This window comes from Heterodontus francisci, chromosome 12, assembly GCF_036365525.1.
Source record: "Heterodontus francisci isolate sHetFra1 chromosome 12, sHetFra1.hap1, whole genome shotgun sequence".
In the NCBI taxonomy this organism is placed as follows: domain Eukaryota; kingdom Metazoa; phylum Chordata; class Chondrichthyes; order Heterodontiformes; family Heterodontidae; genus Heterodontus; species Heterodontus francisci.
Genome location: NC_090382.1, coordinates 28,134,828 through 28,423,185, shown reverse-complemented (window position 1 = coordinate 28,423,185; position 288,358 = coordinate 28,134,828). Strand labels below are relative to the sequence as shown.

The window sequence follows — 288,358 nt, the reverse complement described above, 5'->3', positions numbered from 1 at the left end:
CCGGGGGAAATGTGCAAAAGGCCAGAATCATAAAAATGGAGCATTCTCAAAGGGTTGTAGGGCTGGAGCAGGTTGCAGAGATATAGAGAGGCGAGGATACAAAGGGATTTAAACTTGAGGACGAGAATTTTAAATTGGAGAACTGGGAGCCAATCTAGATCAGCAAAGGCCAGTGGTGAGCTGGATTCTGTGCAGGACAGAATATGAACAGCAGTGTGTTGGATGAGCTAAAGTTGCTGGAAGGTGGAGCTTGGCAGACCAGCAAGTGTATGGAGTTTGTGGCAGGGCCTGAAGACGATGGCTTTAGTCAACCCAGTATATAATAGGAGGAAATTGTAGCTCATCCAAGATTGAATGACAGGCAAGCAATCTGACCACATAGAGACAATGGGGGAGTAAAGGGAGAAGGTGGAAGAACAGAATAAGTCCATTGGAGAGCACCAGGAGCAGAATGCATGGAAGTGTAGGTGTTGCCATAGGTTTCCGTGTGGGATCTCTAAAAGTACAGCTAAACTAAAACTTAATTTAAAACTTGCTTCAGTGTGTCTCGTCTGCTGTTTTCAGCAGGTTTGGCCTGGCAGGATAGAAAACCTTGCTCTACCTCCTTCAGGCCCTCGAGTAAAATCTTAGTCAGGCCCTGGTGATATCATGGTGACACAACCTGTATATCTCAAGAGAACCCTGCTGGTTTGGGCCAGTTGTGTTAGAAATTTGCAATATAAAATCACAATAAATCAGATAGGGGTGAGAAACGGGCATTTTAATTGGTCCCTTCCTACCTGGTTTCAACACACAGAGGGGGTAAAATCAAGGCCAATCTAACTGTTTGCTCCTGTCAGCAACAAGCAAAATGAACAGACTCGTGTTTTATTTAAAATAAAAATGCCAAAAGATATTAATCATAGTTAAGTGTCAGCTTGGCTCAGTGACAGCATTAAGAGATAAAAAGTTCTAGGTTCAAGCTATTGACGAGCACATATCTAGGCTGCCACTTCAGTGCATCGCTGAGGAAGTGCTGTGTTGTCAGAACTACTGTCCTTCAAATGAGAGGTTGAACTGAGATGCTAACCACATTCAGGTGGATGTTGAAGATTCCATGACCGTATTTGAAGTGTAGGGAGTGCTCCAGGTGTTGACCAACATTTACATCTCAAAGCAAAAATCAGACTAATTAGCCTGGGAATCTCTCCTCAGCAATATACCTCCCACAAAAGAACATACAGAGACTAGTTCACAAGTTAGCAATACAGAAGACTATGTGAGACAATATAAAGTCTAAAGTATATAAAAGTTTATTAAGGAACTGAACATGCAATTCACAGTTGGTGAGGCAGTCAATCGCAACGTTAATAGCTGTCGGAAAAGATAGAAAATACAATCTTATTTCTAGTAGAGAATCTAATTATTGTCACAGTAAAATATTTAAGTAGGATATCCATCAATTATTAAAGTAACATTTACCCTAAATCCTCAAATAGAAGACTACAGAGTTAGCGAGAAATCTCTGTCCTAGTTAAGGTCAGAATTATCATCACCTCACTCCAATAGTCATACTTTTACTGTGAGAGATCCTGGAACAAGCCCAATGAATCTAAAAATTCCAATGCGTGCTTGCAATATTTATTTTGTTTTTCACATAGCTTAACTAATTTCTTTTGGATAGGGGTGTTACCTCAATTGTAAGTAAGTTCGACCCCTTTATTTCCCAAATAAGGCTATATAACTGTTAATTTCTAGGTAAAGTCTGCGCTTCTTTGATTTCTAAGAAAGCCAGGCTAGTAGCCAGCTGCGAGCCTTGTGATGATCAATTTTCATTCGTCATCTAACTGTATTTCATGTTTATACTCCAGTTTTTGGGTTTGCTTAGCTTTGTCAAAATTCAGTTGTCTGTGGTTTAGGGCTATCAGCATAAAACCATCCTTTCAAGTATTACACTGTGGTAGCTGTTATGGCAATTTGCACAACTATGTTACCATTGTTTTACCCAGTGGTGAGGAGCGAATCCCTCTTATCGGAAGTTGCCTTTACGGTTCTAAGATGAGGCAAGCTTTTTTCACTCAGAGGCTCATGTCCATTTAGTATTAAAGAGATGAACTTTTTAACCTTTTAGGAAGATGAAACCTTTAAAAAAACTTTTTAGCCCCTCATTCATAGGAAAATAACTGTTTTAACCTTATAACCCCTCATTATGGTTGGACTCCTTCACAACTCCACTGCGGAGCTGAGCTGGTGCATATAAGTGAAAGGGAGGAATCATGATGATTCAGAGGTCAGGCCGGGGGGAAGGTCAGGCATAGTGGGATCAATATTTTTGTGGGACTCAAAAATAAACTACGAACCTTCTTCTTGGAGCAGCCCCTTTAAGGAACGTTGGTAAGACGACTCAACGGCAAGTATCAATATTTCAAGCTTGCATTGGATCCTATTGACATCATGGGACTCCGATTTGCAAGGGTCAATGAGGCTCAGGTTTGTGTCCAATGAGCGCTTTTCAAGGCCCCAACCCAAATGGCAGTGATCTGGATGTTGACGGAAATGGACAGTAAGTACTGCACTGCCATTTTAATTCAGCTACCACCGCGTTCCGGGTGGTTGTGAAACGTGCCACATAAATGCAAGCTCATTCTTTCCTTCCTTTAAGAAAGGGTAGGGCCTAATGAGCATAGTTTTAATGTCCTGCTCTTTGTGTTGGTGTAAAAGTAAAATAATTTTTTGTCATGCTGCACTGAAACTAATGAATTCAGAATGCTCTATACATAATATTTCAAAAGCTGAGCTGTCCCTTGGGTCCAGTACTAATAATTCAAGCATGAAGCTGCTGTCATAGTTTTTAGGGCTGAAATAGCAAAGTCCATAATCTTGTGTCGTATTGTACTGTTGTCGGATTAGGATAGTCATACGCTACAGGAAAAGCATTGGCTTCTTGCTGACAACGGGATTCCTGAAATTACACACACTACCTCTTCATTGCAAAATGCTTAAGAGAATCTGCCTGGGCACAGGACACAATATGTAAGACAGGAGTAAATCAGTCATTCTTGTCGTGCATAGTTAGCACTGTGCTTTGCATATGCCAAGGCCTGAGGGAAACATGCACAGGAGCATCTACAATCACCTTCTCACAACTCTTATGAATCATCAGTTCCCCAGCATAGTGTGAACATCTGTATCTACAAGCTTAAATGCTGTTTGGATGTAATCACCCAGGAATAGGAGATCCTCCTTCACATATGAATGAGAGAGGATAAAACACTGCACCAAGAGCAGCAGAGTGCTAACATCCAGTTAATATTCCAAATTAGGATGATCCTGGTGTCTCCACCCCAAACTATTGTTCTCAGATATTTCCTTTCAATACAGCTACCAGTAATCACAACCGCTAAGACTGAGGTTCTCTGTCATGCCAGAAGAAGTACCCGGGTTTATTGCTCTTCCAGCCATTCTAAGTAACATTCATTGGTTCCGAACAAGCACAGACAAGCTTGGAAAATAAAATGCCGAGCTCATACCCTTATTCAGAACTGAAAAATAAAGTACGGTAAGGTATTCTGGAGTTTTAGCTTTGTGGAAATAAGCTGTACATATTCTGTTGGATCTATTTGGGTGTCAAGGTTACTCCAAAGTGACCGGCCTGGTAATGGGAGTTTGGAACCAAGCCACTCCTCCATGGCAGATTTAACAATCTGACACCTGAACCTAGCAGGTATGCTTTCCTCCAGTGTGCTGTTGATGGTTGATGAGATGGGTGATGGTTGACCAGCTAATTGATGCTTGATCAGCTAGCTAGCCTCAATAATGGAAGCAACTAGGGGACGAGACATACCACCTCGTGCTCAAACTCTTCCCACAGACTTCAGATAACTCTGCCGGCCACTGACATAATTGATAAGTTGGACATAACTGGACGAGCAGCCGAGGTTACCAGAAATCTCTGTCGGTAAGTTACACATTTTGAAATGGTTAAACTACAGCAGTTCTCTTCGTACACACTGTCAAGTCTGTGAGCCTTGGCTCTGCCACCATTGGCCTATGCTCTTTAGATTTCGACAGAGTACTTTATGGCCCTACAGATGGACAGTGTGCACTCAGTATCAAGCAGACAGCAATTTTGCAAGTGTAGATTTTTTCAGCAGCTTGGTTCAGAGACTTTTAGCATGGTGATAGATTTATTTTCATGAAGCATCTGTCTTTTTTACAATTGTCTCCAGCTGATGTACCATTTGTTATGATATATAAGGAGTGTTTTGTTCTAATTCATCGAGATTGGCTGATTGCTGTGATTAGTCAATGGCTCCATTATCATTGTATCGTATTACTACCAGGATGGCAGAAGGCAAGCAAGAAAGACCTTGGAATTCGTTTCTCTGCTCCACATGTTTCCAGTAAGCGAATCATAATCAGATCTTTATCTTTCAGGAAACCATGATGTAAAAACGGTTTGGGTAGAGATAAGAAATGATAAAGGCAAGACATCACTTGTGAGAGTGGTGTACAGGCCCCCTAACAGTAACCACACAGTAGGATGGAGTATAAAGTAAGAAATAATGGGAGCTTGCCAGAAAGTTGCAGCGATACTCACGGGGGAATTTTAATCTGCATATAGACTGGAAAAATCAGATTGGCAAAGATAGCCTAGACGAGGAGTTCATAAAATGTTTTCGGGATAGTTTCTTAGAACAGTGCATTCTGGAGTAGGCTATACTAGACCTGGTATTTTGCAATGAGATAGGATTAATTAATGACCTCATAGTCAATGTGCCCCTAGGCAGCATCGATCATAATATGTTTGAATTTTACATTCAGTTTGAGGGAGAAAAGAGTGCGTCTAAGACTAAGGAGCTGGAAGAGAAGGCCCCCCAGCTCTGAAACACTGGAAACAGTGAATGGCCCAGTGCACCCCAACCCCAAAACGCCGAACGCAGTGAGACGACCAGTGCACCCCAGCCTGGAAACAGGGAATAGTGAAGCAGCCAGCGCACCCCAGCTCCGGGAAGCTATGAGAAGCAATGTCCTCAAAGAGGAACAAAGGGGAAAGACACCACCAGCAGTGGACAGATCAAACCTTGCTGACTGCAAGACCCCCCGATGTCACCCCAGCAGAACAAATCCCCTGGGAGTGACCAGGACAGTTTTCTGAGCCTAACAACTGTACAGCAGTTTGCGAACACTATGGAATGCAGGAAAATGCCCAAGGACTGGGACTAGTAATGACACCTGGTGTGGTAAGCAACTTAAAATTTTAATGGGTACCATTAACATGCATAATGTTAAGTCTATTACATGATGTTCAAGCCTCTAAATAAAGGGGGGGAAACGTACCCAACGTCACCTTCATCCTGATTGCCACCTTTGTCAGTGGCTACATCAAGCTGTGCGTAGATCCTCGACATGCAAATATCAAGTGTTACTACATGCTGAGGTTCTATCTGTCCCTGGTGTTGTGAAGGATGGGTCTGACTACATTACTGAAGATTGCTCCATTCAGTTGGACTGTGCCACACCACCTATCCTTCGTGGAAACGTTTGTGCAGAAAAACACCTTTGACCACAAGTCCATCAGGCAGTGGTCTGCATGGAATGTTCTCAAGGCCCTGCAGGAGAAGGAGATGGTGGATCCTGTTGGATGGTTCCCCGAGCAGACTGTACAAAGTCATTTGGCAGAATGTCTGATCGCCAGAACTTTCAAACAAGCACCAAAACATAGTTTGGCTGATGGTGGGAAGGGCCCTCCCCCTCAGAACCTTCCTGCATGCCCAGAGTCTCACCATCTCCACATGCTGCCCTCAAGGTAGCTGTGGTGAGGGAGGGATGGTCATCCACCTCCTTTTGGAATGTGCCTTTGCAAAGCAGGTGTGGAAAGAGATGCAGAGGTTTATGTCGAGGTTCATCCCGAGCAGCTCGGTAACACAGGACTCTGTGCTCTACCGTCTGTCCCCAGGGACACACACCAAGATAAACATCAACGGCTGCTGGATGATCATCAACTCAGTGAAAGACAAACTTTGGACAGCCCAAAACTAGCTGGTCTTCCAGCGCAAAGAGTTGTCCATGAGCGAGCATTGCAGACTGGCACACTCCAAGGTCCAGGACTACGTACTGAGGGATGCACTAAAGGTTGGGGCAGCCACTGCAAAGGCTCAATGAACAAAGAACAAAGAAAATTACAGCACAGGAACAGGCCCTTCGGCCCTCCAAGCCTGCGCCGATCCAGATCCTCTATCTAAACATGTCGCCTATTTTCTAAGGGTCTGTATCTCTTTGCTTCCTGCCCATTCATGTATCTGTCTAGATACATCTTAAAAGACGCTATCGTGCCCGCGTCTACCACCTCCGCTGGCAATGCGTTCCAGGCACCCACCACCCTCTGCGTAGAGAACTTTCCACGCATATCCCCCCTAAACTTTTCCCCTCTCACTTTGAACTCGTGACCCCTAGTAATTGAATCCCCCACTCTGGGAAAAAGCTTCTTGCTATCCACCCTGTCTATACCTCTCATGATTTTGTACACCTCAATCAGGTCCCCCCTCAACCTCCGTCTTTCTAATGAAAATAATCCTAATCTACTCAACCTCTCTTCATAGCTATCACCCTCCATACCAGGCAACATCCTGGTGAACCTCCTCTGAACCCTCTCCAAAGCATCTACATCCTTTTGGTAATGTGGCGACCAGAACTGCACGCAGTATTCCAAATGTGGCCGAACCAAAGTCTTATACGACTGTAACATGACCTACCAACTCTTAATACTCAATACCCCGTCCGATGAAGGAAAGCATGCCGTATGCCTTCTTGACCACTCTATTGACCTGCGTTGCCACCTTCAGGGAACAATGGACCTGAACACCCAAATCTCTCTGGACATCAATTTTCCCCAGGACTTTTCCATTTATTGTATAGTTCACTCTTGAATTGGATCTTCCAAAATGCATCACCTCGCATTTGCCCGGATTGAACTCCATCTGCTATTTCTCTGCCCAACTCTCCAATCTATCTATATTCTGCTGTATTCTCTGACAGTCCCCTTCACTATCTGCTACTCCACCAATCTTAGTGTCGTCTGCAAACTTGCTAATCAGACCACCTATACTTTCCTCCAAATCATTTATGTATATCACAAACAACAGTGGTCCCAGCACGGATCCCTGTGGAACACCACTGGTCACACGTCTCCATTTTGAGAAACTCCCTTTCACTGCTACTCTCTGTCTCCTGTTGCCCAGCCAGTTCTTTATCCATCTAGCTAGTACACCCTGGACCCCATGCGACTTCACTTTCTCCATCAACCTACCATGGGGAACCTTATCAAACGCCTTACTGAAGTCCATGTATATGACATCTACAGCCCTTCCCTCATCAATCAACTTTGTCACTTCCTCAAAGAATTCTATTAAGTTGGTAAGACATGACCTTCCCTGCACAAAACCATGTTGCCTATCACTGATAAGCCCATTTTCTTCCAAATGGGAATAGATCCTATCCCTCAGTATCTTCTCCAGCAGCTTCCCTACCACTGACGTCAGGCTCACCGGTCTATAATTACCTGGATTATCCCTGCTACCCTTCTTAAACAAGGGGACAACATTAGCAATTCTCCAGTCCTCCGGGATCTCACCCGTGTTTAAGGATGCTGCAAAGATATCTGTTAAGGCCCCAGCTATTTCCTCTCTCGCTTCCCTCAGTAACCTGGGATAGATCCCATCCAGACCTGTGGACTTGTCCACCTTAATGCCTTTTAGAATACCCAACACTTCCTCCCTCCTTATGCCAACTTGACCTAGAGTAATCAAACATCTGTCTCGAACCTCAACATCCGTCATGTCCCTCTCCTCGGTGAATACCGATGCAAAGTACTGGTTTAGAATCTCACCCATTTTCTCTGACTCCACGCATAATTTTCCTCCTTAGTCCTTGAGTGGGCCAATCCTTTCTCTAGTTACCCTCTTGCTCCTTATATATGAATAAAAGGCTTTGGGATTTTCCTTAACCCTGTTTGCTAAAGATATTTCATGACCCCTTTTAGCCCTCTTAATTCCTCGTTTCAGATTGGTCCTCCATTCCCGATATTCTTTCAAAGCTTCGTCTTTCATCAGCCGCCTAGACCTTATGTATGCTTCCTTTTTCCTCTTAGCTAGTTTCACAATTTCACCTGTCATCCATGGTTCCCTAATCTTGCCATTTCTATCCCTCATTTTCACAGGAACATGTCTCTCCTGCACGTTAATCAACCTCTCTTTAAAAGCCTCCCAGATATCAAATGTGGATTTATCTTCAAACAGCTGCTCCCAATCTACATTCCCCAGCTCCTGCCGAATTTTGGTATAGTTGGCCTTCCCCCAATTTAGCACTCTTCCTTTAGGACCACTCTCGTCTTTGTCCATGAGTATTCTAAAACTTACGGAATTGTGATCACTATTCCCAAAGTAGTCCCCTACTGAAACTTCAACCACCTGGCCGGGCTCATTCCCCAACACCAGGTCCAGTATGGCCCCTTCCCGAGTTGGACTATTTACATACTGCTCCAGAAAACCCTCCTGGTTGCTCTTTACAAATTCTGCTCCATCTAGACCTCTACCACTAAGTGAATCCCAGTCAATGTTGGGAAAATTAAAATCTCCTATCACCACCACCCTGTTCCTCCTACATCTTTCCATAATCTGTTTACATATTTGTACCTCTATCTCACGCTCGCTGTTGGGAGGCCTGTAGTACAGCCCCAACATTGTTACCGCACCCTTCCTATTTCTGAGTTCTGCCCATATTGCCTCACTGCTCGAGTCCTCCATAGTGCCCTCCTTCAGCACAGCTGTGATATCCTCTTTGACCAGTAATGCAACTCCTCCACCCCTTTTACCTCCCTCTCTATCCCGCCTGAAGCATCGATATCCTGGGATATTTAGTTGCCAATCATGCCCTACCCTCAACCAAGTCTCAGTAATCGCAATAACATCATACTCCCAGGTACTAATCCAAGCCCTAAGTTCATCTGCCTTACCTACTACACTTCTTGCATTAAAACAAATGCACCTCAGACCACCAGTCCCTTTGCGTTCATCATCTGCTCCCTGCCTACTCTTCCCCTTAGTCACGCTGACTTCATTATCTAGTTCCTTACAGGCTTTAGTTACTACCTCCTTACTGTCCACCGACCTCCTCATTTGGTTCCCATCCCCCTGCCACATTAGTTTAAACCCTCCCCAACAGCGTTAGCAAAAGCACCCCCAAGGACATTGGTTCCAGTCCGGCCCAGGTGTAGACCGTCCAATTTGTAATAGTCCCGCCTCCCCCACAACCGGTCCCAATGTCCCAAAAATCTGAACCCCTCCCTCCTGCACCATCTCTCAAGCCACGCATTCATCCTGACTATTCTTTCATTTCTCCTCTGACTAGCACGTGGCACTGGTAGCAATCCTGAGATTACTACCTCTGAGGTCCTACTTTTTAACTTGGCTCCTAACTCCCTAAATTCTGCTTGTAGGACCTCATCCCGTTTTTTACCTATATCATTGGTGCCTATGTGCACAACGACAACTGGCTGTTCACCCTCCCCCTTCAGAATGTTCTGCAGCCGATCTGAGACATCCCTGACCCGTGCACCTGGGAGGCAACATACCATTCGGGAGTCTCGTTTTCGACCACAGAACCGCCTATCTACTCCCCTTACAATCGAATCCCCTATGACTTTAGCCCTTCCACTCGTTTTCCCGCCCTTCTGAACAGCAGAGCCAGGCACGGTGCCATGAACCTGGCTACTGCTGACTTCCCCTGGTGAGCCATCTCCCTCAACAGTATCCAAAACGGTATACCTGTTTTGGAGGGAGATGACCGCAGGGGACACCTGCGCTGCCTTCCTGCTCTTTCTCTGCCTTTTGGTCACCCATTTCCTTTCTCTCTCAGCAATCCTAATCTGTGGTGTGTCCAATTCGCTAAACGTGCTATCCACTACCTCCTCAGCATCGCGGATGCTCCAAAGTGAGTCCATCCGCAGCTCCAGAGCCGTCATGCGGTCTAACAAGAGCTGCAGCTGGACACACTTCCAGCACGTGAAGGAGTCAGGGACATCAGCCGTGTCCCTGAGCTCCCACATTGAGCAAGAGGAGCATAACATGGGTCTGAGATCTCCTGCCATTTTTAATCTTAAGCTTAACTTAGTCTTAACTTAGATAAATGAAAAAGGAATGAAAGGTTTTTACCAATCACACGAAAAAAAAAAGAAATAGAAAAAGCCTTACCTTATCTGCACACCACCGAGTCCTTTTTTTTGGTTAGAGGAGGAGGGCGGGTGGGAGACACTACAGGTGTAGTGTCTCAGGTTCAGCCGCTGCCCAAATATATAGGACTTACTTACCCAGCTGCCACCTCGCTCTCCCTGTCGCCGCTGCAAAAAGATGGGGAAAGGCCACTGTGTAAGATCCTCCTGCCATCATATAATGAGGAACTGGAACCTATGTAAAGCCCCTCAGGCTGTATGCACCAGAGAATGTTTGGGCATATAATGAAAATGTACATTGTATATAAAACGGAATGGCATGAGTTGTGAGACACCCCATGTTCTGTATCAAAAGTATCTGATCTCTATTGCACTTTCTGAAATGTCCAATTTGAACTGTTTTGTAATGTATTTTTTTTACAAATTTTATGAATAAAGTATATTTTTGGAAATAAAATACAGTAACAGAGAGATTTAATGGGGGCAAGTACAGAAATTTCTATAAACCAGTAGACAGGTACAAAAAATAATTAAAAAGGCTAATGAAATATTGACCTGTATCTCAAGAGAACTGGAATAAAAAGGGGAGGAAGTTATGTTACAGGTGTACAGAGCTCTGCTTAGACTCCAAATGAAGTACTGCATTTAGTTCTTGGCACTGCACCTCAGGATGATACATTGGCCTTGGAGGGATGCAGCGCATATTCACCAGAATGATGCCAGGGCTGAAAGGATTAAACTATGAGGACAGGTTGCACAGACCTGGCGTGTATTGCCTTCAGTATCAAAGATTATGAGGTAATCTAATTGAAGGATTTAAGATATTTAAAGGATTTGTTAGGGTAGATAGAGAGAAACTATTTCCTCTGATGGGAGGAAGAGGGATAAATGGTTAGAACTAGGCCATTCAGGAATGATATCAGAAAGCACTTCTTCACACAATGTACAGTGGAAATCTGGAATTCCGTCCCTCAAAAAGCAGTTGAGGCTGAGGGCTGAATTTAGTGAGCCCGCCATGGGATCCAGCAGCAGAGCTGGAAATGGGCACTGTTCCCGCTCATGACGTGGGCAGCCACACCACCGCGATCATGTGCCAGGCAGCCATTTTGCATAATGAGGCGCAGGACCTGTCCAATCGCAAGGCGGGGGTGATGGGGTTGCGAGAAGCCGAATATGGCATCAGACGACTCCAGAGCAGGTGGTGGAGACATATTTAAAGCCCTGCCATCCCTGCTTGCATTGCTTCTTTGCACTTATTTGCTGCTAGCTTGTCAAAAGTGAGACCGGTTTTGCCATGACTCTGGACCACCCCCACACCCCCGAAGTGGACCCTGCAGGATGGTGGAGGCAAGACACAGGGTGGCCCCACAGTTTAACAACGCCTCCCTCGAGATTGTCATCCAGACTGCAAGGGAAAGGCGGGAGGTCCTCTTCCCCAGTGACAGCAAGAAGAGGTCCTCCTGCCTGACCAAGTAAGCCTGGATGGAGATTGCTGAGGAGGTCAGCAGCCATGGGGTCACCCCCCTGAAACTGGGGGTACAGTGCCGCAAAAGGGTCAATAGCCTCCCTTGTTCTGCCGAGGTGACTGCTCCACATCTCTCTTCTTTTTAGTGATTGCAAGTGGCTTCGCAGGAGGAAGTGGGACATGGCGAGGGAGGCACTAGAACACCAATAGCTGAGGGGGTTAGGCATCACCTCATCCTGACAGATGCATGGCTGCATCTCGACCACAGGCCACCTTTCACAGTTCATCCCCATTAACTCCCCTTACAGCAGATAGTAGCATGAGCTATATGTGAAAGCCCAGTAGGGGATGAGATGAAAAGCTAACACTAGCAGAACTCTCATGTTGATCTCTGCGAAGTATGACTATCTCCCTCACTTGCAGGACAGGAGGGCCTATAACAGGAAGGAGACATCATGGACTGGTGGAGGCATCCCAGACATCAGGCCTCTTTCCACAGCAGAGGACGAAGCACTAGAATTGGCAGGGGTCCAGGGCGGCCACTCTATATCAGATGGAGAGGCTCGAGTCTCCATGCAAGAAAGTGTGGTTTGGCTTCCATCAATACACTCCCTCAGACCCTCATCACACATATTTGGCATGATGAGATCTTCACAGCCTAACCCACATATTTGTGTTCTCTCATGCAGGTTGGTGACTGCAGGAGAATCAGCTAGAAGGGGAAGAGCTGTCAACCTCTGAGGAGGAGCACTCAGAGGATGCATCGTACCATGACTCTCCTATATCTTCCACCAGCGCAGATACTTTCACCTTGGTGGGTACCCATTCAGCTGTAGAATCAGGGTCACATGCTGGTGAGAGCATCACATACACGCCCAAGTAGCTCGCTGAGGCTGAGATAGCCAAGGCCTCTGATAGTCAAAGGACTGCGGGTGGCCAGGCCCATGCTGAGTCCCAGGCAGATGTTGGCAGCACAGGACATACTGGAGTTGCAAAGAGAGGTAAAGCAACAGTTGGCGGAGATGCCAGATGCCATGTACTGCCATGAGCTGAAAGTGGAGGAGTCCATCCATGCCATGAGTGCTTCCATGTCTCAGACATGTGAACGCATAGCTTCCTCCATTGAGAGGTTGGCGACCTTCATGGAGAGCCAGATCCCACAAATGTGTGCAAACCTACACACCATCACCTTGGCCATGAGCTCAGCACAGCATGGTGGCTGGAAGCGGGTAAGTATGAGATTGTCCCTTGCCTCCTTGGCCCGTCGCTCAATCTGCCTGGCCTCCAGTGCAAAGGCTTCAACATCCAGTGCTGTTTGATCACCTCCCTCCTGTGCGTCCTCCCTGTTGGTGAAGGATTGTCATTCAGTCATGTCATTGTCATGCAAGGCCTCCCCATTCTGCAGCGCTAGATTGTGCAGAACACAGCAGATGACCATGATACGGAAAACCCTAGCTGGGGCACACTGCAGGGTTCCACCAGATTGATCAAGGCAGTGGAATCTCATCAGCAGCAGCCCAATGGCCTGCTCGATGGGCACTCTGGTGGAGCTGTGGCAAGTGTTGTACCTCTCTTCTGCTGCATTGCAAGGGTTCCTCACAGGTGTGAGTAGCCATGTCTTCAAATGGGTAGCCCTTGTCCCCAAGAATCGATCCCTTAAGTGAGCAAGGGGCCTGAAAAGCTGTGGCACCTGAAATGTCAAAATATGTAGGCATCGTGGCTGCTTCCCAGGAGTGGGCACACGCCTACGGGAAACGCTTTCAGTGGTCGCAGTCCTGTTGAACGTTGATTGAATAGAAGCCCTTCCTGTTGATGAAGGTGGCTGATTTGTCCGTGGGAGTTTTGATAGCCACATGCATGAAATGTATCATGTCTTGCACCTGGGAAAATCCAGTGGAGGTCCCGAATCCGATGGCCCTCTCTGCCTGACTGTCAGTAGAGTACATAGTCTCTGGCCCTCTTGAACAGGACATTGGTCACCTCCTTGATAGAGTGGTGGGCTGCTGCTTGGGAGACCCCACACATGTCCCCAGTGGATCCTTGGAATGATCCAGACGCGTAAAGGTTCAGTGTCACTGTGATCTTCAGGGCCACTGGCATGGGGTGACCTCCGAATCCCATAGGTCACACCGCGTCCTGCAGCCTGGCGTATAAGTCAGTGACAGCCTCCCCACAGAGGCATAGTCTTCACTGATAATGTCGGTCAGATATTTGGAGGTATCTGACTCGAAGCTAGTGCACTCTCTGGCATGGCTGCTGTTATTCTCATTGCGGAGCTTCATGGGCAGGTGCAGCTGCATTTTGGCCTTTGCTCTATCGGAGACGCTGCATCACACAATGGGGTTCCAAAAAGGCAAGGGGTGGAATTGTATGGGCTCTGAAAGAGCGGATTTAGTGGCGTGCGGGGTGATATAATTAAGCAGGAGGTGTTTTCTCAGATTCTCGACAGCAGGATATTTTACTGGCATTAAGTCGCCGGTAGGTTTGCAGAGTTCCGAGACTCCCCCAGTGTGTTGGCAGATTGTAGCTTTACATTCAGTTAAATTATCATATGCATAGTTACAATTTCGTCCTACTTGTCAGATTAAGTGAACAGCGAGCAATATTCCTGTGCCACCTGGTTCACAATTGTTTCACCATGGCATGCAGCTGTTGGATTTGTGCAGTCGAGTCTCAGATCTGTGCTTTTCTCCTTTTAACTCATCCACTAAACTAACGCCAGCATCGGAATGGATGTTTGCCTCCCGGCTTGGCACCAGCAAGGGTGAATCACCTCAGGAGATGGTGGTGACCCATGGGCGAGGGCAGCGTGGAGGAGCAGGGAAGGGTAATCGGGAATGGAAAGGTGGAGCGATTGGGTACATGGAGGAGCAGGGGACAGTGGTTGGGGAGGTAGGGTGGGGCTGATCAGGTGCATGGAGGACCAAGACAGGGTATTCAGAGAGGGAAGGGTGGGGCGATCGTGTGCATCAAAGACCAGGGGAGGGTGGAGTGGAGCGTAGAGGGTGTTGAATTGTTGCTGCTGATGGCGAAGATGCATGTTGTCAGCTGTGGGGGAGGTGGGTGGATTAGAGCAGTACATAACAGTTGCCCACAGAAATTCCCCTTTGCACAAGGTCTTATTCATCTCTGCAATCTTAACGAAGCATTGCTGCACTTTCATGTGATTGACATTTGAAATCATCTATGGGCTACGATGAATGCGACTGCACATCACTGTAAGCAGCGTTAAGTTATGACTGTAGAAACCAAAAGTAAGGCAAGACAATATTAGAAAAAGTTAATAATCGTCAATTGGAAAACAGCCATCACTGAAGAGTGAAGGCTCAAATTCCAATGAGAAATGGGCACTTCCTGAGACACTTTGCAAATATCATTGCATTCCTGCCATAGGCCTCCAAAAGACATCTTTGTATTCATCTGTAACCAAGCAAAACATTATCAAGAGTGGATTCAATTTTGCATGAAATAAAAATATATTAATAAATTCCTTCTATTTTCACAATATATACATCACCCATGCCATCTTTGTGCTCAAAACTGTTTCAGTGTTGTTTTTCTACCACTATGTCAAAGTGTTACCCGGACAATAGCAGTTGAGATGGAGGCAGTCTGCTCAGTGCACTGCACCACTGCTGTGGATGACTGTGGCGGGCGTCCTCTGAACGAATGGGGCCTTGATGGCTCCATGCTACTGAGGGTCTCCAGCACTGGTGCTTGAGTATCCCCTGTGTGCTCGCCTGCTGGAGGTAAGGGGGTCAATGTCGGGGGGGAGGATGAGACACTGCTTACCCTGGAAGTGTCCTGAGAGGAAGCCCCTGGGACAGCTGACACGGTCTCCTCCTCCATCTGGGCGCACAATGGCACCTGCCTGTCTCCCTGAGGGGAAGGAGCACCTGGATTGAGGTCCAGGTTCCTCGACTCCCTCCCGCATGGAGGGAACGGCAACAGCGATGGAGTGCAGATCAGAGTGCATATGGCTCGAGTGCTCAACTGGACTTGCTGCAGAGCTGCCAGACTCTGTACTGAGGAAGCCATACACTCAGATGCCTGGGACATAGCAGACATCATGGCTTGCATAGCATATGCAAAGCCACACATGACCTCAGGTTTCTCCGACATATTTTCCACATGGCTTTGCTGCACATCCAGCAGAGTTCTCGGAGCAACAAACAAAGGATCATCATGAACGTGGGGCTGATAGTCAGGGGACCCGGCTGACACATGCCCCCTCAGCTGCTGGGACGTGTCTGCATCGTGACCATTAGCTTGTGACCCAGCTTCTAATCTGAAATCCTCCGCAGACCTTGTGGATATATCTGCACTGGCGGAGGTGGCAGACGAGGCAGGTGACGGATACTCTCTAGGCATTGGCTCCATCTTCCACTCCGGAGGAGGATTCTTGAGCCATGCGGTGTTCTGTGACTTGAGTGTGGGCACCTGCAGTGGAGGCACAAACAAAGGCTCTTTAAAAATGTGCTCCACTGGAGTTCACACAATTTCCTTCAGTTTCCACATATGGCTGCGGAGTGGTGATGACACTTCATCCTTACACCTTGTGGCTCCTGCCTCGCGATCCCCGACGCCTCCTCCTCAGCTGTGGTCAGCAGCTTTATGTCAGAGACCCCTCCTCCCATCCTGGCACGCTCATGCTGCTTGTGGCTTTGTTTATCGTGCAGCAGACAGTGCAGATTGAATGACATGGAAAATGATGCATCACAACCATTGCATACATGCATCAACATCACTCATTCTGCAGTGACTTTCGCACGAGACATCCGATCACATAAACAATGCCAATCTTCATATTGGCGCAAAATCATTTAGTGAATAACACCAAGGCTGCTCATGCATTCCACTGCATTCCTTGTGTACCCTCTGCCTTAAAGACAGGCAGCAAGGATGGAAAACAATGGAGCTGCTTCATCAAGACCACTTACCCTCAAGGATCTGAACAAGTTATTGATGCGCTTGTGGCACTACACTCATGTCCTATGAGAGATCCCATGGTCTGCTACCTCCATCCCGGCTTCCTTGGTGAAGCGGGAGTGTCTTCGCACTCCATCTGCAGAGAAGAGGACCTCCCACCTTTCCCTGACGGCCTGGAGGAGAACCTGCAGCGAGGCATCACTGAACTGTAGGGTGGGACGCTGCCTGCTGGCTGCCATTTGATTCACTTTGGCTGCAGGTAAAATAAATGATGTGAAGTTGATGGTGACTTTCACAAAATAAGGGAAGCAAAAACATTTCGATTTAAGTAAAAGCTTCAATTTAATTTAGTCAGAAGATATTTACATGAAAGGAATGCTGCTGCTGCTCCTTGAGGCTACAAGCACAGAATGTTTTATATCTGTATTGATCATGGTGCTTGGGGCAATGACAGTGGGTTCCACCAATGAAAGGCTGCCCCAGCTGCATGATCCCATGTGTCCCCTGCGCCCATCACCTCATGGCTCATTTACATACAAAATCGCGAGGGAAACGGGAATTGCAAGGGAGTGGAAGTTACGACAACTTCTGGTCCCACTGCCGGGAATGGCACAGCACTCAGAAAATTCCACCCAGATTGTATGAGACCCATGCCAGGTGACCAGTGGGTCTAGGGAGCACTGTTGATGCAGAGATAACACTGCCTTGGCAGCTGAGCTTTTGCTCCTTCTCCAGGCAGAATCCCTGATGGCCCTCAGTTGCCTTGCTGATAGCTGACCCTCTCATCCAGCAGTATGGGCAACCAAACATCTCACCCAACAGTTTGGTCACCCGATACAGCCACCCAAACCCAAGCCTCCCCCCACCTTGCAGAGCACCTAAGACCTGACCCCCATTGCAGAGCACCTGAGACCCCAACCGCCTTGCAGAGCGCACAGCACTGCAAGCTGACAATGGCCTCCGCACACCCCTCTTCCGCTATACAGTGCTGGACTTGTCTGCTTACCCATCGCAGCATAGATGACCCATGTTGAATCATATACAAATATGTTAAAAGTAAGTGCTCTGCAATTAAAAATACATTCCCATCACGTTGGGGTGGCAATTCCCTCTTGGTGCTTTCCTGCCACTGACTAAATCTGGAACGATGTCACAACACCAGAATTATGACATGATTCTTTGTCCTCCCATACCACCATTCCCACTCCAAATAGCTGCACTAAATTCAGCTCTGGGGGCCAATTGGAAATTTCACACCTGAGGTTGTTAAGTCTTTGGTCATCAAGGGTATTTAGGGCCAAGGAGCCAAGTGGATAAATGGAAATAAGATACAGATTAGACATAATCTAATTGAATGGCAAAGCAGGATCGAGGGGATGAATGGCCTACTCATAGAGTCATAGTCATTTATGGCACAGAAGGAGACCATTCAGCCCATTCGAGTCCATGTCACCTCGCCACGGAGCTATCCAGTCAATCTCACTCCCCCACTCGATCCCCGTAGTCCTGCAAATCTATTTCCTTCAAGTGGCCATCTGATTTCCTTTTGAAGTTATTGATTGTGTTACGGTCAAGTGAGGAGGGGGTCAAAGGGCTTCCCTTCTTTTCCCTCTTCTTGTTGGACCACAACTGGTTTAATTCTTTCTTAAAGTGATGTACTGGCCAATATAGTAGGTGTTAGATTACTTATTTGCTATGATCAGAACAAGAAACAACCGAACAGGTTTTCTTGAGTTAACAAAGAAAGAGGATAACTTTATTGTACCTAAACCAAACAAATAAAATAATAAACAATGCACCAACTTTCACTCTCACATTCATACATGAAAGGTTTACATGCACACAGATAGGTTACAGAGTGGGGAAAGGTAGATTGGTTGAGTTAGAGGTCATAAAAAAGGTATACAGGCTGTGCAGTGTGATGATTCGTCTGGCTTCTAGCTGAATTCAGTGGTCCTGAGGCTTTTAGTTTGAAAAGGTAGATGACTGGTTTGGTGAGTCTCTTGAAGATAGTGATGCGGATGATTTCCTCCAACAGGGTTTCTGATTGTAACTGGAGTATGCAAGGGTGATCAGTCAACAGGCAAGATTTAAAAGCTTTCAAGCTGGAATGGAGAGAGAGAGAGAGGGACCCCCACTTAGGGTCTGCTCATGTCAGAGTCCAGTTGCTTCTCCTCTGCTGCAGAGAAAGCACCAGCTTAAAACCACAGATGGGGAGGGGATTGTCACATGACTGTCAATCAAACATAGCAGTTAGCAGAAATAAAAACAAGAAATGCTGGAACCACTCAGCAGGTCTGGCAGCATCTGTGGAAAGAGAAGCAGAGTTAACGTTTCGGGTCAGTGACCCTTCATCGGTTCCGATGCTACATTGAAGCATGATTGTCAGTGCTGGTCCCCTGCATAAACCACCTGCAAAGTGCAAAAGAGTCTCCTCTGTGGACTTTTCTTCCCAGAGGGAAAACTACTTAACAGCGGCAGAACTAAGCAAAAAATACCCTCCGCCTTGAGATGGAGAAAGCAAATTCTTTTTTTTGCTCATTTATATCTGTTTGCCAAATTGTTAATTTATGCACACACTAAATATTTCATGGTGGTCTTGTGATGTACTAAATCCTTCCACTGTCCAGTTGATGATTATTTTGATTCCTTGCTGGATAGTTTAGTAGTTGGCAGAGAATGAAAGAGCCTGCACAGAAGAACAAATACAATCTTCAGATAGCAGAGTCAAATGGAAGCTAAATGAAAAATAGTCAATTACAAGCTCAAGCATTTTGAGGCAAGCTTAAAACAATCTGGAAGAGGTGAGAATCTTTAAAGCAAAATAAACAGAACAGCGAAGGATAAAAATGTTATTTTGTAGTAAAAGTAATAAATTGAAATCAAGATAGCAAGGAAAACAGAGTGGAATAAATTGTTGGAGGTTAGAAAACTAGGAAAATGTGAAAGGAAATGCAATATTCAAGATGGGCAGAAAAATGATAAATGGAGACAATGGGATGAATTAAATTCATTTACAGAGATTAACAAATTCAATAATGATTACAATTAACAATTTTATTGAGGGGTTCAAGTGGATTCAAAAAGAATACCAATTTCATTCTTGTGTTTCCCAACTGATGGGGAATGTGTGATATGACTAATGATGCTCCCTAGACAGTTACTCCCAGTGCAATCCATGATCAAATTACCGAGATAATCTCACTGATCACATTTCATGGAAATATTTCAAAGTGTGTCAACTACAACAAATTACTTTGGAAGTGCTGCAACTGCAATTGCAGTCATTTTGCACGCAGGAGGATCCCATGAATAGCATTGTGATGAGTGAACATGTTCATGGTAGTGAAGACAGTGGGAGAGTTCCCTGCTCTTCTTCAAAACAAGACAAACTGCTTTTTGTTGCTTTGGCGGCAGCAGCAGAATCCACTAACCAAGCGCCATGACAACGATACAGAAAATGGGAAAAATTCAACTGCGGTTAATGCATTTTTTTATCACGGCAAATAAACTGCTATCTATTGGTTTGTTTCCTACAGTGATGACAAGGGGCCAGGTGTTTCTGTATGATGATCTGTTCTATTGATCCTATGACTGACCTGAGGCTCCCCAAATCTTAAGGATTTAAGAATTCCTGTAATTTCTGTTTGCAAATTGAATTTGAAACATTCTACAGGAAGAATTTAGTGGCCAAAGAATTGGAACAGGCTTCTTTGGAGAGGTTGCCAGATTCTTTTGCCATTGAGGCACAATTGTAATCTCATTTCAATCTATCTTATACAGCCAGGGTATTGGAAAAACAGAAGCTGCAGGAATTGTGGTCCCTAAACATCCACAAAGACTCAATTTATTTCTAAGCCATGGAGCCAATCAGCAGTAACATATTTCATTGGAAGCATAGGGATTGTGGTTTGGACAGGTCTTGACGTTGCCTTGCATCAAAGTTCAGATCAGCAGCATTAAATAAAAAAGCAATAACACTTGTCAAACAATGTGGAGGAAAATCATTTCAACTGGAATTTACATACAAACAATAATCCATCAGTAGAGTCTTCCCCAGATAGCTAGCTTCATTTGGAACTGGTAGGTTGAGAACAAGGTTCATAGAGTCTATTGTCAATACAAATTACAGTTGAAATTTAAAGATGTTTTTAGTGCGATCGTTTCTTCAAGTGCAAACAGAAATTGCTGAAAATGCTCAGCAGGTCAGGCAGGAGAATGATCAGAGTAACTGCCTCAATATTACTGGGAGGGCGGGGAGGGTGTGGGGGTAACAGGTAACAGGTGAGGAAGCTGCATAAATAGGGCCGTGGAGGCAGTCAGTTGGGGGACAAGGCTCAAGACAGCAAGCGGGTGGAGGCGAAACATTAAAACCTTGGGACAGCCGTTGGGAGAAGGGGAGTGTTAAAAGGCTCAATGCCATGATTGGTAGGGCCAGGGAGCCAGAAAGAGCATTAAATGCTCAGGTCAGGTCAAATGGGCATATGGAATTCAACCCGGAGAAGTGTGAGGTGATGCATTTGGGGAGGTCAAACAAGGCAAAGGAATAGACGATTAATGGGAAAATTCTGAGAGGTGTAGAGGAAGTGAGGGACCTTGGAATAAATATCCACAGATCCCTGAAGGTAGCAGGACAAGTCGATAAGGTGGTTAAGAAGGCATGCAGAATCCTTTCCTTTATTAGCCGAGGTATAGAATATAGGATCAGGGAGGTTTTGCTGGAATTGTATAACTCATTGGTTAGGCCACAACTTGAGTACTTTGTGCAGTTCTGGTCACCTTATTACAGAAAGGATGTAATTGCACTAGAGAGGATACAAAGGAGATTTACGAGGATGTTGCCAGGACTGGAAAAATGCAGCTATGAAGAAAGATTGGATAGGCTAGGGTTGTTCTCGTTGGAACAGAGAAGGCTGAGGGGAGGTCTGATTGAAATGTACAAAATTTTGAGGGGCCTGGATAGAGTGGATGGGAAGGACCTATTTACCTTAGCAGAGTGGTCAGTGACTAGGGGGCATGGATTTAAATAATTGGTAGAAAGGTTACAGGGGAGATGAAGAAAAGGTTTTTCACCCAGAGGGTGGTGGGGGTCTGGAACTCACTGCCTGAAAGGGTAATTGAGGTAAAAACCTTCAACTCATTCAAAAGAAGTCTGGATATGCACCTCAAGTGTAATCTGCAGGGCTATGGCCCAAATGCTGGAAAGTGGGATTGGAATGGGTGGAACATTTTTTGGCTGGCACAGACATGATGGGCCTCTTTCTGTGCCGTAACCTTTCTATGATTCTATGACAGTGATCAGGAGGGAGGAGAGTTAAAGGCTCATGGTTGCAATCGGCAGAGTCAGGGGTCATTAAAGGCCCAGAGCTGCGGTCGATACAGACGCGTTAAAGGATTGGGGCCATGATCAAGAGGGGGAACCATTAAAGGCTCAGAACTGCAATCAACAGGGGGAGCATTAAGGGGTTGGGGCTGTGATCGGGAGGGAGCAGACTAAGGGGCGCGATTGGGAGGGGGGAGCATTTAAAACTCAAAACGATGATCGGCAGTGCCAGGAGAGTGGCACAGTGGCACAGTGGTTAGCACCGCAGCCTCACAGCTCCAGCGACCCGGGTTCAATTCTGGGTACTGCCTGTGTGGAGTTTGCAAGTTCTCCCTGTGTCTGCATGGGTTTTCTCCGGGTGCTCCGGATTCCTCCCACAGCCAAAAGACTTGCAGGGTAGTAGGTAAATTGGCCATTATAAATTGCCCCTAATATGGGTAGGTGGTAGGGAAATATAACGACAGGTGGGGATGTGGTAGGAATAAGGGATTAGTGTAGGATTAGTATAAATGGGTGGTTGATGGTCGGCACAGACTCGGTGGGCCGAAGGGCCTGTTTCAGTGCTGTATCTCTAAACTAAACTAAACTAAAGTGTTAAAGGCTCAGGGCTATGATTGAGAAGAGGGAACATTAAAGGCTCGCAGCTACGATCAGGAGGGGGAAGTGTTAAAGGTTAAAGGTGTGAATGACAGGGGTAGCATTAAAGGGTTGCAATCAGGAGGAAGGGTGCTAAAGGCTCAGGGCCACAATTGGGAAGGGGGAGCGTTAAAGGCTGAGGGACTACAATTGAGATGGGGGATGTTAAAGACTTGGGGCCACAATCTAAGGGGGGGGAGCATTTAAGAGATCAAGGCCGCCAATGGTGCTGGAGAGGTCGAACGCTTCCTTGTGAAGCCTGAGTGAAGCACTCCAGTGCCTACTGGCCCACAAGGAGCTTTAAACCAGGCAAAGTTATAAAACTAACTGGGTCTCTTCTGGCCAGTCTGCTCCTTCCACCACATTTCTGCTGCCAGATAGCAGACAACGCGAGACTCCTCCTGAAATAGGGTTAAGATTAAGTCGCAGTAGTGTAATCAGACCACGGATTTTGTATGTTAAATAGGTCGCTGCTTGCTTTTAGAAGGAATCTTATTCAGAGTTGAATCACCATCATCTTATGGCAACTGGGAATGTGATCATGTTGCTTGATTCTGACATTTTAACACCCTTCCCTTGCACAATACTCTTCCGACTGCCCAACAATGATGGGGGTGGGGCGGGGAATAAAACCAAGTTCAACGTTTCAGGTCAGATTTCCAGCATCCACCTTTGTTTCTTCAAGTTCTTAGTCAGTTCGAGTCAGCTAACTTTGGAATGCTTCTGGCTTCCTAACCAGAATTTTGCATTGTTCCCTGATTATGCATTGCCTCAACCAGCTGATTTCTGTTTCCCTTCAAGAGTTGTTGTTCCTGTGAGGGTGGTTCTCACAGTTCAATTGCAATCAGATTATTGTTTGCTTGCTCTGTCCTTCCCTTCACTCTTTCATTGCTAGCCAGTGAGCTCCAGTAAAAGTATGGCCACTTTTTTTCACGTTAACTTGCATTAATGTGAAGGTTGCACGTTATGAAGAACCGCTACACGTTTTTGTAGTGTACAACATATGGAACCTTTTAAAAGGTGGGGCGTTATGCTTCTCTAACACACAATCCTATTAGCAGTAAAAACAGGCTGTAGCAAACAATAGACACAGCTGTTAAGTATTTCCTTTTTGAAACATACTAGCTACAGAGCTGCAGTCACTTCATTCAGGAGGAAGCAGAGTACACTTTTCATAAACAAGCCTGTGGTTAGAAACTCCTCATAAACTGCATCAAATATGTGGTTCAACAGTCATGGGATTAGTAACCATGTATATAATTGTTGATGTGAAAATGGAATGCAGTAATTTATAGATGATTTCTGAAGCCTTTACTTGACGTTTAAGTGTCCATTCAGTGTTTGCTTGGGTAATTAGTTAAAAGCAACTGTGTAAGAACTCAATTCTGGAACAATTTTGGCTTACAGTATTTCACATTAAGTGTACATGGTGAAAGTAGAAGGGTCAGCCTTTGGGGTCATTTTCACTGCTACAGGCACCTTTACTGATTAATAGGGTCTGCTATACCTCTGTTATGAGCAGTAAAAGGAGTGGTAATGCAATACGTAACCACAGGAGAGGCAATAAGTATTGTTGTAATAGCAACAGTACTCTGAAGATAGGCAATAGGGGCATTAATCACTGAAAAGGCAAGAAGTCTTGTGGCATTTACTATGTTTAACAAAAAGCATGAAGAAAAGAACAGGAAACAGTCATTCTACCAGTTCAGTCCAACTCCTTCCACATCCTGATTGTTACAATCATCATTTTGTTAATAATTTCAATACTTAACCAATTTTCTTATTCTCAATAATCAACAGAGTGCATAGGAACATGAGTAGACCATTCAGTCCCTTGACCCTAGTCTGCCGTTCAATTAGATCTTGACTGATCTGTATTTTAACTCCAGCAGTCTTGGCTCCATAATCCCTCTTTACCCTTGGCTAACAAAAATCTATCCATCTCAGAGTTAAATTATTAACTGAGCTAGCATCGACTGATTTTGGTGGGAGAGTTCCATACTACTACCATTCTTCGTGTGAAGAAGTGTTTCCTAACTTCTCTTCCAAATGGCCTGATTCTGATTTTAAGGCTATGCCCCCTTAGCCTAGACTGCCTCATCAGCAGAAAACATTTCTCTGTATCTACCCTATCTATTCCTTTTGTATTAACTGGCTTTGCCGTGATTCTGTTGTGAATGTGCTATTCTTCATGGTTGGGGGTGGGTGAGGAGGGGGAGGGGGGAATGGAGGTCTTTTGTCTGGTACAAGGCTTGCTAATTTTATGCAGTTTCCTACTAGTCATGTAACTGTAGTAAAGATAGGCTGTTGATATCTGCCTTAGATGTGTCGCACAGCATTTGAGAAACCAAACCCATGTCCTGTCTTGTTTTTGCCCCAAGTTCAACTCTCCAAGTTTATCCTTAAAATTTAAAGCCCAAAGGCCTCGAAGTGACTTTGCCGCTCTTCCCTGAGTTCTCTCCAATACATCATGCTCCTGTTGAAGTAAGTGTGCAAAATTACACAACTGAATACTTCCAATGAATGGTGAATAATCACACTATTCTCTTTGCAGTCTTGATAAATAACAAAGGGTAATGTCCACTCAGCAAGGGGAAACACTTGTTGATCTATTCCTTCACCCAATCCCACAATTTATTGGATATTTCAAATTAAGACCCATTCAGTTCAAGATACAGTCCCCACCGCTTACAGTGAGCTAAAGCATATAGGCCACTTTATATTTGCGCTGGGCAATTTATATGAATCTATGTTTGTGAGGAAACTAGGGAGTATTATTAAATGCATACTATCATCAATAGATTAACTCTCGACATAGAATGATTTAAATTGGAAAGTATTGAAAGTGAACACGGTTTTCGGATACACCTCAGCATGTGAAAACTTCAATCACCATTTGTCACTCACTTAGTTCACAATTTCTTCACACTTCCACTTCGCTTAACATGTATTTCAGAAACATTTCATACAATGAATGAGTCACATTCATATGTAGTTGAATATGATTGCCATTTTGTGTACAGGAACACCCCACAAATCAGATAAATGTCCAGCTAATTTGATCTTGGTCATGCTGCTTGAAGGAATAATGCCGGCCAGGAGACTGGTAGAACTCCCTGCTCCTTTTAGTTTAATGTTTCATTGGGAGGATCTCTGACAATGTAGTGCTCCTTTGTTACTGCAATCAGCAAAGATTATGTACTTAGATTATGTGATGGCATTAGAATCCATACCATTCTGATCATGCTACTATGCATATTCTATAGGACTCTAAATAGTGAGAGACAGATATAGGAGCAAATCTTCAGGAAAATCACAGAGATGTGTAAGAACTATAGAGTGATGATACTGAGGGACTTTAATTACCCAAATATCAATTGGGATAATGTTAGAGTGAAGGTTAAGGAGGGGGAGGAATTTGTGAAATGGGTTCAGGAGAACTTCATTGTTCAGTATGTTCTCAGCCCAACTAAAAAGATCTGGTGGATCTGGTGCTGGGAAATGAGGTGGGCCAAGTGGACCAAGTATCTGTCGGGGAGCAATTGGGTCTGAGTGATCATCGCATCATAAGGTTTAGCCTAGTAATGCAGGAAAGCAAGGAACAAAATAAGGTAACATAATTAGAAGAGGGCTAATTTCAATGTGATGAGAGAGGGTCTAGCCAGGGTAAAATGGAACCAAAGACTGACAGGAAAAGCTGTATCAGAACAATGGGTTATCTTTAAGGAAGAGATGCTCCAGGTACAGGCTACGAACATTCCAACAATGGTGAAAGGTAGCGGAACCAAAAACAGGGCTCCTTGGATGACAAGGGAGATACAGATTATGATGAAGCTAAAAAAAATGTATGTCAGGTGAATTCTTCAAGTGAGAACCAGGCATATACAATAAGTTGAGAGGGAAAGTGAAGAGGAAAATGAGACTGCGAAAGAGAGAATATGAGAATAGAATAGCAGTCAACATAAAAGGGAACACAAAAATCTTCTACCAGCATATAAATAGCAAGAGGGTAGTAAGTGGTGGAGTGGTGCCTATTAAGGACAAAGAGGGTAGGTAATATATGCTTAGAGGCACAGGGCAAGGCTAATATACTTAATGAGTACTTTGTATCAGTGTTCACTAAGGAAGTGGAACCTGACAAAATATCAGTAGAAGCGGGGGAGGGTAGAGGCAATAGACAGGATAAAATTGAGAGGGGGAAGGTACTAAAAAGGCTGGCTATGCTTAGGGTAGATAAGTCACCTGGTCCGGATGTCTTGCATTGCATGTTGCTAAACAAAGTGAGGGTGGTACTAGCGGAAGGGCTTGCCAGAATCTTCCAATCATCCCTGGATATGGAGGAGGTTCCAGAGTATTGGAGAGTGGCAAATGTGACACCCTGATTCATGAAGTGTAAGGACAGTCTTCACGACTACAGGCCAGTTAGTTAACATGAATGGTGGGCAAGTTTTTAGAAATAATAATCAGGGAAAAAAAATCAACAGGTACTTGGAGAGGTTCGAGTTAATTAAGGAGAACCAGCATGGATTTGTAAAACGGAGATCATGCTTGATTAACCTAATTGAATTTTTTGATGAAGTAACAGAGAAGGTTGATAAAGGAAATGCAGTGGATGGTGTCTATATAGATTCTAATAACGTGTCTGAGATAGTACCACATAAAAGGCTGGTTAAGAAAATTGAAGCTCATGGAATATCCAGTTGGATAAAAAGATTGGCTTTAGGACAGAAAATAGCGAGTCATAGCAAATGATTGTTTTTAAGACTGGAGGATGGTAGACAGTGACGTTCCCCAAGGGTCAGTGCTGGGACCACTGCTTTTTTTGCTATATATAAATGACTTAGATCTTGGAATACAGAGTAGAATTTCAAAATTTGCTGATGACACCAAACTTGGCTGTGTGGCAAACAGTGAGGATGATATGAACCTTCTGCAACAGGACAAAGATAGGTTAGCAGAATAGGTAGAGAGATGGCAGGTGGAATTTAATACAGATAAGTGTAAGGTGATGCATTTTGGCAGAAGGAATAGGGAGAGGCAATTTATACCTAATGGCACAGTTCTAAAGAGCGTGCAGGAACAGAGGGACCTGGGGGTGCATGTGCATCGATCTTTGAAGGTGGCAGGACATATTGAGAGAGTGGTTAGTAAAGCATATGGGATCTTTGTCTTCATAAATACAGGCATTGAGTACAAAATCAAGGAAGTTATGCTGAACCTTTATAAAGCTCTGGTTAGGCCCGAACTGGAGTATTGCATCCTGTTCTGGTTACCATACCTTCAGAAAGATGTGAAGGTTCTTAAGAGGGTGCAGAGAAGATTTACCAGAATGTTTCCAGGGATGAGGGATTTTAGGTACAAGGTTAGGTTGGAAAAGCTGGGGTTATTCTCCGTAGAGATTAAGGGGAGATTTAATAGAAGTGTACAAGATTATGACAGGCTTAGATAAGTTAGAAAAGGAAAAACTGTTCCCATTATCAAATGGTACAAGGACGAGGATTGAAGGTTTTGGGAAAGAGATGCAAGAGAAATATGAGGAAGAAATCTTTTACGCAGCAGGTGGTAATGACCTGGAACTCACTGCCCACAAGGGTGGAGAAAGCAAAGACAATCAATGATTTCAAAACGAAATCAGATGGCCACTTAAAGGAAATAGACTTACAGGGCTACGGGGATTGAGCCAGGGAGTTTGGAATTGACTGGATTGCTCCATGAAGAATGGCATGGATTCGATGGGCTGAATGTGCCATAAATGATTCTATCGCTCTATGACTCAACAATGAGAGTGATATCAACTAAGCTAAGCTGCTACTGAGTCTATACATGTTTCTTATTTAATATGAATTACCGTACATTTATTCACACTAAAAAAATTTGTTATTTCTTAGTCTATCTACTTAATAGTTCCAAATCCTTTTCAAGGCTATCAATCTGCCTTATCCTTTGCAACTTAGCTTCATAATGTCACCCAACATGCCAACCGCCATATAATTTCTGAGTGTTGTAAATGGGTAGGAACTTGACTCCTTTCTTTCCTTTCTTCCACCTCCTTCTCAGATGCAGCCTTTTCTATTTATCGTCAGCTCACCTACTGTATGAAAATTCACAATATTACTTGAATTCTTTCTTGCTGGTCTGATGTCCAAATGTCCTGTTTCTATCTGTCTGTGCTTTTTCATTTTGGACACAGTTAAATTACATCCCCAGCATTGTGATACATTCAGCACAAACTGGGATACAAATTGGTCCAAAAATGGAACAATTGTGAGCCGCAATATTCTACAAACCAAGGACAATTTAAAATCATCTAATCCAAATTGCTGATGAGTGTCCTACTGCCTGTTCAAGGACCCTTAACAGAGATTGGGCTGCCCAGAGTCTTCCTGGGCCCACTCCACATCCAGATGTGGCTGTGGTTACGTTCGTCCCCTGCCCCCCACACTTAACTGAGGGCTGCTGCTGGTATAGGGCAAGTTACCCAAAATTGCATGCTTCCATCAAGCGAGCTACCTGTGGAGGCGAGATAGGCATTGGCAGTCTGCCCTGATGAGGCCTGAGGACTAATTTCTGACCATCATCAGGCCTTCATCTTTAGGCCGGGTTTGTTCTCTTTGCCCACTTGGTATTTTAAAGCTGGGCTAAAGGGATTTTTAGTCCAATGAGTCTCCCATGAACAATTTGACAATTTGGCTTGTGTCATTCAGGGAACCAATCCTGACAAATTAACCACTTTCTCGGCATTGCCAGTACATTGTTCAACAATGATCTTCAGGAAACTATGGTGCCTTTAAATTTTTGGAATTAATCCGACGGTAAGGAAGGAGCACATTTTATGCTGCTTTGTTTCTAGTACTCGCAATTCAATGCACATTTCTTCCTGCTTCATCCAAATCAGGCAGCTACTTTTATATTGGACAATTAACCAGCTGCTCAATACATGCTCATAATTATGTATAGATTATTTTTTAACATTGACATGACAAATTGCATGAATGAACGAGCAGATTGCTTTATCAGTAATTGGATTCCATACAGATAAAGTATTCTGTGGTCAGAATAATTATGATGCCAGTCTGCTGCCAAAAATCTCACTTATTGCATTTTAGCAACAATTGTAGTTCATATGTAAACAGATTGAACCATCTTCCCAGGTCACTTCTAGATAGGCACAGGAATGCTAAAAAAAAACAGAAAATGCAGAAAATACTCGGCAGGTTTGGTAGCATCTACGGAGAGAGAAAGAGTTAATGTTTCAGGTCGATGAGCATTCATCACAACTCTGATGTAAGATCATCAACCTGAAACATTAAATTTGTTTCTCTCTCCACAGATGCTGCCAGACCTACTGAGTATTTTGAGCATTTTCGATTTTTATTTCAGGTTTCGAGCCTCCACAGTGCTTTGCTTTTGTATTCCAGGAAAGCTGAATATCTTTCGCCTCCTCCTTTACCTTTTCCAAGGTAGTCAAGGCACCAACTCAACCTTCTCAATAGGTGCATCACCAAATATTTGTAGGGCTGTAAAGGCCCTCCAAACACACTGCAAATGGTTCTAACTTTTAAATTAAGATCAGCAACCCTGCAGCTCAAATACTTAGTACTAGATTCAACTAGAGGGGGTTGGTTAGCTCAGTTGGCTAGATAGCTAGCGTGTGATGCCAAAAGATGCTAACAGCGCTGGTTCAATCCTTGTACCGGTTGTGGTAATTCATGGAGGCCTGCCCCCTCACCATGTCCCACAGTTGAGGAGTGGTGACCCTCAAGCTATACATCACCAAATTCAACAAGGACCAGGAAAATATTTATAGGGCGTGCCAGTTGATAATTGTCATTCTAGCCATAGTCCCAAAGGACCATAGGCATCTCTCCCATTTGAGTACAGGACACTCATCAAACACCAATGTGTTTTGTTGAATGTCTCTCTGTCTCTCTCGCTCTCCATTCCAGCTTGAAAACTTTCAAATCCTGCTTGTTGATTGACCACCTTTGCAGTCTCTGGCTACAATCAGAAACCCTGTTGGAGGAAATCATTCGCATGGCTATCTCCAAGAGACTCACCGAACCAGTCATCGACCTCTTCAAACTAAAAGCCTCAGGACCACTGAATTCAGCTAGAAACCAGCTGAATCACCAAACTGCACAGACTGTATACCTTTTCTATGACCTCTAACTCAACCAATCTACCTTTCCCCACTCTATAACCTATTTGTGTGTGCATAAACCTCTAGTGTGTGTGAGAGAGTGAAAGTTGACGTGTTGTTTATTATTTTATTAGTTCGGTTTAGGTATAATAAAGTTATCCCCTTTCTTTGTTAACGCAAGAAAACCTGTCTGGTTGGTTCTTTTTCTGATCATAGCAAACACATACTGAATTGGCCAGTACATCCACTTTGAAAAAGAATTAAACCTGTTGTGGTCTAGCAAGGAGAGGGAAAAGAGGGAAGCCCTTCGACCCCTCCTCACATGACCATAGCGCTATGCTTCCTGCAAATATATGGCTAGGAATGGTGACAGGAGCCTCCCTAATAACTCTTCCTTTTCCTCCTCCCTGTATCCACAACCTACACTTCACAGACCTCCAGAAAAGGCTGACAAAGGTTCAGGAACATCTCATGGTTACACTAATGCTCAGACTGGAGGAATGCCTGAATCTCCCTGGAGATTGCTTGAGCTTGTCAACCCCCCTCATTCTGATGAGTACTCATCTCCAGCATACTTAGAGCCTAGCATGAAAGTCAATGAGCAGTCTAGGCCAACTTCTTATACAAAGGACTGACTATGAGCTTCTAGCAGTTAACCAAAAAAACTACATCTCTTCCAACATGAGCAGCATGGCAAGCTCAAATTCAAACATTATTTTCATGACGTAATATTCCATGCACTCCAATATGAATGAATTCCTGCAACCAAATCCATGTTCCCTCATAGATTTCATGAAACATTTCCACGCTGTCCACCATGATTGACTCCATGACAAAAGATTATTTCATTCATTCATACAGAACCAGACAGCTGACATTATTTTGATTGGCATTGTACCAATTATGCTAGAAGAGCTTTTAACCATAGCTAGACTATAATATGCAGGCTATGCCGAATAAAGTTAGTCTGTATTTTGCCAAATATGAGGAAATTCATATCTGCAACTAATGAAAAAAGTGTGTCCATGGCAGGATAACTACCTTCTGGGAAAATGGAAAAGAAAACAAGAGCAGGTCAGAGGCTCGGAATCCTGCAGCAAGTAACTCACCTCCTGACTCCCCAAATCCTGTCCACCCTCCACAAGACACAAGTCAGGAGTGTGATGGAATACTCTCCACTTGCCTGGATGAGTGCAGCTCCAACACTCAAGAAGCTCGACACCATCCAGGACAAAGCAGCCCGCTTGATTGGCACCCCATCCACAAATATTCACTCCCTCCACCACTGACGTACACCACTGCACTGCAGCAACGCACCAAGGTTCCTTAGACAGCACCTTCCAAACCTGCGACCTCTACCAACTGGAAGGACAAGGGCAGCAAATGCACAGGAACACCAACGCAAGTTCCCCTCCAAATCACACACTATCCTGACTTGGAACTATATCGCTGTTCCTTCACTGTCGCTGGGTCAAAATCCTGGAACTCCCTTCCTAACAGCACTGTGGGTGTACCTACCACAAATGGACTGCAGTGGTTTAAGAGGGTGCTCACCATCACCTTCTGAAGTGAAATTCGGGATGGACAATAAATGCTGGTCTAGCCAGCAATGCTCACATCCCATGAATGAATTTTTAAAAAGTACTAATGAAGTTGATTGAAGATATCTAATCAAGGTGCCATTAACAAGGCTAGTTTAAATACTAAATACAGCCTTGATGATATTTCCTGAAAATCAAAAAGGATTATTCCAATCTTTCCTATCGCCAGTTCATCCACAATTGAATATGCTGTAGAAGTCTGGGTCACAAAGGACTTTTTCCAATAGCGTTAGCGCCAATACACACCAGTCTAAACAAACAGTAAGATAATGGCAATGGGTAGGCTTCTCAAAAGTAGAACTTACTTAAAATTAAATTATCTTAGTATTAATTGTATGATTATATTAAATACGATATAGTTTATCCTAAAATTCCTGCTTGTGTAACATGGTCTGTGTAGCTAGGATTTGCCACCTGTTTGTTCAACCAGAGTGGAATCAGATAAGATTCAAGGCATTTCAAGGGTGTTCGGCCAGTAACTGTTATTACTGTGCTTTGGGGTTTGTCTCAGACATGAGCTTGGGACTCTCAGCATTTGAAATTTACAACAGTAATTTTGTGAGCTGTGTGCCGAGCTATCTCTTTCGTTCTGCAAGAGCTACAAATGTTTTACCTAATAATGAGTTGATTAGTGTTATCATCAGGCTAAAGTAGGCACTGAAGTAGACAGACCTTCTAATTGGGTTATCAATCAGATTTAAATGCAATGATTACATTCTCTACAGTAACATATAATCCAATACAAATGCATTTTTAAAGACGTAAGGTCACTCTGGTAGAGGGTTTACCAACCACATCCAGTGCTGCAGGTGCTTTAATTTGTCTTTATCTGGTCTTGATATTAATTTAAGGATGTATTCAGCAATCCTAGATTCCAACATGGAGCCGAATTCAAGGCAGCATTGGTTGAATATTCAGTCCTCAGCTCGACCTGTAACGTCTGCCGTCTGGGAGTGTAACTCCCTGCTGGGATCATGATATTATTGAATTTACCCTTTGATTTCAAAGTACTCTTCTTGATGAGCTGTTTTTCAAGCGTACATAAAAGGGATAATTGTCTTTTCTAAATGAAAAAGCTCACACGAGTAGTATCCCTGAATCATTGAGTCATATACAAACAATGCAACGGTATTTTTCTAGTGCAAGCCTTGTTGTCACAATGCAAGCCATCATATTACATGTGAATAAGTATAGTTGGAATGTTACATCAGTAGCCTGAAAAAGCTGATGATGCTTTTTTGCTTTTTTAGGGACCACAATAAGATCGTAAATAAACTTCACTATTTTACATGCATTAATTACTTGAATGCTGTGCACCAGTCTTTCATCATCATATCAGATTATTGAGTGTAATCCTCAACATTGCAACATATAGGCCGGAATTTTACATTGTGGCAGCCCACCAGCCAAAAACTCAGGGCACGCCCACCTCTGCCAGGAAGCCACGCCATGATTTTACGTGACCCAGGCCTTTAATTGGCCTTGGGCAGGACATTCTGGTCGCCACATTACCAAAAGGATGTGATTAATAAAAGCAAAATACTGCGAATGCTGGAAATCTGAAACAAAAACAAGAAATGCTGGAATTACTCAGCAGGTCTGGCAGCATCTGTGGAAAGAGAACCAAAAGGATGTGGATGTTTTGGAGAGGGTGCAGAGGAGGTTCACCAGGATGTTGCCTGGTATGGAGGGCGCTAGCTATGAAGAGAGGTTGAGTAGATTAGGATTATTTTCATTAGAAGGACGGAGGTTGAGGGGGGACCTGATTGAGGTGTACAAAATCATGAGAGGTATAGACAGGTTGGATAGCAAGAAGCTTTTTCCCAGAGTGGGGGATTCAATTACTAGGGGACACGAGTTCAAAGTGAAAGGGGAAAAGTTTAGGGGGGATATGCGTGGAAAGTTCTTTACGCAGAGGGTGGTGGGTGCCTGGAACGCGTTGCCAGCGGAGGTGGTAGACGCTGGCACGATAGCGTCTTTTAAGATGTATCTCGACAGATACATGAATGGGCAGGAAGTAAAGAGATACAGACCCTTAGAAAATAGGCGACAGGTTTAGATAGAGGATCTGGATCGGCGTAGGCTTGGAGGGCCGAAGGGCCTGTTCCTGTGCTGTAATTTTCTTTTATCCTCCCCTCTGAGGCAGGAGGTCCTGCCTGCAAGAGCTGCTAATCAGCGGGCCGGAAGCTCTTCAGTCCTAGCAGCACCACCGGGAGCAGTAGCCACTGTTGGGAGTGCACCCAGTGAGAGGCTCAGCAATGGAAGAAACGCTGGAATTGAGGTAAGTGTGTGAGGCCTCACCAGGGACAATCGACTGGGCCCTAGTGAGATTGGGGAAGGTGGAGGGTGTTGGTCAAGGAGTGGGGAATGGTCCTCCAGTGGGAACGGTTTGTGCAGTGGGGGGCGCCCTCCATGAGGCACAGGGTGCCCAATCAGGAGGGCACACCAGCCTGCAAGAAGGCTGCCAGGTTTTACTGAGCGGCCTTTCTGAGGTGCTGAGCCATTCGTCCACCTCTGGTAATATGCCAATGGCAGCGGGAGGAGGCCCTTAAGTGGCAATTAATTGTAAAATCAGTTCTGACGAAAGGTCACAGACCTGAAACATTAACTCTGTTTCTCTCTCCACAGATGCTGCCTGACCAGACACTTTCCAGCACTTTATTTCAGTTTTTATTTCAGATTTTCAGCATCCGCAATATTTTGCTTTTATTTTATTGATAGATTTTTGTTAGGCAAAGGTAATAAGGATCCACAGATCTAAGATAGGTAGATGGATTTAAGATGCAGATCAGCCACTATCTAATGGATTGGTTGAACAGACTCGAGGGGCTGAATTGCCTGCTCCTGTTCCTATGTCATCACAGAAAGTAAAGTAAAGGAACTTGTATAGAACCTTATGTAAAGCGAACCCGGAAGCCACAGATATCAGATGCAAGTAAATAAACTCCTGTTCCTGTATCAATCTCTCAGATATTCCGTTATAAGACTAATCAGCATCAAAATATTACGTGGTAAACTGAAGAAGAAATGGAAAAATCACCCTTACCGGAGAACTTCAAGAAAGTAGATAGACAGAACCAAGCAAAGGCATAGCCCAAATGGGAGCAAAGATTTACTAGGTACCATACTGCATCAGGTCTCACGCAGAAGCCAGACAAGGAGCAGGTCAGTATGTTATTATATGCCATGGGGGAGTGTGCGGACAACATCCTCATAACACAGGGCATGGATGAAGAAAAAGCTGCATACGAGGAGGTTATTAAGGCTCTGGAGTATTAGTTTAACGTAAGAAAAAGTGTGATCATGGAGTGCGTCAAGTTCAATAAACGGTCTTAGCAGAGAGGAGAAAGTATTGATTCTTTTATCAACGACTTATATAAACTCGCTGAAGATTGTGAATATGGTAGTTTGTGCGTAGAGTTAATTAGGGATATGATCACAGTTGGAGTGGCAGACGACACTCTCTCAGATCGCCTGCAGGCGAGAGATGCTCTTATAATAATCAAGGGCAGTTCAGCTAAGCAGGCAAGCAGAGGTTAGAAAATGTAACCATGTAGTCATTCAGGGGTACAGAGAGAGTCCAATCTCAAAAGTACCCAACTCCATTGAATACTTAAAGAAAGCGAAGGCGAATAATGGCGGTGAAAAACAGGAAAGGCGGGAAGAACATCTACAGGCAGCAGTGCCTCGCTGCAGTAGGTGTGACCGAGTGAGGCACTGGCAGTAAAATTGCCCAGCCAGAGAAGCAAATGTTTAGTATGTAAAAATAGTGGGCACTTCCAATTGGCATGCTGTAGTAAGAAACCAGAGCTGCAAAATATAAAAAGCAAACCCAGAGAAAATAAGAAAATTAATGAAGTACAGCATGTATAATTTGTTAAATTACCATTTCTAGGAGAAATCCATGGAGCAAGTGAAGATTGCTGGATGGCAGAGATTCTGATAGGAGGCTGTCAGACAAGATTCAAACTGGACACTGCAGCAGCAGTTTCAGTACTGGCAGACATGGAACCGTGGCTGAAGAAAGTAAGCATCAGACCTACAGGTAAAAAAAAGTACGGACCTGAAGGCATTGAGCTGAAAGTAATAGGAGAGCTGAAAATGATTCTGAATTTCTGGGGAAAAGAAATTCCTGAGATATTATATATTATTAAGAATCAGAATTCCTCACTATTAAGCTGAAAAGCTTGCATAGACTTACAGTTAAAATGCAAATTTGAAGAGCTGAAAGGCATGGAGGAACAGCCAAGGAATTTTAGGACTGAATTCCCTAAATTATTCAAAGGATTGTGAAAAATAAAAACTGCCTACCACATCACATTATGAAAAGATGCAGAACCGTGGTGCGTATATACACCAAGAAAGGTTCCACAACCACTCTTAGAGTAAGTTAAGAAAGAAATAGAGCTAATGACCAAACAGGGAGTCATCCATTATTAAGCCTACTGGATGGTGCTCAGGTATGGTTCCTGTGAAGAAACCAAATGGGTCCATTCAAATTTGCGTAGACCTTACACAATTAAACAAGGCTGTAGAGTGGGAAATACATCCAATGGATCAGTGGATAAGAGTCTGGCAAAGCTAGGGAAAAGCATGATTTTCACTAAATTCGATGCCAACAGTGAATTTTGGCAAGTACCTTTGGAAGAAGAATCTAAGCTATTGACGACTTTTATAACACCATTTGGAAGATTCTGTTTTAACAGATTACCTTTTGTAATTAAGTCAGCACTGGAAAATTTCCAAAGAACTATGTCCCGAATCCTGGAGGGATTAGAAGGGATCATTTGTCATATGGATGACATTTGATCCTCGGTGCAAGTCAGCAGGAACATGATGAGAGAGTGCGAACAGTGTTGCAGAGACTGCAGGAAGCTGGTCTAATGCTGAATGAGAAGTGTGTCTTTTCACAACAAACGGTGTAATTTCTAGGTCATATTATTGATGGATCAGGCATCTGAGCAGACCCTCAAGAGACAAAAGTCATAAAAGACTTTCCTGAGCCTAAAAACATCACAGAATTACAAAGGTTTGTGGGCATGGTCAATCAGCTGGGAAAAGTTTTGTCGAATCTTGCTATGATAAACGAACCACTGGGACAGTTACTAAAGAATGACAAGGCCAAGGTCCAACAAGAAGCATTTGAAAAAAATCAAGCAAAAACTTCTTTCTTCAGAAGTACTGGCACATTATGACTCAAAATTATCAACCATTAGAGCAGCGGACGGATCAGCAACAGGGCTAGCTGCAGTCTGGTTTTGGGTACAAAGCGGTGAAAGTCACAGGCCTGTGTATTTTGCCCTGTAGTACTGAAGAATGGAGGAGATCCCGGGACAAGTGAGTGAGGTAAGAGTCGCCAAGGCCTGCCTGACTGGCCCCGGCGATGGGGTGGGGTGGGGCGTGGTTAGTGAGGGTGAGTGGGGTCTTCCTGGAGGGGTGACTATCACCGCTGGGGACCCTCAGGGCCCTGAATTACCCCTAAAGAAGGGCCCTGACCCCGCTAGGAAGTTGCCACATCTCATCTGCCGCATCTCCATGCTGCTGCTGTTCCACTCCGTCCTCCACGAACTTGGAGTAGAGGCAGGAAGAGGCCCTTAACTGAACATTATTGGTATCTTTTCCATCATGTTTGTGCTGAATTCTCCTGCAAGCACATAAATGTACATAGTTAGTTGCCCATCAAAGACATGTACAACGCCTATGCTGGTCGTAGCCTGACTGTCCATCATGGCTCTACAGGGATTGCCTCCTGCATATGGCCACTCAGTACTGGTAGTTCAGGAGTCATCTCTGACTGACAATACTGCTGCCTGACCATTGCCAGTGACTGGATGGGCATGTCCTTTCCACCAATTTCGCATTCATCCATAGTCACATGCAAGGCATTGTATTGCTGCATTCACCTTGCCGGAATGCATGAGGCCATTGACCCTCTTACAGCACTGTGGCAATGTGCGAGGTACGACCCCATGGCTGCTGACCTCCCCTATGATCTCCATCCAGGTTTGCTTTGTCTGCTGGACCAGTATCCTCCTCCTGTCCTTGGGTAACGGGACCTCTCTCCTTGCCCGAGCAGCCTGGAGGATTGCCTGCAGGGAGGCAGCAGTAAACTATGCATTCACCCTGGATTGTCCTTGTGACACCCAATATGTGTCTTGGTTTTCAGGGCTCACTCTCTGCTCTCTCTGGGGCAACTGCCATCCAACTTACTGCTGGCTTTCCTTTAAATATAGCATCAGCGCTGCTTGCAGCGTGACTTCACGCCACTCACACCGCCTTAATGGACAGCTCCGCTGCCTGCCAGCTGTTAATTGGCCAGCTATGATGGAATGTGAAACTTTAGTCTGCCCAGCCGCCCACGCTGGCAATTGCTTTTTTTTTATTCATTCATGGGATGTGGGCATCGCTGGCTATGCCAGCATTTATTGCCCATCCCTAATTGCCCTTGAGAAGTTGGTGGTGAGCAACCTTTTTGAACCGCTGCAGTCCATGTGCAGTAGGAATGGAATTCCAGGATTTTGACCCAGCGTCAGTGAAGGAACAGCGATATAGTTCCACGTTAGGATCGTGTGTGACTTGAAGGGGAACTTGCAGGCGGTGGTGTTCCCATGCATCTGCTACCCTTGTCCTTCTAGTTGGTAGAGGTCACGGGTTTGGAAGGTGCTGTCTAAGGAGCCTTGGTGCATTGCTGCAGTGCATCTTATAGATGGCACACACTGCTGCCACTGTGCATCAGTGGTGGAGGGAGTGAATGTTTGTAGATGGGGTGCCAATCAAGCGGGCGGCTATGTCCTGCATGGTGTCGAACTTCTTGAGTGTTGTTGGAGCTGCACCCATCCAGGCAAGTGGAGAGTATTCCATCACACTCCTGACTTATGCCTTGTAGATGGTGGATAGGCTTTGGGGAGTCAGGAGGTGAGTTACTCACCACAGAAGTCCTAGCCTCTGATCTGCTCATGTAGCCACGGTATTTATATGGCTACTCCCTTTCAGTTTCTGTCAATGCTAACTCCTAGGATGCTGATACTGAGGGATTCAGTGATGGTAATGCCATTGAATGTCAAGGGGAGATGGTTAGATTCTCTCTTGTTGGAGATGGTAATTGCCTGGCACTTGTGTGGCGCGAATGTTACTTGCCACTTATCACCCAAGCCTGGATATTGTCCAGGTCTTACTGCATTTCTACACGGACTGCTTCAGTATCTGAGGAGTTGCGAATGGTGCTGAACATTGTGCAATCATCAGTGAACATCCCCACTTCTGACCTTACGATTGAAGGAAGGTCATTGATGAAACAGCTGAAGATGTTTGGGCCTAGGACACTACCCTGAGGAACTCCTGCAGTGATGTCCTGGAACTGAGATGATTGACCTCCAACAACTACAACCATCTTCCTTTGCGCTAGGTATGACTTCAACCAGCGGAGTGTTTTCCCCCGGATTCACATTGACTCCAGTTTACTAGGGCTCCTTGATGCCATACTCGGTCAAATGCTGCCTTGATGTCAAGGGCAGTCACTCTCACCTCACCTCTTGAGTTCAGCTCTTTTGTCCTTGTTTGAACCAAGGCTGTAATGAAGTCAGGAGCTGAGTGGCCATGATGGAACCCAAACTGAGCATCAGTGAGCAAGTTATTGCTAAGCTTGATAGCACTGTCGACGACACCTTCCATCACTTTACTGATGATCAAGAGTAGATTGATGGGGCAGTATTGGCTGTAAAGCCTGGCTACCCGACTAGACCCGACTACATATTGGATTCAGGTCTGGTTGGGTCATAATTCCGAATCCAGCATTTGGGCTTGGGTCGGGTGGGCTGGACACTGCTTCCAGGAAGTCACAGGATCATGCTTACCAATGATTTCCCACAACTCTAGCTGCAGGAATAGTCTGCTGCTGGAACGGATGAAGGAGATTCATGTCGGGTCAAGTCGGATGCGAAAAAATATTGAAGGGCTCGGGCTCGGGTCCGGGTCGGGTTCGGGTTGGCTGTGGTCGGGTCAGGCCCGGGTCGAGTTTTAATTTTATACCCGAGCCAGGTTTTAATTGGCCAAAATGTGAAAACAAGAAATGCTGGAACCACTCAGCAGATCTGGCAGCATCTGTGGAAAGAGAAGCAGAGTTAACGTTTCGGGTCACTGACCATTCTTCGGAACTGAAGTTCATAAGAAGGGTCACTGACCCGAAACGTTAACTCTGCTTCTCTTTCCACAAATGCTGCCAGACCTGCTGAGTGGTTCCAGCATTTCCTGTTTTTATATCAGATTTCCAGCATCCGCAGTATTTTGCTTTTATTTTAGTGTTTAATTGGCCAAGTTGGATTTGTGCTACTTTTTGTGTACAGGACATACCTGGGCACTTTTCCACATTGCCGAGTAGATGCCAGTGTTGTAGCTATACTGGAACAACTTGGCTAGGGGCGTGGCAAGTTCTGGAGCACAGGTCTTCAGTACCATTGCCGGAATGTTGTCAGGGCTTATAGTCTTTGCAGTATCCAGTGCCTTCAGTCGTTTCTTGATATCACGCAGAATGAATCGAATTGGCTGAAGACTGGCATCTGTGATGCTGGGGACTTCTGGAGGAGGCCGAGATGGATCATCCACTCGGCACTTCTGGCTGAAGATTGTTGCAAATGCTTCAGCCTTATATTTTGCACTGATGTGCTTGGATCGCGCATTATTGAGCCAGGGCAATTAGAGATGGGCAATAAATGCTGGCCTTGCCAGCAACACTCACATCCCAAGAACAAATTTTTAAAGACTCACAAAATACTTGTCATAATTTGACACTGATTGTCACTAAGTTGTCTGTCATTCAATGTGAGACTTAGGTGTACGACTAGTTCAGTTGCAGTTTCTCTTTCTTACTCATCACTGGGAACACTATGGAAAAAGAAATTTAAAAATACATGCATTTCTGTAAAACCTTATTATATTCTCAGGACATTCCAAACCAATGAATTACCTTCGAAACACTGTCATTGTTGTTATGTGGGGAAACATGACAACTAATTGTGTATAGCATGGTCTGGCGAGCAGTAAAACAATGAGTGACCAGTTAACTTGGTTTTTGTAGTGTTGGTTGAGGGAGGGTTATTTGACCAGACACTAGCAAAATGGTTCTTTGAATAGTACCATGGGCTCTTCTATACTACCTGAGCAAGCTTCAAGACCTCATCAAACAACACCTCTGGCCATGCAGCACAGTTTTTCTATTGCACTGAAGTGTCAGACTACATTATATGTTTGTATCTGTAGTAGGACTTAAAACACAACCTTGTGATTCACTGGTAAGAGTGCCACCAACTGAGCCAAGCTCACAGTTAAGAGTTTTACTCAATTGATTTGAACATAGGTCATAAATGACTTGGAAGCTCATACTGAAACATGCAAGAATTTTTCACTTTCCCCAACACTGACCCAATCTCCCCACAACCCTACACTTTGATGAACTTGCCTGCCTCCTCAGGAAAAACAAATAACACTTTTCAGTTGGCACTCAGATCATGGAGCTTGTTAAACCTGTGAAGTAGAATGGTTATCAGTCATGAGAATGGGTGCAAACAGGTTCACTCTGAGAAGATGACTATATGGAAGGTACATTTCCTCAGTGCACTAGATGTAATGAAATTTTAAACTCGTTGTCTATAGATTGTTTTATGATCCTGCTCTACTTCAGAATTATATCAATGGTTTGGTTGAGTGGGCGGAAAAGTGGCAAATTAATTCAATCCGGAGAAGTGTGAGGTAATGCATTTGGGGAAGGCAAACATAGCAAGGGGATACACAATAAATGCTGGGATCCCCCATCATTGAAGATGGGGGTATTTGTGAAGCCAGCTCCTCCAGTTAGTTGGTCAATTTTCTGCCACCATTCACGACTGGATGTGTCAGGATTGCAGAACATAGATCTGATCCTTTGGTTGTGGGATCGCTAAGCTCTGTCTATTGCATGCTGCTTACTTTGTTTGGCATGCAGGTAGTCCTGGGTTGTAGCTTTACCAGGCTGACACTTCATTTTGAGGTATGCCTGGTGCTGCTCCTGGCGTGCCCTCCTGCACTCCTCATTGAACCAGGGTTGATCGCCCTGCTTGATGGTAATGGTAGTGTTACAACCAGATGAGAAAGGTGTCTCGGGATCCCTCTCAGCCTTCACCTGGTCTTACCATAACAGGGTTTAATTTTAAACACACCATGTTTTTACATGGCCCTTGGTTAATCCTTGTTCACCACTTTCCAATTATAAGGCAAAGAAACCAGCACAAACAGGCTTTCTTAGGTTGAAAGAAGAAAAGTTAAAATTTATTAAACTTGACCTTACACTCTAACTTGGTTGACACCTGCGGATACAAAACGCGCCCATGCTAGCATGTATACACGATACACACATGCAAATAGAGACAGAAAAGAGCAGAAGAAAAATAAAGTGGAAACGTTTGAGGCAATATCTGAAGAGTTTTTGTTACGCTTCTTCGAGTTCACTGTAGAGTTCTTGATTGTCGGTCGATCTTGCTTTTCGTTGGGGCCCAGTATTCTTCTTAACCCTTGTTCAGTTTAGTTTAGTTTAGTTTAGTTTCGTTTAGAGATACCGCACTGAAACAGGCCCTTCAGCCCACCGAGTCTGTGCCGACCATCAACCACCCGTTTATACTAATCCTACACTAATCCCATATTCCTACCACATCCCAACCTGTCCCTATATTTCCCTACCACCTACCTATACTAGGGGCAATTTATAATGGCCAATTTACCTACCAACCTGCAAGTCTTTTGGCTTGTGGGAGGAAACCGGAGTACCCGGAGGAAACCCACGCAGACACAGGGAGAACTTGCAAACTCCACACAGGCAGTACCCAGAATTGAACCCGGGTCGCTGGAGCTGTGAGGCTGCGGTGCTAACCACTGCGCCACTGTGCCGCCCTAAGGCGCCCTAAGGTTCCACTTAAGGAAACCTTTCTCTCATGGGGTTCATATGTCTTCAGTGGATTCAGAGGTTTGTGAGAAAGAGATGGGAGCAGACAGGAGAGATCTTTTCAGTTCAGGAGAAAACAGACTTTTCTCAGTTCAAACTGTTCATACAATTCAAAAAACCCCAGGTTGCCAAGCAGGTTAGTCATGTGACTAATTGGTCTGACCACTTCTTAGATTGTATCACCTTAGCAGTCTCCGGAATGCTCCTCTTACAAACAATACCTGGTGATCAAGGTCCATTGTGGGTTGAATGGTCCTTTGTCCTTTCAATCACCATCTGTTTAGATGCAAATGTCTTTTCCTGCCATGCCTGATCTGTTTAACAAGTCCTTTCTTCACTCCAGTAACAGTTTAAAATCAATGTTCATGACAAAATTAATGTGCCTTATTCTTGGCAGGTGGGGGTCTAGCCTGACAGTAGAGTGGGGGATATGCTGGGCCATGAGGTTACAGATTGTGGTCGAATACACAAGTCTGCTGCTGATGATGCCGGGTGGTCCATTTGGTTTCATTCCTTATTGACTTTGTAGCAGTTTGATACAACTGAGTGGCTTGCTAGGCCATTTCAGAGGGTATTAAGAGTCAACCACATTGCTGTAGGTCTGGAGTCACATGTAGGTCAGACCAGGTAAGGACAGCAGATTTCCTTCCCTAAAGGACATTAGTGAACTAGATGGGTTTTTATGACAATCGACAATGGTTTCATGGCCATCATTAGACTAGCTTTTAATTCCAGATTTATTAATTGAATTCAAATTCCACCTTCTGGTGCGGTGGGGTCTCTGGGTTACTAGTGACAGTAGCACAATGCCACTGCCTCCCCTGTACCTGGACCTCAGGCATTCCAGAAAATTCCAGTCAATGTCTTGCACAGTGAATCTTAATAATGTTGTGTGACAGTTTAGATTAGATTAGAGATACAGCACTGAAACAGGCCCTTCGACCCACCGAGTCTGTGCCGAACATCAACCACCCATTTATACTAATCCTACACTAATCCCATATTCCTACCAAACATCCCCACCTGTCCCTATATTTCCCTACCACCTACCTATACTAGTGACAATTTATAATGGCCAATTTACCTATCAACCTGCAAGTCTTTTGGCTTGTGGGAGGAAACCGGAGCACCCGGAGAAAACCCACGCAGACACAGGGAGAACTTGCAAACTCCACACAGGCAGTACCCGGAATCGAACCCAGGTCCCTGGAGCTGTGAGGCTGCGGTGCTAACCACTGCGCCACTGATCATCATTGGTATTAATACCCACGCATTTCACGCCTTGTGCAGTTCACCTGTAGTGGATGTTTACAAGGCATGAAATGCGTGGGAATTATATAATCCCACCGATTTCAGGTCCTTGGTTTTACAGAAGTTTGGAGTCACATGATAAATTACAAGGAAGAAAACCATTTGGCTGATCTTAGCTTATCTTTCCAAAAAGAAGCTGCTATCCCCCATTGTCACATCCAATTGCTACTTAAATAATGTTAGGATTTTACCTCCACTGCTGTACCTGGAATTGACTTCCATGTTTTGATCGTACTTTGTGCTGCATTTGCCTATAATTGTTTTAAATGTGTGTCACCTTGCTCAATCCTGTTAACTCAGTTTGTAGTAATTTTCCATATCTTTTGCATATGTTTGCTACCTTATGAAATTTTATGATGTCACCTCTGAGTCGCCTCCTTTCAAGATTGAAAAGTCCAAGTTTCCCCAGTCCTGCTTAATTATTCAGTCTTCTGATGCTAGAGCACTGCCTCCAGCACCTGAAATGTTTCCCTTGTGTCCTAATGACTAGAAATGGATTCAGTATTCAGGTGCGGTCTGACTAGAGTGCAAAAGAGTTTTAACATGAATGACTTCCTCTAGCCTAAACTTTATTTTAGCTATATATTTCAGCATTCTAGCATTCGATTGGTTTTGTGTTGGTTGAATGTTTGAGTCAACAAAGATTCCTAGGTGAATTTCAGTTCACCTTTAATTATTTAAACATCATAAATAGAGTATTTATGTCACTTTTTTATATGCAAAGAATATTTATACATATTAAATTTAATCTTCCCACATACATGGTTTTCCCAACACATTTTGTATTTCCTGAGCTGTCTCCTCAGAGTCAAGTGTAAATTTGATTCATACACCTTGAGTTTCTGAATCTAATTGGTAACGTGTATTAGAAACAAGGGTCCCAGAATGGATTCCAGAGGAATCCTACGCAATATTCCCCCCACCCCTCTTGATATAATTCCTCTAACAAATACCGTTCAGCCAATTTATTTTCCATTACCAAGTTTTATCCTGATTCTCTGTTAAGTTTATCTGGGGAATTTTTTTCAAGTGCTCGTTCAAAGTTTAAGTGTACCATGTCTCATGGTTTTCCACAGTCCATTTGAAAGGTCACCTCCTCTAAAAGATCAAGGTCATTGGTCAGGCTTGATCTGCTTTTTCTGGACTCATTGGATTCAGTGTATTTTTGGTTCAATATGGCACCCCCATTGTAGGATTTCAGCATATAATCTCGCTGACACTTTGGCTCTGGAGGAGTCATCCCGACAATCTCCCCTCCGCTTCAAATACAATGTAACAGGTATAGTGCTTGTGCTGTTGTATGATTTAGATAGCAGCAGTGGTGAGTTTCCGCAGGGTTCTTCTGCTTATCCACCGTAAATTTGATGAAGGAGTTGTGGAAATCTCGGAAGGTCAGTGTGAAGATTGTTTGCACTGTTTTTCCAGGGTTTTCAGTGTTTCTTCTGCTGAAGTTACAGTGGATATTGGGAGAACTTCCACAGAGATTCATCCCGGTGAGTCTAACCTTGTGCACGGTTAAGATCTGTTTTGAACTAGAGCCTAGAACAGGTATGGTCTTGACCCCAGAACAGCTATGGTGGCTGTCAGGTACACCTGTGTATCCAGACTGCAATTGGAAGTTGTCGGAGAGACAGGTGAGCAGCCAGGTTATTGCAAGTAAAAGATCTACACGCATGTCTGCATTGAATTTACTGTGATGCCCAGGCAAATCAAAGACAACATCTGTCGTTTAAGCCCCGGCTGGGGTTTGCTGGAAGAAAGCCATATCACTGGCCCCTCACAGGAACTGGACTGAAACTTAGCACTGGCATGAGAGACAAAAAATTTCCATTAATTAGTGATGGAATAGCATGTACCCTCGCAAGGTCTGTTGTTTAGTGCAATCTTTGTGTGAGAATTGTGTTATTCAGCCATTATTACTAATAATATTGCTCTAAATGTCAGTCTTCGCTCAGTGGTAGCACCTCTGAGTCAGAAGGTGTAGATTCAAGTCTGATTCCAGAGACTTAAGCATAGAATCTGGCCTAACATTCTAGTGCAGTACTGAGGGAATGCTGCAGTAATGGGTGTTCAGTGCCTTCCACTGGTCAACAGACCACAAATTCAAATCTAACTGCCAGTGTCTCAAGTCAATTGATTATATAAAGTCATTATTAAAATAGCAGTTAAGTTTTAATAGCTACGGTTCTGAATCTGGTCCATATTCTCAAAATCAATTTCTATGGGACAAGGAGAAAGATAGTGTTGGTTTAATTTTGATTAGTTTTTAGTAGGATTTTAATACAACAGCAAAAATAGCACAGACGTTGGGGTAGAATCGGCTTTCGCTCACCCTCGCACCCCATGTGTCCGTTAGGGGCTTGGGGTGAGCTATTTTCTTCAACAGCTGAAAGAATTAAAACAGGTAATAGCAACAAACAGCAAGGGGCTTGTTACATGTATTAAGCAACCTTAAATGTTATTGACTTGGGATGAAATATTTCCCAATTTCTGTAGCCTGTTGATTGAATCTTATCTTGTGGCCTATCTAGTCTGGCCTATGCGTGATTCCAGACCTACAGCAATGTGGTTGACTCTTAACTGTCCTCTGAAATGGCTAGTTGTCACCACTACCTTTTTATGGGCAAGTAGGGATGGGCCTAAATGTTCACCTTGCCAGAGACATCCACATCCCGTCAATGAATAAGTGAAAAACCTGGGGGACCACTTACCTGCTCACAAAGAGATGGGCTGCATTAACTCACATTGAGTTTAACAGCATAAAGAAATTCTACACCTATCTGCTCATTAGACTGGTTTGCTCAACTGTAATTTTGCTGCACAACGGTACATTAACATCATTATTTAATGAATGCAATCTGATGTTCATCTTCATTACCATAGATGGGATTAAGCTTGGGGAAATGTTTTACTGGTCACATCATCCTGATGTAGAGTTTCTATTCAATGGTTTTAAAGAAAAAGTCATGATGCAAGCTTGTAATTTCTTTTTAAATTAGTTCCACATTTATCAAGATTCAACTTTGTAAATGCTGATGAGTGACTCATAGTAACTCCCACCGACTCATATGAACATATTGGCACAGCAGAGCTCCTGCTGGATAGTCAGTTATAAAGATCAGATTGAATACCAACACGTGAAATTCAACCACTTTATTTGATTAATAAAGTGGTGGCTGGAAAATTGGCTCCAGTTGATCATACTTGGAGTACTGTGTACAGTTTTAGTCTCCTTACCTCAGGAAATATATATTTGCCTTAGAGGGAGGTGTGACAAAGTTTTACTAGATTGATTCCTGAGATTAGAGGAGATTGAGTAGAATGGGCCTATATTCTTTGGGAGAGGTGATCTCATTGAAATGTATAAAATTCTTCGATTGCTTGACAGGGTGGATGCTGAGAAGCTGTTTTCCCTGGCTGGAGAGTCTAGCGTCTAGAGTCTCAGGGTAAGGGGTTGACCATTTAGGACAGAGATGAGGAGATGTTTCTTCACTCAGAGAGTTGCGAATTTTTGGAATTCGCTACCCAGATTGTGGATGCTCAGTTGTTCAATCTATTCAAGACTGAGGTCAATAGGTTGTTGGACACTAAGGGAATCGAAGGATACAGGGATAGGGCAGGAAAGAGGATTTGAGGATTTGATCAACCATCATCTTATTTGAATGGATGAGCAGGCTCAAGGGGTTGCTTGGTCTATTCCTGCTCCTATTTCTTATGTTCTTCACTCAAAGGTGCCGTCTTTCAGATGAGAAGTTACACAGAGGCTGCACACTAAAGAAGATGTTAAAGATCCCCTGGCAATACTTTGAAGAAGAGCAGGCGTTTTCTTCCTGGTGTCCTGGTCAATGTTTATCCCTCAGCCAACCTCATTAAAATAGATTGGTCATTGTTTCTTTGTTTTTGTGGGACCTTACTCTGTTTATATTGATTGCCACATTACTTTCATTACAACAGAGTCTACACTTCAAAAAGCACTTCATTGGTTGTAAAGTACTTTAGGACGTCCTGAGGTCATGAAAGATGCATTATTAATGCAAATTACTTCTTTGCTAAATAAGTCCAGTATTTTAACATAGTGCCTGTAATGAACTCATGGTTGTTAATTTTATATTTCTGTCTTCCAGAAGGAGGGTAGTGAGAATACAGTGTGCACTGGCAAACTAAGAGCTAAGCTAAAGAATGCAAGATTTCTGCAAGAGTCAGAAATCTGACAGGCTGCAGCTTCTGGATTGTGGGACCCAAGATCTACTTGAGAAAAATAGAGTGAAGAGTTGAAGGGGAGGCTGGCTCATTAAAATGGTGAGGTATTGATTAACATGGTCTTTTTCACGTTGATGGAGGGAAAATTCTTTCAGTTCATCTAAGCAAAGGAGTTGTATTTAGGGGCCTAGGTGGCTACCTATGACAGATACTGTGCAATGGCATGTTTGAATATTCTGCCTGTGGTGCAGTCTGTCCTCACTGCCTGAGCCTTCATCCTTCACCATCAAATCTTAGTAAGAGGAAAGCACTAAATCTGATCTCCATTACTTTGAAGTCAATTAAAACAGATCAACTTTAAAAGTCTTGGCCTCCAGGCCAGAATGCCTTGAATTTTACTGGGTGTGCTCTGCACAAAGCTGCTACACATTTAAAAATTCCATGCTGACCAATTTGTTCTTCATTGGCATTGCTTTAAAAGCCTGGCACATTCAATGTGAGAATGCCAGTAGATATCAGGCTCATAATTTCTCATGATACAATATTCTGTGAAGATCTGACTATTCATGTAGCACCTCAAATCCTGCTTTCCCACTTCACGCCATCAAACCCTTTTCCATTGGTTGGAATTTTTACCTTCTATTGTTCTGAACCATCTTCCTTTTTTGCTCAAAGTGGGTAAAGCAAATTGGGCCCAGCTAGGGTTGAGTGACTTTGAGGGGGCAATTTTAACTTAACCCGCCCATTGGAAAACTAATGGGATTGGGTGTATCACTGGTTTTACTTTTCGCCTGATTTTACTCTGGTTTAAAGATCCATCTGATCCTGTGGATTTCCCGAAGGACGGGTTAGGTTAAAATTATCCCATGTCTGTCTTTAGACCATGCCTCAGTGCCAGTGAACATCTGCTGTGCTCGGTCCATATGCTATTGTGATATCACTTCCACCTTCCATTACAGGTGTCGATGGTGCTAGCATGTGAGCTCTACTGTCTCATTCTGTATTTAGTAATGCATTACATTTAAAAAAAAATTTAAAAAGCTATTTCTGAAGCTATCCTTCCATATACGTTGCTTTGTGTTGTCATGGGAGGGGATTGAGAATACTGCATAAAACCATTTGAAAGATAAGCAGAAAAATAGTTAGGATTGATTGGTTTCAATTTTTTGTTTGAAAATTACATTATAAATGTCAGAGGGATATGTATTGATAGACATCACAACTCATGCATCCTACATGCACCCTTATCAAACACAGTTCATTCTATTTCTGCCTTTCTGCAATGGATGAGATTTATGATTAAGGATTAAGAAAAGCTAAATAATGATGTATTTTGCTATCCTTTTTTTTCACAAAGTCACTGTCTTACCCAGTATGGTAAGGTATCCGCTTTTGTCCAGTGCTATTCAATATTTAACAAATGTGGTTTTGATTGAAGGACTCATTGCATCATGGTCGATTAAGCAAATGGAGCTAAGGTGCATTAACGATGTTTGAATGAAGTTGTACACTGCAATGGTCTAGTCATTGTTGAAAATTCATCTGGCAGGCTCGGCCAAATGCCTACTTCCAGATTAATAAATGCTATGCTGAGTACATCACATGAATTAAGCATCACTTTGCTCTGCAAGGTATGACTTAAATATTCATGTAATTATCAAATTCTGTTACAGCAGTACAAGTACTCTTTGATTTTATAGTGCTGTACATTCAACAGAGAAGCATGCAGATGTAAAATCTAAAGGCTACCAAGAATGACGTCCCTCGCCATTTATATGAACCATTCAGTACTTAACAACAAACAGAGCTACCGATTCAATTGTTGATGCAAGATTAGCCAGGTACTGCAATCTAATCGTTACCTCAGTTCACGTTTCATGTGATCAAAAACTATACATTTTTAACAATTAAGGGTGAGGGGGCAGGAAATTGCATCTTTTGTAACCATGGTTAGACTGCACTGAAACCTGTCACACTGCTTTTTTTCTGCTGTCACTATTACTTATAGCAGTACTTTTAAATCTAAAAGTTGCCACTGGCAAAGTAAATGGCCAGAAATAAATCTCTGCATTAAATCAAAAGTGAGCAGGCCCACCAGCAGCCCGAAGAATTGGCCAGAAAGATTGCAAATATTCTTGCTGCAGTCTGTTCATGAATGGACAATGGCACAAAACAGTAATTAAGAATGCATACTCCCTCAATAGTATGACTGTGATTTTAACGACTGGGAGTAATCTGGAAATTGTTAAGTGGATGCCCATGTTGCTTGACTTTTGCTTCCAACTATGCAGGAATGTGATATTACTGGACTAATATTCTGAAAGTCGTAGACTAATAATCCAAAGAATGGAAGTTCAAATCCCACCATAGCCGTTTGAAAATGTCAATTCAGCTTTAATAATGAAGCTGAAAAGATAAAAGCTGGTATCTAAAAAAATAACCATAAATCTGTCGGATTGTTGTAAAAACCTGACTGGCTCACTAGTATCCTTGAGGGAAGGAAATCAGGCCGTCCTTCCATCTGGACTATATGTGATTCCAGTCCCACACCGACATAATTAATCCTTAACTGCCCTTTGAATTGGCCCAGCAAACTATTCAGTTGTATCAATGGTTCATCAAGAGAACAATCACCATCTTTTCAGGGCAGCAAGGGATGGGCAGTAAATACTGGCCTTGCCAGTGATGCCCACTTCATGAGAATGAATTAAAAAATGATAACTAGACAATACTCTGGGCATGGGGGTTGGAGTGGGGATCTCCTCTGAAGAACAAATAGACATTTTTTTTCAAAGCCTAAGCCATCAGTTTATTAATCATTTCTACAATTCAAGTAAATAAAGTATTTAAACAATCTCTCGATTACCTATTGAATAATGTTCCCCTTGCCACCTACCTTTTGGAGAACCTTCTTGGACTGTCTTCTTTGAGGTTGCAAGTCTGGGTACATTGGCATTTCGAAGACAATGATGTAATGTATAATTTCTAATGCAATTATTTTATGGACATAGACATTGACATCATTGCCAGGAACTAGCTAGGCCAGATGCCCGCCCTTGAGATATGGATATCTCTGAACAGTTCTGTTAATTATTTTTCTCGCTCAATGCCAAAGAAATTAACTCTGTCTCAGCCACAGCTATCTTAAGCCGATTTTAAATTCAAATTATTCTGCTAACCTCAAGTCAGATCAAAAATTACATACTGCAGAAAATGTCCTGTTTCAGGCAAGACAGATCTCTGCTTTTGCCTTGATGGCATCACTACTTTGCTGTTGGTGTAGAAATTTAAATCTAATGTTAAAACTCTTTAATAAATGGGTTATTGCCTCTGCCAGAATGATGGATGGAGAAATTTCATGGAAGTTTTTAACTGTTTGTCCACTAATATTTCAAGCAATAATTCCTTGGCTTATAACTCTGTTTAACCTTTAACTGCACAAAATGCTGTGTCACAATATGAACAAAAAGATAAACAAATGTCAGCTAACGCCTGCAAGCTAAAGGCTAATTCTATGACTGTACAAAACAAGTTGGGGCGCCTTGCTTTCTGGCTAGGCATTGCCCGTGATTTCCCTCCTATTTGATTGGATGGATGGAAAATTGTAGGCAGCATACCCACAATTTCCCAGCGTGTGAGGCTGGTGGGTGAGGCTCCCACTGGTAGTGCACATTTGTCGTATTAACGTATTATACCAGATAGGACTGCAATTCTTCACTTTTAGAAGAGGAGTAAGGTTGCTAAAAGCTGGCCAGCTGTAAATCTTACTTGAGGTAAAGGTAGGTGGGCTCTAGTTAAGTGAAGATATTTCAGCACTGGTAGTGTGATATCTGAGCTATTCTGTTCTATAACCTCATAGAGGAGGCTGTGATTTTAATTCTGCCTGTCTGTAGAAAACTGGGTGGGTGGGCATTTAAAATACTCTAAGTTACTGATCCGCCCAGAAACTCGGGAGCTAATCGATTCCAATTTGCATCTGCACCTCTGAGCAGGTGGCAAAGGACGCCCACCCACAGCTGGCCGTGTCCTGTGGGCCCCACAAGCAAAGTTTAGGCTATCTCTGCTGTGGTCTCCTCATCACTACCAATCGTGGAACCTCCTGGTACAGCCCAACAGCCAGTTCCAATACTGCTTGCTGTCGGTGGTTGACATCCTGGCCACATGATTTGCTGCTGCTTCCCACCGATTTCCCACTCAATAAGATTGGACAATCCACATTCTGCCGAGTGTGGTATTAACTCATCAGTTTATGTGATATGACGTTCTAACTCTGTAGTGCACTTCTGTTGGGAATTTAGACTAGAATTTGGGTTTACGAGCAGCAGGATCATTCTGGTTTGTCAGAGTTTGTGTGCATGACAGGACATGCGTTCAATATGTTAGGGTAGAAATTAATTTAAGGTGGTGGCACAAAATGGGAAGTATCAGATCATTTGCTCATTATACACAGCACCTGACTGCAATAGAACTGAATATCAAGCTCTGCATATAATGGGTGACTAATCCAATACCACCCGTTTTGCGACATCACCTGAGACAAATTTCTACCTTGTTTTCTCTTGACGTCACTCACTCTGAAATGCATGTTCACCCACAAAAGAGAGCGCATTGTGACGTACATCAGAACAACAAACGTCTCAGAAGTCTAAACAGGTTTTTAATCACAGATTACTACTGCGATTGTCAGCATAAATCAATTCTATGTATTATCAGAGCACCTAAAGACAAACTGATATCACATTGTAATCCGCAGTAACTGGACCCTTAATGTACTGCAATGGAGAATTTAGGATTCAATCAAGGTAACTGTAAATTGCTTGTGAATCTTGGCATAAATTTGTCCGATCATTTAACTGAGTGTTACAATTAAGTTGTGGCAAAAGCAGTTATTCTGAGTGCAATGATGTGAGTTTTCATGGTTCCATGAAATTTGCCAGATTTTAGTGTTGTCTGACAAACTCATTGCATGACTTAAACACAACAGTTGTTCACATTGACTTATTGGGCAGAATTTTCGATTCCTGTCAGAGGGAGGACTGGAAGTGGGAATGCCTGAAAATTAGCATCAGAGAGCAGCCTGCCAGGCTGCCCTCCTCTGGGCCATTTTTGTTCCAGAAGGAGTGGGGTGGTGGGGGATGGGTGTGTGTTGGGGTGTTGGGTGAGGGGGGAGTGCTGTGATGACTACTACCTGCCTGCAAATGGCAGGTGGCCTATTAGGCCATTTACATGACCTATTGAGGCCACTGAACAGAAACCAGGCTCCCCACCGCACCCCCCCGCACTGAGGCCGAAACATAGCCAGACGGCAGCCCAGGGAGACAGCGCTCCATTCTACGAGGTACAGCCCTTCCTGCATCTGCCATGGCCGTTAGGCCACAGCTGTGGTTGCTGGTCATCCAGCTGCGGCCTTTTTAAATTGAATTTTTTTTACCTTCTGTTCCGAGGCAGGCTCCATTGTGAGGAGCCCTCTCTGTTGCGTTCATCAGAAGTTCCCACCTCGGATGGTGGGACTGTCAATGTGTCAATGCTGGAGGGCCTCCCATTGCCCTGCAGCCTCAGGAGCCAGCCCATCATTCTTAATTAGATGACAAGTGTGCTCCTTGGCCATTGATTGTCCATCCTACAAAAATTGCACTGGGCACTTGACGCTGATGCAATTCAGAGTCGCGGAAAATCATCCAACGTCAGGGTCCTTGACCCCTAACCAAAAATACAGCCCACCATAATCAACATAAGCTTTCAACTCATCCTGATCTACTGAGAGTAGTAGAGTCAGCTATCAGATGTTTTCATTTTACCACAAAGTTGTAGGTATTTTAAATTTGCATTACTGTACACTGTAGCCTAGAATGTAAAGATTGTATCTGGAAGTGCAGCTTTTATTTTAAAATTGAGCCTATTTGTTCACGTATAAGATTGTATTCACTGTTAATATTATATCATTCAGATCTACGTCAGAAGAATACAGATTCCTAGCAGAAAAAAGCGCGGTTTCGTTTTGCTTGTATACACAATAGTATTTTGATTGCATTCAAGAATGTGCACTTGTAATCTTGCAGTCTGCATCATATGATATACAGAGCTGAAAACATTGATCATTTTATAATTAGAGGTGGGGAATGGGTTGCTCAGTGAGTTAGCGTACTTTCACCAGTGTGATCCAGGTATGAATTGAATCTACATTTTTGGGAGGCAAGTTTCTCTCTGGTGATGGTAAACATCTTCAGTGAAAAGAGTTTGTCTGGTATATTTCCAGTTGAATTATTTTTTATTATTCGTTCTTGGGTTGTGAGTGTTGCTGGCACAGCCAGCATTTATTGCCCATCCCTAATTGCCAGTGGCTCAACGGCAATTAGGGATGGGCAATAAATGTTGACCTTGCCAGCAACACTCACATCCCAAGAACAATTTTTTTTAAACTCACAAAATGCTTGTCATAATTTGACACTGATTGCCCCTACGTTGTCTGTCAGTCACTGTGAAACCTGGATGTAAGACCAGTTCAGTTGGGATTGCTCTTTCTTACTCATCACTGGGAACACTATGTAAAAAGCAATTTAAAAATACTTGCATTTCTATAAAACCTTATTATATTCTCAGGACATTCCAAACCAATGAATTACCTTCGAAACACTGTCATTGTTGTTATGTGGGGAAACATGACAACCAATTGTACATAGCATGGTCTGACGAGCAGCAAAACAATGAGTGACCAGTTAACCTGGTTTTTGTAGTGTTGGTTGACCGAGGGTTGTTGGCCAAGACACTAGCAAAATGGTTCTTTCAATAGTACCATGGGCTCCTTTACGCCACCTTAGCAAGCTTCAAGATTTCATCAAACAACATGTCTGGCAATGCAACACTGCTTTTCTATTGCACTGAAGTGTCAGCCTACATTATATGTTTGTATCTGTAGTAGGACTTAAAACACAACCTTGTGATTCATTGGTAAGAGTGCCACCAACTGAGCCAAGCTCACAGTTAAGAGTTTTACTCAATTGATTTGAACATAGGTCATAAATGACTTGGAAGCTCATACTGAAACATGCAAGAATTTTTCACTTTCCCCAACACTGACCCAATCTCCCCACAACCCTACACTTTGATGAACTTGCCTGCCTCCTCAGAGAAAACAAATAACACTTTCCAGTTGGCACTCAGACCATGGATCTTGTTATACCTGTGAAGTAGAATGGCTACCAGCTGCAGAATCAGTCATGAGAATGGGTGCAAACAGGTTTACTCTGAGAAGATGACTATATGGAAGAACCATTTCCTCAGTGCACTGGGAGTAATGACATTTTAAATGCGTTCTCTATAAATTGATTTATTATCTTTCTCTACTTCAGAATGATATCAATGGTTTGATTGAGTGGGCGGAAAAGTGGCAAATGAATTCAATCTGGAGAAGTGTGAGGTTATGTATTTGGGGAGGGCAAACAATGCAAGGGAACACACAATAAACGGGGGAATATTGAGAGGGGTAGAAGAAGTGAGAGAGCTTGGAGTACATGTTCACAGGTCCCTGAAGGTGGCAGGACAGGTAGATAGAGTGGGGAAGAAGGCATATGGAATGCTCTCCTATATTGGCCGAGGTATAGAATACAAAAGCAGGGATGTAATGCTGGAACTGTATAAAACGCTGGTTAGGCCACAGCTGGAGTATTGCATTCAGTTCTGGTCACCACATTACAGGAAGGAAATAATTGCTCTGGACAGAGTACAGAGGAGATTTGCAAGAATATTGCCAGGGCTTGAAAGTTGTGGCTATGAAGAAAGATTGTATAGGCTGGGTTGTTTTCCTTAGAACAGAAGAGGCTGAGGGGTGACTTAATTGAGGTGTACAAAGTTATGGGGGGCCTAGATAGAGTAGACAGGAAGGATCAGTTTCCCCTAGCAGAGAGGACAATTACCAGGGGGCACAGATTTAAGGTGATTGGTAGAAGGATTAGAGGGGACATGAGGAAAATCTTTTTCACCCAGAGTGGGGTGGGTGTCTGGAATTCACTGCCCTGATCGGTGGTGGAAGCAAAAACCCTCAACTCATTTAAAAGGGACCTGGACCTGCACCTGAAGTGGTGAACCTTGGAAGGCTACGGACCAGGTGCTGGAAGGTGGGATTAGATTGGGCGGCTAGTATTTTTTCAGCAGGTGCAGACACGATGGGCTGAATGGTCTCTCTCCGTGCCGTAAGTTTTCAATGGTCCTATGGTACTTAGAGCATGATAAAACATTCCCACATGGTCATCAGAATACATGGCCATATGTGCAGTACTCCCCTAAATAAGCTTAGGGTAAAAAATATTGACATAGCTGATAGATGTAGACTAGACAGCAGATTTATAAGAAACTGAGCAATAAGTGATGGGTAAATAAGGAAGATTACCTAAAAGCTATTATACATACATCAGTAAGTGATCTGCAATTGGAGTAAGAGCCTTTGAGCAAACATACAAGAAGGTTTAACAGCTTGTAGGCAGCCCAATGAAAAGAAAGAAAGTACTTGCATTTATATAACACTTTCATGACCGCAAGACATCCTAAAGCACTTTTCAGCCAATGAAGTATTTTTGGCATAGGGTTACTGTTGGAATGTAAGAAATGTGGCAGGCAATTTGCATACAGCAAGATTCCATCAACAGCAGTGAAAAAATAACCAGATAATCTGTTTCAGGTATTGGTTGAAAGATAAATATTGGCCACAGCACCAGGAATAAATCCCCTGCTCTTCTTGAAATAGTGCCATGGAATAATTAAGGTCTCTGAGAGGGTTGTTGGGTCTTAGTTTAATGCCTCATCCAAAAGACAGCAGCTCAGACAGTGTAGCACTTCCTCAGTACTGTACTGAGAGTCAAACTATGTGCTCAAGTGTCCGGAAATGGGACTTGCACCCACAAACTCTGACCTCAACAGGTGAGAGTGCTACCATTCGACCGAGGCTGACAACAATGCAATGTAATAAATTAAGTAAGAAAGTGAAAATAGTGTCAAGAAAACCCAATATGCCAAATGAGAAATATTAATTTCACCGGTTGGAAACATACTTTAGACTTTTAACAGAGAAAATCTTGCAGTTAACTTTTTTAAAAAATTAACAGCCAAATAGCCACCGCAATTTGTATCTGAAACACCTTTTCATGTTCAAAAGATTCACCCGGAGCCAGAGGTTTGAACAGCATGGACCCAGGACAATGGCTTGCTCTAAGTGATTGAATTACATAAAATGGCTTCATTAGCACGACAGTCAAGGCAGTCCTAACACATTGACTTGGAAAGAGCAAACCCCTTCCCAGTGTAAATTGGCATCCTGGGGCCTGTAAAGCCAATTCCTAACCTTGAATTTCATTAGAAGATTCCAGAAAGCCTGAAGCAGCAATGTGACCATCTGTCCATCTCAGGGGAAGCTGGTTTTGTTTCCTTTGGATAAAGAGGGAAGCAGTAACTTGGTATGTGCAACAACAGAAGGCTGTGTGCTTCCCTCCCTCTCTCCAGAAAACATCAAGTTGGAAACCATCTGTGACTGTGGACCCTCCAAGCCTACAGACTCCTACAGCCAGTGACTAGGGGAAGAGAGCCAACTACAATTCTGCCTCCAAGAAAACCCTGAGCAAAGTGCACGTTGACCAGACAAGGACTTCAAGAATGCAGTTTCAGCCAGAAGACTACCGAATCATCCACTCCACAGACTGTGTTTTTAAGTTCCATTTATTCTGGACTCTAATCCAACCACCAAATCAATTTTTCCCTCTGTAATCTATTTGTATGTGTGTGATTCTCATCTGAATGTTTAGCATTTTTTTTTATTATTTTTAAATCAGGGTTAGATTGTTAAGTATAGGAAACTTACCTCTCTCTTGTTTAAACTCAAGAAAATCTGTCCAATTGGTTCTTTCACGATCACAGTAAAAGTAAAAGGTAAAACACTCATGGAAGTGGTAAGCGCAACCACAGTTTTAAAAGGAATAAACGCTGTTGCGATCAAATAAGAGGAAGGGCAAGAGAGGTGACTGTGATTCCCCCACCCGCCCCCTGCCTCACTTGGCCGTAACAATAGTTACAAGTAAAGAGATTTAAAAAATGAAAGTGCTGCTCCAGTATTCCAAATTAGATTTAGCTATAGTTATCTACTTGAAGTATATGTGATCTTCAGAATTTTGATATTATATCTTGGAATTGCAACATGGCTTTTAGTTAACAGACTTGCAGAGCTATCTTTGCTTATCAGATCATGATGATGGTTCTGGTGGTCTCTGGTCAATCGTTCATCTTGCTGCTGTTGCTGCATGCTCTTCCAATGCATTTTCTATGTACTTTCAATGAGCTGCATTATTGTCTTTCACCTCAGTATTCCTGTAGAGAGCTGTGAGAGGGATATCAATTTGGACAGATAACGGTCATCAATAAATAGCTTATTTAAGCTGACTGAAATATTTGGCTTCAATGTGTGGCCACTAAGTTCTCTCCTCCATCATTAATTATGCAATAAAATGATACTCTGTATAGAAGGCTGTGGTAAAAGGTGTGCTAATACACTTTGGAAGCATAGAGCCTTGCCAGAGAATATTTCTCCTGAGAATGGCATGATAGAATTATCTCAGTCCATTCTATTCACTGAAAGCGTAGATCAGAGAGCTTTGAAACTTGTGCCCAAAGAATGGTGAACCATACAGAGAATAATGGCACCTGTGAGACAGTTGCAAGATTGTAATCTAACCACAGATAAAATGAGGTCTGAAAGATTTGATTAGAACCTTCCTCCTTGATATGTTTTTTTATCATATATATTTTAAATTGTTAGCAGCATTGGGGATTAATTTAACATTGTTAAAAAGCAGTGAACTGCACAGATGATGTTTGTGGAAAGTTCTATATGCATTCTCCTTTTGAGAAAGGGTCATTAATTGGATATTTACCCCCAAAAAATCATCATACTCCATATGTCCAACAGTTTATTTTTTTTACCTTCAAATATTGATTGCAGAAACAATGAACACCATTGAAATTAGTATTTTGAAGACACAACTCTGCAACCTTAATTCTCTCTCAATGTCCTACTGATCCATCAGGATCAATAGGGAAATAAGGAGAAATCTTTCTACCCAGAGAGTGGTTAGCATGGGAAACTCACTACCACAGAAAGTGATTGAAGCAACTAGCTTAGATGCATTCATAAAAAAACTAAACAAATACATGAGAGAAAAAGGAATAGAAAGATATGCTGAAAGGCTGAAATGAGGTAGGTAGAATAAGATGAGACTTCTGTGGAGTATAAACACTAGCACAGACTAGTTTGGCTGAATGGCTCATTTTTATGTAGTGTAATCCTAGCTAGGCCTCACTGATTTCTTGGGCCCTGCCAAATGTCTTCAAGGTTCTCATCCTCCTTACCTCTCTCCATTATCTTGTTCCACATTATCTGAAAAATCTTTTCCAGCTCTATTTCTCAGGTCCCTCTGCTCCAGGATTATTGCTTACATTTCACCTTTTCAATTTTACAGGGTCAATTGTGATTTACATGGCCTGATATTAACGGGGCCCCCTATGCCATCAAATGGAAATGGTAGCCTTATCACATCATTAACACTGCCAAAGAAGCCGACAACATTTAGAAAGAGGCCTACAACTGAGCAGCTGAATTACCTGCCTGAATTAGCAGTGGGCCTCTTCATCAAATCAGTGCCCTAATGACGTGGTCAAAGACTCTGCCCATGTGGATTGGTGTTCTGATCAGGAAGCAGCCTCAAAAATGTTTTACTAATTTCTTTCCCTGGCTGTACGGGAATACCTCAACCATTGCCAGCCCAGCTTCAGTCTACCTCAGTACCATGTCCTGCTCCCCACCCCTCTAAGCATCCATCCACAGGCCTCTGTCAGCATCCTTGCCTGCCACTGTTCCTGAGGCTGAAGAGTGGAGAGTTGCTTTTGGGCACCTGTAAATGTACTTATCTGGTCAGAGCAATGCAGTTTGAAATAGGGAAAGAGCATTGCAGAACTGGAGATCACAAATACTACCTATCCTTGTTTCAATTGAAGTAGCCACAATAAACACCATAGTGGGTGACAGCATCAGGGAAGAGGTAGGGAAGAGTGAAGCCAAAGGCCTTCCACCAACCTGAAGCTGGTACTCACTATGTTCTTCTTATTGTCTTGTCCCCTACTCAGTCACTGACACTCAACCATGCACTGAACCACGAAAACACCAACTATAGTATGTTGCAATGCAAGCAGTACTGAAAGGGGCTTCTTGCAACCAGCATTTTAATATCATTTCCTCTTCTATTTATGTAGACCTGCAAGAAAAAATTGAAGCCCACAGATATTATCCCAGTCAATCAGGTACACTGGGTTCTCTCATACTCTTTGCCAAGCACCAGCACAGATGCACACTCTGGAAAATGTAGTTAATGAGCCTTGAGAGTAAGCAGTGGGTGAATCACAGGACAGTAGGAGCAAAGCATGTTGGCAGATGAACAGCTACTCATAAAAGCATTGCTGTTCAAGCAGTGTATAGGGATTCTGACCTCACAGAGCCAGCACATAAAAGGAGATTGCTGTCTGACCCGGATTGTTCAAGAGTCATTTCAGAAGTTCAAAACACTTTGAAAGGAGCCTCACAAGGACTATGGAGAATTTACTGTGCAGTTATGGTTATCTGCAGTGTGCTACAACTCCAGATCCATCTGCAGAACGGCCCTCAGTGTCAAAGGCCCTAAACACAAAATAAGTTCTTATGTTTATTGTGCATGTTGCTTCAACAGCATTGGGACCACACTTACCAACTGTCATGTCCAACTTGGCATGCTGGGTGACCAGATTGTAGAACTATAAGGCAAGGCTTTACTGAGCAACCTAAGAATTTTCGTCCCATGCAGATCAGTGGATGATCTGAGAGAATTCTCAGCAGCATTGATCTGCTTGGAATAGGCACAAGTGATACTAGTAGAGAAACTTCGAACAGTGAAGGTTAAGGGCAGATTTAATGAAAGTATTAAAAGTTATGAAGGGTTTTCATAGAGCAAATAGGAAGAAACTGCTTTCCTTGACAGGTGTCAATAACCAGAGGACGCAGGTTTAAGGTAATTTGCAAAGGACTAAAGAAGAGATGAATAGAATATTTTTTACACAGCAAGTTATGATGTTCTGGAATGGACTGCCTAGAGGTGCAGTGGAAACATATTCAGGAGAAACTTTCAAAAAGGAATTGGATAAATAATTGAAAAGGAAAAGTTTGCAAGGATGTGAGGAAAGGGCAGGGGAGTGGGACAAATTGGATGGCTCTTTCAAAGAGCTGGCACTGGCCTCCTTCAATTCTGTCTGAATGTGTGATTACTCTTTCAGGGTGATACCACACCTGGGCGTCTATTATTCCTGTGCAAGTGACAGAAGATGAGCCAGAAAACAGGTAACACTGATCATCAGTGGGTGAATTAATTGTAGGGCCATATTTCTTAATCCTTTACATGGGTTCATTATTTTTTGATAATATCCGTTACAACTGAATGAATTAGTGGTTTGAAAGCCAGATCCTGTTTTGTTTTTAAACTAAGGTTTAGGACACATCAGGTAATTTCCAAAACATAAATTGAACCTGGAACAAATGGGTAGGAGTATTGCGACACAAACTCAGTTGGAGCTCTTTGTAGGATATTGATTTTGGGTTATAAAGGGTGAAATTAGGCTTTAGAGTGTGACTATAAATAAAGTCATCAGATCCAGCCTTTCATTCAAAGAAAGACTTGTATTTATATATCTTTTCATGACCTCAGGACGTCCCAACGTGCTGTTTAGCCAATTAAGTACTCTTCAAGTGTAGCCACCGTTGTCATGCAGGATATTAAAACAGGAATATTAACTTGCCCTGCTCCTGTTGGAATTTGTGTTATAATCAGTAAAGGAGTTCAACCTCTCCGTAAAATTACTTCCCAATAAGAGTGAGTGACTTTGTCGAACACCAAAAAATTAATGGCCACGGCGCTTAGTCCGTCTTTTGTCTAATTCAAGGTAAATTAACAAGGGAAAAGGTCAGGACTGAAGGAGCGAGCTGGGAAGCATGTGGATTTGGCAGCAGCCATTGAATTGAGTGGGTTATGGTTGCGGCGACTGGTGCTTTGCTAGCGGTCATTAAATGGTTAATTGGTTTCGGCTGCGATCGGGTGGCGTGCTTGGTGTGTCAGATCGATCGATGAGGGTGCTGAAAGGACAGTTCCCTTTGGGAGCGCTGCATCTTCTGCACGAAAAAGGGAGGATGCAAATATACCGAGGAAATGGCAAGGTTGCGCATTTGCAATGCAATTTGCGTCTCTCCCTGATGCCCGGTGAATAACGATGTCCTCATGAGAAATAAATGGGCGCGGATGCATTGGGGGAGAGGCGGTGGGCCCATTGCACTGACAAAAGTAAGGTTGCTGTTAAAAGGAAACAAATCCATTGATGCAGGCTTGGAATGGGTCTCAAAGAAAACAACCTTCATATTTTGGGGGGGGGGGGGGGGGATGAAAACAATTGCCACAATGGGGAGTTCGCTTTTATTGTTTAAAAGAAAAGTTTTGAAAAAATAGATACTTATATTTAAATATGGGAATAAACCTCACTATTAGCGATCTCCTTAGAGTCATCTTTGAAAAGAGCACGCCATTCTTTACTACTATATGGAACCTGTGGTCACTTATTAACTGAACCCAACCTATTGATATGGATCACATCCTGGGACATACCCGGTAACGTAGATGGCAAACAACGTCTGATTGGAAGTTAATGTGTGTCTTTTCGAATTGACAGGAAATCTTCTGACATTTCTCACCAGCGAGGTACTTGCTTAAAGATCTCGATTTAAAAAGGACTTGCTGCTCTCCCGGCTGATCGACCCTGGGGGTGAATATCCTGCAAAGTATCTTAAATTAAATAGATTCGTGTCTGACAAAATGGCACGAATGAGGTTACAATATAAAGGGTGGGGCGGGGGAGGTGGGGGGCGATGCTTAAAACAGCACCGAAAACAAACGGCTTTTGTCTGGATAAAATATGCTTCACATTGCAGCAGGACTTGTCCCGCAATCTTCCCCGCCCAATGGCCAAAATCGCCGTGCAGATATCACACTTGCCATTTCATTCCTTATACAAACTTCTCCCAACTTTAATCTTTGTTTTTTTTTTAATTGTATGACATATGCATTAGACTCCTGCAGCACAGAAGGAGGCCGTTCGGCCCATCGTGCTTGCGTCGGCTCTTTAACTGAGCTATCCAATTTGTCATAATTCCCCCAGCTCTATCCTCACCGCTCTGCAGAAGCACAGGTCTTGGTCAGATGTACGTTATGTTTCCCATGGTGATTCCTGTGTGATCTTACCAGTCTGGATTAGTGAACTTCAGACTCCCCTATCCCGGTAAACGGAGATTCCAGCTGGCAGAGGTGAGCGGTACAAAAGAAAGGGGAGGGGGGAACCTGCTGTGTCCTATCTGAGTCAGCAGCAACAACCCGCAGTTATTTCAAAAGAACATTGGATTGTAAAGCCTGGTCCTTGTGTGACAGGATGAAAACTCAATTTGTTTCCCCCGCTTGCCCTCTAAAGAAGGACTGTGCTAGTGTGTAAATCTTGTCATTGAATACCGTAAACGGGTATTTTTGTTTTAAAAACGCAATCATCTCTCCACAGTGCGGCAAGTAGCCTGTTCTGGACTGGCCGTTCACTCAGTGATCTGGACGCTTTTCCTCCAAATGTCACATTAGCCCTTGGCCTCTCGGTGGTGACTGTCCGCAGCCAATCTGATGGGATAGCGCCTGGAATTGCTCATATGCGGACGGTCTCCTGCAAAAAAAGCCCAGGCAAACGGGGGGTAACTGTACTTTAAAATCCATTCAGTGTGCGGTGCTCACGCGTTATCACTTCCGTGTCAAGGGATTTCAGGAGCAGTCTGCCACTAGCGGCTCACTACCATCAGCTTCTGACTTGCCAATATCTCTATCTGCTTCTCCTCCCTGCACCCAGCCAGCTCACCTTGCTTCTATCACCCAGACAGATCAATGGCCGAAGGCAGGAGGACCTGGGACAAGGAAGATGACCTGCCAGTCTATCTGGCCAGGCCGGGCACCGCCGCTCAGGTCCCCCGGCAGAAGTACGGGGGCATGTTCTGCTCGGTGGAGGGAGCGTACGAAAGCAAGACCCTGGATTTCGATGCTCTGAGCGTTGGCCGCAGGAGTTCCCGGAGCTCGAGGAGCGCTGGAAAGCCCGATTCGTCCCGGGACACCGAGGCTTCCAGCGACACGGCCAGTGTGGCGAGCGAGAGCTCGGAGACGGCGGAGAAAGCCGACAACCCCGGGGTGCAGATCACCACTGCTAGCGGCAAGGAGAGGCTCCAGAACCGGGATGACCTGCAGGTAATCGCCCCCTTTCTGCTTTGACCAGCTACATCTCATAGAGTTCAATATAACTGGGGGAGGGGGGGGGGGGGTGAATACTTGTTAAACTTTCCGTGAAAAACATTACATTTAATCTTTTTAAGTTAAGTAAAAATGCTGATAATTACAACTGTACCAAAGTATTATTGACATCTTCCTGCTTTTGGTGAAGTTCAAAGATTCGACCTTAAGGATCGATAATAGCGAGTTGAAGTGTTTCAGTCAGGTAGCATTTCATTCAGTCTAGCCCAGTGTGTGAGCGGTGCCTCTGGTAACCGGATCAGGGAGGTGTATCGCTATCCAATGGTAAGGACCGGGAGATAAAGCGAGTCATCTGAGGGCACCAAACTTCTGCGACTGGACGCGATAGCATTAAAGGCAAGATCAGTGTGTGGGACAGGCAGCTTTAGAGACATGTCCTGTGAGAAAGATGGACTAAACGAAAGGGATACAATCAGAAATTAACAATCCCCTTCGGGGGGGGGGGGGGGAAATGAATGAATACTTTGGAGCTGCACTGGTTAGTTCTGTGTTGGTTCATGCTGCATTGGTTCATGTTGTATTCTGCAGTCTGGAGAACTGTCTGGAAATTCCGTTTAAAAATAAACAGAAAATGCTGTCTTTGATTGCTGCAGTTGCAGAGATTCACCCTCCCCCCCCCCCAACCCACACAAAGAAACGTTACTTGTCACACGTTAGTGTTGCGAAGCTGAGCAGAGGGCTGTGATGCAGAGGTTGTTTGACGCACTGGCACAGTCACAGACAGCTCTGTCACCCTTGCTGTTTGCTTTGGGCTCACAGGTGAGAGAGACGGTGGGGAATAGGGAAAGGAAGTAGAGCCACGGTGTGGTGCAGACTAGAATTGCACTGCGGTAGTGGAATGCGGTCCACATCGAGTAACCTCTTGGAAGCGGGGCTGCCGCACTCTGCCATTCACTGTGTGACTTGCAGACCCCTCTAGGTCCATGCATCAGGATTAAGCAAGAATTTGTATTGCATTTGGCCATGCACGATGTCTTTCTTAGTTATCTATTTCATGCCGGAATTTGCTAGGCGCATAAACTATCTATATTTTTCACATTCACAAGCGATTTTCTCGACTGATTAAATTTACCCTGGTGAATTATTTAAATTACTTCCAGATTCTAACATGACCATTAGAAACATTCTGGAAATGAATATCGTGCTCAGTTCTGCAAAGAACTGTTCTGGTAACTGTTGCTCTGAATGTATTAGGAGGAGGAAGGGGAAGAATTGCACTTTTTTTATCAACAGGTCCCTGTTTTAGATAGTGCCGCCTGTCCAATATATTGGTAACTCATTAGGCCGGCAGCTTGTCACTTGCAGTACTGCAGGATAAAACTAGTCAAATGGCTGATTCAGAATCTTTCATGGGATAAGGCCGCATTGTCCCGGATTGGACACCTCAATGGCTTTTTTTGTTTGTTTAAAAAACCGGTTTTGACGTTGCTTCTGTGTTTTATGTGATGAAAGGTTGCAACAGCAAAAGCTTTTATTTACATAGTGGCCTCATAGTAAGTGCCCCAGTGTGCTTTAGGAAGGTGAAAATGGATGCTAAATAACAGTAGAAGAGTTAGGGAAGGCAGCTCCAGGCATGGCAAGAGAGCTCGGTTTGGAGGAGGCTTTTGAAGATCAGCCATGAAGATTAGCCTAATTGAATGGCGGAGCAGACTTGACTGGCTGAATGGGCTGCTCCTGTTCCTAATATTCCAATTTTCCTAAGATGCAGAGGTATATCAGGGCAGAGGTGTTCAAGGGAAGGGTTCCAGAGTAGAGTTAACCAAAGGCACTATCATAGGGCAGAGAAGGATGCAAAGGAGATCAGCATCTGTACAGAGAAGTAGATGATGTGCATTGGCACATGAAACTGGAGGAGGTTGTAGTGTTGGGGGAAGGTCATTTTGAGATTGTAAATGAGGAAATTTGAATTCAGTGCATGGGAGGATAGGAAGGCCTTAGAGGCTGGTGAGGACAGGCATAATTGAATGGCAGAACAGGCTTGACCCTCAGGTGCAAAGGACATCAGCTGCTGAAGAGAAGAGTTGCAGGGAACTTATTGCAGGAGTTGCAGTTTGTGCAGGTTGAAATGCAGGAAGCCAGTGGGGAAAGCATCGTAAAACAGAGCTGGGAGGTAACAAAGGCATGGATGAGACTCCATAGTGAGGTGATATAAGGGTGGAAACAGGAGCTCTTGGTGATGAATAGGATAAAGAGTTTGAAGTTAAGCTCAAGGTTCAACAGAACACTTATGGCTGTACACCATCAGATTCGACTTCATCGAGCACCTGGGGAGGGGATTGGCATTGGGGGAGCAGGGTGGGTGCAGACTTTTTGGCAGCAACTGAACAGAATGGTTTGTTCTTAGTGATATTAGCTTAGGCTAAGTTTGGCTCATTCAGGGCTTGATGTCAGGCAAGTAATCAGACTCAGTGGTATTTGCAGAGTCAAGGATGGTGGTGCAGAGGTAGAGCCGGGAGTCAGTGTACAAGTAGAAGTTGATCCAATGCCTGCAGACATGTCACAATGAACAGCATTTAGAAAAGGTAAGGAAGGAACTGTGAGATATTTACACCATGTGGGATGGGAGGAGAAGGCATTGCAATAACTATTTTGCTAAAATGGGAAAGTGTAGAATCAAATGATGGTGGTGTATGGAATGGACTCATGAGAAAGAAAGAAGGAACTGTATTTCTGTAGCACCTTTCACACCCTCAGGATGTCACAAAGCGCTTTACAGCTAATGAAGTACTTTTGAAGAGTAGTCACCCTTGTTATGTATGAAACAAGGTAGCCGATTAACACACAAGATCCCACAAACAGTAAGATGATAATGATCAGATAATCCGTTTTTAGTGATGACACTGGATACAACTCCTCTGTCCTTCTTTGAAATACTCCCATGGGAATATTTGCATCTATTAAAGACAGTGGATGGGACCTTGGCTTAACATCTCATCTGAAAGATGGCACCTTCAACAGTGCAGCACTCCTTCAGTACCATCCTGGAGCGTTGGCCTGGATTTTTGTGCATATGTCTCTTATGTGGGACTTGAACTCATAACCTTCTAACTCAGGTGAGAGTGCTGACAACTGAGCCACAGTTGGCAACATGGATGAAATGGCCTCCTACATAAAAAGGCACTGAGAAGTTGAGGAGGAGTAATAATTAAGTATGCTATTGGTGAATTTGACCAAAATAAGTTTGATACTATGAGCAGGGAAGCCACCAGATTGGAGAGAGTCAAACATAGATTGGGAAAGATGAGGGTAGAACCAGGCAACAATGTCATGGTTGAGGACTTTAGAAAGGAAAGGGAGGTTAGAGATGAAGCAGTAGGTGGAGAAGACAGAATGATTGAGGATGAACTTTTTGAGGAGTGGTGTAACATTGTTGAAGGGAGGAGGAATACCTGTTGAGGAAAGGGATCCATTGGTAATGTTTGGGGACATTGGGCCAAGGAAAGTTAGTCGTGGAGCCAAGAGCTCAATCAGAACGGGGTCCAAGGTGCAGGATGTAAATTTCATGGAGGAGATGAGCCTGCCTGCTGAGGACGCACGATAGGCTTGAGGTGGAGGGAGGGGCAGACTGAGGTAGCTGAGAAGACAGCATCAGTTGTTGAGATAATGATGCTGGAGGTAAGGATGGAGGCATTGGAGGAAAGGGTTGGAAGAGGCTGTTCAACATTGGGAAGAGTTTGCAATGTCTTTACCCTAAGTTGAATCATGCAGGACAAGGATGCATTGCTGGATCTAGCTGGAGCACCTGAAGAAATACCCGTGGAGAGGGAGACGCAGTCCAGCCAGATCTATTAATGGATGAGAATACCATTTTTAACTAGGCATCCTTAAATCGATGATTCTCAGATTCCACCCCCAATGTATCGCCCTCAGAACATGCCTTTGTGAAATACGCTTCCCTCAACAATTTCTCTAATTCACTTTCAAATTTCTAATTTACTGTTCACTACATATATATTTGTTACAACTCTTCTACTGTTGATTTGCTAAACTAACACCCTCACTTCAGCTTTGACACCATTCATTCCTATCAATTCATTCTGTCTCCACCTTCTGTCAATCATTCTGGTACAGTCCCTGCTTTATGCCTTAAGTCCAAGAAAGTTCAAGCACTTTTGTCCGAAATGGATGAAACAAAGTTGCCTCGAACTGAACATCAAGAAGATGCAGTATGCAACATAACATTCACTGCCTTGATCTTTACCCCATCTCCCTCCCTAGTCATTAGTTCAGGTTGAACTGCACTGTGCAAAATATGTTTTTACTCAGTGCTGAGCTTCAAACCCCTCATCCTGTCTACGATCATCCAAATGTCTTATTTTCACTTCTGCAACATTGTATACCTCTGCCCCTATTTCACACCACCACTGAAACCCTTATCCATGCTTTTGTTACCTCTAGACTTGATTTTTCCAATGTCTTCCCTGCTGGCCTTCCATTTTCCACCTTTCAACTTATCCAAAATTCAGTTGTCTATATCCTGTCCCACACTTGCTCATCATCCTTGTCCTCACTAACCTGCAGTGGATCCTGCCCTGCGCACATGAAATTTAAAAAAACAGTAAACAATATCCTCATCTTGAAATCTTCCAATGCCTTCCCCTTTCCTGGTTTTAAAACCACCTCCCATATTATGCTTTGTTCTGCAACTTCTGGTACTCTAACATTTGCCTTTTGTCCATCCTGCCCATCCAATGCCCAACATTGATTCGGTATCTTCACCCACCTGGGCAGTCCTAAACCTTTCTACCTCTTCAATACTTTCCATCTTCAAAAGCATTCTCAAAACCTTTTCAACCAAGTTTTTAATCATATTTTCCAATTTTTCCAATATGACTTGGTGTCTATTCCTTTACCTGGAAGTACTTTGGGACATATTCTACATTAAAGGTTTTGTATCAATAAAAGTTGTTGCTGGTACTGCAGAGGAGAGCATTTCACAAAGAAACAGCAGGAATGGAAGTCCATGAGGGACTTAATATACAAAGAAGCAAAAGTGTTGGACCGTAGCATGGTGCTAAGTGTATAAACAATCGTACACTTTTTTTCTTAAGTAAGCGCAAAGCTTCATTCACAGAGGACACAATGCAATGTTTGTTTGATGAAACCAAGGAGAAACGTCCCTATCAACACTTTGGATTTGTTCGACCATGGAGTTTATAAAAAGAACATGGCTTCTCCTGTTAAAAAAAAATTCCAGTTTTGTTTAAATTAATTACATTTTCTAATGGAGTAAAAAGATTATAGGTTTTATTCCACTCTGTCACCTCCTGCATTTTTTATTATTTTACTGCAACCACCTGTTGTACCAGCTTCTACCATAAAAGAAGGCTCACCTAGCTGCTACATGATGAATTGTATTCCGACATTGTAATGTACTGCCATCTATTCAGTGTCCTCGAGGTGCAAACATGGAAAGTTTCAGTGGGAGGGGGGCAATGCTCCAAATGCACCAGGTACTTATTTGATTTCAAATCAAGTCAAGGGAGTTAGGGGAGAGGAGCAACCGACCAATAAAACTGATTGGCATTCATTTCCATGGTGATTGATCATTTGCTTTAATTTTGGCAGATGATCTGTAGAAACCCCAGAGAAACGACACAAGTAACCTTTATGTTATTACACCATGGCTTATGAAGATTTTCCACTGATGTTAGGGTGGGCCATTGGGAGACCTTGGGCAGGATTTTAAGGTGCACCTAAGGTCGGGATCCATGGCAGGGAGGGGCTTGAAGATGGCCAATGATGAGGCCTGCCACACATCCTGACGCCAGCAGGGCCTAGCTCGATATTACCTGCGGCGGCGAGGCCTCGTGGTGCCCCTCCCCCCCAGCCCCACCACCGCTCAGTGACGGGACCTTAATTTCAGCATTTAAATAAATTAAAATAGGTGAATTAATTAATCCCACATTGCCTCCTGATGTCCCGCTGTGATTTTCGGCCTAGCGGCCGGCTCTCCTGAGCCTTCAGATCCCCATCTGGGGAAACAAGGCACAACAACTGTGGGGAGGGGCGAGGTAAGTTTGTCACTGCGGGTGGTGAGGGGATAGGGTCAAATTAGTGTCATGGGTGTAGGGGATGTTGGGAAGGGTTGTAGTTGAAAGTTTGTGCAGTTTTCCGGGTTGGGGAAAGATAAAGGTAAGTGCTTTGGGGGGGATAGGGAAAATAATTAATTTAATTGTTATTGGGGGGATGGGAGAGGGGCAAAAGAGATGTATTTATTTATTTTAATTCCATTTCCTTTTAAATATTTAAAATTTCACAGTAGGGCTGCTAGCCCTTTATAAATGGCGTCAGCGCCTGCACACAGGCAGCTGACGCCATTGCCAGGGGCGGACAGCCCACCTCTCCATGTGATTGGGGGGGGGGTGGTGGTGGTGTGGGGCAGTCTGCTCCGGCTATTTAAATGAGCCACCATGCTTGGAATTGCGGCAGCTCTTTGGCGTGTGGCCCACACAGGCGGGTCACCATTTTTTTCACGGGCTTATAAAATTCAGCCTCTTGTGTGGAAATCCTACCCTAACTACTCACAGTCAAAAGTTGATGCTGCTGTGTAAATCAAGCAGCTGGTATTGGAAAATGAGAGGGAGTTCTGTTCTGCTGCAGCTCCAGCCACATTGTGTGCAGGTCCATTTGCTGGTGGGTAAGACCAGCAATGGTGGAAGCACCCATCTCCAATAGTCCCATTTAAAATTCACTTCCAGGTTTTCCAGTGGTTGGGTGAGTATACTGACGATAAATGAAAGGGCGTTTTGAAGAAAAGTTATATAGCAACTATCATGTTCTCAGGGTCTCCCAAAACTTCACAACCAACAAACTACTTTATAACTGTCATCACTGTTGCAACTGCAGCAGCAGATCTACATGAAGCAAGGTCCCATCAGTGGCAGTGCGATGGATGACTAGTTACACTATTTTGAGGGTGTTGGTTGAGAGAGGAATGTTGGTCAGGACACCAGGAAGAACCCACCAGCTCTCCTTTGGAAAAATGTCATTGAATCTTTTACATCTGCTTGAACAATACAGATGTGTTTATTGGTTTAGTAATTCATTTGAAAGGCGGCATCTCTGACAAAGTTGGATTCCCTCAGTACTGCACTAAGGTGTCAGCCTAGGTTATGTGCTGGGGCTGGAACCCACAACTTTCTGACTGAAAGGTGAAAATGGTACCAAGTGAGTCAAGTGAATGTAAGTCTATTCGACAGATTTCTGAACCATTTTTCTTCATTCTTGTTTTGTGTGTTTCCCTCTGCTGGCACTATGGTTCTCATGAGCCTTTGGACCAGTTGTTCTAAATAACTTAACTTTTGGCCTCGGCCCCAGCCTCAGCCCCATTATTACTGGCTATAATGGGAATCCTTTTATCTTACATATTTGGAAGAAGAGAGGACTCATGGAAGGATGCCAGGCAGATCAGACTGCACGAATGTTGCTCTGTGCTCAACAGCCAGTACCCAACTACTTGCGTCTGCAGAGAGTTAACAGACCTCACTTTGGCAGATGATGTGTACAAGTGGAAGCACCCGTTCCTGAAGGAAGTGAGCTCAGACCCATTGGCACCACTAAACTGTGTGAGTACCTGACTAACTCTCCTAACGGATATGTCCTCAGATGTACCCCAATCACAGCGGGATTAAATCAGCAGGTTGTCCCGACTGTTCACCATAACTTCGACAGAAGACTCAAGAAAACCCCTCGGAGAAGCAGTAGAAACAAAGTTGCAATGGACAATCAGGAGAACCCCTGTGGATATTGAACCCCGATACAGTGAATTAAACAAGGAATGCCGGGGGATCAAAAGAGAGAATGTGGTCGAAATTCTTCATTGCGTAAAGGCTAAATGGGTAGTATCATATTGACTGCCAATTATATTCCCTGCCTGGTACTGAATTCCATCGAATGCAATGGAACTCAAAACTGAGTGGTGCGTGTAACGGGTGACCGATGCAATACTGCCAGTTTTACGTTACTGCCCAGGAGGAATTTGTACCCCCCTGAGCCCAACTGGCCACACCGGCCAAGCTGTCAACCATTTCTACAGGCCCTGGTACAACTGCCTGACAATGTCCATGGAGAGCTGCCCTCCTCGGGCTCCAGTTCATTAGAGGGGAAGATCCTGTCTGCTGCAAGAAGACCAGCAGCTAACAAAGAGCATAGGGACAGTAATGGCGAGCTGCAACCTGAAATTTAGTTCTGTTCTTTTTAGCATTCTGCAATGGTGAGCTATATGGATGACATCATACAGTTGCAAAGCCACCACCCTTCTCAAACCAGCTCATCCAGCAAGTTTGGCAAAGATTATTAATGGGTGCAGATATCTTTTTGAGGCTCTCTAAAGTCTTTAATTTTATTTGTCACTCTATTGTGACACTCCCTTTAATTGCTGCCATCCCTTTCAGTGTTACTTCCCATATGTTGTTTACTCCCATCATTGGTGTGGTCTCTATGCTTGTCTGAATCTGCAGCTGAAACTGCTGGTGAGCTCACCTCTGTAAATTGGGTGCAAATAGCACACTTCCATTCGAGTCTGCGTAAAGCCTGCCACTAGCCATTCTATAACTAACAGAAAATCAAGGCTACTGTCTCATCTACCTGATGGTTATAATGAATATTGTAAAGAAAGAACTTGCATTTTTATAATGCCTTTCACGTATTTTTATATTTGTTCCCGCAAGTGGGCATCGCTGGCAAGGTTGGCATTTATTTCCCATTCCTAGTTGCCCTGAGAAGGTGGTGGTAAGCCTTCTGTTTGAACCACTGCAGTATTGTGTAGTGAAGGTGTTCCTACCGTGCAGTTAGGTAGAGAGTTACATGATTTTGATCCACTGGCAAAGAAACAGTGGTATGTGTCCAAGTTGGGCTGTCTCAAATCACTTCACAGCCTGTTCAGTAATTTTGAAGTGAGGTAATGTAGGCAAATGCGGTTGCTAATTTAACACAAGGTAGCACAAACAGTAATGCGATGAGTGAGTGGAAAATATGTTTCTTTGTAATGTTGGTTGAGAGATTAATGTTGACCAAGAAGAACTCTTTTGCTCTGAGTTGAATTGGGCAATGAGATATTTTAAGTCTACTTAAGATTGTAGACAGAGACTGGGATTAATGTCTCTTCCAAAAGGTGGCACTTCTTGTTAATTTATATTAATTGAGTTTACTTGCATGTAGCTGGTAGGCATTAACTGGGGATTCACTTGTGCCCTATAAATAGACAGAGACTGAAACTGTGGTTGTTGGACTAGGATGTGCATGCTTTTAATATGTAACTCTATAAATAAATGCTTATAAAATTGTGTAAAGATTAGCTCCGGTTCTATCCTTCATCAACTGGCTTTCTGGAATGTAACATGGAGTCTGAACCCATATGGCCAGTGAAAGAATGAAGTGGATATGTGGATATGTGTTACATCCCTAACAAAGAGGAAACAAGGTATGGTCTTGGCATTGTCACTTCCTACAATAAATAAAATCAAAAGTAAAGTCATTTGTGAGATGGATGCCCATCAGTAGAATAGTGATGAAAGTATGGACCTTCTATTAGAATTCTTGGATGAAATCTGCAAGACTGATGACTTGTTAAATGCCCATGAGGTATTGCCAGTGTCACAAAAGCGTGCTATGTTGAATGATGATTTTTTAACTACCGGCTGGAAACCTGAATTAAATTTAAAAGAAAAATAAACTGATAAATGATGACTCCACTAGCAGCTAAGATGGTCACCCCAATGTACATCACTATACTCCACAATCTAATGCATCAGGGTGGAGACGAGTTGCCTGCCCAATCCCAGCAAGCACAGTCACCTGGGGAATCTGAGTGAACTACCTATCCTGCTTCCATTAGCAGGATGTTAAGGCTGTCACTTGGGATTAGATTGGTGGAGATGAACCACTCAAACCTAATCAATTAAACAATTGGACACTGGTTAAGAGAAAGGAATTCCTAGACATGGGCTGATTAAGTTGCAAAAGGGAATACACACAAGTAACCATCATGTTGAATCACTGGATGATGGTCATGTGACAGGCCCACCATCTGTGTGCTTAAGCTGGTGTTTCCTCTGCAGCAACCAGACAAGCAGCTCGACACTGACAAGAGAAGACCCAAGTGGGGTCCCTCCTCTCTCTCTCTCTCCAGTCCACTTTGATGACTTCGAACCCTGCCTGCTGGCTGTAACCATCCAGGCCTATTATGCTACAGACAGAGACCCCATGAAGGAAATTATCTACAATGCTCTTTCCAGGAGAACCATGGAATGAACTATCCACATCTGCAAACTGGAAGCCTCAGGACCACAGAAACAGAAGTCTTCATGATCATGAAGTTTTGGTGGCTGTCAATAAACTTGAGGATAAACTAATAAGAGAGGCAAAACAAAAGGAATTAAATAGTTGGAGAGAGTTGGAGTTTATTCTGAGGTACCAAATAAAGCGCAACCAGCTTTGTCACAGGGATGGATTTGTACTGAAAAATTGGCGTCATAAGTCTAAAGTGACACTAGTTGCTAGGAGGTTTGAAGAGCTACTGGGTGATGCAATGTTAGACTGGGCTCTCCACAGCTGAAAATGTAATCATGAATACCTTTTTAACCCTTTTGTCCACACATTCATTGGAGTTTAGATCAATCGATATAAAAGCCACATTGCTGCAGGGCGATACGTTTCAGAGAAAAGTGTTTCTGAAACCGTCCAAAGAGGCAGTAGATGCAAAAGGAAAACTATGGAAACTAAATGAATGCCTGAATGATGCCTCCAGGATATTGTATTTTTCAATGAACTCTGTATTGCTGAAAATAGTTGTGTTGACCTAAAAGCAGATATCGCAATCCTTTATTGGAATCATAAAGGGAAACTTCCAGGCAGCTTCCGGATGCATGTTGATAATTTCCTATGGGGTGGTACTGTGGAATTTGAGAAATGTGTTATTTATTGCTTAGAGCAGAATTTAAAATTGAAAGTTAAGCTTGTGGGGCTTTTAATTGGTTTAGATATTAAGAAGAGTAGGTCTGGAATAACTTTCAATCAACAATTCTATTTAGAGAGTGTTACTCCCATCCTGGTTAATCGTACTGGGTCCTCACAGAAAGATAATGTTACATCTAAAGAAGAGAGAAAGCAATTGTGAAACTTGATTGATTAGTTGAACTGGTTGGGTACTCTAATTAGACCAATTAGATGCTAATTTTGTTGTGTTGGAGTTAAATACTATGATGAAACACCTTAAAGTGGAGAATGTTTTAAGGTCAAATAAAACATTTAAAAAATTAAATGTGGAGAAATGCATGTTTAAGGTCCATCCTTAGGGCCCCAAAAAACATGAAACTGGTAATTTTTAGCTATGCTTCACATGCTAATCTTACTGATGGGCATTCTGGTGCAGCCAGTTTCATAATACTTCTGATGGATGAAAATGGCTTGGGAAGCTAAGACAAGAAGGGTTGTTAAAAGTGCTTTGGCTGCTGAAACACTGACTCTTGTAGAGGCAAATGATATGAAATTCTATTTGCCAAAACCTTTAAGTGAGATTCTGTACACTGAGTGTACTGAAGATGGTATACCAATTGAATGTTGTGTAGATAATAATTCATTGTGGGATAATATACGCTTTACGAAAAGTGTGAGAAAAGCTTACAGATTGACATTACTGGCTTGAATCAAATGCTGGTGAAAAAGTAAATCTCTAAAATTAAATGGATGGATTCAAGGCATCAACGGTCTGTTTGTTTTACAAAAATAAATGCATGCCGAAGAAATTGTTAGGCTTCCTAAGGAGGGGTGTCTCACAATGTAATACTTTGTACAGAATATGAAGGTTTTTAATTTAATTTGTATTGACATTTTGGCTGTACATATAGGGCTGAATTTTAAATGGCTACAGGCACGGGACCAGAGGTGAACAAGCCCATAATTTCCCAACACTGACCATCATGCAGGTTTCCCAGTGTGTTCCTGCCTCTGGGCCATTTCTAAATATGCCAGTTCGGGGTGGGGGCGTGGCTAGTGGATAGCCAAATATGATGCTTATTGGGCTTATTAAGGCCACTGTGGAGTCGCCATCTGGAATTTTCCAGTCAGAGGTCAGTCTGCTCCATTGAGGCTAAGACATAGCCAATGAATGGAGGCAGCCTCTCAGTGGCAGACCGAGGGCTAGTGCTCCATCTATCATTTTTCACCCCACCCCGCACCGTGACCACGAGTGCAAAATGGCCACAGCTGCAACTACAGGCCACCCTGTGGAAGGCTTCCCCTCCATGCTGACCTCCTGCAGCAGTGTCTTCTTTTTATTTTTAAGTTTTTAAAAAGTCTTCAGAGGGCGAATCTCTCTTAACTACATCAGCAGCACCCACCTCTGACAGTGAGGCTGCTGATCCGTCACTGCTAGAGGGCCTCCTATGGTGACCATGCACCCCAGCCACTAATTGGCCTGCCCATCAAATGCACCCAACATCGGGGTCCAGACCTGAGAACAAAACTTCAGAGCATTAACTCTAATTTTTATTTAAAAAGAGAAAAGGGATTCTGGTAACTGTATATTAATTGTGTTTATTTGTATGCAGGCGGTAGGCATTAACTGGGGATTCACTTGTATCCCTACAAATAGACACAGACTGAAACTGTAGTTGTTGGGTTAGGAGGTGTATGCTCGTAATGTGTAACTCTGTAAATAAATGCTTATAAAAGTGTGTAAAGATTGGCTCCAGTTCTATTCTTCACTGACTGGCTTTTTGGAATATAATATCTGTGACAGTGCAGCACTTCCTTAGTACTGCACTGAAGTATGTATGGAAAACATTTATAAAATATTGATTCTCTGCCAAGGATCAAGATGAACAGAAAGTCAGCTGAGTTTGTTCTGCCATGTTACTATAAATATAAAAAAATAGAGCTGCTGTTGAGTAGAATGCCATCCCATTTCAGGAAACCAGTGTCACCAGCAATGAATCTGTGTGCTGTAGCTGGACAGATACGGTGTAAAGTTCTCTTAACCGTGTCCCATCAATATCCCTCAACTCCAACCTGTGGATAGCACCCATTATTCACCCATCCCAGTGACAGTTTTCAGTTTCCTACCATCCTTGTTATTTTTAAGAGTTTGACCTTGAGATGTGGGTGACGCTGACATGGATGGTATTTATTGCCTATCCTTAGTTGCCCTGAGCGGTTTGATACAACTGAGTGGTTTGCTCGGGCAGCTAGTTTCAAGCATATTGGGGTGGGACTGGAGTCACATATAGGCTGGACCAGGTAAGGTTAACAGGTTTTCTTCCGGAAAGAACATCTTTGAACCAGTTGACATTTTACGACATCCAACAGCTTCATGGTCTTTCATTGATATCAACTTTTTAAAACTGAATTCAACTTTTCACACTGCCAAGGTGGGATTTGAGCTCTAACTGAATTACTAGCCCAGGCCTTTTGGCTTACTATTCCAATAGCATAGTCACTACATTACCGACCCACAGCCAACTGGGGCAAATTTAGGAGAGACTTATGTTGTGGGCCACGATGGATTTCACGTCAGACACTTAAATCCAGCAAGGGGAAGGAACCTTTCTCCAAATTGTCTGGGCTCAATTTGAATGCAGGTACGAAATGGCGGTATACTTGTGTTTAACCCAATACAGATATAGAATGTTTTCCCACAAGAAATGCAGGTATTTTATCGAAGGTTGTTCTCGTACCTATCAGTTTAAATCTCAATCATTGTGCAAAATAATTCTAAGCAGAAAATTGAGGTCTCAAAACACCTATTATGCCAGGATTCTTTTTTTCTCATTCTTGGGTATTTATTGCTCATCCCCAGTGACCATTGAGAAGCTAGTGGTGAATCACCTTCTTGAAGTGCTGTAGTCTGTATGGTGAAAGTGTTCCCACAGTCCTGTTCGGGAGGTAGTTCCAGGATTCTGACCCAGCAACAATGGAGGAAGAATGATATATGCTCAAGCCAGGATGCTGTGTGACGTGGAAGGAAATTTCCAGGTGATTGTGGTCCCATGCGCCTGCTGCCCTTATCCTTCTGGATGGTAGCGCTCGCAGGTTTTGTAGACCTCCATCGCCATTGACCCTGTTACAGTCCGTGTAGTAAGGAGGTGGTTTTGAGACAAGGGTTGGTGGCTGAGGCTTGCTGACTTTCCCCTTCTATGAAGGTCTTGAGGTCACTTCCTGTGCCAGGGATTCTTTAAAAAGTTGCAAAAAAATGGTGTTGTTGCTTCTCATACTCGGAGGTCTGAGCACTGATTGAGCTCCACTACAGTAGATCCTGACTGAAGACCAAAGCATGGGAACTCCTGATTTAGGGAATCCCTGCCAACAGGCCTGTACCCCCTTACAACAAAGGCATTTCAATGGATGAGTGGAGGTCCGGGTCCCACAAGGCCATAAAGGAAACATTTGATTAAGACATGGTGTATTGAGCATGCTGCCATTTTGGCAGAGTTGTGTGAATCTTCCATAGGAATTAGATGTATTCTTCAAGGTTTCATCGCATGACCCTTAACTACCCCACCTCACATTCCAGCCATTGGTCCATCCTCCAGGTGCACTGCCTTCCTACGTCAATTGGAAAGCAAGCAAACTCTTTGTTAACCAATTAGATTTATCTTGTCCATCAGTAAAACACATTATATTAAATTCCCCTTTGATTTTTCTCCTGTGTTGCTTGCAGCAGTGTCCTAAATAAGAATGTACCAACATAAAAAATAGGAGCGGGAGTTGACTATATGGCCCCTTGAGCCTGCTCCACTATTCAATACAATCATGGCTGTTCTTCTGCCTCAACCCCACTTTCCAGCCCGCTCCCCATATCCCTTGATTCTCTGAAAGACCAAAAATCTATCTCAGCCTTAAATATATTCAACGATGGAGCATCCACAACCCTCTGGGGTAGATAATTCCAAGGAATCAGAACCCTCTGAGTGAAGATGTTTCTCCTCATCTCAGTCCTAAATGATCAACCCCTTATCCTGAGACAGTGCCCCTGTGTTCTAGGTTTTCCAGTCAGGAGGAACAACCTCTCAGTGCCTACCCTGTCAAACTCCTCAGAGTCTTGTATGTTTCAATGAGATCAACTGTCATTCTTCTAAACTCCAGAGAGTATAGGCCACATTTACTCAGCCTCTCATCATAGGACAACCCTTTCATCCCAGGAACTAATCTAGTGAAACTTCGCGGTACCATTTCCAATGAAAGTATTATCCTTCCTTAATTATGGAGACCAAGACTGCACACAGTACTTCAGGTATGGTCTCACCAAAGCCCTGAAGATTAATCTTCAATTCCTGGAGTCTCTAGAACATCATGGAGGGTTGTCAACCCTGTAAAAGGAGTCTACTAGAATATTAGTGTACAATATTTTGATCTAAGTTTGGAAAACGGTGTTGTTCCTGGCAATACGTTTTGGAGGAAATGTCTGATTCACAGTTTTCAAATATACACAGACTAGGGTTGGTTCATTTTGTATTTTGGTGATAGTTTTTTTTTTGTTGAATTGCCTTATCAAATCATAGGAAGTCTCTGCTCCACTCATTTCCTGGTATATAAAAACGGGAGAACTCTCCAGAAGGGGCCATTGGTTATTGGCAGTTGGATGTGGAGCTTTCTCCAGGAAAAAAGAATTCTCTCAAATTTGGCAATTAGTTTGAGAGATTAAGGACAAAGTAATTCATGATACTTCCTATCTTGTGTAGATCTTAAGTCCAGTGTAAGAGATTAGATAAGTGATTAGAGTAATGATCTGTTTATTGTTTTATATATCAAGGAGTTTAGATGCTAGTTGTACAGTAAGCTTAACACTATTATATTGATGTTAGATTATTAATTTGTTCATTGTTTATTTAATCAATTTACATCATTTTAATACTTTAAGCAAGGCCTTTAATAAGGCTCTATTTGCTCTCGAAAACTGAATTGAAACCTTGTGGCCTAAAATCGTCCAGTACCTTTATAATTATTAGCAAACCAAATTTGCTGTTGATCCCCAGCTGTATTACCAAACTCTTTCCCAGTGATCTAGGCAAAGACTCATAGGCTTTGGGAATTGGGATGCTCCCTTGAGAGTGATCTAAAACATGAGGGCCAAAACAATCGAAGGGCAAAAAAGATTTGGAGAGACCCAAAAACCTCAAACAAGCCATTTGTCCCATCAAATCTGTACCAGTTTTTCTGCATGTGGGCCACCTTCTGCTGGCTCCTTGCATCGTTCAATCTTTGAACCATAGAATGAGAGAGCACAGAAGGACAGTATTCCATTGTCTTGCTTAGTAAGCCATTCTTCACTGGTGAGTTCCAACAGTCAAAGTAGACAAGTTATTCATCCAGTGATGGCATCACAGCCAAGCTGATCCTTTCCTCATCCAACATACTCACAGGCAATATTGAATAGGGTAGGGGTGGTAGGGTCCGGGAGCATGACATATAAATCAGAATTGGGAATGCTGGGTGATTCTTTTTGGATTTCACTCCTTTCCCAGCTTAGTTGTAGCTACCCTGGTTAATACCGGCTCACTGACCTGGAGCCTTGGATCTTCTGGGTTTCTATGGTAAAACACAAGGCCAGGCAGTGAATTTTTCCATCAAATCACTCAGGAAGGTAATCTCGTTAATGTCTAAAGACTTTCCTGCTCTTCTTACATGTTGAAGCCCGAGTGAAGTGGGTGCCTGCCATTATCGCTTTCCCTGACCACTAAATTTGTTCAAGGTTAGTGGTGGGGGCACTGGGATGACACATCCTGGCACTTACTCTGTGATGGGATTATGGGATTGGGGTAATATATAGCATGGGTTGAGGTTTGGTTACCTGATAGAAAACTGAGAGTACAAATAAAACAGGGTCACTTTGGGGATACAGGGGCCGGAATTTTATGCTGGGCAGACAGGAGCCGGATTCCGATGTAAATGTCGACGCCGAACCCGCTTCCGCCCAGCCTGGGGAACCGTCCCGTATTTTATGGATCCCCAGGCTTTAATTGGCCCGAGGCGGGACTTACACCCACTTGAGGGAGGAGGTCCCGCCTCAGTGAGCTGCCGGCCAATGAGCGGGCTGGCAGCTCTTAGTCTCAGCAGCGCCACTGGGAGCGGTGACCACTGCTGGGACTGCAGCCCAGCCGACCGAGGAGGATACCAAGGAGCCAGGACTGAAGGTAAGTTTGGGTTGCCTCACCAGGGGAATCGGTCGTGCCCTGGTGAGGTTAGGGTGGTCGTTTGGGGGGAGGGGGGCCTGTGCCCAATTTCAGGCCCCCCCCCCCGGGGTGCGGAATGGCCGGCAGCTATAGCTGGGTGGCCTTTCACGTCCCCAGCACACCCGCTTGCCATGGGTAAAATTCCCGTGGAGGCGGGCGAGGGCCCTTAAGTGGCCGTTAAGTGGCCACTTAAGGGTCTTGATTGGCCTCGGGCGGCAGGCCGCTTCTCACCCTCCGCCCCCCGCCAGACCTCCGTAAACTTGGTCGGACGTGGAATTGGGGTGGTTAGGCCTCCCGGAGCCTGCCGCTTAATTTTATGCCACCCCCACGCCACCATCCAACCCGCTGGGGTGGCGTAAAATTCCGGCCAGGGTGTAGCTAGTGTAATGCCACAAGGATCAGTGTTTGGGGCTCAGCTATTTACAATGTTTATCAATAAATTAGACGAGGGGACCGAGAGTAATATGTCCAAGTTTACTGGTGATACAATTGGTATGCAGGGCCCACCTGCCAAGAATGAGGCACATTAATTTCGCCACATGGCCATTAAATTTCAAATTGTTGCTGGGAAGAAGAGAAGGCCTGTGACAAGAGGTTGCCAAGCCTCTGGCTGGAAAGACATTTTTGCATATTAACACACAGTGTTTGTAGTCAAAAGACCATTCCCTGACACACACAGTACACAGAGCCAAGACATGGTCAGACCAGTTAGTCACATGACTAACTAGCTGTTGCAGAGTTTGAACTGAGAGTTTTAAATTGGAGAGACAGTGTTTGAGCTGGCAGAAAGATTTTTGCTCCTGGACTGAGAAGGACTCTCCTGGCTGGCTCACCGCAGCCTCTCCTGTCTGTCTGTCTGCTCCCATCTCTTTCTCATGGAACTCCAAAACCCACTGATGACATATGAACCCCAAGAGAGAAAAGTCTCCTAGATTGAACAAGCTTTAAGAAGAATACTGGGCCCCAACGAAAAGCAAGACCTACCTACAATCAAGGACTCTACAGTGATCTCGAAGCACAGTAACAAAAAAACCCACTTCAGAGATTGCCTCAAACTTTTCCACTTTATTTTTCTTCTGCTCTTTTCTGTCCCTATTTGCATGTGTGTATCGCATGTGCATGCTATCGTGGGTGTGTCATGTATCCGTAGGCATGAACTGAATTAGAGTTTAATAAAATTTCACTTTTCTTCTTTCAGCCTAAGAAAGCCTGTTTGTGCTGGTTTCTTTGCCTTATAATTGGAAAGCGGTGAACATGGATTCACCAAGGGGGTGCTAAAAACACAGTGTGTTTAAAATTAAACCGTGTTACAGTAAGGCCAGGTGATGGCTGAAAGGGAACCCTAGACCTTTTTCTCACCTGGTCATAACACAATGCTAAGTGGGAAAGTAAGCTATAAGGAGGATGCAAAGAGTTATAGGCCAATTAATTGATTGGGCACAAAGGTATCAGATGGAGTATAATGTGAGGAAGTGTGAAATTATCCACCTTGGTAGGAAGAGTGGAAATGCAGAATATTTTTAAAAGACTAGTAAATGTTGGTATGCAGAGGGATTTGGTTGTCTTTGTACACGAATCACATAAAGTTAATTTGCAGATACAGCAAGCAATTAGCAATGCAAATGGTATGTTAGCCTTTATTGCAAGGGGATTGGAGTATCAGAGTAGGGAAGTCTTGCTGCAATTATATAGAGTTTTGGTGAGACTACACCCTGGAGAACTGTGTACAATTTTGGTCTACTTGACTAAGGAAATATATACTTGCCTTAGAGGTAACAAAGTTTCACTAGATTTATTCCTGGGATGAGAGGTCTGTCCGATTAGGAGAAATTGAATAGAATGGGCCTATATTCTCTGGAATTTAAAAGAATGAGAGGTGATCTCATTAAAACGCATGAAGTTCTGACAGGTCTTGTTAGAGTAGATGCTAGGAGGCTGGTTCCTTTGACTGTAGAATCTAGAACGAGGGATCATAGTTTCGGGATATAGTATCAACCATTTCGGACTGAGAAAAGAAGCTTGTGAATCTTTGGAATTCTCTACCCCAAACAACTGTGAGTACATTAAAGACTGAGATTGATAGATTGTTGGACACTAAAGAAATCAAGGGATATGGGGGTCAACAGGAAAGAAAGTCGCTATAGAAGATCAGCCATAATCTTAGCTTGAGGGTCTGTATGGCCTACTCCTGCTCCTATTTCTTATGTTCTTATACTGCTCTGATGGGCCCTCTTATGGATATTTGTGGTGGCTATATTTAACTGAACAGAATCTGAGACCTTTTGAAAAAGCACTACTCAGCGAGAAAGATTCATCCATGGCTTACTAAGGAGGTTGTTCCAGACAGGTGGTAAGGAGTGTGGCCGGTTCCCACATTTCACTTCCCAACTGACTGCAATTGTGTTTTATTTAAAATGATGATTTAGCCCGAGTGTTTTCCTTGCCAAATAACCAGACAGTGACAGGTTTTCTTGTAGGTTTAAAACAGAAGATTAACTATTTATTGAACAATATTCATTCTGCGAAATGCTCGCAACACCATGCACTCACTCTCACATGCACTCTCTAGAGAACATGGATAGAAGGTAAAGGTTAAGAGTTCAAGGTGTGTTAGGTGTTCATGGTTTACGATAAAGTAGGACAGTTTCAATAGGACAGATGCATGTCTGTGTTGTTTATAGTCTTGACTTGCTAAGCTGTTGTAGATTTCTGGTGGTTAAGATTTCAGATTGGAGGTGGTGGTTACTTTCAGTTCCCTGCTGCATCAAGATGAAGTGTAGATTCGTAGCAGGGCTTCTTCTTGTTTTGGCTGTGTTTTTCCATAGCCTTGGCTGCATTCCTCCTGTGAGGTTGTTGTGATATCTCCCTCTGTCCAGAGGGTTGCCTTTTAAGGTACAAATCCAAGAAATTAGAGTCTTTGTTAGTTGATACATGGCCCTTGTATGGTCTTGAATTTCGTTCAGGCCTTATTCGTCTTAAACCTTGTTCATGTAGGAGACTGTTCTCTCTTTTAGTTTACGTGTCTTCACAAGATTCAATTCCATGGGAAAGAGATGGAGGCAGGCAGACAGGAGAGGCTGTAATTCTTGCTTCAGTTCCAGCAGAGATCTTTCCTCCATGATCACACGGCTTTGTCTCAGTTCGAATTGGAAGGTCAAATCTCAACAGCCAGCTAGTCATGTGACTAAAACTGGTCTGACCACTTCTTCTGTGTATTGGGGAAGCAACGACTGGGTCTCTTTTGTTCCAACACTGCTAGTTCTATGCAAATGTCTTTCCAGTCATGGTCTTGCAATTTGAAGTTTTAATGTTCATGTGGCGAAATCATGTGTGCCTCAGTCTTGGCAGGTGGGGGATTTGCCTAACATCTCCACACCCAGGAGAATGAAATGTGATTTGAAGAAAAACAGCGCATTTCGTTACAAAGTTTGAGAGAAATATAAGACACAAAAAGAAAAAACATGCATTTCTCTCATTCATTTCCATTCGTTCATCAATCTTAAAGCTTATTAAAATGATCTGTTCTGGGTGCCAGGGCTGCTTGATGAAGACTTTTGACTTTAAGGGATGGGTGGTTCCCTTTTCCTCTGACTGTGGGGAGGAGTCTTTTTTACTCTCCCTTTGTTCTCTGGGACACTCCTACCTGCAGGTTTTTGTGCAGCCCTAACTCCATTCTCCTGTGACAATTCGACTAGGTGAGGCATCACCCTCACGGTTTCTCTGCCCCCTAGAGGTCTCTCTTTGACTCTGCAGGATCCTGTAAATGCTGTTAGCAACTCTGGTGGGATGCTTCTAGCGTCTGCATTCACATAGGAGGATGTAGGGACTAACATTTCACATTTTTCTGGGTTGGTTGACCAGACCGTAGGGGTTTACATCCGGGATTCTTCCCAGACTTCCTTTAACCTGCCCTCTTGGTCACTATTTCCCCTTCTCTTTCTAATCTTTTGCCAGCCGTGTGCCTGCCTGTCCCCTTTTGTTCTCGGCGGGGGTCCCTTACAGTTCACCAGCCCTCTGCTGGAGTGTCCTCCTAATACCGGTACAGGACTTAGGGGTGCAGGTTTCATTGTAGGTGGGGGGTTTTCTTCTACCTAGCACATGTGGGAACTCCTGCAGTACTCCACCACATCCTTGTGGAGTTTTGGCCAGTCAAACTGCTGTCTTATGCGGGCTTTGGTCTTTTGTATACCGGCATGTACAGCTACTGTAGTCTCGTGGGACCTTCTTAATATTTCTCTCCGGTACCTCTGCGGCACCACTAACTGGTGAACTACTGTCCACTCCTTGCTCTCAGGTCTGTAAGGAGAACTCCACTTCCTCATAAGTACCTCATTCTTTAAAAAGTAGCAGTCAGGGACTCCCTCTGCTTCACTTTCAGACTGGGCAGCCTGTGCTAACTCTTGCAATACTGTGTCGGCTGCTGAGCCTCAGCAAGGGAAAATGCATTTAATTCATTCCCCGGGTCTCCCAACTTTCCAAAGAAAGTCTTGGACAGGCAGACCTCATGGTCATTTGCCTGCAGTGCCAATGCAGTGGCCTCTGGGGGAGCTGGTTCAATCATGGCCTGATCCATTGCACATTCAGGGAAACTTCAGGAGACAGTCTCCTGCCACTGCCCTGGTTCTCTGACCTCCTGCGGTCTTTCTTTCACTACTGGGGGGGGGGGCTACCACCTTCACCGCTGCCAGATCATTATCTAGCAGCAGGTTAACCCTGTCCACAGGCAAACTAGGGACAATCCCTACAGTCACTAGTCACGAAATTAGGTCGCACTCCAAGTGCACCCAGTTTACAGGTACAGGCATACACTGCCCTCCAATACCATTCACCATCATTCTGGTGTTCACTCTTGCTCTCTTACTCTCTGGGAGAAAGGTCAGGCCTTTTCCCAGTAAAAGGGATCTAATCGCCCCTGTGTCCCTGAGAATCACTATGGGGGCTTGTTTGCCTCACTCGAGGGATATGGGGTTACTTTCTCTTCAAATACAAAACCCTGATAACCTTCAAGAATCCTATTAACTTTTTCTGCACTGGCCGTAGTAAGCTTTTTGGGTTGCACTCACTGCAGTTAAAGTCATAGCTTGTTCGACGTTATCCATCAGGGTCCCATCTGCACTGAGTGGGTGTGCCCTGATTAACCCTATCGGTTTCCCCTTTAGTTTCCAGCAGTTAGCTTTTAAATGCCCAGCTTTATTATAATGGAAGAACACAGGTCTCCACGTCTGAATCTTGCTCACAGCACCTTCCCTTTTGGCTGGAGGAGGGCCTCCTGTGTCTCCTGCTTTCCTTTCTCTTCCAGGACTGCCTGGGCTTCTTTCATTTTCCCATCCTTTGTCCTTTTCGGATTTGTGGGGGTGATCAGGAAAGGTTCTCCCCTGGGAAACCGACATAAATTAAAGCCAATTCATCAGCCAGAATTGCCGCTTGCCGGGCTCCCTGAACCCGCTGCTCCTCTACGTGGCTTTTTATTGAGAATGGGAGAGAGCTTTTAAATTCCTCTAACAGGATTACTTCTCTGAGAGTCTCATTGCTGAGCTGTATTTTAAAGCCCTCAGCCACTGGTCAAAAGCCAGCTACTTACTTCTTTCAAACTCCAGATGTTTGATTGGCTTGCTTTTTGAGGGTTCTAAACTTTTGGTGGTAGGCTTCTGGTACTAATTCATATGCCCTGAGGATAGCGATTTTGGTCAGTTCATAATTTAATGAACTCTCATCTGGCAACAAGGAATAAACCTCATGGGCTTTTCCAGTTAGTTTGCTCTGCAGTAAAAGAGACCAGGTCTCAGCTGGCCATTTTAGCTGCCTTGCCAGTTTCTCGAAGGACATGAACAACGCCTCTACATCTTCCTCATTAAATTTTGGAATTAGATGGGTGAGTTTTAGCAATCTTGTACTCAGTCCTGAGTTGTGCTCCTCCATATTGGCTATGCTTTCACTAGGGTTACTTTGTTGCCCTCTAGTTAACTCAAGCTGCTTCAACTCTCGTTCTTCGCATTCCTTGCAGAATATTCTTTTTCTCTCTCTCTCCTCTCGTTCCTTCGCCTGTCTTTCTCTCTCTCTCTCTCCTGCCTTTTATTTTCTTCACATTCCTTTTGGAAGGCCATCTCTTTCTCTTGCCATTCCTTCTGGAAGACTCTTTCTTTCTCCCTCTCCTGCCTCTCTCTTCTCTTTCTTCTAATTCAAGTTTCATTTGCTCCAATTGTATATTTGCTAACAATACCCTGTTGGATTCTGTTTCTAAGCCTGTTTCTACTTCTTCAGATTCAAGGGAAAAATGGTTGGCTACTAGTCCTAGGAGTTCAGACTTCCTAGCCTTGCCACGCACAGTGATCCCACACTGCTCAGCCATTTTTCTCAACTCCTACATAGACAGCGCGTTTAACTTTTGCATAGTTACTTCACCCTGGCTTGGAGATCTACTCGCTTCAGTTGCAGACATGTTAGTATTCAATCACACACAATCACAAGAAAACCTGTTTTGATTTGCTCTTTTTGATTGGGAACAATTTGGCTTCCCACTTCCAATTTCAGTCGTTCGTCGGTGGGTAACAATCCGAAAGCGAGCACCCAATTTCTGTTATCACCAGGTGAGGAATGTATCTAAAGATCTGTTACTATCTTCACCTGGTCTTATTGTAACAGGGTTTAATTTTAAACACACTGTGTTTTGAGCTCCCCTTTTTGTGAATCCTTGTTCACATTTTTCCAATTATAAGACAAAGAAACCAATTCACGCAGACTTTCTCAGGTTTAAAGACGTAAGATGAAATTTTAGTAAAACTTAAATTCTAATACGGTTCACGCCTACGAATATACAACACGCCCACACTCGCATGCACACACAATATCACATGCAGATAGGGACGGGAAAGAGAAGAGGAAATATAGTAGAGTGATTTGAGGCAATATATCTTGTTACGGTGCTTTGAGCTCACTGTAGCCCTTTTGTGAGTAGTCTTGCTTTTTGTTGGGGCTAAGTAGTCTTCTTAAAACCTTATTCATGTAGGAAACCTTTCTCTGTTTGAGTTTCACGTGATTTCACAAGATTCAGTTCTGTGGGAAGCAGGCAGACAGGAGAGGCTGTAATTCTTGCTTCAGTTTCAGCAGAGATCTTTACTTCATGAGCACACGGCTTTGTCTCAGTTCAAATCCTTTATTGGAAGTTCAAATCTCAAAAGCCAGCTAGGCACGTGACTAAAACTGGTCTGACCATTTCTTCTGTGTATTGGGGAAGCAACGACTGAGTCCCTTTTGTTCCAACGCTGCTAGCTCTATGCAATTTGCAGTCAGGATCTTGCAACTTTAAGTTTTAATGTTCATGTGGCAAAATCATGTGTGCCTCAGTCTTGGCAGGTGGGGGGTTTGCCTGACAAAAGGAGAGAGAGAGAAAACAGGGAACCACAGGCCAGTTAGCCTGACTTCAGTCATCGGGGAAATGCTGGAATCTATTATTAAGGAAATATTAACAATGCACTTAGAAAAGCATAATATAAAAGGCAAATCCTGTTTGACAAAATTATTAGAGTTTTTTGAGGATATAACTAGTAGGGTAGATAAAGGGGAAGCAGTAGGTGTAGTATACTTGGATTTCCAAATGGCATTCAATAAGGTGTCATACAAAAGATTAATATACAAGATAAGGGCTCATGGAGTTGGGGGTGATATATTGGCATGGATAGAGGATTGGTTAATGGATTACTGGAGTGCCGCAAGGATCAGTGCTGGGGCCTCAGCTATTTACAATCTATAATAATGACTTAGATGAAGAGACAGAGAGTAATGATTCTAAGTTTGCTGATGATACAAAGCTAGATGGGAATGCAAGCTGTGAGGAGGACACAAAGAGTCTGCAGAGATATAAATAGGTTAAATGAGTGGCAACAAGGTGACAGATGGAGTATAATGTTGGGATGTGTGAGGTTATTCACTTTGGTCATAAGAGTAGAAAAGCAGAATACTTTTTAAAAGGCATGAAATTTGTAAATGCTGATGTTCAGAGAAACATGGGTGTACTCGTACAAGCAGCACAAAAAGTTAGCATGCAGGTTGAGCAAGCAAGTAGGAAAGCATATGGCATGTTCGCCTTTATTGCAAGGGGATTGGAGTACAAGAATAAAGACGTCTTGCTACAATTGTGCGGGTCTTTGGTAAGATTACACCTGGAAAACCGGGCTGAATTTTATGGTGCCGGCAGGCCTCCTGGTGCTGGGGTGAAAAGGCAGGGGAAACTCCACTGTGGCCAGTTGGAGCCTCTCCAGCATGATTGTACGGCACCCAGGCAATTAACAGCCTGGCGCTGGGAACCTGGCCCTTTAAAGACGGGTACCCTGCCTCCAAGAGCTACTGGCCAATCACAGGGCTGGCAGCTCAGTAGTGGTGGCCATTGCCGGTACTGCAGAGGCCTTGGATCCAGGCCCAGCGCTGGAAACCCAGATGTCAGATAAGTGAGGCGGGGTTGCCAGGGCCAGTCCAACAGTCATCAGCGAGGGTGGGTGTTTAGTGCAGGGGGAGGGGGATCCGGGGAAGTGGTTTGATTGCTGGGTCCCCATGGGGCACAGATTGCTCACAGAGGAGATCCCCCCCAAAGCCAGCAGGGAGGTCGCCTCGTTTTACTGGGCGACCTCCCCGCGTGGAGGAGGTCCCCCCCCTCCTCAACCGCTGGCTAGATACCGGTGGTGCAGATAGAAGCCCTTAAGTGGCTGTTAGTAGGCCTCCTAAGGGCCTCAAGGAATCTCTGGGTGGGAAGGCCATCTTCGGTCTATCTCGTCCCTGGCAAAATTGCTGAGTGACAAGAAGGTGACGGGCCCTCTGTCCTGTGCCTCCCATCACAATTTCATGGGGCCCCCCCACTCCCCGCCTCCAAGCCCATCTCAGGGAGATCCATAAAATTCAGCCCACTGTATGCAATTTGGTCTCCATATTTAAGGAAGCATATACTTGCATCGGTGGCAGTAGAGCGAAGGTTCACTGATTGGTCCATGGGATGAGAGGGTTGACCTGTGATGAAAGGCTGAGTAAACTGGGTCTGTATGCTCTGGAGTTTAGAAGAATGAGAGGTGCCCTCATTGAAACATTCAAGATTATGAAAGGGTTTGACAGGGTAGATACTGAGAGGCTGTTTTCCCCTGCTGGGGAATCTAGAACAATGAGACACAGTTTCAGGATAAGGGGCTGATCATTTAGGACTGAGATGAGGAGAAATCACTTCACTCAAAGGGTTGTGAATCTTTGGAATTCTCTACCACAGAGGGCTGTGGATGTGCCCTCATTATATATTTAAGGCTAAGATGGACAGATTTTTGGTCTCTCAGGCAATCACGGGATATGAGCTGCGGCTGGGAAAGTAGAGTTGAAGCCCAAGGTCAGCCATGATCATACTGAATGGCAGAGCAGGATCGACGGGCTGTATGCTATACTCCTGTTCCTATTTCTTATGTTCTTCTTTACTACACCAGTCCAAGTTCTTCTTAGTCTGCTGCTTGACATCATGTTTGAAATTAACGTCCCTTTCTACAGTCCTATTTTCCCTTCTTGAAGCAAGCCACACCAATCACTCCCTCCAACTTTGCACATTTTGGATTTTCCTCACCTAATTCTGGGTCTGCATACTAAATGTATGGCATGATTAGTCAATAATTCCATTATTGTGACAGCCAGGATGGTAGAATGTGAACTAGCTGGACATTGGACTAGAAATTCCTATTTTCCTAACACAATCATGAGGGAAGGCGACGTAGATAAAGAGCTGGTTGGCCAATTGTAAACCAAAAGAAAGTAGAGGCTGCAGTGGTTAAATGCTACTTTCACTTAATTGCCATAATGTCAAATCCTGCCAGCATGTTGATGTCGATGAGTCAGGACAAAGCTTCCATTAAAAAAAGAGTTGGCAGACCTTCCCAATGCAGGCCGTACTTTGTCGCTGTGTCAGGTTTAATTGCTGGGGCTACTCTGCTAATTGGCAGACCAGTCTACAGTAAAGCTACTTATTATGGGAAATTTCAGCGTGTTGATATCCCGCACAAACCTCAGAATGAACTATTAAAAGCAAAGCAGTACATTCCTTACTGAAAACTGTGGTTAGAAAAATCAGACAGTGAAAAAAATCTGGACAATTACAAGTTTGAATATTTTTAACTTTAAAGGGGGCACTACCTTCAAGGAAAAGTATTTGGCAAACATTTCACCCTTGTTTGTAAACATACAATATGACATAAATCATGCACATTACTTTTTTGGCAGATATCTCATGAAAACCATGCCTCATCTCTTTTAAGGCCCAGTATCTTACAGTTCCTTAAAGGTGTCTAACTTATTGCCTCTCCCCACTCTTCCGTGGAGATTGCTGTGATTGATGTCTGATTTGTGTACTCGCAACACTGACATTTATTTTATTCGTTCAGGGAATGTGGGCGTCGCTGGCTAGGCCAGCATTTATTGCCCATCCCTAATTGCACTTGAGAAGGTGGTGGTGCGCTGCCTTCTTGAACCACTGAAGTCCATGTGGGGTAGATACACCCACAGTGCTGAGAGGAAGGGAGTTCCAGGATTTTGACCAAGCGACAGTGAAGGAACAGCGATATAGTTCCAAGTCAGGATGGTGTGTGACTTGGAGGGGAACTTACAGGTGGTGGTGTTCCCATGCATCTGCTGCCCTTGTCCTTCTAGTTAGTAGAGGTTGTAGGTTTGGAAGGTGCTGTTGAAGGAGGTTTGGTGAGTTGCTGCAGTGAATCGTGCAGAGTGTAGTCAGTGGGAGAAGGCGGGGTGCAGAGCAGAGTTAACAGCTGAATATATAGATTGTGCTTGTAACATTGATCTTTCCGATGAGAAATTCAGTATCAAGTAGATGAGACAACATTAGGGTAAATATGGGTATGAGTTAAATTAGGTCTGTTAGTTCAGCAGCCACGAATGCTTACTGCCAACGCAGGAGGTTGGAATTTCTGACAGTCAATGCAGGGTCATTAACAGAAATGAAGATGACCCTCATCCTGGACGCGGCAATGGCCAAGAAGCTTGAAATTTAGGGTATTAGGTACATGGCAGCCAGCCAGTCCTCAGGCTAGAAGGGAAACCTTGGAGGATACTGTACACAATCGCTGTTACTATCACGAGAGACAGAGCTGGCAGAAGGTCGGAAAATGTTTTAATGATATGAAGCAGACTGCCAAAAAGTAGGATGTGTTCAGTCACCAGGCATGAAGTGCCAATGCTGGAGAACCATAGCTACGCAAGAATCAATGCCAGCCATAAAAAGTGTCTCAGCTGATTAGTCTGAAAAGTGTGGATCAGCTCACAGCTGCAGATATTGGGGTCAGCAGCTCTGACTCTGGTAAGCATCTTCTCTGTAAATGTATCTTCTTGTAATATATTACACAATTTGAGCCTTTGAATCTGCAAACAGAAAAAGGGCAATGGTACCTTTCTTAACAGAACATATTCTATTACCTCATACCTGGCAATACCTGGTTATTACCTTCCCACAGTGGATGGCATAAAGCCATGGTGATGCAATGGTAAGATAGGTGTTTCTTTCTTCACAGAACAGAGATGCTGCATAACAGGAGCAATCACCTGGCAGGCAGGACAAAGCACTTCAGTTCTTAGAAGGCAATAACGACAAGGCCAGAACAAGATTCTAGCCCTGCACACCAACAGAGCAGCGGGTGGGTACAGGCATTAGGCAATAACAAAAGCAGGATATCATGCAGCGCTGTGAGTGATATCATGCATCAGAGACCGAAGACTGACTACACTATAGTCCACCATGCTGGATATGTCATCCAATATGGTGGCTGTAATACAGGTCCAGTGATTAGTGTTATGACCGAGGTGGGAGTAATGCACTGTCAATTCAGTCCCATTACTCCAGAGGTCATAGCATATTATTAAAGTTTTCCCACCTACCGGAATTAGTCAAATTAAACACTTTATTAACCCCCCAAGAATAAACAGACCAAACCAGGTATCTTTAAACAATAACAAATTATCTATTTATTAATTAACTAAATCATTAACACTATTGAGATAAACATATGTCTAAAAGACTTTATAACTTCTTATTTCTCTTAACCCTAATGCACACACAGATACATTCAAAAACCAATGGTTAACCAGTTTAAAAAATGATGTTTCTTAGGAATAAATAAGTAGCTGGGTTATAAGTCTTTGTGGGTTACATTCCCAGTTGGTGAGGTGTCCCAGAGTAGAATAATCAGATGCCACTCAAAGTCTCCAGGAAAATTCGATGAACAGTCTTTAAGGGATAGGCTTTCAAAGCACTTCAGTTACAGCAGGCATCACACGGTTCTTTCAACAAGGAGTATAGCAACAAGTCTCTTTGGATTTTGAAACTGGTAGTCTTTGAGTGGAAACTTTACTGAGAGTTTCAGCAAACATAAACAGACAAAAGAGAGTCACTCCTGAAGCAGAAACTTCTTAGAGTTTGGAAGTTAAAAAAGGAATTTGCTACCACCAACAATACAAATGTTCTTTTCTGGGGTTTTTCTCTCCTTAGGCAATACAGAGCCTGAAGATAAATGTAGATTTTTCTGCTAAGAGAGAGGGATCCTTCCTTCAGTGTAGAGCATGCTTCGCTGATCTCTAGTTCAAACCAGTTATAGCCAGTCATTTTACACACTCAAAAGTTATGATACAACATGTGACCTTCTCTCTCTCCTGCTGTTGCCTAGGAAACAGATTTAGCTGTTGGCACACTCTGCCCCTTAGGTTTTAAAGGCGCACTGTTTTTAAACAGAGTCTTAAAGACACATTGTTTTGAAACAGAAGAGAAAAAAAAAACAGTCCATGCCACTAGAGATTTAAATATTTCGGTGCATCAGGGAGAAGTGCTCTATCAGGCACAGAGTCAACTCTCCAGTTGACTTTGTGGCCAATGCTGGCACAAAAATACCCTTTCTAAATTCATTCTTAGGCCATGGGCATTGTTGGCAAGGCTGGCATTATTACCCATCACACATTGCTCTGGGGTTTGATACAATTGAGTGACTTGCTGGGTTATGCCAGAAGGCAGGTAAGAATCAACCATATTGGTATGGAACTTGAGGCATATATCGAACATACCGGGTAAGGGTGGTCTGTTTTCCTTCCCTAAAGGACATTAATGAATAAAGGTGGGTCTTTACAACCATCTGACAGCTTCTTGGTCGCTTTCACTGATTCCAGATTATCATTTCTAGATTTCTTTTCAACTGAACTCAAATTTTATAATGCCATGGTGGGATTTGAACTCATTTTATCTGGATTGTCAGTCCAGAAACCACTACCAAATTGTACAGCAATCAATCATCAGGTGTATTTTGGTGGGAATTATAAGAAGTTCAGCACCAGGATATTTTGCAGAGGTAATGGATACTCATCAGGTCCATCTTGAATACTTGCGGTCAAGTTTGTGCACAGCTGAGGCAGGTATTACTAGCTTCCTGTACTACTGGTGGGGAGTGTTTCTTATTGCTTGCATGTATCAGGAATTCACAGGCGCACAACTCGTGATTTACCATCCATTCATTTTAATGAGTGAGCAGTGTTGATTCCCTGATATGTGCTGGCAGCTGAGCTTCCCACACTTTCAGAAAATAAACTTTCATAAATTTACTGAGATTTTCTGCATAGTCAGTAACTTGGCATTAAAATTATTATTGTCAGAAAAATCCACTGTTTCTACCCTCACCCTCCTCACCCCCAATATCACTATCAACCTCTTCAGGTGCAAATGTGGTTTTAGCTGGTAAATATTAATAACTGTTGTTTAGAATGATGGTTGTGATTTGGATCCAGCTGTACAATGGCTAACAGAGGTGGATGGGACAAGGGTTAACACCAGATCATACAGCAATCTTACGACTATCAAATGTGCAGTGGGGCCCTCTGTTGAACTGACTTCCCATTGGGCTAGAGTACTACCACTGACATATGGTCTTAAGGGGGCTGACATTGTTGTGCATCACTGTGTTTGACAGGAAATCAATTAGACTGAGATCTACTGGTGTTACTGTGGCACCTGGGTGTAGTAGAGCTCTGTGATGTTGTGCAGTGGTAACTTGTAACTGTGCCAAGTACAGTGGCCCATTTTGTATCATACATCAGATGACACTGTTTTCAAATGGTTAATTCATTTTGAAGAAAGCAATATTGCCTGGGCAAAGAGATGAAAAGCATTTGGCCTTTTTATATGTTAGCTTGGCTCAATGGTCGAATTCTTGCTTCTGAGTCAATGGGTTATTGGGTTCAAGACCCATATCAAAACTTGAGCCCATAATTTAGTCACATGCTTTAGTGCAGTACTGAGGGAGTGCTGGGCTGTTGGGAAGACAGTTCTTCAGATGAGAAACTACATCAGCTGCCTGTTTAAGTGAATATAAAAGATCTTGTGACACTTATTCAAGGAAGAACAAGGAGCCCTCTCAGTTTCCTGGTCAACATTCATCCTTCAATCAACACCACAAAAACAGATCATTCATCTCATTGCTGTTTCCAGAACCTTGCTGTATGCTAATTGGCGACCACATTTGTCTACGTAACAGAATTTTAGTGAGTGAATGTCCATTACCTCTGCAAAACATTCTGGTGCTGGACTTTCTCCAATTCCCACAAAAATAAAATGGTAATCTCTTGGCTGTGAGGCAATTTGAGAAATTCAAACCTAGCAATCTCTGTGGCGCAGACTTCCCCTTTCCTGACGGCAGTTTAAGTCTGACACCAAGTCAAGGGATCGACAAGCGTGCAGCAGCAGTGATGTCAGCAAGCAGGGTAAGCAGCCAATTACATTGAGGTGTTCTCACAATCAGCAAACCAGTGTTATGGTCGAGTGAGGAAGGGGCGAAGGACTTCTCTCTCCTTGTTTGACTACACAGTTTTAATTCTTTCTTAAAGTCGATGTACTGACCAATTCAGTAGATGTTTGATTATTTACTTGCTATGATCATAACCAGAACCAATCAGACAGGTTTTCTTGATTTTAACAAAGTAAAAGGTTAACTTTATTGTACTTAAATCAAACTAATTAAAATAATAAACTATGTGCCAACTTTCAGTCACACAGACACATAAATAGGTTACAGAATGAGGAAGGGTAAATTAGTTTAGTTAGAGTCCATAGCAAAAAAAGGTGTACCATCTGTGGAGTTTCATGATTTGGCTGGCTTCTAGTTGAATTCAGTAGTTCTGAGACTTTTAGTTTGAAGAGGCAGATGATGGATTCGGTGGGTCTCTTGGAGACAGCGATGCAGATGATTTCCTCCAACGGGGTGGCTGATTGTAACCGGAGTATGCAAAGGTGGTCAGCCAACAGGCAGGGTTTCTAGCTTGCAAGCTGGAATGGAGAGAGAGGGAGCTCCCACTTGGGTCTTCACATGTCAGAGTCCAGATGCTTCTCCTTGCTGCTGCAGAGAAACACAAGCTTAAAACCACAGATGGGGAGCGGCATGTCACATGACAGTCACTCAGTGATTCACGCCTAATAGTTAGCAGTGTTTCTTCTTGCTAAATGAAAAAGAACAAGCAGTTCTCTTAAACTTCCTGGTTCTTGGTTCTTACTGGGATGAGCAGACATTTCGTCTCCTTTCTCACAAGCCTTGCAATGTAGGATACAGTGTTGCAAATTAGGTGATCATCTTAAACCACTAGCAAAGTCATCTTTTATCTATTCTTTTTTAAATTTCTTTAAAAAAATATATAAATTCAGATCTCCAGTCAAAGAAAATTATCATTCAACAACGCAAGTTGGCATGACACCAGGAAGTTAAAAACACTTTATTCTTAACTTTTAATTCCAATTTTCAGATAGCAAGATAAATGATTATGATTGGATTTGGATAGAAGCTAAAATTCAATATAAACCAACTTTGAAAAAATTAAAACTGTGTAGAGCTTTTTATCATAATGCAGAACTTTTAGATTCCACTAATATGAAGTTAGATTTTCAGAGCCAGTCACGGTATTTAGCAGTAATTATGAAGTTAGTATGCTGTTAAATTCTCAGTTACACCTCATCAATCAGGTGTGACTTTTTCAATGGTTTTTACAATGAGACCAACAGCATAAAAATAGAAGTTTCATTAATTCACTGATTGATTACAGATTGCACTCCAAAATTGCTGTCAGTTTCAGTGGAGCAATGACAGTGAACACTCACATTTTTGTCGTAATTTTCACCACTAAATCCGGGTCATTATAAAAAGCACATCTTTGGGCCAGATTTTGTGTTCATCCCCACGGTGGGTTCCGTGCGGGGTGGGGGGGTGGTGCGGAGAATTGGGGCAGAATCGCTTGCCACAGAACCTGATGCCAGGAATCCCAGTTCCAATTCTGCCAGGGGTGGGATAGGCCGACTTACCCAGAGGCCAAATAAGGGCCTCATACCACCACCGCTGGGATCATACCTCCTTAAACTTTGACCCCAAACCGGAGGATCGCTCCGGGATTCCCCCCAACTTTCCGGCCTGGCGTTAGGAGCCCCTCCTCCTGCACAAATTCCAGCCCTTTGATTCTGTCTTGAGTATAGTTCTATGAGTGCTAGCCCACTGGATTTTCAAAATGTAGGTAAGGCCCAAACATTATTGAATGTAGTAACAGCAGAGCGCTGAAATGATCCATACCACAGAGTGGGCTAATGTGGGTTCAAGCCACCATTTTTTTCTGCTCACAGTGGGTTTCCAGTTTGTGCCATCCCATAAGGATTAGCTGCTGAGCTGACACATGCTACATTCTCACAGGAATGGGAGGGACAAACCACTTTGGGTGGATTTCAAGTGCTTCCTACTGATCAGTTCATCAATTACTGGAGCAGAGGCTGGTTGCATGCTGGTTTGAAAGTGCGAAAAATTGAGGGGTGGGAGATGAGTGGCAAGAAATTGCTGTATTTGTGCACTAAAAACCAATTAAACTTACTGCGGAAAGTTATCGCTACTATTTAATGGCATAAAGACCTTCTTAATGGGGTAATTTAAGATTCCAATGGCCTTGCATTTTGAAACCAGTTTGCAAATAAATGGTAATGGCTCAGCACATGCCACATAAAGCACACAATCAGGATGCCAGTTAAACTGATTTATTTAACTAATTAATCTATTTTATTAAGTTAATTTGTTGTGGCTTCTGGCTGGGAGTAGATGCGACATTAATTTCAGCTTGTCAGAATCTAGAGTTATCCTCACCCCTCAAAGTGTGTTGTTACAGTAATCTGTAAGTAACCAACGATCACTATGATAATTCTGAATTTATAAAAATTAAATCGAACCCTGGGCATGAGGTTGTCTTATTCCTATGTTTATGTGGTATGTCCTATAGCAAAAAAACTTAGAATTACACATTTTCCTCCTTGTAATTCGGTGATAAGCAATGTTCAAATAATCAAAATCAGCTGCCACTTCAGAGATTTGCTAACCATTCAATGCCTTCAGTTAATCATAGAACAATAGAATGGTTACAGCACTGAAGGAGGCCATTCGGTTTGACGTGTCTGTGCCGTCTCTCTGTAAGAGCAACTCACCTAGTCCCACTCCTTCGCCCATTCTCCATAGTCCTGCAAATTTATTCTCTTCAGATAATTATCCAATTCTTTTTTGAAGGCCTCAGTTGAATCTGCCTCCACCGCCTGATCAGGCAATGCATTCCAGATCCTAACCACTCGATGCGTAAACATGTTTCTCCTCATGTCACTGTTGCTTCTTTTGGCAATCCCTATAAATCGATGTTCTGGATCCTTCCACCTATGGGAACAATTTCTCCCCATCTACTCTTTCCAGACCCCTCACGATTTTGAACCCCTCTCTCAGATCTCCTCTTAATCTTCTCTTCTCCAAGGAGAACAGCCCCAGCTTCTCCAACCTATCCACGTAACTGAAGTTCCTCGTCCCTGGGACTATTCTCCTGAATCTTTTCTTTACCCTCTCTAATGCCTTAACATCCATCCTAAAGTGTGCTGCCCAGAACTGGATACAACACTCCAATTGAGGCCGAACCAATGTTTTATACAGGTTTACCATAACTCGTTTGTTCTTGTAGTCTATTCCCCTATTTGTAAAGCCCAGGATCCCATATGCCTTATCAGCCTGCCCTTCAACGATTTGTGCACATATACCCCCAGGTCCATCTACTCCTGCACCCCCTTTAGAACTGTACCCTTTAATTTATGTTGCCTCTCCTCGTTCTTCCTACCAAAATGAATTAATTCACACTTTTCTGCACTAAATTTCATCTGCCACTTGTCTGCCCATTCCACCAGTCTGTATCCTCTTGAAGTTTATCACTCTCCTCCTCACACTTCACAATACTACCAAGTTTTGTGTCATCTGCAGATTTTGAAATTGTGCCCTATACAACCAAGTAGAGGTCATTAATATATATCAGGAAAAGCAGGATCCTGACCCCTGGGGAACCCCACTATATACCTCCCTCCAGTCTTAGATTAGATTAGATTAGAGATACAGCACTGAAACAGGCCCTTCGGCCCACCGGGTCTGTGCCGAACATCAACCACCCATTTTATACTAATCCTACACTAATCCCATATTCCCAAACATCCCCACTTGTCCCTATATTTCCCTACCACCTACCTATACTAGTGACAATTTATAATGGCCAATTTACCTATCAACCTGCAAGTCCAGTCTGGAAAATAACCGTTCGCAACTACTCTCTGTTTCCTGTCACTCAGCCAATTTTGTATCCATGCTGCTACTTCCTTTTAATTGAATGGTTAAGGAGATCGACAGTTATTCTCATTGTTTATCAAGGTCCCATTGCCCTTCCACTATGTTATCAATTTGCACTTCCAGCAATTTGTGGTGCAAAATTAATTGGAACTGGAGGGTGCAGGGAAATAATCTAATTCACGGCACTCACTGCGAGATTCCTGGCTCCAGCAAATTCTGGCCCAAACTGATTGCCAGGTTGCATTTCCTTCATGTCACTGTTGACCTGTTGCTTTCCACCAGAGAGTTTCCCCACTGCTCAGAAAGTAGAAATGTATAGAATGGAAAAATTGCCAAACCAGCTAATCCCAAATCCTAGGATTCTTGGCCTCAGAGATAACAGATGAGAGTAGTGGGATGGTGGGTGTTTGATGCCTAGTCTGTTTTCCCGTTGTTTAAAAAAAACTATATACATTCTGGGTAAATATTGCAGTGATGAAATGATCCTGCAAAAACATTTGCAGTGTTTTGAAAAATCCCATGGAAACCATAATGAGTGACACTCTAAACATGTGATGAGTTTTATTAATGCTGAAATAAGCAGATTTTGTTGAGGAGAATGATGATTGAATGTACTGGTAACATAATTTACTGCAAAAATAACAGTAGGATGATTTTGGACAGCTCGGTTGATGTTCTAAGAAGAAAGCTTTGTGTCTTGCTGGACTTTTCAATCCATTCCAATTAATGTAATGGGAATCTCATTGAACAAAAGAACAATGTGTAGCTTTGAGAGAGCCAAATATATCAGGCAGAAGTTCTCATTGCTGATGGAACTAAGACAAAAAATTTGCCACACGGGGCCAAGAAAAAGCTGCATTATTTCCAAATGCATGGCGTTCATGAGCCCAGTTGAACCATCCCGGACATAATCCATCAGAGATATTGGACCCAATTTCAAAATGCTCCTTTGATTGCATGGGTCACAGGAGCAGACGTGCAGGTTAGCCTGCCTGATCCTCTATGTGTAGTGTTTCATGGTGATGAAAATTGCCAGTTTTTTTGGGGACTGCAAACCTATTAAATCAGTCATGAGTGGACTTAGCAGCATTTTAATTGCAACAGCTGTTATACTGGGGTGGGGGGGTGGGGGGTGGTGGGGGCGGGTGTCAGTTAGCTCAGTTGGCTAGAAGGCTAGCATGTGATGCAGAAAGATGCTAACAGCGAGGGTTCAATCCCCTACCAGCTGTGGTAGTTCACGGAGGCCTGCCTCCTCACCTTGCCCCACACTTGAGGAGTGATGACTCTCAAGCTATACATCACCATCTGTCTCTTTCTAATCGGGAGGGATGCCTATGGTCCTTTGGGACAATAGCTAGAGCTGTTATATATGTGAAAGAGGCCCATCAGAAGGAGGTCATTTGGCCCATTGTTTCTTTGCTAGAGGAATTCATAAGTTATCTCATTCTCCCAACCTCTGCCATAGCCCTGCATCTTCCTCTATTTCAAATATTTATCCAGGGCACGGAGGTACAGAACCTCCAACAGGAGTTAATTTGAAACATTTTAACTTAATCTTTCTCCAGCAATAATAGCTGCACACTCTTCTGCTTTCCTTGGTGTTGATATCATTGACTTATGTTGTGGTGAACTGTTTTTAATGAATCAGTGTAAAGCAGCCTACTTTTAGCTTCTATCTTTTGAAGGAGTGCTTTGGCCAGTGATGCTATTCATGTCACTGACTGCCATTCAGCTATTGAGAAATTTTAGTTGGAGTCCATCCCCTATTAGAATTAGAGAATTAGAATTAGAACATTACAGCGCAGTACAGGCCCTTCGGCCCTCGATGTTGCGCCGACCTGTGAAACCATCTGACCTACACTATTCCATTTTCATCCATATGTCTATCCAATGACCACTTAAATGCCCTTAAAGTTGGCGAGTCTACTACTGTTGCAGGCAGGGCGTTCCACGCCCCTACTACTCTCTGAGTAAAGAAACTACCTCTGACATCTGTCCTATATCTATCACACCTCAACTTAAAGCTATGTCCCCTCGTGTTTGCCATCACCATCCGAGGAAAAAGACTCTCACTATACACCCTATCTAACCCTCTGATTATCTTATATGTCTCTATTAAGTCACCTCTCCTCCTCCTTCTCTCCAACGAAAACAACCTCAAGGGCGGCACAGTGGCGCAGTGGTTAGCACCGCAGCCTCACAGCTCCAGGGACCTGGGTTCGATTCCGGGTACTGCCTGTGTGGAGTTTGCAAGTTCTCCCTGTGTCTGCGTGGGTTTTCTCCGGGTGCTCCGGTTTCCTCCCACAAGCCAAAAGACTTGCAGGTTAATAGGTAAATTGGCCATTATAAATTGTCGCTAGTATAGGTAGGTGGTAGGGAAATATAGGGATAGGTGGGGATGTTTGTTGGGAATATGGGATTAGTGTAGGATTAGTATAAAAAATGGGTGGTTGATGTTCGGCACGGACTCGGTGGGCCGAAGGGCCTGTTTCAGTGCTGTATCTCTAATCTAATCTAATCCCTCAGCCTTTCCTCGTAAGACCTTCCCTCCATACCAGGCAACATCCTAGTAAATCTCCTCTGCACTCTTTCCATAGTTTCCACATCCTTCCTATAATGCGGTGACCAGAACTGCACGCAATACTCCAGGTGTGGTCTCACCAGAGTTTTGTACAGCTGCAGCATGACATCGTGGCTCCGAAACTCGATCCCCCTACTAATAAAAGCTAACATACCATATGCCTTCTCAACAGCCCTATTAACCTGGGTAGCAACCTTCAGGGATTTATGTACCTGGACACCAAAATCTCTCTGTTCATCTACACTACCAAGAATCTTCCCATTAGCCCAGTACTCTGCATTCCTGTTACTCCTTCCAAAGTGAATCACCTCGCACTTTTCCGCATTAAACTCCATTTGCCATCTCTCAGCCCAGCTCTGCAGCCTATCTATGTCCCTCTGTACCCTACAACATCCTTCGGCACTATCCACAACTCCACCGACCTTAGTGTCATCCGCAAATTTACTAACCTACCCTTCTACACCCTCTTCCAGGTCATTTATAAAAATGACAAACAGCAGTGGCCCCAAAACAGATCCTTGCGGTACACTACTAGTAACTAAACTCCAGGATGAACATTTGCCATCAACCACCACCCTCTGTCTTCTTTCAGCTAGCCAATTTCTGATCCAAAGCTCTAAATCACCTTCAACCCCATACTTCCGTATTTTCTGCAATAGCCTACCATGGGGAACCTTATCAAACGCCTTACTGAAATCCATATACACCACATCCACTGCTTTACCCTCATCCACCTGTTTGGTCACCTTCTCGAAAAACTCAATAAGGTTTGTGAGGCACGACCTACCCATCACAAAACCGTGCTGACTATCGCTAATGAACTTATTCTTTTCAAGATGATTATACATCCTGTCTCTTATAACCTTTTCCAACATTTTACCCACAACCGAAGTAAGGCTCACAGGTCTATAATTACCAGGGCTGTCTCTACTCCCCTTTTTGAACAAGGGGACAACATTTGCTATCCTCCAGTCTTCCGGCACTATTCCTGTCGACAATGACGACATAAAGATCAAGGACAAAGGCTCTGCAATCTCCTCCCTAGCTTCCCAGAGAATCCTAGGATAAATCCCATCTGGCCCAGGGGACTTATCTATTTTCACACTTTCCAAAATTGATAACACCTCCTCCTTGTGAACCTCAATCCCATCTAGCCTAGTAGCCTGAATCTCAGTATTCTCCTCAACAACATTTTCTTTCTCTACTGTAAATACTGACGCAAAATATTCATTGAACACTTCCCCTATCTCCACTGATTCCACACACAACTTCCCACTACTATCCTTGATTGGCCCTAATCTAACTCTAGTCATTCTTTTATTCCTGTTATAACTATAGAAAGCCTTAGAGTTTTCCCTGATCCTATCTGCCAATGACTTGTCGTGTCCTCTCCTTGCTCTTCTTAGCTCTCCCTTTAGATCCTTCCTGGCTAGCTTGTAACTCTCAAGCGCCCTAACTGAGCCTTCACGTCTCATCCTAACATAAGCCTTCTTCTTCCTCTTGACAAGCGCTTCAACTTCTTTAGTAAACCACGGCTCCCTCGCTCGACAACTTCCTCCCTGCCTCACAGGTACATACTTATCAAGGACACGCAGTAGCTGCTCTTTGAATAAGCTCCACATTTCGATTGTTCCCATCCCCTGCAGTTTCCTTCCCCATCCTACGCATCCTAAATCTTGCCTAATCGCATCATAATTTCCTTTCCCCCAGCTATAATTCTTGCCCTGCGGAATATACCTGTCCCTGCCCATCGCTAAGGTAAACCTAACCGAATTGTGATCACTATCACCAAAGTGCTCACCGACATCTAAATCTAACACCTGGCCGGGTTCATTACCCAGTACCAAATCCAATGTGGCATCGCCCCTGGTTGGCCTGTCTACATACTGTGTCAGAAAACCCTCCTGCACACACTGGACAATAACTGTCCCATCTAAAGTACTCGAACTATAGTATTTCCAGTCGATATTTGGAAAGTTAAAGTCCCCCAAAACAACTACCCTGTTACTCTCACTCCTGTCGAGAATCATCTTCGCTATCCTTTCCTCTACATCTCTGGAACTATTTGGAGGTCTATAAAAGACTCCCAACAGGGTGACCTCACCTCTACTGTTTCTAACCTTGGCCCATACTACCTCAGTAGACGAGTCCTCAAATGTCCTTTCTGTCGCTGTAATACTCTCCTTGATTAACAATGCCACACCCCCCCCTCTTTTACCATCTTCTCTGTTCTTACTGAAACATCTAAATCCCGGAACCTGCAACATCCATTCCTGCCCCTGCTCTACCCATGTCTCCGAAATGGCCACTACATCGAGATCCCAGGTACCAACCCATGCTGCAAGCTAGATAACAATGTGGGAAATCATTTTTTTATTCATTCGTGGGATGTGGGCATCACTGGCTAGGCCAGCATTTATTGCCCTTGAGAAGGTGGTGGTGAGCTGCCTTTTTGAACCGCGCAGTCCTTGGGGTGTAGGTACACCCACAGTGCCGTTAGGAAGGGAGTTCCAGCATTTTGACCCAGCAACAGTGAATAACAGCATTATAGTTCCAAGTCAGGATGGTGTGTGGCTCGGAGGGGAACTTCCAGGTGGTGGTGTTCCCATGCATCTAATGCCCTTGTCCTTCTAGGTGGTAGAGGTCATGGGTTTGGAAGGTGCTGTCAAAGAAGCCTTGGTGAGTTGCTGCAGTGCATCTTGTAGATGGGATACACTGCTGCCACTGTGCATCGGTAGTGGAGGGAGTGAATGTTGAATGTGGTAAATGGAGTGCCAATCAAGCGGGCTGCTTCATCCTGGATGGTGTCGAGCTTCCTGAGTGTTGTTGGAGTTGCACTCATCCGGACAAGTGGAGAGTATTCCATCACAATCCTGATTTGTGCCTTGTAGATAGTGGACAGGCTTTGGGGATACAGGAGGTGAGTTACTCATTGCAGAATTCCCAGCCTGTGACCTGCTCTTGTAGCCACAGCATTTATATGGTTGTTCCAGTTCAGTTACTGGTCATTGGTAACCACCAGGATGTTGATAGTGAGAGATTCAGCGGTCGTAATGCCATTGAATGTCAAGGGGAGATGGTTAGATTTTCTCATGTTTGAGATGGTCATTGCCGGGCACTTGTGTGGTCTGAATGTTGTTTGCCACTTTTCAGCCCAAGCCTGGATGTTGTCCAGGTCTTGCTGCATATGGACTTGGGCTATTTCAGTATCTGAGGAGTTGTGAATGGTGCTAAACATTGCGCAATCATCAGCAAACATCCCCACTTATAACCTTATGATGGAAGGAAGGTTATTGATGAAGCAGCTGAAGATGTTTGGGCCTTGGACACTACCCTGAGGAACTCCTGCAGTGATGGCCTGGGACTGAGATGATTGACCTCAAACAACCACAACCATCTTCCTTTGTGCTAGGTATGACTCCAACCAACGGAGAGTTTTCCCCCGATTCCCATTGACTCCAATTTTGCTCGGCTTCTTGATGCCATAATTGGTCAAATTCTGCCTTGATGTCAAGGGCAGTTACTCTCACCTCACCTCTGCAGTTCAGCTCTTTTGTCCATGTTTGGACCAAGGCTGTAATGAGGTCAGAATCTGAGTGGCCCTGGCGGAACCCAAACTGAGTGTCAGTGAGCAGATTATTGCTGAGCAAGTGCCACTTGATAGCACTGTCGACAGCCTATTCCATCACTTTGCTGATGATCAGGAGTAGACTGATAGGGCGTTAATTGGCTGGGTTGGAGTTTTCCTGCTTTCTATGTACAGGACATACCTGGGCAAGTTTCCACATTGCCAGGACAATGCCAGTGTAGTAGCTGTACTGGAACAGCTTGGCTAGGTGTGCATATGATACACCTAGGTACAGCTAGATATTAACTTTTGTTTTATATTGTATAATTTGTCAAATTCTTATCCTATCATCTTTTAGGGTGGTTAGGAACTAGTCTGAATGCGTCTATATCGTGATGTTGGAGTGTGTTATTTTACTATTCCGAATGTGCAGTGTGACTTCAGTTAATTGGATCTGCCTTCCACCAATAATTCAGTTTAGTGATGCTTGTGTACACCAGTGTTAAACATTAACTGCTGGACAGAGTGAAGACAGACAGGTATTTGTATAGCACCTTGTTTTGCTTTCCTGATACAAAGTGTTTCACGCACAAGTAATCACTTTCAAGTGCAGTGACTGTTGTGCCAGTAAATGTGGCAGTCATGTTGTGCACAGAAAGATCTCACAAAAAGCAAGAAGTAAATGACCAGTGATACTGTTCTTCGTAGTGTTACAGAATTATGCAGTAGAGAATTGAGGGTGGTTCAATCCACTATCCCTCTGCCAGCTCTTTGATAGACTATCCAGTTTGTCCCATGCCCCTGCTCTTTTCCCGCAGCCCTGCAAATTTTTTATTTTTAAGTATATATCTGCTTCCCTTTCAAAGGTTACTATTGAATCTGATTCCACCACCCTTTAAGGCAGTGTATTGCTAACCATAACAACTGGCTGAGTAAAAACATTCCTCCTCATCTCGCCACTCATTCTTTTGCCAATTATCTTAAATCTGTGCTCTGTGATTACTGACCCTCCAGCAAGTGCAAACAGTTTCTCCTTATCTACTCTATCAGAAGCTGTCATAATTTCAAACATCTGTATTACATCTCCTCCTAACTTTCTTTGCCCGATGGAGAAAAATGCCAGTTTGTATGGGGTTGATTGAGGAAGAAATGCTGAACAAGTCACCAGGTGAACCTTTCTCTTCCAAAAGCACAACATGATCTTTAACATCTGCATGAACCATTGTGACAGACAAATGGGGCTTTAGTTTAGTGCTACATATGAAGAATGGCACCTTCCATAATGTGGCATTCAAAACTCCACTGGAGCATCAGCCCACATTATACACTCCCAAGTTGTGCAGTATTTCATTGAAATGAGAGTGGTACCAACTAAGCCAGCTTGACACCAATCGTGATAGATGATCCAAAGTAGCATTATTGTAGAATTGCATTGGCTTTTTGACTCTGTCTTTTCAATTAAAAGTGAGAATTAGTTTTCCCAACAATATTTACAGTGACCCACAATTGGAGATATTTTCTCATCAGGTGACAGGAATTGACTGTCATTTTGTGTTGAGTTGGCTGAGCTCAGCCAGAACTGCGTCAAGTTCAGTATCTGTTGTTAAGAATGGGGGAAAGAAATGTGCAAAGATTCCTGTTAATCGCAATCCAGTGATTGCGATTGGATAGCCGACAGCCTGGTGCATACTGGATGAGGCTGAGCTGTGATTTTCAACAGATGAATTAGCTTCCTCAAAAGCTGGCCACTCACTCTCCAAAATCCATTTCCCATGACACCAGTTCGCAGAGACACTGTTGGCTTTCAGGACCCAGTCAACAGAGACATTGAACTTCATCCACTCCCTTCACAGAGACGCTATAAACCCACCACCCAATTCACAGAGACATCATAACCCTTAGGACCCAATTCACAGAGACACTATATCACTTAGTACCTATTCAAGGGATACTGAACCCTTCAGATGCAAATTCACAGGGACATGGAACCCCTCAGGACTCAATTCACTTAGTCAGTGAACTGCTCAATCCCAATGGGTGTCCTAGTGCATTATTACGATCAGGTGAGGAAGGTGTCTAGGGGTCCCTCTTAGCCTTCACCTGGTTTTACTGTAATAGCGTTTAATTTTAAACACACTGTTTTTAGCTCCCCCCTTATCAATTATAAGGCAAAGAAACCAGCACAAACAGGTTCCCTTAGGTTTAAAGAAGAAAGGTTGAAATTTATAAAGCTTGAACTTAAATTCTAATTTGGTTGATGCCTGCGGATACACGGCGCGCCCACCCTAGCATGCTTACATGATAAACACCTGCAAATAGAGACAGAAAACAGCAGAAGAAAAATAAAGCAGAAGTGTTTGAGGCAATATCTGAAGAGTTTTTGTTACGGTTCTTCGAGCTCACTGTAGTGTCATTGATTGTAGGTAGATCTTGCTTTTCGTTGGGGTCCAGTATTCTTCTTAAGCCGTGTTCACTATAGGAGACTTTTCTCTCTTGGGTTTCATGTGTCTTCAGTGGATTTGGAGTTCCGTGAGAAAGAAATAGGAGCAGACAGGAGAGATCTTCTCAGTCCAGGAGCAAACAGACACTCTCTGTTCAAACTGTTTGTATAATTCAGAAAACCCCAGGTTGCCATGCAGGTTAGTCATGTGACTAGCTGGTCTGACCATGTCTTGGATTGTATCACCTTAGCAGTCTCTGGAATGCTCCTCTTACACACAATACCTGGTGATCAAGGTCCATTGTGGGTTGAATGTGTCCTTTGTCCTTCCAATCACCATCTGTTAATATGCAAATGTCTTTTCCAGCCACAGCTATCTGTTTAACAAGTCCTTTCTTCACTCCAGTAACAGTTTAAAATCAATGTTCGTGACAACATTTATGTGCCTCATTCTTGGCAGGTGGGGGCCTAGCATGACACCTTCACACCCAGCGGAATTAAAATGCGATTTGAGAAAAGGTGCCTTTCATGAAAAGGGTGGAGAGAAAATATAAGATACAGAAAAAAACCCATGCATTTCTCTCATTCATTCACAAATCCTAAAGCTTATTGAAATCGCCTCTTTTTTGGCATCCCAATAAACATGTGATTTTTTGGGGGAGTTTTCTCTTCCATTTGCCCATTTCCATGGATGCCTTTGTTCATGCTGAGGTAAATTTCTTTTCCCAGGAGAGTCAATAATGGGTGGGTCTATCCTGAACTCTCCTTCAGTGCTTTACTGAGTCATGCAAAGGCTTTGACTTTAGGACGATGGGTGGTTTTCATTTTTCTGCCTGCAGGTGAGGATTCTTTGCTAATCTTCCCTTTGTCCTCTGGGATACTCCCGCCTGCAGGTATTTGTGCAGACACTACTGCACTTCCATGTGGCACTTTGACGAGGTGAGGCATCACCCTCATGGTTTCTCTGCCCCCTAGAGATCTTTCTTTGTCTCTGCAGGTTCCTACAACTCTGGTGGGGTGCTTCTAGTGTCTACATTTAGATAGGAGGATATGGGGTCTAACTTTTCACATTTTTCGGGGTTGGCAGAGCGGACAGTAGGGGTTTTCATCCAGGATTCCTCCCGGGTTTCCTTTAACCTGCCCTCTAGGTCACTTTTTCCTCTTCCCTGTCTAATCTTTTGCCAGCCTTCTGCCTGCCTGTCCCCTTTTGTTCTCGGTGCAGGTCCCTTACAGTTCACCAGCCCTTTGCTCCTAACACAGGACTTAGGGGTGCAGGTTTCACTGTAGGTTGGTGTTTCTCCTCAACCTGGCACATGTGGCAACTCCTGCAGAACTCCATCACATCTTTGTGTTTTGGCCAGTCAAACTGCTGTATTATGCGGGCTTTGGTCTTTTGTATACCGGCATGTACAACCACTGTAGTCTCGTGGGCCCTTCTTAATATTTCTCTCCGGTACCTCTGCAGCACTACTAACTGGGGAACTATTGTCTACTGCTTGCTCTCAGGTCTGTGAGGAGAACTCCATTTCCTCATCAGTACCTCATTCTTTAAATAGTAGCAATCAGGGACTCCCTCTGCTTCACTTTCAGACTGGGCAGTCTGTGCTAACTCTTGCAATACTGGGTCGGCTCACTGAGCCTCAGCTAGGGATTTAATTAATTCCCTGGATCTCCTAACTTTCCAAGGAAAGTCTCAGACAGACAGACCTGGTCATCTGCCTGCAGTGCTAATTCAGTCTCCTCTGGGGGAGCTGGTTTGATCATGGCCTGACCCATTACACATTCAGGGAAACTGCAGGAGTCCATCTCCTGCCACCGCCCTGTCTCTCTGACCTCCTGCAGTCTCTTTTTCACTACTGGGGGGGCTACCATCTTCGCCCCTGCCAGATCATTACCTAGGAGCAGGTCAAACCCTTCCACAGGCAAACAAGAATAATCCCTACAGTCACCGGTCCTAAAACTAGGTCGCATTCTAGGTGCACCCGGTGTAGAGGTACAGGCATACACTGCCCTCCCATACCACCACTCTGGTGTTCACTGCACTATTTGGGGGGAAGGTCAGGCCTTTTCCCAGTAAAAAGGGATCCAGTGGCCCCTGTGTCCCTGAGAATTACTATGGGCTTCCTTGCCCCACTTGATGGGTAGAGGGTTACTTTCCCTACAGACACAAAACCTTGATAACCCTCAGGAATCCTAGTAAATGTTCCAGCACTTGCAGCTGTAAGCTTCATGTGACTCACTCTTACTGCTGTTAAAGCCACAGCTTGTTCTGCTGTGCTTTCCATCAGGTTCCCTACTTCACTGAGTGGGTGGGCCCTAATTAACCCTACTGGCTTTCCCTTTAGTTTCTAGCAGTTAGCTTTTAAATGCCCTGCTTTATTACAATGGAAGCGCACAGGTCTCTGGGTCTCCCTCTTGCTCACAGCACCTTTCTTTTTGGTTAGAGGAGGGCCCTCTGTGTCTCCTGCTTTCCTTTCTCTCCCAGAATTGCTTGGGCTCCTATCACCTTCCCACCCTTTGTCCTTTTCGGATTTGTGGGGGTGACTAAAAAAGTTTCTCCGCTGGGAGACCGACTTACAAATTAAAGAAAACTCGTCAGTCAGGACGGCCGCTTGCCAGGCTATCTGGACCAGATGCACCGCTACATGGGTCTTTATGGAGAGTGGGAGAGAGTGTTTAAATTCGTCTAACAGAATTATTTCTCTTAGATTCTCATAGCTGAGCTGTACTTTAAGAGCCTTCAGCTTAAAGACCTGCTACCCGAATCTGGCGGGACACAACAACATGTGTCGGGTTTGGGCCGGGTCGGGCCCATCTTCCTGGTCCGGCTTTCGGCCTCGTGTCGGGTCGGGTCGGGCCGTGTCTGAGTCGGGCCAGTTCTGGGTCAGGCTGGACACACTCGGTAAGTGCTCTGCTGGTAGGTATTGAAATTAAAAACTTAACTAAGCTGGGAGTCTGGGACGAAACTGAGTCTACACAGCGAGCGAGTGATGTCACTATGACGTCATCATCATGCGCTGCAGCTTCCTGCAGGTATGGTGTCAGGAAGGTAAGTAAAGGGATCGTTAGGTTGGTCTCAGGTCGGGTTGAGTCGGGCTCGGGTTCGGCTCAGGGCAAAATCCGAGGGACTCAGGCTGGGTTGGGCTTGGGTCCGCTGTGGTTTGGTCGGGTTTGGGTCGGGTTATTTTTCCCAACCTGAGCAGGCCTTTACCTCAGCCACCCGTCAAAAGCCAGCTGCTTGCTTCTTTCAAACTCCAGATAGGTTTGATCAGCTTGCTTCTTGAGGATTCTAAACTTTTGGCGATAGGCTTAGGGTACTAATTCATATGTCCCGAGGATAGCATTTTTGGTCAGTTCATAATTTGACAAACTCTCATCTGGCAACAGGGAATAAACCTCATGGGTTTTTCTAGTTAGCTTGCTTTGTAGTAAAAGAGGCCAGGTCTCAGCTGGCCATTTTAGCTGCCTTGCCAGTTTCTCAAAGGACACAAAAATCTTCAACATCTTCTTCTTTGAATTTTGGGATTAGTTGAGCTAGTTTTAACAATTTTGTACCCAGCCCTGAATTATGCTCCTCCATATTGGCCATGCTTTCACTGGGGTTACTCTGTGCCCCCTCCCTCACAGTTAACTCAAGCTGCGTCAGATCTCTTTCTTCGCATTCCTTCTGGAATATTCTTTCTCTCTCCTCTCTCCCTCTCGCTCTTTCTCTTGTCTTTCTCTCTCTCTCTCCCCTCTTTCTCTTGATGTTCCTTCTGGAAGGCTCTCTCTCCCTCTCCTCTTTAAGTTTGCTCTGTTCCAATTGTATCCTTGCAAGCAGTACCCTGTCAGAGTCTGCTTCTAACCCTGTTTTTGCTTCTTCAGATTGAAGGGAAAAATGGTTGTCCTCTAGCCTTAGGCGTTCAGACTTCCTAGCCTTGCCACGTCCAGTGATCCCACACCGCTCAGCCATTTTCCTCAACTCCTCCATATACAGTGCGTTTAACTTATCCCAAGTTACTTCACCCTGGCTTGGAGAACTACTAGCTCCAGTTGCAGACATGTTTGTATTCAAGCACACACAACCACAAGAAAACCTGTACTGAATTTTATTTTTGATTGGGATCAAGTTGGCTTCCCACTTCCAATTTCTCTCATTTGTCTGTAGATCTATTCCGGATGATAGCACCCAAATTTCTGTTATGACCAGATCTGAAAGAGGTCTAGGGTTCCTTCTCAGCCTTCACCTGGTCTTATTGTAACAGGGTTTAGTTTTAAACATGCCGTGTTTTTAGCTCCCCCTTGGTGAATCCTTGTTCACCACTTTCCAATTATAAGGCAAAGAAACTAGTACAAATGGGTTTTCTTGGGTTTAAAGAAAAAAAATTCAAATTTATTTAGCTAGAACTTAAACTCTAATTCGGTTGGCGTCTATGGATATGCAACGCGTCCACGCTAGCTAGCATATGCGATACACACTTGCTAATAGAGACAGAAAACAGCAGAAGGAAAACAAAGTGGAAAAGTTTGAGGAAATATCTGAAGAGTTTATGTTACGGTTCTTTGAGCTCACTGTAGAGTCATTGATTGTAGGTAGATCTTGCTTTTCGTTGGGGCCCAGTATTCTTCTTAAGCCTTGTTTGCTGTAGGAGACTCTTCTTTCTTGGGGTTCATGTGTCTTTAGTGGATTTAGAGTTCTGTGAGAAAGAGATGGGAGCAGACAGGAGAGATCTTCTCAGTCCAGGAGCAAACAGACACTCTCTGTTCAAACTGTTTGTATAATTCAGGAAACCCCAGGTTGCCATGCAGGTTAGTCATGTGACTAGCTGGTCTGACCACGTCTTGGATTGTATCACCTTAGCATTCTCTGGAATGCTCCTCTTACACACGATACCTGGTGATCAAGGTCCATTGTGGGTTGAATGTGTCAGGGAATGGTCCTTTGTCCTTCCAATCACCATTGGTTAATATGCAAATATCTTTTCCAGCCACGGCTGATCTGTTTAAGAAGTCCTTTCTTCGCTCCAGAAACAGTTTAAAATCAATGTTCGTGACAAAATCATTCTTGGGGGGGCGGGGGGCGGGGGAAGAGCCTAGCATGACAGCATGAATCGCAAAAGGTTAGTGTGGAGGTACAGCACATAATTAGAAAAGCTAATGGAATGTTATTGTTTATTGCGAGGGGAATTGAATACAAAAGTAGGGAGGTTATGTTTCAGTTGTACAGGGCATTGGTGAGACCACATCTGGAGTACTGTGTACAGTATTGGTCTCCTTGTTTAAGGAAGGATGTAAATGCTTGTATCCACTGAGTTTAGAAGAGTAAGAGGCAACTTGATTGAAACATATAAGATTCTGAGGTGTCTTGACATGGTGGGTGCTGAAAGGATGTTTCCCCTTGTGGGAGAATCTAGAACTAGGGGTCACTGTTTAAAAATAAGGAGTCATCCGTTAAGACAGAGATGAGGGGAATTTTTTTATCTCAGCGGTTGTGAGTCTTTGGAATTCTCTTACTCAAAAGCAGAGTATTTTAATATTTTTAAGGCAGAGGTAGATAGATTCTTGATAAGCAAGTGGGTGAAAGGTTATTGGGGGGGGTGACAGGAAGTTGAGGTTTCAATCAGATCAGCCGTGGTCTCATTGAATGGCGGAGCAGGCTCGAGGGGCCGAGTGGCCTACTTCTGCTCGTTTGTTCGTATATAATTCAAAGGGAGACTGAACTCCTCAGGATCCCATTCACAGTGAAATGGAACCCCATCAGAACCCAATTCACTGTGATACTGAACCCCATCAGAACCCAATTCACTGTGATACTGAACCCCATCAGAACCCAATTCACTGTGATACTGAACCACATCAGGACCAATTCACTGAGACATTAAACTGCTCAGGATCCATTCAAGGAACACTGAACCCCTCAAGACCCAATTCACTGAGACCCTAAACTGAGCTGCTGAACCCTAAGCTGGCATTCTTTTCTACATTCAATGCCTTCAGTTTGTCTGGATCTCTTCCCCCATAGATCTCTGTTCAAACTGTGTTTCTTCTACCTCCTACCTGACACTTTTACTTTCCCTTTCAGTTAATATTTACACTTTCCTTTCTCCCCATTCCCAGCACCACTTCCAAATTATTTCTTCTTCCCTTTCCCATGATTTCCCCTTTTCCTTATTGTCATCCATTTCCCCACTTCCTTTCTTCTTTCTGACCCAATTCTCTTTTTTTTTTCCCTAATTGCTATGTAATTACCTCTCCTTCCCCCTTTTCTCCTCCACAGAGTCTTGTTGCTAACTGAGTGGTTTCTGCACCACCCCTGCCCCCCACACACTGTAGTTTGGAACTCCTTTCTTCACACGAGGCCCCACCAACAGTATGCAGCGGCTAGAATCACTTCCAGCAGTGACAGGCCTCTCAAAAGACAAGCTCCCAGTGGAGAGCGGGGCCCAGATTTGCACTGATATTTCTTTGCCATGTGAAGGATCGACTATCAATGTGAAAGGGTTAACATGTAAGGAATACGCTGCTGAGGTTCACTGTCTACACCCTTGCATGAGAAGGGGTCACTTGAAGGAGGTTAGAGCTCATGGGATCGATTTCCCAGCATGAGTCAGCTCCTTCAGGAGAGAAAAAAGTTAAGAGAATTGAATTTTATTTGCACACTATGCTTCAAGTCTTTATGCAGTGGCACAAAATATAAAGCAGTCCACTTATAAATTGATATCAGTCAGTGGAAGTTAGCTTTATCAGGGAGGAAATAGTCTGACAGGCATGTCGCCCTGGTTCAAAGGTTATTTCCTGCTCAATGTAAAAGGCAAAGGAAAATGATTTTTGAAAATGCAGGCACACAGGCTCGTTTGAATTCCTCTGAGGTTCAAGTGGAAGTGCTTTCTTTTGAAAACGAATTGCAAGTATAGTACTAAACCCTTCCATTCTGTGTTCAAGTGGAGAAATCTCTGGTTAGTTTCAGTGCATGTGGCCATTTCTAGCAAGGAGAAACATTGATTATGTCGAAATAATTCACTGAAATGTTGGAACAAAACAAGATATGTTATAAAACAGTTGCTGAAGAATTCAGTGAAGCTTCACTTACACCACAGAATGATTTTTGTGTTCTCTTTTTTGAGTCTCCATGGAGTTGATGACCAATTATTTACTGACCGACCTTACCATTTGTGACCTTGAATCATCCCAGAAGCTTTGGGCCCATCACAGATAATTCATTATTAACTCAGCGAGACTTGAAGTATGTCAAAATATTGAATGTAACAGGATTATAGATTGAAGCAGAGCCTTGCAGGAGGGAAGTATGAGAGCTGTAATTCAATCTTGGAGATTCTGTTGGCATCATAAACCACATGCGTGAAGCGCAAACTGAATCATAGTCTTTCACTCCCACCCAGATATTTGTTATTTTATATGTGATATATAATTTAAATTGGTTTCATGTTGCAAATGCAAATGTAGTGGCTATAACTATGAGCCACTCTTGTCTGTAATTACACATTTTCATGCCGGGGTGACGAGAACCATTATTTATCTATAATATGTCCTGTAATAGTTTTGTTCATTCAAGATTAAAATTCAGTGAAGCTGCCCTAATGTCAGAATGAGTGAATTCACAGTGTGTTATGCTGCTGAGAGTTTGGGCAGGTGGCTGTCGGACGATGACCGTCCTTATGATTAGGACCCTACCAAATTCACGGCTGTAAAAAATGTGTCACAGACCGTGAAATCTCGAGTTCTCCGTGAAATCGGCCATTTTGAAAACTTTGCGCGTTTTACTCATTGACACAAGGCTCACTTCGCTGATTGCTGGGCATGTTGTGAGCATTGCGCATTTTAGTGATTGACACAGGGCTCAACTCACTGGTTGGTAGATGAGGGAGGGTGTCCGGTGCAGTTTTGAGGGAAGCAGCCTCAAGTATTAGCAGACAAGTGAGAATGCCAAAATGAGCAAATCAAAAATGGCCACAACCATTACTGCAGCACATCAAGTGAAAGAGTTTGGAAGCCAAATTTTGCATGCCAGTGGTGGAATACTGTTTGTACAAGCTGCAATGTTTTATTGGATTACACATGGCGGGCATTGGTTGAGCACCACTTACAGTCTGAAAGCAATCACAGAAGAAAGAAAACATCTGACACCGCACTGCTGGAAAATAAACATGCAAAAAAATAAGCAACAATTTCATCTCTTTTTAAGAATTGGACAGAGAGCTCAGAAAATCATCAATTGGTTACAATGGAACTTATGCATGCTTTTGCAAGCATCAAGATACCATTGGAAAAACTCGATCACCCAAAACTGTGGGTATTCATTCATTCATATTGTGCAAAATGGTGGTTGCTTGCCAAGTGCAAATAAAGTACGACAGGACTACCAACCAAAGGATTTTGCGACACATTGTGAGGAGATGGAGTCTCAGATTAATGCATGTGAGTCTTCTGCAATTATTTGCAATGAGTTTACCGATGGGCGAGACAGCTGTGGGCTGCATGTTTTGTTTGATTTTATGTTTGGTAAGGCCGAAGATGTACAGTCAGGAAAGCTAACAACAGTGCTCACAGACTGCGCCCACTTAGAAGCTGTTAATTACACCACAGTTTCCCAAGCGATATCAAAACTGTTTCAAAATGCAGTGCAAATTTCAAGAAAGTGTTTGCTTTCATTAGTGACAATGCAACTTACATGACAAAATCTTTCAAATCTGTGCTCCAAGGTGTAATGCCGAATGTTGTCCATATTACATCTAAGGCACATATAATTTCTCTTGTCAGTGAGCTGTGGAAAAGTGAGTTTGGTAAAGTCAAAAAACTGGTCAGCCACATTAAAAAGATCATCAAACACTGCCCTAATCACAAACTTTGATATAGGCAACATATTGCAAATGCAGCTGAAATGGCTGGAATTGGGGGACAAAACATCATCCTTCCTCCAGAGTCAGTAATTACACATTGGAATTCTTGGTTTCGGGCAGTACAGTATCATGCTGCTCACCTGAAACTACTCAGACTTCGTCTCAGAAGAGCTCACACTGCCACCGAAAACACAGGTTGTAATAGACATTGTAACCCTTCTAAACAATGCTCAGCTTAATGAGGTTTGTTGCCAAGAATACTACATGACTGATGGATTTAATCATTTGGTTTGAATCTTGACATGTCAAGAGGAGGTGGCGTAGTGGTATTATCACTGGACTAGTAACCCAGAGACCCAGGGTATTGATCTGGAAACATGAGTTCGAATCCCACCACAGCAGAAGGTGGAATTTGAATTTAATTAATAAATCTGGAATTAAAAGCTAGTCTAATGGCCATGAAACCATTGTCGAATGTTGTAAAAACTCATCTGGTTCACTAATGTCCTTTAGGGAAGGAAATCTGCTGTCCTTACCTGGTCTGGCCTACATGTGACTCCAGACCCACAGCAATGTGGTTAACTCTTACATGCCCTCTGAAATGGCCTAGCAAGCCACTCAGTTGTACCTAACTGCTACGAAGTCAATAAAAAGGAATGAAACCGGATGGACCACCCGGCATCGACCTAGGCACCGGAAACGACAATGGCAAACCCAGCCCTGTCAACCCTGCAAAGTGATCCTTACTAACGTCTGGGGGCTTGTGCCAAAGTTGGGAAAGCTGTCCCACAGACTAGTCAAGCAAAGGCCTTACATGGTCATACTCATGGAATCATACCTCACAGACAATGTCCCAGACACTGCAATCACTATCCCTGGGTATGTCCTGTCCCACCGGCAGGACAGACCCAGAAGAGGTGGCAGGACAGTGGTCTACAGTAGGGAGGGAGTTGCCCTGGGAGTCCTCAACATCGACTCTGGACCCCATGTAGTCTCATGGCATCAGATCAAACATGGGCAAGGTAACCTCCTACTGATTACCACCTACCGCCCTCCCTCAGCTGATGAGTCAGTACTCCTCCATGTTGAACACCACTTGCAAGAAGCACTGAGGGTGGCAAGGGCACAAAATGTACTCTCGGTGAGGGACTTCAATGTCTATCACCAAGAGTGGCTCGGTAGCACCACTACTGACCGAGCTGGCCGAGTCCTTTAGCTGCTAGACTGGGTCTGCGGCAGGTGGTGAAAGAACCAACAAGAGGGAAAAACATACTTGACCTTGTTCTCACCAATCTGCCTGCCGCAGATGCTTCTGTCCATGACAGTATTGGTAGGAGTGACCACCGCACAGTCCTTGTGGAGACAAAGTCCCGTCTTCACATTGAGGATACTGTCCATCGTGTTGTGTGGCACTATCACCATGCTAAATGGGATAGATTTCGAACAGATCTAGCAATGCAAAACTGGGCATCCATGAGGCGCTGTGGGCCATCAGCAGCAGCAGAATTGTACTCAACCACAATCTGTAACCTCATGGCCCATATCCCCCACTCTACCATTACCATCAAGCCAGGAGACTAACCCTGGTTCAATGAAGAGTGCAGGAGGGCATGCCAGGAGCAGCACCAGGCATACCTCAAAATGAGGTGTCAAGCTGGTGAAGCTACAACTCAGGACTACTTGCATGCTAAACTACATAAGCAGCATGCAATGGACAGAGCTAAGCGATCCCATAACCAATGGATCAGATCTAAGCTCTGCAGTCCTGCCACATCCAGCCATGAATGGTGGTGGACAATTAAACAACTAACTGGAGGAGGTGGCTCCACAAATATCCCCATCCTCAATGATGGGGGAGCCCAGCACATCAGTGCGAAAGATAAGGCTGAAGCATTTGCAACAATCTTCAGCCAGAAGTGCCGAGTTGATGATCCATTTCAGCCTCCTCCTGAAGTCCCCAGCATCACAGATGCCAGACTTCAGCCAATTCGATTCACTCCACGTGATATCAAGAAACGAATGAAGGCACTGGATACTGCAAAGGCTATGGGTCCTGACAATATTCCGGCAATAGTACTGAAGACCTGTGCTCCAGAACTTGCCGCACCCCTAGCCAAGCTGTTCCAGTATAGCTACAACACTGGCATCTACCCGGCAATGTGGAAAATTGTCCAGGTAGGTCCTGCACAAAAAAAGCAGGACAAGTCCAACCCGGCTAATTACTGCCTCATCAGTCTACTCTCAATCATCAGCAAAGTGATGGAAGGTGTCATCAACAGTGCCATCAAGCAGCACTTGCTTAGCAATATCCTGCTCAGTGATACCCAGTTTGGGTTCCGACAGGGCCACTCAGCACCTGACCTTGGTTCAAACATGGACAAAAGAGCTGAACTCAAGAGGTGAGGTGGGAGTGACTGCCCTTGACATCAAGGCAGCATTTGACCGAGTATCAAGGAGCCCTAGCAAAACTGGAGTCAATGGGAATCAGGGGGAAAACTCTCTGCTGGTTAGAGTCATACCTAGCGCAAAGGAAGATGGTTGTGGTTGTTGGAGGTCAATCATCGCAGCTCCAGGACATCACTGCAGGAGTTCCTCAGGGTAGTGTCCCGGGCCCAACTATCTTCAGCTGCTTCATCAATGACCTTCCTTCTATCATAAGGTCGGAAGTGTGGATGTTTGCTGATAATTGCACAATGTTCAGCACCATACGTGACTCCTCAGATACTGAAACAGTCTGTGTAGAAATGCAGCAAGACCTGGACAATATCCAGGCTTGGGCTGATAAGTGGCAAGTAACATTTACGCCACACAAGTGCCAGGCAATGACCATCTCCAACAAGAGAGAATCTAACCATCTCCCCTTGACATTCAATGGCATTACCATCGCTGAATCCCCACTGTCAACATCCTAGGGGCTACCATTGACCAGAAACTGAACTGGAGTAGCCATATAAATACTGTGGCTACAAGAGCAAGTCAGAGGCTAGAAATCCTGTGGCGAGTAACTCACCTCCTGACTCCCCAAAGCCTGTCCACCATCTACAAGGCACAAATCGGGAGTGTGATGGAATACGCTGCACTTGCCTGGATGGGTGCAGCTCCAACAACACTCAAGAAGCTTGATGCCATCCAGGACAAAGCAGCCCGCTTGATTGGCACACCATCCACAAACATTCACTCCCTCCACCACCGACGCACAGTGGCAGCCGTGTGTACCATCTACAAGATGCACTGCAGCAACGCACCAAGGCTCCTTAGACAGCACCTTCCAAACCCACGACCTCTACCAACTAGAAGGACAAGGACAGCAAATGCATGGGAACACCACCACCTGCAAGTTCCCCTCCAAGTCACACACCATCCTGACTTGGAACTATATCACCGTTCCTTCACTGTCGCTGGGTCAAAATCCTGGAACTCCCTTCCTCACAGCACTGTGGGTCTACCTACCTCACATGGACTGCAGCGGTTCAAGAAGGCAGCTCTCCACCACCTTCTCAAGGGCAATTAGGGATGGGCAATAAATGCTGGCATAGCCAGTGACGCCCACTTCCCATGAATGAATAAAAAAAAATCCACAAAGCTTACAATAAATTAATGGATGCACTGTTCTGGGCTGAAGTATAGTCAAATGAACAACACTCTGATGACGTGAATTGAATGCCTTTGCTCAACAGGTGTTTTCTTGCATGGCAAAGAAGCTCAAACATTATTATTGCAATGGGGAAGAGTTAAGCAGTGAAGAAAAAGTGGCTCAGAGATTTCAGCAAACTTCTGCAGCATTCCTGAAAGCTGTTCATATGTTTGACCCTGCACAAGTGCACCTGTTGATGGTGGATTTAAACTCATTTGAAGTGATTCCTGGCTTTGAGAAGAACTATAGGCTGGAGTTTCCTGCTTATGAAAGCATTGCAATAGAAGTAGATTGTACTTTGTCTGTGCTGTGGTTTTGGAACTCTGTGGAATGCAGAATCCCCCAGCTTGCAAGTCTAGCACAGCTCTGTCTGACAATTCCAAAAAACTCTGTGGACGTGGGGAGAGCTGTGTCTAAACATGGACAGGTGTTCACAGTGCAGAGACAGGGAGTGTAGAAAGAGACAGCCTCACAGCTCCAGCGACCCGGGTTCGATTCTGGGTACTGCCTGTGCGGAGTTTGCAAGTTCTCCCTGTGTCTGCGTGGGTTTCCTCCGGGTGCTCCGGTTTCCTCCCACATGCCAAAGACTTGCAGGTTGATAGGTTAATTGGCCATCATAAATTGCCCCTAGTATAGGTAGGTGGTAGGGAAATATAAAGGGACCGGTGGGGATGTTATTGGAATGTGGGATTCGTGTAGGATTAGTATAAATGGTTGGTTGATGGTCGGCACAGACTCGGTGGGCCGAAGGGCCTGTTTCAGTGCTGTATCTCTAAACTAAACTAAACTAAACGCCCTTCTGTATTGCGTCGAGTTATGGGTCCTATACCACCATCATGTACGCCTTCTAGAGTGCTTCCATCAGCGTTGCCTCTGCAGCATCCTCAAGATCCGCTGGCAGGACAGCATCTCAAACATTGAAGTCCTGGGAACAGCCAACATCGCCAGCATCGAGGCCATCCTCCTGCAAAGCCAACTGCGTTGGGTGGGTAACATTGCCCGGGAGTAAAGATGGAGAGAGATGAAAACAGGTTACCACCTGTTTTACACTATCTTGCAAAGTCAAGGGTTACTCTGAGTCTGAGCTGACAAAGAATTCTTTAATGGCATTGGTGGTAATGGGTCTCAGGTCTCAGTGGAAGTACAGAGAAAGCATGCATCATTTTTAGCGCAATAAGATCAAGCCAGTGATGCAATGATGTATTTTCATGACTGAAGTCATCACATTGAATATTTACAACAGAATGAGAAATGATTTGCCAAACAATACTTCCATAAAAGAGCATGACCTTGTAAGAAATGTTTCCTACTTCTCTAAGTCCCTCACGCTCCACTTCATAACTTTACAGAGCCTTACATATGGTTTTTTACAGATGTCACATGAAAAGGAAAAACAAAATCCATCTTCAGAAACTTGAAAAAGTCTCCCAATGTCAACTTCAAGGAAATTAATGAGTGAAGCTGCAGCCAATGTTAAAGTTAGCAGTGGGTAAACAGGTTCCCTGTGGTCCAATGCAGCTTTAAACATCAAAATAAGAATTTGATCTTATTTAATAAGTGTTTGAAAGTACTCAGTTAAACCCAATCCTGTAAGAGTAAAACTGAAATACTCCAGACACCGGTGCTATGCAATGGGTACACCATGTCAAAATAAGAACAATTCTTTGAACTTGATTTTTGTACACTGTTCATTGAGTTAAAGGATGTTATGGCTGAGAAATGGAACACTTGTCTACTCGGGGCAAACATCCAGGAAAGGTACAGCACAATATAATAAAAGCAAAATACTGCGGATGCTGGAAATCTGAAATAAAAACAAGAAATGCTGGAACCACTCAGCAGGTCTGGCAGCATCTGTGGAAAGAGAAGCAGAGTTAACGTTTCGGGTCAGTGACCCTTCTTCGGAACTAGCAAATATTAGAAATGTCAAAGGTTATAAGCAAGTGAGCCGGGGGTGGGGCAAGAGATAACAAAGGAGAAGGTGTAGATTGGACAAGGCCACATAGCTGACCAAGAGGTCATGGAGCAAAGGCAAACAATATGTTAATGGTGTGTTGAAAGACAAAGCATTAGTACAGATAAGGTGTTAACGAACTGAAGATTGAACAGCAGCAAGTACTAACATGAAAAAAAATACAGTGGGTAAGCAAACTGAACAAACTACAATGAAATGAAATAAACAACAACAAAAAATTGTAAAAAATGTAAAAAAAGAAAAAAGAAAAAAAAAGAAAAAAGAAAAAACACTAAAAATAAAAGTAAAATGGGGGGCCCGTCATGCTCTGAAATTATTGAACTCAATGTTCAGTCCGGCAGGCTGTAGTGTGCCTAATCGGAAAATGAGATGCTGTTCCTCGAGCTTGCGTTGATGTGGAACACTGCAGCAAACCCAGGATAGAGATGTGAGCATGAGAGCAGGGGGGAGTGTTGAAATGGCAAGCAACCAGAAGCTCAGGGTCCTGCTTGCGGACTGGACAACTTGTACAGTACAAGTTAGATGCAAAGTCAGGCTTACAAAAATCATAGAATCATAGAAAGTTTGCAGCGCAAGAAAGAGGCCACTTGGCCCATCGTGTCTGCGTCAGCCAAAAAATGAGTCACCCAGCCTAATCCCACCTTCCAGCATTTGGTCTGTAGCCCTGCAGGTAACGGCACTTGAGGTGCATTTCTAGACATCTTTTAAGTGAGTTGAGGGTTGAATTGAGGTTTAAATGTGAGACACAGTGGCGGCACAGTGGCGCAGTGGTTAGCACCGCAGCCTCACAGCTCCAGGGACCCAGGTTCGATTCTGGGTACTGCCTGTGTGGAGTTTGCAAGTTCTCCCTGTGTCTGCGTGGGTTTTCCCCGGGTGCTCCGGTTTCCTCCCACAGCCAAAGACTTGCAGGTGATAGGTAAATTGGCCATTGTAAATTTCCCCTAGTGTAGGTAGGTGATGGGGAATATGGGATTACTGCAGGGTTAGTATAAATGGGTGGTTGTTGGTCAGCATAGACTCGGTGGGCCGAAGGGCCTGTTTCAGTGCTGTATCTCTAAATAAATAAAAAGCAAGCAGGAAAAGACCAGCATCCATCAAGCCTTCCCTACACTGATGACGGCTGGAGCATCATGTCTAGACACTTTCCAACCATCCACCTCTGGCAGCTGTGTAATCCCTGGGAGAGGCAAAAAAATAAACAGGGCCAAAAAGTGAATAAATACTCTAGAAATTGCCTCTCCGATCCCCTCAGGCAATTGAAACCAATTCAGGAGATCCAGATTTCCTCCACGCTGCCCCAACAATATGACTGTATCTTCTTCTTTGGCCTCCTTGTCTCGAGAGACAATGGGTAAGCGCCTGCAGGTGGTCAGTGGTTTGTGGAGCAGCGCCTGGAGTGGCTATAAAGGCCAATACTAGAGTGACAAACTCTTCCACAGGTGCTGCAGATAAAATTGGTTGTCAGGGCTGTTTCGCAGTTGGCTCTCCCCTTGCGCTTCTGTCTTTTTTCCTGCCAACTGCTAAGTCTCTTCAACTCGCCACACTTTAGCCCTGCCTTTATGGTTGCCCGCCAGCTCTGGCGATCACTGGCAACTGACTCCCACGACTTGTGATCAATGTCACAGGTTTCATGTCGCGTTTGCAGACGTCTTTAAAGCGGAGACATGGACGGCCGGTGGGTCTGATACCAGTGGCGAGCTCGCTGTACAATGTGTCTTTGGGGATCCTGCCATCTTCCATGCGGCTCACATGGCCAAGCCATCTCAAGCGCCGCTGACACAGTAGGGTGTATAAGCTGGGGATGTTGGCCGCCTCGAGGACTTCTGTGTTGAAGATACGGTCCTGCCACCTGATGCCAAGAATTCTCTGGAGGCAGCGAAGATGGAATGAATTGAGACGTCGCTCTTGGCTGACATACGTTGTCCAGGCCTCGCTGCCATAGAGCAAGGTACTGAGGACACAGGCTTGATACACGCAGATTTTTGTGTTCCGTGTCAGTGCGCCATTTTCCCACACTCTCTTGGCCAGTCTGGACATAGCAGTGGAAGCCTTTCCCATGCGCTTGTTGATTTCTGCATCTAGAGACAGGTTACTGGTGATAGTTGAGCCTAGGTAGGTGAACTCTTGAACCACTTCCAGAGCGTGGTCGCCGATATTGATGGATGGAGCATTACTGACGTCCTGTCCCATGATGTTCGTTTTTTTGAGGCTGGTGGTTAGGCCAAATTCGTTGCAGGCAGCCGCAAACCTGTCGATGAGATTCTGCAGACACTCTTCAGTGTGAGATGTTAATGCAACATCGTCAGCAAAGAGAAGTTCCCTGATGAGGACTTTCCATACTTTGGTCTTCGTTCTTAGATGGGCAAGGTTGAACAACCTGCCACCTGACCTTGCGAGGAGGAAAATTCCTTCTTCTGAAGACTTGAACGCATGTGAGAGCAGCAGGGAGAAGAAAATCCCAAACAGTGTAGGTGCGAGAACACAGCCCTGTTTCACGCCACTCAGGATAGGAAAGGGCATCAGCCTCATTTTATTACCATCTATAATGGACTGGAGCAATGTTCCTATTTCTCAATATTTGCCACTCTTGTGGCTTATGTAGGTGAGGCCAGTTTGCCCAGTGCAATCCAGTTATTCACAATTAACCCCAAATATTTCAGCTTAATTCAGCTCTTACTCGGGGGATCAGCATCAAACTGACCCCCATCTTTTCTAACCAAATGGACGCAAAGGTTAAAATATCTCAGCCCTGTTCTGAGACAGGATAGCGTGCATGATCTTGATAATAGAAGTGAGCAGATTACATAAAGCACAGGTTAGCCTTGCTGACAGCAATCATGCTCACTTCCACCACCTGTATTATCTTCAGTTGACACCCGGCTAATGATATATAGCTGCTCAACCTGCTTATTTTCTTCTGCTGGAGTGGACTGATGATGGGAAGCAATTGCTGCAGCTCGAGAAGGCTTGGTGACACCACATGAGGTTGGTAATGTTGGTGGTAATGTTGGTGGTAATGTCAACCCACCTTTTTTGACTTTTCTTGATGGACCCAAAACTCTTGATGGTCTGGTCAACACTGCTGACCAAGGAATCAGGCATCTGAAGATCCTGCTACCTGATTACCATTCGGACTCCTGTTTTTAAGTTCACAGAACTCCAGCCATCCCAATGTGAGTCTTAACAGTGAATGTTGACAGGCTGTTCAACCTTGATGGCATCATAGCCGCACATGATGCTAACTGTATATGCTTTTAAGGAGGAATCGCGAAGGCTGGTTGAGTTTTCATCCCCCAGCCCAAAGGGCACTGAGGATAATTGTGAGCAGGCTGACTTCCAGCCTGGTTGAGATCAACTAAATCAGCACAACTAGAGAGCCAAGGTGGGACCTTTGCCATTCTGTGTGGCTGGGTACCACACCATGCAGCATTGTGCTATCCGAGAGCTCTAGCAGTGATACTTCTGTGGTGATCATTGCTAGCTTCAATTGTGATTGTTGCACTATCCTCAGTCAACTGCGAAAGATATAAGGACTGAGTCCATGTTCTACTGCCTCCAAAAGGGAGAGACACTTGCACAGATACACGGCAAGGACTCATGAGCACAGCTTATGAGTTTCCATCCATTAAAATGAATGATGAATGGAATATCATGAGTTGTGTGCCCTTGGGTTCTCACCATACACTTTCCATGCTAGGGGTGTGGAAGTGTCATTCAGTCTCTGCAGTCAGGCCACATCACTGCCTGAGACCGTTTCCTTTCTGATGATGCTGACCTCAGTGTATTGGGGTAAACATGGGAGAAACAAAGTGAAGGAAAATGGGTCCTAATATTTCCATTAAATCAAAATTCAGTTCTTTCCCAATTTTCTCCCCTTCTGAACGTGCTGATAAAATGGGGGCGGCACAGTGGCGCAGTGGTTAGCACCGCAGCCTCACAGCTCCAGCGACCCGTGTTCAATTCTGGGTACTGCCTGTGTGGAGTTTGCAAGTTCTCCCTGTGTCTGCGTGGGTTTCCTCCGGGTGCTCCGGTTTCCTCCCACATGCCAAAGACTTGCAGGTTGATAGGTAAATTGGCCATTAGCAATTGCCCCTAGTATAGGTAGGTGGTAGGGAAATATAGGGACAGGTGGGGATGTGGTAGGAATATGGAATTAGTGTAGGATTAGTATAAATGGGTGGTTGATGGTCAGCACAGACACGGTGGGCCGAAGGGCCTGTTTCAGTGCTGTATCTCTAAACTAAACTAAACTAAACTAAACTATGAAAGGCACCCAGAATGCATTCTTAAAGCATATGTCAGAAAGGCTGTATTAATTCTGATTCATTAACTCCTTAATTCTAAATAACGTAACAGTCTGATCCTGGAGCTGGATGGCACCGTAGGTCAGGACATGATACGAGAGCATAAAGTCGAGGGTCATGAGATGAATACTTTTTTTCTCTCTTTTCCCCTCTTCTTCTCTCTCTCTTCTCTTTTTCCCTCCTCTTTCTTTCTCTCCTGATCCTATGTGCATTTAGGCATAGTAAACCCAGTTGCCAGTCACCAAAAATTCACAGCACTAAACTGCCTATAATTTATATTTATTGAGAGTTTTAATCAATGAGGCAAAAGGATGGTTAATGCAAGGAATTCAGAACAAACTACTGTTAATTAGCAGAGTAACTTGGCAAGCAGTAAGTGGTTTGTTATTGTCCAGATACGTTCAGAAATCAGCATTTTCACGGCCTATGTAAGAACAGTCACTGCACTTCAATGCAATTCATTTTTATTGTGAGACATCTTGAGAAGTTTCTGGGAGACAAAACAAAGCATTATAGAAATGCACATCTTTTGCGAATCATTTATATTTCATTGTAATGACAGGCTGAGTATATGTGATTACTGGCTGCTTGCTTAGGAAGAAGTGAAACTAGCCTGAAATGGATTTGAAAATCAATATGAATAGAATAATGTTGTTTTAAAGCTAATGGTGATTGAATAATGATCATTTGAAAACTGCAGGCCTTTTTCTCTAATGACCTGGTTGTCAATCCATATCAATTTCATGTATTTAACTTATCCAGAGTGCCCTCCAGTACTAAATGATTACGATAGTACCATTTAACGTTTTATGAACGAAAGGATTTTTTTTTTGGTGAGGTGAAGATGGGGGGAGGGGTTTGTCATATTTTTGCCAAATCCAATTTGCCCCCTCTTTTTAAAGGTGAGCAGTAATGCTGGAATATAGCAGTTTGAGCAGCAGCGTCCACTTTCTGCTGAGCTCAATTGATCTGTCTCTATCCACAAGCTCACACAATGAGTGTCAGTAGACTGTACAACCATGCTTTGTATTGCAACTAAGTCCAATCCTGGCTCCTCCTGAAACTTATGCAGCAGGAAGGGGTGCCACTCGATAGTGAACAGGATTGGAAACTTTCCCTGATTTTGTCTCCACCCCTTCCAAAACGTGAATGCTGAGTGCCGTTGGAGCACCTCCCAAGGCAGCCCAGCATGAGATTATCCAAACCTTTATCCTGTATTGGCATTCCATGAGTGATGAATGATGCAGCTCTTACAAAGATGAGCCCATGAGTTCCTTAGGATATGTCACTCCTTACAACTGTGAAATGCTAAGATGAGTTGTTATATTGAGCTATTTTTACCTCTTGGTGGGACAAACATAGTTAGGACAAGAAAGGAGAGCGGCCGCACTCCTGGTTGTGGAAGTTACATATGTGCTAAGAATTGTTCAGCACTTCATCTTCTTTAAGGAAAATATCTGAAATGAATATTTCATTGATTATTGCTGGTATAAGATGGCATAAACACTATCCCAAGGGAGTGTGCTTAGTATCTGGCTTGAAATTCTAACAGGCTCCATGGGAGTCGAGGCTTTTGCATGTTGGTGGATGAAGGATTGACATCCTGTCCTGTTCTGAACTGGGCAATCCCAATTTGAATGGGCTGTCCAAATTCTTCTGTATCCTCATTTTCATTTATATTTGAGTCTATTATTGTGAGTAGTTTCTTCAAATTCTCAATAAAACTTTCCTTTTCCTATCAAAAAATATGTCAGAAGTTGAGTTGTGAACCATGGTGTTGAAATTTTAGCTCCTGTCGGGGCCAGGAGCGGAGGTGGGCGGGCGCTAAGAATAGTGCGGTTGGCCACCGTGCCAGTTTCCCGGCTCCATTGCGCCCCAGGCTATTTTCACAGAGGCAGGAAGGGGGTGTGGGTGCGGCAGAGCTTCCACCCCCACATGCAGCGGGTAGCCAATGAGGCTCATTAAGGGCCACATAAGGCCAATTAAAGGAGGCCAACTGGGATTTTTCCAGTTGGTCTCCTGGCTCCCAGAGGTGGTGGGGGTCTGTTTAGCTGCCTGGAGTAGACTGGAGAGCTAGCATTCCAAACAGGCCGAGAAGCCCTCCCTGCTTGCCTTGGTGCAGCAGCAGCCACAGGTCACCCTGTAACGTGGCTCCCCTCCGACTCCTATTGTGGTGGCCTGGCTGCAAAAGCCACCTTTCATTTAAAATTTTAAAAAGTTGGAGAGAAGAGGCTTCCATTTTGAAACTTTCTCAGCTCATACTTAGCAGCCATTGTACAGCTGCCACTTCCAAGCTGGAAAGCATCTGATTAGCCCTCCAGCTTTAAGAGCCTGCCCATCATCCCTAATTGTACAGTGAGCTTACCCTCTGGCCATTAATTGGCTGTTCTGCTGAAAATCACATTGAGTGACTTTATTGGGCTTTAAAATGCATTTGATAAGGTGCCACATGAAAGATTGATACACAAGATAAGGGCTCATGGGGTTGATGATAACATATTAGCATGGATTGAGGGTGCATTAAAGGACAAAACAGCGAGTAGGAGTAAACAGGTCATTTTCAGGTTGGCAGGCTGTTACAATGTTTGGGCCTCAGCTATTAACAATTTATGTTAATGACTTAGACAAAGGGACCGGGTGTAATATATCCAAGTTTGCTGATAATACCAAGTTAGGTGGATAAGTAAACTGTGACGAAGATACAGTGGCTGCAAAGGGAAGTGTGCAAGAATGTGGCTGATGGAATACTTTGTGGGGAAATGTGATGTTATTCACTTTGATAGGAAGAATAGAAAAACAGAATTTTTTGAACTATTAGATATTGGTGTTCAGAGGGATACACAATTCACAAAGTTAACATGCAGGTACAGAAACCAATTAGGAAGGCAAATGGTATGTTGGCTTTTATTGCAAGGAGATTGGAGTACAAGAATAATGAAGTCTTGCTTTGGTGAGAGCACACCTGGAGTACTGTGTACAGTTTTGATCGCCATACTTAAGGAAGGTATATTTGTCTTAGAAGCAGTGCAATGAAGATTTATTCATGAATGAGAGGGTTTCTATGAGGAGAGATTGAGTTGAATGGGCCTATACGCTCTGGAGTTTAGAGTAATGAGAAGTGATCTCATTGAAACATATGAGAATCTGAGAGGGCATGACAGGTTCAATGATGAGAGGATATTTCCCCTGGCTGGAGAGACAAAGTCTTAGCATAAGGGGTAGGCCATTTAGGATTGAGATGGGGAGATATTTCTTCACTCAGCAGATTATGAATCTTTGGAATACTCTCCCATAGAGATGGTGGATGCTCCATCATTGAGTATATATAAGGCTGAGATAGACAGAGTTTTGGTCCGTCAGGGAATAAAGGGCTATAGGGATTGGGCAGGAAAGTGGATTGAAGTGGAAGATCAGCCAGGATCTTACTAAATGGAGGAGTAGACTCAAAAGTCCGTATGGCTTACTGCGTCTCCTGATACCTAGATTCACTATTCAGAACATAGAATCATAGGCCGGGATTTCACGTTGGGCATGAAAAAAGTCAGTGGCGAACCCGCTTCCGCCTCGCCTGGGGATCCAACCTGCGTTTTATGGTCCCCGGGCTTTAATTGTTCCGAGGTGGGACTTCCATCCGCTTGAGGGAGGAAGTCCCGCCTCATTGAGTTGCCGGCCAATCAGCGACCCGGCAGCTCCTAGTTCCAGCAGCGCCACCGGGAGCGGTGGCCACTGCTGGGACTGTAGCCCAGCCAAAAACATGGAGCCGTGAAGACAGGTAGGTTTTGGTTGCCTCGCCGGGGGGTAATCGATCGGGCCCCAGCCAGGCAAGGGTGGTTGGTTGAGGGGAAGGGGGGGGCGTGTTGTTTGCTGGGGGCGGTTGGAATAGTGGGGGCAGCCCTCCACTGGGCACCCTGTGCCCGATGAGCAGGGTGTCCCGCCCCAGGATGATCGCAGACGCCTGGTTTTGCAAGGTGGCTTTTCCTGGCTTCAGGCCGCCTGCTTGCCGCACATAAAATCCGCGTGGAGGCGGGCAAAGGCCCTTATGTGGCCGTTCAGTGGCCACTTAAGGCTTTGATTGGCCTGGGGCAGACAGGCTGTTTTTCGCACCCCGGCACCCCCCAGCTCCCCCCCACTGCCCTACGTAAAGGGGGATGGAGGTGCGAGCTGGTCGGGAAAGCCTCCCAGAGCCTCCACCTCCATTTTACACCAACCCCCCTCCCCCCGCCACCATCCGGCTCGTTGGGGTGGCGGAAAATTCCAGCCATAGAATCATAGAAAGTTTACAACACAGAAAGAGGCCACGTGGCCCGTCGTGTCTGTGGCAGCCGAAAAAAAATCCACCCAGTCTAATTCAACCTTCCGGCATTTGGTCCATAGCCCTGTAGATTACGGCACTTGAGGTGCAGATCCAGACTCTTTTTGAATGAGTTGAGGGTTTCTGCCTCAACTACCCTTTCAGGCAGTGAGTTCCAGATCCCCACCACCCTCTGGGTGAAAAATGGTTTCCTCATCTCCCCTCTAATCTTTCTACCAATCACTTTAAATCTGTGCCCCCTAGTCACTGACCTCTCTGCTAAGTTAAATAGGCCCTTCACCTCCACTCAAAATTTTGTACATTTCAATCCGATCTCCTCTCAGCCTTCTCTGTTCCAAGGAGAACAACCCCAGTCTTTCCTCATAGCTGCATTTTTCCAGTCCGGGCAACATCCTCGTAAATCTCCTCTGTACTCTCTCTAGTGCAATTACATCCTTTCTTTTATTTTATTTTTTTTTATTTTTTTTTTATTTAGAGATACAGCACTGAAACAGGCCCTTCGGCCCACCGACTCTGTGCCGACCATCAACCACCCATTTATACTTATCCTACACTAATTCCATATCATATCTATCATAACCTCTGCATCACCAACTCGTTCTTTCACACTAAACCCTGTCACCAGGTTTCATGGAGGCACCCAAGATCGCGTCGTTGGCACCAGCTAGACCTCATTGTCACAAGGCGAGCCGCCTTAAACAGTGTTCAAATCACACGCAGCTTCCACAGTGCGGACTGCGACACCGACCACTCCCTGGTGTGCAGCAAGGTTAGACTCAGACCAAAGAAGTTGAATCATTCCAAGTAGAAGGGCCACCCGCGCATCAACACGAGCAGAATTTCTCACCCACAGCTGTTACAAAAATTTCTAAGTTCACTTGTAACAGCTCTTCAAAACACTCCCACAGGGGATGCTGAGACCAAGTGGGCCCACATCAGAGACGCCATCTATGAGTCAGCTTTGACCACCTACGGCAAAAGTGCGAAGAGAAATGCAGACTGGTTTCAATCTCATAATGAAGAGCTGGAACCTGTCATAGCCGCTAAGCGCATTGCACTGTTGAACTACAAGAAAGCCCCCAGCGATTTAACATCCGCAGCACTTAAAGCAGCCAGAAGCACTGCACAAAGAACAGCCAGGTGCTGCGCAAACGACTACTGGCAACACCTATGTAGTCATATTCAGCTGGCCTCAGACACCGGAAACATCAGAGGAATGTATGATGGCATTAAGAGAGCTCTTGGGCCAACCATCAAGAAGATCGCCCCCCTCAAATCTAAATCAGGGGACATAATCACTGACCAACGCAAACAAATGGACCGCTGGGTTGAGCACTACCTAGAACTATACTCCAGGGAGAATGTTGTCACTGAGACTGCCCTCAATGCAGCCCAGCCTCTACCAGTCATGGATGAGCTGGACATACAGCCAACCAAATCGGAACTCAGTGATGCCATTGATTCTCTAGCCAGCGGAAAAGCCCCTGGGCAGGACAGCATTACCCCTGAAATAATCAAGAGTGCCAAGCCTGCTATACTCTCAGCACTACATGAACTGCTATCCCTGTGCTGGGACGAGGGAGCAGTACCTCAGGACATGCGCGATGCCAATATCATCACCCTCGATAAAAACAAAGGTGACCGCGGTGACTGCAACAACTACTGTGGAATCTCCCTGCTCAGCATAGTGGGGAAAGTCTTTGCTCGAGTCGCTCTAAACAGACTCCAGAAGCTGGCTGAGCGTGTCTACCCTGAGGCACAATGTGGCTTTCGTGCAGAGAGATCGACCGTTGACATGCTGTTCTCCCTTTGTCAGATACAGGAGAAATGCCGTGAACAACAGATGCCCCTCTAGATTGCTTCCATTGATCTCACCAAAGCCTTTGACCTCGTCAGCAGAAGTGGTCTCTTCAGACTACTAGAAAAGATTGGATGCCCACCAAAGCTACTAAGTATCATCACCTCATTCCATGACAATATGAAAGGCACAATTCAACATGGTGGCTCCTCATCAGAACCCTTTCCTATCCTGAGTGGCGTGAAACAGGGCTGTGTTCTCACACCCACACTTTTTGGGATTTTCTTCTCCCTGCTGCTTTCACATGCGTTCAAATCCTCTGAAGAAGGAATTTTCCTCCACACAGGATCAGGGGGAAGGTTGTTCAATCTTGCCCGTCTAAGAGCGAAGTCTAAAGTACGGAAAGTCCTCATCAGGGAACTCCTCTTTGCTGACGATGCTGCTTTAACATCTCACACTGAAGAGTGCCTGCAGAGTCTCATCGACAGGTTTGCGGCTGCCTGCATTGAATTTGGCCTAACCATCAGCCTCACGAAAACGAACATCATGGGGCAGGACGTCAGAAATGCTCCATCCATCAATATTGGTGACCACGCTCTGGAAATGGTTCAAGGGTTCACCTACCTAGGCTCAACTATCACCAGTAACCTGTCTCTAGATGCAGAAATCAACAAGCGCATGGGAAAGGCTTCCACTGCTATGTCCAGACTGGCCAAGAGAGTGTGGGAAAATGGCGCACTGACACGGAACACAAAAGTCCGAGTGTATCAGGCCTGTGTCCTCAGTACCTTACTCTATGGCAGCGAGGTCTGGACAACGTATGTCAGCCAAGAGCGATGTCTCAATTCTTTCCATCTTCGCTGCCTCCGGAGAATACTTGGCATCAGGTGGCAGGACTGTATCTTCAACACAGAAGTCCTCGAGGCGGCCAACATCCCCAGCTTATACACACTACTGAGTCAGCGGCGCTTGAGATGGCTTGGCCATGTGAGCCGCATGGAAGATGGCAGGATCCCCAAAGACACATTGTACAGCGAGCTCGCCACTGGTGTCAGACGCACCGGCTGTCCACGTCTCCACTTTAAAGACGTCTGCTAACGCAACATGAAATCCTGTGACATTGATCACAAGTCGTGGGAGTCAGTTGCCAGCGTCCGCCAGAGCTGGCGGGCAGCCATAAAGGCGGGGCTAAAGTGTGGCGAGTCGGAGATTTAGTAGTTGGCAGGAAAAAAGACAGAGGCGCAAGGGGAGAGCCAACTGTGTAACAGCCCCGACAAACAAATTTTTCTGCAGCACCTGTGGAAGAGCCTGTCACTCTAGAATTGGCCTTTATAGCCACTCCAGGCGCTGCTTCACAAACCACTGACCACCTGCAGGCGCTTATCCATTGTCTCTCGAGATAAGGAGGCCAAAGAAGAAGAAGAAGAAGAACACTAATTCCATATTCCTACGACATCCCCACCTGTCCCTATATTTCCCTATCACCTACCTATACTAGGGGCAATTTATAAAGGCCAATTTACCTATCAACCTGCAAGTCTTTGGCATGTGGGAGGAAACCGGAGCACCCGGAGGAAACCCACGCAGACACAGGGAGAACTTGCAAACTCCACACAGGCAGTACCCAGAATTGAACCCGGGTCGCTGGAGCTGTGAGGCTGCGGTGCTAACCACTGCGCCACTGTGCCGCCCTTTCTGTAATGAGGTGACCAGAATTGCACACAGTACTCAAGTTGTGGCCTAACCATTGATTTATACAGTTTCAGCACAACCTCCCTGCTCTTATATTCTATACCTCAGCTAATAATGGAACGGATTCCATATGCCTTCTTAACCACCTTATCGACCTGTCCTGCTACCATCAGGAACCTGTGGACAGTCACTCCCAGGTCCCTCACTTTCTCTATGCTTCTCAGTATTTTCCCATTAATAGTGTATTCCTTTGCCTTGTTTGACCTGCCCAAGTGCATCACCTCACACTTCTCTGGGTTGAACTCCATTTGCCACTTTTCTGCCCATCTGATGGTCCATTGATATCTTCCTGCAGTCTACAGCTATCCTCCTCACTATCTACCACATGGCCAATCTTTGTGTCATCTGCAAACTTCTTGATCATGACCTCTACATTTATATCCAAATCATTAATATATACCACAAAAAGCAGGGGACCTAGTACTGAGCCCTGCGGAACGCCACTGTAAACAGCCCTCCAATTGCAAAAACACCCGTCAACAATTACCCTTTGTTTCCTGCCACTGAGCTAATTTTGTATCTACCTTGCTACATTTCCCTGGATCCCATGGGCTTTTTTTTAACCAGTCTGCCATGTGGGACCTTGTCAAAAGCCTTGCTAAAATCCATGTAGACCATGTCAACTGCACTACCCTTATCAATCTTCCTTGTTATTTCTTCAAAAAATTCGATCACTTTGGTCAGACAAGACCTTCCCTTAACAAATCCATGCTGACTATCCTTGATTAATCTGTGCCCTTCTAAGTGACAGTTTATCCTGTCTCTCAGAATTGATTCCAATAATTTTCCCACTACTGAGGTTAGACTGACTGGCCTGTAATTTTGCGATCTATCCTTCGCTCCCTGTTTAAACGGAGGTACAACGTTAGCAGTCCTCCATTCCTCCAGCACCACACCTGTATCCAGTGAGGACTGAAAAATGATGGTCAGATCTTCCACTATTTCCTCTCATGCTTCTTTTAACAGCCTGGGGTACATTTCATCCGGCCCTGGTGATTTATCAACTTTCAAGGATGCTAATCCCATTAATACTTCCCTATCCCTATGTTTATCACATCCAATACTTCACACCCACCTTCCTTAACTATAATATCTGCATCGTCCCCCTCTTTTGTGAAGACAAATACAAAGTATTCATTAAGAACAATAACAATATCTTCTGTCCCTACACATAGGTTACCTTTTTGGTCTTTTTTGGGTCCTACTCTTTCCTTAGTTACCTCTTACTCTTAATGTATTGATAAAACATCTTTGGGTTCACCTTGATTTTGCTTGTCAATATTCTTTCATGCTCTCTTTTAGCTTTCCTAATTTCCTTTTTGATTTCACCCCTCCACTTTCTATACTCCTCTCGGCTTTCTATAGTATCGAGTCCTCGGTGTCAGACATAAGCTTTCCTTTTCTGCCTTATTGTACCCTATTGGCTCCTTGACATCCGTGGGGCTATAGATTTGGCCATCCTACACTTTTTCATTGTGCAAACATGTTTACTCTGAATCCCTTGAATCTCCCTTTTGAATGCCTCCTACTGCTTTGACACTGATTTACCTTCAAATAGCTTCCAGTCCACTTTCGCTAAATTGCTCCTCAGTTTAGTAAAATTGGCCTTGCCTCATTTGAGAGCTCTAACTCCTGTTCTATCCTTGTCCTTTTCCATAATTATGTTCAGACTGACTGAATTATGATCAGTACCACCAAAATGCTTTCCCACTGCCACTCCTTCCACCTGCCCATCTTCATTTCCCAAGACTAAGTCTGAAACTGCACACTCTCTTGTTGGATTTGTTACATACTGGCCGAAAAAATGTCTCCTGAATGCAGTGCAAGAATTCTGCTCCCTCAATTCCTTTCACACCGAAACTATCCCAGTTAATATTAGGGTAGTTAAAATCCCCTACTGTTACTGCCCTGTTGTTCTTGCACTTCTCAGAGATTTGCCTACATATCTTCTCTTTTATCTCCCTCTGACTGTTTGGGGGTTTATAGTACATTCCTGGCAGTGCAATTGCCCCTTTTTTGTTCCTTAGCTCAATCTGTATAACCTCATTTGATGAACCTTCCAACATATCATCCCTCCTCACAGCTGTAATTGTTTCTTTGACCACAATTGCCACTCCCCTCCTTTCCTATCCCCCTCCCTATCGCATCTGAAATCTCTATAAACGGGAACGTTGAGTTCCTTAAGCCATGTTTCTGTAATAGCTATGATATCATATTGCCGTGTGTCTATCTGTGCCCTCAGCTCATCTGCTTTATTTGCTAAAATAAAATCAAAATACTGCAGATGCTGGAAATCTGAAATAAAAACAAGAAATGCTGGAAATACTCAGCAAGTCCGGCAGCATCTGTGGAGAGAGAGGCAGAGTTAATGTTTCAGGTCAGTGACCCTTCTTCAGAACTGACAAATATGAGAAATGTAAAAGATTTTAAGCAAGTAAAGCGGGGGGTGGGGCAAGAGATAACAAAAGAGAAGGTGTTGATAGGACAAGGTCACAGAGAATAATTTCAGTTCTGAAGAAGGGTCACTGACCTGAAACGTTAACTCTGCTTGTCTCTCCACAGATGCTACCAGACCTGCTGAGTATTTCCAGCATTTCTTGTTTTTATTGCTTCATTTACTATACCCCTTGCATTGAAATAGATACCCTTGTGCACTGCCATACTCTTTTTAAAAATGTTCTACCTTTGTTTCCTCTGCCTTCCAGACTCATCCATTAATTTTCTGCCTTCCATTTTCATTTCTGATCTTATCCCAACTGAGTCTACATTCAGATCCCCATCCCCCTGTCAAACAAGTTTAAACCCCCCCTAACAGCACGAGCAAAACGTCCTGCAAGGAACTCAGTCCCGGCTCTGTTCAGGTGCAACCCATCCGGCCTGTGTAGGCCCCATCTCCCCCAGAGCTGGTCCCAATGTCCCAAGGATCTAAAGCCCTCCCTCCTGCACCATGTTTCTAGCCATGCATTTATCTGTCTTTCTATTTCTATACCCACTTGCGTGTGGCACTGGGAGTAATCTGGAGATTACTACTTTTGAGGTCCATCTTGCTCATTTCTTACCTAGCTCCCTAAATTCTGACTGCAGGACCACATCCCTCTTTCTACCTATGTCGTTGGTTCTGATGTGGACCACGACTGCTGACTGTTCACCCTCCTCCTTCAGGATGCTCTGCAGCCACTCAGTGACATCCTTGACCCTGGCACCAGGGAGGCAACACACCATCCTGGATTAACGTCTGCAGCCACAAAAACACCTGTCTGTCCTGTTACTGTTGAATCACCTATCACTATGGCTCATCCAGTTTTCCCTGTACCCCACTGTGCAGCTGAGCCACCTGTGGTGCCATGGCCTTGGCTCTGGCTGCACTCCCCAGATGAACCATCACTTTCATCAGTATTCAGAACTGAATACCTGTTGGAGAGTGAGATGCACTCGGGAGTCTCCTGCACTGCCTGCCTCTTTCTTTTTGACTGCCTGGTGGTCACCCATTCCTCTCTGCCTGCATACTCTTAAGCGGTGGGGTGACCACATCTATAAACATGCTATCCACGTAGCTCTCATCCTCACAAATGCACCACAGTGTCACCAGCTGCTGCTCACGCTCCAAAACCCGGAGCTCAAGCTGCTGCAACCTATGACACTTTCTGCATAAATGGTCTCCAGGATACGGGAGGCATGTGGAGCTTCCACATAGCACAGTAGGTGCACTCTCGAGGTTGAAGCAACCCTACCATTCCTTAATTTATTCGTTGAACCTTTGCTACTGCTAAAAAAAAATGTTACCAACACTAAAACACCTTAGAACTATTAATAAAATCTTACCAGTACTGAAAAAATCCTGCTAATAATCAATATAGTTCACTAGTTAAAATAAACCTTACTCAAAAAAAGATAATACCAGCTACTCACTTTTTCCTTATTATTAATACTTAATTTATTTCTCGTTTTTCGTCTGCCAGTTGTTGAGACGCAGGCCCTAAGCTGCAATACTCACCAGCCAATCACCTACCAGCTTCCCTGTGATGTCAGACCTCTTTTTTACTCTTTTCGAATGTGGGCACTGACTGATTACTGGTGACAATGAGTCCTGCCGATTCACACTGTTTATAGCCCATTGGTCCTGCCGATTCACACTGTTTATAGCCCATTGGTCCCACTGATCCACGCTGTTTATAGCCCATTGGTCCCACTGATCCACGCTGTTTATAGCCCATTGGTCCTGCTGATTCATGCTGTTAAGAGACCCGCTCGTCCCATTGAATCACGTTGTTTATAGTCCGACTGGTCCCATTGATTCATGCTTTTCATAGCCCCTCTGGTCCCACTGATTCACACTGTTTATAGCCCATTGGTCCCACTGATTCACACTGTTTATAGCCCATTGGTCCCACTGATTCACGCTATTTATAGCCCATTGGTCCCGCCGATTCACGCTGTTTATAGCCCATTGGTCCCACTGATTCACGCTATTTATAGCCCATTGGTCCCGCCGATTCACGCTGTTTATAGCCCATTGGTCCTGCTGATTCATGCTGTTAAGAGACCCGCTCGTCCCATTGAATCACGTTGTTTATAGTCCGACTGGTCCCATTGATTCATGCTTTTCATAGCCCCTCTGGTCCCATTGATTCACGTTGTTTATAGCCCCACTGGTCCCGCTGATTCATGCTGTTTATAGCCCCACTGGTCCCACTGATTCACACAGTTTTTACCCCGCTGGTCCCACTGATTCACGCTGTTTATAGCCCCACTGGTCCCACTGATTCACACTGTTTATAGCCCCACTGGTCCCGCTGATTCATGCTGTTTATAGCCCCACTGGTCCCACTGATTCACACAGTTTTTACCCCGCTGGTCCCACTGATTCACGCTGTTTATAGCCCCACTGGTCCCACTGATTCACACTGTTTATAGCCCCACTGGTCCCGCTGATTCATGCTGTTTATAGCCCCACTGGTCCCACTGATTCACACAGTTTTTACCCCGCTGGTCCCACTGATTCACGCTGTTTATAGCCCCACTGGTCCCACTGATTCACACTGTTTATAGCCCCACTGGTCCCGCTGATTCATGCTGTTTATAGCCCCACTGGTCCCACTGATTCACACAGTTTTTACCCCGCTGGTCCCACTGATTCACGCTGTTTATAGCCCCACTGGTCCCACTGATTCACACTGTTTATAGCCCCACTGGTCCCGCTGATTCATGCTGTTTATAGCCCCACTGGTCCCACTGATTCACACTGTTTATAGCCCCACTGGTCCCACTGATTCACACAGTTTTTACCCCGCTGGTCCCACTGATTCACGCTGTTTATAGCCCCACTGGTCCCACTGATTCACACTGTTTATAGCCCTATTAGTCCCGCTGATTCACACAGTTTTTACCCCGCTGGCCCCACTGATTCACACTGTTTATAGCCCCACTGGTCCCACTGATTCACGCTGTTTATAGCCCCACTGCCATTGGCTGAACCCGATGCCAGGGCCCTTCCCGCCTACAAGCTTACAAGCCTGTGCTGCAGTAACACAGTTCAGGGCATGGCTCCTGCTTGGTTCTGCAGATATCGCAGCTTGCCGCAATTTTTAAAGCAAGATTTCTTCCTCGGGGAGAAAAGAGTAGACGGCTTAAACAATGGCAGCCAGATTTCCAGAGATGGACTTGAAAGCACCTGATGTCCCAGGTGAGTTTAAACTGTTTAAACAGAGGATTAAACTTTGCTTCCTAGATCGTGAAGTTGTGGATGCAGAGAAGCAGGTGATAAAAATTAGGATCCCCATAGGAAACGAAGGTCTGCACAGAATCAATACCTCTGGTTTATCTGATGCTGACCAGAAGGATCTATCAAAGTTATGGGCAACATTAGAAAGTCAGCTTAGGAAAGGCAATTTGAGAGTATATTGCCTGGAACTCATGTGATATAGATATAGAGAAAGCCAATAAGAGTTTGGACGACTTCATTAACTGATGCAGAGAGAAAGCAAGAGAATGTGACTTCTCTGATGCTGAACTCTTGGAATGAATTATGGAGTTGGTTGTCACCTCCATTCCTATTGAGGCATTCCAAAAAGACCTCCTGGAAAAGCCGAAGGGACATGGCATGGAGAGCATACTACAGGACGGATACAGATATGAGGCAATTATTGCAAGGAAATAGTGTTTGCAAGCCTTAAGGTCAGAAATGCCTGTCGGTACAATATCCAAGATACCCAAGTAGAACAAGGTTTAGTAACTGCAGGCACTCCCATCAACCGCATAGATGCCAGCATATGCAGACATGTGCAAGGCATGTTGGAATAGAGTGCACTGGGCCAAACTTTTCAGAAGGTCCAGCGTTAAGAACGTGGGGAGAAGCCAGAGCGGGCAGCATTCAAGCTGCAGAATTACACCACACAGAGGCGAAGGGAGGCGAGACACGTACAGGCATCATCAAAAGCATGAAATGGGGCAATGCTTGATTCAAATGGACGAGGTGAATTGAGGTGAAGACACTACAGGTGTACAGCTATTTCACATGATCACCTAAGCAGAACCAGTCTATTCCATTAACAAAATGGAAGTTTTTGCAACACTCCAGATCGTCTGCCCCAATAAGGCTGGACATCATTGACTGAGAGTGAAAACTGACACAGGTGCAAGTGCCAACACTCAATCTTTTGGCATTCTCAAGGACATGTACCATGGAGACATGGAAGTCTGTGGTTCAGCCCACAAGTGTGACGGGAATGGCATACAATGGCTCGACAATAAAGTGCATAGGTTCCCTAGACCTGGAATGCAGGTATAAAGAGTCAAAATGGTGTACTTAGTCTATAGTGGATGTGCCAGGACCAGCATTAGCAGGGTTGATGGCATGAAACAAACTTAACATGGTCACCATCCATGATTTGACCCAGTTGGAAGACCAAAGCAGTCAAAACAGATGCACACCCATTGGATGGGTACAAGACTTCCAAAGGTTGTACCCGACCGGTTTGGCGTAGTTGGGAATTTCCACGGGGATGCAGTCCTACACCTTAAAGAAGGTTCAACGCCGTTAATCAACCTGCTGTGAAAATTCAGCGTGCACGTTCAAGAAAATTTGAAGATGGAATTGGATGGAATGGAAATCAAGGCATCATTTGATGACTGCAACATTGCATGTACTGGTGCAGTTCCATCACTACTGCAATCAAGATAGATGGTTCAATCCAACTATGTTTAGACCCAAGGAGACTAAACAAAGCCTTAAAGAGATGTCCTTATAAGATGCCAATGCTGGAAGAGTTAAACCCAAAGTTTGCTGGAGCGAAACACTTTTCCAAATTAGATGCAAAAAACGGATATTGGTCCATACAGTTGTCAAGAGGGTTGCAAGAGCTAACAACATTGAGAACTCCCATTGGCAGCTACTGTTTCTTCCATTTAACATTTGGGCTGTCAGTCAGCCAGGATATATTTCAACAGCATGTGGAAGTCCCAGGTCCCAGGCTGTGTGTGTATTGCGGATGACATTTCCGTAGCAGGATGTACGGAAGAAGAGCATGACAGAAACCTGCACTTATTAATGGAGACCGCCAGATGCAAATGTTTGGTATTCAACAGCAAAAAATGCTCCATTAAGGTTGATCACATAAATTTCTTTGGTGCCAGTTACTCAAGCTGGATCCTAGGAAGATCGAAGACATCCAGTGCTGCCACCGCAGGACAAAGATGAGCTCCAAAGGTGTCTAGGTCTGTTTAACTGCCTTGCTGCATACATATCAAGCTTCTCAGAGAAGGCATCTCCATTAAGAGAATTGCTGAAGGAAGACACGCCATCCCTTTGGAAAGCCGATCACCAACATGAGTTCAATGTGTTGAAGCAAACACTGTCATCTGAGTCATGTCTTCAATACTATGACCCTTGGAAGGCAGCAACATTAGAAGTGGACACATCACAAAAAGGTCTTGATGCATGTCTTCAAGACGGCAAGCCTGCCGCATTTGTTTCAAAACGTCTGTCACCAGCACAGCAAATTACTCCAATATCAAATGAGAAACTCTTGCTTTTGTCTTCGGGATCTCCAGGTTCCACACATATTTATTTGGAAAAGGTTGAGATAAATCATAAGTCACTGGAGATGATCTGGAGAAAATTGCTCATGAGTGCAACACCTCGACTTAAGAGGTTACTCATCAAGATTCAGGGCTACAACTGTGATGTCAGGTACAAACCCGGTATTCAGATGTTCCTATTGTATACTCTAAGTAAACTGCCCAACCCTGTGAAGTCGCAAGTAATGCCATTGGACTTCCAGATGGAGAAGGTCTGTGCAAGTTTGGAGGATGTTTACAACGTAGATCTCGTGGGCTTCGGTCAAAACAAGAAAGAGGAATTTCAGAGGGAGACTTCTCAAGACCCCGCACTTCGAGCTCTGTGGCAGATCATTGTAGAGGTTTGGCCTGAGACCATTCAGGAGATCCTTATGGATCTAAGAACATATTGGCCATATCAAGATGAAATCGGTATATCCAATGAGGTACTATTCAAAGACATCAAGTACTCATCCCAGCGACACCAGTCTGTTGTACTTGGACAGCTCCACCAAGGACACTGAGGAATAGAGAGGATGAGATGACTTGTTCCTGCATCATTATTCTGGCCTGACATCAGCAAGGACATTGACCAGATGGTGAGATCTTGTGATGCATGTCAGGAACACCAAGCCAGTCAATAAAAAGAACCTCTCCAACCGCATGAGATACCATCATCACCATGGACCAATTGCAAATGACCTGTGCTGCATCGGCATGGAACACTATCTGCAAGTGACTTACTATCACGCCAAATTTCCCACTGTGCAGAAGCTTCTAGACACATTGAGTACAGCAGTGGCCAACACTATTAGTGCCATCTTTAGTCTTTTTGGTGCCCCGGTAGAAATGGTGGCTGACAATAGCCCACAATACACTGGAAAACTGATCCAGGATATGTGTGAATGATGGTCCATCAACCGTGTCACATCATCACCCAGATATCCTCGTACGAATGGGATGGCTGAACGTATGGTCAGGACTGTCAAATCACTGATCAAAAAGTGTTCAGAAACTGGGCAGGTTGTGTTATTGCAACTCTGCACAACACCATTAGACTCCGGAGCGCTATCACCTGCTGAGATTCTTTTTGGTCGACCAGTGAGAACCACACTACCAAGCTATCATCTCACCAAGTCATCCTTGATCACAGACTGGTTACTTCAGAAATAATATGAGATGAAAGACGCACATGATGTGCATATGGGTGCAGAATTACAGCCACTATACACTGGCCAGAAGGTGAGGGTCCTTCACGCACAGGAACAGATATGGATCCGAGCAGTGGTGTCCAAGCTGTGTAAAGAACCACGATCATATGAGGCAACAACACCAAATGGTGTGATAGCACAAAGGAATCAATCTCATCTCAGGGGACTCTCTGCGAGCCATGCACAAGGCGACCAACCGCCGTCATCTACATGTATCTGGGTATGCTTTGAAGATGAAGAGACAACAAGCAACACACTAGTCAATGCCTGTTAGCTCAGATGGTTAGAGCGTGGTGCTAATAATGCCAAGGTCCTGGGTTCAATCCCCATACAGACCACTACTTTAAGCACAGGGGCAGTAATTGCCTTGCTTGGGTGCATTGCATTTGGGCGGCACAGTGGCGCAGTGGTTAGCACCGCAGCCTCACAGCTCCTGCGACCCCGGTTCAAATCTGGGTACTGCCAGTGTGGAGTTTGCAAGTTCTCCCTGTGTCTGCGTGGGTTTCCTCCGGGTGCTCCGGTTTCCTCCCACAGCCAAAAGACTTGCAGGTTGATAGGTGAATTGGCTATTATAAATTGCCACTAGTATAGGTAGGTGGTAGGGGAATATAGGGACAGGTGAGGATGTGGTAGGAATATGGGATTAGTGCAGGATTAGTATAAATGGGTGGTTAATGGTCGGCACAGACTCGGTGGGCCGAAGGGCCTGTTTCAGTGCTGTATCTCTAAATCTAAAAAAAAAATCTAAAACTGAAGACAAACCTCCCAAACACAATCTTCAGGAAGAGAGGATGGACAGTTCGAGAACACACCCACATATCATTGTCACAAGGTCTAGTCGAGTCAGCTAATAACCGGTACAATTCCAAACATAGACAACCCCTTGAAGAAGAGTGTTCCAAAATGTTCTTGTTACTGTCGAATGTTTTATGTAATAGTGTTATGGTTGTCAAATTTCCAATATCTCATAAGGGTTGCTTTTTCATATACATGTTTATGTTATACAAGATGGAGTTGTCATTTAAGGGAGGGAGGATGTTGTAATAGTTTATTTGTCAGTATGTTAAATGTAATCATTTAAATATGTGCTTATGTTAATATGTATGTCATCACAGGAAGTGATGCAATATCACGTGATTCAGTTCTCTTGCAGTTAGTTTGCAGGTGTAAGCTGAAGCAACATGAAGTCTCAGTTAAAGCTCTGCGTTCAAAACTTTTTTGTCTGCTCTTTAGCTTTGTTTGTATTAGTCTAAAAACAGATTGTACAACAGCAAGCCAGTTTAAAATACCATCTCCTCCCTCTACCCAAGGTGTATTCTGACTAACAATGAGCAAGGCTATGAGAGAGTTGCTAATAATATTAAATTGCAACATTGAGCATGCTGGTCTGCCACACATCAAGTGTCACACTTCACTTTCTGTGATGCAGTTCAAAGGAAAGTGGAGGGAGATAAAGGAAATTTCTAAGAACACAAAATACCAGAGTCAAGTTGTCTGCAGTATCCTCATGACCTCTGTACAAACCTAGTTTTGTGTAACAGCAATTGTGCTTTATAGTCTTGATGGGACACAGACACACACTATAGCTGTGTATTAATACATCATGCTTTAAAGCGTTTAACGTGCCTGCCATTATAAAAGTATTGTGAACTGTGCAATGGAGGTTTGTTAGTAATGTGACAAAATGGTACATCTAACCTGCTTTTCCTGATCATCACCCTTCTCTGTCATATTGAAGTGTCTCACTCAAATATCTGTGTCATACTTCATAAAAAAACAATGGAAGCCATTTCACATGGGAGCCAGACTGTCAGTAAGCTTTGAGTGGACTTAATAGTTGCTATTTAAACAGATGTACAGACCGGAAAGCAACCATCTGACATCGCTCAGAGTGTACCGAACAATAAATAGAATTTGTGTTCTTAATGGGGCACATATTAGCAGTAGAATGATAGTTACGACCAGGTGAGAAAGGGGTCTAGGGGTTCCCTCTCAGCCTTTTCCTGGTTTGACCGTAACAGGGTTTAACTTTTAAAACACCGTGTTTTTAGCTTTCCCTCAGTGAATCCATGTTCACTGCTCTCCAATTGTAATGGCAAAGAAATCTACCAAACAGGTTTTCTTAGATTTAAACAATAAAGTTGTAGGTTTATTAACCTTAAAACTCTAATTCAGTTAAAACTACTAAAAATACGCGACCATGCTAGCATGCATATGCGGTAAACCCACATGCAGATAGAGACAGAAAAGGAGAAAGAATCAAGGGGAAAGGTTTGAAGCAATAGCTGGAGTTAATTTACTGTCTTTTGAGTTTGATGTAAAGTCTTTGATTGCAGGTAAATCTTGCCGTCTCGTTGGGGCCCAGTACACACTTTCAAACTTGTTTCAATGGTTTTCTGTCTTGAGGCTTTAGTCTCTTCCTTGGGTCCCTGTCATTGCGTGAGACGGAGAGAAAGAGACAGGGAGGTGCTGCAGTCCCTTCTTTTTGTGAGAGAGAGAGACAGGGAGAGATACTTTCTCTTCAAGTTCAGTTGCAGTCTGATTTTTTTCCTGTGTCACAATTCAAACCAAACCTGGGCCAGCAGGTCAGTCATGTAATTAGCTCCTTTTTTGGACCAATCTGCTCGGTGAGATTTTGTGGATTCTTTCAATCTTAGGAGACATTCTCAGCAGGGGGCTGGAATGATGACTTTCACAAATCCAATGTCTTTTGATCAAAATCCATTTGGTTAATTGAATCAGCGAGCAGTTCCATTGTCTTCTCTAGACAACTGTCTTTTAGAATGCAAATGTGTCCAGCCACTGTCCTTTTAGATTGCAGATGCAGCCATGTTTTCAGTCCAATGAGAGTTTAAAATTAATGTTCCATATGACAAAATTAATATACCTCTTTCTTGGCAGGTGTAGTTTTCCTCACAATACATTCTTTTTTAGAAATACAGCACTGAAATAGGCCCTTCAGCCCACCGAGTCTGTGCCGACCATGAACCACCCATTTATACTAATTCCATATTCCAACCACATCCCCACCAGTCCCGATATTTCCCTACCACCTACCTATCCTAGGGGTAATTTATAATGGCCAATTTACCTATCAACCTGCAAGTCTTTGGCATGTGGGAGGAAACCGGAGCACCCGGAGGAAACCCATGTAGACACAGGGAGAACTTGCAAACTCCACACAGGCAGTACCCGGAATTGAATCCGGGTCGCTGGAGCTGTGAGGCTGCGGTGCTAACCACTGCGCCACTGTGCCGCCCACATTATTGGCAAATGATGGGAAGTGGTGTTCCACAAGTATTGGTGCTCGCCCCACTGTTGTTTACCATTTACATAAATGATTGAGACTCAGAAGTACAATTTTAAAATTTGTGGACGACAGCAAATTGAGGACTGGATTTTACGGGCCCAAATGGCGAGGGGAACCCAGCCTCGGCCCTTTGGAGACCTCCCCTGGCTCTATTTAATGGTGCACAGGAAAATAACTGCCTGGCACTGGGGTCCCTATTCATTTAAGGACAACGATCCCACATCTCAAAGCTTCCGGCCAATCAGAGGGCCGGCAGCTCAGTCATATCGGCAGCACCACTGGGAGTGCTGACACTGCTGGTACTACAAGAGGCCTGGGACCAGGACCAGCACCGGAGACCCGGACTCCTGGTTAGTGTGGAAGGACCACTGGGGGCAGTCTGGCAGGCTCTGGCAAGGTGGGGGGAGGGTGTAGTTGTTGAAGGAGGGGAGGCCTTTGCCACCGGGGGCCCTCTGTGGGCCACAGATTGCCCACGGAGGAGGCCCTCCCCCACCCCCCAAGCAAGCCTGCAGGCAGGTTATCTTGTTTTACTAGGTGACTTTTCCACATGGCGAGGCTCTCTCCAGCTGCTGGTAAAATTCCAACAGCAGTGGGAAGAGACCCTTAAGTGGCTATCAATTGGCCACTTAAGGGCGTCACTCAGTCTCTGACTGGAAGGTGGTCTTCGGCCTTTCTCACCCCTGACAAAATCGCTTGGCAATGGGAAGGTACTCCACCTGGCGTCTTCAGTCACTATTTTATGGACCTCCCATCCTATCTTCCAGGGGCCCATAAAATTCAGCCTGAGGGTGCAGTTAATACAGTGGAGGACTGCGACAAAATGCAGGATGCCATTAATAAATGGGAGCGTAATTAGCAAATGAGCTTCAATATAGATAAGTGTGAGGTAATACTTATTGCAGGAAGAACAAGGAGGCCATGTACTTTTTGGAAATTAGATGTTTAAATGGAGGAACAGAGGGATCTTGGGGTACAGATACATGGATCAGTAAAAGTAGCAACACAGTAAGGCCATAAATAGTGAACAAAGCATTGGGGTTCATTTCTACAGGTATAGAATTGACAAACAAAGCAGTTATATTAAACTTGTATAGAACCTTGTTTAGACTACACTTGGAATACCGTGAAAAGGATATAGAGGCACTAGTGAAGGTTCAAAAAGATTTAGTAGAATCATACCAGAACTGAGAGGTGAGACCTATCAGGATAAAATGAACAGGCTGGGGTTCTTTTCTCTAAAAAAGAGAAAAAAAGAGAAAAGAAAAAAGAGAGTATGGAGGTCTTCAAGATTGTGAATGGGTTTGATAGGGCAGACTTAGAGATGTTTTCCCCTTGTGGGGGAGACCAGAACTTGGGGCCATAAATATAAGATAGTCACTAATAAATTTAATAGGGAAGTCTGACAAAACTTCTTTACCCAGAGAGTGGTTAGATGTGGAACTTCTTACCGCAAGGAGTATTTGAGGCAAATAACACGGATGCATTTCAGAGAAAACTGGATAAGCACATGAAGGAGAAACAAACAGAAGGAAAAAAAAAACAGAAAATGCTGTAAATGCTTTACAAGTCTGGCAGCATCTGTGGAGAGAGAAACAGAGTTAACATTTCAAGTCAATCTTGAAACATTTGATCAACCTGAAATATCACCTCTTTCTTTCTCCACAGATGCTGGCAGACCTGCTAAGCATTTCCAGCATTTTTTTGTTTTAATTTCAGACTTCCAGCATCCACAATACATTGCTCTTGAAGAACCAGAAAGATATGTTGATGGGGTTAGATGAAGTAGTGTGTTCCATCTACAAGATGCACTGCAGCAACTCACCAAGCCTCCTTCAACAGCACCTTGCAAACACACAACCTCTACCATCTAGAAGGACAAGGGCAGCAGATGTATGGGAACTCCACCACCTGAAAGTTCCTCTCCAAGCCACACATCATCCTCACTTGGAACTATATCACTGTTCCTTCACTGTCGCTGGGCTAAAATCCTGGAACTCCCTTCCTAGCAGCACTGTAGGTGTACCTACCCCTCATGGACTGCAGTGGTTCAAGAAGGTGGTTCACCACCATCTTCTCAAGGGCAATAAATTCTGGCTTAGCCAGCGACTCCCACATATCATGAATGAATGAAATAAAAGAGGGGTGAAAGAAGGCTCGCCTGAAGCATAAACACTGCCATGGACCTATTGGCCTATCTCTGTGCTTTAATACTTTGTATTAATATAATCTGGCCCTCATAAAACATCATATTTGACCTACTTATGTGACCCAGCCATCTGCTCAGATTATATTAAAATTTGCCCATAAGTACAAAAAGAAATCAGGCACGGTTTTCTGATTGTCACAAGGTTCCCAACAACCAACCAAAGCAAAAATAAAATATTTTCACTGTTTGAGTGCACCTTTCGCACAATTCGTTCTAAGTCCCAGGTCAGCTCAGCACCTCTGTGGAGTTGCCAAACCTCCATGATGGGCCTGCAGCTGCCAGGAATTGAAGATTAATCTGCAGGCCACTACTGCCAGCAACGCTGGAGAAAATTCCCAGGAGCACTAGAAACAATTGTGTTTCTTTTCATTCTTTGAATGCTTCTGTTTATTAACAATGTTAAAGATGGGGAAAAGGGGCTGCTTGGATGATTCTTGGCTGTCAAGTCAACCAGTTAAGGAAGAGTCTGTTCACTTTCCATTAGTTGGGGGAAGGCAGGGTACCACGAGGATGAATATGTTGGGTCACCAATGGCGGAATTGTGGAGACGGGGCAGATGGAGTTAGGAACCTCCAGGAATACATTCCACCAGAATTAGCAAGCCTACACGTCTGAGTTCCCTTTTCCACATACACACTGAACTTAAACTGCATCCTCCAACTCTCATTGTGCAAGCCACAAGAGATCCAGTGGTATAAGTACCATACCAGAGAATGATGAAATGTGCCAATTTATCACAGTAAGGAAATGTTAGAAATTGCACAGTACAAAAGCAGACCTCTTCATGTGGCTGATTATAAAGATTTTTTTTTAATTTTTAACCTTGATTTTTAAAATGGTACATGTAGGACTATAAATAGAAAAAATACGTGTTTAATGCGTATTGTAATACGACTTGGATACCTCTCAGAGGGAAGGGGCGGTTAGAATTGGGTCAGATCCCGAATTATCAGAAACCAAAGAGGATATATATCATTTTGTTTTTCTTTTGAGCTGATTTCTGAGGACTTTATTGAGGTGCCAGAGGTGTTGGATGTTGGGAGCAGCTCTGGCTCCGCCTGGCGGTTACTCCACTGCGTACACACACTCACGCTGCCTGGGCGAGGCGAGCGCTGCAGACAGCGATCAATAGCAGCTGGAGGGAGGCGCAGCCTATAGTCAGATCCCAGCACACTCGCACAGCGCTGCTATTGTATGGGCACAGGAGCAAATCACGTCCCTACAAGACTCCAGCAGAAGAAGCTAGAGGGAGAGAGAAAAAGTGCTTAGTTTTTATTTTATATTTTAAGTGATAGATTATAATACCCTTTAAAAAGAACATGATGATGTCGGGATATCAGGGTAAAAAGAACATTCCCCGGATAACGGTATGTATCTACGCCTTTTTTTTGTTCCATCTTCCAATCGTGCAGTTGTTCCCTCCTTGGATTCTTTGCACCGGGACTAGATAAGACTGCAAATGGTCAGAGATGTATATTTACTGCATTGTGTTGGCGGTTTCTAGCCCCCAGTGCACAGTGATGCAGATAATACAAGCCTTAAATAGGAGCTTTTTGTGTGTGTGCGCGCCTGGGAAACAGCACCGTTGCAAGAAGGTGATGTGTGGAAGAAAGAAATCTGCCTTGAATTTTAATCGAGGTTATTTATCCTAAGGGAATCGATGTTTGGGTTTTTTCCCCCTTTTTGTTATTTAATTGCAACTTTTAAACCGTGACTTAAATTCTTGAGAAGAGGGTTTTTATTGGTCCATGGAGAGGCTGTGATGAGGAATTATGCTTTCTGGTCTTTACAAACCAGACGTAGATTCTGTTAAAGTGAACGATCCAGAGGCTGAAATGTTTAATTTTTAAAGCAGTTTTTTTTTTTTGCTTCTTGGGAGATTTTAAAATCCAAATTCCACCGGCGTAATCCAGTTTATTTGTTTGCCTACGCATACGCACACATTTGTGCATATGTTTTATTTCAACATGCGGAGTGGGACCAGTTAGCAAACAAGCGCGGAGACACCACCCAGTTAGCCCTTCAATGGCACAAGCTCTAGGTTGCATCACTGAAACTGCATTTTGCACAGTGAAACAAATAGACACCGAGTGAGCTTTGCGGGCTGGCTGGAGGATTGGTTGGCGGATAAACTTCAGCCCCTGCCAGCCTGTGTGTCCTTTTTGCTTCTTTCTGGACCAGTCTTATTGTCGTGCCGGGGCTGTTGTCTTTGTCTCCTGACGAATTGGAATATGTTGGGGAGGCGGGGGGAGGCATTCTGTCACGGGTCAAACAAAAGAAATTAACCCAGTGCATACAAGGGACTGATAGCAGGTTTGAGTCTTTTGAAAAGGAAATTGGTCAACACACGCATTCAGTATATAGTATTTTTCTGTCCTAAAAAAAAATAAAATATAAATCTTAATTTTAGGTAAATTGCAAAGGATTTGAGTAAAACGCGTCGATACATTTTGACTGTTCAGTGCAACCTTGTGTTATATTCTTTGGGAATAGGAATGGGCGGGGAAAAGGAGATAAAGGCCCCTGATTGTACAGTGTGGCAGCTCTCCTCATCTGAATGGGACTGGGTCCCTTTTTTGTTAAATGATATTGATTGCTGTAATGTGTACTGAAATCCTTCTACAAACTGTAGAGGTACATGCAATTTTATTTATAAATTGATAAAGCATAAAAGGATTTTTTAAATTTAAAAAAAGTTGTTATGGTTTTGCTGCGTACTGGCTTTGGACCTTCCACTTGATTGACAAGAACTGGGATCTGCTGCCATGCAACACATCTTGGGTATTGTAAGAACTACCCTATCTAAAGTGAGCCTTTTGTTCTCTCTTTGCCCTCTCTTCAAAAAGTTACCACCCTCGCATCACTCCTTATTGTCTGCCATCTTGAGTCTGACTTTGACACTGGGGCTGCTGAGTCTTTTGGCTTGGGCCAAAAAAAGGAAGACAAGGGCTAAGTGATGGGGCTATGGCTTCAGTTCTGATATTGGCTTTTGGTGCTCAGGGAAATTCACTGGTAACTTTCATTAATGACTCCATAACACAGAAACATGTTATGATCTGGAATGCATTGCTAAAAGAATAGTGGAAGCAGATTCAATTGTGACTTTCAAAAAGGAATTGGATATATACTTCAGAGGATAAAAAAATGCAGGGCTATGTGGAAAAAAAACAGAGGAGTGGTACCAATTTGATAACTCTTTCAAAGGGTCAGCACAGACATGATGGAACAAATGGCCGTCTTCTGTGTTGTAAGAGTGTATGGTAAGAAACAAAGGCACAGTGGGGGTAAATGGGGAGGGGGGCGGTGAGTGTGAATGGAACATGAAGGAGCTTTTGCTGAAAACCAGGCTTTGAATATTTTAGAAATTTCCAAACGGAACATTTCAAAAGTTGGACATTCTGATGCAGACGCGGCCATCCTATTGAACAAGTCTCCTTTCTGTCCAAGCTGATTTCAGTATCTTAACTAGGACTGTGAAGCAGGACATTGAAACAACCAAATTAATGTACTGTGTTATGGAATTGGCAGCTCAGTCAAAGTTTGAGGTTTGAAGTGTCAGAGGTCTTGTTCAAATCCATTTACCTTGAGCTTGTCACCTTGTTCCATTCTCCACCTATGTAAAGTGCTTTGTAAACAGGTCCTCTAAATTTGCTCTCAGTGGGATAAATAAGCTGAAAAGGCTGGTGATGAAGGGTATGGTGATAGCACTGTGCTCTTAAATCATTCTCTCTTGCCACAGCCACTTGGGGATAATTCCCATTTGGGAATAATGGCTTATAATCTGCAGTAGGTAAGATGTCAGACTCTATGGAAAAGGTCAGTGGTGACTTGAGAGGCCCTATAATGTTGCAACATCAAACAGAAGTCTAGGTTGGACTAGCTCATCAAGAATATGGGCAGACATTCTTAGCATTAGGTAAAACAGGAGGAAGAGATAAGTGTGGAAGAAGTATGTCTGCAAAATAAACTAGGGGATTCTGCCAAAACCTTTCCACAGTGCAGCACTCGTGTTAATCTTCTTTGCCATTGATATTACGGATCTTGAAAAGCTCCTGATTTTAGCTAATTTCCTTAGAGTTGTTGATGATCTATTAAAATTGGGAAGCTGAGAGCAGAGCCTACATCGAGCACTAGAAGAATGGAATTCTGCCTTTAATTTTAGCAAAAAGGCTGAGTATGAGATGAAGCACTGCATTGTACTTGTGTCTCTCTTAGAGATTGGTTGCTTAGATTAGACAGCAACTGTATTACTGTTGTACCATGTGACTACCAGAACAGTAGAAGGCAAACTAGATGGACCTTAGTCTTTTACCATCTAACAATTCCTGTTTTTCTTTGAAATTAACAAAGGCTGAAATTTCAACTCCTAGTTGTCACTGCTTCGCTTTGCATGTGGTATATTCTAGACATTGCATTGTCGTGCTCAAGGCAAGGTTATGTAATTGCAGATGTGATGCTTTATAAAAGCCTTGGATGCAATCCTGTCATTCATTAGGCGTATTTCTGACTGATCTCAGTGAGTCAGCAAGTTAAAGGAATATGATGAACAAGGTCATCTTGCAGAAGAGAAGCTTCTGCAGTTTTTACTCAGAACCTAGTTCCACACAGAATACATTCCATCAAATTTCCTTTCTCAAATCACTCTATGATTAGGATGTTGATATTTTATTTACTGCCACTCTGATATGGTGGCTGCAACCATCTTACTAATTGAAGTTTAATGTTTGGGACAGCAAAGCAAAATTCTACAAGACGTTTGTAAAATGTAAACATCAAGAAATGACTACAATAATGCTTCCATTCCATAGTCAGTAATGTGAATTCATGAAGTTGACGTTTTAATACCTCACCTAGGTTATACACAGAAATTAGGGGATCATTGAAGATTTGAACATTTATTGCTACTTTAAAAAGGTGGACATTGTTAACAGGAGCATGGATCAACTATTTGTTTTTTATGGGGCAGTGAGTTGGAGAAATGGCATGTTGACCCAGGGCTGAGTGTCAGGTGAGGCACTTTTCAAGGACAGGACAGGCCTGGCATTGCAGTACCAGTAATTGACCACTAGAGGCCTCCTTAAAGTGATTTAAGGACCAGGGATCCCTCTAGTGGCAGAGATGTGGCAATGCCTCATTCCAGTTTACTTCAGCTCATTTACGCTGATTTTAGGACATAAGAAATAGGAGCAGGAGTCTCCCTGCCCCGCACAATGGCAAACATCAATCCTGTGGAATGCTGACTTGCCAACCGTTATCCTCCCAGCAGCCTGATGACTCAGCCGTGATCAAGAACTGTCAGTGTGTCAGCAGCTCATTAGGTTAGACTTGTGTGGCAATCCAGAAGTGGCTCATTAGTGACAGAATACAAATCTCTGTGTGACACAGCCAGGCGGCTAGTTTGACCACAGCAGTGTGTAGGGCTCGGGGATGGGTACAGAGTGTGATGAAGTGAGCTGGGATGTAGGGTTGGAGGAGGATACAGAGATAGCAGCATGAGGTGATTATCTCTGTGGCACACATCTGAGCTAGAGTCTGAGCAAGCTGTTCAAATTTTTGGCTGTGAACTGCAGCTTTAACATGGAGGAGATGCCATGCTATTTTGTAGGTTTGAAATTTTAGAATTCTCATTTACAAGTCCTTGCCCGGCATCACTCCATCCTACCCCTGCAGCCACCTCCAGCTCTACATCCCAGCTCACGCCATCCTACCCCTGCAGCCACTTCCAGCTCTACATCCCAGCTCACCCCATCCTACCCCTGCAGCCACTTCCAGCTCTACATCCCAGCTCACCCCATCCTACCCCTGCAGCCACTTCCAGCTCTACATCCCAGCTCACTCCATCCTACCTCTGCAGCCACCTCCAGCTCTACATCCCAGCTCACCCCATCCTACCCCTGCAGCCACTTCCAGCTCTACATCCCAGCTCACTCCATCCTACCTCTGCAGCCACCTCCAGCTCTACATCCCAGCTCACTCCATCCTACCTCTGCAGCCACCTCCAGCTCTACATCCCAGCTCACTCCATCCTACCTCTGCAGCCACTTCCAGCTCTACATCCCAGCTCACTCCATCCTACCTCTGCAGCCACCTCCAGCTCGACATCCCAGCTCACTCCATCCTACCTCTGCAGCCACTTCCAGCTCGACATCCCAGCTCATGCCATCCTACCTGTGCAGCCACCTCCAACTCTACATCCCAGCTCACTCCATCCTACCATCCTAGCTCACATCCTCTGCTTTCACGCATATGTGCTTCCCTCCTGTTCCGCCTCTCCCCCACTCACCTGGCGTCCTTCCATACTGCCGTCAGTGGAAGACTTAACAATCATTACACCTCAGCACTGTGCAGTTTTGTTCCTATCAACCTCTGTGTTATATCCTCTTTCCCCAGCCTCAGAAGCTGTCTCAATCTTTTCCTGTCAACCAATTCTTATCCAATTGCCTGGTCAGTGACTGCACACGCTTTTGTGAAGTAACTTGGGATACTTTGCTATGTAAAAGTTGTTGGGGGTCTTTCACTATGTCTGGTAAGTTTGGGAAATATGGATGACCTAAATCGTATGTTTTTAGCGGAATCAGAAAGCGCTGTTTTCCTGATGTTACTGGAGTATTTTTTCCCATATTTTTCCCTTCTGTCCAGTCTTATTCTAAAGGAAGATGCCATGTTTGGGGCATGGGTTTATAGGCACTGAGTATTCTGCTGTTACTCACCACCCCTCTCCCCCAACTGCTGCCTCACCCAGGTGTGATGGCCTGATTCTGACCTGACCCAAAGTTTGCATTCATGTACATTCCAGCAGGAGTCTCTCAATAATAACCAGGAATGGGAACTCTGCTTGCTTTTATTTTCCCCTCCCTTGTCAGTGGTGCTAAGGCCAACTGTAGTACCCCTACTGTCACTTTTTTAAATGGCTACTACTCAAAGACAAGGAATGGTATCTAGGACCTTCTGGTCTGTCGTGCCTTTTCCAACTGCCCCCATCCAATCTTCTTCATCCTTTCCTTAAAGCTTTGACTCACCCAGGGCTACAGTTCAAAGGGCCATCAGCTGACCTTCAGTGCCTCATGTAAGTGCCCATTCTGTACGTATGAGCTTTGGTGTTTCACCAAATACTTGGGAACACTTGGGAGGGAGAGGGTTTGAAAAAATGTTGCAAAGTCCATGTGTCAGTGATACACATATCTTGGGGTATAAATTCGTTTTGCTCAGTTGCCTGTTTGGCACTACAGCCCAAGAGGAAATTATGCATCTCTGATTCCCAGCACACAAAGTGCAGGAGGAGTACTGGTATATGTACACATCTGAGGTGGGTGGACACTACATGGGCTTCCTCTTTGGAGCTGTGTATGTAAGATTAGGATAGAAGTTGTTGGAAGGAGATCAAGACTAACTGCATGCTACTGGATAAATGTGGGGGAGAAAGGCTATTAAGCCCTTCCTATCATGTCCATCCAAATGAACCTGGGGTATTCCATCATAGCATCCAGTCGTTTCTTAAATGAAGCCAGGATTTTTGCCTCTTGTAACCTACTCAACATCCATTTGATGGGTGATGATTGCTTGTTGATCTTTATATATCATTCTTTGTACATTGATATTTAAGTTTCCTATTAGAGGGTCTCGCTGACCTTCCAGAAGCAATGCTAGCCTTTCCTACAGTGTTGCGATCAATACGCTGACAGTGAATGTCTTGGCATCTGGGTTTATTTTCCGTGCAATGTAAAAATTGGCTTGAGCTCCAAATTTCCATATGGTAAGACTGATTTTTAAAAAAAGGATTGCTTTAGGCTAGTTAGGATTGTCTCAAACCTAACTATTTTCAGCATGTATAACAAGGACATGCATGCACAAGGACTGAATTAGCTCGGTAACGACCTTCTAATTAAGGCTTCCAAAGTTGGTGTGTAAATTGTCTCACTCAGTTCGAGTCTTTAATTATTTTGTTTACATCTGTTTTTTTTTCCAGTTTCATCTCCAATATCTTTCCAATACTTGGAAATACAAAGCCTTCTCTGTCAGACTGTCTCTGCTTCAGTAATGTATTACTTTGTGTGGGACATAAATCAAAATTCATCAGTGACTTCCCCTCATTATCACATCTGATTCCTCTCATGGATGGGCACACTGCCCAATCATGGCTGGAAACACTGAAGTGTTGCCTCAGTGACTAAGTCTCTTCATATTTATGTTGTGCTGCTTTCCAAAAAATATGACTGCGAACAGGCATGTGTGGGACGCACAATGTGGAACTGCAATGGGGCACGGCAACAGAGCAAGATCTCGCTACAGAGGGGCTTATGGTTTTGTATCGTTTGATACATTGGGTGCCCAACTGTGGCCCTGGCAACCTGAACCTCAAAGGTCATTTTGAAGTTTTTATTATTTGCTGGATTGGTGGGTTGGAAGTTTTGTGGGCCTGGAGGTTTGGAAAGGGCTGCTTTTAACCCAGCAGCCTAGATGGTTGATCAGTCCGATTCACACCATTCACACATCAAGATGTATTTGTATCAGCAATGTGAGATACGTGGAAATTAATGGAACCTTGATAAATATGTGGCCCTCTGAGCTCCACATACCTGTAGGACTCAGACAAAAACTTCAGCATCCCTGATTTAAGTACATCTTGATGTCTGGAATTCAGTGTGAGAGATGTAACCTTGGCTTTAGGAGGGAAAGGGAGTGTGGGGCAGTGGAATGTGCAGCCACAATCCTTCTCTGTGCCCAACAAACTAGTGTTGCTCATTAAACTACTGTCTCCAGTGTATTTGGTCAGGTTTACAGCGCTCCTGTAGCAGTCCTTCTTGGAGGGCAGCGGATTACAAATGCCTCTTTGAAAAGTGCTGTCCTGCCACCTCTTAACTTTAGAACAGTGCAGTGGCACTCCTGTTATTGCCCACTATCCATTTGCAGCCCACCTCTCCCTTCACCTGTTGCCCTCGGTGGACCCATTACTTCAGATACATCTGGCCCTCTATCCTCATCCTGAACCCATCCTCCAGCCCTAGCGTGAAATGACAGGTTAAGTCTTTCTATTTTTTTTGCTTTTGAGCAAGAAAAGGTAGAGGGTGGGGAGGGTGAGGGGTGGAGAACATTATCTGGAGGTACTGTTAAACCAATCTTCATACAGTAAGTGAAGGGACCTGTTAAATTAGAACAATGAACACATAATCCAGGCTGACATTTTAATGCAGTGCTGAGGGGAGGGCTGCATCGCCAGAGATGCTGTCTTTTGAATGGGATATCAAACTGAGGTCCTGTCTGGTGGATATAAAAGCACTAATGGCACTATTTTGAAGAAGACCTGGGGAGTTCTCCCCAGAGTCCTGGCCAACATTTTTCCATCAACCATCATCACTAAAAAAACAGATTACCTGGTCATTATCTCATTGCTGTTCGTGGGTGCTTGCTGAACGCCAGTTAGCTACCATATTTCCTACATGCTGTCATTCTAAAGCGCTTTGGGACTTACTGAGGTCATGAAAGGTGCTATATAAATACAAGTCTTTTTTATGTAGTTTTTCTTCCTCTGGTGAAATGCCTCCACTTGCCCACAGTAAATTGAACAAAAGTTTACTCTGTGGGAAAAACACTGACCCACAGCCCACTGCTTAGGTTTTGCAACGCGGGATACATGCCTGTTATGATGTTGGATTTCAGTCTTGCAAATCCATTCAGCAATAGCTGTTGGCAGGAATGTTAAGGTTTGGCTCGCCGGATGATGTCTATTTAATTATAAGTGACAGCGCCCCAGAAAGTTTGGGTTGAAATGAAGTGTGGCACCTTTAGTCAGAGTCCCTCCAGTCCTGGTGATGCCGACTTTGAGCAGCAGTGAAGCAGCAAGAGTTGATGGCGGCTGTAAGCTGTCCTTGCACAGCTTTGTGGGAGGTGTGGTTGACACGTTCAAGGTAACGTGCTGCCTGGGGTGGCTCGTGTCCAAAGCCAAGTCTGCATCAGCACCAAAAATCTGTCTCACATTTGCACCAGGGTGTGTAAACTTTATTCTTGTTGGGAACTGAGACTGAAATTCTATTAAAAGCGTACCGACTATTAATTGTCATATGACTGAATAGGATAGCAACTAGAGTTTGCATGTATATAATGCCTTTAACATAGGAAAACTTCCAAAGGTGCTTCACAGGAGCACAATTGAATAAAAACTGACACCAAGCCAAAGGAGGAGGTATTGGGAGGAGTGACTAAAAGCTTTGTTTAAAAGGTGGGTTTTAAGAAGAATTTTCAGAGGGAGAGAGAGAGGCAGAAAGCTTTGGCAAAGCACAGCTGCCTATGTTGGAGATAAGGGTACAGGAGATGTGCAGGAGATCAGGATTGAAGGAACACTGAGCTCTTGGAGGATTGTTTGACTGGAGGAGGTTGGAGATAGGGAGGGGCAAGGCCATGGCAAGATTTGAGCATGGTAATGAGAATTCTGAATTTGAAGTGTTGATAGACTGGAGCTAATCTTGGTTAATGAGGTCGGTGTGGTGAAGGAGACTGTTTAAATGGGAAGATCGCTAGTTATGGAGTTAAAGATTGAGTAAACATATTTGTAAATCCCAATAACTCAGATTGGGTGTTCTAATGTCACTTCCAAAATCCTGAGATTTTTAAACTGCAAATCCTAGGATTTTGTGGTATTAAAATGGATAAGGTTTGGGATTACTAATCCAACTATCTCTGTCCTGAGAGTTGTCTTCAAGCAAGGCATTAGTTGAGATTGGGGCACTGATTGAAATATTAGTAATACTGGAGCAACGTATGGTATTCATTATGAACTCCACAAGACGCTCCTTGCTCTCATTTTCCAACAATGAATGTGTTGGGGAATCTGTGTCTGCATGTGATTGAAGGGGGGAGGGGAGTGGAGAAACAGGAGCAGCCATTGAGTGTGTGCAGCTGTACTTGTGTTCTAATTAACTCAATTAAGCTGTAGTGGGAGACTTGGAGTCTATAAACATCGGTCAGTAAGGGCTGATCAATGCACGCACCCAAAGCTGATTACCAACTAAAGTCGAAAGGAAAAGTGACTGAAAGAAAATAGAGCTTTTTTTTTAGGTTCTTCAGCTTGTAATCAAGTTCAGTGGTGAGAATGTGTTTTTTTGGACAAAACTTTTAACTATTGCTGATTCTTCCCATTCTGCTTGCACTGTGTTACTGGTGTAGACTGAAGGGCCAGATATGTTCAGCCGAGTGCAAGGGGTTTACAGCTAACTCCTGCAGTTCCCGCGTCTGTTTTTCTTTCGACAGCAAACCTAATTAGGCTGTCTCAGCTGCATCCTATAAAGGACGATTATTTGATAAAACCTTGAAATGTTTAAATGACTGTAACTCTCCTGGAGGCTGGACTAAAATTGACAAATGGTTTAAAACTCTGATTTTCCACTCCCATTGCATGGCTGTCCGATATATCTGATCGCTTGGTGTATTGCAGAGTTTTTATGACTAGTTCGCTAATATAGATTGGTCGAACAATCCCTCTATATTCATGCTTCTCAACGACTCTCTTGTAAAGAGGTCTGCTATATTCTGAATAAAGAAGTGTTCTTTGTGCTGTTCCCTTGTTTTTAGAATTCTTTTCACAATCTCTAGCATTACACTGCAATGGAAAGCCAGGTCTGTGTGTCACCAAGAATAAAGGCCAAGTGCCTGTATTTAAACAGCTAATGGGAAACAGCAAGGTTTTGGATATTTTTTGCAATCTCCTTCCCATGTACGAGGAGGTGGGTTTTATTCCCATAATATGACTGTCAGTTCTATCCGGTAGAGTGCCTTCCTAGCCCTGCGCTTGTCTTTTTGCTTGGAGTGTTAGGTGGTGTGGGGAAGAAAAGAAGGCTTTAAAGCTTTACCCCTTAACTGTCACTAAATGTTAACACAAGTGCACGTACACGCACGCGCACACACACACACACACACTTCCTGTCCTAATTTACTCTTACTGTTAACCAGAATAGCTCCTGTCTAAATGAGGTCTGGAGTTTATAGCTTGGCAGCACAAACACAGCATTCATTGTAATAGGCCACCTCCTTGCATGATGATGCTGGAGTGCTAAGCTACTGTGGCACTTTATTTTTCTTCATATTTCCAACTTGTGCAACCTAATTCAAAGCAGCTTCTGTAGTATTCAAGTGCTGGCAGTTTTTAGACATTATGTCACTGAGTGAATGACTCCCGACATGCATTCCAATATTATCTACCCATTTTTAAAATTGGGTTGCTTTTAATATGCCGAAAACAAAACCTTGGTTTAGCAGATTTGATGTAAAAACTGCAACAAATGTTCACAGTTTCCCGCCTAGTCTCATTCTATTAACTAGATTCTGAGCTCAAGCAGGATTTGCACCCCCCCCCCCCCCCCCCCAGCCATTATATATCCTCATTAGAATTGTCTCCATGCTTCAATGGAACTGAACGACATGCATCTTTCTGTGCACGAGTGCCCAGAATCTTTAAAATCTTGGCATCTGCTTGCAGAGTCCAGATGCCAATGTTGTAGACTTTGCTTACCCATTTTTGTCAGAGGTCATGCCAGGGGTCCATTAGTTTCTTGGAGACAATGATGAACAGTGTTCTTTCCACTGACTGAGGATGGTGTCACTTAACCTGGCTTGATCTCACTACATCCCTTTCGAATATGCCACTGCCTTTATGTTTGATGACTGGAAGATGGTGCTGGTGCTTAATAGGGTTAAAAAGTTTAAATGATGGGAGCAGGTTGCATCGTCTAGGCTAGTATTCCCTTGAGCGTAGAATAATAAGGAGTGAGCTGATTAAGATGTTTAAGGTGATTAAATTAGTTGATAAGGTAGGGATAAGCTATTTCCTCTGGCGCAGGAGCCCAGAACAAGGGGCATAACCTTAACACAAGAGCTAGGCCATTTAGAGGTGATGTCAGGAAGGACTTCTTTTCACAAACGGTAGTGGAAATTTGGAACTTTCTCTGCCAAAAATGCTGTTGAGGCTCAGGGTTAATTGAAAATTTCAAAATTGAGATTGATAATTTTTTTTTAGGTAAGGGTTTTAGAACCAAGGCAGGTGGATGGAGTTAAGATATAGATCAGCCATGATCTACTTGAATGCTGAAAGGTTCGAGGAGCAGGGATAGACCATTCAGCTCCAATATCTACCTCACTTAGCCTAAATATATGGGTAATCTCAGGGAGGTCACAGTTTCAATCCTTACTTTGTGCTGAACTAGCTAGTATCTGCCAGGATGATGTGGTTGCTACATTTGACTAGCACTTGCAGGATAATCACTTGAGTCAGGTGCTGGGGAAAACATGGGCTGAGTCCCCACTGTCAGGAGTGGTGGCTTCTTGAGGAGAAAAGTAATCCAGGGTTCCTGGTAGCTATCCAGTCACTCTTCCTGGATCATGTGCCTGCGGATGTTTATTAGGTGAGAATTGAGTTCAGTCTCCATTGCTTTCCATGATCAAACAGCTCAATAACACTTGCCATCTAAGCTGACATGAAAAACTGCTACTTGATTGAGGTAACTGAAGGATGACATTTGCCATGGAACCATAGCCTCACAGCGTCCGTTACCTTCTGGAGTGAAGGGGAGCCATTGAATTGTTTTTAACACGCATCTGTGCTTCTTGTCTCCAAGAGGACAAGTACTAGAGAAATTTGCTCAACTCTGAGGGAACCATGATCTAATTTAATGGCAGACCAGGCTTGAAGGGCCAAATGGCCTACCCCGTTTCTAACTTATGCCCCTCACCTTCAGACAGCTATTTTATGTTCCGCCCCTTCCATTCAAAGCCACAGGCTATTGAGTCATTTCTTTTCAAAAGAAACACATTCATGGAAATGGATCACGCCACATGTTGCATTGATGAGTCTCATATTTTGCTGAGCCGCATACAGAGACCACTAATGTATATGTTTGCTTAGAGCTGTCATCGGTTTGTTAGCCTTGTATTTTCCAGTGGGGCCTGTGCTGTATTTTATGGGAAAATCCCGCTCTCTTACTGCACTCATTAGAGCAAGAGACTCCTTGAAGTTGGTGCATCAATCAAGCCTGAAGTGACTGGTTTTATGTATACTTCAGACCAGACCTTTATAACCTACTTATAACTAGGGCTGGAATTTAAACCTTTTATTATAAACATTCTATCCCACAGGGACAGTAAAGAACTATTGATAATTCCTGTCCTCTCCTCAACCCATAAACTGCATTTCCCTTGCATGTAAATCATGGATCTAATTTGCTCCCATTGAAAAAGTACAGCAGTCCTGCACCCATTGCTTTGTTTTGTGTATATGCACACAAAAGAGATGCTGTAGCTCTGATTAAATATACTGTGTCTGCCAGTGAAAAGTATAGTTGTCCCTATTTACATAATGCTTAATTTTCTGTCGAGGATTGACCCTGAGTATAGCTAGCTGCTGGGATTTTGCTAAGACTCTTTCTGTTTAATTTACAACCAAAAGCAGAGGAGAGTCTTAAAACTCTGCACTCACTGAAACAAATAAGATCTCCCCTTTGACCCCCACCCCCTCCCTTTTGATCTCATGTTAGTCTGTTTCCATGACTGTTCACTGTGCATTGAAGGTAAAGTACCATTCTGTTCTTCATCTTCATGAAGCAACACAACCGGAAGAATTTTGTCTTTTGTTCAATGATGAACTTCATCTTTTTGGAAAGGGAAGAGACTCTAGGACCTCCATGTCATGCTCGGACTCTGAATTCTCTGCAGGCAGGAGCAACAGCAGTGAAAATGATGCAGCATTAAACAGCTTAATTGCTCCATACTGTACCCTAAGTATAGCTTCTTACTAGTTTCAACAATAACAGCATTTATATAGCATCTTAACATTGAGAAACATCGCAAGGGCTTATCGAGTTGCATTTACTGTTCTGTATAGGTTTCCTGCTTTATGACTTCCCTTTCATCTTCTAATGACTAATAGTGGAATTCAGTTCCACAAGTGCTGGTAACCCTCCAGTACCTAACTCGAATGTTCATTCATTCTTTGTGTGAACGTTAGCAGTGAGCATCTGCAGACAAGTTAGCCATTGGGATAGAGGGGCATTCCCAGTGACCTGTACTCATCCAACATAGATTCACACATCATCTACAATAATCATTGCAAAGCAATGCAAGCTTTCAGTAAAATGTCGGGGGTTGGGGAAGCATATGAAATGCTTTGACTGCAATCACCTTAACTAGTCCGAAAATACCCAGCAGTGTGTTGGAGCTTGCTTTTCTGAACTTGGATTGTATCTGGAATGTGCTTATTGGGGCATGTAACCATGGATAGTGATAGGACTAGTAACAGCAGGAGCAGTTAGAGGTTGTAAATGAAGTATTTCATGCAACTTTGAAGTGCATTGGCTTGTATGTGATTTTCTTTGCAGGATAACTGTCTCATAAATGAGTCAATGTTAGATATTTTTTTGGCCAGGCTGTTTTTTGTGAAGTTGTGGAATATAGCCCTCCTCTACATTGTCCAAACTCAGGTGAGCACCCATTAGTGCACCAGAGTGAAAATTATTTTTGTATATTTTCCATATCCGCTGTTCCTTGGGCCTTTCTGGTTGCCCCTCTGCATTTGCAGCTCTCCTTAAGTTATGGGCCCACATCTAGCAGAAGTTAGATTTGGAAGTTCCCAAAATCGTTAAACAGTCTGAAGAGAGGAGAAACTTTCTGGGATGGTTTCGAAGCCACATCCCACAGATGAATGGTGATCATCTTAACCTGTCGCCTCACTCAGTTCCCTCAGTCCTATTTCATATAACCTGGAAGTCAAGTATCTATATGGTAATTCTGGTTGGGTTTATTCCTGGAGATTTCATCACATGAGCTCCATATGTTCCCATCATTTGTCCTTCCTGAAGCTGCACTTCCTTCCCACACCAATTGGAAACTGTTTTTACTCTATTGGATTAATAGTCACCATTAGGAAAACAGTATTTCCCCAACTCCAATTCTTTTATAGCTAATAAAAGAAAGTGTTAAAAATTTTTATTAAAAAACACAGTTTTGTTTAAGGCTGCTATGATTTTTGTCCTGGGCTGCTTGCAGCCGTGCTCTAGGGATTACTCTTAGGGAGACCCGAGGACAACCCTGAAGCATTGGCAACACTAAATGGTCTGCACTGTTAAGTTTCCTTTGCATCAAGGCAAGTTCAACTGCCATAACAATCCAAGCTCGTGGACTAGATTTGTACTGCAGATCTGTATTCATTTGTACAATTTACCATCAATTGATTTATATTTTGATTAATGAGCAGGAAATAACTTTGAGCTTTTATCTATAGAGTGACCGATTGCTGATCAAAGGAGGCCGGATTGTTAACGATGACCAGTCTTTTTATGCTGACCTCTACATGGAAGATGGGCTCATCAAGTACGTACAATTTTCTTTTCCCCAATAACTAATTTAAAATGTGCATGCAAAGCCTACAGTTTGTGCCTAGGTATAATCTCCAGCAAAATTATAGTAGGGTACAGTGGTGTAGTGGTTATGTACCTGGACTAGTAATCCAGAGACATGGACTAGTAATCCAAAGGACATGAGTTTAGATCCTACCATTGCAGTTTGAGAATTTGAATTCAGTTTAAAGAGCTGGTATTAGGTTGTTGTAAAATTCCAGTTGGTTCACTTCAGGGAAGAAAACCTGTTGTCCTTACCCAGTCTGCACTGTAGTCCCATGTCAAAGTGATTGACTCTTAATTGCCCTTTGGAGTGGCCCAGCAAACAACTCAATAGTAACTTATATTTATATAGCAACTTCACTGCCATAAAATGTCCCATGGCACTTTACAGGAGCATTGTAAAACAAAATATGATACCGAGCCAGGTAAGGAGATATTAGCTGTGATGATCAAAAGTTTGGTCAAGGAGGTAGGTTTTAAGAAATGTCTTAAAGGAGGAAAGCGAGGTGGAAAGGTGTAGGGAGGGAATTCCAGAGCTTAGCGCTGAGGCAACTGAAGGCACGGCCACCAATGATGGAGCGATGAAATTCGAGGATGCCCAAGAGGCCATAATTAGATGAATGCAGTTACCTCGGAGGGTTGTAGGACTAGAAGCGATAACAGAGATCGGTGGGGTGGGGGGAGGGGGGCAAGGCCGTGGAGGGATTTGAAAACCAGGATGAAAATTTTAAAATCAAGATATTGCTTGACCAGAAGCCAATGTGGGTCAGTGAGCACAGGAGTGGTGTGAACGGGACTTGGTGCGAGTTAGGCAATGGGGAGCAGAGTTTCGGATGACCTCAAGATTACAGAAGGTAGAATGTGGGAGATCAGCCAGGAGTGTGTTGGAATAGTCAAGTACAGTGGTAACAAAGGCATGAATTAGGGTTTCAGCAGCAGATGAGCTGAGACAGGGCGAAGTAGTACGGAGGTGGAATAGGCGGCGTTGGGGATGGCACGAATATGTGGTCAGTAGCTCATCTCGGTAAAATATGACACCAAGATTACGAACAGTCTAGTTTAGTCTCAGACAGTTGCCAGGGAGAGGGTTGGAGTTGATAGCAAGGGAACAAACAGAGTCTTGAGCTCAGTTGTAACTTGGTTATAACAACTTACCACCAGGAGTTCAAAAAGAAGGGTGGTGTTATGGAGATTTGGTAAGGGTTGATTTGGGATAATGCTGTACTTGTCAGAGACACCCATGCAGTACTCATCCCATCCTTTAACTTTCATTATTGCATGGGCCAGAAGCATAATGCTTTGCATGCAGCATTCTTACAGTACATTCGTGAACCCAGTACATGGGTTGACATTGAAGAGAAAACATTGAGAAGAAGTTTTTCCCTAAATGGCCCTTTGATTTGCTGCTGATGGACTACCGGGCCCCTTGTTGCCCGTGATCGGTGTGGGGCGTGGGAATGTTCCTGGTGTTCTACAAAAGCAGTCGGGATCAAATCAGGAGGGAGGGATGAGGCAGAAGCAGCAGATCTGGTCCAGTTGGCTTTCGCTGTAAGTTTCCTAGTTAAGATGGAAGTGTTCTGGGAGCCAGAGAGTGGGTGATACACTTTTCTGTACTAACGCAGACCATATGAGCCTATTTCAGTAGTGCTGCTGTCTGTCCTGATTCCAAGTGTTGCTTGGAATTCTCCCAATCAGTAGTACACCTATGATTTTGTGCACTAAAATATTAGCGTTTCGTGTACTGAAAGCTTGTCCTTAACCTTAAATCTAATGACATCTCGCCATCAGAGTTGTTGCTCTGTTTTGTATTTTTGATTGGGAGCAAACATTCTGTGTAGAAATTCCTCCGGCATCATAAAGTTTAGCTTCAGTGATATCACAAATTGAAATATTGAATTTGCAATTGAATTCTTTAATGGTAATACCAGTGGCTGCAACGCCATGATGACAACATCACGGGAACATCATCATCTCCAAGATTCTCTCCAAAATCACGCGCCATCTTGACTTAGACTTAGTTTGCTGTTTCTTCACCATTACTGGGTCAAAATCTGGAATTACTACCTACCACTCATTGTGGGCCTGAGGACTGTGGTAGTTCAAGGAGGATTGATGGACTTCCTCCTATCCACAGTTGCAAAGCTGCTGATGGGATTTAGAAATTCTGATAGACCAGACACCCGGGAGACATTTCTGGAATTCCCAGGTGTGCTGACTAGCATTGGTGAGATAGTTAAGATAGAGTTGCCATGTAAGATGGCTTAACAAGGAGGACATAGACAGTAGGTGTTTCCCCCTCTATATACTGTAACCACTCTTTTGTATGCACAGTGCTCTGTACTGTATCTCTCATTTTCCTGAAAACGCTTCAATATGTAAAGCTTGTAGTTCAAAAGAAATGGTGCCTGCTGCAGGAAACATGATGCTGCATATCATCTTGTACCCAGGGCTGGCTGTTCCAGGACTGCAACCTCCTCCACACCAGGTAGCCAACCCCATTGCATTGAATGATAAATGCAGTTTCTGCCTTTTCGTGCTCTGGGTTGCAGTGTTTACATGTCCCACAGACTACTCACATAATATCAGTTGGCAAACATTGTTCATTGTTTAGTCTGAGTCTTTTAACTATTCCCTTGTGCAGAGTTTCCGTATGCTCTAATTGACTGAGTACAACCTTAACAGGGATGGTACTATGGGTGCACTGTTGGTCATTGCCCTTGTGGCATGCAGTACGTGAGAGGTGGAGAACACAAGTAATTGTGATTAATGAATCTTTCTTACTGACTTGGGAATAAATTGGAAACCATTGGGAAGACGAATTTTGAGATGTGATCACTCCTGCAAATGTCAAATTGGAAGCTTGTGGCTTTTAGGTGTGCAAGGCGCCTGCCTGGAACAAGCGTTGGGTGCCTTGCATATGCAAATTGTGTTCCTGATGCCATTGTCGGACCCTGTGGCAAGGTTGGTCATCAGATGAGCGGAGTTTGCATGGTGTATGCTCCTTCCAGTGCTCTGGACCTTCACCGGCCTGACTGGTGGTCGTGAATAGTTGGATGCCACCGACACAAAAATGTGAAATTGTTTATAGTTTGGGCTCTTGGTTCCACCAGAATTTTGCGGGCCGCTGTCAGGTTCAGGCTCACCTCCCCACTATGGACAGGATATATTTACAGGCTGGCTCGCCATCAGAGCTGACCAAAACTGCTAAACCATAGACTGGCAAGCTGCATCGGATGGCTGATTCAAGAGAGGCCTGAGGCTGAATTTGGCACAGACTTCTTGTCAAAGTCTTCGGGCAGGCATGGAATCTCGCATTTCATGCTTAGTTGCATTCCTCCCCTGTAATTTCCCACTCTGCCCCTTACCTCTCCTCCTCTCGTCCAGTGGCTGATAGTGGTGTGTTCTTCCATCAGCTCTTTGGTACTCCAACTAGATTAACCACCCTTCATCTATGATCCAAGTCAGTGACAGGCTAGTCACACTTTGGACAGGTGAGAGGGTAGTGGGAAAGTCATGGTCAAACCCACTTCTTCCCTCATCTAATATCCATTCATGCCAGTTACTGATCAGCCGTATGGCCCTTGCTGGTTTTTTTCCCTCACCCTGTCAAGAGACACTGAGGCCAGTTGTAGCACCCCAACTTCAGCCCTAGTCAACCAGGGATCAAATCTAGGGCCTTGCGGAACTTTGTGGCTTAGGAGAAATATGTTTCTCAACTGAAGTAGTCTCACGTAACTTACAAGTAATGCACAAAAAAGTTCCTCCAGTGATTTATTTTCCAACACTAATTTGTTCTTATCATCTCATTTGCCAGTCAGACCACAATTCACAATGAATAATTTCCAATTGCTGAGCTCAGCTACTGTGGTAAGTTTGATATTTTCTTGTCATAGACGGAATCATCATGCAGCTGGTGAGAATGCATTAGTAAGCCACAATTGTCTAAGTTAGGAGAGTTCTTTGGTCCTAGGCTCATTCAGCACTGAGAGGCTACGATTGACTTTGTTGTCCGTAGAGCAGGGATGGAGAGGGGTTGGGGTGAGGTGAAGAGGGAAACCAGCCAGGATTCCTTCTCCTGATCACTGTTCCAGTGATGTCTAATGAATAGAGCACTTGGGGGTTGGAGTCTTGTTGCACTTATACATGGCTTTGGTGACACCACACTTGGAGTACTGTGGACATTTTTCGTCTCCATACCTTGGGAAGGATATATTTGCCTCAGAGTGGGTGCAACGAAGATTCACCAGAGTGATTCCTGGGATGAGAGGGCTGCCATATGAGGACAGATTGAGTAGAATTCGTCTCTATTCTCTGGAGTTTAGAAGAATGAGAGGTGATCTCATTGGAACGTTTAAGATTTTGCGAGGGCTTATCAGGGTAGATGTTGAGAGGCTGTTCCTCCCCCTGGCTGGAGAGCCTAGAACTAGGGATCATGCCTCAAGATAAGGGAATGACCATTTCAAACTAAAATGAGGAGAAATTCCTTCACTCAGAGGTTGTGAATCTTTGGAATTCTTTACCTATTAAGGCTGTGATGCTTTGTTGAAAATATTAATTTTTTTGATAAAATGGGTCACAGTTTCCATGATGGTCAAGTTATAAGTACATATTCTGTCTGAAACTGAGCCGCGTAAACCAGGAAAGTACGAGGCTTGATGTGCAGTCCAGCTCAGGTAGTTGATCATGATCAAATAGTTACAATTGGATATTGCGTCTTGGCGTAGATAAGGGAGAAAAGTCAGCTGCTATTGGCTAACGAATCCTTGTTGGAAGCCTGCATGTGAGAGTGTTGAGTGAGAACAGGAGCCGGCTCCCCCACAACCCAACCCCAACTGTCCAAATAGCCTGCTGACACTGCTTAGATAGATCCATGAAGACTGCCCAATTGGGCTGATTACCAAGGGTTGACCATGTGGAGAAGGACGCCCACTGAGAGTTGATGCTTATGGTGAACAAAAAGATTTCTTTTAGTTCCATATAAAGGAGTTTATTGAATAAGGAGGCATGAAGAGTCCAGCTGTGATATGCTGTGTTAAGTGATTTCAGCCAGGGTGGAGGAAGAAGTGCTGAGATTGACCTCAGTACTTCTGAGTTCGGGAGGCTACAGTTGGCCAGGGTTCCTGTTCCTGATCACTACCCTGACATACCTAAGTTTGATCTATGAGCATCCTGTGATAACAGGATTGGACTTGACTGTGATGCCTTGGTGCACATGCATAATTGGCCATACAGACAAGGTACTGGAGAGTGACTGTGGAACCAGACCTCCAACCGAGTTAATGCTATCAGGATGGGTGGAAATTGTCAGGGAAAAAAAGGGCTGAACTCCTGTAGGGTAGGTTCCAATTTAAAGTGCATTTGGAAAGAGACGGGTGAGAAGGACAGAGGAGGAACTGGGGTTGTGACTATTTCTTTCTCAGCAGAAGCAGCTTGGGAGATTCAAGATGGATGCTTGTAATGAGAGACCCACAGCTAATGAGGAACATTAACCTCATAGCTATTTCAATGACTGCTCCATCAGCCTGCTGACTTTCTATAGTGTCATAAAGTCATTTATGGCACAGAAGGAGGCCATTGGGACAATCGAGTCCATGTCAGCACTCTGGAGCAATCCAGTGAGTCCCACTCCCCTGTTCAATCCATGTACCCCTGAAAGTTTATTTCCTTAAAGTACCCATCCAGTTTCCTTTTGAAGACATTGATTGTTTCTGCTTCCATCACCTTTGTGGGCAGTGAGTTCTAGGTCATCACATTTCCCCTGCATCTCCTGCCAAAAACTTTCAATCTGTGTCCCCTAATCCTTGCACCATCAGTTAATGGGAACAGTTTTTCCTTGTCTACCTTACCTAAGCCTGTCATAATCTTTCATACCTCTATTAAATCTCCTCAATCTCCTTTGTTCCAAGGAGAACAACCACAGCTTTTCCAACCTTGTAACTAAAATCCCCCATCCTAGGACCCATTCTGGTAAATTTCCTCTGCACCTCCTCAATTACACAGACATCCTTCCGAAAGTGTGGTGACCAGAACTGGATACAATACTCTAGTTGTTGTCTAACCAGAGCTTTATGAAGGTTCAGCATAACTTCCATGCTTTTGTACTCAATGCCTCTATTTATGAAGCCCAAGATCCTATATGCTTTGCTAACCACACTCTCAATATGACCTGCATCTTCAAAGGTCGATGCACATGCACCCCCATGTCCCTCTGTCCCTGCACACTCTCTAGAGTTGTGCCATTAAGTCTATGTTGGCTCACCCTATCCCTTCTGCCAAAATGCATCACCTCACATCTGGCACTTGTCTGCACGTTCTGATAGCCTATCTGTGTCCTTATTTTGTTCGTTCATGGAATGTGGGCTTTGCTGGTTAGGCCAGCATTTATTGCCCATCTCTGATTGCCCTTGAGAAGGTGGTGATGAGCTGACCTTGAACCACTGCAGTCCTTGGAGTGTAGGTACACCAACAGTGCTGTTAGGAAGGGAGTTCTTGGATGTTCATCCAGCGACAGTGAAGGAACGGCGATATAGTTCCAAGTCAGGATGGTTTGTGACTTGGAGGGGAACTTGCAGGTGGTGGTGTTCCCATGCACCTGCTGCACTTGTCTTTCTAGGTGGTCGGGGTTGCGTGTTTGTGAGGTGCTGTCAAAGGAGCCTTGGTGAGTTGCTGCAGTGCACCTTGTAGTTAGTACACACTGCTACCACTGTGCGTCGGTAGTGAAGGGAGTGAATGTTGAAGGTGGTGGATAGGGTGCCAATCAAGTGGGCTTCTTTGTCCTGGATGGTGTTGAACTTCTTGAGTGTTGTTGGAGCTGCACCCATTTGGACAGGTGGAGATTATTCCATCACAGTCCTGCTTTGTGTCTTGTAGATGATGGACAAACATTGGGGAGACAGAAGGTGAGTTACTCGCCGCAGAATTCCCAGTCTCTGACCTGCTCTTGTAGCCACAGCATTTATGTGGCTGGTCCAGTTCAGTTTCTGGTCAATGTTGACCCCCAGGATGTTGATAGTGGGGGATTCAGCAATGGTAATGCCATTTAACATCAAGATTCTCTCTGGTTGGAGATGGCCATTGCCTGGCACTTGTGTGGCATGAATGTTACTTGCCACTTATCAGCCCAAGCCTGGATGTTGTCCAGGTCTTACTGCATCTGGAGGAGGGTTACTTCAGTATCTGAGGAGTCACGAATGGTGCTGAACATTGTGCAGTCAGCGAACATCCCTGCTTCTGACCTTATGATGGAGGGAAGGTCATTGGTGAAGCAGTTGAAGATGGTTGGGCCTAGGAACTCCTGCAGTGATGTCCTGGGACTGAAATGGTTGACCTCCAACATCCACAATCATCTTCCTTTGCGCTAGGTATGACTCCAACCAGCAGAGAGTTTTTCCCCTGATTCCCGTTGACTCCAGTTTTGCTCGGACTGCTTGATGCCACACTCGGTCAGATGCTGCCTTGATGTCAAGGGCAGTCACTCTCACCTCACCTGTTCCAGGTGATTCGTATCATCCTCTCTTTGCAACTCCTCCAAGTTTGGTATCATCGTCAAATTTTGAAATTCTACTCTGTATTCCAATCTCCAAGTCAGTTATGTATATCAAAAAAAAGCACTGGTCCTAGCACTGACCCTTGGAGAACACCATTGTCGACTATCCTCCAGTCTGAAAAACAACCATTTACCACTACTTTCTGTTTTCTTTCCTTAAGCCAGTGACTCGCGCACTATCGTGCTTTCATTCTGTAAAAAAAACAAAATAAATTGTGTTCTCTGCACCTGAAAATGAGCACTTATAAATAAAAATAAAATAACTCTAATCTTGCTTTGATTCTCTCATCAGGCAAATTGGCGACAATCTGATTGTCCCTGGAGGTGTGAAGATCATTGAAGCTCATGGCAAGATGGTTATCCCTGGGGGAATTGATGTGCATACCCGTTTTCAGATGCCCTACAAGGGGACCACCACTGCGGACGATTTCACTCAAGGAACAAAGGCTGCCCTGGCAGGTGGAACCACTATGATAAGTGAGTCAAGCAGCTTCCTTTTTCATCCATTTAAAAAAAAAGAAATTGCCTCTGAGCACTGCCATTTCAATGGAACTAATGAAAGTTTTAACAGCACACTTTAACGAAGCACATTGTGTATGGAACGAAAGCTTCCTGCCTGAATGTTTTTCTGCCAGTCATGTTTTAAAGCTGCAGCATCCCACAACCACTTCTGTTACCTGACTTTTGTGATCAATGTGTGGAATTAAATGCTACGGATGCAGATCTTTTTTGGGTTTAAAACAAATTTGAACTCCTGATTGTATGTTTTTGTTATTGAGTGGTGTTAGGTTCCCCTTTTTTATTATCCCTTACTTCCAAACAGTTGTTGATCAGGAATTATCTGTGAGGACTAATGTGAGTTCTGATGTGCAAAGCGTACAACTGCTGGGATATCTTGGTCTTGGAAGAACATGAATTGGACTAGCCACCTGAGTTATGAGGAAAGACTGATCAGGGGTACAAGGGACATGAGAGAAAAATGTACTTAAAATCTAAAATGAAATGGATAAATTGAATCCCAAAATGATTTTCAATCTGAATACCTGCTCTGGGGCAAAGGAATGTTAATTCAAGCTTCGAATGAGAAAGGTGAGTACATGTACAGAATTATGAATATGAGGAATATTCTACCCAGAGAAGTACTCCAAGTGCCGTAACTTATAAATTTTGAGACAGCAATAACTTTTTGGCAGACAGGTCTATTGAAGTGTTGAACTAAAGAAAGAAGTGGACCCTTTTTTGGATGGAAATGATATCTAGAAATGGTCCTATACATTGTTCCAAAAGCCAAATGAGTGTTGAGTGTGGGGGGGTTGGGGGAGGGTGGGGGGGGTGGTGTGGTTAACTACATAAAGTGAGGCATCATGGGTAATCATTGTCTTCTGGAGCTTGCTTGATTACCTTAGGAAGGTGGGGAGGAATTTTCCAGCGGTTTTCCCTGAAATTCGCCACAGTTGTCTTTGTCTTCCTCGGGCATTATTATGAGGGAGGATGGTGGCCAAATCTGTACCATCTAATAGATTAGCGTGATGGTGTTTCCTTCCCTTTCTTTTTCACGTGCAATCCTGGAGTTTAATTGCTGTCAGAATGGCAGTAATTATTGGGTGGGAGAACAGTTCGTGATCTTTGTTTCGTGTTTTTCTTTTAAAATTTCTACTTTTTTCCCTCCCTGTCCTAAGAGCGCTGACTCTTGCCCAAGTGACTATTCTTTACATGTCGGCCTAGGCACTGAGTGCTGGAGCTATTCATCCATAGCCCAGTCTGATTTTGCCCAACGTTCACATGAGTTTTTGGAGCAGGGGTCACTGAATGCCGCTGGGAAGTGGGATTCATGACTGAATTTTCTTTTGCCTCAAACCCCACCTCCCTCTATTCCAGGAGTACTGAGGCTAGTTGTAACACCCAAAGTGTAGCCCCAGCTGTGATCAGCTAACTCTGCACAGACCAGGGATTGCCTGGTATTGAAACCTGTTGCATGGATAGCTGCATAGTGTCTTCTGCGCATCGAGAGGCTCTTTGATTTTGTTCATGTTTTAAAAGTGTAGGCATGTGAGTGGGCGGTTCTTTAGCCACAAAAATGCATGAATTGCCGAAATACAGGGCCTATTTTTGAGGAGGTTTCTCTTTCCATATCTGGCTAAAACTCTCCCAAAATGGCCACAATGTTCATTCTTACAAACTCTCAGGGGTCTAATTGGTGGTTCTTCATTTCCAATTTCTTTTTAATCTCAATGAAGGATGTTAGTACTGGGCAATGGAGCTCTTTCCCATTTCAGTTACCCAGTCAGCATCTGGTTTAGCTGTGTAGGAAGATGCTATGTAAAGCTTCCACTTTGCCCACAAATCCTCACAAATACACTTTCAACTGCATGCAGCTGCATTCTGCCCATTTCCCACATCAGCCTTCCTCTGCTCTTTGACTGTGGTTGTCACTATAGTGTTAGTTTGTTGTGTTTGATCACCTTGTGACAAATAGTTTAATAAGTGTGACATCTTAATCCACTTTAATGCAGATGACTTATTTAATTCAGGTTTCAGGCAACCAACATTCATGCACCAGCTCCCTCAGTTCACATGAACAAGTCCAGCTTATCCCAAGTGCAGACTTGTAGATCCAAGAAAAACTGGATTTACGATTCTTTGCCTAGGCTATGGGAGCTAGTTACTGTGGCATAAGTGCAGGGAGTTGACTTGTGGAGTTGAGTTGAATGAGTGCCAATGTTTATTTAAAAAAAAAAGTTTTATATTGTACTTTTGAATGTAGTGCTGTCATATAAATGGCCTTGAATCTCTGCAGAGGCACAAAACCCTGTCCGTGAAGTGGTTTTATTCTGTGATTCCAGACATGAAGGTTTGGTGGTACTGTTGTGTCCCCATTTTATTCCAGTTGTTGAGAAGACACTGTTGTTTGTGACTTGCCAATAATTGTGAGTGTCTGTCACAGCACTGGTGCTCCAAATTCACCCCAGCTGCGAACAGGCCAATTCCGTGACAGCATTGGAAGTGGAGTTGTGATATAAAGGGGATTGTCATGAAGACCCCCATCTGCCAAAAATGAGGCATATTAATTTTGTCATATGAACATGACTTGTTTAAAAAGAGATCACTAGGCACTTGACTGGAGGACATTTGTACACTAAGGCAGTGCTTGGAGAGACAAAAGAATTGCTCACTGATGCAGTTAACAGAGATTGGGCTGGGCAATGGTGATCAACATCTTGTCGGGGTAAGAGACAGCACTACATCCCCCCCCCCCAAGAGCTTTGGAATCCACAAACGCAGAAGTGGTTAAACCAGCTGGTCACATGACTAACCTGCTGGTCCAAATTTTTTTGAAATAGACATGGGACAGTTTGGTCAGACTGCAGACTGTAACTGAAGCCGAAACAAGACAGCCTGTCTCCTGGCTGACACACTCTCGCTTTCTCACAAACCTCCGGACCCACTGAAGACACGTAAACCTCAAGAGAGAAAAGTCTCCTCATTGAAACAAGTTAAAGCGTGCACTGGGCCCCAACAAACAGCAAGACTTACTGTCAACCAAAGATTCCACATTGAACTCAAAGGACCGTAAATAACTACCAGATATTGCCTCAAGCTTTTCCCCTTTATTCTTTATTGCATATGCATGCTAGCATGGTCGCATCACATATTCGTAGTCGTTAACAGAATTAGAGTTCAAGATTAATAAACTTCCATCTTTCTTGTTTAAATCTAAGAAAACCTGTCTGATCTGATTTCTTTGCCTTACAATTGGAAAGCAGTGAACAAGGAATCACTGAGGGGGAGCTAAAACATGGTATTTTTAAAATTAAACCCTATTAGAGTGAAACCAGGCAAAGGCTGAAAGGGAACCCCTAGACCCCTCTCACCTGGTCGTAACCGGGATAATTAACTTGTTGAAGACTTTTCTTTATAAATAGTGAAAAGCATGAACCCACGATGGCAGGGCTTTGCATGTCGTGCTTGTTAAGAAACATCATGTTGAAAACAACCTGTACTCCTGTATAGTGTCTTCATATGGCAAAATGTCTCCAGGCACTACACAGTGGATCAGACAGTGAACAGGAGTTGAGGAAAGGTTAGTTAGAGGAGGTAACTCAATGCACAGCCAAAGGTGGGTTTTTAGAAGGCAATTGAAGATGGGGGAGAGGTGGCATTATCAGAAAGAGTTGCAACAAAACAACAACTTGCATTTATATACCACCTTTAGTATAAAATAAGTCCAAATGTAATAAAGAATTGAAGCTAAATGAAATGAACATTTTAGGAGGGAAAGATGTGAGATTTAAGAAGGGTCTTGACAGAGAAGATGGAGGTGAAGAGGCAGGGGAGTTTACAAAGAATTATATAGAAATTACAGCACAAACAGGCTATTTGGTTTATGCTGCACTCGAGCTTCCTCCTACCCTACTTCATCTGGCCCTATCATATCCTTCTATTCCTTTATCCTTCATGTACTTACCTAGTTTAACCTTTAAATGCATCTGTGCTATCGGCCACAACTATTCCATGTGGTAGCTAGTTCTACGTACTAACCATTCTCTGGAATTCCCTCGCTAGTGATTCCAATAAGGAATTCCAAAGAAGCTGCTTTATGCAGAGATGGGGACCATGATGAGTGAAGTTAGTGCCATCAGTGGTGAAGCAGAGGGAGAGGGGGTCACACAGTAGTCCAGACACCAACACATACACTGTATAAACAAATGCACTGACATTACACAGTGATGACCTTCACTAAGTAATTCGTTGGCTGTGAACCACTTTGAGATAATCCTAAGATCATGAAAGGCGCTATATAATTGTAAATTCATTCTTTACTTATCATTGAAGGGAATAATTCCAATGTACAAAATCACATTTTGTTCTTTTCTTGTACAGAATTCCTTCGTAAGCACAAAAGATTAGAATTGCCTGCTATTTATTGGTCCACACGGTAACTAAACTTACTGCCAACTTTTAGAAATTACATTGGTTTTGTGTAAAATATGTGGAGTGTTTTCTGTTTGGATTGCATTTGATGAATGACTGAGTCAATGTTATGCACTCTACAAATAATCTCCATCCAAACTTAACCTCTGATCCAACGGACTATTTATATTGTCACCCACTGGCCAACTATGAATAAAAACAACAACTTGCATTTATATAGTACCTTTTAATGTAGTAAATGTCCGAAGGCACTTCATAGGAGCATTATCACACAAAAATTGATACTGAACCACACAGATATTAGGACAGGTGATCAAAAGGTTGGTCAGAGAGGTAGGTTTTAAGGAATGTCTTAAAGGAGGAGAGTGAGACGGAGAAGTTTTGGAGGGAATTCCAGATCTTGGGGTGTAGGCACACAGCAAGATCCCACAAGCAGCAATTGGATAACTGGTTGAATAAGAATCGTTGGCCAGGAAACCCGAAGAACTCTCGGCTATCTAATATTACCATAAGGGCTTGAACCATGACAATCAGACTGAAAAGTGGGAGTGCTACAAGCTAAGCCAAATCTGATATTAAGTATATTGCAAGACCCAGACTGTAACATCAAGTGTTGACTGTTCTAAAGATCAAAGGCTACATAGCTTTTAAAAAAATATATAATCTTGGGTGAACTTTCATGCTGATCAAGGTGAGGGAGGGAAACCTCCCTATTTTGGCCATTCACTGTCAACATCAAGCACTCCAGTGTTGAATATACAGCACTTGTTTGTTGAGTAAAGCTCCCTGTATATTAACGTAACAATGATCCTCCATACTTGACCTTAGAACAGGGCTCCCTACTGCACCTGTGACATTTTGAGTTCCTGCAAGAGCAGTCTTTACGGACACTTTGAGGGAGATTGCCAGCTTTGTGCAATTCATGCCAGGTTTCAGACTGTTTGTGCAGTGTGCAGGTCAGTGTTCACCAGGCACCAAGGTAAAAGTAACCCCATCACGCAGGCATAGGGTCCTTTCAGCCACAGAGGGAGAGGAGGCTAGAAGGCTTTCATCCCATCAGTCTTAATGGGATTCAGATGCAGGCATTAGAAGTGATAATATTGTATGCTGACCTGTGCTGTGTCCCAATGTTGAGGTGAGACACGGGAGGATTGCAAATTATTTGTGATTCACACTTTAGGAGCAGGTCTGGCCGAGGAACGTAGACTGTGATATTTCACAGTGAGGGGGTGGGGAGCACGTGGGACAGCAGGGATGGATCGAAGCCCTCACAGCCACTGCGATTATGGAAACTACCTGGCAACCCTCAAAAACATTGACAGGAAAGTTTTTTTTTAACAAATTTTATGAATAAAGTATATTTTTGGGGGAATAAAACATTGACGGGTAAGTTGAAAACCATCACTGTTGATTACTTAACTGGGGCTTGAGGAGAGATTCGTCTGGTGGTGCATGAGGAGCCTACCTGGGTTACTAAAGGAGACTTAAGGATGACACTCATGGTGCTTTAGGTCAGACATTAAAGTGAGGCTCCACCTATTCTCTTGGATGGATGTAAAATATGCGGTGGCGTTCTGAGAGAGCAGGGGAGTTCTCTTTTAGCCAGCGTTTATTGCAAAGGCAGATTATGTGGTCATGTATCTCACTGCTGTTCTGGTAACCTAAGCAACAAATTAGCTGCTTATTTGCCTACAAAACACCATTGACTGCACTTCAAACACACTTATTTGCTGTGAAGTGGTTTGAACTTGAAGTTATGAAAGGTGCAATATAAATGCAAGTTCTGTCTTTTGTCATCAAAATCGTGACGTGCTTTACTCACTGATCTGACTCAATTACGACTGGCCTTTTATAAGATAGCCTCTGAACACTTTGCAGCCTCCATGTATTGGCCACAGCTTCTGACTGATTTCATATAAACAGCAACCTGTGACCTTCAGCAACGTGTTACGAGCATACTAAAAATGACACGTGCGTTATTTAACCAGCATGACGTTGTGGGTGTGAGCCGGGCTTAGCATGTGACTTTCAGAGCGGAGCTGTGAAAGTTTGAATCAGACCAGGCTTAACTTGCATATTACTGGTTTAAGGAGTTGAATCTACCAGCTTCACATCCCTGTTTAACTGAAATACACAAGAATGCACATTTGTAATGAGCATGTTTGTACTATCCCAGGTACTCGGTGAGCAAAGGTTTAAACACACTGCTCACTATGCTCTGCTTGTCTCAGTCAACAATAGAAGTGCCCCAGAGTCTGCACATCCCAGCAATACTGTTAAACAGCATGGACATAAAACTCAGTCCTGCAAGAGACTTGCCCAAGATAGATATGTACCTGGGACTGAGTGGAGTCCAGCTGCCACAAATGTCAGCATGGAGCCATCCTGTAACGTAGTTCTTGTATAATGAACGGCCAGTGGGAAAGTTACTCGGGCTGAGATTCAGGAAGCCAAAGGACAGAATTTTCCTACCTATGTGGCATGCCAACGCAAAACTGATGCTCCAGCTCTGATTTTCCGCAGTGCATGAGGATTTAAATTTAACAAGGATGTCCAGAGAACAATGTAATGTCTAACACAACTTTACAATTATTTTATTGTTTATCTGTGGGTGCCCTGGCTTCCTCCCACGCCATCCTCGGTGACCTTTGCGAGCAGGCTGCATGTGGCATGAATGAAACACGACTAAGTAAAGGAAAGAAGGGAAATGGTCTTGGATTTATATAGCATAATTTTATGAGCTCAGGATGTACCAAAGTGCTTGGCAGCCAATGAAGTACTTTTGAAATGTCGCCTCTGTTAATGTAGGAAACACAGCAGCTAATTTTGTGTACAAGGTCCTGCAACAGAAATGTGATAATGACCAGGTAATCTGTAAATTGAGGGATAAATGTTGGCCAGGATAACAGAGAACTCCCCTGCTCTTCTTTTCAATCGGGTGTCCACCTGAGAGGTGTGGGCCTTGGTTTCAGAAAAAGAAGCAGTGTGATTATATGGGTGAAACACTAGTAAGTAGTGTGGAAGGAGGGATCTAGAAATATATAATTTTTAAAAACAATGATGACAAAAGGCAACAAAAGAGATAAAAGCACAAAAATAGCAGCGCATTAATCTCTCTTATAATTCCCTGCCCATTCCTTTAGGAATTGTTACAGGATGGTAAGGACTTCCAGTCATGTGAAAAGCTTTACCCTCTTTCAGTCCCACTTCCTTCTTCCTCATCTGGTGGAAATTTATGGCTCCTGAGAGAGGTTTGCTTGCTTTATTTCCTGAAGGTGAACATCTGAGAGTGCTTAAAAATGGGTATTTGAGTACGGCATATGATTGGCAAAAAAACTCATTTGCAAAGTGAACTGAACATTAAGAAGGCTGAATCAGTAGCATTTTCTAAGCTGTTGAAACTTTTGTTGATGAAAGAATGTGACACTACCAATCATTGTCTGTCCTTGTGTCTGTGGACTGTATTCTTGACCTCAGTAGCTTGTGCCAAGTTAGATAGTGATTTACTTCAACAATAGGATAGTTTCTCTTGAAAGTAGGATTGAGATATGAAGTTCCTGATCACCATCCTTGTCATTTCTGTTGGTAATTGTTTGATAATGTACAGAGCATTCCTGAAATGTTTAACAACGCTCATTATATTGACACACTTCCTCGTGCTGGTTCTGTTCCAGTGGGGATTGATCTGATAATGCTCAAAATGGCCTTTCAGAGTTTCAGTCCTGTGTTTCCAAAATAACTGAAAAACATTTATGGATTGGGACCAAACTCAGTTCATTGAACTAGCAACTGAGCAATCCTCCAATTCTGGTCTCTTGCACATCCCCCATTTCCTTCAATGCACCATTGGTGGCCGTACCTTCAGTTATCTAGGCCCTAAGCTTTGGAATTCCCTTTCCAACTGTCTCCATCTCTCTTTCCTCCTTTTAAGCTGTTGCTTTAAATCCACTTTTTTAACCAAACATTTGGTCACCTGTCCAAATGTCTGCTGCGTTGGTTTCATGTCAATTTTTGTCTGATCATGCTGCTGTGAAAAGCTTTAGGAATTTTGACAATGTCAAAAGCACTATATAAATTGAAGTTATTTTCATAGAGCAGTCCTGCCCACTGAGCACACCCTTCAGCCTACAGAAATATTGGGCTGGATTTTGTTCTCAGCCCAACGTCTGGTTCCGTGGCGGGGCAGGGCAGGGGGAGGGGAGTGACGGAGAATCGGAGCTGCAGCGGCTGCCACAGACCTGATGCCGGGATTGCCGGGCCCGATCTTCCCGGTGGCAGGGAAGCTCTGCGGTGGCCCCTCTGTCGCTCTGCAGTGGGACCCGTGTTTGCATATGTAAATGACATCTTTGCATGAATTAAAATGCAAATGGCAGCAAATCATGCCTTCAGTTGCTGATCCTCAGTGCAACAAGTGGCACTCACACGCCTTCACTTTCCAGTCCAGGGAAAGCTGGCAGTACCGAGCTGGGGAAGGGGGTGAACTCTGCAGTCTGATGGGTATGGGGAGGAAAGGGATGATCTCTGCACTCTGATGGGTTGGGGTGGGGGGGGAAAGGGGTGAACTCTGCATTATGATGTAATGTTTGCAGGGCTGGCAGCCTTTTAAAAATTGCACCAGAACCTGCTCCTTCAATGGATGACGCCTTGAATAGCATCGCTAAGGCTGCCCCTGCCATGTGATTGGGGGCGCGAGGCAGCAACTGCTGTCCATATGTAAAGTGGTCGCCTGTCGTGTAATCGTGATGGCGTGGGTCCCGTGAGGGACGGACACCATGTTCCGGGTCTGCAGCCACTCCCAGCCGCAGGTGTACAAAATCCTGCCCATTGTGTTAAATCTGTTGTGAAAATAAAGTTAAACCAACTCCTGCTTCTGTTGAACTGGCGACCGTTCAGTACTAGAGAAGGTTTTTTTTTACAATTTAGATCCAATTTAGCAGTTGTACACTAGATCTAGGTGCAACCAACTTGTGGTTCCTTCAATTGAGTTGCTTTCCTGAAATTGAGCCATTTGGTTCCAATAATAAGGGTGGTTATGTGTCTTTAAAAAAGAGACTAGGTCAAATACTTCAATTTGCTTTTCCTGGAGAAAAAGATTGATGGGAGATTTGTCCTGTGATCATGAGAAGAACCAATTATTAGCAACAGTGAAAGCGGATTTGCCCAACATTTGTATCTGTAGACGGCAGCTCTCTATAGTTAGAAGTTACGACTGTAACTTGAGGTGTGGATCCCAAGACTTTTAGGACATCATTACTCTTAAGACAGGACAGAGGTGAGCAGCCATGGTGATTTCCAGGCAAGGGCCCATTTTCCACATTTGAGCTGTAGCCAGAGAGACCTTCCACCCTTCCCTTTCTTCAAGTCGATGCATATTCAAAATTCCTGGGTACCCTGCTTATGATTTTCCATGTTATTTTAATGGATTGAGAATCGCAGGCAGAAATTCCCCTGATTGTGAATGGCTGATACAAGAGGACCCTGTCGGCAAGGAAAATTCAGAAAAGAATACCATCCTCCACCTGCCCCCACCCCCCCCACCGCCCAAACGAATGTACCTTGTGAGAGGCTTGGGAGGTTTTGTGTATTCTCTATTGTCATGGAAGTGTTTTTTTTTTACCTCTGTTTAAAAACTAAGGGGGGGTCTTTGTGCCTTTAAGATTGAGAAGTTTTTATATTCCCTGGGAACAGTGTGTGGGCTGCAAGCCTGTTTTCTAGGCAACAGCAAGAGAGCGAGGTCGCATGCCGTATTGTATCAGTTTGACTGTGTATAAAGTCTGGCTAGAACTGGTTTGATCTGGAGACCAGCAAAGCATGCTCTCCCCGAAGGAAGAATTTGTCTCTCTCAGCAGAAAATCTACATTGGCCTACAGGCTGTGTTTTGCCTGGAAAGGGGTCTTTGCATTATTGGGGGTAGCAAATTCCTTTTTACTTCCAGTCTCATATGTCTGTCCCTCAAGGGTGACTTTTTGCTACCTTGTGTGATTCTGGGAGTTCTGGAAACGCAGGAAAGTTTCTACTGATTAGACTGCTAATTCAAAATCCAAATAGACCTGTTGCTTTACTCCTTGTTGAAAGATCTGCGAGATGCAACGCAGTCGGCGGCACAGTGGCGCTGTGGTTAGCACTGCAGCCTCACAGCTCCAGCGACCCAGGTTCAGTTCTGGATACTGCCTGTGTGGAGTTTGCAAGTTCTCCCTGTGACTGCGTGGGTTTCCTCCCACAGCCAAAGGCTTGCAGGTTGATAGGCAAATTGGCCACTCTAAATTGCCCCTAGTGTAGGTATGTGGTAGGAGAATTGAGGGAAGGTGGGGATGTGGTAGGGAATAATGGGATTAATATAGGATTAGTATAAGTGGGTGGTTGTTGGTCGGCACAGACTCGGTGGGCCAAAGGGCCTGTTTCAGTGCTGTATGACTCTGTGCCTGCTGCAGCCAAGTGCTGTGAACGCCTATCCATTACAGACTGTTCATAAAGCTCACCTGGAGACGTCAAGTGGCATCTGACTATTCGACTCTGGGACACCCCACCAGTCAGAGAAAATAACACCAGAACTTACCACTCAGTTATTTTATTCCTAAGAAACAGCTCCAATTTAAGACATCATTTTTAAAACTGGTTAACTGTTGGTTTTTGAATGTATGTATGTGTGCATGAGGGTTAGGAGGAATAGCAAGTTATAAAGCCTTTTCAGGCGTAGATTTATCTCAATATTGTTTGGGATTTAATTTATTAATAAATAGTTAATTTGTTGTTTAAAGATACCTGGTTTGGTGTGTTTTATTCTGCGGGTTAATAAAGTGTTTAATTTGGCTAATTTCCGGCAGGTGGGAATCTTTAATAATATGCTGTGAGCTGTGGAGTAATGGGACTCAATTGACAGTGCATTACTCCCGCCTCGGTCGTAACACTATGGAAAGAAAAGAAGAGACTTTGATGTGACCTGATTCGACCAGGATTATAATTGAGATGCCTAATTTGATCTGGACAAATTTTTCACTGAGGTTAAAGTTTCCATGCACCAGATGGCAAATTGAAAATTAAGGAGAAAAATTGGGATCATCTTACCAAAGATTAGTAGAGTTATGGAATAAAATGACTTGAGTGGTTATCAATAATATCAATGTTACAAGAGATATGAAGTAAGAAAAAGTCAAAATTACTTGAAGCAGCAATCTTATTGGGAACGATGGCCCTTTTCATCTTGAATATTATGCCTTTGAGTTGTAAACTATGCTATAAACTCATCAAATATTTTGAATGCAGAATAAGTTGAATGATTGTGGCAGGGAATAGAGACAATGCTACCTAAGGAGGGTGTGTAAGGGTACAGGCTTGGCACTGGGTGGGGCAGAGACAGACCTCTCTGCTCAGAGGATAGATTTTATTTGGAGTACAGTGTATGATGTACGTCATTTCTTTTTCATGTTTGTTTCAAAATTGAATCATGTCAGTGTGACTTAAGATGGCTGCCTCTGACATTTTAAGATCTCAAGTGTTCTTTTGTCTCTTCAGTAACTGTTGCAGTTCTTATAGAATAGATTTTCATCAATTGCAATAAGCAGCCTGTCCCTTTAACTGAGGAGACTATTTTCATTTAAGAGAGTGACATTGTCAGCAAATCTAAAATGGTTAAAATGGCTACCTTTTTCTATTGCACTGTAAAACCATCTAAATTTCAAATATTGTGATAATGTCAACTTCAGAGTAAACCAACAGTGTGATTGGCTTGGTGTTTACATTTTATTCATGTGCTCTTTCAATAAGCACTAAACAAGTTATCATGCCAGGCTGCCTACCTTACTTGCCTGATTGAATCCCGAGTGAACACCATTGCCTGTGTCTAATTTATATCCAATTACTTAACTCTCTTGACGTTGGTTTCTCCAGGGAAATCTTCACACCTTAAGCTGCCCATTTTTGTTTTAACATTTCACTTCTTGAGAGACAATTTTTGAGTGCTGGGATTTTAGTTTTGGAGAAAAAAGTAATTGACTCATTATGACTTGCCCACCTGCTCCTTGCTGCTGTTGCTCCTCGTGCCTGCCGTTGGCTGCATGATCCAGTTCCATAATTGGGTTTTGCAGCAAGGAACTGATGAAAATATTACTGGATATTGGGGCTTGCTGTGTGACCCCCTTGCACTGAAACCACACTGTATTTTCAGAACATGAAGGAGACTAGGTTATTCTGCCTCCTGACTTCTCTACCTTTGTGTCCCCTGTATCATGAAGGAACAGCCCCCTGTGTTAGAAGTGCCCATCCAGCAGTAGGAAGGCAGACTCAAAATACATTGGCCGAGCGTTTCCAGGAATGAAAGTTGATGCTATAAGGCGCACCAGTTGGTGTGCACCCATCCTCCTGGCACAAACTTAAGCCATAATTTCAGCAGTCAGAAGGATGGAACTCAGAAACACATTAGCTGGGAATTTACTGGAATAATGTAATCGGCAAGTTACACCATGAGTCATGGCTGGGTGGGGCGCTGAGCCTCCAGACATAAATTGGGGAACTAATTGTGTATGCCAGGGAGTGCGTTGTGATGCTTCACGAGCGTCGGATAAGGTATGACTGACCAATGTCAGGCACTGGGAACCTTGGTGGAAGCTCAGAACAGATGGTGCCTCACATCCTGTGCCTCTGCCCTCTCCTACTACATAATAGAAAGAAAGACCTGTGTCTGTTTAGATCCTTTCATGACTTTAGTACATTCCAGAGTGCTTTGCAGCCAATGAAGTACTTTTGAAGTGTAGTGACTAGTATTGTAGGATGGATAGTGTTGTAATAATTATGGATAGCGGGATGCTAAGTGGGGCGAACACAGAAGGCCCTTTCAAACGTGTTGAGATGGGTGGTTGTGGTGGAGGTCCTGAAGATCTTGATTACCAACATTCATGGGACTCTGGGCAGGAAAACTGAAGGTGTTGATAAGAAGTGTGAGCAAGAAGAGAACCTGGTAAAAATCAATTCCAAACTGCAGAGACGAGTCTTTAAATTTTGCGTAGTTCTGTCAGGGTCAGTTAGCTCAAACACGTTATAAAAACACATTATTACACAGGGATGATATTTTACAAAGTAATTTGTTGTATGTGAAGCACTTTGAGATTAACAGCCATAAATAACACTGTTAGCGGTTACCCTTGGGGCTCACCTGCGCCCAGAATTCTCAGCTGTAACTTGGCGCCATGATCAATCATGCGCCAATCTGGAAAAGTTGCTCTTGCGGCTGTTTTGAAAGGGTGGAAGCGGGGCTATGTTATGACCTTGGGAGGGTTTTGTTGGAAGTCATGGGGCAAACCCCCCTAGGAAATTGGGCTGTGGAAAATGTGTGAACTCTACTTTACAACATAGGTGTGACGTTGTTAACGCCATTAACCATCCAGGAAATTCGGGGCCATTGCGTGCCCTTAAACAAAAGTGGAAATTGTGGTGCAAGCCGGAGGAATGGGAAATATCACTAAACCTAACTCTGTGAGACTTTTACACCCGCACACTGCACCCGTTTCCTCGGGAACAGCCACCGAACAATAACTGTCAGGCTATTCGTTGAAATCCAACTGTGACCCACTTCCAGGATTGCTGCGGTTAGAGTCAACATAAGGCCCCAGCAATTTTATAAGGTGTTTTTCCTTCCATGAGTTCAAGCTTTAATTCGACCCTAGAGAAATGGCGACCTCCTCGAACTCTGGGTTGCTTTAGTCATGTTGAATAACAACAACAAGAAATGCACCATAGCAACAATGTTTTTTTAAAAACACACACACTTTTCATAGCAACAGAAAGCTGCAAATTTGGGACGGCTGACGGTATACTAACTGAACATTGCATATGTGATTTCACTGGGTCCCCATGGTGGTGATAAATGGGGTCTTGGCTCCTAAGTATTAAATCTTCCATATTTCTGGAGTTTGACAGATTTAAAACCTTCAGGTTTGTTTGTTGACCTTCTGACTGACATCAGAATCATTAGGCTTACTGCAGAAATATTATGTTTGCTGTTCTAAGTCTTTAAACAGATTTGTAAAAGCACATTGGGGATTTTAAGAATCTCTAGGCCGGTGTTTTTTCCCTTCTGTCCTTGCCTTCTAGTTTCTAAAAAGTGGCCTACCTGAATATAATGGATCCTTGTTCCTCTTGTGGCAGTGGAGAAAGTGAGTTCTACAAAAAAAAATATAGCTGAGGGAAGCCTGCTGTCAGAGCCTGCTGTGAATGTACTTTGTTGCTTGATAGCCAGGTTCTCTATTGGAGGAGGTGGTGTGGGGTGGGGGGAATGGTAGTGGAGGGTGGTACTGATGCTATTTGGACAAGGTGCCTTTCCATGAGCCAGTTGAAAATTGAATTGTGCTCCAAGTTCAGATCGTGAGCATTCAAGTATTTTTTTGTTGTTGGCCTTTATTTGTTTTGCCGCGACTTGAACTGCAGATTGAGCATTCTCCAGACAAATCAAAGTTGAAACCTCAGTTGGCCTACTGAAAGAAACGTTGGCCTACAGTTACAGACAGAAGTTTTGAAGAGTATTTTGAAGGTCGATCTGCAGTAATTGCATTGACTCCCCAGGGTTTTCTTTTCTATGGTTTTGAGGTTTTGGAATTTCCCCCAGGGTGTCCGATGCATTTGCATGGGGAATTGGTTTGTGCGATGGGTTGGAACATTAACCTTTCACCTCTAGCACCTGGCTTTGAATGCAGCCCAGACAAAATTTGAGAGAATTTGTCTCTGCTTGTTAAGCAACAGTTTACTTCACAAAATATTTGGGGTGTTTTTTTTTGGTTGTATTTGAGATTTGTCCAGAATGGACTTTGGGTACCTTTTAAATATTGGACTATGCAAGCACCATTTCACTAAAGTGCATCGTTTTGCAGATGCAGTTCAGTCTCAAATGTAGGAAAATGGGAGAGAATCTCAGTATTTCAGTAGATTCAGAGGGAGTATCAAAGGACTGATGCATTTTTAGTGGCATTCTGTTCAGACAGACAGATAGAAACAGGCACACAGAGAAACAAAAGTAGGAAGAGCCAGAGAGAGATTGGCACACACGTAGACCGAGAGACAATGAGAAACAGACGTAGGGGAAAGAGGAAATAAAGCTTCTCTGAGGAAATGAGTTGCAGATAGGAAAGATTAAGCAGAGAAGCAAAACAGGAGTGAAATCAGAGGCAACTCAACATGTGGCGAAAGGATTAATTGTCCTATGTGGCATGACTGAGCCACAGTCCACTCCATATTGCGCAGAAAGCCACATCACACATGTTCAAATTCAGTATCGGTTGAAAATGCTCAAACACAGGGAAACACCCATTGAGGCGCCCCAGTGGGCCAATGGGTGAAGTGCCTGGCCAGTGTGTTACAGAGGCACAGAATGTCCCACATTTGATTCCTGGTCTGTGATAGCTGATCTCAGGCTAGGATGGCAGTTGGATCAAAAGCGAATTGGGTCCATACTTGAAAAGGAGTAATGGTTGCACAACTATGGGGAAAGAATTGGGGAGGGGTGTGTGACTCATTCAATGGCTCTTTCAAAGAACCTGCGCAAGCAGGATGGGCTGAATGGCCTTTTGAATTGTATAATTTGATGAGAGCAGGATTGGTCTTGCTTCTAATGTTCCCTTGTGGTTTAATCGTATGCCAATACTGTTAACAATTATACTAGGCAGCCACTACGGTGAAGTGCAGCAGGGTGGCCAGTATTGTAGGACCATACCTCAGCATGCAACTAAACCTCCAGGAGCAGAGAGTGAGGCTGTATTATTTTCATATTATTTAATATTCTGAGGAGTAATTTTCTACAGTTTGGTATTCCAGCAACTATAATGAAAAGGACATTGAGCTTATCTTTCTTGGCCTCTCCTTCATTGTGTAACCTCTATGGGATAGACCTAGACATAAGCCATTCTTGAACAGTCAGCAGCCAGGCAAGATGCCACATTGAGATAACTGAGCAATAATGAAGCACATGATGCAAACTGCTGGCACCACCCATTTACAAATAGTTGGCAATGCACAAGCGTCCGATGACCGATTGCAGGGGTACGAACAGAGCGCCTGCTTCCATATTACATGTAATAGATGTCCGTCTGTGCAGCACAAGGGGAAAATAAGACACAGCTGTGAAATAGAACGGGTGCCCCAGGCCCAGGAAATGAGTGCATGCCTGCAAGATTGTAGGTGAGGGAGGTAAAACTGAAATCGAGGATTTGGGCCGGAATTCGATGTCCTCCAAATGAGCGGGCTTGCATCGGTGGGGGGGTGGGGGCGTAAAATCGAGTGGTCGGGGGGTAGGCGTTCCTGACCCCCTCCTGCCCCTGTTGCCAATTTATGCAGGGTGATGGTGCCGAGAAATAGCCCGCCCGGGCCAATTAAGGGCCTTAAGTGGCCAATTAACCGGCACTTAAAGGACTCCACCTGCCGCCACGGGTATTATACCCTTGGCTGGTGGGCAGCTGAGGCCTCAAAATGCTCACCTGGTGGAACCAGGCAGCCATCATGCGGGCTGCGGGGGGGGCCCTCCTGATCGGGCACCCTGTGCCCCACGGAGGGCCGCCACCGAAGCTCCAACTGCCCCCCAATACACAACACTCCCCCTGTCCCCCTAACCGACACCCCTTGCCTCACCAGGGCCCGACCGATTGTCCCCGGTGAGGCTGTAAAAACTTGCCTTTTTTCCGGGGCCATCCTTCATCTTCCGATAGCTGGGTGTAGTCCCAGCAGTGGCCACCGCTCCTGGTGGGACTAAGAGCTGATTGGCCGGCAGCTCCATTAGGCAGGACTTCTTGACTCAAGGAGGTGGAAGTCCTGCCCAAGACCAATTAAAGGCCTGGGGAGCGAAAAATCCCGGTCTCGCTCCCCAGGTTCGGCGGAGGCGGGCTTGCCACTGACTTTTCGGCTGGTGGATGGTGCCTCCCGCTCAATGAAAAGTTCTGGCTTGGGTTAGAAAAACGTTGTGAGAAAATAGTTCCAAAAGAGGATGAACCGGCTAACGCTTGGTGACGAATGGTTTCTGGTGTCAGTTATTCTGGAAATCTGGGCTCTTTATAACCATTTTGAGAATATATCTCCACAACTCCTTCAGGTACCGAAGAGCTGCAAGTCTAAGAGTTAAGGTTCCATGTACATTTTTTTTAAAAAGGCCTATTTAAAAGTCATTTATCTTGTATGTATCTGAAACTGTTTGCATTTTGACAGGATTTAAGCGTTGATTTTGTAGCACTGTGAAAAATACAAAAGGATATTGATGTAGCCTCAAAGTCAGAATGTGGAAATTTGCGGCCTTTGGTTGAGGTTTCGTGAAGCTTTCCCAGGTGTCACATGCTGACCCGACGTTTCGTCTTTTCACAGTTGACCATGTGGTCCCAGAGCCTGAGAGCAGTGTCATCGGTGCCTATGAGAAATGGCGGGAGTTGGCAGACAGCAAGTCATGCTGCGATTACTCACTGCACGTGGACATCACCGACTGGAACGAGGGTGTGAAAGAAGAAATCCAGACTCTTGTCAAAGATAAAGGTCTGTTTAATACCTTTCAGAACAGGCGTTTGTGTTTAGTATCTATATTCATGTAACGTAGCCTGTAGTTCACAGGTAGCACTCATTAGGAATAATTCCTTCAGCGCTCGCTTGATAGCACCAATGTCGAAGAATCGTTAGCCTCTCACTACACGTTGAGCAACCTCTGATTTAACTCCTGTTTTGTTTCTTCATTTAACCTTTTCCATTTGCACTGATCAGCTCACTTCCTCAAAGAAGCTTTATTTCCTTTTTCCCCTACGTCTGTTTCTCATTGTCTGTCTGTCTTTGTGAGCATCAATCTCTCTCTTTATCTGTCTCTCTCTCTCGCTTTTGCTATTTTTTGTTTCTCTGTGCCTGTTCCTATCTGTCTCTCTCTGTCCCTGTACTTCTTTATCTACTTTGTTTCTCCCTCTCTTTCTCTGTGTGTGTCTCTCTCTCACTGTCTTTCTAGCAGGGGTCACTGAGCAGCAAGTTAAGTGATTATCCTACTACCACCTTGGCCTAGGCCAGGGATGCTGTCGCATCCTAAATGAGCTCAGCAAAGACTAGGGATCAAACCCTCGAACCTTCCAGGACAAATGGATCAGTACTGCACTGTAATAATCCACTCTGTCAACCAGTAGGGAAAGCGTCATTAGTTGCTTTTTGTAACTGGCTGACTATATGGGAGCCTTTACTTCTGGCTTAGCTATATTGATAATTAGTGTTCCTGTGATGGGTGATGCTTGAATTCCCAGTTTAAGGCACTGCTCTGATTAATTTGCAGAAGACTGGCTAGGCGGCCTGAAAATACCCCAACCTATTGTTGCCATGGTGAGCTTAATGCCAGTCTTGCCACCCTCCTTTTGCTGATTTTCTTTCTCCTCCGAAAGCAAAAATGAAAAATTTGAGTTTGCAAGAACTTTTTTGTGGAGAGCTCACTCCTTTATGAATGAGGGTTGTCATGGAGTAGACAGGGAGAAATTATTTCCATTGGCAGGAGGTTGGTAACTGAAGGACACGGATTTAAGGTAATTGGCAAAAGGGGGGGGAGAGGAGGAGAATTTATTAAGAGGTGATATGATCTGGAATGCACTGCCTGAAAGGGTGGTGGAAACCAATTCAACAATAACTTTCAAAAAGGAATTGGACAAATACTTGAAAAGGAGAATTTTGTATGGGTATGGGGGAAAGAGCAGGGGAGTAGGACTAACTAGATAACTCTATCAGAGGGCCAGAATAGGCACAATGGGCTGAATGGTCTCCTGCATTGTACAATTCCATGATTCTGTAAATCCTAAAACAGTGGATTGGTGTGACACAGTAAGCTTCCAAAGCATGTGCAATCTAACAGCATGTTGAAGCAGTGCTGCTCTTTCCTGTTTTGACAAAGACGTCATTGTTTTATAGGCCCCAAAGGAAAAGCATCCTCAGCAATGAGCTTGCAGTTAAAATGGAAGACTTGACATCTTTTAAAAAGCTGACCTGAAGAAGCCGATGTGTACTCGAGAATATCTCAAAATGGAGCAGTATTGGAGGGGGGTGGATTTTAACCTCCAGAAAGGGTGGATTTGGGTCAGATGGGAGGTTAAAAGTATTAAAAAGCTGAATCTCAACCCAAACTCTCACCTCCAACCTGCCCACTTCAGGATTTACTAGAGGCGGGACAAGGAGGCAAGCTGGCAACTTAGGTATTTGAAACTTAACATGGAGGGCTGGGTTTCCTGAGCCTCAGGAAAGCCGGCAGCTAAATCAAGGCGAGGGCTGTTGGATCCATAGGTGAGTGCCTTTTAGCTTAACTGCTGGATCCAGCGTGTCTGCCTGGGCAAACCCCGCAATCAGGTAACCCCACTCCCCCCGCGACCCTTCCAATCTCCCCTGAAAGACCTCTGACCCCTCTCAGGCCTCTAATCCCAACCCCGGTCTCCAATTCTCTTCACCCCCACCTCTGATATTCCCTCCCCTCCCAGGCCCCTGATTTTCCCACATCTGCCCCTTCCTGGTCTCCAACCTGCCCCTCCTCCCACCAGGTGGACTGGAAAGACTCCTACCCCGCAATGGATCAACAACGTGCCCCGCCATGTGTCTTATGCATTTATATTCCTAATTGGTCAATATCCTGTGAATTGTGTGATAAGGTTCTTGAATGCTGATGGTTCACAAAGCTGGCCACAGCTGGTAACATTTAAAGGATAATAAGGGCACTATGAATTATTCAGTCAAAGGTGATTTATAAGTAATGCAGAGCATGTTGTGTGTAAATGGAAATAGGAAATATTAATTATTTATGTAATGGGTTTTAAAAGGAAACATCTAGAATATTGCTGCACAATATTTCAGTAAAATGAATGTTTGTCAATGAGCAGGGTTTCCAAACATGATTTTTTGAAAAAAAATTTGTTTAAAAAATATTCCTTGATATATTTAAGAGTAGGAAAAGTTTGATTGCAATAAACCCTTTGAATCACAGTGTCAATTCATCACCTGTGAGAAACCCAATTTTAAATAACTTTTTAAAAATATACAGAACCATTTGTTGGTTATATTGGGGTACGGTAGCCAATTCCTTCATAATTTTTAAAACATACCCATTAATGTCCTTGCGCCCAGACGATCCAACATAATTTTTGGAGTCTCCTCGAAGGCTGTGAATGAATGCAATTAGCAAAAACTCCCAATGGCGATTAATTCATCCTGTCAGCAAGACCTGCTTCTAGTGGTATGTTTTTAAAACTAGCGTAGTATATTGCAGAAGCTTGATTTGCGCTGAACACAATTTGCACTTAAAATTCCTCGATCTTTTGTGCTGATTTTGCTGCCTTTGGGTGAATCATGCTGAAAAGAAATTGTGCAATTGCACGGAAACTCCAGGCCTTGAAGAATAGTCACAGTTGTAATGTAGGAAGCTCCCACAGACAACAATGTGACAATAATCAGATCAAATACTGGCCAGGACACGGGCGAGAACTCAGCTGTTCTTCTTCGTCTTGTGCCATGGGATTTTTTATGCCCACTGGAGAGGGCAGACAGGACCTCTGTTTAACATCTCATCTGAAAGATGGCACCACTGACAGTGCAGCACTCCCTCAGTACGTGACTGAAGTGATAGCCTAGATCAGGGTTGTCCAACCTTTTCGCATGGGGGGCCACATCACAATTTTTGACCTGCATAGGGGGGGCAGTGAGAGAATTTCAGAAAGATAAAGGCATTAAAGTCTAACTATTAATAAAAACAACTGTAAATGTGTATTATTGTGAAGAAGCTTTAAATGAGAAGACCAGTTTATTGACTTACTTTCTTGTCACGATGTTGAACATTGATTTAGCGAGCTACCTGGCATTGTTTCTGTTTGCATAAGTACTCGATCTCTGGCTGCACACGTGATGTAGCAATGTGGAGTATTACAGATAGCTGTCTCTCTGTCAGGAGTGATCTTGATAACATTCCCCCCCCCCCCCCCTCTGTTCCTCCTCGCTTTGCATCTGTCTCTCTCCTCCCTTTCTCTCTCTCTTCCCCCATCTTTCTCTCTCTCCTCCCCCCCGACATCAACATGACATTTTATTTCTCTATATTTTTAAATTGTATCTATGTTTTATTACTGACAGGTGTGAACTCCTTCCTTGTCTACATGGCTTACAAAGATTTATATCAGATGTCGAATGCTGAGGTAAAAATATAAAAAGTGGAACCCACATTCTTATACTCTGGCTTCATTTGTGCGTACATCTGTCACAGTCGCCCAATATTCACATAGTACCTTTTAAGAATAAGTGTTTGGGGTTATCCTGGGATTCCAGAATGCTTAAATTCTTTATATCCTGAATCTTCCTCAGGGACAGGGTGTTGGATGTCATCTGGAGCAGTGCATGTGAAATATTGATATCTTCAGCAAGGATAGATGCTGTCACTCATCTGGGTGGCTTTTATGAAAGTTTATGGGTGCCATGTTAATTCTGAAATACTAACTTAAAAACTACTTTGGATTTTCTTTTCTTCTCCATCCCTAGTGAGGTGTTCCCAGACCTTTACCGGTGTTGTTCTGTAACTGTTCAGTAGGCTCCAGATGGACCAGACCTCTTTTTTCCTTTCAACCCCCCCTTATATCCGGGGCCTCGATCCACCCACTCCCACTCCCAGTAGCAACTCTAGAGAGTTACAGACAAGAAGATGTGATTAATGGTGGCTTGGGCAATGCTCATTGTGAGGCCAGCTACAATGTTACAAGGCTCCCCATGTACATTTGGAAATATTTAATGCTGGGTTCAAAATTTAGCAAAGCATGAGGTGTTCTGGCATTTCATTGTGGTGCTCTGTTGAATGCAATGGTTGAAATGATATCCCAAAACCTGATTTCAACTAGCTAATGCTTTTTTTTCATTGGAGTAGATGAATTAAGCCGGTTCAGGGTGCTGATTGTGTGCGAGAACTTAAAGCATTTCTCACAAACGTGGGACTTTTGTTCACATTTTGAAAGCTTCCTTGTTTCTGATGCCAGCCTCCCCATATTGTCACTGGAAAATTGGGAGGAAGCCTTGGCAGAATTCCACCCACTTTGCACAATGCTGCATTTTCCACTGGGTGGGACGAGCAGCAAAGGGAGCATCTGCCCAGACAGGGTACAATGACAAGCCTGTGGAGACACTGCATAATGACAAATTCCTCTTGATAGTTATTCAGGCATCCGGATTCGTGAAGCCTTGGGTATGACATGAGGAGACGAGAGAGAAAATTTGGAGGGAAGGTTGGGTGTCCTGCAGAATGTAGGCATGTACAGGACAGGCAAAGACCATTTTGGTCCGACTGATCAGTCCCAAAGGAGGCAGCGATTGTATAAAACAATGAAGAGTTCAGCACGTGATAGAGAAGAGAAGTAGTGGGCCCAAGGCCAAGGGGATGGCCAGTACCTCGGTTTAATTGATGTTGGTTGCCCAGACCCTGATCTGCATTGCGTAATGTGAGTTATAAGATTGGGGAGGGAGAGACCAAGGAGTGGAGATGTAAGAATAGTGAATTCTGTTGAAATCCTCATTGGCTGCCAGAATGTTGTGTCATGCTCACATGGCAGTAGCTAGTGGTTCCAAATGGGGAAGGCCTTTATTCATAGAAACGTCTAATGCTGGAATCAGTTGCTGAACCTGGCACAAACTGTTCATTGTGTTTTTCCAATTGCTTCGCAGCTCTATGACATCTGTAAGTATGTGGGTGACCTTGGAGCGATAATGCAAGTTCACGCGGAGAATGGAGATATTATTGCCCAGGTCAGTGCATTGAGACTTCATGTCACTGTCTTTTATTCCTTCTCTTTCATATCCTTCCTGTGACGTTAAAACAGATAGTTTGTTTTTTGGTGACATGTGGTAAGTGTAGCATGCTTAGGAAGGAAAACCTAACTATAGTTTCCTAAGCTCTCGACCACTGGGGTTTTCCTCACTTTATGTCTGGGTCTGTTATAGACTAATTGATAGAGATTGATTGCTATGATTAGTCAACAATTTGATTATTATTGTATCATGGGACTGCCAGGCTGGTAGAAGCTGAACTAGATGAACCTTGGTTTTTTTTTAATGTAGCAATTTCTAGGTTCCAGTTTCTAATTAAATCCTCCTTGTCAGTGAAATTCATTCAACAGTATTACCGTATCTGCAAGTGGCTGCTTCAACATGGTTTGCATCTTTTACAGGAACAAAGACGCTTGCTGGAGATGGGGATCAGCGGTCCAGAGGGACACGTGCTCAGTCGGCCAGAGGAGGTGATGAGATGCTTTTGACTCTTCGAACAGGAAACAGTTTTGAAGTGGAGTCACTACTGTATTGTAGGGAAATACAGCAGCCAATGTGCACACAGCACAGTTCTCCAGGGCAAGTGCCCATGGTTGGGGGCATAGGGGAAGCTGGAGAGCTTTGCTAAGATGGTTAGTCTCCTCAGGCCTAAGTTTTGCGCTGTCTCTTGTAATGAACATACAAGTTATGCTTTTAGCAGCAATGCGCAAAGAAGCATGGGAAAGGAATCAGTTAGAGGGAAAATTAGAGTTTCTTTTGTTCTAATTGAGCAGAAGTGACCTTTGACCCTGCATTTAGTTCCAATGAAAGATCTGGGTATTCCACAGTCTGTTTTTTCTCAGTAAGCTTCAATGCTGGTTGTGCAAAGACTGTTAACAAGTCCATTGCTGCTTTGGTTTTACATTGATGCCCATCAATTATGAAAGGCTCAACTCTTTAAAGAGGAGTTGTTTGTGTTGCAATATGGCTGCTGACCTTTTGAAGACCATCAGATTTTTTTTTGCTGGGGGTTGGGGGAGCTTTGTTTCGTTTTTGAAGCCTCTGTGTGGCACTTTGCCACTGAGGGTGGTAGGCCAAACCAGTGCCATTGATGAGCCAGTCAGGAGGAGCTCTGTTAGAATGAGATTGAGCAGTTCACCCTTTGGCCCTTTTGGAGCTGAGGAAGAGTACAGTCATTTGGGCGTTGTCAGGATCCATGGCTCACTGAGCAATTCAGTTGCTTGGCAACACTTCCTGGTTGTTTGAATAAAAACAATACACAGGTTGGCCGATTAGGGCCTGTGCCAGTCCTCCAGGTTGGGGCTTTTGATAATTGACTCGCTTAGCTTCATTGCTGTAATATTAAGCTTGCAGAACTAGAAAATAATTTTAAATTACAGTTTTAACTCACCTTTTAAAGCTGGTTTGCGGCCTAAGAAACCCCATACTTTAAAAAAACATTTGTTTCCACTTACAACATGATCATTAGAAATCAAGAGAAATAAACAAGGTGGGTAAGATATAAAGCAGTTTATTTTAAGGTTAAGAGATTAGGATAAATTATGTAGAGAAAAGGGGAAAAGTTACATTTAAATTTTAAAATCAAAGAATTTGCTGGGGGAGGGGGCAAAAGAAAAATGGAGGCAAATTAGGACATCTATAGGAGGAACAGAATTAAGATTTGTAAAAGCAAAATACTGCAGATTCTGGAAATCTGAAATACAAACAAAGTGCTGGAAATACTCAGCAGGTCTGGCAGCATCTTTGGAGATGTATTAAAATGTATTACATTTCTGACTTGACAGTTCTGATGAAAGGTCACCGACCTGATACGTTAACCCTGCTTCTCCACAGATGCTGCCAGACCTGTTGAGTATTTCCAACACTTCCTGTTTTTATTAAGATTTGTAACTTCAGTTAAAACTAATTTTGCTATAGTAGTAACTGTGTACCTGTTTGTCCAGTTCTATCACTGAGCAATATATCTTTATTTTAGCTTCACAATGAGCTGAAAAGAGACAGAACTGGTCTGCCCAGGGTGATGAAAGTTTCCTTGTACATGCCAGCAGTCTCAGGGTTACCTTTCCAAACTTTATGGGAAAGGTATGGGTGTACACTGAACCAACCCCCCACCCCTCCTCCAACCCACAACACCGTTAAGATTAGAATGGATTCTGTAGGATGTTGCAAATAACACTTTATTTTCAATTCTTTTCTCTGTTTGCAGATTATGAATGCAGAGCAGTCCTTTGGGCTGTCTCCCATTCTACCTCATTATCTTTGGATTAATTTTGTTTTTGCAGGTGATTTTTTTTTTTAAAGGCTTGCTCACTTCAGATATTGCATTTGGTTAAATTCCCAGGTGTCATCGCTAGTCTGTGCTGCGTTAATTGTTCTCATCAAGGGTGGTGCTAGGGATCCCATAGGTGTTAGAGAAGGAAAAATCTGCCAGGACTCAGGACTGGATATTAGATGACAACTGGATGAGACTAAATAAGGATATGATGTTTATTACAATTGAACAGCCTGTGGACACATTGTCTGGACTTGCATGTGAACAGTGGTCAGTTAAGCATGGTACCAAGGGCTGCCTGTCCAACTGGAACCCACTACTGGGTCAACTGTATAAGGAGGGCATTGGGAGTAAACTGATGGTAAAGGAAGGTGGGGGTGGGGGGAGAAAAAGCTGGATGTTTTTGAAAACTGCAGAAAAGGCAGAACTGAAAGGCTTAGCTTTGTGTTATTGGATACAGTGATGATGCAAAGTAAATAACCTTCCTTTGATAATCAGTTGATAAAAGAGCAGCAGTGCCCCGAGTTTAAATTATAAACGCAGCACTGATAAAAGCCTGGAGTCCTTGCATGGCTCATCTGTCAGGAATGCCCTCCCAGCGCCATGGATGATATCATGCATCATATGCTATACAAGAAAAAAACAGTAGCAGCATGTTTTTACGTATGCTGAACACCGAGGTGCTACTCTGCTGCACTTCACTTGCAAATAGTGAAGGTCTAGTTGGGGTGGCTGTCTGGCTCAGCAATGATGTAATTCTATCCCACTTCAAGCCTGTCCAGATTCAATTCCAGTAAGAACTAGGCTCGATTCTGCAGTTCTATCTGCTGCGATGATGTTCCCTAGCTAGCTGCTGGACTGGAGACGTCGCTGGGATTAAGCTAACAATCCCACATTTAGTAGGTGTTGAGAATGGGGTTCTCATGGCATTAAGGACAGATTAAAATGTCTGGGAAGAGGACTATCCAAACGTACATCTTGCACAGATGCTGTTTGATCACAAAACCATATTTTGACTCGATACATTATATCACTAACAGTATAATCACACAAACTGGATGCAGGCCAGGGGTTATGTATCTTAGGCATCACAATCAAACCTCCACAGGGTGAGGTGGCATGAGAGGGCATTAGAGTGAGAGATAAGTACTTTGAATTGGAAGGCAGGGTGCTGCACTTGCCAAAAATTGAAGTGAAAGGCTTTTTTCACAAAGTTCAGAATCATAGAAAGTTTACGGCACAGAAAGAGGGCACTTGGCCCATCGCGTTTGCGCTGGCCAATTAAAGAAAAAAGAGCCACCCAGCCTAATACGCTCATGGCCTTGCCTCCACCCCCACGAACTAATCTCTGTAACCTCCCCCAGCCCTACAACCACCCTCCACAACTCTCCGTTCTTCCAACGTTTACCTGTTGTGCAATTCCCCCCCTCCCTTTACCTCACTATCAGCAACTATGCCGTCATCCATCTAAGAATTACCTCCCTCAATCCCTCCATCTCTCCACCTCCTTTTTCTCCAGTAAATCCCTTCTTAAAATCTACCTCACCGTCCCTAATAAATCCTTCGTTAATTAGGCATCTGATTACGCTTCCGCGAAGCACCTGGGGACATTTTCCAAGCGAAAAGCGTTCCTTAAATGTTCAAGGGGCATTGTCTACATTGGAAATGTTTGAGAACCCCTTTTCCATTTATTTATGAACACAAAAGGCAGTTGTATTAATTCACATGAATACACATCATTCCTTGATTTTCATTATGATGTTATTAAGATGGAAATATTGCAGGTTTCTTTGGACCTTCGTTTCTCCCATCTGTAAAAAAAGACTTTGTTAGAGACTTTGTCAGGACAAGTAGACAGAGACATTTCAGTTTCCCCTCCAGTTTCCTCATCTGTTTCCCTGATGGTGCTCCCTAGCATTGGGCTTCACCTCCATGGATATTGGCAGTTCTCTTAAACTTCACAGTTCTTCATCTTGAGGCTAGACATTAAGCATCAGCACAGGGGGGGAGGGAGAAGGGATAGGAGTGGAGCTAAACCTTATCTAGTCTTCACCCAACATTTTTTCAATTCATTCATGGGATGTAGGCATCACTGGCTTGGCCAGCAGTTGTTGTCCATCCCCAGTTGCTCTTGAGAAGGTGGTCGTGAGCCACCTTCTCGAAGCACTGCAGACCATGTGGGGTAGGTACTCCCACAGTGCTGTTAAGAAGGGAATCCCAGGATTTTGACCCAGCGACAGTGAAGGTACGACGATATAGTTCTAAGTCAGGATGGTGTGTCACTTGGAGGGGAACTTGCAATTGGTGGTGTTCCCATGCATCAGCTGCCCTTGTCCTTCGAGGTTGTGGATTTGGAAGGTGCTGTGGAAGAAGCCTTGATGCATTGCTGCAGTGCATCTTGTAGATGATGCACACTGCTGCCCCCGTGCATCAGCGGTGGTGGGAGTGAATGTTTGTGGATGGGGTGCCAATCAAGCGGGCTGCTTTGTCCTGGATGGTGTCGAGCTTCTTGAGTGTTGTTGGAGCTTTACCCATCCAGGCAAGTGGAGAGTATTCCATCATACTCCTGACTTGTGCCTTGTAGATGGTGGACAGACTTTGGGGAGTCAGGAGGTGAGTTACTTACTGCAGGATTCCTAGCCTCTGACCTGCTCTTGTAGCTATGGTATTTATATGGCTACTCCAGTTCAGTTTCTGGTCAATGGTAACCCCCAGGATCCAATCACATCCACTTAACCGATAGGAATCACTGTCATGATCACGAACAGGATAACTAGTTGACTTTATTCTTTATCCCATCTCCCTAGTTTGGCCTGATGAGGTAAATTGTAGCACCCTTGTGGCTTAACTGGTCGAGAACTAACTTAGCCTGAACTTAGACCCTTCTTGCTCTGTGTGTAAGAGTTCCATTTTGATCTGTCTATTTGCAAATTGAGCCATCAGGGATATTCATGGTGGAGTTGGAACACATGAGCTTATAAACCTAGTGAACGTTTAGAATTTCCCCATCCATACAGGTAAGTTCTGGAAGGAGCTTGGTTATTGCAAAGTGATTTTGTTTTACCCTGAACTGCAACTCTGGCCACTGTGTATCTCCAACATCAATTGTTCCACCATTGGTGGCCATGCCTTCAGCTGCCTAAGCCCTAAGCTCTGGAGTTCCCTCCCTAGGTGCCACTCCACTTCTCTCTCCTCCTTTAAGACACTCCTTAAAACCTATCTCTTTGACCAAGCTTGGGTCACCTGTGTGGATCAACTATGACTCAGTTGGTAGCTTCTTTTCTTGCTTCTGAGTCAGAAGATTGTAGATTCAAGTCCCACTCTAAGACTTGAGCACAATAAAGTCTAGGCAGACACTCCATTGCAGTGCTGAGGGAGTGCTGCACTGTCAGAGGTGCTGTCTTTCAGATGAGACATTAAACCCAGACCCTATCTGTCCTCTCAAGTTGGTGTAAAAGATCCCATGGCACTACTTCGAACAAGAGAAGAGAAGTTATCCCTGGTGTCCTGTCCAATATTTATCCCTCAATCAACATCACGAAAACAGATATCACGTTATTATCACATTGCTTTTTGTGGGAGATTGCTGTATGCAAATTGGCTGCCATGTTTTCTACATTACAACAGTGACTACACTTCAAAAGTACTTTATTGGCTGTGAAACACTTTAAGATGTCTCGTGGTTATGAAAGGCACTATATAATTGCATGTTTTTATTTTTTTCAACTTGTCCTAATATTGCCTCATGTGGCTGTATCTCAAATGTTGCCTGATAATGCTCCTGTGAAATGCTGTGGAATGTTTGCACTATGTTAAAGGCACTATATAAATGTAAGTTGATGCTATTAAATAGTTGCTTAATGGTTAATGGAGTGATTGGTCAGACCGTGTGCATTTTCTGCAGAAATATCACTAATTTTCAACAGGAGATGACAGACTTTCACAAAATAGCTTTTCTTGTACCTGAGGGTCTATAACATGTGTTTTTGTATTTTAGCTGGAGGCAGAAGCTGTGTTCCGTGCAATCACAATTTCTGGCCAGACCAACTGTCCTCTCTATGTCACAAAAGTAATGAGTAAGACCGCAGCAGACATCATAGCCCAAGCCAAGAAAAAAGGTGGGGCCCAGTTTTCCTTTCCTGCTATTTTGCCTGATGGATGTTTTAAGTCACTTGGGGAAGAGCTAAAAATTTAACATTAAACCATTTATTTTTCTGGTTGCTAGGTAATGTTGTGTTTGGAGAGCCAATCAGTGCCAGCCTTGGCACAGACGGGACACATTATTGGAGCAAAAACTGGGCCAAGGCTGCTGCTTTTGTGACTTCACCCCCACTCAGCCCAGATCCCACCACTCCTGATCACCTGATCTCCCTCTTATCAAGGTAAAACCTTCATTGATTGGAACTCAAAAGTAACTGGCAGTGACTTGTGGGGGAGGGGATGGCTAATATTGGGCTATTTTGGATGCACATCTCTTGGTGTAGATGAAGGGAAAGGATTTTCTGATCAATATTTTTACTATTAATTTAAAATAATGCCAATCAGAGTCTCTGGGTGTACAGCTCCCAGTCTCCATGGGCTGAATCTTCGCCACGGAGGCGGGAAACAGGACCCGGGTTAGTCATTGGGTCAGAAACCTGCCTTCGGTAGGAAACTGATTAAAGTTACGATGTTCACAGGGATGAACCCTGAATTGGTATGGTGACAGGTTACCTATCCAATTAGAGAAAGTGGGGGCAGGAATGGAGGTGGGTCAGATGAAGAGTGGGGGTCATGTAGAATCCCGTAGCCGGCATCACTGAGGCCAGTGGTTGTTCTAAGGGAGAGATCTGCCTTCCACAGCACCAGAGGGGAGCAAGATGTCACAGGAGAGCCAAAGGCCTGGTACCCGGGGCAGGGTTGCCTCTCACTTCATCGATGTCGACCTGCATCTAATGTTGGAGACTGAGGAAGAGGAGGGTAATCCTCTTCCTGGAGTGTGGAAGGAGGACGCCACCTCATCATGCAGCAGGACACTTTTGTTCAGCGTCGTCTCCCTCCGCCTACTCTTCCTGCTCCTCTCTCAACTCCTCCTCCCCGATGAGCTGTCTCCTTCCAGGGTCTCGCTGTCCTCGAGGTCCACATCTCTGGAGGGCCAGGTTATGGAAAGTGTAACATACCACCACAATGACAGAGATCCTTGCAGGAGAGTAGTGGAGGGCACCACCTGATCGATCCAGGCACTGGAACCGCATCCTCAGAAGCCCGTTGGCCTGCTCAGTGGTGGTCCTACTCAGCAGGCGACATTGGTTGTATCTCCTCTATCTGGGGTTCCCATAGAGGGGTCAGTAACCATTGCTTCAAGGGAGTTCTCTTGTCCCTGAGGATTCATCCATGCACTTTGGGGGTTGGAGTAAAGATTTGAGGCAGCCTTGACTGGTGGAGGATGAAGGAGTCATGGCAGCTGCCAGGAAAATGAGCACAGACATGGAGGAAACTCTCGTAGTCGCAGACCAGTTGAGGGAGTGGAAGCCCTTCCTTTTGTTAAAACTGAGTGAGCAGCCACTGGGTGCCTTGGTGCCCACATGGGTTCAATCGATGATGACCTGCACCTGGTGGAATCCAGTGATGGTGGCTAAACCCAAAGCCCTCTGTGCCTGCGAGGCTGCGTCTGTCATGAAATCAATGTACTGTCCAGCACTGGCAAAGAAAGTGTCATTAACCAGCGACATGCAATGCTGTGCAGCTGCTTGTGAGTTACCACCAAGGTCCACAGCTGAACCTTCGAATGAGCCAGAAGCAAAGAAGTTGAAGGCCATGGTAACGTAAACGGCTACTGGCAGGGCATGGCAACCAGTGCTGCGAGGTACGAGGTCATCAGCTACGACAGCACAAGATGTCTGTGACCATCTGCCTGGAGAGATGCAGTTTGCTGCGGCACTGGGCCTCGAACATCTCTAGGTAGCTCCATCATTGTCGGTAGATCCAATGCTTGGGAGTATGGCCCCTGTTGCCTTCGTGCCCCTTTCCTCTCCTGCTGCTCGGGGTTCCACCTGTTCTGCGTGGAGGTTGTCCCTCATCGCCACTGGGTCCAAAAACTGACAGTCATGCCCTCATAGCCAGCTGCATCCTTCCTTCTGGGCAGGTGGCCACCCAGTTGTCCTTGGCAGCTCTTCTGCCTCTGCAATGCTGTGATTGCTGATTGCATGCAGTGCCTAGGTGCTGCATGCTCACTCTCCCTGCCACCTATGCAGAATTTAGGGCACCTCCATTCCAAGTGCCGAATCCCCACTTGCCCCTCTGACCCCACTGCGACTGGGATGATGCCCTGGACAGCATTACTGGCAGCCCACTCTATATCCACATCCCTTCATCAGATCTGTTTCTGATGGAGCAGGTAACATGTGCACGACTTTAAAAATTTCACATTCCAGCCTTGGCTGGAGGTTTTAAGCAGTTGGCCTCAATTGGGAGAAGAGCGGGATTCCTGACCTGCCGTGGTGATTATTGCTGATGCTGGGATTGGCGTCTTGAAATTGACTCGCTGTCTGGCACCAGTATTTTTGGATCCCCATCCCACCTCTGTTCTCACCTTAGGTGGGGGGGGGGGGGGGGGTGGTAGTGCTGTGAAAATTCAGCCCCATGTGTCTATTGATGTTTGTCCAGAATCCTGCTATGTTATATCAGGCAGTGGGATCGAGATATCCACCTGCCCTGTTTCAGTGGCTTTGCCTCAGTGCTGCCAAATGAGGGCCAAGTCCAAAGCTGAAAGAGTGGGACAGGAGACACCCCAAAATGAGAAGTCGATGACATCAAGCTTGGCATTTTAGAAGCTTCTCAATTGTAGGAGGAAGGGAGGCAAGGAGTTCCTGTCAGGTTTCAGGCCCTGGCAAAGGATGAGTTTGAGTAGGAGATACACGATGGTGAAGAACTATGTAGGACGGTACCATATTTTATTCTCATTGAAGGTGAGGTGCCAAGTTTGAATTAGTTTCTGCTGTGGAATCAAGGTCACAGGGACTGGGTGAAGATGAACATTTTTTAAGCTTTCCTCTCCCTTTCACTGCACTGGAATCAAATCTTGCACTCCAAACACAGGATGGGCCAGTTCTTCAGAACTAGGTTCTTAAAGGGACTTGGACCCATAAAATATATCATTGCCATTTTGAATGGAAAATATGCCAACTGTTGTGAGAAATTTGAAATGTTTTTCACCCCCCCCACTGCTCCACACCACTCATTTCATTTTTTGACTAATTTAAATGTATTTTCATTCCCAAATTTGGTACAATACTCCACTACCCTGCTGTCTTCCCAGCTGACATAATTAACATGCAGAGCATACTGGCAAATGAAATGTCTGCCTTGTAGATTTTATAACTTAAATTATTTTTCACTACTACCTTATTTTGAGATTATTGTTGGGCGATGATCATTTGACAGATATCTTTTTCACAAAAAATTAGTTTTAAGCTTTTGCCCTGCTAACTTTAGTAAAGAAATCTCACCCCATGGTGGGGAGCTTTCTGCACAGGGTTTCATTACATAGGGGCACTATGACCTATTGCCCTGAGGCACTACCCTTGAGAATGGAACTACATGTTTTGTCCCAGTGATTTCCCCAGGCCTGAATGCTGAACTGAAGCATGAAACTCCATCCTTGGGAGATGCAAGTCAACTGCACTGCAGGCTGATGCCTCCAAGTGGTGAGTTGGAGAGCAGCACAGCTCTGGGAATGCTGCTGTGTGTTGTATCACATTATTCATGCCATTTCCTACAAAGGAGTTGCTGCCTCATGAAAAATAAATCAGTCTGGCACAAACCAGGCCAGCTTTTTCCAATACATGGTTCCCTTAATCTTTCGTCCCACAGTGGAAAATCAGTGCTAACTCTGCACTAATTGGCAAACCTACACAGAGAGGCCACAGGAGGTTAGCTGTGGGTAATGTGGAAAACAACACAATGGTGCCATAGTTCACTGGGATTGTTCTTAGAGCAGAGAAGGTTAAGGGGAGTGTTGATAGAGGTGTTCAAAGTTATGTGTAATTTTGATAGAGTCATAGGGTTATACAGCACAGAAACAGGCCCTTCGGTCCATCGTGTCTGAGCCGGCCATCAAGCACCTATCTATTCTAATCCCATTTTCCAGCACTTGGCCTGTAGTCTTGTGGATAGGGAGAAACTGTTTCCGCAAACAGGAGGGTCGATAACTGGGGGACTCAGATTTACGATAAATTCTTGAAAGGGAAAAAATTTGCAGAGCTGTGGGTAAAGGGCAAGGGAATGAGACTAATTGGACAGTTCCTTCAGAGAGCTGGCACAGGCATGATGGGCCGAACAGCCTCCTGTTCTATAAGCTCATAAGTACTTGGTCATTCTCATAATGTGGAGGCACGATATAAATGCAAGTCTTTCTATCTGTTGAAGACTACTTCACATGAACAGAAGATTTATTCATTACCAGTAGCTTTAGTGACGATCACAGAAAAATGTCTTTTTTTGTAATTCCTGTCTTGTGTTTGTGCCCGAATCGATTCCAAATCAGAAACGTAATCGAGAGGCACGACACTTTGCCCCAACCTATTAATCTTATTGGACAGATTTACTCTTACCAAAGCACTAAGCATTAACTCGACCACAGTCTCTCACAGAAGGCTCATGTGCACAGTTAATGAGGCGTTTTGTAAGTCTGGTGGCATACAAGCTCTCAGCAGAATTTAGTCACAATTCAGGCATAACCTTGGCGTCTTTCTCCCTCCTCTGAAGGCTTCGGGGATTATGCTGTACTTAACTCTTTGGCTGCCTGTGTTCAATATATTAAAATGAATAGGATGTTGTGGAGAATTTTTGGATTTTTATGAGTTTTATTGGTCAGATTTATACTCAATGTGCTAAATGTCAGTACTGGATAATAGAACCCTTGCCCATTTAGGTCTCAAGTTCTTGCACGTTGTGTAGGCCCCAGATATATGCCTCTGCCTCTGTTCGAAAAGAGCAAGCCTAATGCATTGGTGTGGTTTATTTTAATTTCCCACATCTGGCATCCTGTGGCCTCTTTGGCTCTCAAGCAGCAATGTAAATGTTTAATGCTAGGAAAGATTAAGCTAGTAATTGCATTTACACAGGACGTTTTATAGCCAATAGAGACTTATACCTCATCAGTCTGAACTGGATTCAAACCCAGGTCCAGCCCTTCATCAACTTAGTTTTCACAAAATAAAAGGCATTGTGTACCATTAGCTGTGCATAGAACAATATTGAGGCAAAATTAATGAGATTGTACATTGCTTCCCATCATAGTTTGCCCCCTAGAACCATAGAAAAGTTATGGCACAGAAAGAGGCCATTCAGCCCATCGTATCTGCGTTGGCTGAAAAAACTAGCCACCCAATCTCATCCCACCTTGCAGCTCCTGGTCCGTAGCCTTGCAGGTTACAGCACTTCAGGTGCAGGTCTAGGCACCTTTTAAAATGAGCTGAGGGTTTCTGCCTCCACCGCTGATCTGGGCAGTGAATTCCAGATACCCACCACCCTCGAGGTGGAAAAGGTTGTCCTTATTGTCCCCTCTAATCCTGCTATCAATCACCTTTAATCTGTGCCCCCTGGTAATTGACCTCTGCGCTAGGGGAAGCAGGTCCTTCCTGTCTATCTGGGACCCTCATAATTTTCTACACCTCAGTCGTCACCCCTCAGCCTCCTCTGTTCGAAGGAAAGCAACCCGAGCCTATCCAATCTTTCTTCATAGCTGCAACTTTCAAGCTCTGGTAACATTTTTGTAAACCTCCTCTGTATTCTCTCCAAAGCAATTATGTCCTTCCTGCAATGTGGTGACCAGAACTGTACGCAATATTCCAGCTGTGGCCTAACCAGCATTTTATACAGTTCCAGCATTACATCCCTGATTTTGTATTCTATACCTGGACTAATAAAGGAAAGCATTCCGTAGGCCTTCTTCGCTTTATCTACCTGTCCTGCCACCTTCAGGAACCTGTGGACATGCACTCCAAGGTCTCTCACTTCCTCTATCCCATTCAATATCTTCCCATTTATTGTGTATCCCCTTGCTTTGTTTGCCCTCCCCAAATGCATTGCTTGACACTTCTCCGGATTAAATTCCATTTGCCACTTTTCTGCCCATTCAACCAAACCATTGATATTATTCTGGAGTCTACAGCCATTTTCTTCACTGTCAACTAAACAGCCAATTTTTGTGTCATCTGCAAATTTCCCAATCATGCCTCCCACATTTAAGTCCAAATCATTAATATATACAAATAGCAAGGGACCCAACTCTCAGTCTTGTGGAATGCCACTGGAAACTGCCTTCCATTTGCAAAAACATCTGTCAATCATTAGCCTTTGTTTCCTGTCACTGAGCCAATTTTGAATCCAAGTCACCACATTCCCCTGTATCCCATGGGCTTTTATTTTTCTGACCAGTCTGCCATGTGGGACCTTGTCAAATGCCTTACTAAAATCCATGTAGACCAGATCCACTGCACTATCCTCATCAATCCTCCTTGTTACTTTCTCAAAAAATTCAATTAAGTTAGTAAGACACAGCCTTCCCTTAACAAATCCATGCTGATTATCCCTGATTAATCCATGCTTTTCTAAGTGATAGATTATCCTATGTCTCAGAATTGATTCTAATAATTTGCCCACCACTGAGGTCAGACTGACCGGCCTATAATTATTTGGCCGATTCCTCACAACCTTTTTAAACAATGGTGCAATGTTTGCAGATCTCCAATCCTCTGGTACCTTGCCTCTATCTAGTGAGGATTTGTAGATGATCCTCGAGAGCATCTGCGATTTCCTCCCTGTCTTCTTTTAACAGCCTGGGATACAGTCCATCTGGTTGTGATGATGTATTCACTTTCAAGGATGTCAGACCCTCTAGTACTTCTCTCATTTTGCTTATCGCATCCAATATTTTACACTCTTTAGTTACAATGTCTGCATTGTGAAGACAGAGACAAAGTACTCATTAAGAACCCTGCCCCCATCTTCTGCATCCACGCATATGTTACCTTGTACATCTCTGACAGGCCCTACCATTTCCTTAGTTATCTTCTTGCTCTTAATGTACTGATAAAACATCTTTGGGTTTTCCTTCAAGGGTCAAGGATGTCACGGAGCAGCTGCAGGACATTCTGAAGGGGGAAGGTGAACAGTCAGAGGTCGTGGTTCACATTGGTACCAACGACATAGGTAGAAAGAGGGATGAAGTCCTGCAACAAGAATTTAGGGAGCTAGAAAGCAGATTAAAAAGGAGGGCCTCAAAGATTGTAATCTCTGGATTACTCCCGCTGCCATGTGCTAGTGAGTATAGGAGTAGGAGGATAGAGCAGATGAATACGTGGCTGGAGGGAGGGTTTTGGTTTCCTGGATCACTGGGTCTGTTTCTGGTGAAGGTAGGACCTGTACAAGTTGGACGGGTTGCACCTGAACCAGAACAGGACCAACATCCTTGCAGAGAGGTTTGCTCGTGCTGTTGGGGGGTGGGGGGGGGGGGAGGGTTTAAACTAATTTAGCAGGAGGATGGGATATAGAGTGGAGGTACAGTCGGGGGTGATGCATAGCCAAATATAGAAGGGAAACTAAGTCAGTTGGGAAGGCAGAGCAAATATAGACCTGCGAATAAGGTTGGATTGCATCTATTTTAACGCAATGAGTCTTACAAGTAAGGCAGATGAATTGAGGGCATTGACTAATACATGGGAATATGATAATATTGCTATCACTGAGACATGGTTGAGGGAAGGGCAGGACTGGCAGCTCAATATTCCAGTCTATAGAATCTTCAGGCATGACAGGAGGTGGGTGTAAAAGAGAGGGTGGCATTGCATTATTGATCAAGGAGCCAATTATTGCAGTAAGGAGGGATGATATTTTTGAAGGTTCCTCAAATGAGGCCATATGGCCATTAAAAATAAAAAAGGGGGCATCACTTTGCTGGGAGTGTACTACAGGCCTCCAAACATGGAGAGATGGAGCATCAGATATGTAGGCAAATCTCAGAGAGGTGTAAAAATAATAGGGTAATAATAGGAGGGGATTTCAGCTTCCAGAATATTAACTGGGATAGTCGGAGTGCAAAAGGCTTAAAGGGGGCGGAAGTCTTAAAGTGCATCCAGGAGAGCTTTTTGAGCCAGCACGTAGAAAGTCCTACAAGAGAAGGGGCGGTACCGGAATTAATCTTGGGGTATGAAGCCATACAAGTGGGGGAGCATTTCGGGGATAGTGACCATAACTCTAATGGGATTAGAATAGATAGGTGCTTGATGGCCAGCACGGACACGATGGGCCGAAGGGCCTGTTCCTGTGCTGTATAACTCTATGACTCCTTGATTTTACCTGCCAATAATTTTTCATGCCCTCTCTTCGCTTTCCTAATTTCCTTTTTTGCTTCACCCCTTCACTTTCTGTCCTCCTGTCGGCTTTCTAAAGTATTTTTTTTTTGTGATTGTAGCAGCTAGTTCAGTGTTCCCTCTTTACTGCACCTGCAGTGCATGCTGAGCTCTCAACCAAATTTCAAAGCCACTCATGCTTTGCAATCTGCATGCAGCAGAAGTAACTTTTCTTCGGGGCACTGAATGTTATATCTAATCAATCCCACGCATTGCGATATTGGTCTGCGGAAAGCTTGTAAACCTGTTAGCTCTTCTGCACCAACACTGGGATGGAATGTGAATGTAGTGTCTGATCAATTAAATGACTATGCCTGGTCTTTATCTAGCGGTGACTTGCAAGTAGCAGGAAGTGCCCACTGCACATTCAGCACAGCGCAGAAGGCGATCGGAAAGGATGACTTCACCCAGATTCCTGAGGGTACGAATGGAGCAGAGGAACGGATGTCCATCATCTGGGACAAGGCAGTGGTAGGTGGAATTGTTGCACTGATTTGTCTGTAGTGAGACTGGTTGCAGCAGGGTGTCCAGAGAGCTACTGTTTTTCTACCAGTCAGCTGCACCCTTAAATGCGCACACACACACAAAAGTGTTTGTTTTTAATCTATCTCCTGGAATGCATCGGGAATTTAGGTCACATTACATTGTTGCTATATATGGCAGGCTCTTTGTTCATTCGGAGTCAGTATTATGGTGGAACCCTACGCACAGAAGATGTCCATCTGGCCCATCGTGCCTGTGCTGGCTGTTTGAAAGCCATCAAATTAGTCCTGCTTCCCCTCCCCTTTCCCAATAACCCTGCAAATTATTCCTTTTCAAGTATATGTCAAATTCCCTTGTGAAAGTTATTGTTGAATCTGCTTCCACTGCCCTTTCAGGCAGTGCATTCCAAATCATCATAACACATTCCATTAAAACAAACCTCCTTTTCTGGTGCTTTTTGCATCCTAATTCCACTTAATGAAGCAAAAGTTAGGATATATCAAAGGAAAGATGACCAAAACAAGAGGCCAGTCAAACCAATATGGAGGGGGTGGGGGGCGGGGACGGTGCTGAAGAATCCAAAAATGGAAACACCTGAAGACTTTTAAAGGCACCTCAAAAAAAGGAATTGAGGACATTCTGGGAATAAGGGGGTAGAATTTCAACTTGCCACCTGGGTACAAAACTGGCACTATGGATCTACTGCCCATTATATCAACCAGTGAGCCACAGTTTTACAGGTTTATACCCAGGTGGCAAGTTGAAAAGCCATCCCAAGCTCTCTTAATTAGCGGCAGTTTGGTCTGGATTTGTTAGGCCTCTCACCGACCCCCCCCGCCACCCATCCTCCCACTCCACCAACCCCTAAACACATTTCTCAAACAGATTGGCTAACATTTTATTAATATATTAAAACAGTGTGCCATCAAAGTCCACTGAGGCTTTAGTGTACTGGCTTAGGGGGAACAAAACCAAATCAAACACATACCAGATCTGCTTGACTTTGTCCCTCCCCAGCTCCTGTACATAACACAAACAAATCTGAGCATGAAAAGTCTTGAGCTTTGAGAACATGTAAGTTCTAAATTGGGATGTGTTCGAGAGGAATATTGCCCCTCTATCCCTGACCCTTGAAGAGAAGCTGAGTGAGGATGCCAACCGTTTCTGTTCCGGCAGGCGACTGGTAAAATGGATGAGAACATGTTTGTGGCCGTAACGAGTACCAATGCTGCCAAAATCTTCAACCTCTACCCACGGAAAGGCCGAGTGGCTGTCGGGTCCGACAGTGACCTGGTTATCTGGGATCCAGACGCGGTGAAGACAGTGTCTGCCAAAACCCACCAATCGGTAAGTGTTAAACTTTTACATTGGCCTTTTTCTCTGCTGAAAATTCGAACATCCCAACTCGTGCATGCTGGTGTTTATGCTCCACACAAGCCTCCTACCATTCTACTTCATCTAACTCCATCAACCTATCCTTCTATTCCTTTCTCTCATTTTTATCCAGCTTCCCCTTAAATGCATCTCTGATATTGGCCTCAACTATGTTATGTGATAACGTGTTCCACATTCTAAACAGTCTTTGGATGAAGAAATTCCTGTTGAATTCACTGTTGGGTTTATTAATGACTGTCGTATATTTATGCTTCCTAGTTGTGGGCTCGCCCATAAGTGAGTATATCTTCTCTAAGTTTCTGCTGCATTCCTTATTGGATTTATTAGTGACTATCTTATATTGATGACCCCTAGTTGTGCACGGCCCACATTTGGAAACATTTCCTCGACATCATGGATGCAGAGAATGTTTACAACACAGAAGAAAGCCATTTGGCCCGTCATGTCAGTGCTGACTCTGCAAGAGCAACTCATCTAGTCCCACTCCCCCACGTTTTCTCCGTAGCCCTGCAAATTTTTTTTCTCCTCAGAAAATTGTCCAATTCTCTTTTGAAGGCCTCAGTTGAATCTGCCTCCACCACACTCTCGGGCAAAGTATTCCAGATCCTAACCACTTACTGCATATGTCACCTCTGGTTCTTTTGCCAATCACCTTAAATCATGTATTCTCGTTCTGGATCCTTCCGACAATGGGAATAGGTTCTCCCTATCTACTCTGTCCAGACCCCTCATGATTTTGAACCCTTCTATAAAATCTCCTCTTAATCTTCTCCAAGGAGAACAGCCCCAGCTTCTCCAACCTATCCATGTAATTGAAGTTTTTCATCCTTGGAACCATTCTCATGAATCTTTCCTGCACCCTCTCTAATGTCTTCATATCCTTCCTAAAGTGTTGATCCGAGAACTGTGCCAAACCAGTGTTTTTTTTTATCATTACTTCTTTGTTCCTGTACTCTATGCCTCCAGATCCCTTATTCTTTATTAACCGCTTTCTCAACTTGCCCTGCAACCTTCAATAATTTATGCACATATACCCCCAGGTCTCTCTACTCCTGCACCCCTTTAGAACGGCACCTTTTAATTTGTGTTGCCTCTCCTCGTTCTTCGTACCAAAATCAATCACTTCACACTTCTCTGCATTAAATTTAATCTGCCACTTGATCACCCATTCCACCAGCCTGTCTGCGTCCTTTTGAAGTTTATCGCTATCCTCCTCACAGTTCACAATAATTCCAAGTTTTGTGTCATCTACAAATTTTGAAATTGTGCCCTGTAAACCCAAGTCTATGTCATTAATATATATCAGGAAAAGCAGGTTTCCTAGCACCGAGTCCTGGGGAACCCCACTTATACCTTCCTCCAGTCTGAAAAACAACTATTCACCACTACTCTCTGCTTCCTGTCACTCAAGTCAATTTTGCACTCATGTTGCTACTGTCCCTTTTATTCCATGGGCTCTAACTTTGCTGACAAGCCTATTATGTGGCACATTATCAAATGCCTTTTGGAAGTTCATGTGCACCACATCATCAATCCTGTCTGTTAGCTCATCAAAAAAACTCAAGTAAGTTAGTTAAATGCGATTTTACCTTAACAAATTCTTCCTGGCTTCCTTAATTAATCCACATTTGTCCAAATGAATGTTAATTTTGTCCCAGATTATCTAAAAGCTTTCCCGCTACCAAGTTAAACTGACTGGCCTGCAATTGTTGCGCATGGCCTTACACCCTTTTCGAAAATTTGCAATTCTCCAGTGCACTCGCATCACTTTGTAACTAAGGAAGATTGGAAGATGGTGGCCAGTGCTTCTGCAGTTTCCACCTCTGCTTCTCTCAGTATCCTTGGGTGTATCTCATCCGGTCCTGGTGACTTATCAACTTTAAGTATGACCAGCCTATCTAGTACTTCCTCTTGACCAATTGTTAGCCCATCCAGTGTCTCAGCTAACTCCTCTTTCTCCATGATTTGGGCAGCATTTTCCTTAGTAAAGACAGATGCAAAGTACTCATTTAGTACCTCAACCTTGTCTCCTGACTCTATGCGTAAATCCCCATTTAGGTCTCTAATCAGCCCCACTCCTCCTTTTACCAACCACCCTTTTGCTATTTATATGCTTATAGAAGACTTTTTATGTTAGCTGCTAGTCTTAGAACATAGAACATAGAACATACAGCACAGAACAGGCCCTTCGGCCCACAATGTTGTGCCGATCCTTTGTCCTCTGTCAAGGACAATTTAATCTATACCCCATCATTCTCCTTTATCCATATACCTATCCAAAAGCCTTTTGAAAGTCCCTAAAGTTTCTGACTCAACAACTTCCCCGGGCAAGGCATTCCATGCCTCGACCACTCTCTGGGTAAAGAACCTTCCCCTGACATCCCCCTTATATCTCCCACCCTTCACCTTAAATTTATGACCCCTTGTAACGCTTTGCTCCACCCGGGGAAAAAGTTTCTGACTGTCTACCCTATCTATTCCCCTGATCATCTTATAAACCTCTATCATGTCACCCCTCATCCTTCTCCTTTCTAATGAGAAGAGGCCTAGAATGTTCAGCCTTTCCTCGTAAGACTTATTCTCCATTCCAGGCAACATCCTGGTAAATCTCCTCTGCACCCTCTCCAAGGCTTCCACATCCTTCCTAAAATGAGGCGACCAGAACTGCACACAGTACTCCAAATGAGGCCTTACCAAGGTCCTGTACAGCTGCATCATCACCTCACGGCTCTTAAATTCAATCCCTCTGCTAATGAACGCTAACACCCCATATGCCTTCTTCACAGCCCTATCCACTTGAGTTGCAACTTTCAATGATCTATGCACATAGACCCCAAGGTCTCTCTGCTCCTCCACATGCCCAAGAACCCTACCGTTAACCCAGTATTTTGCATTCATGTTTGTCCTTCCAAAATGGACGACCTCACACTTTTCAGGGTTAAACTCCATCTGCCACTTTTCAGCCCAGCACTGCAACCTATCCAAGTCCCTTTGCAGACGACAATAGCCCTCCTCGGTATCCACAACTCCACCAACCTTTGTATCATCTGCAAATTTACTGACCCACCCTTCGACTTCCTCATCCAAGTCGTTAATAAAAATCACAAACAGGAGAGGACCCAGAACTGATCCCTGCGGCACGCCACTGTCTCATACTGTCTCTTTGCTTCTTTTTGCTTTTTAACTTCCCCTCTGAACCTTCTATGTTCAGCCTGGTTCTCAATTGTATTATCCACCTGACATCTGTCATATGTACCTTTCTTCTGCTTCATCTTACTCTCTCTCTATTTAGTCATCCATGGAGCTCTGGATCGGTTTGCCCTACCTTTCCACCTTGTGGGAATGTACCTTGACTGTATCTGAACTATCTCTTTAAAGGCAGCCCATTGTTCAGTTACAGATTTGCTTGCCAATCTTTGATTCCACTTTATTTGGTCCAGATCCATTCTCACTGCATTGAAATTGGCCCTTCCCCAGTTAATTTGGTTTACTTTGAATAGCTCCTTATCCTTTTCCTTATGATGCTATGGTCACTGTCCCCTAAATGCTCCCCTACTGCCACTTGATGCATACGACCCACCTCATTCCTCAGAATCCGTTCCGGCAATGCCTATTTCCTCGTTGGACTGGAAACGTACTGATGTAGAACATTCTCTTAAACAGACTCTAGAAACTGTTGCCCCTCTCTGCCCTTTACACTGTTACTACCCCAGTCTATATTGGGTTAATTAAAGTCCGCCATTATAACAACTGTATAATTTGAGTATCGCTGAAAATAGAGACATGTTGTCGAAGCTTTTCGTCTTGCACTCATCGGGACAATCTGTAAGATTACCAGTGTAAGGGAAAACCACAACTTTATATTGTATGAGAAGAGAGTGCTGATTGGTTGGCAAGTGAACTTTGATTGGTAGAGGCATTGCCATGGAGAATGCACCCAATGTACAAACCTTGCACCTGTTCCAGCTAATCAAAATAAGTGACTGGCATTCGCTGGCTCATTCTTCAGGGCAATGCCTTGACCAGAGTCAAACTGCCTGGTTTAAATTTCAAACAAAACTTGGCAGTTAACTGTCAGTCACCGTAAACTGGTGCAATCGCCATGGAAATGCCTCCACCAATCAGAGTTCACTTGCCAACCAGTCAGCACTCTCTTCCCATGCAGTATAAGGTGGTTGTTTTCCCTTACATTGGTATTCTTGCGGACTGTCCTGATGAGTGCAAGATGAAAAGCTTCGACAACATGCCTCTATTTTCAGCAATACTCAAGTTCTGTACTACCAAACGACTATTTGTAACTCTATAATTCTCGCACTGCTCTGTAATTCCCTTGAAAATCTGTTTCTTTAAATCTTTCCCGGTAATTGGTGACCTATAGAATACAACGAACAACGTAATGGTACTTCTTTTGTTTCTTAGCTCTAACCAAATGGGTTCTGTTCTTGATGTCTTTCGGACATCCTCTTTCTCCAGCACAGTAATGTTCTCCTTAATCAATACAGCTACCCCTCTTTCTGTCCTTTCTTCCCTATCTTTCTTGAACGCCTTGTATCTGGGAATATTTATCCAGTCCTGCTTTTTTTTGAGCCAGGTCTCTGTTATTGATCACAATATCATATTTCCACGTGGCTGTCTGCACCTGCAGCTCACCAACCTTTATTACCACACTCTGTGCATTCATATGCATGCACATATAATTGAGAATTTATTACATTCTCTCTTACTCTACCCCACCTAATATCTCTCTCTTTTCTACTCCAGTGCTGTTTATCTCTCCCAATTTACTCTCTGTCTTGCCCTCTCTAATATTGCCTTCTGGTTCCCACACCCCTGCCAGATTAGTTTAAACTCTCCCCAATAGCATTAGCAAATCGCCCCACAAGGACATTGGTCCCGGCTCTGTTGAGGTGCAACCTCCTAGCCTGTATGGGTCCTATCAAACCCAGAACTGGTTCCAATGTCCCAGGAATCTAAAGCCCTCCCTCTTGTACCATTTCTCCAGCCACGTATTCACCTGCTCTATCCTCCTATTTCTATGCACTCTGGTGCATGGTACTAGAGGTAATCCAGAGATTACTATCTTTTAGATCCTGCTTGCTAGATTCTTTCCTAGATCCCTAAACTCTGCCTGCAGGACTTCATCCCTCTTTCTACTTACATTGTTCGTACCAATGTGGACCACGACTGCTGGCTGTTCACTCTCCGCCCATCCTCACCGCCCCCACCCCCCCTCAGAATGCTCTACAGCTGTTCACTGACATCCTTGACCGGCGAGGCAAGGGTGGTCAATTGGGGCGACGGGGGGGGGGTGGCGGGAGCTGCATGTTGGGGCATCAGGGGTAGACCTCTGTTGGGCACAGGGTGCCTGATCCAGGCCCCCACCCCCACCCCAGGCTGTCGGAAAACTGCCTGCTTTTAACAGGCAGCCTTTCTGGGGTCTGGGCCGTCCACCAGCCACCTCAGGGCCTTAATTGGCCTGGGGCAGGAGGCTCGTCTTTCGCCGCCGCCCTGCGTAAAGTGGCGGCAGTGGCAGCGGAAGCAGGTCAGGAAGAGCCCCCAGAGCCCCTCACTCCATTTTATGCCCCTCCCCCGCCCCCCACCACCATCCCACTCTTTGGGGTGGTGGTGGGGGAATAAAATTCCCGCCCATGTGTCTGAACATTGGGGAAGGCAGTTTTGGGGCCATCTCTCATGCTACACCCTGTGAGCAGGTAGCGTAGTGGTTATATTACTGAACTAGTAATGCAGATGCCTTGACTAATGATTCAGAGAATGAGAGTTTAAATTCCACCATGGCAGTTTGAGAATTGAAATTTGTTTTTTTTAAATTAAATCTGGAAATAAAATGATGGGATCAGCAAATGTGACTATGAAGCCGTCAGATTATCGCAACAAACTGGAACTTGTTCGCTAATGTCCTTTAGGGAAGGAAACTAGCCGTTCTTACCTGTTCTGGCCTATATGTGACTCCAGACCCACAACAAAATGATAGGCTTTTAACTGCCCTCTTGAAATGACCCAGCAAGCCACTCAGTTCAAGAACCACCACCATCTTCCCAGGGGAATTGGGGCCAGTGACACCAACACCCCAAGAATGAATTCCGAAAATTAGCCTATTAACACTCTGTGCCATGGCTCACACATGAGGAATGGCCCAGGATGTTAGCAGTGTCTGTGGAATCAATACCCCAGCCTCGAGGCAGCAACCTCAAAGAGGAGAGGACGGAAGAAAAAGTAGAATATTAAAACAACAAATGAGCTCGTGGGCAATTTCCACACCTATCGTGGTAAATGCCAGTCACGACCTAAGGTATGAGTTCCAATTGGGAATTTCAGGCCAAAATATTTTGTTTAACCCTAGATAAAGGTTTTTGTCTTTGAAAGGATTACTGTGGTGCTACCTGCAATCAATTGTTACTGTAAACAGGATGAGGATGTTTATACTGCTGTCTGCATGTTTGATCACAAGTCTTTGCATAGTTTATGCATTTACCCTGTTTAGAAGATTCACTGTTGATAATCGAGGTTCATTGTCCAAATGTAACCTATTACTAAACAGACATGGAAAGCCTCATTAGAAGGTGCAGTAATATAGTGGAGGCCCTCCATGTATGTGAACTGCATTCAAATCAAGTGTTGCCTTGACTGAAATTGGCCTTCAGAGCCATCAGCAATGGTACACCAAGAGAAGACACCTACCTAAATGAATTGTTTGCTGTATGTCCATCATCTTTCGTAGATGGAAGGCTGCTAACCAACGCATAGTGGAAGCCCTCCATGTATGTGTACTGTGCATTCAAATCAAATGTTGCCTTTACTGAAATTTTTGCTGTGAAGGGAAGCTAAAAGTTTTTCTTTTACATTTACCTGCTTCTTTGGCAAAATCCACCATCAAGTGTCTTGAAGTTTTGTTGTCTGCAACCACACTTGCTTTAGTTGCTTTAGTTCATCACTCGGGTATGATGATGGGTGGGGTGGATTAGGGGGCAACAGTGGGTAGGGTAGGGTGGCGAAGAGGGGACGACAGTAGGTGGGAAGTGGGAGCGACAGTGCTGGGAAGCAGATGATGGAGGGTTGGGGAGGGGATGGTGTCCAGTTAAATTGAGTCATTTCATTTTTACCATGAACTCCAACTACACTGATCCACAGATGGTTTTAACTCGACCTCAAGGCTAAAGATCAGAGTAAAACAGGCGGTGACATTTGGGCTGGTGGTTTACGTCACGTGGGCTATAAACTCACATCAAAGCTTGTGAAAATGTGGCTTTAGTTTTTCTTTGTTCAGGATCTCCGTTGAAGAATTTAACCTTTTCCTACATCATGCTGAAGTGTTTAGCCTCATCTGTCTGAACTATACACACCATTAACAACTCTCTATTTCTCCTTTTAATCAAATTTTATTCTTAAGCTCTTTAGGAGGCACTGATTTTTACCCCCCCCCCCCCCCCCCCCGGGTTCCATTATTCACTACCTCACTTACAGTAGGAATATTAATGGATTTAACTTTCTTTTAATGGATTTTCAGCGTTTCCTCCTGAGCTCAGTTTCCTGAGGTTAAGATGGTTGCCTTATTTCTCTTCGATCTTTGGACTCTATTCCTCTCCCTCCCCTCCCTGTCCCACCCTGCTTCAGTTTTCTCCTCTCTTACACAAGTAGCTCTCCATTGCATCACTGAAGTGACTGCTCATCAGTAATAAGCCCTGACAGAGAGTAACTGGGCTTGGGGGTCATGACCAAGCCCAATCCTATCCTTCTGTGCATTTTCCAGCTGGGATTATGGAATTAGCACCAGGAGCCCTGTTTGATAGCTCCCTTCCCCAGCCAGGGCACACTGAGAAGCACCCCTGTCATGATCCCAAGTCAGTTAACTCGGCGCAAACCATAATTGAGCTGGCGGGCGGGGTGGTCCATCCCAGTCAATATGGCTACTTGTAATGTATTTCCTAACTCAGCCGCCATTGTGGGGTGTCGGATACAGGGAGAGGGGGTGGTACTTCAATACAGTCCTTTATAAAAAAAATATTAAGCACATGGAGTTAGGCCACACAGCCCGTTCGGCCTGTTCCATCATTCAGTTAGATCACAGCTGATCTGCAGCTCATCACCACCATTTTTCTGCCTTTGCTCCATATTCCTTGATCCCCTTACCTAGCAAAAATCTATCGAGCTCAGTCTTGAAAACTCCAATTGACTCCCAGCATCCACAGCCCTTTGGGGGAGAGAATTTCCAGATTTCCACTACCCTTTGTGTGAAGAAGTGCTTCCTGATTCCGCTCGTGAATGGTCTAGCTCTAGTTTTAAGATTATATCCCCTTATTCTACATTCCCCCAACCGAGGAAATAGTTTCACTGTACTTATCCTATTAAATCCTTTTAATATTTAAACACCTCGATCAGATCACCCTCAATCTTCAATACTCGAGGGAATAGAAGCCAAGTTTACGCAGCCTGTCTGCAGCTTTTAACCCTCTAAGCCTTTATTTTGAGTTCAATTTAATGGTGATTATCGTTTGTATTTACAAAATAGAGCAATGATTTTATATACTTGTCGCAATAAGCTGGCCTTCTCCCATGTCGATGCACTGCTGGCAATGACTACCATCTTATTGATGCACTCATTCATTCACTGAGGGACCACAATGCCACCTTGATCCTCTCCACTGACTTCTCATAGCTGGGTGTGGGTGTGAAGGCTTTCGCTGACTAATCTGTGGTTTCCTGGTGAACTTCCCCCCCCCCCCCCCCTGATTAGTGAGCGTGTCTCCTCAGACGGCCGTGTCTGCTAGTCTCTGAATATCTTCTCAGAAGCCTAATGGCCCATGTCAGCCAAGCGCAGCTCGATCAAAGTCTATTGCCATTTCTTTCATTCTTCCTTCTATCTGTGGTGCTTCTGTTCATTCAGACAATATTTTATGTTTAGAACTCTTAAATGCTGCCCAGTATCAGGATTAGTTAGCAAAATGGAATAATACCGTTTCTGTTCATATTTAATACCTGATTTTAATTGTAGCATTTTTGTTAGATAAGTGCATTAAGGGATTCGGTGTCAAGGCAGGTAGATGGATTTAAGATACAAATCAGCCATGATCTAATTGAATGGCAGGACAGGCTTGAGCAGCTGAATGTTCCTATGTCGCCCATTCTGACTGGATTCCGCACTGGCTCTGTAAATGATTTCGGACTGTTGCAACCCAGTTCCCAGTGGAAGCTATTTCGTACATTACAAACAGTAATTGGTTGTAAAACACTTGAGGACGCCCTGAGATCATGAAAGATGCTGCGTAAATCAAGTCTTTTCCTTGTGCAGAACCATCCATAGATGGGCACACTTCATTTCCTGCTGGTGCTAAGCTGACAGTGTCACTCCAGTGCCGTCGAGAAGTCTGTTGTGGTGAATATTGCATTGATGAGGTAGGAGGTGTTCTTCTTTAACTGGGGTCAAGAGATATGGTTGGGGCAGGATTAGGGGATCCTTTTGGTGCTGCAGCAGACCTGATACTAAGAAGACAGTCCTATTGCCCAGCACCAACTCCTCCTGAGCAAAAATGCAGGATCACAGTGTAAATGCAACTGGCAAATGGCCATTCAGCCCATCTAAGATCATCCCTTCAGAAGAAGCCTATTGGATTTGCACTCTGCCCAATTTTCCGTTGTCTTCAAGGGGGAAGAAAATTAGGCGGAGTGTAACTGGCAGCAGATGGCCTTGCCAGTTGTCTTTACATTGTGATCCCCATTACCTGATACAACTGCACAAAGCCCATTGAATGAATGTCCACACATGCTCTCCAACAGGGATCACTAAATCCCTGAAACTTGATAAAGGATTAGCATGGATGCAGTGAGGGCGAGCAAAACCTGGGGACAAGGGAAGAAGCATATGGGCATCAGATGATAGGAGGAATGATAGAAAGGCTCAGAGGGGTCTGTGAACATTATCTCGGAGGAGAGAACAATCAGGGAAAATGACCAACAAGAAAATTTGTAAAACCAGATGTCCGACTGGGGAAGGAAAGAGCAAAGGAGAGGAATAAAAGCAGGCCTGCTATTTAGTTCTGGCAAATGGTCTCTCTCTTCATATTTGTAAGTACATAAATTAGTGGATAATTTTTGGATCTGGTAACCAACATCATGAGTAATTAATCTAGAGTGCTCACTAATACAAATATTAGTAAAGCCCAGTGGCTTTCTTTTTTACCATATAAGATATTTAGAAAGAAAAGACTTGCATTTATATAGCACCTTTCTCAACCTCAGGACATCCCAGTGAAGGAAATGTGGCAGCCAGTTTGTGCACAGCAAGCTCCCATGAACAGCAATGTGATAATGACCAGATTGTTATAGTTGATTGAGCGATAAATATTGGCACAGGACACTAGGGAGAACTCCCCTGCTCTTCTTCAAAATGGATTGTTTATGTCCACCTCAAACAGAGCCTCGCTTTAACTGAACTCTCTCCCATTCCTCAACTCAAATATCAATGAGGTTTCAGCTAACAAGTTGGGGAGATGCAGCAGGAGGGCTACAGGCCTAAAAGACACCATTTGTCAGAAATTAAAGGGAGATATTTGTCACCTTAAGATGAACAGGGTGGGGCGAGTTTTCAGGAGGTTCTTGAACAATGTGTGTTCACTCAGGCAGCTACAGAGTATTTGTTCTACCTGCCTGGAGAGCTCTGTTGCTTTTGAAAATAAAATTCAATGAACACATTAATTCTGCCCTCTTTCCCCCAACACAATTGATGAGCTGTTGCTTCTGCTCATGTTTCCTGGAGCTTAGACCCTCCACCACCACTCAGCGTAGCACTTCATTAGTCCGTTGCAATTACCTGACCCTGGTGATATTTTTTCTCTCCTTCTGCTTCGTTCTTCTGGTTTACACTGCATGGATGGGGCCCATCTGTTGTGAACCCTGGGGCATTCCAGCTGTGTGTTACTTCTGTTGTACTCTTTTTAAAAAGGACAGTGTTTCCACAAACCGTTTTTGTTTGGGGAAAGAAGAAATATTCTCCATTTCAATCACAAAATCACGTGCAAATGTTGCTTTTTGCCTCATTTTACATCTTTGCTGTGTTTGTAAAAAGAAATGGAAATAAAAGGCTTTTCATGAAAACAGTATACCTTTAAGGCATCATCAATCCAGAAAGAGGCGCTTGGGAATTTAGGCAATTTATGTAAGTAGAAACAATAAGGTAGCAGGTCTCACGTAACCAAGTCTCAGTCCTTAGCAAGCAATATGTACCAAGCAGGAAGTGAGGGAATCTGGAGAGCAGAAGAGCTGGAGGTCAAGGTCAAGCAGGCTCTACAAGGCAGGAAAAGAGATGACGAGATAAAGTGGTTTAGGAGGAGAGTTGAGGGTGTGTACTGGCTGAAAGATGGGTTCCTTAGCAGTAGAGCAGGGGGATTGAATAAAACACAACCAGTAATCCAGAATCATGGAAATAAAAGTGCAAGTCAGAGCAGCTGGGCCTTTCTAGTCTCTGAAAACTTGTAATAGTGGCCAACAACACCATACATTGTACCTCCAACTCACACACTTGTGTGTCCTTCTGTCTGTATCTGTGTTTGTGGGGAGAGGTTGAGACTGGTAACTGCAGGATCTTGACTGTCTTCTAAGGTTACATGTCTCACTATATCAAGCGATGTGTATCTAACATGAAATGCCAATTTCAGACTTGACTTCAGGGAGTATTTCTGCCTGTCTGTGTAAACTTAGCAATTTCAGAAGCGGAATTTGGCCTAACCAGACTCCTCTTCAAAAATGATCAAATCAAATCTGCACTTAAAATAGTTGAACCAGTGCCCACGCGACAGGAAATGCCACCAGTTGTCATTTTAAAGGAAAACAAAAAAGTCCATAAATTTTCTTAAGTTTATAAGAAAAGTGATCTTTTGAAGTAGCCAGTTTTTAGCTTCATTTAATACACTGGGTTGCAATTTTTTTTTCAGGACTTTATGGATTTAATGTGAGCAGTCCTATAGACATTTCACATTAAATTTCTTTGCAATTGGAAATCTGGTGGCCAAAATTTAAACAGGCGCTTGTCAAATAAACAGGAAGCAGGGGGTTTCTGATTAATGGAGGAGCTGGCACTGAATTCAGTGTTGCTTCAAGGCAAACATGGTATTGAATACAGTAATGGCTGTCCCTACTTTTACCTGTTACTTGATGTGTTCTACTTATCTGCCATTCAAGCTCTTTGTTAAAAGAAGTCACTGTTTGATACCATCTTAAAACATCTAATCGGCCTTAACCAGCTGCTGTCAACATTCTTTTGGTTTGCTTCCTCACGCCCCCACCCACCCATCAATGTTCCCTATAACTTCTGCTTGCTGTCCGCAGCCTGTTTGTTGCACTGTGGGGTCCCTTTAAGATTGGCGCACGGTTGCGCACGCCCTCACCTGAAAGGGAATCTTGCTTGTGTGCAGCCTGTCTGTTCCCTGCACGGTACATTCCTGATGGCTGCACACTCGCGCAGCTAGAGGAAACATTGCCCCCCCCCTCCCACCCCCTGGTGCAGGCCTCCACCAGTATCTCGATCTAGTAATGAAGTGTGAGCCTTGGTGTTAGGTTAGTTGGTAGTGCACTCATCTCAAATTGGAAAGTCATGGGTTCAAGTTCTACTCCAGAAACTTGGGTGTAATATATAGGCTGTGATGGGAGAAATTCAGAGTTGGCGAACTGCAAAAGATGGGGACAGTTTTGGAATTGAGAACACATTCAAGAATTTACTGCCAGTCAGGCACTTAACTGGACAGTGGCAAGCCTTCCATAGGATTTAGGGTCCTGGCCTTGTAGATCTGTCAGCCAATCAGAGGCAGGAAGCTGAGCCGCCACCACAGAGGCAGTGACTGCTGCTGTAGCTACAGAGATCAGACACCGTGGTGCGGCGCTGGAACTAGGCTTAGGTAGGTCAGGATAGAAGGGGTCTTGCGGGGTAGGTGTTGTGGGGGAAGGGGGTCGGCAGCGTGGGTGGGGGGTGGCGGCCCTCAGCGGGCGGGCCCCCCCCCCCACTGATGCCGGACTCCCGTTCAGGCACTTGCGTTCCTTTGAACGAGGGACCCCCTTGGAGCCAAGAAGCAGCCCATACAGTATTTTTGTGATGCGCTCCACGTGCAGTGACACGGCCGCCCGCTGCATGGGTAATTGCAGCTGCGGCAGGAAGAGGCCCTTAATTGGGGATTAATTACCCAGTTAAGGGCTTCAATTGGCGATGGGGTGAGAAGGCTATTCACAGTCCTTCCCACCCCAAACTAAACCTTGCTGGAGGTGGGATGGTGGTGGGGTCCCCCTACGCCACCATCCCAGCCTATTTTATGCTCTTCCCGCCTCCAAACCCTCAGTGGGGACAACACAAAATTCCACCTGTAATGTCAGTGATTTTGAAAGGAAGAGGGACAGTACTTGTAGAGAGAGAACAGTTTGCATTGTCAGCTAGCATGAGGAAGCTATGAATGACCAAATATTTTATCATGCACTATGAACCCATTAGTATTGATAACTTTGGTTTGCACCACTGTTCAATAGTTAATCATCTAATAGAACTTGCGTCGAACTTGAACTCAAGACGACTAACAGAAATAAAAGCCAAGCCAAACTTAACACAGTTAATGCAGCAGGTAACTTGATGAGTGCGACTTGAAGTTTATTTGTTTATCAGAAAAGGGCTATCATTCTCAGTCCCTGTATAAGAGTATTGATTCCAGATGGCTTGTGTTTCCAAGACTGAACATGATTCCTATAACACTGTGCTCCTGAGGTTTGTAGTCCTGTCCCCAGACTCATAAACTTTTGTCTTGTACCTGACTCCTTTGTCCCTGTTCACCGGAGCCTGTGCTTCAGCGTCTCCTGATTTTGTGCTCATCAGGGATCATCGCTTGGCAGGTTCTTATGGCTTCTAAAAACAGTCTTGTAATTGGACCTTCTGTCCCATTGAGAGACTGTCAGAAACCTGTCACTCTTGGCCCTGGAGTCCTGAGACCGACCTGAAGCTGGAATTGCTGCTTGGGTCAAAGAGAACCATGGAACATCAAAGTAGGAGGCCACTCAGCCCTTTGAGTCTGTGCCAATTCTTTTGTAGAGCAGTCTAGTTAGTCCCACTTTCTCAGTCGGTCCCCATATCCTTGCAACTTTTTCTCCTTCAACTATTTATCCAATTCCCTTTTGAAAGCTATGATTGAACCTCTATACACCACCCTATCAGGCAGGGCATTTCAAATCCTAACCATTTGTTTTTCCTCAAGTTACAGCTGATCATTTTGCAATCGTCTGAAATTTGTGTCCTGGTTATTGAGTGTTCCGCCATTAGAAACAGTTTCTCATCATTTACTGTATCAAAACCTTTCATGACACCTTGGTCAAATCTCCTGTTAGCCTTCTCTGCTCTGAGGAAAATAATCCCAGGTTCTTCAGTCTATCCACATAACTGAAGTCCCTCATCACTGGAACCATTTTAATAAATCTCTTCTGTATTCTCTCTAAAGCCTTCAAGTCCTTCCTAAAGTATAGTGCCTGGAATTGGCACAAAACGCCAGCTGAGGCTGATCTAATGCTTTATGTAGGCTTAGCATAACTTTCTGGTTTTTGTACTCTAAGCCTCTGTTTGTAAAGCCCAGGATCCTATATGGTTTATTAACTGCTGTGACAACCTATCCTGCCATCTTCACAGACTGTTCACAAACATCCCCAGTGTGGATATTATAGTGCCTCTGCTCGTGGGCCTAGTGGAAAGAAAGAAAGGACTTGCATTTACATAGCCCCTTTCACAATCTCACGACATCCTGAAGCACTTCACAACCATTGAAGAACTTAAGTGTCATTGCTGTTGTAATGTAGGAAACAGGGCAGCTAATTTGTAGGCACCAAGGTCCCACAAACAACAATGTGAATGATTATCAGATCACCTGTTCCAGTGATGTTGGTTGAAGGATAAATATTGGCTGGGACATCAGGAAGAACTTGCTGCTTTTCTTCAAAATGGTGCCGTGGGATCTCTCATTTCCACCTGAGAGGTAGACGGGACTTTGGATTAACATCCCTGTACGATTTAAACAAAAAATTCTGTGTTCAATCAGGTCAGCAACAGAAAGATGGGCATTTCTAAAGTGCTTTATGTGGAATGCAAACCTGTGTCTCTTTGAAGTGCTGCCAACTACTGTTGAGGTCTGAGTGACTGTAATCAGTAACACTGACCTCAAACAACACTCAATCAAAGGACACTTCAACTCCATTTTGTTATTCCTGGAATGGAGCCATTTTTCAGCCTGTTATTTTTCTGCTTGTGTATATAAGATAAAGTCATGACCCAGTATGGAGCAAGTTTCTGTGCATGGTTGACACACACAATTTTTTGTGCCTTCAGTTTTAATGCTAAACTTGGTACCTAAATATTTAGCTAACCTGTTGACTCTTACTAAATTGATATGCGGCCTTTTTCAGGCTCTTTATCTCCTTTATAATTCTACCTTGACAATTGTAAAAGAATTTTTCATAATATACTCTGGCTGTTATTGTCTAACAACTGCTGTAGATGACAGTGAGGTTCATTATTATCGTAATAAAAGCAAAATACTGCAGATGCTGGAAATCTGAAATCAAAACAAGAAATGCTGGAACCACTCAGCAGGTCTGGCAGCATCTGTGGAAAGAGAAGCAGAGTTAACGTTTCGGGTCAGTGACCCTTCTTCGGAACTAGCAAATATTAGAAATGTCAAAGGTTATAAGCAAGTGAGGCGGGGGGTGGGGCATTATTATCGTACCTTGTCCCATGCACTTCACACAAAATTACCATTGAAGAACTCTGACCAGGGATTGAATTCTTGAGTTTTTCAAATATCTCCCACTTTCCTGTCTTCCTCCCTGCCAAGACACTTGCTTCCTTTGTTGAAGGCATTAGCTGTTTGCTGGGGATCGAGCCTCTGATCTGGATAGCTCAGCTGCTCACTGCTGTGAAGAGTTGAGTTACATCCCATAATGGCTCAGTAGATAATGAACTGTGCAGTGGCATTGAGCAATACAGTAAAATAATAAACCGTTCAAACCTTGGGCTGTGCTGACTTGGATCTGCATCAGGGACATGAATCTAGCATCAGGGACAGAGTAACTGAGCACTTGGCCATGCATGAACTAATCGAAGAGAGTCTGTGAATTTGTGCAGGGTAGGTTGTTGTAAACTTCCCCTTAGACAAAACCTCAGAGGAACACCCTGCTCCACACTGCACAACTTTGATATTTTCAATATTGCATTACAGCCATCTTTATAAATATTGTTGTTCTCTGCAGTACCAGGTTGAACTAATCTACTTGGAGCAATTCTGATCAGTTAACCACTTTGCCACCGTTGCTGAATAAACACCATGCCAACCAGGTGCTACCCAGCTTGCCAGCTTTGTTCTTGCAGTCCATGACTTGTGACCATCCAGCAGTATTTCACCTCTCACTTGAATCAAACAATGACCTGAAGGGATGTGTGATGGGGAATCAGTGCATTAGGCACAGATCAATACCCTCTGGTTGCCCCAAAGGGATTGTTCTGTCCCTGGTAACGATCTGTTCCAGTTCGTTGGGGTGAAAGGAAGCTGCATGCACCTGCTTCAGTGTCTGTGAATCTCAACAGAGCACCGTCTGTGAATAAATTGCTGTCTGAATTACTGTATATTCTTTTCCTCTGAAAATATCACAGGCCCCACTTAAAATACCAAGCCTCTCATAAAGAAGGCAGAATGGCATTCGTACCACAGATGGGGGACTCAATAGGAAAGCTTCACTTTATAATACCAAGTAAAAGCACCTATTTTCCTGAAGCTAGTTGTACCACAAAATTCAACCTTCAGTTGCCATTAATCTCAGTCTGGTTCCAAAACCACTAATCTATTGGCTCAGCCCGAAGGGAATGATCCATCAACTAGAACTATTTGGCATAATTCATGTGAGGTTTTGCTGGACTGGGAGCTACTGTTGATCAGCAAGTACAGGGATGATGGGTGAACGGGACTTATTACGAGTTTTGGGCAGCAGAGTTGCAAATGATCTCAGTTTTATGAATTGTGTAAGATGGGAGGCCAGTGAGAGGGAACATTGGAATAATCTGGAGGTAGCAAAGGCATGACTAAGCAAAGAAAGTGGTGCACTGCATTATTATATTGATGCTGCCTGCAGTGGCAGGACCAAGGGCCATGGGCTAAGGGCAGCAGCCACCGTTCATGATGTTCCCATGGTATCTTTTAAAAAGCCTTCCTACACAGAGAGTGAGGATGCATTTTTATAATAATGAAATATGGGATGATTCAATGGAATATAACTTTCCTTCCTTTAAAGGTAATTAGAGACATATTGAGGGGAGGGGTAATACCATTTGGAGTATTTTGTCTTGAAAGAAATATCTCTTCATTCATGATGTGGGGAAAGGAGTCTATGCCTAGATGCATTGGACCACCTCATTCTTTGGAGAATTAGAAATATGGTTGGAGAGAACAAGTTCTGTTGGCTACAGAATTCCATTGGCACAGATCTGACACTTGGCTAATGGTGGGCTTGCCGACTGCAGTTGTCTTGCTAGTACAGTGATGATTCATGAGCTACTGCTGGAGCCACTTGACAGTATTTCATCTCCACCTGTGTAAACGAGTGGCCTTTTCATTCCTACCTGACATGGTGGTAGCAGCTGAGTCAACAATATTAGTATATATCAATTTTCCAGGCCCCTCCCACGTTTTCAACACTGCCTTCTCTAAGCTCACTTGGTAATTTTTTTTTTTTTACAGCCAGTCAATGCTCTGTGGCCCCAGGCAACTGCTGGTGGAGCACGGGCTAAAATGCTCCTTGAACCCTGGTGTTCTAAAAGCGATGCACTGGCTTGATGCACTGTGTCGTGGAAGGAATTGGATGTCGACAAACATCGAGAAGCATAAAATACCTTCTATATAAATTATATTTAAATGTGCGCTCTTCAAATTGAGAGTCTAGCTTTGACTCTGGTTCTGCGACACTTGAGGGACTAGGTTCTTGGAAAGAAATCATTACATGAGAGAGCCTGGAATGGGAAATGACTATCACTCCCATCAAGTCTGTGCAGCATGGGGAACCTTCATCGCTCTTAGGCTACACTCCAATTTAATCTCCTGAGGGAATGTTCTGCATAAATAATCCCTGCCTCCTCTCTCCCAACACTCCCCCCATCCCCAACCAAAAAAAAAGGAATTCAGAGCCTGTATTCTTCCACTCCCATTATTCATCTCTCTGTTCAGTTTCTTTCCAATATTTTCATGGTCCAAGGAACACAGGAGCCATTGTATTCCACGGGGCATTGGTGCATTGGACCATGTTTGACCATTATCCTTTAAACTTCACTTGTAACTGGAATAGAGGGCGGGGAGGAAGAGGAGATACATATTTTTTGAAAAATGTGTAGTGAAGTTGTAAACCTATTTTTAAATACATTTATAATTTCCCTACATTTAATGCACTGAGGAAATCCACTCCTCCTGCTCAATATTTATCCGCATCTCTCTCTTGAAGGAGTTAGTTATTACAACTTTAGCTATTGTGTGTCACCCCCATACATTATCTTTTAAACACTCTCCCTCCGTTCTTTTCCCAACTGATTCACATTATAAATTACTCCATTCCTTGTGTCCTGATAATGGCACTGAAATGAAACCAGCAGTTGCCAGGCAACAAGTCTTGCTGCTGTGAAAGAGGACACAATATGCCTTTGATGTAAGTTTTGAGGCCTACATTGAACAATGGACAGAGCTTCCTCTTAACTGGCTATTGGTGACAATTAGATTTTATAAGTAAAGTATCAGCCATATTTCTATGAGTTTTTCTTTAATTTTGTTTTATTATTCTCTACTTTTCCATAGCAACTTTCAATCCCACTTATCTGTCTCAGCAGCTGTGCTGAGATGCACAATTCATTTTTCATCTCCCTTTCAGCCAGACGCATAAATCATGGGGTCCAGAACTTAGTGATTTTTCCAAGAAGCCGTTGGGAGCCAGCAGTACAAAGTCTGACCCAGTTAACAAGTGCTCCCAAGCTTATGAAATGCTGAAATGCTTTTGAGTTTGACATCATAAACAGCCAGGAGTTCAGTCTAATCTTTGAGGCAGTCACTTTATCCAAGGGTGACAACACATTCACTTTTGGGGGGAGCATAAGAAAAAGATGAATTTATACACTTTGTGCCCCACATTCTTCTCCCAAAGGCAGACTCTTGCTGAGATATGCTTCCAAGGATGTTGATCACCTTCGCAAATGGACATTCCTCACCAGTGAAGGTTGGAAACTCTGCAGCAGTAGCAGCTGAACCCGATCCTGTTTCACTGTTGGTTTTCTCAGAAAGAGTGGTTCGCCAGTACTCGGGAGATTGGAACATAGATTGTCCTGTCACCCTGCTCCCAGCCCGTAGAGGTACCCCAGCTGCCACCTCGGCTACAATCGGCTAACCCAGGACAGGTTCAGGTTTGAACCTGGTCTATATTGCTAAACAAGCACATTTACCAAACCAAATGTTCATTTCTTCTTTGATCCAATTGTTTTTTTTTGGCTTTGAGTAAAGCCAGATACCATGTGAAGGCTTGTAAATGTGAAAACAGAAAATGCTAGATGCACAGAGCAAGGCCATTAGCATCTGGGAGAGAAAGATTGGTTAGTCTGTTGGAAGTGACCCTTCATCTGTAATACCATTTTTACAGCCCTTCCCGGAAGTGGGGGTGGGGGTGGTGGTTCCTGTCATGTTTTTATATTGTTTCCTTCCAGTTTGCACACTTTAAATCTTGAGGCAGTTTTTTTTTTTGTGTTGTGGAAGGGTAGCATTTAACTTAACAGCTGTGTGTTTAAGTCTTGAAAGTGGCTTCAGGCTTCCGTGATGGCTGAACTAGTTGATCAGCCAGAGACCAAGAAAGTTGTCCACTCAAATTCTGTTTTGTGGTAAATTAGTTGATCTCGGTTAGGATAGTGGGAGGGTGCTAAGATTGCCCTCAAGGCTGCTACTAAAGGAAGGGAAACTTGGGTTGCTGCTCTTGTTCATTATCAAACTGTAAAGTGAGGATTAGATCGGTCTCATCAAAGATGCCTCACACCGCCAAATAATTTGCTGACGTTCACTGTGCGGGTAGATGACAGAAATGAGCCAAAGGGCGAGTTGGCATGTGTAAAATCTAGGCCAAGCTGAGGGGTGGGGAGTGTGAAAGTTAGACCAGAAAAGGAGGGGAAGAAATTTTTTGAGTTTGTACCATTGATCATTGAAACAATGGACTATGAGTGAGTGGTAAACATTCTGTACAAACTGCAATGAGATAAATGACCAGCCAATCTGTTTATTAGTTTTGGTGATATTGACTTAGGAAAATTGCTATCCAGGACTCCGTTGGACTCCTTACTTTTCTTAAAACGAGTTTTTAGGTCGAGAAATTCAATGGTGCTGTGCTCTCTTTACAAGTGCAAAACAGGCGCCTAAAGATCCAATAAAGTGGATGGCATGCGCACAGTCATTCCGTTCCAATAGTGCAACGCACGCCATATTAGTTGAGCTGCTCAATAGGTATCCAGGGCCTGTGCCTGGAGCAGTTGTTAGTCCCATTGCATATGCAAATCGGGGGCCTGACATCTATTTGAGGACCCTTTGCCAATTTGGACTGTGAATGACCGCAGGGTGTGTCATGCATGCTATGGTCAAATTTCTTCAGGCACTCAGCAGCCACACCAACCATTCTTAAAAGGACTGCTGGAGGCTGTTAACAGGTAAGCTTTTTAAGTCACCTCACTCTGGAGCCTTGGAGGAGCCGAAGTGCTCAACCAGCTCTACATTAAGACCACTGCCCGCCGTTACTCATCCACTCCTGATTGCCTCCCCTCCCATCCCCCCCACTGACCCTCCGGAGGCCATCAGTCAGCATCTGAGATGGGCGAACCTGTTGCCTCCCCTGGGTTGGCGAGCTGCTTCTGGCTTTGTGAATTGTGACGGCAGCTTGCCGATACTACCTTTAATGAGGCCGGTGGACTAATTTCTGCCACAGTCCTGTCATCTACCTCATTAGGCCGATTCAGACGCACTGCAATTTTTAGGCCTTAATACTTACCTGAACTCCTGTAAAAAGACAGACTGTTTAAAGTTTCAGTATGGATATCTAGCAACATTTTTCATTTGATTACAAATACTTCATGTAATGCATTGAAACACATCGTCGCTGTATTACCACATGATGTCATCATGATAAAGATGACACGTTGCTCTTCTCTCTTCACAAATAAATATAACAGTAAAGTTTGGTCAACATTCTCCTGGAAGTATCTTTACTGGTGACTGTCATCACTCAGTGATTTGCTTTCCATTAGCCATTAATCTTTGCCATTTCCTTCCATATGTACTTGCCTCAGCCCATCTTTCTCAAGCTCTGCAATGAGTCTGCACAGCAGTTGCAATACACACTATTGCTTTGATTTGGCTATTTTTTCCTGCTTGGCAGAGTGTGGGATGTTTGTCCTGGGAAATGGGAAGACTTTTTATTTCGGGCAGTTAGTGGTTGCAATTCAACAAGCGTGGATGGCACGAAACGAGCCTTGGTGGATCAGCCGCCCGATTATATAACCCACTTTATCATCCTTTCCATTCATGTTAACAGAATGGAAAATCGGGTGAGCTGTCTTATTGGATGGTCAATGCTTTACTTCCTGCTTAATACCCTCACCTTCTTTAGTGTCAGCATCACACACTCCTGTATTAGCTGTAATAATTCCAGATGCCCTCTACCCTGACAGATGACTTCTACCATGCAAATGCCCTCTCCCCATTAGATGCCTTCCCTCCACCCTGTTAGATGCCCTGGATTAAATGAAAGGGAGAAAAAGGGGGGAGAAAAGACATGTCTATCAACTGCAAATATAATTTTGTTCCTGGAGGGATCTTGACAGTTAAATTCAGTTTTGTTTTTTATTTCTTCGTTTAAAAAAAAACCCCTCCCTCCATCTAGTCGGATACCAACCTCTGGATAGGTCAAGCCCTTGCAGCTTTCAGAACATTTCACAAACAATCCTCACACTGCCTGGTTGTCTGCCAAGAGGTACACCAATCTTGGCCGCTTTTCCTCCCTTCCTCTCTTCACCTCTCCCATCGCCCACGACCCTGGCCAAGACTGGAGTGCTGAGTCCCTGAGGGCAGCCAGAGTGAGAAAGTCCAGCTGTGTTTGAAGCCTGTTCTCCATGCTTAGAATCTGAGCACACAACTTGTAGTGTTGCAATTGAGGAGTTGGCATGAAGGAACTTGACTGAATCCAATTTGATGTGACTGTTACTTTCTGTCAGCTCACAGTTGAGCCAGTCATAACGCCCCTGCATTGCGCAACCAGAATTAAAGCCAGCATCTCCGGGTTTAGGAAAACTAAGTGGATGACATTCTAGATTCCTCTGCAGTTCCGAGCATAGCAAGTAAGTAGCTATGGCTGGGAATTCTCATGGCGAAGGCGTTCTATTTATTGTTCAAACTGCTGAACATTGTGTTTGGCCTACTGCAGGGGGCAGCTTTGAACCTAGAGCTGCTTTAAATCCCTGGTTTATTGCCTTGCAAAGAGTATTTTCTTTTTGTCTTAGAAATGTGGCTCTGGCTATTAAATCTGTGCCAGTTAGACTGCTGACCTTAAATTAAAAACAGAACCCATTCTAATGAAGGTTTCATCCAACGTATCATTCTCGAGCGCTGGCTGATCCGTTGTATGTTTGTAGCAATTTCTGTTTTCATTTCGTAATACCAGCACATACTCCATTTCTTATCTTTCGATCGGTGGCCTTATTGATTCTGAACCTGTTTATTCCTTTAGGGAATAATTTTCTCCCCTCAAGATTTAAACTCATGCTGGAGTACAGTTCCACGTCTGCCTCGCCCAGGTGAAAAAGTCTTTCACTGTCACATTCACTATAAGCCTGGACAGTGAGCATTGGCAAGCTATTCCTTATGGTGGGCATCACACCAGTGCTGAATCCTACCCTCGTATTAACACTTTCCAGCAGGGTTTGTGGATAATGATGAGGACTGAGATCCCTGAATGCCGCCTCCTTTGCCTCAGTGAGGCACTGATAGTTGTGACCCCATTGCTAGCCAAACTGAGAGCAGCGTAGACCAGAGATCAAATCGGACGCCATGCTGATGTCCTGACCTTCATAGTTAAGGACCTCACTACACCAACCGTTTACATGCTGGACAAGTAGGTTGTCTTGACTTTAACAAGTGCTTGGGACATTGGATCTGATTTCATTTAGCTTTTAAAGGCGCGATATAAATGCAAGCATTTGTTAATAATTTCCCTTTACTTATTGCCTTTGTGTCTCAGGCTGCCGAGTACAACATCTTTGAAGGGACGGAGCTGTGTGGTGCCCCTGTCGTCATCATTAGTCAAGGGAAGATTGTGCTCGAAGATGGAAACCTACATGTCACTCCGGGAAATGGCCGCTTTATCCCCTGCAAGCCGTTTTCAGACTATGTACACAAGCGCATCAAGGCACGGAAACAGGTAAGGTGCCTGCTGTCCGTGTGAGCGGCTTGGGATCAACAGAGTATGTATATTTCTGCCGATTTACATTATCACCATTGGCTGTGTGTTCAGCTGCGTAGACCCTAGGGTCTGGACGTCCCTCCCTCCTAAACCTCTCCATTTCTCTACATCTCATCCTTTAAGTCACTCCTTCAAACCTACCTCTTTCACCAAGCTTTTAGTCACCTGTCCTAATAATCTCTATGACTCGATGTCAAATTTAGTCTTATTAGTCTCCTGTGAAGCACATGGGACATTTTTAAATAAGTTAAAGATGCTATATAAACACAAACTGTTGTTGTCCCTGGGATTTAAGTAAAAGGCAATGGCCAACGTGCAGTTATCACACCGCTTCCACTCAAACCTTGGAGAAATGAAGCAGGACAGTGGCAGGTCTTGTCTTTTCAGATTTGAGTTGTGTCTGGAACAAGCAACTTGTAGTTGTTTGACATGAGGGTGAAGTGCTGGTCATGGTAACACAGGCAGTAGGTTGGGTGATGTATTAAGTATATGACAGAAGAAGCTCATTGCTCAGTTTTGAAGTATATTAGCTCAAGTGTAGTTTCTCCAATGGTGACCACACAACTAGTGCCATCTGGGAATTTAACCTGACATTCATGGATTCTGTAAACACTTATAAAGTATACAAGATTCCTTGTCTTCTGCTTTACTGATTTCTGACGGTAAACCTACAGCTTTTAAAATGACTCGATCATTTTTAATGGATTTTTATGGGCTTGTGAACTGGCAACATTTTCCAATGATATAATTTCTTCTGAGACCTGACTCTCTCTCTCTCTCTCTCTCTTGTAGAGGCAGAAGGAGACAGCGGGGTTGGTTTCTGGTGTTGGAGCATTGTATGTGGGATAGTGGGGGCAGGGACAGAAACTGGACGGTACCCATTGCACGTAATTCTCTTTTCCCACCTGTGGAAATTTGCCAAAAGTGTGGGACATGTAAATACCGGAATGATAACATGTGACGCCATATCCATATCCATATTTTCACTCAGGACAACACTAGATGCAAGGGCCTGTGTCCATTCCTGATGTAGAATTCCCAACTAGGGACTTCTACCTTAAGGTTTCATCTTGTGACCTCCTACCTCCAATTGCCCTGTGCCAGCATGCCCGCAATTGGTTGCCCAGCATGTCTACCCAAATAGGGCTCCACGTCCTATGGCTAATTGGAAAGAAAACAGACCTTTAATACCGGATTGGATGATTCTTAATAATCAGTCTAACAGCCTCCCCACCCCACCCAGTCCCCTGCCATCTCCAAAATTCTTATAACTGATGAAAGCGTTCAAAGAAAATGAAATAAAAGCTAATTATGATGTTTCTAGGATTTTTCTCTTGGGTTTTCTTGGAGAGCAGTTTAGAGATTAATCTTTAATTCCTGGAGACTGCAGAACAATATTGGAAGGTTGGTAATCCTCGCCTGATGTCCAGCATTGCTGAGGGCTCTGAGAGGCTGCTATGTTGTTTAAAGTTGAAGTTTCCCAACCACACTGGGTTGCAGAGCCTATTTTGGTGCAGGGTGGGGTGCGAAGGTCTAACATTTTTTGGGTCCCTTCAGACTGAGCCACTTAATGGGTCATGGGACCTTCATTGGAGTCTTAGCTTAACATCTCATTTGAAAAACTGTAGATCAGTTCCTCAACACTGCACTGCAGTGCCAAACATGGAGAATACGGGTTAGAATTTCAGCATTTACTCCTGATCATCCAGCATGTACTTTAACAGAAGATCCACAGAAACACGAGAGAGACATCAACTTTTAGTGATCTCTGTGGATTATGGGAGAATTTTCCCAGAACTGAATGGAGTGTGCACTGAAATCCTGGAGTGGGGCCTGAACCTTCTGACTCAGGTGAGTGGGTATCACCAAGCCACAGCTAACATCATGAAGCACTGCTAATTAATTGAGTTGCAGATCTTTTGAACATACCAATGCACCATATTATAACTTGGTAAATTTGATTTAATCTGCTTCAGCCGAGTGGAGTTTTCGGGGAGAAAAAGACAGTGTCTACATACGAACATACAAGCATATGAATTAGGAGTAGGAGTAGGCCACTCGGCCCCTTGAACCTGCTCCGCCATTCAACAAGTTCATGGCTGACCTGATTGTAACCTCAACTCCACATTCCCGCCTACCCCCGATAACATTTCACCCTCTTGTTAATCAAGAATTTATCTACCTCTGCCTTAAAAATATTCAAAGACTCTGCTTCCGCTGCCTTTTCAGGAAGAGAATTCCAAAGACTCACGACCCTTTGAGAGAAATTTTTTTTCCTTATCTCTGTCTTAAATGGGCAGCCCCTTATTTTTAAACAGTGACCGCTAGTTCTAGATTCTCCCACAACAGGAAACATTCTTTCCACATCCACCCAGTCAAGACCCTTCAGAATCCTATATGTTTCAATCAAGTTGCCTCTTAATGCTTCTAAATTCCAGCGGATACAAACACAGCCTGTCCAACCTTTCCTCATAAGACAATCCACCTATTGCAGGTATTAGTCTAGTAGACCTTCTCTGAACTGCTTCCAACACATTTACATCCTTTCTTAAATAAGGAGACCAATACTGTACACAGTACTCCAGATGTCGTCTCACTAATGTCCTGTATAACTGAAGAATAACCTCCCTAGTTTTGTAATCAATTCCCCTCACAATAAACAATAATCTATTAGCTTTCCTAATTACGTGCTGTACCTGCATACTCACCTTTTGCAATTCATGTACTAGGACACCCAGATCCATCTGCATCTCCGAGCTCTGCAATCTCTCACCATTTAGATAATATGCTTTTTTTATTCTTCCTGCCAAAATGGACAATTTCACATTTTGTCACATTATACTTCATTTGCCAGATCTTTGCCCCCACTCAGTTAACCTATCTATATCCCTTTGTAGCCTCCTTATGTCTCTTCACAACTTACTTTCCTACCTATCTTTGTGTCATCAGCAAATTTAACAACTATACTTTGGTCCCTTCATCCAAGTCATTTATATAAATTGTAAAAAGTTGAGGCCCCAGCACTGATTCCTGTGGCACACCACGCGTTACATCTTGCCAACCAGAAAATGACCCATTTATGCCTACTCTCTGTTTCCTGTTAGCTAGCCAATCTTCTGTCTATGCCAAAATGTTACCCCCTAAACCATGAGCTTTTATTTTCCGCAATAACCTTTGATGTGGCACCTTATCAGATGTCTTCTGGAAATCTAAGTACAGTACGTCCACTTTGGGGCTGCGCAGTGGTTAGCACCGCAGCCTCACCGCTCCAGCGACCCGGGTTCAATTCTGTGTACTGCCTGTGCGGAATTTGCAAGTTCTCCCTGTGACCGCGTGGGTTTCCGCCGGGTACTCGGTTTCCTCCCACAGCCAAAGACTTGCAGGTTGATAGGTAAATTGGCCATTGTAAATTGCCCCGAGTATAGGTAGGTGGTAGGAGAAATCAGGGAAGGTGGGGATGTGGTAGGGAATATAGGATTAAATGTAGGATTAGTATAAATAGGTGGTTGTTGTTCGGCACAGACTCGGTGGGCTGAAGGGCCTATTTCAGTGCTGAGCTCTCTGACTCTAAATTCATTGGTTCTCCTTTATCCACAGCACATGTTATTTCTTCAGAGAACTTCAGTAAATTGGTTGAACATGATTTCCCTTTCACAAAACCATGTTGACTCTGCTTTATTACCTTGAATTTTTCTAAGTCACCTGGTATAACGTCTTTAATAATAGCTTCTGACATTTTCTGTATGACAGATGTTAAGCTATCTGGCCTGTTGTTTCCTGCTTTCTGTCTCCCTCTCTTTTTGAATATCGGAGCAGGAATTAGAACCAGGCCTTTATGGAGTGAAATTAGAAGCACCTCTTCACACAAAGGGTGGTAGAAGTTTAGAACTCACTGCAAACATAAGAATATAAGAAATATGAGCAAGATTCGGCAATTTGGTCACTCAAGTCTACTTTGCCATTCAGTAAGATCATGGCTGATCTGATTGTGGCCTCAACTCCACTTTCCTGCCTTCCCCTTCGAGGGGGAAACATCCTCTCAAGCCCCATCAGACAGAATCTTATACATTTCAATAAGATCACCTCTCATTCTTCTAAACTCCAATGTGTATAGGCGCAACCTTTCTTTGTAAGACAACTCCTTAATGCCAGGAATCAACCTGGTGAACCTTCTCTGAACTGCCTCCGATGCAAGTATATCCTTCCTTTAAATAAGGAGACCAGAACTGTACGCACTACTCTATGTGTGGTCTCACCAATGCCCTGTATAGTTGTAGCAAGACTTTCCTACTTTTATACTCCATCCCCCTTGCATTAAATACCAACATTCTATTTGCCTTCCTAATTACTTAATCTACCTGCATACAAAGTTTTCATGGAGACACCCAGATCCCTCTGTACCGCAGCACTCTGCAGTCTCTCTCCATTTAAATAATATTCTGCTTTGCTATTCTTCCTGCTAAAGTGGAAACCTCACATTTTCCCACCATCAACCAAATTTTTGCCCACTCCGTTAACCTATCTGTTTCCCTCTGCAGACTCTCTGTCCTCCTCACAACTTGTTTTCCCACCTATCTTTGTATCGTCAGCAATTTTGGCTACAATACACACTGTCCCTTCATCCAAGTCATGAATATAGATTGTAAGTAGTTGAGGCCCCAACACAGATCTCTGCAGCACCCCACTAGTTACAGTTTGCCATCCTGAAAATGCCCCATTTATCCCGACTCTCTGTTTCCTGTTAGTTAGCCAATCCCCTCTCCATGCATATGTATTACCCCAACACCATGTGCTTTTACCTTGTATGCTTTGTAACCCTTTATGTGACACCTTATCAAATGCCTTTTGGAAACCCAAAACACTCCATGTACTGCTGGAATCACTCCAGCGATTCCAGCATTTCTTGTTTATATTTCAGATTTCCAGCATCCGCAGTATTTTGCTTTTACACTCCATCTACTGTTTGTTACATCCTCAAAGAACTCTAATAAATTTATTCACACAATTTCCCTTTCATCAAACCATGTTGACTCTGATTGTATTATGATTTTCTAAATGTCCTGCTGCTACTTTCTTAATGATGGATTCCAGCGTTTTCCTAATGACAGATGTTAGGCTAACTGGCCTGTAGTTTCCTGCTTTCTGTCTTCCTTCCTATCTTGAATAGGGGGGTTATATTTGTGGTTTTCCAATCCACTGGGACCTTTCCAGAATCTAGGGAATTTTGGACGATTACAACCAGTGTATTCATTATCTCTGCAGCCACTTCTTTTAAGACCTGAGGTCATCAGATTTAGGCGACTTGTCAGCCTTTAGTCCTATTAGATTTTCTAGTACTTTTTCTCTAATTGACGTTAATTTTAAATCTGAGATTGATAGATTTTTGTTAACTAAAGGAATAACGAGATTTGGGGCAAAGAATGGCGGAACAGGCTTGAGGGGGTAAATGGCCTTCTCCTGACCCGATTATAATTACTGACTGATGGCATTTCCTTAATATTAAGGCGGGGCTAAAGTGTGGTGAGTCGAAGAGACTTAGCAGTTGGCAGGAAAAAAGACAGAAGCGCAAGGGGAGAGCCAACTGTGTAACAGCCCCGACAAACAGTTTTTTCTGCAGCACCTGTGGAAAAGCCTGTCACTCTAGAATTGGCCTTTATAGCCACTCCAGGCGCTGCTCCACACACCACTGACCACCTCCGGGCGCTTACCCATTGTCTCTCGAGATAAGGAGGCCAAAGAAGAAGAATTCCTAAAGAGGACAACCAGAATTCCTGGGTCACCTGACAACTCATGTGGTTATGAGCTGAAATCCCAAATATCAGATGGTGAGTTTGAATGTTAGGCTTGCTAGCCGTTGTCATCAGTCTGCCTCTGTTGAATCAGTTCAACCTAGTGTGACTGCCAGATCTGACTTGCATTTCTTGAATAATTCCCCCTGCTCAAACGTCAGGAGGGGATTATGAGAACAATGGATAGTACAGGAGATGACCAGAGCCAGTTTTTACTGCTCTAATCCTCATCCTCCCCCCAGCGTAATTCTGAAATGCAGCTGACAGCAGGTAGAAAGGAAGTTTTGTGTTTGTGTGCGTGTCTTGCTCTTCACTTTCACTCCCCTTCCTCCAGTACCGTCAGGTTCACACATCCCAAGATCCTGAGTATTTGTGTAAGAGATCAAGAAAGAAAAACAATGTCAATATGAATAACCAGTACAAGGGCCTGTGACTAAAAGAGGACAAGATCTCCAAATGCCTGCTCACTTGTTCATCGGTTAATTCCAGTCACTGATGAAGGTTGTTTTGGCTATAACGTTCTTCTGAAAATCATTTGAATTACTGGCAGCTCAGCTGTTCCCAGAAGCTAAAGTGACTGAGAGACCAGTGGTGAGTTTTATTTTTGAATCATTTGTAGACAAATGCACAACAAACATTTCCTAACTCAGGAGTGTAATTTTGTTTTACTTTCTTTATCTTAATTTGTGAGAAACCACTGAGCCTGCCTCTCCCTTACAGTATGGGCAAGGCCCAAACCACCAAATGATCTTCAAACGATCTTATCGAATGGTGGAGTAGGCTCGAAGGCCGAATGGCCTACTGCCAACCTAATGCTAGTGTTCCTGTGTGTATATTGTGGGCACGGCCTGATGTTTTCCAACAGTGTGGACAGGGAATGATTCTCCTACAGTGGGCAGCACAGTGGCGCAGTGGTTAGCACCGCAGCCTCACAGCTCCAGCGACCTGGGTTCAGTTCTGGGTACTGCCTGTGCGGAGTTTGCAAGTTCTCCCTGTGACCGTGTGGGTTTTCGCCGGGTGCTCCGGTTTCCTCCCACAGCCAAAGACTTACAGGTTGATAGGTAAATTGGCCATTTTAAATTACCCCTAGTGTAGGTAGGTGGTAGGAGAATTCTGGGGATGTGGTAGGGAATATGGGATTAGTATAAATGGGTGGTTGATGGTCAGCACAGACTCGGCGGGCCGAAGGGCCTGTTACAGTACTCTATCTCTCTATGACTCCATGACTATGACTCAGTGTGGACAGGGACTGATTCTCTTACAGTGTCGGCGGGGACTGATTCTCTTACAGTGTGGACAGAGACTGATTCTGCTACAGCAGAATTATCCAACATTTTCACCTGTGGAGCCACATTACAAATTTGTCCTACATAGGGGCCGGTGAGCAAATTTCAGAAGGATAAAGGCTTTAGAAATTTATTTTATAGAGTTATGGCATTTTACAGCACAGAAACAGGCTCTTCGGCTATCGTGTCCGTGATGGCCATCACACACCTATATATTCTAATCCCATTTTCCAGCACTTGGCCCGTAGCCTTGTATGCTATGGCATTTCAAGTGCTCGTCTAGATACTTCTTAAATGTTGTGAGGGTTCCTGTCTCTAATCACCCCTTCAGGCAGTGTGTTCCAGATTCCAACCACCCTCTGGGTGAAATTTTCTTTCCTCAAATCCCCTCTAAACCTCCTGCCCTTAACTTAAATCTATGTCCCCTGGTTATTGACCCCTCCGCTAAGGGAAAAAGTTTCTTTCTATCAACCTATCTTCCTGTCTATGCCCCTCATAATTTTATAAAGCTCTATCAGGTCCCCCCTCAGCCTTCTCTGCTCTAAGGAAAACAACCCTAGCCTATCCAGTTTCTCTTCGTAGCTGAAATGTTCCAGCCCAGGCAACATCCTGGTGTATCTCCTCTGCACCCTCTCCAGTGCAATCACATCCTTCCTATAGTGTGGCGACCAGAACTGTACACAGTACTCCAGCTGTGGCCTAACTAGTGTTTTATACAGCTCCATCATAACCTCCCTGCTCTTATATTCTATGCCTCGGCTAATAAAGGCAAGTATCCCATATGCCTTCCTAACCACCTTATCTACCTGTGTTGCTGCCTTCAGAGATTTATGGACAAGTACACCAAGGTCTCTCTGACCCTCTGTACTTCCTAGGGTCCTACCATCCATTGTATATTCCCTTGCCTTGTTAGTCCTCCCAAAATGAATCGCCTCAGTTCTCAGGATAAAATCCTATTTGCCACTGCTCTGTCATCTATATCGTCCTGTAATCTTAGGCTTTCCTCCTCACTATTTACGACACCACCAATTTTCGTGTCATCTGCGAACTTACTGATCATAACTCCTACATTCAAATCTAAATCATTAATGTACACTACAAACAGCAAGGGTCCCAGCACTGATTGCTGCAGTACACCACTGGTCACAGGCTTCCAATTGCAAAAACAACCCTCGACCATCACCCTCTGTCTCCTGCCACCAAGCCAATTTTGGATCCAATTTGCCAAATTGCCCTGGATCCCATGGGCTCTTACCTTCTTAACCAATCTCCCATGCGGGACATTAACAAAAGCCTTATTGAAGTCCATGTAGACTACATCAACTCCTTTACCCTCATCTACACACCTAGTCACCTCCTCGAAAAATTCAATCAAGTTTGTTAGACATGATCTCCCTCTGACAAAGCCATGTTAACTATCCTTGATTAATCCTGTCCCTCAGACTTTTTTCCAATAGTTTCCCGACCACTGATATTAGACTCAATTGCCTGTACTTACCTGGTTTATCCCTACTGCCCTTCTTGAATAATAGTCCCACATTTGCTGTCTTCCAGTCCTCTGGCACCTCTCCTGTGGCCAGAGAGGATTTGAAAATGTGTGTCAGAGCCCCTGCAATCTCCTCCCTTATCTCACATAGCCGTCTGGGATACATCTCATATGGGCCTCTGGACATATCCACTTTGAAGCCCACTAAAACCACTAATAGCTCCTCCCTTTCAATGCTAATTTGTTCAAGTATATCACAATCCCCCTCCCTGATCTCTACACCTACATCGTTCTTCTCCATAGTGAACACAGATGAAAAGTATTCATTTAAAACCTCACCTGTATCTTCCAGCTCCACACACAGATTGCCACTTTAGTCCCTAATGGGCCCTACTCTTTCCCTGGTTATTCTCTTGCCCTTAATATACTTATTAAAACGCCTTGGGATTTTCATTTATCTTGCCTGCCAGTGATTTTTCATGTCCCCTCTTCGATCTCCTAATTTCTTTTTTAAGTACCCCCTTGTACTTTTTGTACTCCTCTAGGGCCTCCATTGTTTTCAGCCCCCTGCATCTGCCGTAAGCCTCCTTTTTTTTTCCTTATCCAATCCTCTATATACCTTGACATCCAGGGTTCCCTGGATTCGTTAGTCCTGTCCTTCACCTTTACGGGAACATGTTGGCTCTGAACTCTCACTATTTCCTTTTTGAATGACTCCCACTGGTCTGACGTCGACTTTCCTACAAGTAGTTGTTTCCAGTCCACTTTGGCCAGATCCTGTTTTATCATATCGAAATTGGCCTTCCCCCAATTCAGTATCTTTATTTCTGGTCCATCTTTATCCTTTTCCATAACTATCTTAAATCTTACAGAGTTACGGTCATTATCCCCAAAAGTCTCCCCCACTGACACTTCTACCACTTGTCCAGCTTCATTCCCTAAGATTAGGTGCCATACCACCCCTTCTCTTGTAGAACTTTCTGCGTGCTGATTCAAAAAGCTTTCCTGGACGCACTGTAAGAATTCCTCCCTCTTTAAGCCTTTTGTACTAAGACTATCCCAGTTAATATTTGGGAAGTTGAAATCCCCTATTATCATTAGCGTATTATTTTTACATCTCTCTGAGATTTGCTTGCATATCTGCTCCTCTATCTCTCCCTAACTATTTGGAGGCCTGTTGTACACTCCCAGCCAAGTGATTGCCCTCTTCTTGTTTTTAGTTCCACCCATATGGCCTCATTTGAGGAACCATCTAAGATATCATCCCTCCTTACTGCAGTAATTGACTCCTTGATTAATAGTGCAATGCCACCTCCTCTTTTACACCCCCCCCCCCATCAAACCTGACCATTCTATAATTAAAACGAAAACTGTGCATTTTTGTAAACAAGCTTTAACTGAGACTAATTTATTCACTTACTTTTGCGTCACCAAGTTGAACACTGATTTAGTAAGATAACTGGCATTGTTTTTGCTAGCACAAGTAGTCAATGTCTGCCCTGCATTTGATGTAGTGATGCAAAGAATCCGGATAGATGTTCATCTGTCCAGAGTGATCTTGATCACGCTCTCTCCCTCTTTCTGTCTGTCTGTCTGTCTCCCTGTCTTTCTCTGTGACTGTCTCTCTCTCTCCCTGTCTCTCTCTCTCCCTGTCTCTCTCTCCCTGTCTCTCTCTCCCTGTCTCTCTCTCCCTGTCTCTCTCTCCCTGTCTCTCTCTCCCTGTCTCTCTCTTTGTTTCCCTTTTTCTGTCTCTCTCTGTCTCTCTCTGTCTCTCTCTGTCTCTCTCTGTCTCTCTCTGTCTCTCTCACTCTCTCTCTGTCTCTCTCACTCTCTCTCTGTCTCTCTCACTCTCTCTCACTCTCTCTCACTCTCTCTCACTCTCTCTCTCTCACTCTCTCTCACTCTCTCTCACTCTCTCTCACTCTCTCTCTCTCTCTTTTTCATCTCTCCATCTTTGTCTCTTTGAAAAGAAGTTATCCCGAATCCCAGCTCCGAAAGAACTACTGAACCATTCCTGTACCAATAAGCAGCTTTGACTTGGCTTTTTATTTTGAAAAAAATGTTTTGAACCATTACCAGAAGGGTCCAGGCCCTGTGGACACTATGCTCTCTGGGGGTTGTAGACCCGGATTATGGTTTCATCCGTGGGGACTGGTGGGCAGGGGGACTACATTTTCCAGCAGGCGCGCACTCAATGAACACAGCAGGGGGAAGCCGATCCCAGCACATCTGCCCCACAAACCACCAATCAGTGCTAACCCATTTTCAAGCAGTGAAAGCTTTGGTGGGCCGGAAGAAATTATTCATCCCTGAAGCTGAAAGCAAAAGTCTGAGGGGAGAAACCACACAAGGAAAACTGTCGGGTACAGTTCACATCTGCGGGCCAGATGGAAACCTGTGGCAGGCCGGATTCTGGCCTATGGACTGTATGTTGGACAACCTTGTCCCACAGTGTGGAAAAGGACTGACCATCCTCCAGTGCGGACAGGGACTAATCCCCCTCCGGTGCGGACAGGGACTGATCCTCCTCTGGTGTGAAGAGGGACTGATCCCCCTGCAGTGCGGGCAGGGACTGACGTTCCCCTGCAGTGTGTGTGCTCGTGTACGCCAGTGTGGTGTCACCCCATGTTTGGCTTAGACTTTATCAGGATGTGAGGAACACATCATAAACAAAATCTTTCATGGTGATTATTAAATTATTTCCTTCTGATGCACATATTGACATTGTTCATTGTGTGAGGGAGTTTATCTAAACTGCACTTCATTATGTTGATTTTTAATTTGTAATTTTGTATTTGAAGTCAGCAGCAATTGAAGTTTTAATGTTATACAGCCAACAAGTAGAGCAGTTTTCTAAATATACATAATTTGACAGGGTAGAACAGGGGATCAGATTGCTGACTAGTGCTGCTGATCTAGGGGTTACAGTACATGAGAGTGCATAGCCTTCGTGCATTAAAAGTGAAACCAATACTTTACTCAATCAATCCCTTTCATTTTACTTGAAGAAAAATGCCACCCTCCCTGCTCATTTTTCATAGCAGTAACTCTTGTCGAACTTAGCATTTATTGTTCCCCTGTGTAAAACATCAAAAGAATGGAACACAGAGAGCCTTGAGATCTGTAAAGGCAAAGGAAGAAACAGTTTTGTTCAAACTTTTTCAATCCTGGAATGGATCAGGTGACAATATATTTAATGTTGCTTTTGGGGATTTGATGTAAATTTTATCTCTGTTCGGATTTAATGGGATTCTTACATTGTTCGTATCCATTGGAGCAGGGTGACCCAGGTGCCCCAGACAGCCAGAAGAGTTTTGTCTTTTTTTGTAATAGAACAGATGAATTGTCTGCAAGAGCTCATTAAAATCATACAGAGAAGCACAACTGTCATCCCAGCTCTGCATGTTATTTTCAACATTTTAGTCACCTTTAACAAAGCTATCTGGAGCTCCCTTGATACTGTAGTTGGCAAATTCACTGAATGGACCCATCCAGACCAAAACAATTACCGCCCGGCTCGATCCTAAGCCTGAGCTGCATTAAGATAATATCCATCAGGATTGTCCTCGCTGCATCGCGGCTGGGAAGAGAACATTGGGCCCAGAGCTTTCTGATCCTGATCCTCATTTGTAGTCCAGTCTCAACTGCTGGTGAATGTACATGTTTGGCTGTTGGATGTGGACATGTATGGCTCTGGTACCTCCATTGCAGTTGAATAGCTTGTTGGCCCTCTGTCTCAGGTTACACAAGAAGACTGTCCAGTTGGATAGGGAACCAAACGTTGGCTAGTGACCATCAGACTGCTCCACAGCACAAGTCAACGCATGTCAGACAGGAAAGGAGAAAAAAAGGACCATGGAAAAAATGACCACTGCTTGAATTGCAAAGCTATTTAGACAAGGTCATTTAGTATGGATTTCTTAGTCCCTAGATTAATAGGCATAATCAGAGAAAAAAAATGAACTAAACAACAACTTGCATTTGTCTAGCGCCCTTAACATAGAAAATGTCCCAAGGTGCTTCACACTGGCGATTATCAAACAAATAATATTGACACTGAGCCAAAGATGGTGGTGTTAGGAAAGGCGACAAAAAGCTTGGTCAAAGAGGTAGGTTTTAAGGAGCATCTTAAAGGAGGAGATCAGGTTGGAGGGGTTAGGGGAAGGAATTCCACTGTTTAAGGTCTAGGCTGCTGGAGAAACGGGCTCCATTGCTTGGTTGAAGGAAGTGGAGAATGTGAAAGAGGCCAGAGTTGGAGAAAAGCAGAGCTCTCAGATGGTTGTAGGGCTGGAGGAGGTTACAGAGATGAGAAGAGCTGAGGTTATGGAAGGATTTAAACACAAGGATGAGAATTTTAAAGTCAAGGTGTTGCAATGCCCTAACTATGATCTTCCAAAGTTCTCTTGATTCAGGAACCGTTGCTTTAGATTGGAAAATTCCACATGTCATTCTGTTGTTTAAGAAATTTAAGAGAGAGAAACAAGTTAGCCCAACATCTGTTGTCAGGAAATTACTAGAGTCTATAATTAAGGATAGGATGACTCAATACCTTGAAAATTTTCAACATGGACTGTAAAGGCTTGGTCATGTCTGACTAACCTGCTCAAATTTTTTGATGAGGTGACTAAAGTAGTCGACAGAGGAATGGTCTATGGGTGTTATTCATATGGACTTCCAGAAAGCATTCGACAATGTCCCTCATAAGAGACCGTTAGCTAAAGTTGAAGCTCATGGAACTGATGACAAGTTATTCACCTGTTTAGGAGATTGGTTGAACAGCAGGAAATGGAGAGTAGGGATAATGGGCAGGTACTCTAATTGGCAGGGTGTGACTAGTGGTGTCGCATCGCGATCTTTGTTGGAGCCTCAACTATTCACTGTGTTTATTAACAACTTTGGTGTCAAGATAGAAAGCCACATATCCACGTTTGCCGGTGACACAGCATTGTAAGCAGTGTAGATGGAAGCATAAAATTAGAAATATTAATAGATCAAGTGAATGGGCAAAAACTGTGGCAAATAGATTTCAATATAGGCTAATGTGAGGTCATCCATGTTGGGCCTAAAAGAGTAGATCAGAGTACTTTGCAAATGGTGAAAAGTTAGAAACAGTGGAGGTCCAAAGGGACCTAATGGTCCATGTTTGTAGATCATTGATATGTCATGGACAGGTACAAATAATACAGAATGATATAGGCCAATGGAATGAACAAAGAACAGTACAGCACAGGAACAGGCCATTCGGCCCTCCAAGCCTGCACCGATCTTGATGCCTGTCTAAACTAAAACCTTCTGCACTTCCGGGTACCGTGTCCCTCTATTCCCATCCTATTCAAGTATTTGTCAAGATGCTTCTTAAACGCCGCTGTCGTATCTGCTTCCACCATCTCCCCCGGCAGGAAGTTCCAGGCACTCACCACCCTCTGTGTAAAGAACTTGCCTCGCACATTCCCTCTAAACTTTGCCCCTCACACCTTAAACCTATGTCCCATACTAACTGACTCTTCCAGCCTGGGAAAAAGCTTCTGACTATCCACTCTGTCCATGCCAGTCAGTGGATGGATGAATGCTGGCCTTTATTTTAAGAGGAATAGAATACAAGGGGTCATGCCTCAATTATATAAAGCCCTGGTTAGACCACACCTGAAGTACTGTGAGCAGTTCTGGGCACTACACTTTATGACACATATACTGGCTTTGGAGGGAGTGTGGCTTAGATTTACCACAATGCTACCTGAACTCCAAGGGTTATATTATGAGGAGAGATTACACAAACTAGCATTGTATTCTTTGGAATTTAAAAGATTAAGGGATGATTATATCAAAATCTTGAAGATATTAAGGGAACAGATGGGGTGGGTAGGGAGAAACTATTTGCGACCTAGGACTGGGGGACATGGTCTAAAAATTGCAAACAGGTGTTATGACTGGGTGAGGAAGGGGTCTCAGGCTTCACTCTTGCTCCTTTCCTGGTTTGGCCAGGTTTATCTTTTAAAACACCGTGATCTTAGCTTACCCCTTCAGTAAGCCCTTTGCTCACTGCTCTATAATTGTAATTGCAAATGAACTAATCAGACAGGTTTTCTTGGGTTTAAATAAGAAAGATGTAACTTTATTAGCCTTATCACTCTAACTCGGTTAAAATTACTAAAATAAGCGACACAACCAGGCTAGCAAGCATACGAGAGAAACACGCACATAAATAGATACAGAGGGGAGGACAGAATTGTGGGGAGGGTGGGGTGGTTGCTGGACTTCAAAGCTTACGAGACACACTTGGTGGGGGGTGGAGTACTGGCTCTTAGACAAGATGCGGATCATCACTGTTGCCCAGACCAATCTTGTTAATTGAATCAGTGAATAGTCATTGTCCTCTATTCATCTGTCTCTCAGAATGCAAATGTGCAAACATGTTTTCAGCTGCTCCGTTCTTTTTTTGTTAAAACAGGCTCTGTGCAATGTCCAGTAAAAAGTTTCAGTAGTGTCCCATATGACAAAATGAATATGTTTCCATTTGGCAGGTGTGATTTCCATCACACAGGCCTTTCCGGAGTGAAATTAGGAAACACTTACACACACAAAGGGTGGAATTCAATGGGCCCCCTGGAGATGGGCTGGGAGGCCCATAGAATTTCGACAGAAGATGGAGGGGGGGGGGGGCGTCGCCTTCCTGTTGCACCGCAATAAAATCGAGGTCAGAAAGACCGAAGATGGCTTTCCCGTCCAGAGGCCACTCAGTAGCCACTTAAGGGCCTCTTCCCGCCGTCGCTGGAGCTACACCGGTGGCTGGAGGTGCCTCTGCCATGCAGGGAGGTCGCCCAGAGAAACAAGGTAGCCTCCCTGCGGGCTTGTGGGGTGGAGGGGCCTCCTCCATGGGCATCTGTGTCCTGTGGAGGGCACCCGGTGGCAAAGGCTGCCCTTCAAGTAACATCCCCCCCCTCTGCCTTCATTGCCCACCCTCCCTACCCCAACATTGCCAGGACCTGCCGGACTGGCCTCAGTGACCCTGCCTTGCTCACCTGTGGTCTAGGGCTCCAGTGATGGGCCTGGTCCCAGGCCGCCTCCTGATTCTACTAAGCTGCCAGCCCTCTATTGACTGGCAGCTCTTGGGGGCAGGATTTAAAGGGATGGGGATCCTTGTGCTGGGCACTTGAGCACCTGAGCACAATTGAATTGAACCTTTTGGCCCGGCACCGGGAGCCCCTCCGGCACAACTAAATTCAGCCCAAGGTGTGGTAGAAGTTCGGAATTCTCTTTGAAAACGCCAGTTGATGCTGGGTCAAATAATTAATTTTAAATCTGAAATTGATAGATGTTATTTAACCAAAGGTATTAAGGGGTTTGGGACAAAAGCCGGTATATGGATTTAGGTCTCAGATCAGCCATGATGTCAGAACAGCCATGAACAGACTTGAAGGGCTAAATAGCCTACTGCTGTCCCTCTGGTCCTACGATGGGCCAGGAGCCAATGCAGGTGAGCAAGCACAGCATTGAAAGAATATACTGAAAAAAATGTGGTTGTGAGAATGCATTGCCATAGAAGGCCAGTAATGCAAAGTCCATTGAAGTGTTTAAAAGGGAGATATGTATACTCCACAAACAGAAGCATTAAAGAATATAGTGAAAGAGTACAGGAATGGGATTGAGAAGATTACGATTGGGTACGTTTAACAAAATAGCGGAACACCCTCGATAGATCAATGGACCTATTTCATTTCCTATATTTCTAGATGAAGTAGAGCACAATAAGGTCAAAGTAATCCTTTCCTTATGTTAAATGGATGTTTCAGCTCTTTAGAATGTAATGCTTTGCAAATGTCTCCAATATGATGTCAGCACCTTTCAGTCCTGACTGCAGACGGAGGGAAGAGTTCAAAGGATTTTTTTTCCCCCAATTGATGTAGAGCTGCACTATATATGGAGCTTATTCTTGGACAGCAGTAACAGGGCAAAAATGCAATTGTGAAACATTCCTGAGCAAAGAGCCTGGAGCACTCCTCAATCTTTGAGGGTGCATTACTCACATCAGTAGCTGTCATTTCAGTTTGGTTTACTTAATCCAGTTGGAAAGTTAGTTCAGTCAGCTATGGCTTGTAGGCCACAGGCTTTCTTTAGAAAGCCACATACAGTTATGTCCATCTGCAGTCAATGTTAGTTAATTCCTTTTTGTTTTAAGATTCATTGGTGCAGTCAAACCTTTGCTCCAAATTGAAAAAAAAAAACCTCGATTAGTAATTCTGGGAAAAGTAGCAGCACAAAAGCTAAGGTTTTTTTTTGTAAATCCCCTTTTCCCAAAGGATGCACACACTATGTGGAATGGTAAGGAAGCATATATACAGGGAGGTCCTTGTGCTTCTGACTCAGGCGGAAATACCACCACTATGCCACTGGTCACTCTGACCAGACTTGAATTCTCACTGGACCATATTCCAGTCTCCACTTGCCCAGGCTGTCTGGAGTGGTACTTGAACCTTTTGCTTTCTGACTTAGAGGTAGAACTATTATAATAAGTTAAAGACTCAATCTGTTTTGAGGAATAGGTGGAAAATAACTGAAATTTTAAACAAATATTTTGTTTTATACAACAATACCCCAGGCCACCACTGGCAGTAATTAATTAGCTCAAATCTAATTACAAGTGTACTTTGGAGACTTCTACCTCAGGTGTTTGGATTTATGCATCTCTTGAATTGTGAAGTTGTTGAAGGAAGAGCCTCCTGGGCCCTGCTGTAGGTTAGCCTTTGACCAAGTTGGTTTTGCTCCTGGTCCACGCGAGGACGATCAGGGCTGGTAATGATCTGTCGCTATGACTGTGTACCATTTAAAAAAAAAGTGACTTGGCATCAGAGTTGGGTTGAACATGATGGCAGATGTGATATCCGGAGGAAGGAGAATTGGGGGGGACACATGGGGTGTGATCAGAGGAAGTCTGCATGCAGGGGATGGTGTCGGGTAGGATCACAGTTAGTGCCCAAGTTAATAGGCATTCAAACTTGCATATTAATCATTGTTGATTAGAGTTCCAACCATGCACAGAGTTGCGGGGGCGGTGGTGAGTGGACATGAGGGAAAATTCAAGTTTTAGACTGGGGGAGATGTAATCCATGTCAAAATCAAGTAAGAGGATCGTGTCCCCTCATTTTCCATCCCTCCCTCCTACCCGAATGATGATGTCCTTATAATAGTCAATGTGATTGGAACCTTCTTACTTTGCCTCGTTGGGGGAGGTGAATGAGTGAATGCAGCTTTAAATTACAACTCCACAGCAACATCTGATACCACTTTCATTTAACAACAGATACAATGACTCCTTTCACCACCCTCAGGGTCATTGCTCTGGCACAATGTCTAGGTTGTTACGAAGCTCTTTTGGAGATGTTACTTTCTCTTAACTAAATCTTTAAAAGCACCATCACACCCCCTACATTTGCAACTTAAAAAAAAAATTGTAGTAAATTTTCTAATTTTTTTTTAACCTTAAGGCAAATTGTTGTCTTGTCAAAATCATGATGGACACTTTGGAAGAACATTTTGTAATTGAGAAGTCACACGGCATAATGTGACAGAGAGAGAGAGATCTGTACATTTCAGGACCTGATCGATTGTATAGGCTTTGAAGTTGCTGGCTGGAAACTTTCTGGGTGTAGCCATTTTGTGTAGCTATCCCCCATCATGTGACCTTGCAGAATGCCACTCCCAGTGGAGCACAGATTCCTCTCATATAACAGGGGCGTGGACAAGTTCTACCAAAGTTTCTGCTGCCAGATTCCCTCTAACCAGTATTGTTGCAGCAAAAATAACTGTAACCAGAAGCAGTGTAAATGCATTAAAGGGTCTGTAGAGTGGTCCCAATGTCGTGCCACCCGTACAGCTGCTTCATGGAGTAGAATTGTCAACTCTGAATATATTACTGAAGATTTCATCACATGACCTTCTGCCGCCAACCACCCACCCCATACTCCTGTTATTGGTCACTGAATACATCCATCCTTGTGGTGCACTGCCTTCCCATGCCAATTGAAAAGTGAGCACAGCCATTTTTTTTCCCCAATCTCCAACTATTTTTTAAATTACTAAATGAAAAATGTGTGGGTCAAGGGCCAAATGAGTGACTATGCACAATCATGCAAGGTCAGCTTATCTAAATATTTTTGTAACCCATGGTCATTACATGGTTCTGAGAGATGGGGCTGTTGGCACCAGCAGCAATGGAAGGGCTGCCATGTGCCCAGATAATAGCACAATTTTTTTTGTTACCTGTTTTGGGCACAATGACACCTTCAGTACGATATATTTGCATGTCAAAGAAGTGAGAGCGATGGATGTCTCTATCAGGCAGTGACTCAACCAGGAACAAGATTAAAATGCTTCTCTTGGGCATCCCTGAGGCTTCTGCTCAGGCATTCCAGCCGTATTATTGAGACGGCCTCTAATTTGCATGGGAATTGAGGCCTTGATGAGTCTTGTATACCATTGGTGTGTAGGCTCCCAGTTTACTCGACAATTACCTGTCACATTGCCCTCCACTTTAGGCCTCTGAGCTTTGAAATACAAAGTGACATGTTAATATGATGTGATAAGGTACTTCTCTATAGTCACGCAATCGGAAATGGTATATTCAGTAAAACAATACTAATAAAGAGTCCTAGCTAAAATGTTCACCCCTCTCATCCTTCTAGTATCTAAAGATCTTTAATTTACTATTTTTGGACATTTAATAAGAGTCCACTTTTAGTAACTTAGTGTCCTTTACTATGTCACTTCATTTGTCACTCCTTATTGACTTATCCTTATTGACTTATCCCTCAGCATATTGAAAAATGTCCCAAGATACTATACAGATAGGTATTGGAAATAAGAGGATATTAAATTTAAAATACTCGCCCTTGTCTATAAATCCCTCCATGATCTTGTCCTGCTTCCTACTATTGCAGACTCCTCTGGGATTAAAAACCCTCTCACAATCCTTTGTCTCACCATTGGTGATACAGCCTTTAGCGACCTCAATCTTCCTCTCTGAAATTTTCTTCCTCAACCTGTCTACCTCGCAAGCTCTGTCTCTGCCTTCACAAAACCCAAATCTTCACCACAAGTTTGCCAAGACATCTGCTAATCTTTCTGTTCCTGACTTGACATCCAGTTTCATTTCCATCTTGGGATGTTTATTTCTTGCATTAAAGACACATCGAAAGTGCACAGTATGGTTTTTAGTGAGAGTCCATTTTTGGTCGTTCAGCAAGAGTCTCTTTGCCAAGCTACTTTGCCTGCAATAGTAAATGAACATAAAATTTTCAGAGTTGGACGTCTGGTCTCTCTGATTCCACAGCATGGTTGTAACGTAGCTGGCAGATTCTCTTTCTGCCAATGGGTACAGGGTGACCCTAGGAAAATGTGCTTACCAAGGTTGCCATTAAAAGCGGTTTGCTTCGGGCACACTTTGGGGTATGATTTTATGTTGGTTGATCTGCCCCTGGAAAAAAACATCTGCTGGAGCACTGTTTTCATCTGCTTCATTCATAGAGATGGGTAGCACCAATAAAAAAAATATACACTGTCTAATATGTATTTGGGTGGATGGCAATGGTGCTTTGTGTTGGCACCACAAGGCTACCCATGGAATGGTTGGAGATGGCTTGTGCCTCTGAATATCTTATGTATTTTAGTAACTGGGGCATCATGCGTCTGGGAGATGGGAGTGTCGGGCATCAGCAGGAATGAAAGGGCTGTCGCCTGCTTGTGTAATGCCGCAAATTTTTTTAGAAATGCTTCTTTTGAGTCATATTTACACACTTCCACAAATGCACATCAAACAAAAACCAATGTCCAGAATTTTAAAAGGGCACAGACTTCCTGAATAGGTGTGGTGCCAGAGGACTGGAGGATAGCTAATGTTGTACCATTGTTTAAAAAGGGAGAAAGGCACGGACTGAGTAATTACAGACCAGTCAGCCTAACCTCGGAGATGGGAACATTTTTGGAAAAAATTCTGAGGGACAGGATAAATCTTCACTTAGAAAGACACGGATTAATCAAAGCACCGATTTGTGTCTCACTAACATGATTGAATTTTTTGAGGAAGTAGCAAGGAGTGCTGATGGATGAGAGTAGTGCATTTGATGTAGTCTATATGGATTTTAGCAAGTCTTTTGATAAGGTGCAACATGACAGACTGGTCACGAAAGTAAAAGCCCATGGAATCTAAGGCAAAGTAGCGAGTTGAAAAATTGGCTCAGAGTCAAGAAGCAAAGGGTAATGGTGTTTTTGTGACTAGAAGGCTGTTTCCAGTGGGCTTCTGCAGGGTTTAGTACTAGGTCCCTTGCTTTTTTGGTATGTATCAATGATTTGGACTTGAATGTAGGGGATATTGATTAAGAAGTTTGCAGATGATACAAAAATTGTCCATGTGGTTGATGATGAAGGAGAAAGCTGTAGTCCGCAGGAGGATATCAATGGACTAGTCAGGTGGGCGGAACAGTGGCAAATGGAGTTTAATCTGGAGAAGTGTGAGGTAATGTATTTGGGGAAGGCTAACAAGGCAAGGGAATATACAATAAATGGTAGGATACTGAAAAGTGTAGAAGAACCAAGAGACGCCAGAGTACATGTCTACAGGTCCCTGAAGGTGGCTGGACAGGTAGATAAGGTGCTCAAGAAGGCATATTGGATACTTGCCTTTATTAGCCGAGGCATAGAATATAAAAACGGGGGTTATGCTAGAATTGTATAAAACTCTAGTTAGGCCACAGCTGGAGTACTGCGTGCAGTTCTGGTCACTACACTATAGAAAAGATGTGTTTTTATTAGAGAGCGCACAGAGGAGATTTACAAGGATGTTGCCTGGACTGGAGAATTTTAGTTATGAGAAAAGATTGGATAGGCTAGGGTTTATTTCCTTGGAACAGAGGAGGTCGAGGGGAGATTTGATTGAAGTGTATAAAACTATGAGGGGTCTAGACAGAGTTAATAGGAAGCCCCATTCCCCTTTGAAGAGTCCAAACCAGGAGCATAGGTTTAGGAAAAGAGTTAGGAGGTTTGGAGGGGTCTTGAGGGACGATTCTTCACACGAAGACTGGTGGGGATCTAGAACTCACTGTCTGTAAGGGTGGTAGAGTCAGAAACTCTCGTAACATTTAAAAAGTATTTTGCTATGCACTTGAAGTGCCATCAGCTACAAGACTGCAGACAAGATGAGATTAGTCTGGATGGCTATTTGTCGGCTGGCACGGACACGATAGGCTGACTGGCCTCCTTCTGTGCTGTAAACGTCTATGATTCTATGATTGAGATATTAGACAAAAGCAAAATACTTGCTTCAACAACTCTTGGATACCCACACCCCTCCGGATCCTTCTTCCCCTTCATTTCTGGCAGCATCCATTCTTCCAATCTCACCCTTTGCCATTTTTTCACTATCCTCTTTGACCACTGACTCCCACAGCTTCCTTGACTACAATTCCTCTCACCTGGCTTCCCGTACGGACTCTATTCCATTCTCCTAGTTGCTCTGGCTCTATTGCATCTATTCTGACAATGCAGACCTCCATACCAGTGCTTCCTAAATGTCTTTTTCCTCAATCAAGGATTCCTCTTAACCTTCTTGGCAGGGCCTTCGACCATGGCCATTCATTACCCATCGTTCTGCTCTCACCCCTTTCCCTCCCTCCCAGAACCATGATAGATTTCTCCTTGTCCTCACCTTCCACCAAACCAGCTTTCTTATTTGATGGATCATCCTCCACCATTTCCACTGCCTCCACCATGATATCAACGCCAAACACATCTCTTATCCTCCCCATCATTCCTAAATAACTGTTCCCTCTTCAACACCCTGGTCCACTCCTTAGTTACCCCAAATGCACCCTCCCCCACCGCCCCCCCCCTTTACCAGGGCACTTTCCTGTGAAAGTGCAGGAGATGCAACAGCTGCCCATTGACCTTCCACATTCCCACCATCCAGGGCCCCAAACATTCCTAGGTGAAACAGTGATTTATTTGTACTACTTTCAATTTATTATACTGTATTCACTGCTCACAATGCAATATTCTCTACATTAGGGACACCAAACGCAGAGTGGGTGATGATTTTGCAGAACACCTCTGTTCAGTCCGCAAGCATAACTCCGAACTTTCGGTCGCTTGTCATTTTGATTCTTCACCCCACACTGACCTCTCTGTCCTCTGCCTCCTGCACTGTCCCAGTGAAGCTCAACTCGAGGAACAGCAGCTCATCTTTCAATTAGGTACTTTACATCCCTCCAGACTCAACATTTCAGCTCCAAAGATTTCAGACCGTAACCTCCACACCCATTTTTTTGGACAGCAGTTGTTGTTGATGATTCTGCTATTCCCATTGACACCACCTGTCGATCCATCTTTTTTGTCTTTATTTGTCCCATTTCTGTCCCCTTTTCCCTTCCATCATCCCTTTTGCCATTTAATCATTCCTGTATCACAGACCTTCCCTTTTGTTTGCCCCCTGCTCCCCAACTTTCCCTGCCTTTGTACTTCATTGAAACCTGTTACATCTCTAACTTTTTTCTAGTTCCGACGAAAGGTCATCGACCTGAAACGTTAACTGTTGTTTCTCTTTGCACAGATGCGTCCTGACCTGCTGAGTATTTACAACATTCTCTGTTTACATTTACATATTTGACAAATACTTTTCTCTTAAATGAGACATCATAAATCACATCAAAGTGGATCACCGTTAACTTGTGCAGGCTGTTGTCATGATGGAAATTGCTCTCAGCTGTAACTCCCCCCCGAACCCACCTTCCTTACTCCAACCATTGAAACTGTGTCAAAAGTATTTTCAAAAAGACAATATCCTTTTAATCCAGTTTGGCTTTCCTCCCCTTTCACTTCTTTCCCTCACCTAAGAAATTGAAACGGTGGAAAAGACACAAATGCTGGGAGCAGCAGAAGCTGTCAGAAGCACGAAGCAAGGCCTTCGAGCCTGTGAAGGAGAAAGATAGATTCACGTTTGGAGCTAGACTTTCTTGTTGGCTTCAGACACAGAGCGCTGGAAAAATGGTCCATTAACCTGTCCTTCTCTGTCAGCTGCTGGAGATCTGATCTGAGTATTTCTCGTGTTCACTGTTTATAACTTAAAAGAATGGGACAGATGGAATCATTCTGACTTTGGGCAATAGTGTAACACAGGTGATATCAGATCAGCTGCATGCTATACAGCTCTCCCAATTTTCATTTACATTGTCGGTTTTATACTCCTGGCTAAAGTCAAAATTACGCCACATACCCTCCTTCCCCCGCCACCATTGGTGACTGTGCCTTCAGCTGTCTGAGCCCGAAGCTCTGGAATTCCCTCCATAAATCTCTCCTCCTCTCTACTCCTTTTTAATCCTTTAAGATGCTCCTTAAAACCTACTTCTGTGCCCCAACTTTTAGTCATCTGTCCTTATGTGGCTCATATCGTATTTTGTTTTATAATGCCCCTTGATGCATCTTCCAACATGCATGTTTTAATGCGTTACAGGTGCTAGATAAATACAAGTTGGTCCCGGTCTCTGCGTCTGTCTGTCTGTCTCTTTACTCACTCTCCCTCGCTGTACTCTCTCTCTCTCTCTCGCTGTCCCTCTGTGTCTCTGCCCCTGCCTCTCTGAGCTTGATTTTTAGACCTGCCGGGAGCAGAGGCGGGCAAGTGCTAAAGATAGCACCGCCGGCTGGGGTGCCAGTTCCCCGGCTCCATCCTGGGCCATTTTCATGGAGGCAGGTTGGGGGTGCGGGGTAGTTGGGGACAGCAGAGCTATTCACCCTCATGCGGTGGGTAGCCAATCAGACTAGTTAATTTGTTAAGAGCCACTTGAGGCCAATTAAAAGAGGCCGAGGTGTGGGGGTGGTGGTGAGGGCAATGCTCCAGGCAGGCTTAGAGGCCCTCCCTGCTTGCCTGTAGAGGGTACCCCCACCATCACAGTGATGGCCTGGCTGCAAAAACTGTTCCTTTGTTAACATTTAAAAATGTTGGAGAGAGGGTGCCTCCCTCACAACTTGCATTGCATCCTGCTGCAGCTTTCAAACTGGAAGTCCTCTAATTGGCCCTTCAGTTTTGAGAGCCTGCAGCCACAAAGAACAAGCCCCAAAAAACAGAACAGGCCACCATCCAAACCAGTGGCAATAGGAGGCTACCATCTGAGACAGACGACAGCAGCTACTCCTCATCGAATGAGGAAGAGCTGGAAAGATGGCATCTGCATACGACGCAGCAGAACGCAAAGGAGCTGGAAGAGAAAGCCCCCACCCCCCCCAGCTCCGTGGCACTGGAAGCAGTGATGTGACCAGCGTGCCCCAACCCCAAAGTGCTGAACCCAGCGAGATGCCCAGTGCACCCCAGTTCTGGGAGACCGAGAGCAGCGAAGCGTCCCGTGCACTCCAGCTTTGGGAAGCCGGGAGCAGTGATGGCCACAAGGAGGAACAGAGGGGAAAGAAACCACCAGCAGAGGACAGTGCAAACCTCGCTGCCTACAAGAACCTCCCCCCGATGTCACCCCAGTGGAACAAACCCCTCCCCCCCCCCCCCCATGAATGACCAGGAGGCGGTTTCTGACACCAACGAATGTGCAACAGCTTTTGCACACTGAGTTTACAGGAACATACCCAAGGACTGAGGCTAGTAAGGACACCTGGTGTGGTGAGCAGCATCTAGCTTTAAATGGGTATAAAGATTGCTTCCATTAATGTGCGTAGCATTAAATCCACTACACGATGTGTTTCGAACTTGGGCTACCCTGCCACGGTGAAAGCTGACCTGTTTCTGCAGGAGTGTGCAATACTGCAGCTCAGCACCTGCAGACAATGGTCATGATGGTGGTCCCATGGGCCATCGATCTGGTCAGCGGGAAATGATTCCCGTTCCTCTGGCCTGGTTATCTGCTGCAGGGAGGCAGCTTCACCATCTCCAAGTTAAGGAAGTGGTGGGTGATCGCCTTCTAGTAGCAAACGTAATGTACAATAATGCTCCGCTCATTACTCAACGTGTACTTCCCAGTCCAATACAGCGAGCAGCTGACTGTCTTCCAGCAGCTCCCACTTATTGATGCAGCTGGATGAGCCAGCAGTGACAACAGCAAACTGGATGCTACGTCCAGATTCCTAATGGAAACAGTAAAAGATGCCAAGCTGCACGACGTCTTCAGAAACCCTGCAGATGGAGCGCAGGGTCGATACACCTGGTCAAGACCGGACAGGTCTGCCCATTCTAGGAATGACTTCCAGTTTGTGTCCCGTGCTGTCACGGTCAGATTCACCGACGTCAAGCTGGTGTTCTTCTCTGATCACTGCCTCTTACTGGCTGACTGTCACAGGATGACCTGCGGGTTGGAACATGGAAGCTGAACATAAAACTGCTGACCCCAGAGAACACTGAGGAACTCGAAAGGGATTACAAACGTTGGAGAACCATGAAACCCCTCTTTGAGTCTCTGGTGCACTAGTGGGAAGCGATCAAGGAGAACATCAAAAGGTTCTTCATCCTCAAAGGTATTCAGAGGGCAAGAGAGAGACAGAGAGAAATGTCCTGACTCCAGAAAAGAATGCAAAATTTGCTCTGGCTGCTGTTGATGGGGGTCGAGGTCAAGGAGCATCTCCAAGAGTTGAAGAGTCAGAAGGCCTTGCTCTTTGCCACGGGAGACTCCAAGATCATCTTCCGGTCCAGAGTCTGCTCCGTTCAGCAGGATGAGACATGCCTCCGTTTCTTCTTCCAAAAGGTACACAGATAGACCTTTGTGATCAGCAGCCTGAAGGAAGAGGACGGCTCGGTAACGTCATTGCAGTCTGACATACTAAGGTTCATCAAATCCTTTTATGCCGGGCTGTACGACGTGAAGCCCACAGACAGCACGGCCTCCCAGTCTTTCATTTCATCTATCACAGACGTCTTAGATGACAGAACACGGGAGAGTCAGGACAAACCGCCAACTCTGGACGAGCTGACAAATGTCATCAGGTCCTTTGAGATGAGTAAAACTCCCGGAAGAGGCGGCTTACCGGTTGAGTTGTATTCGACTCTGTGGGACTGGATCGGCCCAGACCTGCTGGAAGTATACGAGAGTATGCTTCTAGCTGGCAGCAGGTCAGAATCCATGAGGAAAGGCATCATCACCCTCATCTACAAACAGAATGGGGGAGAGGGTGGAAATCAGAAATTGGTGGCCCATCTCACTGCTTAATGTAGACGACAAGATTCTGTCCAAAGTCATCGCCAGTTGGGTCAAGTCTGCCCTGGAGTTGGTGATTCACCCTGATCAGACCTGTACTGCTGCCAGACCTGCTGAGTATTTCCAGCCTTTCTTGTTTTTATTTCAGACCTGTACTGTACCTGGCAGGAAGATCTCTGATAGTCTCGCGCTACTCAGGGATATGATCGCCTATGGACAGGGCAGGGAGGTGGACGCCTGCATCATCAGCTTGGACCAGGGGAAGGCTTTTGACAGGGTATCGCACACATATATGATTGACGTGCTCTCCAAAATGGGGTTTGGGGAGGGAATCTGCAATTGGATCAAACTGCTCTACACAAACATCAGTAGCGCAGTCTCAATCAATGGGTGAGATTCAGAAAGTTTCCTGATCCAATCTGGAGTCAGACAGGGCTGTCCTCTCTCCCCTGTCTTGTTTGTTTGCTGTATCGAACCTTTTGCTGAGTCCATTAGGAAGGATGTGGGCATAAGAGCAGTGACAATCACAGACGGCGGAGGCACTCAAGCCAAACTCTCCCTGTAGATGAACGATGTTGTCTTCTGCTCGGATCCGCTGTCTGTTCGCAGGCTGATGAGCATCTGTGACCAGTTTGAACTAGCCTCGGGAGCCAAAGTAAATCACGGCAAGAGCGAGGCCATGTTCTTTGGGAACTGGGCCAACCGATCCTTTGTTCCTTTCACCGTCAGGTCAGACTACCTGAAGGTGTTGGGGAGATGGTTTGGAGGGGCCGGTGCGTGCACCAAAACCTGGAAGGAACGAGTAGCCATAAACCGAGCATGTGGGAGCAGCGTTCCCTCTCCATTGTGGGTAAGAACTTGGTCATCAGGTGCTCACGTTGTTACTGTTCGTGGTGCAGGTCTGGCCCATACCCCACTCCTGTACCCTGGCGGTCACCTGAGCCATCTTCTGCTTTATCTGGAGATGCAAGATGGACCGTGTCTGGAGGGACATAATGTTAAAACCTCCATATAAAGGGGGAAAAAACGTACCCAACGTCATCCTCATCCCGATGGCCACCTTTGTGTGCGGCTGTATCAAGCTCTGCGTAGTATCCCAGTACGCAAACACCAAGTGTCACTACGTGCTGAGGTTCTATCTGTCCCCAGTGTTATGAAGCATGGGTGTGGCCTCATTGCCGCAGAACCACTCCATTCAGTTGGACCATGTTGTATCACCTATCCTTCATGGAAAAGTTTGTGTGAAAAAACACCTTTGACCACCAATCCATCAGGCAGTGGTCTGCACAGAATGTCCTCAAGGCCCTACGGGAAAAGGAGATGGTGGATCCTGTCGGATAATTCCCCGAGCAGACCGCCAAAGTCATTTGGCAGAATGCCTGATCACCAGAACTTTCAAACAAGCACCAAGACGTAGCTTGGCTGGTGGTGAGAAGGGCCCTCCCCGTCGGATCTATCCTGCATGCCCGGAATCTCACCGCCTCCGCATGTTGCCATCAAGGTGGCTGTGGTGGGGAAGAAACTGTTTCCCACCACCTTCTTGAATATGCTTTTGCAAAGCAGGTGTGGAAAGAGATGCAGTGGTTTTTGTCGAGGTTCATCCCGAGCAGCTCTAACACAGGGCTGTGTGCTCTACAGTCTGTTCCCAGGGACGCACACAGCGATAAACATCAACTGCTGCTGGAGGACCATCAATTCAGTGAAAGATGCTCTTTGGTCTGCCCGAACCTTGCTGGTCTTCCAGAGCAAAGAGTTGTCCATGACCGAGTGTTGCAGACTGGCACATTCCAAGGTCCAGGACTATGTGTTGATGGATGCACTAAAGCTTGGGGCAGATGCCGCAAAGGCTCAATGGGGAAGACCATGGTGTCAGGTCCTCCCGCCATAATGAACCAAGACGCTAGAACCTGTGTAAAACCCCTTGGGTTGTATGCACCAAAATGTTTTTTACTATGTAATGCCAATGTACATTGTATTTAAAATGGAATGGCAGGAATTGTGAGGCACTTCATGTTTTTCTATATGGAGGAAATCTGATCTCTATTGTACTTTCTGAAATGTGAACTTTGAACTGGCTTGAACTGTTTTGTAATTTATTTTTGCAGATTTTTATGAATAAAGTATATTTTTGGAAAAAAGAGAGCCTGCAGCCCTCTGGCATTAATTGGCCCCTCTAGGGAAAATCACATTGCGTGACTGTTAGCCCATATAGTGCAGGCTTCTGACCCCCATTTGAGCCTGAGAGCGGGGTTCAAATCCTGTCCTTTGTGTGTCTCGCTTTCTGTCAGTTTTTCTGTTTCTTTCTGTCTGTCTCTCTGCCCTCTTCTATCCTTTTTCCTCTTCTCTTTTACTCCATCTCTCTTTCCGTCTCTCTTCCCTCTCTCTAGCCCCACCCCATCTTTTCCTTCTTTCTGTGTACAGCACAAGTCGACACACTGGATCATTTTTCACAGGATTGTAAGACTGTCATGTAGAGCACAATACATAGCCAGCATACCCAAGTTATACTTCCAGTTGTGCCTAGAGGCAGCTAGCATGAAGTTGAACAACACAAGAGCTCCCCCTGCTGATGAATCCTCAACACTGGGACAAAGCTGAATTCAGCATGTGCATCCTCATCGCATTCATAAGATCCAATAGTAGATACTTACACTTGATGAAAAGCTCAGGCGTGTTTCTGCATTGCTTAAGAAAGACTTAAATAGTCCATCTATCAGAAATATTTCAAAGTACTTCCTATGCACTGAGTTTACCTGAATCACAGTGACTGTTACGTTAGCAAATGTAATAGTAACACTTCAACTGGTCTCAACACTGCATCATTAGGGAGGGAACATAGGAACACGAGTAGGCTATTTGGTCCCTTGAGCCTGTTCCACAGTTCAGTGAGATTAAGGCTGATATGTGTCCTAACTCTATACACCCACCTTTGCTCCATATCCCTTAATACCTTTGGTTAAAAAAAAACGATTAGGAAGAAGTGGGGCAGGATTCTCACTCCTGAATACAATCCAGCAACCACTGCTGGAAATGTATGTTTAGACGTTGAATGAGAGCAGGATCTGCTCCAGCTTCGAGAGTCGAATGGCCTGCAGGTTGAACAGCAGCCCAGATAGTCAACACATTCAGGAAAGGCAAATAAAAGATTATTGTGCATTTGGAAATAGAGCTGTCAAGTTACTGACTGGGACCAATACAAAGGGCAGGGGGTGGCATCGTAGTTTTGATCTGACCATTTTCTTGAAGCCATTGAAAAATAATCAAAAACTTTCTAAGATTATTGTTGGAAATTTTTGAAGAAATCTGTCGGGGAGGGTTATGGCTGCTGGTGACCTCGCTGTTATCAGACCCGTGTTTCTCAGCAGGTGACAAAATGCAATCTTAGCTTGTTTGCTCCTTCCTCTGACGATCTGCAGACTTCTAAAACCCAAGCTGGCATCACTTAACGACTGCTATTTGATTCATCTTCATTTTTCCTCTTCTTTCCAACCCTGGTGGTGCATGTGTTGTGGGCCTTGGCTGTTCACCTTGAGTTTCTTAATAAAAGATAAATCCTTTACATCATTTCAATGTTGTGAAGGTTGTAAACAGCAGGTTGTTAATCCACCAATTAGCTCATTGTCGATTCAGCTGTAATTCTTACGAATCCCATCATGATTTTTGTTTTTGCAGGACATCTGGCTTTAGTTTTCCTAGCACCGTGCTGATGGATTAGTGTTAATTAGCCTAGACTTAGAATAATATTTATACACACTCTGGCCACTCAGCAAATAAATTACTGCCATCCTATCAACGCGATGCTCATCTTCCAGAAATATTTTCCATTGGGCATTGTATGTACATAGCAGAACTGAAGAGTTTCTATTTATCACTGAAGCCCTGTTTATTCACCAAGTTTAACCCATTGAGTGCCTGTAAACCTGGTTCCTCTACCAATTGTACCCATTCTAAACTGTCCCCTCTCAACACGAATGCCCTGCATTTCAATGGGATTGGATGAGGAAGGGGATGTGTTAAACAGTTAAAGCAGCGGCATCGCTTCAACATTACAACAGTGACAATAGTTCATTGGCCATAAAGGGGATTAGAATGTTCTGAGGTTGTGAAAGGCGCTATTTAAATTTCCTTCTTTCCTGATTTCTTCTGATAGGGCAGTAGATGCTCAGGAAAGGAATTGAAGGCTATTGGGATGTGTGGATCAAATAATCCATGGAACACTATGGCCGGAATTTTACAATTCCCCAGGAGCGGGCTGGAGGTGGTGAGAGACCAGAGGCGGAGTGGGCGTTGAAAACAGCCTGGCCACCCCAGGCCAATTGAATCCCTCAAGTGGCAAGTTTGAGGTCCTTAAGTGGCCAATTACTTGCCACTTAAGGGCCTCCTCCTGCCACTGCTGGTAAAATACCAGCTGTGTCCGGGAACTTCAGTATCGAAGGAGGCCACCCGGTATTATTGGGTGCCTTCTTCATATATTGAAGTTCCCAGCTGCCGCTGGTGCCACACAGAGGGCCCTCTTAGCAGCTCAAGCTGCCCCCAATGGAGTACCTCCCCCCACCCTCCTGTATGATCCCCGCCATTCTCAGCGGGGCTCAGCCAATTGTCACTGGCGAAGCCCGAAACCCCACTTGCCTTTCTCGGGGCCAGCATCCATGATGCTGCTCTGGCCTGAGTGTAATCTCAGCAGTGGCCACTGCTCCCGGTCGCACTGCCGGGACTGAAGAGCTGCTGGCCCGCTTTTGAAGGCTGGCTCAGAGGGGCAGAAGTCCCACCCAAGGCCAATTAAAGGCCTGGACCACACAAAATCGCTGCATGGCTTGCAGGCCTGGTGGAGGTGGGCTCTCCCATGACTTTTAAGCTGGTGGGCTGGGCCTCCACCACCATGTAAAATTCCAGCCTATAATTCCTGAGGGAATTGTCATCCGTGGAAAGCAAGGTTTGTATAACGGATGTGTAAGGATAGAAATTCTTCAGTTGTGCATGATGTGTGTAATGACCAGGCTCCACAGGTTGAATTTTTCTCCATTCCATGCTTTCTTATCGACAGTCAGCCACAAGCTGCTCTGTACATATTCAGAGATTGATTTAGCTCTGGCATGAACTTTTCCAGCTAGGTTAACCCACCCCATGTGGCAGCCATGTTAGAGAACCAGGGCGAGTTGCTTTGGCAGTGCTGCATCTGATCTCCAGATTGCCAGCAAAAGCCTGGGGATGAGCTGCTTTAGTGAAAGAATTAAGAATTTGGTGGACAAGTGGGATGAAAGAGGTTTTCAACGACATTACATGATAAATTATAAATTCCCAAATTCAGCGGCATCAGCTTGGTGAGACCTGACCATCAGCCCTGCGTAGCTGGAGCCTACATCTAATGTATATCTTTATGTTTTCTAGTTGGCACAGGTGCGTGGTGTACCCAGGGGAATGTACGACGGCCCAGTGTACGACCTAGGCACCCCCAAAGCAGGAACCCCTTCAGCATCAGCCAAGACATCCCCTTCCAAACAGCCCCAACCCGTTCGAAATCTACACCAGTCTGGCTTCAGCCTTTCAGGTAAGAGCTCAGCACCAAGAGGCCCATTTCTAACTCCTAATAATCCAATGCAATTGGGATTCTTCCATTAAAGTATCATGGTGTATTATTCAAAGATAGCAATAGCCAGTGGGACAACATGGTAGGATTCCTGTCACCTTCAGAACGCATTGGGTTCTTGTTAGTTTTGTGGAGTACCAGAATGTTTATGGTATACCTTTATAAGTCATTGGTTTGGCTTTAGCTAGATTACTTTGTCCCATTCTGAGCACCACACTTTAGGAAGGATGGCAAGGCCTTGGAGAGGATGCAGAGAAGTGCTAAGTGTATTGTGGATGCAAAAATGAGGAGAGGCAATGTAAACTAAATCGTTCAATTTTAAAGTGGGTGTAGGGACAAAGGGACCTGGGGATTCACTGACACTTTGAAAGATGGCAGGAAAAATTGATAAGGCTGTTCAGAAAAGCATACTGTATCTTTGGCTCTCTTAATAGAGGCAGAGAGTACAAAAGCAAGGAAGTGATGGTAAACCTTTATCAGTCAAACAGCTGGAGTATTGTGACCAATTCTGGGCATCCCATTTTAGAAGCAATGTCAAGGCCTTGGGGAAGAGTCTGAGGAGATTTACTAGAATGGTACCAGGGATGATTGGGCTCAGTTATATGGAGAGACTAGAGAAGCTAGGACCACTGTCCTGAGAGCAAAGAAGGCTATTGGTAGATTTAAAATTTATGAGGGGTTTTGGTAGAGTTGCTGGGAAGAATATTTCCACTGGCTGGATGGTCAATAACCAGAGGACACGGGTTTAAGGTAATTAGCAAAAGAACCAGAGGGGAGATGAGAATTTTTTTATGCAGCGAGTTGTTGTGATCAGGAATGCTCTACCTGAAAGGTGGTGCAAGCTGATTCAATAGTAACTTTCAAAAGAGAATTGGACATATAATTGAAAATGAGAAATTTGTAGGACTGAGAAAAGAGTGGGGAAGCAGGACTAATTGGATAGCTTTTTCAAAGAGCCAGCACGGGCATAATGGACCAAATCACCTCTTCCTGTGCTGTAAGATTCTATGCGATGCCATGTCTCCTGAGCCATTGCTTGGGCGGGTTGAATTGCTCCTCCCTCTGATGGGATGGTGATGCCCCTGATGGTGAGTTCCCAAGCTCAGTCATGTCATTGCAGGAGACAAGAGAAGCAAAACAGGTCTGCTTATCCATTGAGATGGAGGTCGAGAGGCAGAGGTGCCAGGGAGGGGATGGCTGGTGGAATCACCCTGGTCTGGATAAAGCAGAATTGGTAGAGGCCTACTTCAGTCGAGTGATGCTCAACATGAGGATATTTACAGGGAGAGGATGCTTTCGTTGTATTTTTTTGAACAACATATAAGTCACATTGCACTATGAATTTATGCCAAGTCCAAGACTTCCTCCCAGCTAATGAAGAATAATTTATAAGGGAAAAGATGAAAGAAGATTATTCTGTGGAAGGGCTGTAGATATTCCTTCGATGAGTTTCTAAATGTACCAGTCTTCCCACCAGCCTCCATGTGGCTCTTGATCATGGTTGAGAAGCAATTCCAGTGTTTATAGATTTTGTTTAACAATTCAAGAAGATATGTTTATTGTGTGAGTGGGAAGAAACTGAGCCTTTGTTTTGATTGGCAAATGTGCTCTTAAGTCGATAGATATCAGAGGGAAGGTGCTTTCTCTGTTTTGATTGGCAAAAGTGCTAATGAGGCCTTCCTTCGTCGAAAGGAACTGAAGTCTTTAAGGGCAGTGTGCAGGTTGGAGACATGGGGGTGGGAAATCTTAAAAGGGCAGGCAACCCCGAAACTGTCCCAGTCAGGCTATGCTAGCTTTGGATCATCCCCTACAGTATGTGAAGGAGAATTTGGTTTGAAGAATGAGAGCTACTCCAAGCTTTGGTGAGTATTCTTACCTTTTTATAGAAATGACATTAAAATGTGATGTTTTACAGTGAAATTCTTTCTTTTTCCTCGCCCATCATTTTTTTTTTTTGCCAAATTTCTTGCCACTCTATCCATAATGTATTGGAGTGTGGTGCTACGGGAACTGGCAGCTGTCTGACACTTCACCCAAGTGGCTGGTCCTCATGGCCTAGAAAGGATTGGAAGATCATTGGATGTATGAGGCTCTATTCTCCCCTGAGTTGATGTCCATACCTGGCACTGACCCCAGATAACAATCACGAGCATTATTTCTGGCTGTTTTTTTTCTCCTCACTTTGATGGCACTGAGGCCAAATTTAGTGTCCCAAATGTTGCCCAAGCTGAGATCAGCTCATTTGGGAAATCGCAGCTCTGTGTAGCTCAGTGACACACAGGGCGGTGACCCACCGGAGCAATTGCAAAATAGTTTTGAAACGGAAGAGTATTCTGTCTGATGCAGGATTTAATCTTCCATCAGTTACACGGTGATCTTCATTTTCCTCTTGGATTAATATTTTACTTTAACACAGGCTTTAATAGAAAGTACTGAATTAAAAGAGAATAACACATATTTAAGGTTCAAGGACTGGATTTTGGTAATAGTAACTTCTAGATGTTTCTAAGGAATGCCTAGGTACAATATATGGTGTTAGTCATGTGATCTCAGTCTGTTGGTATCAATGTTTTACTGTTGGGTCCTCCATTTTAACCATACTTCATGCTTCTGCACATCTGCAAAAGAACTCTGTTATTTGTATTACAGAAAGATTTATCAAATTAACCAAATAACCAATAACTTTACAGTTACAGATTTTGAGGCCTGCAACCCAGTGGAAACGGGTGGTGGGTGGGTAGCGTCGTGAAGTTGGCAGGGGAATGACTTACTGCACAATTCCTGTCATCGCTGTGGCCATAGCAATTTTCCATTGGGACTGCCTCTGGGTGGCCAGAGCAACCGCCTGACTCAAAATGGTGTGCCCTTTCAACATGTAACTCGGAGTCCTGTGACATAGATGGGGGCACCAGTTGAAGAAGGAGATCACGGGTAATTGCTACATGCATTTTTATGGGGCTGGTGGGAAGCAGGAGTGCTTCTCAGGGAGCCCCCTATCCCGAGACAGGACCCCACTCCCCCTCTCTGGCAGACCTACAATCTTCTGGGTCACTCAGTATTGCAGCAGTCTGGAGCGGGCAGTACTTCCTGAGGTGACGATAGAGGGCTGCCGGCTGAATGCTAATGAGGATCAGGTCTCCCATTGGTGCTGTCAGGTAGCCGATGAGCACAGCTTCACTGACCGGTCAACCAAAGTCCGGTCTGGCGGTGGGCGAACTCACCAGACAGAATGTTTGTTTTGCTTGACCATTGCTCCTGTAAAGCACCTTGGGACCTTTTACTGCATTAAAGGTGCTTTATAGATTATGTTGATGTTTAAGGTTTTATTCTAATGAGAATGAAATTTAGATTATTTTTCAAAGAAAATATTCAAAATACCAGAGCGTACTCTGTAAAGCCATTATTTGATGACCAAGGTTAAAAAATATCACCAAAAGTGATCATTTGAAGCTGTAATTAGAGGATCGTCTTGAGCCCTTCAGAAATTTGGCCATTTGCCGTTGTCAATTAAACATTTCCGTTCATTTCAATAGGAAGAACTACTGATGGTTTTACAAAACCTAATGCAGGTATGGAACAATCAAGTTTAAACATCAAAATTACTTGGGCCCTGGAGGGCAAGGGAGTTTTTTTTTTGTGAATACAACTGACTGGATTTAATCTACTGAAATAGATTGGACATAAGCCAAGCAAAAAGCCCCCTCCACCCTGCCACGCCCACCTACCCGCCCTGCCCCCCACAGGCAGTATCTTGTAAATTGATGGAATGTGAAGTGATGTAGAGAGTTTTAGCAAAGAATTACAGACAATTGCTTAATAGACAATTGCTTAATAGTTTTAAGATTATTTAAAGGAAAACCACAGTGCTTTATTGCGCCTTTAGTGAATAAGTTTACTGTTTCTGGGGTCTTTGCTTTTTTAATCACATTAAACCTTCCTGCACGGCACAAAGCTTCCCTGTAACGATGCATATTGTTGATGGGTCAATGCTATAAGTTTCCTTAACTCTTGGTTGCTACTTTTGATTTGGTCTAATTTTTTTTATACTGACCTTGTTTCTGGTTAAGGTGAAGAATTTGAATTCTGGGGAAGGAAGCACATTTTCCCCACCCACTATATCAATGTCAAGTATTCTCAGATCATTTCTAGGACAGACCAGATGACGAGTGATATTCCCTTATACTCTACTCTCTTACCACCCCTACCCACTACCCCCTCCCCCTGCCCTTCAAACCCAGCACGGAACTCCCTATTGTGCCTTAGCACCCCTCCTACCCCAAACCTCAGGAGACCACCTCTGACTGTATACTTCCCACAACAGCCATCCCTATCTGTCTGGATGAAGCTGTTAATTTAGTGACTAGTTGTAAGCAGTTCAAGGTTAAGGCAGTAACTGGCTTTGGGACTGCACCCACTTACAAAACCTATACAGAGAGAGAGAGAGAGATTCAAATGTCCCCCTCCCCGTAGAGATTAGGCTCCACTGCACTACCCAGTGCCCCCTGTGTTTATCCGACTGAACTTGTCGCCGCATGTATCTGTTGAAATATCAACAGCATTGGCTAGAGTAAGCTGAGAAGCAGAAGCCAATGTTTTTTGTAGTTGGGAATGTACAGTAGATGCAGGAAATGTGAGGGGAGTTCAGCAAACGGATGAAGTTAGAAGCAACCACATTAGTAAGAGCTTACCCTTTCTCCAATTCTTTCTCTCATGCTGCAAACTGAGGGAAGCCACGTGATCAATTATCAAGTCTCTGCCTGTGCTGCTGTCAAATACTCAAGAATGGCCTGCCTTCACTTTTGTTAAGTAGCTCCAGTTGGTTGCTCAGCAACCTTGTTTAGTGTTTAGAGACAGACTAGTCTTCTAAGTGCAGAAGAATAGTGAGTGAGGTAGGGAGGGGTGGTGGGGACGCAGGTAAGATGGAGGAAGAAAGAAAAATAACTCCTGGCTAACTGTAGGAGAATGCCAAAGGCAATAGGGATTAAGAAAGAACAGGGGAGCCATCACATTAAAAAGCCTTTGCTGCCTTGAAGTGCCAAGACCATTGGACCAGTTCACTAGCACTAATTGACCGAATAGCTGCTGCAAAATTGGGACATAAATCTTGTGTGTGCTGTCTATAGTTTAACAAGTCACGTAGAGAGGGCATGGCTGAGTAAGACTCGTCACTGGCTTGACACAAACCTGACTGACCACCTTACCAAGGACAAACAACTGGCATTTGTTTAGTAGAGGGGGGTGGTGCTCGGAACTTTGGGGGGGGAATGGGATTGTTAGTCTCCTGTGGGGCCGCTTTGCTTCATGCCCATTCCGACCTTCTCATCTTACAGGTGCTCAGGTGGACGATGGCCCTCGTCGCAGTGGTCATCGCATCGTCGCGCCTCCTGGCGGTCGCTCAAACATCACCTCGCTCAGTTGAAGCTCGCGACGGGAAAGGAGAGAGAGAGGGGGAGAAGAAAGAAATTGTGCTGTAATGATGACGTATTGCAAAAAAAAGCAAAAAGATAATTGTGTTTGTCCTACAAAAAAAAATAAATGGTTACTTTGGATTGAATATAAACAGTGCCTCAAGCCTTATTGATGAGAAATGCTACTTTGCCATCGCTTTAATTAAGAATGTCTTGTTTTCATTTATTTAGCCTTAAGCTGTCACGGGTTACAAGTTAATAGTAAGGATGCAAAGATTACAGTTTTCTATTAATTTATTTTTACAACATCACTCCACCCCCTCTCCAATAGTCCCTGCTTTGTGTCACTAGGCTGCCAGTCAAGAAAGAAATTTTCACCTTGTTTTCATTTCTGCAATTTAACACGCTTCAGGCTCTTGTGTGATTTTAAAGCTCATGTATTGCACGTAATTCAAGTTTTGTGAGCCTTCTGTTTAAGTGTAGTGGCAATTTGGGGGGAAATTACCATGGTTTACACTGTTTAATGTTTCTCACTCAAATTCAGTTTGAAATTTTGACTCTTACTTAATTGGAAAGTATCAAATTTAATCATGCCTGTTGAAGTACTTCAGTTTTTTGGTCTGTATTTTGTAAGCAAGTATTCACTAGGTGTGACTATCCCTCGTAAAATGTGTCAGGCAAATCATTTTTTTTTTGACTCCGGAAAAATTGACTTTGCTTTAAATTGCATCGGATACAACTTTATGCCACTTCTGCAGGTTGTCATGCCATTGTGTGACTCTGTTTGCTCTTCTTAAGAGATAAAGTTTCCGGAACACTTCTTTTGAAGGCAATTGCCCCCAATGCCACCCCCTCCCCCCACAATAATTAAGACTGCAATCAGGCCACTTCTTTTCTTCTGCTTGAAAGGTCATGTGATATTAGGAATTAGTGAAGTTGCCTCAGGCTAAATCACCATAACTAATGCCTGTTAGCGTCCTCTCAGTCTGCTGCGAGTGCCCTCTAGGTCAGAGGTTTCTGGCCGACGATGTTTTTTTATTTATTTGATCTTGGGATGTGAGCATCACAGGCAAGACCAGCATTAATTGCCCATCCTTAACTGCCCTTGAGAAGGTGGTGGTGAGCGACTAGGCCCTGCAAAGCCTGCAAGAAGCAGTCATTCTATCTGAAATGAGGAAGGAAGGTGGTTCATACTAGCACTTAACTCCTTCCATTGACTTAAGATAGCACCATTTTTACAAACGTTACTTTTTTCAATTGATTGAACCTGAAGTACACATTATATTTGGCTGCAGGGATAAAGGAAATGAAAAAAAAAGATTTATCAGTTGGAATCTAGATGGAAGTCAATGGCAATCAGAAAGATTTCATTAACTAATGTTGTTTTGCCGGTGAAGGGGTTGATTTGAGATTCACTCGTTGATACTGCTAATGGAGGTTTGTGATGATGTCCGCCAAACTACTCAAGTTTACTCCATTTTATCAGCTCATAAACCATGCAGGTTAGAAGGCTCCAAGTTAAATCTTCAGTTTCTGCTGAGTTAATTTGCCTCGGTGATGAAGAAACTGTGTACATCTAATATGCTGTGCATCCTTGAATTAGGAACGAGAATAATCCAGGCTCCCTATACCTAATTGCTATCAAGTGATTCCAGCTGGCTAATATGTGGCAGTCAACAGTGGGTGAGATCAGGATTGGATTTGACTATGAGGTCTTGCATGGTTGAATGGTCTGCCAGCCCTCTCTGTTTCGATTGATGTAGAAAGTCCAGCCATTACCTTTTGGAGAGGAGGGGGACAGAATTGTAAAAAGAAATTCAATCAATTCACAGGCTGATCTCCCAACTTCCCAGTTTGCCCTAAACAAAGTTGTAATTTTTCTTCATAATTTTCTTTGCTAACCTCAAATACTCTGTAATCGATGCATCCTTTTAAAGAACAATAGTCTTGATGTGTATTCATGTTAAACCTTGTGCATGATGCTGAATCTTTTAGGAATTGGCTCGTCAAGTCATACATTGCATTACTTCAGAGACCTAAAGTGCTTTCACACTTTTTGTTTTGCTGCTTGCCTGTATGTGTGTATATGCACACACACGCACATACTACCTCTCAACACCACCTTACTTAGAAACTAACCATGAGGTATTACATCAATGTGTTAGTATTACCATGATCCTCTCCTTAGCAAGTACTCTGTGTTCTATTTTTAATGAATATATTTTAAAGAGCCTTAATACAATACAAAAGCAGCATAATTTTTTTTGAATGCTCCTGGATTATTTCCTCTAACCAGCAATGTGTTAATGGAATGTTTAGCAATGATATGACTGGGGGGGGCCCTCAAACAATTGTTTCCGATACTTCATGTTTGTTGGGGTGTAAGCTGTATAGTCAAACTTATAGCCAGCTTCAATTATAGACATTTGCAATAAACCCTGTAAAAAGCAACTTCCTGCCCAAACACCTGGGGGTGTTGTTGTTAAGAAAATAACATGCCCCTTTCCACCCACAAACACCTCTTCTACTGTAAATGATGGGCATGGCAGAATAGCACCTTGACAAAATGATTAATGTACTCCTTTCATCAGATCACAAGGAAAGCATAGACATGAGAGAACTCACTCCTCCCACAAACTGTGACTTGTAGGATTTGCTGAGGGAAAAGCCCTGTTAAAATATTTCCCTGACCAAAGCCTCTGTCTCCCCCACCTCCCAAGAATAGTTGAGCAAAGCTCCACAGTATCCATCTGCAATGAGGCCTTCCATTTATTTAAGCCTATTTTTCTCAGGTAGAATTTCCCAAGATCTAGGATATATTAGGAGTGACATTTATTCAAAATGAGTGAGGCTTACAATCCAAGTAACGCACAGGGACCTGCATCTTATTTTTAAAGAAAAGGATAGATCAAAATTGGTCACCTTTTTAAATCAAAACTAGTTAGCCTCGGTAGGTTACAGTCCCAGTACCACAAAAGCGATCATGTTTCATGCAGCGTTTGATGACCTTTGCTTGGAGTTAAATGTAGTTGTCCTGCTCTTTTCTCAGACTGGCTTTTTGTGGACAGGGAGAAGGAACACAACTAATAGTATGAAACAAATAAACAGGACAAGTTGGGAAAAAAAAATAATTTGGACTTGAGGCCTCAAAATGGCTGCCATCTGTCCACCATTTTATCTCATTATTGAGGCTCAATAATAACTGACCCTTCGTCAGATATTTAATTGATATGACAACTGATAAAGGGCTTTCTTCTCTATTGATGTGTTGGAGTGTTTTGTTTCACATGCAGCTTACTGACAGCCGATAATGCAGCAAAGGACTCCTGAATTATGAGAGGTGTTTGACTCTGTGTTCCAGGATGTACTGGGTGTGTTGCTCACATTGATTCAATGCAGATTTTAAAAAAACACTAACATCTCCTGTTGTTAATGAGGTTTGAACAGCTGACAATTTTTAATTACCATTTTTCTCAAAAACAAAGCCTGTGAGTTATGAAGGTGTAAGGACAACATTACCAATGTGATTGATGTTTAGCAATTGTTTCTTGTATTTAATTATGTTTGTATCTACAGTACATGTCTTGGACTAATAAATTTATGCAAATATGGCTTCCCAAGGAGACACTGTGTTGCATTTATCATTTTCTTCTCGCCTGTGTGTCAGTTTGTGGTCATGATTTCCCTGTTGGACTGAACAGCAGTCATAGAGAGATACAGCACTGAAACAGGCCCTTCGGCCCACCGAGTCTGTGCCGACCATCAACCACCCATTTTATACTAATCCTACACTAATCCCATATTCCCTACCACATCCCCACCTTCCCGCAATTCTCCTACCACCTACCTACACCAGGGGCAATTTACAATGGCCAATTTACCTATCAACCTGCAGGTCTTTGGCTGTGGGAGGAAACCGGAGCACTCAGCACAAACCCACACAGTCACAGGGAGAACTTGCAAACTCCACACAGGCAGTACGCAGAACCTAACCCAGGTCGCTGGAGCTGTGAGGCTGCGGTGCTAACCTTTGTGCCGCTCAGTCAGTGGGCACTTTGCCTATTTTACCAGTTTAAAGGGGCTGAAATATTTCTGTGTAAACTAAAATTAAGTGAGGAGGGAGGGAACATTTTTTATGGTGTTTAAAATCAGCTGTAGGGCATTTGTTAAGCCAACAAACAGAAGTCACTGTGCTGATCCAACACAAAGGGTTAAAGATTTACGACTATTCATTTCCATTCTGGGCTTGCATTTAGCAGGCAGGGTACTTGCTTCTTGTAAGTCTGGATTTGTGTGCTCTTTTCAAACACAATTGTTGGAATTCCCAAGGTCTCTCTAGTTTCCACCCCCTCAAAAATAGCCTCAGCTCTCTTACATAAAATGGCATCTTAAGGTCATGTGACTAGCCTTTTGCCAGCAATGGTGTTCAGTCACCACCCAGTGGACTAACAGAGAAATGAAATTTAATAAAATATACTTAAAACTTTATCTATGAACACTGAAAAGTTAGTTCCACTCTCAATCATTTGGTGATGATGTCCATAGAAATTGATAAAAACCAATTTATCAAAATATAAATAATTTTACTTGTCTCTGCTCCCCCTGTCATCCCATTTTCTCTTGTATTTACTTTAATGTTTTCTAACTAATATTTTTAAGCTTGAGAAAATGCGCATACCTTGTGTTTCTCAACCTCTCTGCTGACACCATTTAGTTTACATGAAGTTTAGTAAGAAGTGTGTTGGAGATGATGACAGGATTGAGTTTGACGGTGGGGTTTTACATGCTTGAATAGGTTGATGACACACACAATGAGCTGGATTTTGTTCTCAGCCCGACATCGGGTTTTGTGGCTGGGGGGTGGCTGGAGAATTGGAGCGGCAGTGGTTGCCAAGGAACCCGACGCCAGAATTGCCGGGTCTGATCTTCCAGGCAGTGGGGAAGCTCCGCTCTGCGACGGGACCCTAGTTAGAATATTTTAAAAACCTCTCTACATGCATTACCGGGTCATCTGCCGTGATCTTCCCGTCCATTTCCGATCTTCAGAATGATGTGCAACACTCACGTGCCTTCGCTTTCCTGTCCAGGAGAAGCAGGCCCCACAGAGGAGGGGAAGGGGTCAATTCAGCATTTTGAGTGTAGATTGGGGGAGGGGATAACTCTGCATTATTTTGTGGATAGGGGGACGAGGGCAACTCTGCATTTTGCAGGGCTGGCAGCCTTTTAAAAACGGTGCCAGCACCTGCTCACGAATCAGGTGATGCCGCATCACTGAAGCAACCCCTGCTATGTGATTGGAGGGGACGCCCACCATTAATATGTAAAGTGGCTGCCTGCCGCGTAATCAAAGCGGCATGGGTCCCGTGGGGGATGGCTGCCATGTTCCATGCCTGCCGCCACTCCTGACAGCAGACTGCAAAATCCAGTCCACGGTGTTGGTTGATGCATGAAGATTCCTTTCTTGGTTTAGGTAGTTAAGGATTGCTGCCACCCAAGGACCTGACACGAATCAGCTCCTTCAGAGTGGGAGAACATTGCTAAAATTATATTGGTCACTGAATTTATAATTGGAACAGATGTAGGCCATTCATCCCCTCGCAGTCTCCTATATTACAATAGTAAGAACACTTCAAAAGTATTTCATTGGCTGCAAAGCACTTTCGAATGATCTGAGGTCATGGAAGCTGCTATATAAATGCAAGTTCTTTTCAATTAGATTATGGCTAGTCTGTATCTTAACTCCATTTACGTGCCTTACTTCAGCCATTATACCTTTTCCTAGCAAAAATTGGAGTTTTTGCAATCACTTTAAAGTTCTGCTTGGCTCAAAAAATAAATGTTGAATGTTTCTCACTGTTATGTGAAATTATCCCCAAATGATTTAGGATCATATTGTTCAAGCATATGTATATATGTATATCCATAATACTCAATTAACCATTGTTGCACCACAGTCCAAACACACATTGTATCATTCCGCCACATGTGAAGAGGTGTGTAAAATAAAAGAGATGCAAGCTCCAGTATCTGTTAAAAAGTATGATTTTTTTGGCGCTCTGGGAACTTCAAGATATAAAATAGTAGCATCATGGTGTTTGTATATAGAACTCATACCCTTTTAACAATGTAATTTCTGAGTTTGTGAAAAACAAAAGATGGCTTCTGTAACAGCAATGAACGCGCATTTCTAGCCTATGATGAATTGGGAGGCCAAAGATGTCGTGGAGGCATTCGAAAAGTTATACCAAAAATGCAAATTGACATTCAGTAGTTTTCTGAAAGGCACTCGTGAAGAGCAAAGGGTCAGTTACATCCTTTTGTGGACAGGAGAGAAAGGATTAAATCTTTTCAGTAGCTGGGAAATGAGAGGACAACAGTAAAAACCCAGGCAAAATTTTTGGGAAATTCAGCACACATCTTTAATCAAAGTCAAACCATCGATCCACTGTTATGAATTTCAGAACCGGAGATAGAGACAAGGTGAGCCTATTGCCAATTTCTTAATGAGATTGAGAAACATACCCAGCAAGTGTAAATTCAAGGACATGGATAAAAGGTTGGTTGATCAGCTCATTTGGGGCTCTGCACACCCTGATGTACAGAAAGCTCTAATTCGAAAGGACAAGCTTACAGTATCACAGGCTGTAGACACTGCCAGAGCACATGAAGCCATAAGTAGACAGATGAAGATGCTGATTACCCAAACAGGAGAATGATGTGCAAGAGATATGGATGACGACGAGTTCACAGACAGAAGAAATGTCCCGCTTATGGATCAAACTGCAGAGCTTGCAGAAAAGATGTGCAGGACAAAGAAAGTAAATGCTAAAGGAATTACCAGGTCAAATGAGATAACTGATAAAGAAAGAGAAAATAGAATATGAAAATAAACTAGCAAGAAACATAAAAATGGACTGTATAAGCTTCTATAGGTATGGAGAAAGGAAAAGTTTCGCAAAGACAAATATGGGCCCACTACAGGCAGAGACAGGGCAATTTCTAATGGGGAATAATGAAATGGCAGAGAAACTAAACAAATACTTTGTGTCTGTCTTCACAGAGGAAGATACATAAAACCAAGGGACTAGTGAGAATGAGGAACGGAAAGAAATTAGTTTTAGTAAAAAAATAGTACGAGAGAAATTAATGGAACTGAAAGTGATAAATCCCCTGGACCTGAAGATCTACATCTCGGAGTGTTGAAAGAGGTGGCTGTAGAGAGAGTGGATGCATTGGTGATCATCTTCCAAAATGTTATAGATTCTGGAACGGTTCCTGCAGGTTGGAAAGTAGCAAATGTAACCCCATTAGTTAAGAAAGGAGCGAGAAAGAAAACAGGGAGCTACAGACCTGTTAGTTTGATATCAGTAGTAGGGGAAATGCTAGAATCTGTTAGGAAGGATGTGATAACTGAACACTTCGAAAATAATGGTAGGATTGGACAGAGTCGTCATAAATTTATGAAAGGGAAATCATGTAAAAGAAACCAAAACATCCATACCCTGGAAGATGATGAGGAATTTGAGGATGCAATAGAAATAGGAAGCATTGACCGACAAGAAATGTCTGGATGCAAAAGTTCCCAGAGAAAAGACATTTACACAGTCATACAGCTCAGGAAGAAGGTGAGAGGTAAGACCACAATTATAAGTCTGAAGCTTGATACTGGAGCACAGAGTAACAACATCCTGCTCAGAATATACCAGAAGATCTTTCCTGAAAAGTTGAAAGAGAATGGTTACTCAAAGAAAGATGCTCAGAAACTGAGTGATGTCATGCTGAAAGCATATGGTGGAACTGAGATTCGACAGCTGGGACCAACCCAAATCAGAGGGATGCACAAAGGAAAAAAAGTTAACCGTACGTTCTATTTCACTGAAACTGTCCAGCTTTCCTAGGGTTGAGCAGTTGTGAAGAGCTGTAGCTGATCTCGGTAAACCATGAAATGAAGGAGGCATCAATGAATGTTCAAGGTAGCACACCCATTGAAAAGTGCCCTCCAAACTAAAGAAAGGAAAATCTGGTCCAAAAGTATCCAGAGTGTTTTGATCAGACGGTTGGATGCGTTGAAGACTTTGAGTACAGGAACATAGGAAATAGGAGCAGGAATAGGCCATTCGCCCCATGAGCCTGCTCCACCATTCAACTAGATCATGGCTGACCTTCTACCTCAATGTCTTTTTCCCACACTATCCCCATATTCCTTGTTATCTTTAAAATCTAGAAATCTGTTGATCTCTGTCTCAAATATACTCAATGACTGAGCCTCCACAGCCCTCTGGGTTTGAGAATTCCAAAGATTCACCACCCTCTGAGTGAAGAAATTCCTCCTCACCTCAGCCCTAAATGGCCTGCCCCTTATCCTGAGACTGTGTCCCCTGGTTCTAGACACCCCCAGCTAGGGGAAACATCCTTTCTTCATCTGCTCTATTGAGCCCTGTAAGAATTTTATATGCTTCAATGAGATCACCTCTCATTCTTCTAAACTCTAGAGAATATAGGCCCAGTCTCCTCAACCTCTCCTAATAACACAATCCCATCATTCCAGGGATCAGTCTGGTGAACCTTTGTTGCACTCCCTCTATGGCAAATATATCCTTCTTTAGGTAAGGAGATCAAAACAATACCCCAGGTGCCGTCTCACCAAGGGCTCTATAGAATTGTAGTAAGACTTCTTTACTCCTGTACGCAAATCCTCTTGCAATAAAGGCTAACATACCATTTCTCTTCCTAATTGCTTGCTGCACCTGCACGTTAGCTTTCAGTGACTTATGAACAAAGACACCCAGGTCCCTTTGGACATCAACACTTCCCAATCTCTCACCATTTAAGAAATACTCTGCATGTCTGTTTTTCCTACCAAACTGGATTGCTTCATATTTTTCCACGTTATTTTCCATCTGTCATGTTCTTGCCCACTCACATAGCCTGTCTAAATCCCCTTGAAGCCTCTTTGCATCCTCCTCACAACTCACATTCCCACCTAGTTTTGTGTCATCAGCAAAATTGGAAATATTACATTTGGTCCCCACATCCAAATCATTGATATAGATTGTGAATAGCTGGGACCCAAGCACTGATCCCTGTGGTACCCAACTAGTCACAGCCTGCCAACTTGAGAATGACCCGTTTATTCCTACTCTCTGGTTTCTGTCCGTTAATTAAGTTTGTCAAACATGATTTCCCTTTCATAAATCTATGTTGACTGCCCAATCCTGCTATTATTCTCTAAGTGTCCAATTATCACATCCTTTCTAATAGATTCTAGCATTTTTCCTGCTACTGATGTCAGGGTAAAAGGTCTGTAGTTTCCCATTTTCTCTCCCCCTCCATTCTTAAATAGTGGGGTTATGTGTTTAGTTTAGAGATACAGCACTGAAACAGGCCCTTCAGCCCACCGAGTCTGTGCTGACCATTAACCACCCATTTATACTAATCCTACATTCCTACCACATCCCCACGTGTCCCTATATTTCCCTACCACCTACCTATACTAGGGGCAATTTATAATGGCCAATTTACCTACCAACCTGCAAGTCTTTTGGCTTGTGGGAGGAAACCGTAGCACCCGGAGAAAACCCACGCAGACACAGGGAGAACTTGCAAACTCCGCACAGGCAGTACCCGGAATTGAACCCAGGTCGCTGGAGCTGTGAGGCTGCGGTGCTAACCACTGCGCCACTGTGCCGCCCTATATTTGTATCACATCACCATTGACCCAGAGAAGAAACCAGTGATTCGTCTCCCATTGGTAAATTACCATTCGAGCTAAAAGGAAAGCTTGAAAGAGACCTCAAAGAGATGGAAGAAAATTAAGTGATTGCCAGAATCACAGAGCCTACAGATTGGGTAAATTCTATCGTAGTGAGAGAGAAGCCAAATGGATGGCTACGACTTTGCCTGGATCCCAAAGATCTTAATCAAGCAATAAAGAGGAATCACAACTTTTCTCCAACATTGGAAGAGATCACGCCAGCACTGGTAGGTGCAAAGGTTTTCAGCAAGCTTGATGCCAGAAATGGCTACTAGAACATGAATCTTGATGAGAAATCATCGCTGTTGGCAACATGCAACACATCTTTTGGACAGTACAAATTCTTGCCTTTTGGCCTTAAAGTGAGCCAGGATGTGTTCCAGTAGAAAATAGATGAGACATACAGGAGATGCAAAGTAGCAATCAACATAGCTGATGATATACAGATCAATGGCATAGATGCTTGTTGGTGCAGCCATAGTTCCAAAGGACCATAGGCATTTCTCCCATTAGAAAGAGACAGTTAGTGATGTATAGCTTGAGAGTCACCACTCCACAAGTGTGGGGTAAGGTGAGGAGGCAGGCCTCCATGAACTACCACAGCTGGTGTGGGAATTGAAACCACGTGGTTAGCATCTTTTTGCATCCCATGCTATCCGTCTAGCTAACTGAGCTAACCGACCCCCCAATGGTGTAGATGAGAAAGACTATAATTACCACTTTCATGAAGCCATTGGGAGAACCAGGAAAGCTGGGATTAAGCTAAATGCAGCCAAATACATTGCAAATGTGACAGAATGCCAGTTCTTTGAACTGGTGTGCACACCTGATGGAGTCAAGCTGAGTCCTGAAAAAGTCTCAGCTATCTCTGAGATGGAAGGTCTGAGAGACAAGAAAGAGCTGAGAAGTTTTCTTGGCTTGATCCAGTAGATGAGCTCTTTCATACCTCACATGTCACAGCACACAGCAAACCTATGAGAGCTAAGAGATATTGAGTACCAATGGTCAGAGACACATGGGAGGAGTTTCGGTAAACTCAAAGACGTAATATGCAAGGAGACAAGTCTGTCATACTTCAACCAAGTGAAACCTGTCACTCTGCAAGTAGATGCTTCCACGAAAGCACTGGGAGCGACCCTGGTACAAGTAGGAAAGCTGATCGCTTTAGCTGAAAGATCTAGGTATAAAGATACATCACCTAGTGACATGACACCACCAAAATTGAGTTAAATCAGAGATGAGATCAATGAAGATGGAGAGTTACAGGTGCTCTCTCAGCAAGTGATTCAGGGATGGTCGGAAAAGATGCAACAAACACACCAGTGATACAGCAGTATTGGTCAATCAGAGATGACATCTGACTAGAAGACAGTGTTCTCCTGGCCGGATCCAGAATCATCGTACCCAAAGCGATGTAGAGAGAACTTCTGCAGAAGATACAAAAAGGCCACATGGGAATGGAGCCAGATCCAGAAGCTTAGAGCCAGATCAGTTGTGTACTGGATAGGCATTTACAAAGACACTGAAAAAATGGTCTACATGCAGCGTATGCCAGAACTGTGGAAATACACAGCCGAAAGAGATGATGGTTATTGAGGTACCACCTAGAACATGGCACACTGTGGGAGCCGACTTATTGACGCACAAACAAGAATAATATCTGATCATAGCAGACTATTATGCAAAGTTCACATTCATCAGAAAGATAAAATATTTGAGAGCTACAACAATCACCACAGCAGTACGAGTCCTGTTTGCTGAACAAGGGATTCCAGAAAGGATGATATGTAATAATGGAACCCATTTCATCTTCAGAGAGTTTAAGGAGTTTGCTGAACAGTGAGGATTCAACATCACTACCTCATCACCACATTACCCAAGGGGTCACGGTTTTGTAGAAAGACACATCCAGACGGTCAAGAGGGCCCTCATAAAATGCTGAGAGACAAAGGAAGACCCAAACCTTATTGTCTTATTGTTACTCCAAACTACACTTCTAAAGGCTGACATGAAATCATCTTTCTTTCTCAATCTTTCATGGGATGTGGGTGTTGCTGGCTAGACCAGCATTTATTGGCCAGCATTTATTGCCCATCCCTAATTGCCCTTGAGAAGGTGGTGGTGAGCT

The 288,358-nt window shown here is 44.1% G+C and overlaps 1 protein-coding gene and 1 non-coding gene across 4 annotated transcripts; both read left to right on the top strand.

Annotated features, from left to right (window-relative positions):
* The first annotated feature begins 64,253 nt into the window (after nucleotides 1-64,253).
* LOC137375792 (dihydropyrimidinase-related protein 3-like) lies at nucleotides 64,254-280,099 on the top strand. Of its 3 annotated transcripts, none has more exons than XM_068043254.1 (15): nucleotides 64,254-65,157; nucleotides 167,307-167,395; nucleotides 175,263-175,447; nucleotides 193,235-193,399; nucleotides 196,988-197,049; nucleotides 198,560-198,640; nucleotides 199,063-199,131; nucleotides 204,931-205,051; nucleotides 205,159-205,315; nucleotides 213,655-213,796; nucleotides 214,985-215,155; nucleotides 238,526-238,705; nucleotides 270,870-271,029; nucleotides 274,602-274,637; nucleotides 276,399-280,099. In XM_068043254.1, exons 1-15 carry the CDS (start codon nucleotides 64,804-64,806, stop codon nucleotides 276,485-276,487), a joined length of 2,061 nt encoding a protein of 686 aa, XP_067899355.1. In that variant the 5' UTR covers nucleotides 64,254-64,803; the 3' UTR covers nucleotides 276,488-280,099. The 3 variants fall into 3 exon arrangements, with proteins under 3 accessions (XP_067899355.1, XP_067899356.1, XP_067899357.1); XM_068043256.1 differs by lacking the exon at nucleotides 64,254-65,157 and adding an exon at nucleotides 152,180-152,412; XM_068043255.1 differs by lacking the exon at nucleotides 274,602-274,637.
* Nucleotides 145,795-145,867, top strand: trnai-aau (transfer RNA isoleucine (anticodon AAU)). Its single transcript has one exon. It is a non-coding gene; the product is annotated as a tRNA-Ile (tRNA).
* Nucleotides 280,100-288,358: the final 8,259 nt, after the last annotated feature.

Excerpts from the sequence above, each read along its gene's own strand:
- LOC137375792 (XM_068043254.1), top strand. The coding sequence starts at position 64,804 with ATGGCCGAAGGCAGGAGGACCTGGGACAAGGAAGATGACCTGCCAGTC. Across the intron at positions 193,400-196,987 it reads GACTCTTGTCAAAGATAAAG|GTGTGAACTCCTTCCTTGTC; the intron begins GTCTGTTTAATA and ends TATTACTGACAG. Across the intron at positions 238,706-270,869 it reads GCATCAAGGCACGGAAACAG|TTGGCACAGGTGCGTGGTGT; the intron begins GTAAGGTGCCTG and ends TATGTTTTCTAG.